A 270,923-nucleotide genomic window follows, 5' to 3' on the forward strand; every position below is an offset into this window, starting at 1 on the left:
CCAGGTTAAAGTATTCTAAAATTTAGCTGACTTACTCTGTTCTCTGTAAAACAGGGTTGCCACAGAAAATATAGCATGCCCAGTTAATTTTAAATTTCAGATAAACAAATACTTTTTTCAGTGTAAGTATATCCCATGCAATATTTGGGATATGCTTATACTAAAACATTATTCTTTATCTGAAATTGAAATTTAACTGGGTATTACATAATTATAGCAGCCTGACCATAAAAGATATGTAGGCTGAGCAAAATTCTACTTTAAACTTCAAGCTTTATAATAAATGCATTATTAATCAACAAGTATTTACTGAGACCTGTGTAGATCCCCATATTTATTTTTAAATGTGGAACTAGGAAATCTATATAAAGAACATTTATAGAAATGAATGACTGTTCTATAGAGCTGAAAGGAAAACTCTAGCTTTTATTTTTCTCCCCAAACTTAAGCTTTATTTTACATTTGTATAAACAATAAAATTGCCACTCAACTTTGGAAGCACAGATCATAATATGAAAATAAAGCAAAGACCCCAGAAACATTTAACAGGCAACAAATCTTTGACATCATTTTACTATAGCAACTAAACATATAATAATTTAGAATGATCCATTAATTATAAGAATAAATTCTCTTACAAAGCATAACTATTAATATTATTTGACCATCATAAGAACAAACATTTTAACTAAAACACCATGAATACTTTACAGAAAGGGGCGAGTTGCAGACACAGTCCTTCTTGGATTTCTTTCAACACCAGGCTTTCTTCCCTTTTGACCTGAGCTGGGAGTTGAATATTTCCTCTCTTTGCCCTCTGACCCTCTAGTCTCTGAAGCATCTTTTGTACTAGAGGTGTGTGCAGAGACTTCCTGGAAATTTGGATTTGTAAATTGTGCTGTTGTATCTTCTAAGCACTGCAGTGATCTGGATATAGAGCTGTTGCTCTTGCTTGTATAAGTGTAATATTCTGATTCAAAAAAGGAAGTGAAAGGAAGGGAGTTGATTTTGGCTACAGAAAAAAAAAGATGACACTAATAATAAAAATAAATAATATAAAAATAAATAATAATTGTACTTAGAACTAAAACTTTCAGGTGTTTATATTACAAGAATGGCAGTCCACATAAGAAAATTAGGTAAAAATAATTAATATCTATTATAATTATTTTTCTTTAACCAAAGAAAAAGTATAATTTAAAGATGGCTGTTTAAGCATCAAATTGCAGCAATTGGTAAAAGTAGATATTAGTCATATTTATTAAGTGACACACAGTGATACTGAAGGCACTTATTTCTCAGCAACATCATTTTTTCCCCAATAAGAACATACTACATCCTAGACATGAAATGAAAATAAGCTTTAATTTTCACCACAGGAGGGCGACAGAGAACTGAGGGGGTACAGATCCATCAGAGGACCATATCCATGAGCCTAAAATGCTCTACTGTAAGACAAGAATTTTTAAAGAATCTCGGTGAAGGCTCCTTTTCAAAAAAACACAAAGATTAAAGCCTTTGAAATGTAAATCATTTTTTGCAGTTATTACATTGAGGACAAAGTTATAGTCGCAAAGTTAAGATTTTTATAACTATCCCTAAAATTGATTCTCAGTGACTCCTTGATCTACATATGTTAAGGAAAAAGGCAAGACACAGATATGTTTAAATAGTTTCCAATTTTTAGTAATCAGCTTCAATATAAGGTATACCCAAATAATGGTGAATTAAATGACCATGAAAGCACGTTATAGCAGATGCCCGCTCATCAATATGCCTTGAAATTAAAGGTTTATAAGGTGCATAAGGGCAAAGGTTTTGATGTTGCCATTACATTCGCAAAAGTATGTGAGGCACGTACAGCATGAAGTTCACTAAGTGCTTGCAACATAACCAGCACTAAATTTTGTTGAATAAATAAATGAATACTTTTGTATAGCATCTGTTCAAAATCTGATGTAAAAATGAAAATAATCCAAAAATATGCAAAACTGAAATTTCCCACATACGGCTGCCAATTCATACAAGCCATAAGATGAATTTCAAAATGAGAACATGACAATAAAATCAAGTTTCAAAATGGCTGGCCTTTTTTTTTTTTTTTTTTTAGCAAAACCCATGTTCAAAAAAAGGAATAAGACATCAAATGTTTTGAGAACCAAAATTTTACTGCTGCTTTTCTAACACCCTGTTGCTAACCTGAGCCCCCATCCTCTTACTATCAATAACAGATTTTCATCATCAAATACAAGAAACAGGCCGGGTGCCTGTCAATAACAGATTTTCATCATCAAATACAAGAAACACGCTGGGCACAGTGGCTCACACCTGTAATCCCAGCACTTTGGGAGACTGAGGCAGGTGGATCACTTGAGGTCAGGAGTTTGAGACAAGCCTGGCCAACATGGTGAAACCTCATCTCTACTAAAAATACAAAAATTAGCTGGGTGTGGTGGTGGGCGCCTGTAATCCCAGCTACTCGGGAGGCTGAGGCAGGAGAATCGCTTGAACCTGGGAGGTGGAGGTTGCAGTGAACTGAGATCGAGCCACTGTACTCCAGCCTGGGTGACAGAGCAAGACTCTGCCTTAAAAAAATAAGAAGAAGAATACAAGAAACATCTCATAAAAACAAAATAATCACTATTCTAACAAACCACAGTCCACAAATAAGTTTCGAAAAGTTTAAAAGAAAAAAAATTCATTTTAGCAACCACTCACTTTTAAGCTGATAAAACTCCATGGCTTCCTTAAGAAACAACAATCCCTTCGATGCTGAGCAGGTCAGTTTGGAAACCACCCCACCTCATTTTTCAGTACTTTTTTCCAAATACTTGAGTTGATCCTGAGGTTCTCTATTTCTCTCACATTTGATCCTTGCATGACTTACTGAAGTTGAAAAGTTATTTAAGAAAACAGTGGTATTCTTCACTCATGTAATTTGTTCATGTATCAAATAAAGGATGGAGAGAAAACTGGATGAAATACCAGAAGTTAAGAGATACATCAAAAACAGTACCGTAAGGGAAAAATTTATAGCTATAAATGATTATAAAACGTAAGATACTGAATCAACAACTTTACTCCTAAGGAACTAAAAACAGAGGGAAAAAGAGGGACAACTAAAAGCTAGCAAAATTTAAAAAATGATAAAGATAGCAGTGGAAATAAGTGAAATAGAGAACAGAAAAGCAATATCAAAAATCAACAAAACCAAGTTTATTCTCTGGAAAAGATCAAAACTGACAAAAATTTTATCTAGATTGACTAAGAAAAAAAGGGAATACTCAAATTACTAAACTCAAAAGAAAAATGGGTACATTACTAACAAATTTTTAGAGTAAAAAAAGGATGTAGGAGAGTACCATAAGGAACTATACACTAAAAAATTGAATAACCTAAATAAAATGAACAAATTCCTAGAAACAAAAAACCTACTAAGACTGAATCAGAAAAGTTGAATAAACCTATTCAGCAAGGAGATTCAGCAGGAAGATTGCATCAGTAATCAAAAACCCAGCAACAAAAAGCCTGGACCAGATGGCTTCACTGTTGAATTCTACCCAACGTTTAAAGCAGAATTAACACCAGTTTTTCTCAAACTTTTTCAAAACGTTGAAGAGGAGGTAATGTTTTCTTACTTATTCTATGAGGCCAGTATTAACTTGACACCAAGCCAGACAAAGGCACCATAAGAAAACTACAAGCAAACATCCCTTACAAATGCTGATGCAAAAATCCTCAACAAAATACCAGCAACTCAAACTTAGCAGTACACTAAAAGGATTATACACTATGAATGAGTATAATTGACTCCTGAAATAAAAGTATGTTCTAACGCATGAAAATCAGCGTAATATCACATTAACATAAAGAAGGAAAAAAGCCTCATGTGATCACATTTTAATCAAAGAAAAAGCATTTGTCAAAATTTAACCCACATTCATGATAAAATACACTTAATAAACTATAAATAGAAAGAAAACACCTTAACATAATGTCATACAAAAACACAGCTAATGTGGTGAAAGACTGAAAGCTTTTACCCTAAGAGCAAAAACAAGGATGCCTGCTTTTACTACTTCTATTTAATATAGTGCTGAGGATTCTAGTTAGTTAAAACATGAGTAAAAGAATAAAAGATATTCCAATTTTTTTAAAAGTAAAATTATCTGTTTGCAGATGACATAACCTTATATATTAAAAATCTTTTGGTTTCTGTGAAATAAACTGTCAGATGCAATAAATAAAATTCAGCAAAGCTGCAGGATACAAAATAATACACAAAAATCAGTTGTATTTCTACAATAACAATAAACTATCTGAAGAAGAAATCAAGACAACAGTATCATGTATGATAGCATCAAAAGAATAAAATACTTAGAAACCCACTTAACCAAGGAAATGAAAAACCTGTACAGCAAAAACTATAAACATGGCATGAACGTATTAAAGATGACAAATAAATGAAAAGGCATCATGTGTTTATGGACTGGAAGACAAAACCTTGTCAAGATGCCATTGTTAGCTATAGTCATCTACAGATTCAATAAAATCACTAAAAATTCCAATATTTGCAAAAATAGAAAAACCTATTCTAAAATTCAGACGAAATCTCAAAAAATCCCAAGTAGCCAAATCAATCTTAAAAACTAACAAAGTTAGAGGACTAACACCTCCTGGTTTCAAACTTACTGCAATGCTTCAGTACCCAAAACTTGTACCAGCATAGAGACAGACACAAAGACCAATGCAATAGAAATAAAGAACCAAAAATACGGTCATGATTTTTAACACGGGAGTCAACACTATTCAATGGGGAAACGATGGTATTTTTTAAATGGTGTTTAAAATGGATATTTACATATACCCATATGTATGTATATATCCCAGATTAGCTTTTTGTCTGTCATGTATGTGGCAGATCTATTTCCCCAGTCTGTTGACTTTCAACTTAGAGGCATTTTTCTCTCACACACAGTTTCAATTTTTATGGAGTCAAATACATCAGTCTTCTATTCAGTGACTTCATGGGAATGGTGTTTCATTTTAGGATGATAAAGAAGTTGTAGATATGGATAAATTAGATAAACTAGATGGTTGGACAACACTGAATATACTGGATGCCACAGAACTGTACATTTAAACATGGTTAAAATGGTAAGTTTTATGTTATACATATTTTACCACCAAAAAAGGGCCAGGCTTACATTTTTATATGTTAGGGGTTTGGAGTACCTCTAACATTTATTCCCCTCCAGGGGAATAATTTATAAACACCTACACAAGAAAAGTAGATACTGACTTCACAAATCTCCTTTCAAGTCCCACAGCAGGGGCTGTCTGGGAAAGCTGAGGTGGAAAAAGTCACATAAACTTGAGGTCAATGTGAGACCTCCCATCCCCTACTCTGGAATCAGTTGGAGGAAGGCATGCATGCAGGCTGAGCTGGAGAGATGAGCTGGGGTCGGCAGAACAGTCCTCCCATGAGCCTAGACATTAAGTGCTCCCACATGCTCCCAGGCATGTATCAAACCAAGAAAGCAGCTAGGAGGGTAACACATCTACCTGTATACAGGGAGCTATGAAATATCTGAGCTGCGCAAGTGATGCACAAGCAGACAGAAGCAGTCTGACCTTTACACAGTGACCTGGCTCAAATAATTTCAGGCTCTCATTAACCAGGCGAGCTCCACTTTCTCTCTGAGGTAAGTAAACTTGAGGGGGTAAAGTGGGAGTTGAGGATAATGGAAAAGAAAGCCTGGTAGTATTTCTTCTAACTGTTATAAATAAAAAGTAAAACATAGATGCCGTTTCTCGGGGCCCAAATGTTAGGTGAAAAAATGTTTGTCATCTCAGTCATGTGATGTGGACTTCAGCAGAGCCATACACACATGGTCATTTATCCTTTCGCTCTGCATGTTGTGTGCTTTTTCAGTTTATAACGTACCTGGTCCACTCGTCTCATCACACTAGCTGCAAACAAGGCCACTGAATGTCACACCAAGTGGCCAGCATGTCTGTGAAGGACAGAAAGTGCGGCAGCCAAACAGCTGGCAGAGGCCAGCTAGTAAGTACCCGATGCCCACTCCATAGAGGACTCCACACTTAAAAGACAAGATAAGCAAGTGTCAGGCTGCCTCACTAGTTATCCCCCCAAATAAGAAAATAAAAGTAACCCCTCCAGGGAACGTATTTGTGTGTACACACAAAAGTACATGCACACAGCTACATGCAAAGGGGAAAGGCTGGGAAGGAACCAAATCCACCTCTGAACACCAGTTACTTGTGGGGAAGGGGCAGATGAAGCCAACTGTCAGCATTACTCACCTTTTCAACTGATGAGCTTGCATCAGTTTTGGCAATTTCTCATAAAAAGGCAATTTTCACTCCTTGGGTGATCACCCAGGTCCTGCAAAACAGAGCCACCAACAACCACCTGCACCACTTCCCATGAGGCCAAATAATGGCGTCCCTCAAAGCTCAGCCCTCCCACCCACCTCCCAGTCCTGTCCCATGAAGGGGGTTGCCGGCCTCCTGGGGTGCAGGGGTCCAGGCCAAACCCAACCTACAAATGGTTGGTGAAACCAGCACGTATCCAAGGGCCTTTTCCCCACCTGGGCCATGTGCCGACTGCATAGATAGGCCTGTGCTTGCTCCCCCTAGGACAGAGATTCCCTTTTCTTCCATTGGAATGAGGGGTGGGGAGATTTGATGGTGTCCTGTACAGGTTGGATGTTAATCTGATATGGTACTCTTGGAAAAGCTTGCCTGAGTTTGGCGCTTTCTCAGCACATGGTGTGTGCTGCCCCTTCAAGCTGCAGAAACCCCAGAAGGTAAGTGCTAACTGCAACCCCCATTTACTGGTGAGCAGAGATCAGGTGATCTGCAGCCAGCCAAGCAGCTGCTAAGTGGCCAACAGGCTGGATCTGCATCTCACTTGCAGAGGCCCTGCCTGGATGCTGGGGCTGCCCTGAGACTTCCTCCTCCTCCTCCTCCTCCCCCTCGCCCTCCCACTCCTCCTCCCCCTCCCTCTCCTCCTCCCCCTCCCCCCTCCCCCTCCTCCCCTTCCCCTCCCCCTCCTCCCCTTCCCCTCCCCCTCCCCCCTTCCCCTCCCCCTCCCCCTCCCCCTCCTCCCCTCCTCCTCCTCCTCCCCTCCTCCCCTCCTCCTCCTCCCCTCCCCCTCCCCCTCCCCCTCCCCCCTCCTCCCCCTCCCCCCTCCCCCTCCCCCTCCCCCCTCCCCCTCCCCCCTCCCCCTCCCCCTCCCTGGGAGGCCGAGGCGGGCGGATCGCGAGGTCAGGAGATCGAGACCATCCTGGCTAACACGGTGAAACCCCGTCTCTACAAAAAAAAAAAAAACCAAAAAAAAATTAGCGGGGAGTGGTGGCGGGCGCCTATAGTTCCAGCTACTCGGGAGGCTGAAGCAGGAGAATCGCTTGAACCCGGGAGGGGGAGGTTTCAGGGAGCCTCCTCTAAACAGAAAAGACTGACCCCCAGTCAGTGTTTTATTTTCCCTGATGACCGCAGGCCATGAACTTATGGAACAATAAGGTAATTAGGCTCTTGGACCCAGGGAAGTAGCTCCATGCCACCTGCCCTCATTTGCTGAGCATTTTGGTTTCTCGGATCTGCTACTCAGTTTCCAGTCTCTTCCTCCCTGCCAATGCTGCCAGCGTGCCTCTTCTGCAAGCAGCAACCGCCTTCCACCTTCCATTCTCTACTCTTTAGCCATCATCTGGCTGGACTTTTCAGAATGGACTGCAAAGGAGAATAAACTGGCTGAGTCTGAGGGTGCACTCACGTGCAAAGTTGCAAGCTTTAATGTACCCATCTTGGCAGATTTTGGCTCCTTAGAGTTCTTTCTCATTTGGGGATCTCATGTGCCCTCTGATGAGGTGGGCTCACTGACTGTCTGCGCTGGTGGCATCTGGCAGCACCTTATCACGTGCACCTAGGTAAGAACCTGGCTGCACCTGATGCTTAGCCAAACGGGGAACCCACAGTTCTGTGTATCAGGTGATGTTTAATCTCTGGAGGTTAATGAACGTGAGGGAGCGATACTATCTGGGACTCTCCACATATTGCGTCTGAGTCACTGAAGGAAAAGAATGTGGGGTCTGTTTGCTGGGACTGGACACCTCCATAATCACATGCTCCATGAAATGCAGGCAGGAGATCTCGCTTTCTACCTCTGGGATGGGAGTGTGCAGTTTCAGAATGAGACTAGCCCACACAACTGACTCTTTATTTGGGAAAGAGAAATGAAATCAGATGCAGCAATTTAATATCCACTAAGATGATATGTTAATCACAAACACTCTTCTGGTTTTTAGAAATGTGAATGTTATTTACACTAGGTTAAAAAACCTGAATATCCAACAGCATGACACCGACTAAAGAAATACTGGCGCACTCTGGAACCTTGCACACCACTTATTGGCATGGGAACAATGGGAACACGCCTATGCAAAGATGTGCATGGAAATTAGAAGAATGCAACACTGTAGAACAGATGTGACTAGGTGCATGATCAAGAGCACACTAGACCAAGCCTGCCTCTGCACACACAAGACTGCGCCTGAGTCTGCACCACGTGACGGGACCATTGTGGAGCAAGCCGGGGAGATTTTGATGTAGGCAGCAGAGGTGTCACTTAGGGACCAGACTTCCGTGGGAAACCACCATCTCCTTCCAACCCAGATGCACTTCGTGGGAAACGCGAGCAGATGAAGGTCATGTAGGAGATGAAAGAACTCGCTCCCCAAGCCCATAGGCCTTTGTCCTCCACCCATGGACCGAAGCATCCTGTTAGATGAGGGCGCCCGCAGCGAGGGCCGGCAGAGAACCTGCCACGGAGCAGGTGTCTGTAAAGAACTGCTGACTGTCACTGTCCCTACTTGGGGGCCACTGGGGGATCTGATGCATCTCACTACCCTTTGTAAAGGAATTATTGAAAATGTCAGCCCTCTAACAAGGCATAGGTTGATTAGTTACAGGATTTAACATTTCTATTTTAAAAGGCAGCATTGAAGAATGTCTTTACAAAGGCTGTACAAAACCTGCCACTTTCTTTGTCACACAGATTGACTCATGTGCAATGCAGCCATTTGAAGAAACACTGGCATTTACCAGATGTAAACTTATTAGCAGACGACAACTAGAAATAATGTGCTGGATGTGCCCGTTTATTTATATGAATATAACCATCTCTCTAGATGCATCAAAAGATACACAACATGAGACACAATTTATTTCTACAAGCTTATGATCAGGTGGTCAGGACAGGGAAAGAAGAGGAAAAAACTTTAAATCATGGACCTTTATTCTTAGACACCTTTATCCTACATACACAAGGGACATGCATGGTTGAAATAACGGAAACAAGGTGGATAAAAGTGAAAGTAACTTAAACTGCTTTACCCAGGAATGCCCAATTCAGGTGCTGCAGAGAAGAGCATGAGAACCGGGTGTCTTCAGGACACATGTGCATCTGGGAGCAGACTGGGCGTTCATCAGCAGGGAGGAGCAAGGCCTGGGTCGGGGGACACTGGGGCTGCTGTCCCAGAGGCTGGCAGTGTAGCCCTGAACCCCCAAGACTTCACTGAGTCTCCCCTCAACCGCCTAAACCAGAATAAACTGATGTAGCAGGACTCCTCAAACACTGTGCAGGGTCTCCATGTCCTCGATGGCCCCTGATGAGCCACAGTACCCTCAGGTCCTGGTGAAGGAGCTGGTGCTGCCTCCTGACTTTCCCCACAGGGGGTCCTGCAGCTCATCCCACACAGCCTCAGATTCCCTCTACAGAACCTGCCCACAGATGTCTTCCGAGACCGGCAATACTGGGAGGCCTGTGGCCCAGACCCAGGAGGAACCAGCTGAGAGGCTCCGTGGAGGTATCGCTGATGGTGTAACCAGAATGAAAATGCCCACTTCTGTTCTGCTCCCTGAGAACAACTGTCAAGCCAGCATGAGTTTCCAGTTGGAACTTTTCCTTTTCTCCCCATGTTTGTCGCTGTTTTAATGGACATTGCCTGGCTATTAAATCCCCGATGAACTCACTTTGAAAATTATCTATTGCACTGGGCACCCTTTCAGGAATCACTGAGTGTTAATTTTCTCAGTCTGAGTGATAATTTATGAGTCAAACAAGGACAGATCTGAAGCCAGAGGCTGCTCCTGTTGGGAAATCCCTGAGGATGGTGTTCCGGGGAAGCCTCCAGCCTTGGGAGTCCCGTGAAACTGAGCCAGCCCAGGTCATGAAGGGAGCTGGTGCCAGACACTGACTGGGGACCTGCTGGCCTCTGGGCAGATCGCTCTGTCCCTGCACTTGGCCTGCCAGGTATCCCTGTGCAGTCATACCAAGTCCTGTGCTCAGAAGGGCCTCAGAGCAGTTTAAGGTTCTGCTGCCGCCCCTGGAAGCTCATGATTTTGAACAACAACAAAAAAAAACCCACGTTTTCCACTAGGCCCCACACATTATGTGGCCTGCGCAGCTGTCAGGCTGTGGCCACAGTGCTGGCATCTCTCACACAATGAAGGCTGCTGGAGTCCTGGCTGACTTGTTTTGACTCTTTTGTGAGGCCCACACCTAAGCTAAACACTCACGTGCTCCCAAGCTGACTCCCCACACTCTAAAGCATGAATCTGCCCCTTCAGCTGGGAGAGGGTCCTCGTGTCATCTGGATTTTTGGAGAGAAGGTCAAGGGAGCCTGGGTTCTAGTTCTTCAGTAATCAAGAGTAAGGGTCTTACCTGTTCACAGGTCCCTGTGGCTGCTTTACAGAAAGCAGGAAGTGGCCACTTCAGCCACACGGCTGCATTTCCAGCTCAGTCCAGGCAGAGATGCACCCTGCCTTGCACCTCTGCAGATCCTGAGGGGAGTCCTTAACTGAGCCAGGGCGAGTCCTGGGGGCACTCTGCCCCTGTGGACACTGCCCCTGGGCAGGCCCTGAATCTCCTCTGCTCCCACACTCTAGAGTTCAACAGGTCTCAGGGGCTCTGCCTGAGGACTGCCCTTCAACCAGGTATTCGTAATTGCCCCAAGACCCAGGCTTGCTGAGTCACTCAGTTACTTGAATGCCTTTTTCACAAAGGGATGACTGTGCTGCTCCTTCTTCCTTCCTTTTTGTTTGCGAGGCCACAGGGAAATCTGGATCCTCTGGTGAAAAAGCAAATCCAGTTTCTTCTTCTTCTTCTTCTTCTTCTTCTTCTTCTTCTTCTTCTTCTTCTTCTTCTTCTTCTTCTTCTTCTTCTTCTTCTTCTTCTTCTGCTGCTGCTGCTGCTGCTGCTGCTGCTGCTGCTGCTGCCGGTTCTTGTAAATGTCCTCACTTGGTTTCTGGGCAGCAGCTTCCTTGACTTGCCTGGGGAGCGGATCTGAGCTGCATTTACCAGGCCATGCCCAGGGGAAGTGATCAGTGTGGGACCGTGAAGCTGGATTTCCCCAGGAGCTCCCTCCAAGCTTCTGGGATGATGATAAGACTCGGGATGAACCAAGGATCTCGAACCATGGGACAATGTGAAGTCTAGACCCAGTGGAGGAAAAGAAAGGCTACGGGAAGGGCAGGCTTCACGTTACTGAGCATCCGCTACCTGCCACACACTTTCACGTGGCCTTATTCTGTGTGTTTCTCACAGCACCCTTGAGAAATAGAGACTACGATCACATCTTTTACATAAAAGAAAACCACCATCCAGGGAGGCGAAGTCCCTTGCTCACAGACTGTCATGTGGGAAGCTCTCTGGATGCAATGATGTCCTCCAGTTGCAGTACCAGGCAAGCTGTCCCAGAGTTCATGGAGCGGAAAGGCTCGAGAAGCAACTGAGGATGCTCGAATCACAGGTTTATAAAATCCATTCGCAAAACACAGCAAGAAGCTGAGGGAAGGAGATGGGAGGGCCATATGACCTGATTCCTGTGCTGTCAACATTCATCGGTTCTCTTCTTTCTCTGCTAGTCAACCTCACCCACTCAGGTGTGGCCATGAGGACCAGAGCCGAGGTCTGGGCAAGAGTGCTCACAGCTGAAGGGCTTATGACACACACCGGCTCAACGGGACAGACATGGGACAAGTGTGCCTGATCATGGTGGAGTTGCCAAGAAGCAGCTGTTGCACTGCCATGGGTTCTACGTGTTTCTTGGGCAGAGGACGCATGGGACCAGAATGGGCACCAGGAATGGTGGAGAACAAAGGCCCCGTGGTTCTGCATGTTTAGGTGTCTCTTGTATAAAGGCACATTGTGAATTGAACATTTAGTGCCCAGGAGCCTCATGCATATTAAGTATCTCTTGGCCCTTGTGTCTCTTCCTTCCCACATGTAACATACCTGTCCTCTGTAACTATCTATTCTGAACGTATCTAAAAACCATGTCTTGCCTGTGTTATACAAACCACATGCATACTCACGTTCTCTGATGTAGCTGAATGTTTCCTAAGGCCAGGGCACATTTCAGGGTCACATAGAGTGGAGAGAGGGACCAAAATAGCCTTGCTCTGTTTGACTCCCAGCCGAGATGTCTGCTGGGCAGCACTGCCTCTGTAGGCTCTAATGGGGGAAGGGAGCTCAGGGGAGCCTCTGGGGCTGGGCAGGCTACCAGAGGGTGTGGACATTTGGGTGGACCCTGATGGATGACTTGGGTTTCCTTGGGAGGAAGTGTCAGGAAGGGCATCTGGGGCTGAGAGCACTGTGTGAGCAACAGAAGGAAGGAAACCGTGGCTGTCTGGGAAGGGATGGTATGGGGGACAGGGTGAGACTTCTGGCCCTGGGTGCTCAGATGAAGACCTGGGGTTGCCTAGTGGCTGGAAACACACACCAGCTGTGGCAACTTGACCTCTGGGATGTGAGTGTGAAGGCAGCTGCTGAGAACGGCTGTGGATTTGGAGATGTGGCTATAGGGAATGGGCAATGGATTCATCTGGGAATTCTGCAGGCAGTGGCCCATAGAGGAAACAGCCTGGAAATGAGACTGCAGATACGTGCTAAAGAGGCTGGAGGAACAGTGACCCCAGTACAAGTTTATGGATCTTATCCACAATCTAAAGAAATGGAGGCCAAATGGCTTTTGAAATTCTAAGATACATGCAGAGGAAGAGTAATGCTTCATGGGAGAGCCAGACTCTTACTGGCAGTGACGCTACACGGTAGAGCTCTGTTCCTCCTCCCCATGTCTGTGGTTGGGGCTGGGGTGGTGCACAAACATGACGCTGATGAGGCCCAAGCATTGTTGGAAAAGAATTCAGCAGCTGCCACAAGAATCTTGAATCCGTGGGTGAAGACCTTGACTTTCTCTGGGACCAATGTGGTCAAGAACAAAGTAAAATCATGACAACAAACACCGTTCAGTTTTCCAAATATAAGCTATTTTAAATACTCTACATTTACCCTCAAAGACTGACATAACTTAGAATAACTTTTATAACAGCAAGGATGAGAACTAAAGCTTAAATTGTAAATACAATTTTATTTATAAAAACAAAGTTAGCTTCAAATATTTTATGAACTAGTAGAATTTTAACCTTTTGTCACATTTCCCAGCAAAGTAAATAATTCTTTTTTTCACTTCTAGTCTGTCAGAAGAAAAGTCTTAGCTGAAATGGCCAGAAACTCTGAGGCACACTCTGGAGGCTGCTTCCGGGGCACCTCGGCACGGCCGCTTTTCCATCCCGGCCCTCACTTGATGCTGTCCAGCAGGGTTGAAATTGCTTGAGATGCTTGTTCCCAGTGCAGTAAGGAAATAGCACTTGAATGTAAATTTAATTTCCTCGGCAAGGTCATTTTTATTTTTTTTAAATTTCTGCAGAAAGTGTACACTCGCCAGCAGTTTTGCCACAACAGTATACTGAGCAAAGGAGACAGGGTCATTTATAACCTGACGCATCCACCCTACTGCTGTGTCCAGTTTCCAGTGGCTGGAACGGGACCTCACATTCTGTATTTGTCCTGATTGGCTAGCAACTTAGAACTTTTTTAAAGAGGAAAAGGCAGAGGAGAACAAAGGAAGGAGGAAGTAACTTGTGAAATGCTGAAAAAAGTAAAAACACCTTCGAATAAAGAAGAGGAACAGGCAATGACCTAAAGCTTGCTTGGACTAGTATAAGCATGCCAGGGCAAATATTTAGGCTAAATTGTGGGAGCTAAGAACATAAAGTATATTGATTTCTTTATTAGGGCTAGCAGATATTTAAAAATGTTAGCACAGGTCTTTGAATGAATTTTGCTTCTAAGAGAAGTTACTATTTATTTCTAATGAGATGGGAAGGAAAGTCTTTGAAGAGGAAACTCTACTTTTTACAGAAGTAGGAACTTAGACTTACAGTTTGCACATTGACAAACTTGTTTTCCTTCCATACACGAGGGGTTTATGATCCTCTGTTGCAACTGATTTGTCTTATGTAACTTCAAGAGTTACTCGTCTACCTACTTACTATTCTGGACTTTTCGGGAAATGGCAATTTGCCTTCCTATTTAGTGGGAGGGATACTGAGACTGCACTTTTTCTTACCCCAAGAAGTGCACAGTGTCATTGCAATGTCAACATCAGGGAGATCTCAGCCAGTGTGAAATAATTAGATCGTCCATTCAAAATTCTTAGTTACATCTTTTTAATATTTTCTTCACACTTCTTAAAAGCAGCTTAACAAGAATTGCATTAGTCAGGGTTTTCCAGAGAAACAGAAAAGAGAGGAGGAGATGTCCAGAATTGTCTCGTGTGATTACAGAGGCTACAATCCAAGGAAGAGTGGCTTGAGTCCAGGGGCAGAATTCCCTCTTCCCCTGGGAGGTCAGTATTTCTTCCTTTAAGGCCTTCAACCGATTGGATGAGACCCACCCACATTATGGAGCATAATCTGCTTTACTAAGAGTATACTGGCTTAAATGCTAATTTCTTCTGAAAAATACCACAGAATAATGTTGACCAAGTACTGGGAGAGGCCTTTTCCTTCATCTTTTGGTAAATTGCAATCCCTGGGTATATTCACATTTGAAACTCAAATGTGGGCATTGGCTACTGCAGGCCTTTCCCGGCTCAATGGAGTGCAGACAGGGGAGGCACAGGAGTGACTCCACTGTGTGAAGAGAAGACTGATGAGGGCCCATGTGGCACCTCAGGTAGGGTCTGCACTGTCTGGACTATGGTCAGGCCCCTGCCTAAACCAGCCCTGCTCTCCAATGTCCCCAAGGAATCCCTGAAACTAGCATCTCATGGAGGAGATAGATGATGCAGGAGGTCCCCTGTGCCCAGAACAAATGGTACAACAAGGCCCCTCTGTTCCCCAAACTGGTCTCAGCAAACTTTCCCCACAGCTTGGATCTGGGCAGGTCACAGGGCCCAAACCTCACGACCAGCAGTGCCGGACCAGGGGGCTAGAAGGGCAGGTGGAGCTCTCTGATGACATGGTGGAGAGGAGGGGTGCCAGGCAAGGGGTGTCCAGGCAGGGGGTGTCCAGGATACTGTCCTGAGAGCCTCTCCAGGGACAGGTGCCCTTAGGGGCAGAGAAAAAGGCAACCGGGGAGACCAGAGGAGTCTGATGCAGATAAGGAGGGGCTCTGTCCAGTGATGTTTCTCCACAATGAGCTCTCCCGAGGACAAGCAGCCTGCTTTATAGGCGAACCCCATTGCACAGTGAGAAGACGAAGACTTCAGAACTCAGTTCCCTAGAACCTCTTCTCTCCCTGCATAGTCCGGCCCTATTGGTCCCTTCTGGTCTTGAAGGTCTTTAATGGAAACAAACCGCAAGGCCAAGGCCAGACCTGCCTGCCCTTCATGCCCATCTCCAAGCAGCAGTTGAGTGTGGACTCTGCCTCCCCTGTCCCCCGAACAGTGAGTCCCCACCAGCCCCTCCAGGGACACAGTGCCAGCTCTGCAGCCTCTGTCCATTCTTCTGCAGGCGGGATGGGCACTGTGGCTGGAGGAAGGCTCCTGATCCACTGCTTTGGGGGAATCTCTGATTTAGCACTTCACAGGGAACCCAACAGAGATCCAAAGCTGAGTACTGATTCAGAGAAAGAACATTTCTGCTAAGCTTAGGGCCTCAGGGAGGACAGATAATTATCTAAAGTTGACAGAACAATCAATTTTCTGGGTCTGAAGTTTAAAAACAAAATCCCTCTCCTTTGAAGGCAGATTAGCCATGGAAACACCTTCTACATTGCCTGCCTAAATGGTTTGTCTCTGCAATCAATCTCTCTATTCTTTAAAACAGAATTAGGATAATTTGCATAATTGTTTCTTGTCTCAGAGAAATCTTACGGGGAGGCTGTCTCCAGATAACCAGCAGCCTGGGCTCCAGGCCGACGCCAAACCCACAGGCAGCCTTGCGGTAAGGCTCCAGGCTCTAGAGCCAAAGGCTCTAGGTCAGAGGCTCCACCTGGGACCCCTGCGCCCTCCCTGCCAGGGCGGCAGAGGGAGCCACATCCCTGAAAGCCTCTGGCTTAGGGACCTCAGAATTCCCACCTCTGATAAGGTAATGAAATGAGCCAAAGTTGGTAAAAATCTGTGAACAAACTGGCCTACAGTGGCTAAAACCAGAGGGACAAAAATAATGTGATAAACCCCCAAAACCAGCCATCCTGGGAAGTTTCAAGGGGCTGCTGTGCTCCTGACACCTCCCCCACCTCCTGGAGCTGCCCAGGTGAGCAGACAGAGTTTTGAGAGCTGGTACTGAGACTCTGTGCCTGGAGACAGACACTGGGCAGGAACCCTCAACTTTCCTGTCCGTTTTGCGCAGTGAGTCAGAAACAGATGCTGGGGAGCAGCCAGCAAGCAGAGGGCTGCCTGTCTCAGAGGCAGGAGCATCCACCTCAGAGGATGCCAGGTGGGGAGATCCTGGACTGTGCCACCCCCAGGGAGGGCACAGGCACAGCAGACCTCTCAGCAGGAGCTCGGGGGTGGAGTAGAGACCAAGGATTCCACAAGACTCCCCACTGCTCCCCATTCCCTAAGGCGCAGCAAAACGTCTCTGCTTCCATGAGGACAGTCCAGATGTCCCCAGCTTCCCCTAGAGCAGACAGAAGGCCTGAGGCCCTGGGAAACCCACGTGCCCACTGGAAGTGGGGAGTAAAAAGACAGAAGGGACCCGTCTGGAAACAAAACCAGTCAAGAACCAGACTCACCACTGCTTCAGAAAATATGGGGAAATGTGAGCTTGAATTTCATAAAGCACAGTCAGCAAGCCACGAGGAGGGCCAGCGTCTGATGGACAGGGAGACTGCAGACCCCAGGAAGCAGCAAGAGAACAAGGATTCCCTCTATGATTTCCCACGGCTGATGCTCCCGACCTGGTTTCCCTTCACTGGTGCACCTCCTGTGTTCCACACTGGATACTATCCTGCCAATCCACACCCCCCGCTGGCCTTCAGTGAGGTGGAACTCACCACAGTCTGGCCTCTTTCTCCACTTCTCTTGCTACTGTCCATTTGCAAAGATCTCAGATGGCTGCACCATGTGTTCTGACCAGAGAAAGACTGCAACCACCTTTGCAAAGCTTATGACAGCGAGGGAGGTCACGCATGACTGACTCCACCTTACCTCTAGCCTCACAGGCGGGCTGTCCTGCTCATGCTTGGGCACAGGCTAAACTAATCCAGGGAGAAATTAAGTTATAGAACAATACTAGTCCCTCTCTAAAACTAAAGCCCTCTTTCCTTGGGGACCAAAAACGAATGAAAGGCCACGTGATTAGGATTTTGGGAGGAGCCTGAACTCTGCTAAAATGTAGACATAGTTTCTGAAATTCCTTATTGTTCAGAAGTCATATGGCTAGAAGTCACACAATTTGTACCTTCTCCAATTGCTTCTGTAGATAACAACACTATTGTAGAGCCTGAGATTGGTTTTTTCAGCTGTTTTCCAGATTGCATTCTGCCAACCGACTGACCCTACCCAGACCCATGGCTCATGACTCAACTGGTCCTATGCACTCCCACCTCCCCATCCAGAGGCAGACTCCGTGAGAGGATCGTTTTGTACACCCTATGATTGCATCCCTAACCAATCAACTGCACCCACTCCCTGGTCCTCTGCCCACCAAACAATCCTTGAAAAACCCAAACCTCCCAGTCTTCTGGGAGACTGATTTGAGTAGCAGCTCCTTCTCCCACGTGGCTAGCTGCATCAATTAAACTGTTTCTTTAGTGCAGTACCACAGTCTCGGTGAATTGGTTTTGTCTGTACAGTGGGTGGGAAGAACCCATCGGGCAACTGCAAGACAGTTCAGCGTGCTTGCTCATCGTACTGGAAATAAAACCTATTTGTAGGGTCAAAGGGGCAAAGTTGTCCCATGTTATTCCCTTTTGGGGAGTTATCTGTTGGGTGTTTCTAGCCTGCTGCAAGCTAGGATAAAGCAGAGGTCCTCGTGCCTCTCCTCCAGGACCCCATACAAACACCTTGTCCTCCATGAAGAACCTGGGACCTGCAGCCCTCCTCTCCTGTGACCTTCCCAGTCACTTCATCCTCATCTCGGGGTGCTGCCAGCTGAATGTGCTGTGTTCACTGGCTGCACCAATACCCCCGTGCACACACACTCCTGCAGATGAGAGCTGCCAAGGCAGAGAGTGAACTTTTCTGATTTGATGTTCCCTGTAGATTTGTGCCTTGACACGCCACACAAATACAGTGTGCAGACACCAGTAAAAACAGAGAAAAGGTGGGGACATAAAGGCCCAGATGTAAGAGTGGGCGAGGGTGCCCTCTGGTTCATTTCACTCTGCAGTCGACTCCTAAGGTGAACCTAGTGAATTCTGCCTCAGAAGCCCTGGTTTCCTTGTCTCTGACACTGAATCCACAGTAGCCATGATCCACATTTAGTGGATCACCAGTATTTTGAGGAATGTTAGTATCACTCTACAAAAAATATTTTAAAAATTGTTTTCTATAATCAGGAAATTTCAGGAAACCCTGAGTAAAAGTGATTGATTATTGCAAAACTTCTCTGAAGCTTTCACAAACAAATGTGCACTCATCTCCAAGGTGAAAGTAAAGTAGGGAACCTGCCCCAAATTTATGAGTCAGTTCAGCACTTTTCTGTGATCAAATCGGTGTTCTGTCAAGTGCAATGTGGAAAAGGTAATACCGAGGGTCATTTAACTGGCATGTCCAGCGCAGTGCGGAAAAGGGAACATTCCAGGGTCATTTACTCGGCAGCCTCCAAAGGCTGGCACAGTGTATCTTACTTCTCTTCTGTGTTTCTAGCACTTTCATTAGGCCTGAGACCTGGAAAAGGCCTAGGAGATCTTATTAACAGTGACGTAGGAATAGGAGTAATTAATTATGTTACAGTAATAGTTGGGTTTTGCATGTTCTAAGCTGGGCTCAGGCAAAGGCCAATAGAAAGGGGCAAATATGGAGTATTTCCTGGTCTTAAGACGCGGGCAGCATGGAGCAGCCAGCTGAGAGTCAAAGGTGGCCAGGGAGTATTTGTCCCCATATGCCTGCACTGGGAATGGAGAGGTCAGTGTCCTGTCCATCGCATGCCCAAGCATGAGGAAATGGGGCATAAAGCTGGTCATCCCCACCACAACCAGGGGAGACTTAATGGTCCTGAGGCTAAGTTTTGAGAAGGTCAGCAAATGGCAGACGTGGTAGGATTTCCCCCACAGGCTTCACCTGGATGCACTCCTATATCCCTGAGGGCATTCCATAGTAAACTGTTGTAAAGGAGCAGACACGGAGATGCAGAGCCTAGTGTGGTGGGATGGGTGATGGGGCGAGGTGTCCCCAACCTGAAAAAGGAAGGCCAGACTGATTCCCCAGGTCTGCCGTGCTCGGGAGATGCGGCCCCTCAGCCCCTTGCTTGAGCTCCTTTTGATGAGGTCATCTGCCTCTCAAGAACAGGCTTTGGCAGCCTGAAAAACAGCCCAGCAAAGCCCTCAGACCACCCTCAGCCTTTCCCCAGACACTGGGCTGCAGTAGCTGAGATAAATGCAGAAGACCATTCATTAAACCTACAAAGCGAACTGTCTGACCCGGCTGCAAGAAGGCGATTTCACAGGGTGCTGTTTTGGGGAGGTAAGGGACTTACCTGAGCTGTCAGTGGGAAAAAAATGCATCTCACTGAAGTTGAAATGGCACAATCAGAAGCACTGAGGTCCAGTGCTGGCCAGCCCATGCCATGGACGACATAAGGACTGTCGGAGAAGAGGAGACGTGAACAGTATGCAGCTTCCCGCCCATGCCATGGACGACATAAGGACTGTCGGAGAAGAGGAGACGTGAACAGTATGCAGCTTCCCGCCCATGCCATGGACGACATAAGGACTGTCGGAGAAGAGGAGACGTGAACAGTATGCAGCTTCCCGCCCATGCCATGGACGACATAAGGACTGTCGGAGAAGAGGAGACGTGAACAGTATGCAGCTTCCCGCCCATGCCATGGACAACATAAGGACTGTCGGAGAAGAGGAGGAGACGTGAACAGTATGCAGCTTCCCGCACACACTGCGCCCAGGACTGTTGGAGAAGAGGAGGAGACGTGAGCAGTGTGCAGCTTCCCGCGCTGCCACGCACACTGCACGCATTGATTGGGTCCCTCGGTACTCAGGCAGCCTCCAAGGCAGGCTTTGCCATTCCTGTTCCCATTTCACAGTTGAAGAAGTGAGGTTCAGAGCTGTGAAGTAAAGGGGCTAGGGTTCAAGCTGGGCTGCCAAATGCTGAGATGCAGCCCCTGAGGACTTCATAAAAGTCACCCACTGTGGGAAGAGCTGCCACGGGGCATCATCTGTAGCATCTGGAAGGAACGCCAGTAATCCCACCGTCCCACAGTCATTTCCCCGAGGTCTTAGGTCTCAAATGCCTTTGAAAATTCATTTTACATGGCTTTCTCCTCTGTTATATTTCGATCCCCAGGGCATGGTGTATGTGCTAGTTGCCATTTCTAGCCTCAGCCTACTTTATGTAGGCACTGAGCAAATGCTGAATGAATCATTACACATGTTCACTGAGCTTTTTGTGAGAACTCTGACTGGTTGAAGTATTTACTACTCACTCTGGGAACTTGAAACAAAAAGTGACTAAATGACAGAGGCTGGGCCTGAGAGCACAGGTTGCATCGTGCTGGGGGAGGCCCCCTGTGCAGGGCACCATCCCTCACCCACTCACTCACTCATTCTTCCATTCACTGGACTCTGTCAACCGGGGGTTCCCACATGCCAGGCCCCGTGCAAGGTGCTGGGTACACAGCAGTGAATGCTGACAATGGTCATGATAATAGTGCTTAGCATGTGCGATGCTCTAAGACTAACACACTTCACATCTAGGCACTCTCAAACACACAGCTGTGCTCATTCAATCCCCTTCACAGCCCCAAAGGCAGGCACCATGTTACCCATCTGACTGATGGCAGCAACTTGCTCAAGGTCACACACTAATGAATGCCTAACGAGCTGGGGTTTCCTTCCTCGCAGGGCTCACACTCCTACAGGGAAAAGAAACAAAAAGTATGAGAAATAAAAACTGGAAATGAAGAAAATAAAACCGGGTGGGAGGACAGGCAATTGCAGAAAGGGAGGTGGGGGGTGACAGGCAAACCAGGAACTGAGTCATGGAAATGACCCTGTAGTCCTGCGGGACAGTGCACCTGAGCCCAGGCTGGAGGGCAAGGAGCTGGGTGTATCAAAGCAGTGAGTGGTCAGGCCCACAGACATGAGAAGCAGGGATGGGAGAACTTGAGACAGGAGACCAGCAAGGGAAAGACAGGCCCACACAGGCAAGGCCCACACAGGAAGGCCCACATGTGGCTGGTGTCTCTGCCATGAACTACCTTCTGCCAGGCTTCCTTGACCACCCCACAAGGCTCCCTGAGGCCAGGGCCACATCCAGAAACTTCACAGAGAGCTACACCCTTCACACTGCTGTTTTAACTTAACAAGCTATAGTTTGAAAGGGAACTCAGCAAAGCACTCGTGTAATTTCATTAACTTTCTCATCTTCTCAGCTGGGCATCTGCAGTTAATAATGTGCATTTGAGGAAAGAAAAATAAAAGGCATCAAAGGCCAACTTAGAGACAGGGCAGGGACGGGAGCTCTAGGCCAGTGGGTCATGTTTTTCTGACGTGTGCTCCAGCTGCTGTCAGCTGACTCTAGCCAGTCCCCAGGCCCCGACTCAGGTGCCACCTGGTTGAGGACCTCCGGGGAGTCCTGCTGTGAATGAAAACCCACTGTGATAGGGGCATGCATCCCCTTTGCCACCCCCTCCTCACACACCTGCTTTGGGTTGGGGGTGTGACAGTCTCCTGTTGAGCCACAGCACTGCCCCATTTTGGGTGGGACAAGTTCCTTTCCATCTTGGAAGAATAGTCCACTCACCAAGGTGTTTGGCAGCTACATATAAACAGAACTTTCAATGAAAGGTTGGAATGCTCATCCTGTCCCACTCCATGTGTGATAGCGTCTGGAACCCTTTCCAGCAGGTCTATTCAACATCAATACAGCAATCTGGGCACAAGTCTCGGCCCTGCCCTCACCGGGGGCTGTGGGCACAACTGGGATGCTCAGAGGTGGGCAGGCAGGTGTCATCTCACAGGTGCAGATGTCGAGGCTCTGAGGACACTGTGACCACCCAGCCCACACACGATGGCTGAGGGAAGATCCTGGCCATTTGTGGCCCACCCAGTTTTCCACCGCTCTCTATTTTCCCTACATCTCCCCTTCCTCTGCTCCTCTGCAGAGCATGGAGCCCCTTCCACACGTACAAGAGGTGCTGAGTGGGACTGTGACTGAGAGAAGGCTGCCAGGCTGTGCCCTGTGGTGCGGTGGGCCTGGAGTGCGGGGAGGACTGCAGTGTCTGCGGGTAGGGCACCTGCCGTGAGCAGGTCCTCTCCCATCTGACCCTCCTGCCCCCGCATCTAGTTCTTCTCTTGCTGCCAGGTTCTACTCATTGGTAAGGTCTGCCCCTTGCTGGAAGCCCTTCCTCCACTCCTGTCGTCCTCAGAAGGGTGACCCTAGAACTCCTGAGGGTGGCATTCAAGAACTTCCCAGCACCACAGATGCTCAAACTGTTTCTTCTCAGGGTCAAAACCACAATGCTGAAATATCTCACCCCAGTTGTGATGGCGTTCATCAAAAAGACAAAAAATAACCAAGGGAACTCTTGACACTGTTGGTGGGAATGTAAACCAGTACAGCTACTGTGGAAAGCAGTGTGGAGGTTCCTCACAGAACTACAAACAGAACTGAGGTAGGAGGTGGGACTCAACTCCAGAGGTGGGGCTCGAACACCGGACCAGATTGAGGACTAGCTAAAACAGGGCTGGGGCGGAAGCAGCTTTCAATCAGACACACCCACCAGTGCCATGGAAGTTTATCGTTGCCATGGCGACACCGGGAGTTACCGCTCCTTTCCATGGCAATGACTCAATGACCCAAAAGTTACTATGCCTTCCTTAGAAATTTCTGCATAAACCCTCTTTAATCCGTGTGAAATTAAAAGTGGATTAAACATGACTGCAAAACTGCCCCGAGCTGCTCTTCTCTTCTTACAGGGCAGAGAGGGTAGCCCTGCTCTGCAGGAACAGTCTCAGAGCTGTAACATTGCTTCTTTATTACTAAAGCTGTTTTTGGCTGGGCACAGTGGCTCACGCCTGTAATCCCAGCACTTTGGGAGGCTGAGGTGGGCAGATCACGAGGTCGGAAATTCAAAACCAGCCTGGCCAAAATGTTGAAACCCCGTCTCTACTAAAAATACAAAAATTAGGTGGGCGTGGTGGTGCGTGCCTGTAATCCCAGCTACTTGGGAGGCTGAGGCAGGAGAATCACTTCAACCCAGGAGGCAGAGGTTGCAGTGAGCCGAGATCGCTCCACTGCACTCCAGCCTGGGTGACAGAGCAAGACTCTGTCTCTAAATAAATAAAGCTGTTTTCTTCTTCCTTTGGCTTGCCCTTGAATTCTTTCCTGGGCAAAGGCAAGAACCCTTGCAGACTAAACTCCACCTTGGGGCTCACCTGCCCCACATCAGAACTACCATAAGATCCAGCAATCCCACTCCTGGACATGTATCCAAAGGAAAGGAATCGGTATATCAAACCAATATCTGCAACCCCATGTTTATTGACAATAGTCAAGACATGGAATCAACCTAGGTGTCCAACAGCAGATGACTGGATAAAAAACGTGGTATATACACACAGTGGAATACTAGTCATCTGTAAAAAAAATGAAGTCCTGTCATTCATGGCAAAACGGATGGAAGTGGAGGACATTATGGTAAGTGAAATAAGCCAGGAACAGAAAGTTAAATACTGAATGTTCTCACTCACATGTGGAAACTTTAAAAAATGTTGCTCTCATAGAAGTAAAAAGTAGAATAGAGGATATTAGAGGCTGGGAAGGGGAGGGAGAGGGGACGGATAGGGAGAGATTTTTTAAAGGATATGGAATTACAGCTGGATGGGAAAAATAAGTCCTATGGTTCTTTGGCACTGTAGGGTGACTATAGTTGACTATAATTCATAGTTTCAAATAGCTAGGAGGAGAAATTATCGTGTTTGAGACGAAGGATGTGTTCACCACCCTGATCTAATCCTCGATTCATTCTATGTACTGCAGCATCCCTGTGAACCCCACGAATATGTGCCATATTGTGTCAATTAAAAAAATAATAAAAAGTAATTGAGAACCCTAATAAGTATTGTTTATCTATTAACATTTACCATGTTAAAGATGAAAATGGAGAACAATTTAAAATCTTACGTGTATTAGTCTCTACAGGGACAGGACTAATAGGATAGATGTGTATATGAAAGGGAGTTTATTAAGTAGTACTGACTCACACCATCACAAGGTGAAGTCCCACAGTAGGCTGCAAGCTGAGGAACAAGGAAGCCAGTCTGAGTCCCAAAACCTCAAAAGTAGGGAAGCCGACAGTGCAGCCTTCAGTCTGTGGCCAAAAGCCCCAGAGCCCCTGGCAAGCCACTGGCGTAAATCCAAGAGTCCAAAAGCTGAAGAACTTGGAGTCCGGTATTCAAGGGCAGGAGGCATCCAGCATGGGAGAAAGATGAAGGCCGGAAGACTCAGCCAGTCTCGTCCTTCCGCATTTCTCTGCCTGCTTTTATCCCAGCCACACTGGCAACTGATGAGATGGTGCCCACCCAGATTGAGGGTGGGTCTGCCTCTCCCAGGTCCGCTGACTCAAATGTGAATCTCCCTTGGCAACACACTCACGGACACACCCAGGAACAATACTCTGCATCCTTCAATCCAATCAAGTTGACAATATTAACCATCACATTAAGTAACCAATTAGTGAAAACTCATAATGAATCCATTATGCTAATGAACATCAAGGATTATGTTACGTTCATCACATAACATGTTATGAAAATAACTATATTTTCTTTAGAAACTGGTGACAGGAGTAGCATTGTTCAGATGTGTGAATGCTCCTGCTGCCTGGCTCCTGGGAAACAAGTTTCCCATGTGGAATTCTGTACTCAGTCTGCAGTGACATCACACGTCAGTTGCCTCTGCACACTTGTGAGAGAATGGGAGTGGAAAAGGCACTCAACACTTCGGCCATTCGAGGAAACCTGTTTGAACTGAGAGTCCCCTAAGAGGGGAGCCAGCATCACTTAAAAATCTTTAAGTACTCTCAATAGAAATCTTTAGTTCACAAGATGTTTTACAAATACCTTATCCTAGTCTCCATATCATTTGTGGAAGGGAAAGTTTAGATTTTATTATTATCATTTAAAAATTTATTATAGATATATTTATTATTAAATTTTAGTCAATTTTATTAATCTTTTGATCATGTGATTTTTCTATGTATTTTGCAAAGTCCACGAAATGTATTCAAAATATATTTTCTTATATTTTCATCTAAAGAGTCTTGCTATATTTATAAAGTTTCTCAGTCCACCTGAAAATAACCTTTGTGTATGTCTTGAGGTATAGATCTAAAGGTATCTTTTTTCCAAATGAAGAGCCAATTGCCCAAACGATTGGGTACTTTATTTATTTTCTAATAAACTAAGTTTCGACACAGAAGAGGGTCTTCTTTGGTGCTCTGTACTCTTTTCCATTGGCCTATTTTTCTCTTCTACCAAGATATCATGTGGCTGTAATTGCAATGGATTTATGTGGTGTGCTTGTATCTGGTGTAATGTATCCTCGACTTACTTTTTCTCCTTTAAAATTATCTTGGTTATTATTGTCCCGAATTGTTTTTGGAGTCAGCCAGTCAAGTTTGAAAAAACATGTAAACAGATGCATGTGAACATGTACCCATGGGTGTGTGCTTGGTGGGAACTGCGTCAAATTCATCACCTCACTTGGGGAGACTTGATCGCTTTACCATGCAGGTCTCACCACACCTCCCTATTTATAGACATCTTTAAAAATACTCTTCACTGATATCTTTATTTTTTCATAAAGTTATTACCCTTGTCTTAGTTGATGTATTCCTAGGTAACTGATAATTTTGTTGATGTCAAATGAAATTGTTTGCTTTTTATAATTATGAATTGGGTACTGCTGATAGTTTTGTTTACTAGTCTTGTGTCCAGTTTAACTCTCTTATTTGTTATGACCTTTTAAAATGTAGATTTTTCTAGGGTCAATAAAGAATGATGGTTTCCTTTTATTCCTGACCCATTTTTCCACATTTAGTTCATTTTCTTGCATTATTGCACAAGCCGGTAACTCTACCAGAGGTTGCATAGAAAGGGTAGAAGGGCATATCTTTGCCTTGCTCCTACCTCCCAAAGGGAGTTTCTGAAGCTTCACTGTCACATGTGATGGCAGCTTTTTCTAGTCTATGATTTAGATGCTGCTCTTGCATCAACTTAGCTGTGGATTTTTTTTTAAATGAAGTCTCACTCTGTTGCCCAGCCTGGAGTGCAGTCGTGCAATCTTAGCTACTGCAGGCCTAAGTGCTCTCTATAAACCCCAAGTGCAGCAGGTGGGAGGAGACTCTGGCTATGCACAGAGTTTGCTGGTGGGAGGACAGAGCCAGGAACTCTGTGTGTGTCAGTAAAATGTTGGGGTGACAGTCACCTGGGGGGAAAGCCATCACAGAGGCACTGACATAAGCTGTGTGCATTGGGCAGTCTCTCCACCTCCATGGGCCTCAGTGTCCTCTCAGGTGTGAGGGTCAGTGGTCCCCGTGGCCTACTGCCACATTCATTGAAATGCTACATGTCCAGAATATGCTATTTATTGAGGGGATAAAGGGAAAGAAATATACTTTGCGCATATTTCATACGGAAGACAATAGTGATAATGCTTCAGTTAGTGTGTTGGAGATGCCAGGTTGATTGTAAATGAAATTGTGCTGGGATCTCAGCTCTGCACCATAATTGCACTAAGCTTTTTGAATAGAAATCACTTTATCAAAGTTGTGATTTAGTGAGGAGAGATTGCTAATGTTTTTTGCTATGGAGTCTGTTGCTTTATCACATCACAGATTTTGTTACAAATGCATGCCGGGTGACCTATCAAGTCATAAGGCTGCAGTAACTCACCTGGCTGGTGTAGAGGAGTGTAATTCTAACACGGCCATCCCTGTGGTAAGGGGAAAGGAAAACACTGAAAGGTTGCTTCTCTGTGAACAGAGTGGCTGTTTCCAGGTTGCTGACCCCAAGGACGTGGGTTCCAGCAGACACAGTGAGCCAGGCTGTGGGGTTACACAGCATGTACCATGATGATGGGGGTTTCTTCCTCTTAGGACTCAATGGGCCCAGGGTCCTCTGGAAGCACACTCTGGAAGCTGTCCTTCTGCTCTGTTGAGGGGTAAAGAGTTGGTGAATCACCCCCAACCCCTCTAGTCCTTACTCAATTTCCATCTAACACTGCAGATGGGGCCTCATTATACAGATGCAGAAACAGAGACCTTGAGAGAGGTCTGGCCAGGCTGAGGCCCACAGCGAGTTCGTGATAAGGTAGGACCACAGCCTGGGTCTCAGGCTCACGGTGCTCTCTGTGACCCCACTAGGTCAATCCTCTGTAACCTGCTTTAAGGGAAACAGGGTGGGGACACACTCCCCGCAGCTCAGTCTGACCCTGTGGATCTGTGGCCTGAGGGTAGGACACATGCACCAGAAGAGGTGATTCGGAGCCTGTGGTCCACTCTCAGCCTGTGTCCCCCACCCCACAGGCAGGGCCACTGCTTCCAGATTAAAGGAAAGGTGAGTTACTTAGCACTCATTAACTCACGAAGTCAAAGGTAATCAAGACCAGATTGAACTTCCATCCAACCGACTTAAACACTCTCATGTTTAAAAATCCATATAGGAAAAATAATGCAAGAACATAATTTTTTAAAAAGAATGTGGAAAAGTGGTGTAAAACTGCTAATTGCTCTTAATGTGAGCTGCAACTTTGGCCTCACTGTGGCTACTCCGTGACGGATGCTGAATGGTGGTGGGGCTCCTTGGAGCTTGCTGAGGGTTCCCGCCTGTATCCACTTTCCCTCCAGTCACATCATTTTAAGAAGGGAAACTGCCCCCCCTTCCCTGCCTCCCTGCTTCCTTTGTGGTCCTTGGGAAAAAGAAATTCCATGAAGAAACTAGTCTGTGCTGCTGGGGTAAGGACAGTGTTTTCCCTGGAGGAGGCCACGCTGGAGGGACCACAGAAGCACTGCGGGCAGCTCACACCCTGCTCCAGTGTCCAGGTAATAGCCACAGGGTGAGCTTGGTTTTTCAAAATCTACTGAGCGCTTTTCTGTAAGTACATGATATTTCAATGAAGCATTATGAAATTATATTATCAGAAGCCAAATTTGGTTTGTTTCCATTGGGTTTTCAAGGTCTATTTTATTCCTATCCTTTCCTTTTTCTTTACATTTTCTCCTCTTCTTTAACTAAAAAAACCTCTATAAGTTTGAAAGACTCTCAGTTCCCAAGACACGTACGATCTCAGTGGCAGCAACCGTCAAAAGACAGCACTATAACAAGTTTAATTTAAAGAACTTCATTGGCTTTTGTTCATGATTCTAGAATCAAGCAGCCCTCAGAACCAGAACAGGTTCAAAGAACCCTGGCCAGCAGCTTGGTCAGGCAGCCTCCAGGGCAGAAACTGGAAGTGCTACGTGGAGCCTGATAGGCTTGTTAGAACCTGCTGGCCGCCGCCAATGCCTCAAGCTCAGCCATCCTGCACATGAGGACCCTGCCAGGTTTATCAGTTTCCCTTAGCATGAATGACTCCATATTGGTTTGGTCTGTTGGGCCCCAGTACAGGAGCTGAGTCCAACTCAGCAGCCTGATAAAAAGGCTATTTAACACAACACAGAAGAAATGGGGGGATGGAGTATTTATCTCAAAGGACATCTTATGCAACTCATCTGAGAAGTCCTGGACTTGCTTTATTGCATCTTAGTTAAAAAGACATCTGTAGAAAAAGACAGAGGACCAAAAAGGAAGATAAGATTGGTGATGTGGGCATGTTAAAGACCACAAGGGCATTTGAGGTCATGTAGCCCCAACAGGTCCCTCCCCAGTCTCCCTGCTCAGCTCACAAGAGCCCCATCCTCCTCTCAGCACCTCTGCTTCCCTCACTCCTTTTTGCTTCAACCCGAGGTCCAGGACTGTCCCACACTTGCATTGAGCTTCAAGCTGGCCTCAGGGAGGAGGGTGTTTGGGGTGTTCACACTGACCTCCCCCAGCCACGAACAGCTTCTTAAGCCACTCCCAGCATTAGGCACCCACTGTGTCCTGGGAGCTGGTCAAGCCAAACCTCAGTGGTCCCTTTGCCCCTCTCTTCAAATGTTCAGCCTTCCTGGGGCAGTGGCCACAGGCAGACCCTGGTGCACTGCAGAGCCTAGTCTGCGCTTCCTGTTGCTCTGGGCAGTTTGATTTCTGCATCTCCCACTTTCCTAGACTGCAAAAGGGGTCTGAGCTTTGCCTGACAACTTTCAGTTATTTCTTTTCTGAGTTTTATTTTTGGAGGCCTCTGTCCCTGGACAGTGCTGATATGAGACTGAGAAGCAGAAGGAAGAGAGCCTGTGAAGCAAGTCACCCACCTTGCACACACTCCTGCCCTAGCTCACTCCTGGCCCTGCTCCTTCTCCAGCTTGCTGCTGACTCCACTCCGTCAGATGCTCTGGCTTGCTGCTGACTCCACTCCATCAGGTTCCCCTCAGCTTCCCTGCATGGCCTTTGCCAGAACAGCTGCAGCTCAGCAACTTCTTGGGCATCAGTGCCCTCACTTATAATGCTGCTGACTCCTTATCCCAGTGTAGCCTCAGGGGAGCTGTGCTGTTCCTGGTTGCAGTCTTGCAGCAGTGTGCCATTCTCTCGAGTGACAGGCAGCTCTTGCTCTGTACTCAGCAACTGGAACTAAGTTCAGACCTAACTTCAGGCCCAAGTGCTGCTCCTTCTGAGTTCTGTGAATGTGTAACATGAAATGTCCCTCACCTTCGGGTTCTTCATTCTTTGAGTATGTATGAGATAAATGTGTGAAATATTTCCTGAGTCATGGATACAATATGAACTTAATAAATGAATTTGTTTAGTCATTGAAATATGTGGGCCACTTGCTTTACTCCAGGGACAGTGTCAGCTGCCAGAGATGCAGCAGGAGTAGGGGAGGCACCGTTCCTGGTGTGGCTTCATTGTGGGAGAGGGGGCGGTGGCGACCACTAAGTGTGCAGGCAGGCAGAGCACAGTCCTCAAATCCAGGGGGTGAACCAGGGAGTTGTGGCCCTGAGAAATAAGGCCAAGGCTGACCTTGTTCAGAAGAAGCCCATTCGGAGGGTGTGTCATTCAAGATATGCCCCAAAGGCTGGGAAGGAAGTAACCCCCATAATGCAGGGAAAGAACATTGCAGGTGAGACCCCGGTGGGAGAGCTGTGGGTTGAGGAGGAGAAGGCGGGCAGGGCAGCCACCGCAGAGAGGCACAGAGATGGGGAGATGCCAGGCTAGGCAGGTCCTTGTAGACCAGGAGAGTCCTAAGCGTAAGGGAAACAGAGAGTAGGGCAAGCTGGAAGCAGGCGCTTGGCAGGCTGGGCAGAGCTCCGGGACAGAAGGGAAGGCTGGCCTTGGGTCCTTCTGCCAGGGTGCACACAAGACATGAGGAGGCTTGTATCTGACCGGTGGTAAGATGAGCGAAGGCCCTGAATAGTTTCAGGACATATTTTACTTATAAATAACAGGACTTTATGATAGAGCTCAGGAGAGGGAAGAAGCAAGAGTGGCTTCCAGACTGCAAACTTGAGCAATTAGATTGTTATGGATATAATTTATCTTAAATGGGGAAGATTCAGGGGAGGGTGGAGTGTCGGTGGGAGGGTGCATTTTGACCTTATGGGGTGAAGTGGTCTGCCACGGCAAGGGGGGTGCATTGTGGTGGTGGAGGGTGCAGTGTGTTGCGGGGTGCATTGTGGCAGATGGGTGTGCTGTGGGGAGAGAGAGTGCATTTTGGTGGGAGGAGAGTGCAGTGTGTTGAGGAAAGGTGCATTGTGATGTGTGTGGGGTGCTTGGTGGGGATGTGGGGTGCATTGCTGAAGAAGGCACATTATGGGGAAAGGATGCAGTGTTGTGAGGGAAAAACAGGTTTTGGGGGTAGGGCGTGGTGTGGTGTGGTGGCGATGTGTTTGGATCTGGGCTAGCCGAGTGTGGAGCCCAGCTGGAGGGAAGGGCTGGGGATATGAATGTAGGGGCCACAGCTGGGAGGGTCTTCAAAGCCTGGGGAGGCAGGAAGCAGGCAGCCATCCAGGGGGAAGGTGTGAGAAGGGAAAGCATGGCCAGGACTGCCTTGTGGGAACTCCAGCCTGCTGAGGTCTGCAGGGGAAGATGCGTCAACCACAGAGACTGAGAAGCAGCAAAGCAGCAGGAAGGCCAGTGGGGTCAGGGCGTGGGGCCTGCGAGCCTAGGATGGAAGCTTTTGGGAGGAGCTTTGGCTGTGGCTGAAACCCCTAGATCCAGGGGCGAAATGTGAGGAATTCCTTCGTTGGCACAGAGGAGGTGGTCACCTCCCCAGAGCAGCCTGGGCAGATGACTGAACCCAGTGGTGGGGGAAGGCAGCCCCAGGGCTGCTTTGGAAAGCCTTTCTGTGAAGGGGAGAGGAAAACAGGACAATTGGAAAGAGATGCAGAATCCAGTGAAACTTTTGTTTTAGAGGGTGTGGCTGCAGCAAGTCTGCACAGGGGGCACAAAGCGAGAGGTCAGGTCGGCCTTAGATGGGGTGAGACCCCCACATCCCAACACCAGGCAAGCTTGTTGGGAGGCTGGGAAAGATGCAGGTGTGTCTGGATTTTGTGATGGGAGCTGGGGCTCCTCTGACAGTATGTGCATCTCCACAGGAATGCAGCCTGTCCACCGCACACACATCCAACACCACCTCAGCGGTCACCACTAGCTGGGTGCAGGACTGACTTAGGCCTCACTGATTCTGAAACTTCCATTGCAAAATTACCACGGAGACAGTCAAAGAAATCCAACCCAACCAACTTCATCTTACTTCTAACCTCCAAGCTGTCCTTGTTCATTCCTGGGTGTAGGCTGAATTACCTTTGGGAAGAACTTAGTTTATAGTTTATAGGACCCGAAGGGTAGAGGAGGTGAGGAAGTCAGGCTGCCCCAGAGCCTCTGCAGGAACCAGCCCTGCGTGCCTGGATTTTACACCCTTCAGATGCTGGCCTCCAGGGCCGTAGGATAATACGTGTGTGCTGTTTCAGCCATTCAGTGTGTGGTCATTGTTACAGCAGCCAGAGGGAGCTGATATGGTGAGATGCGGTGGTACGGAGGGAGGAGCACTGCCATGTCAGATACATCTAGTTTCAATAATGGAGAGAAAGGAGCCTGGGAACACAGGGCCTGGTGAGCCGCTTTTCAGTGTTTCCATGTGTGTGAAATTGCCTAGACACAGATTAAAGCTTGCTCTCGTCTTCTTGCTCACAGGAACTGCAGAGCGCACATGGGAAACCACGTTGATGTGATACATGCTGTCACATCCACTCTGTGACTTCTTCCCCACCCGATTCACAGCAGCGGGACCTCAGGCGGTGCTCCAGCCACTGCTGCACCAGGGACACTCACTCTCCGAGGCTCTGGCTTTGCCGCTGCTCCTGGAACTCACCCGGCCACAGGTGAAGGCTCACCTCCAGGGAACCTTCCAGAGCTTGTGCTGGCCCTGGGCTCCTTCCCACAGCAGAGGAAGCTGGACTGGACCCATGTGGCTTATTCCATGAGATCGACAAGTGTGGCCTGTGGTGGGGAGGAGATCGGGAAGGTGGAGGACAGCAGAAAATGCCAGAAGGGAGAGGCTGGAAGAGGAGGCATGGGAAGGAGGGCACCACTGTCCCCTCCAGGTCCTCTTCCTGAGAACAAGGTGGGCAGAAGGAGGGATGGGTAAGGGGAGAAGAGAAGGGAGAATGAGACATAGAAGGAGGAGCATGCCAGAAAGTGCTGGGAAAGAAGGGAAGGGCTGGCAGTGACGCAAACCCTGCAGCCTCAGGCCAGGTGCCCAGGAGGATGCCACACACTACAGGCCCATGCGTCCTCTGAGGGGAGAGCTCACAGCAGCTTTGCTTCTAGAACTGGACTCCTCCTCTCAGCTGACACCAAGGGCTCTGCAGGCTTACCTGTGGCCAGCTGTGCCCTGCCTTCGGCCCTGCCTGAACCCAGATCCCCTCCTGAGCCCTGCTGACATCCCAGCGGGGACAGGGAGAGGTCTCCTCCTCAGAGTAGGGTGTTTGTGAAGGTGAAGGTAAACCTTATTTGAGAGTTATTAACCTTGGCTGAGCAACTTTTAAAGGCTTTGCTACAGTGACCTAGGCAAAGAGCAGGAGGAAATCCAGGATCCAAAGAGCCTTCTTGGGGAAACAGCCATCCAGTGGGAAGCCAGTGCCAGCCTGTCCTTTTCCCCTTCAGTTGCCTCTGGCCTCCGCAGGTCTGATGCAGAAACAGGAGGGAGCTGGCCCTGTGCTGGGGGGGTCTCTCTGGAAGTTTTTTTCCTTTCATTTTCCTAGAGGGGGTTTCTTACTGTTGAAAATCTAGAGAGCGAATAAGAAGTTTCCCACAGGCCTCTGAGGAAGGAGAGAGTGGAGATCATGGCTATGTAGCCTCAGGAAGGCCTGGTGGGGTATTTGGCTCTTCCCTGGGGCCACCAGAGACAGCAAGTGTTGGTCCTTGCAGCCAGGGCACCAGGACAAGATGGAGCAGGGCTGGGAACAGAGGTCAACAACCCTTGGGATGTGGGGCCTGCGGCAGGCTGAGGGGGATGCTGAGAGACCAGCCTTCCCGGCAGTGCAGGCCCCTTGGCCAGGAACAGCTCGTGTGTCCTGATGTGGGCAAGGTCTTCCTCACTAGGTGACAAGGGAGGGACGCAGGGTATAGAAAACTCAAGACGTCAGCCTTTCCAGTTCCAGCCCGGCCCGGAAAGCGTCAAAGGCATTGAACATTCCACGCCGAGCTGTTCAGGGGGCACCACAGGGCGCTTAGATGAGAGGGGTCCTTGAGCTTCTGACTCCCCCATGCCACCCTCCCTGCCCTGCACGGTCCCACTCCCCACGCAGGCCACACGCTTCTGTCCTGTCTCAGCGGGAGTGGTAGCCTGTGTTCACCTTGTCCAGTGTGTCTTCATTCTTGACCCCCATGACCATTCCCGATGGCCTCACACTCCTTCCCTGCCCCTCACCAGCAGGAATGTGTGTGAACATCCATTCCCAGGACCCTGTCCCACCCAACAGCCCACTCCTGCGGCTGCCACGCTCATCCCAGGCCTGGAGAGGGTTTCTGCTCCTCAAGACATCCTGTCCTTCAGGGGTGGGTGCACACGAGGCTTTGACCTCGGAGAGGGAGCTCTGTCTCCTCTCAGGGCTGGGCAGTTACAGGGGATGGGGGAGGGCAGAGGTGCAGGAGGGCAGGCAGGCTGCTGGAGAAGCCCAGAGGGCAGCACCTTGGCTGCCCTTCAGAAACCTGTTTGCTAAGCCCCAGGCTCCTGCCCCAGACCTTTTAATGCAGATCTCCAGGGAACAGAGGAGAAAGGGTCAGAAGCTCTCATCTCAGTGCACACAACCTGGTGTTGCTTATCCTCAGAGGGCCCTGGAAGGGAGAAAGGGAGAATGGGCTGCTGAGTTGTCTGGGTGAAGGAGACTGGAGGGCAGGGGTTCCCCTAGAGAGGGACAGGTCGGGGCTCGGGGGAGGAGAAGCAGGTCGGCTGGAGCAAGAATTGGTGTCATCCATCTTCTCCCACAGGCTTGCTTGGGGACATGTGCTCCCCGAGCAGCACAGTCTGCAGTCACGCCCAGGAGGATCAGTTGGTGCCCGGCGGATGGCACATTGTCAGCAAACACGCGGAAGATGGCTGGGTGAGAAGTGAATGGATGAACCCGTGCCCCTGCTGCCCATCGAGGGTCCTGGGGTGCCCCGCCTGCCTGCTTTGCACTGTGCTAGGTGTTCACGCCAGCCCCTCACCCACCAAGTCACTCCTGTCTCTTGCCGGTGTCTCAGAGGATGTGGGGTGAGATCCACCATCCACATGTGCCATGCACTGGCTCTGCTGGAATAAAGACTATCCGGCGGGGTTGAGGAGGGCAGGTGAGAGGCCCAGGTTCCGGCTCTGCCTGCCAGCTGTGTGTCATGGGCAGGTCGGATCATTCTTCTAAAGCTCAATTTCCACTTCTGTAGAATGTAGAGCACCCCTTCCTGGGGCTCTTGTGAGGTCTGAGTTTTTCATCACTCATGGAGCATCTCCTAGAATTCTCTGGCACACAGTAGGAGCTTAATAACTGTTACTACCCTCATTCACAGATCTCAAAAGAAGCTTTGATTGCTTTTGCTCTTTTTTCCTGTTCCCAAATGTGCTACCTGCTTCTGTGCAGAGACCTTTGGGGATGGGAAAGGGGGTGAAGGGGGAGTACATGGTCTACTGCTCCACCAAGCTCTCAGACACACCTGTTCCCATGCTGGACTGCTGAGCCAGGGATGGCCGCCTGGCCAGGGAGGTGCCCATCAGCACACCAGGACGGACTGGAATGGAGCTGGGACAGCCCTATGGACACAACCTTCTACAGATGACCGCTGAGGCTCGGAGGAGTGAGGCGGCCTCAGTCACTTCAGCAAGGCCATCCCTCCCCACTCCAGCCCTGGATTCCATTGTTCCCTCTGTTTTCTGGATAAGAAAATAGACTCAGGGTCCCACACAAGTGAAGTCAAGCTCTTCCCACCTCCAAAGCCAGCCTGACCTCCTGTTGCCTGGGAGCCAAAGGCAGCCTGTGTGCTCGTCCCCCAGGCATCACTCATCCTTGCCTGTAAAAAAGAAAATAGCGGCACAGAAGCACTCCTATAAACTCACTGCCAGTGGGAAAAAAAGCCTCAGAATGCAGTAAAGCTATCTGGCTTTCGTGCCAGATGAATCTGAGAATCAGGAAAACTGGAGTCAAAAACCACTTAATGGGAGACCAAGTTCCATGGAGCTCTTAGGAGACAGGGAGGAGGCCAGCCCAGGATTCCAGGCATCATCTGATTGCTGCCAAGCACGACTCCCAGACCTCAGATACCAGGCCACCCACAGGCCCCACAGAGTCCTGACGTCCTCCTGCGGACACCCTCTGAAGGAGGCACCCGTCTTCCCCCAGGGTCCTGACGTCCTCCTGCGGACACCCTCTGAAGGAGGCACGCGTCTTCCCCCAGGGGTGGAGTTGCTTGGACAGCACACATGCTGAGGCTGCATAGTGGTGCTGGAGACTGGATGGAATTACAAAACATCGAGTTGCCTTTGAGAAACTCTAGGATCTGCAGCCCCAGCACCCCCACCTAGATAGTATTTTTCACCCTGAGCTTTTCTCTGTTTTGCGTCCTCGCCACTTTCCTGCCTGTCTTCTCCCTCTTGTTGGGGATCATGTTAGACCTGTCCACCCATCCGCCTCACTGCACATGCCAGGCTCGGTTACTCGCCAACACCATGCAAACTGCAGGGACACATTGAAGATGCACAACATTTGCTCACTGTCTTCAGGGAGATTGAAGTCTAGAGATGAAGCTAGACAAATGCCTCTGCTGCTTAAATCAGTCATGTCCAACTACAACTGAGGACAAAATCAGAGGGCTGCTCATCTAATAACACAGGAATTCAGAGGAGTGGGAACTCACCGAGTGGTCAGGCCCATCCTCCTGTACTCAGGCTTGATGTGTGAGTAAGATTGTAATGTGTGGAATGGAGGGAGGGGTGTGCTCGACAAGAGGAAAAGCAGTGCAGAGGCTCAGAGGTTGGAGAGAGGAAACCAGAAAGAGAAGTGAGGGCCAGAATTGGGGCAGGGGAGAAATGCAGCTTGACTCTTATAGTAAGCGTGTGCTTAGCTGTGTTCTGTGCAGGATAGTGTCCGAACAGAGCAGGGAGGCATGAATGTCCTTAGATCAAGGGCAGAGGGAAAGGGCCTTGCAGGGAGCCTGGTGTCTGCAGGCAAGCAGGACAGGGACTGGGAGTGGCTGACGTCTGGAACCACTGAGCTGCATAGGATGGACTAAGTTCAGCACCTGGACACAGGCCACTTCAGATCTGTAAACACTCAGTTGTAATCCAGGCCTTTACCATTGTCCTCCATATTTCCACCCAGCTTTCTTTTCCAATTATTTGAGAGCCAGGCCACCTGGGTTCTGGTGCTGCTGGATTCAGGCCCTGCCCTCAGGCTCATGGCAAGCAGGAGGAGAAAGAGAAAAGTAGACAAAGAAGATGGAGAGAAACCACTAAGCCAACACCCACATACACTCCAAACTCACGTGTCTTTTAACGTGGCACTGGGTGTTCCTGCAGTGGAATTCCACATGTGTTGTGGCCACAGCATCTTGTCTCTGAAAAAACTTCACAACCACCATTGTGATTTACCCCACATGGCCCTGCTCAGGGGTAACTGTCCATCTTCCCTAAAGGAGGAGGGGCTTCCTGATGCTCACACATGGAGCATGTGTGGCTGAAGCCACAGCAATGCCTGTGAATATGGGCCCACACAGCAGCCCTGCTCGAGTTAGCCCCTGGCCCATCAGAATGCTGTGACCTGCAAGCCCTGCCATCCTACCACCCACCCCTCTGCTGGGCCTTGCTGGACTGCCGTGGGAGTGTGACTGTCCAGCCCTCACTACCGTGAAGCCCACGAGTTAGACCATGGGGCCAGCCAAGTTGTGCTGGGATCCTTCCTGGTGCATGCCAATATTTGGGGCCACTTGAGTCCCAAGGAGAATTGTGGAGTACTAGGGCAGGAAGTGTACAGACCTGCACCCTCCTTCCCAGACTCCATCACCCATCACTTCACCTGAGCCTGCATGAGCAACCCCGCCAGGCATGAGAAGCACACAGCATGTTCTGCCCATGGGGAGGCCCCCCAAGGGAAACAGGCCAGGCTGGGGGGCCTCGGGGCTTTACAAACATTTCAAAGGCAGAAAAGGAGGACTTTTCCTCAGCCAAGAGCACCCCAAGGCAGGATTTGAGCCGAAACGAGGATTCAAGACACATGACTCCTTGCTAGAGGGATGCCATTTTTAGGGTGAAAGCTCCCTCCAATGAAAAAACTATGCCCAGGAGGTCAGCTCAGGTCAACATCTCCAGTGCCAAACTCAAACGGATAGTTGATGTCTGGTGATAAAGAGTGAAAACTTAAAGGAAAGGGGAGGCTGGATCAGTGCCTTCAACATTTACATTCGCATGCCAGGAACTGTTTGCCAAGTGCAGAGTTCATCATTCAGAGATACAAAAAATTGACAAGAGCCACGGAAAAGAGGGGTATTCTATACTATTACATAATACACGGTGGACTTGTAAATTGCCGTATCACATAGGCCAGTGCTTCATGCATAGACTTGCTGCAATGCTCTCTTTCCACTTACCCCAGGGTTTATCTCTACACTAAGTCTCTCCTGGAAGTTTACATGCACAGAAATCCTCCCAGCATCCCAAAGCTGTTGTCTGCAGCTTCTGCCATTGGAAGAGTAATTGCAGATGGTGCCTTGGGTATCTAACGCCGTGTGACACATTTCCACAGACTTCCCAGCTGTAAACTCCTTGCGATCATCATCTCGCAGTTTCTGGGAGGCAGAAATCCGGGCTCACCTGCGTTCTTTTCCTCAGGAGGTCTCATGAGCCTTCAGGTTGGACGTTTCACCTCAAAATTTGACTGAGAAAGAGATCCACTTCCAAGCTCATGTGATCCTTGGAGGGTTGGCATTTCGTGGGCTGTTGAATTGGCCACAGGTTCTGCCCACACTTAGGGGAGAAGGTGACATGAGAACGTGGATGCCAGAGGGTGGCATCACCAGGGGTTGGCGGGCAGGCTGCAGTAGGTGGTCTCTAGATGACCCCAGTGACCCCTGCTTGCTGGTATTCACAGCCCAGTGCAATTTCCTTTTCTTGAGTAACTTGCTGTGGTGTTAGGATCTCTCAGGGTTGACTGGATGCCGCTTCTGTGACAGATGTGATTGAATCACATGAGATTATAATATCCTTGTTGATAACAGACACTCGCCCTTGCCAGCTTGTATGATGCTAGCTGCCTCATCATGAGCAGCTGCCTGTGTGGCCAGGACCTGAGGGTGCCCTGCAGCCACAGCCAGCAGGAAGCCAACGGGCTCAGCACAATAACCCACAGAGAACTGAGTCCTGCCAACACCATGTAAGGGAGGAACAACCCCGCCCCAGCCAAGATCTCAGGTGTGGATTAGCCAGGGTTCTCCAGAGAAAGAGAATCACTAGGATATATATGTGGAGATAAGAAAGGAATTTATTATGGAAATTGTGATTACAGAGGCCGAGGAATCAGCCTCATGGCCGGTCCTCCACAAGCTGGAGCCCCAGGAAACCCCATGGTGTAGTTCGACCAGCATCCAGCGGCCTGAGAGCCAGGAGCCCCTGTGTTGGAGGGTGGGAGTAGATGCATGTCTCAACTCAGAGAGCAGATCCACCCTTCCCAGCCTTCTGTTCTGTTTTGTGGGTGATGCCAGCCCACATCGGCGAGGGCAATTCTTTTTACTCAGTGTGATTCTTAATTTTGGGTGTCACCTTGACTGGATTAGGAAATACCTAGAGCACCGGGAAAGCATTATTCCTGGATGTGTGCAAGGCTGTTTCCAGAGGGGACCGGTGTGTGAGTCAGTAGACTGAGTGGGGAAGACACCCTGGCTGTGGGCAGGCACTGTCCAATCAGCTGGAATGAATCCTAAAGAGGAAGGCAGAGGAAAGGTTATTATCCTACTCTCTCTCCTGGGGCTAGGACACCATTCTCCTGCCCTTGAGCATTGGAACTCCAAGCTCTCTGGCCTGTGGATTCCAGGACTCCCACTAGAACCATGCCCAAAGTCCCCACCATCCTGTCAGGTTCCCAGACATTAAGCCTGGAACTGAGAGTTACATATGGGCTTCCCTGGTTTTGAGGCCTGAAGACCTGGACTGAGACATGCTATGGGCTTCTCTAGGTCTCCAGATTGCACACAGATTATGGTGGGACATTGCAGCCTTCATAATCACGTGATCCATTTCCCCTAATAAATCTCTTTTCGCATATCTCTGTCTGTATCTAGATATTGATATCCTATTGGTTCTGTCTTTCTGGAGAACCCTGGCGAATACAGTGTCTATTGATGCAATTGCTAATCTCTTCCAGAAACACTCTCACAGACTTACCCAGAAAAAATGCTTTACTAGCTGTCTGGATGTCCCTTAATCCAGTCAAGTAGACACAGAAAGTTTTCCATTGCAAGGTGAGATGCCAGCCCTGGCTTACATCTTGTTTGCAGGCTTGTTCCAGGGCCATAATCAGAGGACTCACCCCAGCTGTGCCCAGATTCCTGACCCACAGAAACTGAGATAAATGTGTGATGTTTTAAGATGCTAAATTTTGTGGTGATGTTCACAGCGGTAGAGGGATAATGCAGACTGCCTTCTCTAAGAACCTGCCCCTCAACTCTCTGTGAGTCTTCTTTCTTCAACATTTCTCCAAACTTTCCTTCTGTACAGGGTTGACTGAGAAGTCTTTCAAGGGATAACAGCGCCTTGGAAGGGGTAAAACTGCATAAATTCTACTTCACTAATACACCAACAGTCCACTGTATGCTACACACAGAAGGAATGTGATGCCCTGGGAAGGAGGGCATTTGGTATTTAAGTGCAATGACCCCTAGCAATAGCCAGAGTTGTTACCAGTTGTCTCAACCTAAATAATTTCTAGTGCATATCCAAGCTTTTACAGAACTTTCGCATAACAAACAAGTATGGTTTCTGTCTGTAAATGTAAATTTTGCCCAGAATGTACTGCTGGAATCCTCATTGCCTTTACTTTTAGAAGCAAAGGACACACAAGGTCTTTCCTGTCTCACTCGCCCTCATTTAGATAAAATGACAGATATGACTTCTGGATCAGACCCTGGTATGACTTGCGACTTGTTCCTCACCTTTGAAGATTCTGACTCTTCTGCAGATTAGAGAGTTTCCCATCACTCTTTCTGGTGTGTCACTGTAAAATCCAAAGGAAGAAAGGACACCTCCCATGGGTCATCTCTAGTTTAGGGACAGGGTGTTTCTGAAGTATGTGTTAATAAACATATTTATAATAACACATATTGGCTGACTGTCTCAGGTATAAAATCCTGAGACCCAGGGTGTCCACATGCCCAAATGTGGCTCCTGCAGTGTCCCCGCTCTAACTGGGCTCTCTAGGACCACACATCACTCTGAGAGCACCTGTGCCAGCCCTGCCTTCCCTGACCTTGTCCCCCAAAGCTCTACACCTGGGGAGCAGGATCTTTCATGTTATCCCTGAAGGGATATGAAACATCACTCCCACTCCCTCGTGTGGCTGTGGTGGTGGAAATGAATGATGCTTCGGAACTGTGCTCTGTCGTGTGCGTCACACTGCTCCCTTCAAAATGCACTTTTACAGGCATCGTTTTACTCAAACATCAGAACAATCTCATGGGAGACAGGCAAGAAATTATTTATTCCCATTGTAAAGATGATGAACGTGAGACTCAAAACAGATCGTGTGACTTGCCTTAGTCACACAACCATTTGGGGCAGTTTTTCTTATGTCCGTTGAGTTCAGCACTTTCAGTTATCCCCTCACAGTTTTCCAGGGTCTAACGGGGATGATTCCTGCAGAGAGTGTGCTGTATGTCGCCCTCATCTGGCCTCTGCCATTGGATTCTGCATCCTGGAGTCCTGAGGCTGTGCCCAGCCTGCTGCAGAGACCAAGTCCCCAGATCCATGGTGCCACTGGTCTCAGCTTGCTGTAGACAGTTCTTGGCTATGTCTGAGGTCTAGGGTAGTTGTTAAATATGCAAACATTTGCTTCTGAAAGTTGCACAGATGAGATAATAAATGTATTGTCACTCTTCATGATCATCAGTGAACATTGCTTACCTCACTTGGATCTGTGAGATTTCACAATCTGTTACTTTGTGGCAAAATTGGTATAAATTTAATCCTTGCATTTCTCTTCCTGCCTCAAACATGGGCCAGTAGACCTTCTTCCCGAAGTCATCCATGCCTGGAAATGAGCTTGCTCACATCCTGCAGAGCAAAAGTCACCTTGTGTCCAGCATCAGAATGCACCAGCCTTGCCTTCAGAGCCACTGACGTTTACTTCCTGAGCCCTGCCTGGCTAAGGGCTTGTTTCTGTGGAGCCAGTCTCTTCTCCCTGACTCAGGGAACACTTCTCACCATGGCTTGTTTCAAACTGCACAGTTCTAGGTGTCCAAGAGCTGAGGGACCTTTGAGGCTCAGCTTCTGGGCTCTACAATATAGATAAAAATACCCAGTTCATGAGATTGTCTTGAAGGTAAAATAGGTATGCAGTGTGACAAGGTGTCACAAAAAGGTGAGAGTTGTACGGATTTATTTTGTCTCCAATGTACCCAAGTCATCCTCCAGACTGAAAGCTTGTCATTGACCCACCAACAAACCCTGCCATGTGCCACAACCTCATGATTCTTTCCTCTCACTAGAGGAGTGCGTGGAGTGACTTTTTTTTCCAGCTGGTGATCCTTTTTGTATTAGTCATTCATTAATTCCGCAGAGTTTAATGAGTGGCTGCTTGTGCCCACCTCTTACTATTCCAACTCCCTCTCTCATTAATTCACATGAATGAATTCTCTCATTCGACCAAAATATGCATTCAAGGAACATTCACAAACAGCACCCATTGGCTGTGAAATAATGCCAAGTGGCTCACGTGGACTGAAGCCCATGTGCTCGGTCCATGAATGACCTTCCAACCTGCCAGGCCCAGCCTAGTTTCCGGCCTCTACGTGCAGCCTCCTCAACACAGCAAAGCCCCTTGATCCCTATCTACAGAAAGTGTCAGCCCTTCTACCAGAAGTCCTGTAGTACTTCAACAGCTACAGCCACACACTCAGGGACTTGACGGTAAGGATCCTTATTACCAGCCCAACTCTGACCTGGTGCCCAGAATCTGAGAGTGTGGTTTATGAACCCAAGCCCCACCCTGGGCTTTAATCCTTAGAACTATATTTATGTCCTGGGTCCTGCTTTAGTGAATGCCCTAGTACCCCGAGGCTCTCCTAAGTCCAAAGCGCTGCCTAGGTATTACCAGCCCATCCTGAGAATGAGCCCTCAATCCTAGGCTGAATGGGGCTCTGCTCCATGTGAAGATACTTCTGTGGGGCTCTGCTGCCTGGGCTCCCAAATTCCACCCACTCTGTGTGTCAGAGAAACTTTTGCTTCTTTACTTTGGACCCAGCCTTTCTTGACTCTCTACCTCGTCCACCATTGTCATGTGTATTTAGACGTCCTTCTTGGCCAACCAAATGGAGTTATCCACCAGTATCAACAGCGAGATCAATTAAGGTGCAATCCCACCTGTATGGGAGGGTCTAGGTGCAATCACTCACCTGGTCTCCTATGCAGTTGTGACGAATTCTGGAGATAAGACCTAGCAAATTGGATAAACAGAGTCTACCTTCCTCACCTGGGGTAGCTTCCTGGGGTCGCTGTCCCACTCTCCCATGGTCCCAAGAGCTCTCACATGCCCCAGCTTTGTCTTGACCTTTGGGGCATTCTGTCCTTTCCTTCAGTAAGGAGTTGAGACAGAGAGGCTGTGGACAGGGCCGGCAGGGATCTGGACTGGGCTGTGTTGCCTCTGTCTGGCACTTGCTCCACTGAACATCTTCACAGCCACACACGTGACCTTAGAGGGACCATCAGGGTCAGTGCTTATCCCTGCAGGAAAACCAGGCTTGGAAAATAAATAAAGGACCATGGGCTTGTTTGATGGACCAAGGCAATAAAGGGGCTGATATTTGACAAAACAGTAAGGACACCATGCAGTTAGCATCCAAAACACTGCAAGTTATCCAGAAAGGGAAGAAAGCCTTGGCATAATTAATTAGTACCTAGAATACAATTTCACATGAGAATAAGCAGAAGACACATGAAGTAATAAAGGCACTGCAAAATCCAGATCTTAAGATGAGTCTTGATATTTTTTTGAAAGTCAAGCATTTTCAGCAATGCCTGAAAATCAAGTTGTTTAACAAAGTGAGAAAAAGAGTTTTGGGGTAGAGAACTGTGGGGTGCACACATCCTGAGACGGTAAATATCTGGTGTCAAGCCCCGGGCTTCCAACAAGACAAGACACATGAGGCAGCTTGTTTACATCTCACTGAAGGAGGAGGGCACAGGAGAGAACATCTGAGGGAGAAAAGACGCAGAAGCTGCTGGGAGATCGGTGTACAGCCGACAAGCCCTCGAAGGAGAGACAGGGAGAAGACAGCCAAAGCGCACTTTTCCCATCTCCTCACTCAACCATCAACATGCAATACTTCTGTGACCTCCCGTCACCAAGATTTGTGGGGAGTTTCCCCACCAAGCAATCCTACAGATTCTCCAGCAGATACAACTGAGTTTCTTCCAATTCAATTCAGTTCTGACACTATCTACCTGGACACAGCAGCTGATTCCACAGGTTGGGGGCTCAGTCACACAAGATCACCCTCCACTTCAGATGCCAATCACAAGACGCTGAGGAAGCAGCTAGATGCATCATTTCTGACACGCTAAAAGAATACAATTAGAGGTCTCTTCTGAGAGGACCGAAGAAAATTGCTTATAAAAGAATTTCATACCAAAAGCGCTTCAGATTCCTCCACCCTTGGACTCTACATATGCTCCTGAGAGGCTTTTGCTGCCCAGATAACCTCCCAGGTTAATTTGCACTTTCCCTTGTTCCCTTACTCTGAAAACCAAATCCAAGTTCAAGATTGTTAGAAACCATTATACTGTAGTTTAGATTTTGTATTTATTTTCTTCATGATCTAAGTTTCTGGAACAATTAGCAACTAGAGAAAAATTTCCAATTATTTTTTGAAAATTAGTGATCACTGCAGAGCCTCAGCTGTGTGCTCCTATTCTCTGTTTTCCACACCCAACAATAACTTGGCTTTAGAGACTGTACAGTTAACCACTCCTGTAGTTAACTTCACCTGGTGGCCTCCACACAGGCCGCAGGCTTGTAACCTGTGAGGAAGTCTTACGTGCTGCCTCCCCATCTCCAGCCCAGGGGAGGACGGCAGACTCCAGTGTCCTGGTGCAGAAGTGTGCAGGTTTTCACTGCAGGGCCTCCCTGCACACTACGATGAGGCCACATCCCAGGGGCTGTGCCTGCACAACTCCACAGCTGTGGGCATGTGCAGGAGGGCTGGGACCTCCCAGGGGGTGGCAGGAAGCAGGGAGGACTGGGACCCACTCAGGAGACAGGGCATTGACTGAGAAGAGAGTTCCAAGGAGGCGGCTTTAGATCCTGGGGATCAGGGTGTCTGTAGAAGGAGGGATCTGGGAGCAGAAGTCCTGATAAAATCTCCCAGGGTGGGTCTCTGGCTTCAGAGAATAAAAGCTGCAGCGCTGGGCGGCCTCTTCTCCTCCCACTGTCCTCAACCAGGCCAGCAGCCAGGGTAGGTTTTGTCACCAAGGAGGTGGGCACAGGGAAGTCCTGGCTGTGGGACTGGATCCAGGTTCAGGGCAGCCTTCAAGCTGTCCCTACAGAGCCTGGGAGGGTAAAGAGGAGGGAGAGGAATAGGCCAGCAGTCCTAGACAAGGAGATGCGGTCAGGCCTCAGTGCAGATACTGCACAACCAAGGTACAGAGAGGCTGGGGCTCACAGAGGGACCTGGAATTCAGGTTTCTGACCCTCCCCATGACTCTTCCCTTTATTGCTTAATTCTAGGGAACTCTCACAGGCCATGGCCTGTGGCTTTTGCATGGCAGGCACCTTCTGCGGTAAGGGAAGGTGAGGTACCTGCCCTGCAATATATCCCTCTCTGATCTGTTTTTCCTCATCTTCCCACCTGCACCTTCCAAGCCTCTGAAAGTGTGGGGCAGAGGCCAAAATGGCCATATGGAGGCAGATAAACTAATATGAGTTTTCCACTAATTTGTATGTGACTTTGGACAAATAGTCCAGTTTCTTCATCTAGCAAATGGGACAGTTCCCCTCTCTCCCAACTACCCTAAACAGGAACTCTAGATGCCTCACAAGAAAACAAAGCTAGTTTTTTTTTTTTTTAGACGGAGTCTTGCTCTGTCACCCAGACTGGAGTGCAGTGGCCTGACCTCGGCTCACTGCAAGCTCCACCTCCCGGGTTCATGCCATTCTTCTGTCTCAGCCTCCAGAGTAGCTGGGACTATAGGCACCCGCCACCACGCCCGGCTAATTTTTTTGTATTTTTAGTAGAGACGAGGTTTCACCACGTTAGCCAGGATGGTCTCAATCTCCTGACCTTGTGATCCGCCCATCTCGGCCTCCCAAAGTGCTGGTATTACAGGCGTGAGTCACCACGCCCGGCCACAAAGCTAGTTTTTAAACTGCAGTGTGCCATTTGTATGCACGTCGTTATTATCGCTCTGATTATTAGAAGGACAGCTTGGGGTCAGCCGTGTAGAAGAAACACTAGTCTAAAGATTCACATTCACAGATTTTAGTCAAAGTGCTGTCACTTACCAGCTTTTCTGAGTCTTAGTTCCATAATTTTAAAAATGGGCTTGCCAGGAGTGATATCAGCAAGACAGTGGACTGGAAGCTTCAAACACTTGTTTCCCCATGGAAATATTAGGAAAGCAACTACAGATGGACTACAATAACTTTATAGGAGCTCTGAAAACAAATCCAGCATCTACAGCAACTAAGAAAACATCAAATTAAGAAAAAGTTACATTTAAGCCAGCAGGAAATGCTGTGAAATTGCTACCCATCCTTGGCATCTTGCAGCACAATTCCCAGTTCCCTCCCTCAGGCTGGAAGAAAAAGGACAGCATTTATCTGTAATATTCTACTCTGTATGTGGCTGCCCAAGAGACTTGTTTCTGTTTTGCCTGGCTGGGAGCTCAGGTGGAGAATGGTGCCATGGCTTGGCTCTCAGGCTGCTGGAAGCCTTGAAAAGCAATGGCAGACACCAAGGCATGGGAGAACTGGTGGGGAGGCTGCAGACTGTGGACACCTGGGGCAAAGGAACATGGGCAGAGAAATGCAATAGAACATCTCAGGCCTGAGCCTGAGAGAAGCTGAATGAGGCTCATTAAGACATGTAAAAGCGGCTGTTTATATGGGAGAAATTGGGGGAAGAAAACAAGACCATGCACACACACACACAAACACACACAGACACGCACACACACAGACACACACACACACGCCCAGGGAGGACACATGCCCAGAAAATACCTAAAATGACCATAAGGCTTTATCCCAGGCTGATCCAGACTTAGGACATCTTTCACCAATTAGCAAAAGTATGCCACATCAGTCTGTAAAGACTGAGAGAGGTACCTGTTTCTTCAAATGCCCAGTTTTAAACAAAAGATTACAAGGTACACAAAGGTACAGAAAAACATCAACCATTTGCAAAACAAAATAAGTTTTCAGAAACTGTCTTTGCAGAAACACACACATCAAGCTTCCTAGATAAAAAAAAGTAAAACAACACTTCAATATGCTAAAAGAGTTAAAGAAAAACACAAACGAACAACTAAAGAAAATAAGAAAAGCAATATACAAATATACATTAAAATGATAAGAAAATAACCAAAATTATAAAAAAAGAAGCAAACAGAAATTCTAGAGCTGAAAAATATGGTAACCAAATTGGAAAATATACTAGAGCTGTTCGACAGCAGATTCAGAGTGAGAAGAAAGAACCGATAAACTTGAAGACAGGTCGTTTAAATTACGAGTCTGAGGAACAACAGAAACAATAAATAAAGTAAAAGGAGCTCATGGACTTATAAGGCGCTGACAAGTGAACCAACACATGCATTGTGGAAGTCTCAGAGAGGAGATACTGAGAGAGAAAGACAGAGATTATTTTTATAAAATAATAATGGTTGAAAACTTCCCAAGAAATCCTTGAATCTACAAATTCAGGAAGCTTGATGAGTCCACATAGAATCATCCTAAGAGACCTGTACTGAGTCGTATTATAGTTAAACTGCCTTAAACCAAGTAAAATAGACAGTCTTGAAAGGAGCAAGAGGAAAGTGACTTGCCATGTAAGAGGGATTCCCAAGTAGACTATTGGGGAATTTCTCAGTAGAAACTTTACAGGCCAGAAGACAGTCAGAGGACATACTTAGAATGCTGAGAAAACAAACAAGGAAACACTCAACTCTCAACTAAGGATTGTATATCTGAACAAACAGCCCTTCAAAAATGATGGCACAATAAAGACATTCCCAGAAACACAAATGGTGGAAGGTGCATCGCCACAAGACCTGCCCAAAAAAGAATGTTAAAGGGACTCCTTCAAATCTAAATAAAAGGACCCCAAAGAGTAACTGGAAGCCATGGCATATAAAAATAACGGTTTCTGGTAAATCGAATCCATGAGTAAATATACACACATATACATATACCATATTTTGGTTTGTAATTCCACATTTATTTTGTGATAAATCAATCACAAAACGTCAAATAACGTATGAGTTTACATATGTGAGGTGCCTAGAGTAGTCCTGCTTATAGAGGCCAAAAGTAGAATGGTAGTTGCCAGGGTCTGGATTAGGGGAATAGTTAGTGTTTAATGAGTGCAGGGTTTCAGTTAATGGAAAAGTTTTGGGATGGAAGATGGTGATGTTTGGAAAAGAGTGTGGATGTACTTAATGCCACTGAACTGTGCACTTAAAAATGGTTAAAATAATAAATGTTAGTTATGCACATGTTACATATGCATACTATACACAAAGTATATACATGCAATGTATACAATAAATAATTTTATAATAATTTTCCAATACATGCAATATATACTTTTTGAGATGGGGCCTTGCTATATGGGTCAAGCTGATCTCAAACTCCTGGGCTCAAGTCATTCTCCCACCTCAATATCCTGAGTAGCTGGGGTTAGGCATACACACAATTTTTTAATGGGCGTACTTCAGAGAACATGTTCCTATGGTTTACTGCCAGGGAGAAAGACAATAAATAAGTAAATAATGAAAACGTTGAGCCAATTTCAGGTAGTAATATGTGCTGTGAAAAAATCTAAATATTTGCCAGGCACCATGGCATGTGTCCGTGGGCTCAGGGGGCTGAGGCAGGAGGATTACTCGAGCACAGGAGTTCGAGGCTATAGTGAGCTATGCTTACGCCTGTAAGTAGTCACTGCACTCTAGCCTGTGCAACATAGCAAGACCCCATCTCAGAAAAAAAAGCAGAAAAGAAGGGAAAAAAGAGAAAGATAATATAAATCTAAATAGAGTATAAAGAGAGAGAGACTGAGGTGGGAAGAAACATGAGGTTCTGACTGTAATGTCTTTGGAGGCCTTTCTGAGTGGGTAATTCTCCAGCCTGAGTGATGGGAGATGGGTGGCTATGTGTGCAGCCCTGCGGGGAGGACTCTAGGCAGAGAAACATCCCTGAGATGTTGAAAGAAGGCAAGGATGAGTGTGCTGGGACACAGTGAGGTGTGGAAGTGAGCTGGATAACTCGGGAGACTGGCTATCATGTAGAACCATGTTCAGTGTGCACTGGAATCATGCAGTCTGATGCACATTTCAGAAAATTACTCTGCCTTCTGAGGGAATAATAAATTTTTATTTCAGAGGGAAGAAAGAAAGGCTAGATAAGAGGTTGTTGCATTGTCCAGGCAAGAAATGATGGCATGCTGAATGGCACTGGTCACAATGGAGACAGGGAAGATGACTGGATTAGGAAAAGACTTAGAAGGTAGAATTCAGGAGAATCTCTTATGGGCCAGACCAGTGTTTCCAGGGAAAGAGAAGAACCATGAATTACTCCTAGGGCATTAGCCTCAGGAATGAGCACATGATGATGCCATTTACAAAAACAAGGAAGATGGGCAAAACAGTTTTTGGATGTGTGAATTCAACAATTTTTGTGGATCTTCTCAACTTGAGATGCTTGCAGAGGAGGCAGAGGCAGATAGATAAATGAACATAGAGTCCAGGAGTGAAGTCAGGGCTGAAGCTACAGATGTGGTCATTATTTTGCAAAAGGAACACTTCCTAGAGAGAAGGGGCAGAGAAGGGGAACCTGGTAAGAGACTGAGGTGGAGTGTGTGGGATCCTGGAATCCTGGAGAGGAAGGCATTTCAAGCAGGAAAGAGATGATCCATGCTGAAGGTGTGAAATAATGCTGACTCCTGCAAGGTAGTATTCAAATGTCAACCACAAGGGACTCCTTGAAATGGGAACTGAGTGGATGGCACAGCCAGGAAGGAGTTCCAGAAAGCAAGAAGCTACACAGAACTCCAGGAGAGGATGCTCAGCTGTAAGTTCAGGTATCATCAGGGGTGGAAGCCCAGGACAGTGTCTATAATCCAGTGGCTGAACCATAAGCCTGCCCTTCTCTTCTTACAAAATGCTGAGGCTCTTCCCCCTTCCTGCCAGGATTCAGAGACCTGGGGAGACAATTCTGGGGAGAGGGAGCTGCCTCTGTCCCCAGGGCTTTGAGAATGGGATGTCTTAGCTGAGCCTGGGCCTGCTGAGTGAGCCTCCCTGGGCCGCCAAGGCCTGGAAGTCCCTGGGAGACAGCTTCTTCTTCCTCCAGGATGGCCATTTCTCCATAATAGCCCAGAAGAGAAAACTCTGGACCTGTGTGTGATGCACCTCCAGGCTCAGGTTTCTCAGTGGCTTTGACTTCCAAGGCAAGCTCACACTGCCTTTCTCCTCAATCCCAGGTAAAGCAATTATTGTCCAATGGTGGGGAGGAGCTATCTCTTTTCAAACAAGTTAAAGTGGAGCAAGGGGAACAGAAAAGGTGATTTTGGCACTGGTAGGATCTAGAATATGAATTGATCAATACAGTGAGAGAACAGAGAGCAAGAGTGGAAGAGGAGTGAGTGATGTTTGCACATGTCAGCTTTCTCTACATACCCAGCAGGGGCCATATGTCCTGGCAGGTGCAGCCTTGGAGCCATCTTGTAAATGGTGTTGAGGGCATAAGGGTCCTTGCTTCAGTAATCAGAGCAGGCCATGGGCTGGGAGAGACCCCTCCCCTCCACTACACTGACGAGACCTTTACACTCCTGTGGCAAGAGTCACCCATTGTCTTCATCTGCTCTGGATGCTATAAAAAAATACCATAAGCTGGGAGGTTTATAAACAACAGAAATTTATTGCACACAGTTATGGAGGCGTCAAATCTATGACCAAGTCACCAGCAAATTCGGTGTCTGGGGAGGATTCACTCCCTAGTTCATCGATGGTGCCTTCTTACTGTGTCTTCACGTACTAGAAAGGATGAAGGGTCTCTCTTGGGCCTCTCTGAAGAGGTCACTCATCCCATCCATGAAATTTCCACCTCCATGACCTAGTCAATTCCAAAAAGCCACAACTCTTAAACTCATCACTTTGGAGGGCATTAGGTTTCAACATCAGTTTGGGGGAAACAGGACCATGGTACCCATCTTTCATAGCTACAGAAAACCTAGACTGAACTCCCCTACCACCTCAACCTCCACTGTTTCAGATCTCTGCCCTGAAGATGTGGAGAATCCATAACTATGAGGGGGGAGTTCTGAGGGGAAAAGGAAAAGGGGGAGGAAGTTGATGCTGTTGATCACTTCACTGTGGCATGTACTTTAAAAAAGTATTCAGCTTTAATCCCTCAAACTGTATTTTTTTACAGAGGAGGGTATCAAGGCTTAGAGATTCAAAGTAACCTGCAAGATCACCCAGTTATTAGGAGAAGGCAGCGCTGGAGTGCACACTCCTGTCTTCACAGCTAAGCCAGTGCTCTGGGTGCCACCCCAATGTCCAGGTTGCAGGAGGTTCAGAGCAGCAGAGGGGTGAGGTTTAAGTGATTTCCTCCCAGACCTCATCCCTGAGTCGGCCTTCTGGGCCTTGATGCTGTCACTTTAGATGCTTTCATTCCCCCAGGCACTAGGATTCAAAGACTTTTCCCCAGGAGACTTCATGCAGGAAAAATAGCCACTTCCTCTAGGCGTTTGAACAGGCAGGGCTGAGGCAGTGGTCAGGAGACAGGAGGGAGAGGTCACCATGGACAAAGGAATCTGCTGGACATCAAGCCTCCAGTTGCTCTTGTGAAGGCTGCCTGCGGCCTCCTAGGGCTTCTCCTTCACCCCTGGGGTTCATTCCACGTTGCTCTTCGCTAAGCTTAGAAACACGCCGTTCATGGTGTTTTCTCATCTGATCATGAAGAACAGACTACATAGAGTGTTTTGAATCTGTGTACCCTCTTCACACTTTTCTTAGAGGAAGGAATTTGAGTCCCTGAGCACCGGGTCCCCCCACTGCCTTGCTGGGCAGCAAGACAGGACAAGCCTTCCACTAAGCCTGTTTCCTCCTGTCATATCAATGAGGACATGACAACAGTCGCTCACGTAGTTACTCTGAGCCTTTGCTATGTCTCCTTTCCACATCAGCGCCTGACCCCCAAGAGAAAAGAGGAGTTTAGAGTTTCACTAATCTGCACAAAGAGACACCAGCTAAGGAGTGGAGGAGCTGGAACCAGCTCCAGGTCTGTCCGGTGCCGCCATGTGTGCTTTCTCAGGCCTCCTATTATCCCTGGGGACAGATGCTAACCCAGCCTCAAAGGGGTGTCCTGAGGGTCGATGGGGCAATGCGTGTGAATGATACAGAGGTGGCTCAGATATTGATATGGTTTGGCTCTGTGTCCCCCCTCAAATCTCACCTTGAATTGTAATAATCCCAACATATCAAGGGCGGGACCAGGTGGAGATAATTGGATCATGGGTGCAGTTTCCCCCACGCTGTTCTCATGATAGTGGGTGAGTTCTCATGAGATCCGATGGTTTTATAAACGTCTGGCATTTCCCCTGCTGGCACTTCTCTCTCCTGCCACGATGAGAACAAGGACATATTTGCTTCCCCTTCCACCATGGTTGTAAGTTTTCTGAGGCCTCCCCAGTCATGGGGAACTGTGAGTCAATTAAACCTCTTTCCTTAATAAATTACCCAGTCTTGGGCAGTTTTTTATAGTGGTGTGAGAATGGACTACTACAGATATGATCCCTGCTTTCAGGAAGATTTACAGTCTAGAAAGGGTGGCAGTTGCTGAGGAGAGTAAAAGTCACCTGGTGACCACTGAACAGAGAATGGAGTAAAAAACTCCTAATTTGCAGAATTTGGAAGGGAGCAAAGACCCCCTGGTGACCATCAAACAGGCCATCCGGAGGCAAAACTCCTTCCCTGGGAATAATAATTAAACTTCTCTAGTATCTAAAGTCGGCATCTGGTTCCAGGCCTCGTTCAACTTTTATAAGTAACTAAAATGTCCATACATCTCTGAAATGCCATGTGGAAACTCATTTTGCAATGCTTGCTTACATTAAGGCACCAAAACGTCTACAAATGTAATCATTATTATAACCTACGTGGCTAATGTGTCCCAAATTACCCTCAAGCTCCCCTCTTAAGCTCCATAAATGCTCCTAAGGAAAATTCACTGCGGCATGCTCAATCCTCTCTCAATAAGGCACCCCACTGCACCCTTTTGCAGTGTGATTCCTTTCTAATAAACTTTCCTTTTTCAAACCTATACTATTGTTGGTAAATTATTTTTACCAACCCATGAGTTGACCACTTCCCAATGCCAGGGCTCTGACTCTTCGCCTGGCAGATGTAAGTTAAACAGTCAAGCAATAAAACGAGGGGCAGACTGTGAATAGAAGAAAGGTGGCCGGGCCCAGTCGCTCACGCCTGTAATCACAGCCCTTTGGGAGGCTGAGGCAGGTGAATCACCTGAGGTCAGGAGTTCAAGATCAGCCTGGCCAATATGGCGAAACCCTGTCTTTACTAAAAATACAAAAATTACCTGGATGTGGTGGTGCGTGCCTGTAACCTCAGCTACTTGGGAAGCTGAGGCAGGAGAATTGCTTGAACCCAGGAAGTGGAGGTTGCAGTGAGCCAAGATGGTGCCGCTACACTCCAGCCTCGGCAACAGAGCAACACTTTGTCTTAAATAAATAAATGAGTGAATGAAAGGTGACCAGTGCCTGGGACTCTGATTGCCAGGGCCACCAAGAACAGAGGGTGACCTCAGGCAGAACCGTGGGTGGTCCTACTGCTTCAACTCCTGCTGAGGGCAGCAGTCCAGAGTCCTGGCAGCTCAGGAGGCTGGAGTGCAGAATTCCAGATCTGGACTTCATCCACCTCCCTCCAGAGCCTCTCTCAGCCCCACAGGCACCCCCAGGGGGACTCTGGGCTCATTTTTTCCTATCACTGATGAGGCTAACTCTCACTGTCCATCAGCTTCCAGATGCAGAGTAGCTCTAGGCCAAAGCAGGAGGTGGGTTGCCACTGTGGAATGCATGTCGGCTTTGCAGCCTGAAGATTGGGGTGAAAATCCAGCCTCAATGCTGGTTACAGCACAGCTGGGTCTTCAACCAAGCTCTGGTCACCCAAGTGGGTGTGTTCCCTGATGCTCCCAAGTGGCTCTGAGTGTACTCTGGGGGCCCCACACCCTCATGTGGGACTTGGTTCACAGGTTATGCCTCAGTGGACATAGGTGCAGGGCCCTTGTGGGTTTCACCTGCTTCGGTGCAGGCCCTTGGGATAATGGGAGCCACCAAGCTGGGAGTTCCTGTGGTCACAGTGTGCGTGGGCTTGACCCCATGTTCGTGTCTCTCACTGTGTCTGTGCCATGCTGCCAGGGTTCATGTGTGGTCAGGCGTGTAGTTTAATCTTGCATGTCTCTTGATTCTGTGCTGCGGCCTCTCTGTGTGTTTTTTCCTTGCGGTAGTTAGGATTTTGGAGCAATGAAGGAGCCGGAAGTTGAAAAGTCAGTGGAAGGTAAACATACCTGACCACAAACCCTTTTGCCTGAGACCGTGGGGGTGGAGGGTAAACATACCCGACCCCAAACCCTTTCGCCTGAGACGGTGGGGAGTGGAGGGTAAACATACCTGACCCCAAACCCTTTCGCCTGAGACGGGGGGAGTGGAGGGTAAACATACCTGACCCCAAACCCTTTCGCCTGAGACGGTGGGGAGTGGAGGGAAGTATCCTACATAGGTGTATCATTTTTCATCTTTTATACAGTATTTTCTCCTTTCTATGTTTAGATACAAAAAAGACTTACCAATATTAAGTCCAGTACCATGCTATACAGGTTTGTATCCTAGGAGCGATAGGCTATACCATATAGCCTGGATGTGTGGGAGCCTATACCATCTAGGTTTGTGTAAGCACACTCTATGGTGTTGGCACAATGATGAAATCACCCAATGACACTTTTCTCAGAATGTGTGCCCGTCAAGTGACTCATGACTGTAGTTGGATGCAAAGCTGGGAAGGAAAGGTATTCCACATAGCAACAACAGCATGAGCAGAGCCACAGAAGAGAGACATTGGGGGGGGGGTAATTATGAGGAACAGCTGAGAGTTATCTTTTAAAATTAACTTTATTGAAGCATAGCTTGCATACAATTAAATGCACCCATTTTAAGTTAATAGTTCGGTGAATTTTAAGCAATGTATATAAACCCATGTGACCACCATCTCAGAGAAAACTTCCTTTAAAAATTATCACTTCAAGCTGTTTTTGTGTTTAGTAAATGATAATTTTATTACAAGTTTTATAATTCAATATTAAAACCAAAACAATACAGAGGCAATAAAATAGACTATAGAAAGCATATGCCTTGGAAATAGCTCTAGGTTTTAAACCTTACTTCTCAAGCAAGTTGCTAAATTTTTCAAAGCCTCAGTTTCCTCATCCATAATATGGGGATAATAATAAAACCAGCCTCACAAGATTGCTGTGAAGATTAAAAGAAATAATGTGGGCTGGGCGTGGTGGCTTATGCCTATAATCCCAGCACTTTGGGAGGCTGAGGCGGGCAGATCGCATGAGGTCAGGAGTTCGAGACCAGCCTGGCCAACACGGTGAAACACCATCTCTACCAAAAATACAAAAAATACAAAAAAAAAAAAAGAAAGCTGGTGTGGTGGCACCCGCCTGTAGTCCCAGCTACTCAGAAGGCAGAGGCAGGAGAATGGCTTGAACCCACGAGGCAGAAGCTGCAGTAAGCCAAGATCGCACCACTGCACTCTGGCCTAGGCAACAGAGCAACACTCCATCTCAAAAACACAAAAATAAAAATAAATAAAAAATGTTAAACCTCTAGCACAAAGCCTGGAACATAGCAGGAACAGTAAATGGTGTTAGCCTTATCACAATTAGACAGGCATTGGTTGTATAGTTACCCCAGAGTTATGGGACAGACTGTGAAACTTGTACACAAAGGCTTTGAAGGGATCCTAAATGAAACTGTTAAAAGGCTAACAAAAATGGCAATTCTGAGTTCCACTTCACAATCAGTGGTGAGGGCTCCAGTGTATTACATGCTCAAACCTGGTGCTTCGAGATGGAATGGGTCACTTGACAATTGATTCTGGAACAAGTTTAAAGCAAAACACTTAAAAGGTTCCCCATGAGTTTGTCAGACCTGCTCCCTGTCCTTTAAACAGAGCCTGACCTCCCACATCTCAGGCCACAGGAAGCCGGCGAGGCCACGGCTCCAGGATTCCCCCAGCGGCCCCATCCTACCTGGGGGCCCAACCACCTGCTCCGGCTCCAGCTCCCCGGCTCCCCAGCGTCCTGACTCCATGATCCAGCTCTGATATCCGCCTTAGGGCTGTCTCCTTGTGTCAAGACCCGTTTCTTCAGTTTACCTACCTGTCACCCTACTCGTTCAACTCTGCAAGCTGTTTTGATAGCCGCCAACACCTACTGTGTACTGCTAAGATGCTCCCTTAGTCGCAGCTCCCTGGGACCCCCTGTCCCAGCTCCCAGCACACAGGACCCAGGACACAGTTGCAACCATAATATAATTCAGGGGTCATGGGGACGGAGTGCCATCTACCTGAGCAACAAAGAGCTGGAACTCATCAGGCAGAATCCATGAGCGAGGGTAGAAGTTGTACTCCTCAGGAAAGAGATTCTGCATGGTTCTCACTGCTCTGCTCAGAGTAATTTTACGCACCATCTCCGTCATGCCTGGGGAGGAGAGACGCTGTGAGGTTTTAACAACAGTGGGCTACTAGCTATAAAACAGCCATTATTTGGGACTTTTAAAACCACCCACCCGACATATTCTCTTTTTCAGGCAGGATTTTTAAAAAAGGTCTGAGTTGTTCCCCACAGCGGTGACTCATGGTTTGGAAAGAACTACTGAGTTAATGAAAAACTTGAGGTAACGGACGGGTGTTCTTTTCTCTTTATAAAAATGAAGCATCAGTTTGAAGGAATGAGTTTTCACCTAGTTTATTCTTTTATTCTTTGTCACCCCCTTAGGTAATGAATAGGGAAGCATTTATATCTTGCACTTAAAATTTAATACCTTCTTTAATTTGGGGCCACCTTACGTGCTTCTGGGATTCCTTCCATTTTGTACCCTAGAGAATATCATCTAGTGGACTCTGGTTACATTATGAGAGGTTTAATTAAGTTTATTTCTTTTACTGTTTCATGAGTATTAAAGGCATGGAATAGGAAAATACACATCTTTCAGCATAAAATCTGTCTCCTTGAATGAAGGACAGGAAATAAAAAGAATACCATAATTTATACTTCAAGGGAAAAAATGCAATCTGTAGGAGTTCCTCAGTTATAAGGACTGACACTGACATTGATCCTATCTCATTAATTTGCCCAGAGGGAATTGAAATGTCTCACTGTTATAAAACATTAAAAGAATGGTGGGGGCGTGAACCTGGGAGGCAGAGCTTGCAATGAGCCAAGATCGAGCCACTGCACTCCAGCCTGGGCAACAGAGCAGGACTCCGTCTCAAAAAAAAAAAAGGTTGGTGGATTTTCTTTCTTGTAACATCATTAGTAACTCTGACAAGAGAAGAAACTGAGTACTATATATTGTAGCAAATTTTAAGCAAATAGGTAAAAATTATTATCAATTTTAGCATGTTTATTTCATTTTTTCTTTTTTTTTTTTTTTGAAACACAGCCTTGCTTTAATGCCCAGGCTGGAGTGCAGTGGCATGATCTCAGCTCATTGCAACCTCCACCTCCCAGGCTCAAGGGATCCTCCCACCTCAGCCTCTCGAGTAGTTGGGACTACAGGTGTGTGCCTCCATGCCTGGCTAATTTTTGTATTGTTTTTGTTTTTGTAGAGACAGGGTCTCACTATTGCCCAGGCTAGTCTCGAACTTCTAGGCTCAAGCCATCCACCTGCCTTGGCCTCCCAAAGCCCTGGAATTACAGGTGTAAGCCACCATGCCTGGCATCATCCTTATTTCTTTTTCTTTTTCTTTTTAGGCAGAGTTTCGCTCTTGTTGCCTAGACTGGAGTGCAATGGCATGATCTTGGCTTACTGCAACTGCCGCCTTCTAGGTTCAAGCAATTCTCCTGCCTCAGCCTCCTGAGTAGCTGGGATTACAGGTGTGCACCACCATGCCCAGCAAATTTTTGTATTTTTAGTAGAGAAGGGGTTTCACCATGTTGGCCAGGCTGGTCTCGAACTCCTGACCTCAGGTGATCCACCCACCTCGGCCTCCCAAAGTGCTGGGACTACAGACGTGGCCACCGCACCCGGCTATCATGCTTGTTTCTTAAGACAAATATCATTGCCAAAAATGGCGGCTACAAATGGCCTTTACCCTGAAAGAGACCAAACAGTTCCATTACTGATACTAGAAATGTGCTTGGCAAAGCTATTTTTAATAGAAAATACAAAGTTCCATGTCAGCTTGGCATGCCCAAATTATCACACATTCCAAATGGGCAGTCAGAATGAATGAGTTTCCTCTAAATTCCCACGTTCAGGAAGAAAAGGGTAAACATCTGGGAAGGAAAGTTTTAAGAACCAACTTCTTGCTTCCATCAGCATATTAAAAAGTGCAATAAATCTAAAGATCCCAGCTTCAAGACATCAGTGCCCAGGTCTTAGTTGTTGTTTAGAAGGATGTAGGGAAGGATTAAGTAAGAAATAAAGGAGCTTAAAAAGCACTAATAAACTGTGCTCTAACACGGACTGTTCAATAGTCAAGAAAACTCACTGAGGACACTGTTCTGAGCTTCCCAAGAAGGGAGTCTGGAAAATCACAGCTATTTCCTTTTATTCTCCCTCAAAATTAGAATTGTTGCATTATAAACACTAGAGCTGACCATAAAGTAAACAAAGCAAAACTTCAACTTTTTTGGAATCCTTTTGCTTGAGGTTTACTAACATTTTAGTTACCGTATTGAACTTAAAGCCTTCATAACTAACTGTAATACAGCACCTTACTCCACGTAGAGGATGCCTCCTGACCAAATAGTGTTGTGGTATTTTCTGCACTTTAAAGTCATTGTGCCGGGGGAATGTTCTCTTCCAAAATCCCTCAGCAGGTCAGAAGGGCTCACACAACACAGAGAGCTGTGGGTACTTGAGGGCAGTCTGGGTGCTCCAGAAAAGTTTTGTGAAAATCTATGTCCAGCAAATTCAGTCAATATTCATTTAATATCGGCAATGGCTCCTTCTGTAATGTGCATCATCAGGCCCCACACCAGCTAATAGATGTTTCCAAGTTTACCTTCATGTCTCCAGGCAGTTTTCTACTGAAAATGGCCAACTTAAGAAGCACCCCTGGAAGCCAGGCACTTCCTGCCTGCAGGCCGGAGGCAGCTCACTCCAAACCTGCATGAATGTCTGTCTCCAGGAGGGACGCGTATAGACTTCTCTCAATCCACTTAGCACCAAACCTTTGCTCCTCCATATCTAAGCTGTACTCCTATCCAGTGCCACCGGGGAAAGAGTTTCTGGCCCCTCACTAGAACCCACATGGAAGCTTCTGGCATCTCCACCTCTGGAGGTGGCTCAGAGACAGGTGTGGGAGTGGCATCTTCTCCATTATGACCCTGACAAGCGTAGCAGGGTTTCTAGCTGATCCAGGGCATGCGTTCCCAGAGTAAATCTGTGAGAAGGAAGGTCATGGCCAGCTCTGCTGACTTCAGGCCCTACTGGCTCCAGGCCCTGTCCCCTTTCCCTAAGCAGCTGCAGCACCTGACCCCTCATCACCTGTGTCCCCTCCCTGGGCTCTAGGACCAATTCTGAACTGAGATAGAAGCTCTAGGTCTAACCCCCAGCTCCCTTCTGCTAAAAGTCTGACCTAGACTTTGTATTCCAATCAGATAAGAAGGATTTTACCCATTTTTCCGGTGTTCTATTGCTTGTATCCAAATATTGGTGACCTTATCTTTTGCTCCTGGAGCCTGAGTGGCTGCCTTAGCAATGCAGAGCTGCGTCCTTTTCTCTGTTCTCTCCAATGCCCCTCCTCTCTCCAACCTCTCCTCTGTTCCCCTCAAGCCCACCCTGCAAGGGCTGGAATCCTCCTGTCTGTGACTTTCGCCCAGTGTCTGGGGTCCTGCTACCTAACAGCTCCTTTTGAGGTTGACTGCCCACCTAGGTTTCTCAGTAAGGTCTATCCCTAGATGTCCCTATGAGGGCAGTTCCCCTATCGATTGGGAAAACCTCCTAATTCAGGTGGGAGTTTCTGACACCAAGGGCTTACCTCCTGCCCCTCCTTCTGAGGCCTGGGCTTTTCTGTCTGCTACGCTGGAGTCTCAAGGCCTGGTGGGTCTCATCCCATTCAAGTTAACTGACAGCATAACAGTTCAATCTCAGGTTTGCCCATGCAGCCCTACTTAACCCAGTTAATGTAAAACAAAACAAACTAAAACTGAGCTATACTTGGAGCACTATTCAATCAAAATATTATTTATAACAATAATTCTTGGCAAAAACACATTAGAACCACCAAACAACAAATAAATCCTTTCAGATCCATCCTGTTCTCTCTATTTTGATTGCCACTAATTCATTCATCTCTTGGGTGGATGCTGCAGCAGACTCTGAGCTACATCTCTGTTTCTTCTCTGAGCCATCTCATTTCTAATGTGTCCCTCTGGCTGATCTTGCTAACATGCAAGCTGATCCGTGTCACTGTCTGGCTTAAAAATTCCTCAGTGGCTCCCCATGACCTTCAGGCTCTAACAATGCTGTAGTTGGGTTCCTACTCATCACCCCTCCCCTGCCCTGCTCACCTGATGCCCTCTAACCATGGTGGGCCACTTGCCCTTCGCTGAACGAGCAATATGCTGAAGGCATTCTGTCTTTGCACCAACTCTGCTCCCTTGTTTGGCATGGGGATCAGGCCCATCCATCCTGGAGGCTCAGTTTCCATGCCAGTCCTGTTCTCCAGGAGCTCTCACCCTGCTGCTCCCTGGGCAAATCTGGGTTAGGTTGCCTGCCCTTGCTCCGGACCCCCACAGCATTCCAGCTTCCTCCAGCATAGCCCCTAGGCTGTATTTGTCTTCTCTCTTTACATGCCTTTCTCTGTGTCTTTATAGCCCCAGAGCCCAGACCAATGCTTGACAGATGGCTGTCCCCACAGGTTCCTCACTGAAGCTCCCTCCCTCTCCAGCAGAAAGCCCCCTCCTCAGGTGGGCTCTCAGGTACCACCTGCCATGTGATGCCATACATCTCAGACCCTGAAACTCAGCAAAAGACCTGCTCAGAACCTGAGAATGGACAGTTTTGGACTTTCTTAAAGCTAAATCTGATATGTCTAATCTGACATGTCTGATTTAGATACATCTAAAGAAAGTAGACATATCTAATAATCTACTTTCTTTAGACGTATCTAAATCAGATTATTTTCATAGAAAGTCTTAATTCATCAGCCAAAATATAATAATGTAATTTGAACCAGGAAATTACCCATAGAAAAGTGACTAAAATCTAATGTGCTGACACAAACAAAATTAATCACTTCCATCTGTATATATCCGTTCTCAGTTGACCCAGCACATAAAGCGTTTATACTTGCCTGGGATATCCACTAGAACTTACCCTAAGTAATATACAATGCATAGAAAGTGCATTTTAGAATAATGAGATATATGAGAGACAGAAGATAAGCTTGGACACAAACTGGTATCAGAGGACAGACTGTTCTGGAATTACCGCTCTGCTGAGGATTACTACCTTTCACAGGGTAGAGGGTGTGGCAGCACTGTTCCTCTGCCTAGAGGTTCAAGAGCCTGCTTTGTCATTAGAACTAATTAATTTCTGTTAGTAATGTGGAAAAGTCTATGTTCCAATCACCGGCATGTGGAATATGGGATGGGGCAAACTTGCTTCTTTGGAATGAATATCATTCTATCACCTTTATAAAATTAATCCTTTGTGGGTACTTCATTCTATATTTCTAATTTGTATTCCAAATGTAGATCTATAGCTACTTCTTTTCTACTCTGAGCCACTAGATGAGGCATGAGCAAATGGGGAAAATGTAAATGAAGTCTCATTTGATGATTCATGTCTTAGGAACTCTGTCCTCATTCAAAGAGTTTTCTCTTCCAAACTGTATTCTCCCAATATCCTAATAAGTCCTTTAAGTGGCATCACAAAGCATCCTTTTCTGAGCAGCAAGACACAAAAAATAATAGCTATCCCATTAAACTGTTGGGCAAGAACTCTGGCTGCAAGAATTACTCTTGTTCTGTAACAAAACCCTTTCTCCTTCTCTAAGGATAAATTTGACCTTGGGTTAACTTTCTATCTCAGTTCCCCTAGAAAACAATGAAGGTAGAATGTTAGCTGAATTACTAGGCAACAAAGCATATGGTTAAAATGATCCCTGATTTGGTAAATTGCATAAATATCTAGTAGAAAGTCATAGCTCTAGGCTTTTCTGAGTGCAATGATTCTTGTAACTTAATATGACCCTTGCTGGGACCTTAGAAGGCATACTATGGAGCAGTTCTAAGAGATACTGGCTTCTTTGGGGCATCTAAGCCAAGAAAGACTCATATCCACCAATGTGGATCTTGTCCTTTTGCACCCGAGCTTTCACTTGAGGAGCCAGAGACTAGTCTCTGGAACTCTTGCAAATACTCCACTGAAGAGAAATGCTTGACACTGACTGTCCAGCAAGCCGTGTTTCCTGCCCTGTATCCTTCTAAGGGAATCTGAGCCAAGTGTGGCCTATGGTAGTGAACTTGTAAGACTGCATGCTTAGGTGAAAACCCCTAGTGGATGTGGCATAACTACCACCCCGTGTATAACGTATGGCTATTGTGTTTTCTGCAATGCGTTTTCTTAAAGACGTGGGATAGAATTTCAAGGAAAGAGTAAATTGATTCTCCCTTTAAAATAGGTTAAATTGATAAAATACTAAGAGAAAACACCCTATATTTGGGCAACTACACCAGGACTGCAACCATGCAAAAAGGATGAGTAAACTTGCTTAAGGTTTGGGAGGAAATATAGAAATATTCATATTGCTGTTTTGTTAAATGAGATATGGGATTCAGGGTGATGTTCTTTTTAGAAAGTATTTATTATGGCATTATAATATGGTCTGTGTAATGTATTAACATTTTAAAAAATAAGTGGAAGGCCCTTTGACTGCATCATACCCAGCTTAATCCAGTGCTCCTTCTCCCTAAGCTGTCCTACCATCTTAAATATCCTCTTCATTCAGCCATCAAAAATAATGAAGAGACCCAGTACAGTGGCTCACGCTTGTAATCCCAGCACTTTGGGAGACTGAGGCAGGTGGGTCACTTGAGGTCAGGAGTTCGAGACCAGCCTGGCCAACGTGACATGGCAAAACTCTGTCTCTACTAAAAATACAAAATTAGCCAGGTATGGTGGTACAGGCCTGTAATCCCAGCTACTCGGAAGGCTGAGGCAGGAGAATTGCTTGAACCTGGGAGGCAGAGGTTGCAGTGAGCCAAGATCGTGCTGCTGCTCTCCAGTCTGAGTGACCAAGCGAGACTCCATCTCAGAAAAGTGGTAGAGATTAAAATGCAAAACAAAAAAGTTGTACTGGGAGGTTGGTAGTGGAGTGAGAGGGATATCTTAGTGCTGGCTATGATGCTTTTCTAGCACTAAGATTTCTCCTTGCAGGATAAGTCTTGCTGAGATAATGTCATTAGGTAAAAGGCAGAGGCTGTGTGCAGCCTGTAGTACTTAATATGGAGACCAGTATATTTGGTTTTAAAAATGGTACCTCCAAATATAATACTTAAAGAAAAGGGAAGCTGATACCCCATTTCTATGACATATGCCTAGAATTTTGGTGCTTTTGTTTCCCGCAAGAATGAAATGTTCTATTATTTTTTCATTTTCAGAATATATTCCTCTCATTAGAACCCCATATTATATGTATAACCCAAAAAGTGGAAACCATGTTCTTCCACCAGTGGCATCAGACCAAGAAAGCCTGCCTTTGAACCTTTAAAAGCCTGTCTCCAATCCTTAAACCCTTAATGGCTAGTGAACACAGCAATTCCCAATTAAGAGTCCTCAAATCTGATCTCAAAAATAACTGTCATGTTTTAATAGAAGAGTGTACCTGAGACTTGGCCCTAGAAACATGTTTAAATGTCAACAATAACAGCAGATACCTGGAAACTTGTTCACTTGACTGGAGAATATGTCATTGTCGTGAAATGAAACTCCATGCCAGTAGATGTCACAAGGCAAGCACCGGCCAAATGGGAACTAGAAGAGAAAAAATGTGACTCACAATAAGAATAAGAAGAGCAGCGACCACACTGACTATCCATTATGTACAAATTCCTGGCACCCTGGTGTACTTACCATGGTTTAATCCTTATAATACGCATATGAGGTAAGTGATATTCTTTGCCATTTTACAGATGAGGAAACAGATTCAAACCGGTTTAATAACTTGTTCCAAGTGGTAGAGCTCTGATTACATGTGGCAGATACTACACTCCTGGCTTTGCAGGCACCATTTCACTTTAATCCTTATAACTACCCTATAAAGGATTACTCCCATTTTGCTGATTCAAAACTTGGGGCTGACAGAGGTAATTTAACATGCCCAAGGGTCACACAGAGCTGGTAAGGGGAGGAACCATGATTAGAGTCCAGGTCTATCCAAATTCCAAGCCCATACATCCCTTCCTCTGAAAACTACAACCCTCAACCGAGCCCAAAAGAATAAGCTTTCAGAGTCCCTCTTCCTTTATCTCTCTCTCTCTCTCTCTCTCACACACACACACACACACACATACACACACACACATGCTCCATGAGGGTAAGATGAATCCCAGTGCCTGAAACAGTTCCCAAAACTCGTAAAGTCTTCCTGAATTAATGAACAAATCAGGAGTGGTCATCTGACTCAAGATGAGATAACCAGATTCTCTCTTCCAGGAATCTGGAAATCAGAGATGCCAGGCAGCCTCTGCTGGCCCTTGAACTGGCAGGGATAAAAAGCCAGGGCAGGGCAGCTGTGCTTGGCTATGTGCACAGGAGCAGAGACAGCCAGTCTGCTGAGAGACAAGAAAGGAGCAGGTGTGGGAGGGAAAGCAGAGATGAGACAACATGGCCCTAGAAACTCAGACTGAGTGGCCTCAGACCTGCGTGAGCCTGTAAGATAGCCTTGTATCCTGAGAACACCTTTTTGGTCTTCTAAAATCTTGTTTGGCACAAGCTATAGAGTTTCAATTATTTGCAGCCAGAAAATTTCTCACCGAGACAAAAGGGCCTGTTCTTTCCACTACATCCTGCTGCTTCTCAAAGTTATCAACAAGCTCTGCATTTAATGAACATATTTTTTAAATCTGTAACTCAGATGACCTTGTTAAAGGAGAAAAGGGAGGCCATGTTAGTTCATATTCAGAATTTGCTTGTTAAAAGTGCACACGAATAGATATGCCAACATATTAAATAAAAACCTTTTGATTTTCCCATTCTAGGACTATAGGTAATCAGAATTTTTATCTACTTCAAGTTGAGGGGCCAAGGTCCAATGGAAGAACATAGCCTTACTAATGAAATGGTGGTGACTCAATGCTTTCCATCCATTCCACATTAAAATGAAGCCAGCCTCAAGTCATTTAAATCAGTCACATTATTTCAAAGCCGTGCACAGTGAGGCATATGTTGTACACTCTACTCACATTAACAACTTCTATCTATAATTTACAGCATTTTGCTCATTTTCTTTTTATGCAATGGGCTGTAAGTTATTAATTCAGTACTCATAAATACAATGAGATACAACATATGTTATTTTCTTCTAGCTGTTAAGTGCTAATATAGAGAAGGAGAAAATAACCAGAATTAAGCAGGCTATCCAAGCAAAGGGTAAAGTGGCTTTGCTTTGTTGCCCACAATGAGGAACAAACACCTTGTCAGTGGGCAACCCAATGACTCTTATCTCCTTTTTCATCACTCTTCAATGCTTACCACCCTCATGAATACCAAATTGCCCCTCCTTTTAGAGGCACCTGTAGCTCATTCAGTTTTGAGAAACTACCATTTTTAAAAATGTGTCCATTCACTCAGTAATTATTATATGCCAGACTAGGTGCTAGGAATATGGGGGATATAATTTTAATTAAGTCCCAGAATTTCACAATCCTACCTCTTTTTAAGCTCCTTTAAAAACTGTCCGCTTACACAGCTAACATCATACTCAGTGGTAAAATACTAAAAGCTTTAAAGCTTTTCCTCCATGATCAGGAATAAGACAAAGATGCCCACTTTTATTTAACATCAACATAGTATTATAAATTCTAGCCAGAATAGGCAAGAGAAAGAAATAGAAGGTGTCCACATTAGAAAATAAGAAGCAAAATTATCTGTTTGTTGATGACATGATCCCATATGTAGAAAACTCTAATGATTCCACAGAAAAATATTAAAAGTAATAAACAAATTCAGCAAAGTTGCAGGATACAAAATCAACACATAAAAATCAACTGTGTTTCATACATGATAAGGAACAATCCAAAAAGGACATGTTTTTAAGAATTCCATTTATAATAGCATCAAAAAGAATAAAATACTTAGGAATTAACCAAAAAGGTGAAAGACTTGTACACTGAAAACTATAAAATATTTGTAAAAGAAATTAAAGAAGATATTAATACAAATAAACAGAAAGATATCCTATGCTCATAGACCGGAAGAGTTAATATTGTTAGGATGTCAATACTACCCAAAATGGTCTACAGATGCAATGCAGTCTCTATCAAAATCCCAATAACTTTTTTTCAAAATAAAAAAATCCATCCTAAAATTCATATGGAATTACAAGGGACCCCAAATAGCAAAAACAATCTTGAAAAAAAAAAAAAAGAACCAAGTGGAGTTCTCATACTTCCTTTTTTTTTTTTTTTTTTTTGAAACAAGAGTCTTCCTCCGTCACCCAGGCTGGAGTGCAATGGTAAAATCTCAGCTCACTGCAACCTCTGCCTCCTGGATCAAGTGATTCTTTCTCTTCCGCCTCAGCCCCCCGAGTGGCTGGGATTACTGGCACATGCCAGCGCACCCAGCTAATTCTTGTATTTTTAGTAGAGGCTGGGTTTTGCCACGTTGGCCAGTCTGGTCTCAGGCCATCCACCTGCCTCGGCCTCCCCAAGTGCTGGGATTAAAGGCGTGAGTCACTGCACCCAGGCTGGAGGTCTCACATTTCCTGATGCCAAAAACAAAGCTACAGTAATCAAATAGTGTATACAATAACAATGAGATACCACTAGACACCTATTACAATGGCCAAAGTCCAAAACACTGACACACCAAATGCTGGCAAGGATGTCGAGCAACAGGAACCCTCATTCCTTTCTGGTGGAAATGCAAAATGGTGAAGCCACTTTAGAAGGCAGTTTGGCAGTTTCTTACAAAACTAAACATACTCTTATTATATAATCCAGCAATTAGTTCTCCTTGGTATTTATCCAAATGGGTTGAAAAACTTATATCCACACAAAAATCTGCACATGAATGTTTATAGCAGCTGTATTCATAACTGCCAAAACTTGGAAGCAGCTGAGATGTCCTTCAGTAGGTGAGTCCTTCTGTAGGTGAGTAGATAAATAAACTACAGTATATCCAAACATTGAAATATTATTCAGTGCTAAAAAGAAATGAGCTGTCAAGCCACAAAAGACATGGAGGAATCTTAAATGCATATTACTAAATGGAATAAGTCAATCTGAAAAAGCTACATGCTGTATGATTCCAACTAAACTACATTCTGGAAAAGGCAAAACTACAGAGACAGTAAAAAGATCAGTATTTGCCAGGGGCCAGAGGGGAGGAAGAGATGAACAGGTGAAGTACAGAGGATTTTAGAGCAGTGAAAATACTCTGTGTGATACTATAATGGTAGATACATGTCATTATACGTTTTTCAAAACCCATAGAATAGCACCAAGAGTGAAGAGTAATGTAAACTATGGACTTTGGGTGATGATGACATGTCAATGTAGTTTCATCAGTTGTAAAAAACACACCACTCTGATTCAGGATTTTGATGGTGGGGGAGGCCATCAATGCAGGTGGGGGAAAATCTCTGCACCATATGCTCAATTTTGCTGTGAACCAAAAATGCTTTTAAAATGAAAAGAAAAACAAATGAAAAAAATCAGTGTGGTACTGGCATAAAGACAGATATAGAGGACAGTGGGATAGGATAGCTCAGAAATAAAGCCTCTCAGGTGTGATCAAATGATTCTCAACAAGGATGACAAGACTATTCAATAGAGAAAGGGCAGTCTTTTCAACAAGTGGTGCTGGGAAAACTGAATATCCACGTGCAAAAAGAATGAAGTTGGACCTTTACCTTATACCATATACAAAAATTAACCCAAAATAGATCAAAGGCCTAATCATATGAGCCAAAACTATTAAATCCCCTAGAAGAAAATATAGGAGAAAAGCTTCATAACACTGCATTTGGCAATGATTTCTTGGATATGACAACGTAAGCACAGCCAACAAAAAACAAAATAGGTAAATCAAAGATAAAAATCAAAAACTTTTTTCATCAAAAGACACTATGAACAGAGTGAAAAGGTAACCTACAGAATGGCAGAAAATATGTGAAAATCATATATTTGATAATAGATCAATAGTCAGAATATATTTTTTTCTTTTCTTTTTTTATTTTATTATTATTATACTTTAAGTTTTAGGGTACATGTGCACAACGTGCAGGTTTGTTACATATGTATACGTGTGCCATGTTGGTGTGCTGCACCCATTAACTCGTCATTTAGCATTAGGTATACCTCCTAATGCTATCCCTTCCCCCTCCCCTCACCCCACAACAGTCCCCGACGTGTGATGTTCCCCTTCCTGTGTCCATGTGTTCTCATTGTTCAATTCCCACCTATGAGTGAGAACATTCAGTGTTTGGTTTTTTGTCCTTGCGATAGTTTGCTGAGAATGATGGTTTCCAGCTTCATCCATGTCCCTACAAAGGACATGAACTCATCCTTTTTTGTGGCTGCATAGTATTCCATGGTGTATATGTGCCACATTTTCTTAATCCAGTCTATCGTTGTTGGACATTTGGGTTGGTTCCAAGTCTTTGCTATTGTGAATAGTGCCACAATAAACATACGTGTGCATGTGTCTTTATAGCAGCATGATTTATAATCCTTTGGGTATATACCCAGTAATGGGATGGCTGGGTCAAACGGTATTTCTAGTTCTAGATCCCTGAGGAATCGCCACACCGACTTCCACAATGGTTGAACTAGTTTACAGTCCCACCAACAGTGTAAAAGTGTTCCTATTTCTCCACATCCTCTCCAGCACCGGTTGTTTCCTGACTTTTTAATGATCGCCATTCTAACTGGTGTGAGATGGTATCTCATTGTGGTTTTGATTTGCATTTCTCTGATGGCCAGTGATGATGAGCAGAATATATTTTTAAACTCCTACAACTCAACAATGAAAAAACACTTACAAAATGGACAAAAGTCCTGAATAGACATTTCTCCTAAGATATACTAATGGCCAATGAGCATATGAAAAAATATTTAACATCATTAATCATTTAAAAAATTGCAAATCAAAATCATAAGAAACTGCTTCATACCCATTAGGATAACTATTATCAAAAACAGGCTGGGTGAGGTGGCACACACCTGTAATCACAGCACTTTGGGAGGCTGACGCGGGAGGAGTTCAAGACCAGCCTGAGCAACGTAGCAGGGCCCCCATCTAACAAACAACAACAGCAAAATACCTGAAAAATTAGCTGGGCATGGTGGCATGCCTGTAGTCCCAACTACTCGGGAAGCTGAAGCAGGAGGATTGCTTGAACCCAGGTGTTTGAGGCTATAGTGAACTATGATTGCACCACTGCTCTCCAGCCTAGATGATAGAGACCCTATCTAAAAAAAAAGAAAAAAAAAATCACAGGACCTAAGTGTTGACAAGTATATAGAGAAATTGGAACCCTTGCACATTAAGAATATAGAAAGCTGTGTAGTTTAAAAAAAAAATTACTGGCTGATCGATCTAGCAATTCCAGTTCTGGGTGTATCCCCAAAAAGAAATGAAAGCAGGCTGGGAGTGGTTCCTCACCCCTGTAATCCCAGCACTTTGGGAGGCCAAGGTGGGCAGATCACCTGAGGTCAGGAGTTCAAGATCAGCCTGGCCAACATGGCGAAACTCTGTCTCTACTACAAATACAAATATTAGCCGGGCGTCGTGGTGTGCCTGTAATCCCAGTTACTTGGGAGGCTGAGGCAGGAGAATCGCTTGAACCCAGGAAGCAGAGGTTGCAGTGAGCCAAGATCACACCACTGCACTCCAGCCTGGGCGACAGAGTGAGACTCCATCTCAAAAAAAAGAAAAGAAATGAAAGCAGAAACTCAAACAGATATTTATATACCAACATTCATAGGAGCATTATTCACAATAGCCAAAATGTAGAAAAAGCCCAGGTGTGCCCATTAGTGGATGAAGAAATAAACACAGTATGGTATATAAATACAATAGAAAATTATCCAGCCTTATAAAGGAAGGAAATTCTGCTACAACATGGATGTACCTTGAAGATGTGATGCTAAGTGAATGAGCCAGACACAAAAAGACAAATATCGTATGATTCTACTTATCTGAGGAACATAGAGTAGTCAAATTCATAGAGGCAGAAAGTAGGATGGTGGTTGCCAGGGGCTGAAGGGAACAGAAATAGGGAGTCAGTGTTTAATGGGTACAGAGTGTCAGTTTGGGAAGATGAGAAAGTTCTGGAGATGCATGACGGTGATGGTCGGACAGCAGTGTGATTGTACTTAAAGCCACTGAACTGTACACCTAAAAATGGTTAAAATGGTAAATTTTATATCATGTATGTTTTACCACAATAAAAACAAAACGCCATCTACTTAAGCCCCCTGATAGAGTTTGGATTTGTGTCCCCGCCCAAGTTTCATGTCGACTTGCAATCCCCAGTGTTGGAGAAGAGGCCTGGTGGGAGGTGATTGGATCGTGGGGACAGACTCCCCTCTTGCTGCTCTCGTGACAGTGAATTCTCACGAGATCTGGTTGTTTAAGTGTGTAGCACCTCCCCCTCTTCTCTCTCTTCCTCCTGCTCCAGCCATGTAAGACACCTCCTTCCTGTTTGCCTTCTTCCATGATTGTAAGTTTCCTGAGGCCTCCAGAGCCATTCTTCCTGTACAGCCTGCGAACCATGAGCCAATTAAACCTCTTTCCCTTATCAGTTACCCAGTCTCAGGTAGTTCTTTATAGCAAGAACAAACTAATACGCCCCCTGCAGCTGAGGGGCCATTTGTGGCTCTACTCTGAGCTGTCTGCAGCGTAGAATGCTGTTCAGATTGTCATGGAGCATTGAAAGCTGACAAATGGTTCTCAGATCCCCATTCTCCATCTTTTTCCGGTCCTGACCATCCTCCCAGTTTCCCGGGTTCTAAATCTGGTAGTCATCTTTCCTTTTCTCTTCTTCAGACACTTTTGGAAAAAGCACTGGATTTGGGATCAGCAGACCTGAGAGTCCTAGACTTGTCTCTGGCACTCACTGTGAGATTGTAATTAAGCCTCTATCCTCAGGAGATAGAGATGAGGAAACGTGGCAAGATAGCGAGGAGAACCAACCAAGATATGGAAATGGAAGGGCTTAGTACATGCCACAGAACAACACAATCTGAGTTCCATCATTGATTCAGGTACTCATTAGGTGTTGATTAAGTACCTCCTACGCACCAAAGGGTCTCAGGAGCCAACAACACAATGGGAAATGTCTGCCTTCGGAGTATATGGTCCACGGGGGAGAAGATGATAAGCCAGATGGTGCTCAAAGGTATCACTATAAACCATGGTAGGGGCTGTGGAAGGAATCCCAGAGAGCAACGAGGGCACAGGAAGACCCAGTCACATCTGGGGAGCCTGAGAAGGCCACCCCGTGTCAGGTGACCACCTGTCCATTTGTCCAGAAGGTTCCAGCGTATGCCTGTTGTCCTGGTGTTATTATTCATAACACCCATTGCACTTTCAAATGTATCCCAGTTTGGGTAATAAATAAAATGGTCAACCTTTCCTGAGGATGGGCAATTTGAGCTGAGATTGGAAGGAAGAATGGGAGTTGACTAGGAGATGAGGGAAGAAGGGTGTTCAGACAGAAAATAAATGTGTAAAAGCACAGAGGTAGGACTGTCATTGGCTCAAGGCAAAGCCTGATGGAGGGTCAGGGTGGCTGCAGCAGAGAGGACAAGAGGGAAGTGGTGGAGATGAGACTTCAGCAGGGGGCAGCTCAGGTAGGGCTGCACCCTGTGCTGGAGCATGCCCCCGCCCCCTCTCCCCGGAAGAGAATGAACCCAGCGAGCCAGCTGGGAAAGAGAGACCACAGAGAGAGAGAGTACATGTTGTAAAAGCAAGGGAAAAGTGTTTCAAGACTAAAGGAGTGGTGGGAAGCTGAGAGGTCAGACAAGATGAACATTAAAAACTGCTCATTTGATATAATGCCACAGAGAGCTTTGGAACCACTCCAGTTCACACCATCACCTTCCTGATTCCCTTACTATGCTTAGGATGTGCCTGTGCTGTTCTTTAGTTATTTCATGTGTAATCCTTATCTCCCTCATTAACACTATGCACTTCTAGGGCTAGGGACAATTTGATATGCATGTCTCAGGTCTCCAGTGGGGTGTAACCAGGTATCTGGCAGGTCCCAGGCCCACAGGAAAATTAGAAGCCATAATCCTGAGAATCACCCATGTCACCTTCTCCCTCCTCAACATCCACTGGGCAGCAAGCCCTCTGGCTGATCTCCTAGCTTATTTTTAATTTCCTCTCCTTCCTGAATCCCCACTGCCTCTGCCTTACTTCAGGGCCTCATCTCTCACCAGCCTCCTCCCCCATCTCCCTTCCTCCAGGGTCTCCTCTTTAGTCTACCTGACACACAGCAGGATGAGAGACTTTTATTTTCATTATTTTTATTTTTATTTTTTCAGAGATGGGGTCTCACTCTGTCAGCCAGCCTGGGTGCAGTGGTGTGATAATAGCTCACTGCAGCTTCAAACTCCTAGCCTCAAGTGATCCTCCTGCATCAGCCTCCCTAGTAGCTGGAACTATAAGTACATGGCACAGCACCTGACTATATCTTTTACTTTTTGTAGAGTCAGAGTTGCGCTATGTTGCCCAGGCTGGTCTCAAACTCCTGGCCTCAAGCAGTTTTACCATCTTGGCTTTCCAAAGTGCTGGGATTATAGATGTGAGGCACTGAACCCAGCCCAGATTTTTATTTTTAAACACAGCTCTGACCATATCGCTCCTTTGCTACAACTCTTCAATGCCTCCCCGTGGACCGACCACAGGATCAAGGCTAAGCTCCAAGCCTCATCCGAAAGACACTTCACATACTCCCCTCTGCCAACCTGCCCACCTCAAGTTGGGCCACTTAACTCTTGGGCACTTGCACTGTCACTGTGACTACTTTCGATGCTTTAAGGATACAGCACTTTATTACTTGGTGGCCTGGGTTTCTTCATGTCCTTCCACCTGGGATCTTCTGACTGGGCTTGCCCATCCACTCCCCCTCCATGATGATGATCTCTCAGCTCTCTTTGTCTGTGGCCTCTGTCGCTACACCCATCACAGGCCATTCTGCAACATCTTGTCTGTACATCTGTCCACCTGGCCACTTTGCAAACTCCTTAAGCACAAGGAAAGCCCATGATCATCAGTGTATCCCTAACACCAAGTCTTCAGCACCCTGTAGGCTTTGTTTTTAACCTTTCTGAGGTCATAAATTCCTTTGAGATTCTTGCCAGAAAAAAAAAAAATGCATGCACATGCACAAAATCTTCCACATGAGCTTAGGAGATTCAAAGACTCCCTACAGCCCCTAGTTGTTCTCAGATACCAGTGTTAGCAATGCCTGCAGTAATGTTTCACGAATAAATGAACTCACAAAGAGCAGCCACTCAAATACATGTCATCATCATCACCACTAACATTAGCATTTAGGTAATGCTTGTTCCTATGTCTATGTGTTAAACACTTTACATGTATTACCTTATTTAATCCACAAACATGATAAAAGTGCTATTAACCCTATAATAAAGATTATGATATAGGTGCTACTATTAACCCTATTTGCAAATGAGGGCACCAAGTGCTAGGAGAGTAAATAACTTTCCCAAGGTCGCAGAGGTATTATATTAAGGGCAGAGGCAGGATCAAATCCAGGTCTGCGCAGTTTCCAGGCCCATGCACTTAAGCACTACAGATGTCTTTTTGGAGACTGCTATAGTCTTATTTACTAGTCACGCGTGAATAACTGTAACCCTCACCCTACATGCTACCATCTTTGTCACAAAGAAAGTTCCTCCCCCAGAGTATACACCTGGATGGACCCGAAATCTTTTCCCTCTTGACCAGAAGAACTAAAAACAAACTTGCAAAATAGTCACGTTCAAACGAGAACTGAAGCTGTTAAATGTTCTTTGAGCAAATCTGTGTTTAAGGAATTGATGTTCGGGTCCCTCTTCTAATGGCCCAAAGAGAAAATTCAAGTCCCCCTGGGGACTTTGCAAAATGAAATTTCACAGTGAATGCTGATGAAAGCACTGTTCACATTTCTGTACTTTGTGAATGATTTTCTTCATAAAGCTTCTCTATGAACAGAAAGCATTTCAACTGACTGAGGATAAAGGTGGCAAATAAGCTTTGATATAAGCAAGTCTGTGTGCAATGCATCTGTAGGGGGGAAATGGTCCAAATGGCTGCTCTAAGATGAGGGGTCCAAAGTACTCAAAGGAAACACAGGGAAGGTGCTGTCATGGCTAAGGTACCAAGCGTGGACCAGCGAGACCCCAGCTCAAGCCCCAACCCACCACACCCCACTCAGAGACTCCAACAGTGACTTTGCTTCCGCAGCTCAGCTACAACTGAGAAAAACAATAGTAATAAAACCTGTCCACCTCCCAGGGCTGTTATGTGGACTGCGATAACACATGGGAAAGCATTTTGTAAACAGTACATTGCTGTAATATGAGACAAGTTATTATTTTTAATGTCCAAGGAAATCACCTCAACAAGTAACTTCAATTTAAAAAGACGCCAACCAAATATCGCGTGTCATTAGGACAGCTCTTGAGTAAGGACACTGCGGTGTGCGTGCACTTGGGAAACCTTCCATGATGCCTTCAGGCAGGTTAATAGAGTTCTCTCCAATGTTCCCCTGGCATTCTGTTGGTGCCAGTAATATAGCCACTGTCTTACGGGGCATTAATGTTTACATGACGGCCTCCCTCACCTGACAGGATGCTTCAGGGGAGAGACATTTTATTCTTCTTTCTATCCTCTCCCCTACCTGTGGTCTGCAGCCTCCAAGATGGTCCCCAGTGATCCCTGCCTCCTGGAATTCAATCCCTTGTGTGTCCTCTCCCACATTGTCACAGGCTTGGTCTAGATGACCAATGGCATACAGCAGAAGTGATAAGCCGTCACTTCTGATATTTAGGATATTTTTATAAAAAGACTACGGTGTCTGCCTTAGTCTCCTCACTCCCCCTTTGCTTTGGGAATGCCTAGGGAGACACCCACGTGGTAAGCAACCGAAGTCACCTACCATCAGCCATGTGAGTGAGCTTGGAAGCGGATCCGTCAGCCACAGTCAAGTACTCAGGGTCTGCGGCTCTGCCCAACAGCTTGACTGTAGCCTCATGAAAAAGCCTAAGCCAGAACCACCCAGCTAAGTCACACTCAGATTCCTAACCCTCAAAAATGGTGTAAGATCATGGATGTTTTTGTTTTAAGCTGCTTAGTTTTGGGGAAATTTGTTACACAGCAATAGATAATAAATGCACCATTTCAGTTTCAGAGCAAGGTCCCAGAGAAAGAACATGTTCTGAGAATGCAGGAATTTAAGATTAATATATCCTTATAATATAATGAATATAATAATTACTATTGAGTACTTAACAATGTGCCAGGTATCTTACATAAATGCCTCCATTTTGCAGATAAAGAAATATAATCCCATTGCTAATAAGTGACAAACCCAGAATTTGAAGCCATGTTGGTTTATCTCCAAAGACTGCACTCCTTCAATTCGACTAAGGGGGATGGATGGATGGATGGATGAAATGAGCACATACAGCAGAGATTTGTGACAAACACTTCAAAGAAGATATCATAAATTTCTTTAACATACCCCGCAGTTTCTGCCTTGACATCCATTTTGTGGTCTAGCATAAGTTATTTGAAACCCAGTCATACCACATCGCCTTTGGCCTAGTTAAAACTTTTCCTCCCATGTGGTTGTTTGTGATACTGCCTGCTTGTTGCTCATCCCACGGACCCAAAACCCAACACACCCACAGCTGCTGACCACAACAAAACCTAATCACCAACACCAGAGTCTGTCTGTCTCTCTTCTCTCTCTCTTTCTCTCTCTCTGTGTCTCTCTCTTGCTCACTCACTCGCTCTCACTTCCCACTCGCTGGTTGAGCTCTCTGTCCCCTCCAGACTTCCAGAGAGTCCCCAGTCAATGCCCCTAAACTCTCTGGATCCTCTGAGTAATAAATTTCTTCTGTTTCACCTCCTCATTGTGTCTCATCTGACACACACCCAAACCTAACTTTCCCCTTGGTCAGGGCTCTCCTGGAGACTGGCTATCTTGGCCTGTGGCCACACTCAACAGAGAGACCTCGAGACCAAATTAGAAAGAACCCATAACAATAAAAATCATAAAAGAAAAAACATAGCACAGAAAAGTCCAGAAGAGGCCAATTAAGACAAAGAAAGAACTAAGCAACTTCCCTTCAAGAGTGGACAAAAAAAAAACTATCACTCTTCCTCAATCGAGAAAAAAAGCAGACTAAGAAAATACTGGTGGAAATTGATGAAATCCTGAAGGGTGTGACCAGATGGAACACAGTTCTATCTGCCAAATGTGAGCACATCAAAAGAAGGCATGTCCCTTTCAGGCCTGAAAGAGGGAGGCCCGCTCACTTCTCTGCCTTGCTGCTCACATCTCAGTGAACAGCATTGCTCCCCAGGCAGAGGAGAAATTCCACCCCAACTGAGGGGCTCAGGAAGATTCCAGGCTCACTCTTGCCTATGGAAAATGGAGCTGGTGAGAAAATGTTTCCCCATGCCAGCGAGGGACCAGACAGCTTCCCGACTGCAGTGTCTTTGGATGGGGCTGGTGGGGAAGCCCACCTGTGGGAGCAACTCCAAGCCTGTTTCCTCGATGGGAACAATAATGTCGACTTGATTGGGTTATTACAAGGATTAATAGTATGTTTGGACCACCTAGCACGGGGCCTGGCACACAATGCTTGATGCATAGCAGGTGTTCAAAAAATGCTGGTTTCTTCTTCTCTTCCATTCTTTCCTATCATTCTTCACCTCATACTTATTGACTGATAAGATTTTTAAAAACTCTTCCTTCATCCATCTTTCTGTTACCCAAAAGAGCTAGGAGATGGGGGTGTTTTGCAGGACTAGCCTAAGTTTAAATGTGCACATGGTACAATCAGGGTATTAAAGCCATGTGAGTCTTCATGGGTAGGCATGTAACCTCTGGAGAAAGCCCACAAGTGCAGAAAGGCTCCTTCCCTCGAGTTCAGGAACTTGGATTCAAATCTCAGCCCTGCCAACTATTAAGGGCCTGGGTTTCATCATCTGAGAAAGATGAGTAGCAGAGCCTCCCTCACAGGGGATGTTGTAAAGGTGAAAACAACCGCATAGGTGAAAGTCTGTTTGTGAATGGCCTGGCAGACAGTAGGAGTCAAATTAGTCCAATTAGAGAATATTGAGAGCAAGCCTCCTGGATTATTCACCTAATTAAGTCCCTTGGTGAGAAAGGCAGAGAGGAAGAGTCCCCAGAAATGCCTGCTGGCAGAGAAAGCAGAAGCTGGCCCTCCACAAACCCACCTCAGGAAACACAGTCCATCAAGCATGGCTCTGGTCCACCAGGAATCCAGGAGCTGGGTCGGGGTAGAGGCAGATGTGTCGACAGATCTGCAAATGCACTCTGCGTGTCAAAGTGCTGTGTGAGAGCCCAGAGGGAGGAGCAGTGGTTTCTGGTCTAGATGAGAAAAGCTTAACCAAGGAGGGGCCACTGGAGCGGGGCGTGAAGTAGGCCTTCGCAAAGGAAGAGACAAAGGGAAATCAGGCAGAGGACTATAGGACAGCAGAGATGTCCCACGTGCCTGGAGCCTGGGGGGCAGGGGAACAGCCAAAGTTGGAGAGGTCCACACAGCCCACACAGCCCACACAGATCACGGTAGGCTCACAGGGCAAGCTGCGGAGCTGGAGCTTGACTCTGCAGGTGGAGGAAGTGCCCAAGCAGGGCTGTGTCAGACCAGGGCAGAATGGAGAGTGGATGAGGAGTAGACAGAGACTGAGAGCAGCCAGGACCATAAGGAAGCTGACCTAGGCTGGGAGAAAGGGGAGGGAGCATGGGTGGGGACTGGGCCCAGAAAAAAGTATGCGCAGGGAGCAGGGCTGGGGGAAGGCGTGGGAGAGTAAAGGCAGTCATGGCTCCGCGTGCAAGGACTGCTCTGACAGTTCACACACTTCACAGTGCCCTTCCCTACTGCCCGTGGGCTACCTTCCTGTCTCACCTCCGCCAAGTTCCTAGTCGTTTGGGAATCTGAAGGGAGAGGCTCCCACAGAGATAACTAGCGCTCTGAAGAGCCTTCCCATGTAATAAAGGCGCCGTCTGGCTCCAGTGGATTTCCCGGGAACACAATAATTACTCATCCTCTAATAGAGCCAATAAATATAGCAAGAGGATAAGTAATTAACAACCTTTTGCTGGAAAGTAGCAATTCTTGTGATCTATGAAGTTTCCTTTTCCTGTTCACTTCTTCTTCATTATTGCAAATATGATACCCCGGGTAAGCGTGCCATTCATCCTTCACTGAGTTAATCACCAAAGCATGTTGTATTTTTTATTAAATCCATTCATTATAATTGACTCATATGAATGGAAGCTGGAAGAGCGGTGGTGAGGCCCATCGTCCGCCTTGCTTCCGCTTGTGATTGCAATACTTTTAATGAGATCAAAATTGTTACCAAACAATTTAACAATGGGGAGGAAAAAAACCCATTAGTAGGAGGGGAAGATAACCTTGCCCCTTTCATAATTTCAGCATACCATAGCAATCTCCGCCAGTTATTTATTCTGCTATCTAATTTCCCACCCATAAAGAATCTTTATTAGTAGTAATTATATTATTAGGCAACAGAAAAAGAAAAACTTCACAAACTTCTAAAGCGATTTACCTCTTGGCTTGCAGTTTTAATTAAAATTCCAGTTTATTTAGCAAATAGCTCTGAAAAGATTAGATACCAATTTAGCACTATGTTCTCTTTCCACTTTCCAATTCATGAGGGTGATACAAACAACAAAATAATCTCTTTAAATGACTCTTACTCCATTCCATCATAATTCAGCCCATGGAAAAGAGCTCCAATATCAGTTATAAATTATAAATGAACTCCATTATACCCTGCAAATTATCAACAGTAATCTCCCAGTTCTCTACTTTCTCACAGTTGGTAAATTACATCAATTCACCACTAGGCCTCAAATTACCTAGACTCTTCCACATCAAAACTTTAAATGGTTTATTAACTGAAATGGAAACAACGCAAATCAGGTTTCCGTTTCAGCAACACTTACATCCCACCCAGGATATCAGACAACTTTATCCAAAGTCGCACCTGACTTCTCTTAGGGCGGCTTTTCCCCAGCTATCCAGGAACCCAGTCCAATTCAGTACTTTCCCCAATAAAAAGTCCCACCAGAGCATTGGTCTAACGGCACCACGGTGTTGCCAGTCCATAAATTCATTTATTCAACACATAAGCAAGTCATGCCTTTGAGCCAGGCAGTATGCTCGGGGAATGCTCAGACATTCCACACACAGGAGCAGAGGGTTAGTGGTGACAGGCAAAGCTGAAGGGGGGATGTATCAGTCTGGGTTCTCTAGAAAGACAGGACTAATAGGATAGATAGATAGATAGATAAAGGGGAGTTTATTAAGTATTAACTCACATGATCACAAGGTCCCACAATAGTCTATCTGCAAGCTGAGGAGCAAGGAAGCCAGACCGAATCCCAAAGCTGAAGAACTTGGAATCCGATGTTCAAAGGCAGGAAGCATCCAGCATGGGAGAAAGATGTGGGCTGGGAGGCTAAGCCATTCCAGGATTTTCACATCTTTCTGCCTGCTTTATATTCTAGATGCCCTGGCAGCTGATTAGATGGTGCCCACTCAGATTACGAGTGGGTCTGCCCTTCCCAGCCCACTGACTCAAATGTTAATCTCCTTTGGCAACACGCTCACAGACACACCCAGAATCAACACTTTGCATCCTTCAGTGCAATCAAGTTGACACTCAGTATTAACCATCACAGGGGAACACAGGAAGATGAATGAACCAGTGGACCAGTCAGATAAATAAGGCCTGCAGTCACCATCTAAGCCAAGCTTTTTACCTATGCTGTCAAATTTCCAGTCAGAGCTCCACACCACCTTGTAAACAGCCATCATATCCTCATTTCACAGAAGGAGCAACCAAGGCTCGGAAAGGTTGAAGCCATTTGAACTGACTCTTGACGAAAAAAAGGGAAGTTACCAAAAGACTGGGAGGGAGGGTGTTCCCTCAGGAGGAAGCAAACCGCATGGGCAAAGACTGAGCAGCGAGAAGCCAGGAGCCCAAGCTGCTGGTCCTGTGTGTGGCCACTAACTTGCGGAGCTGCCTCGGGCATTCACAGACCTCTTCAAGCCTATTTCCCCATTTGCCATACGCAGGATATCCCCCATTCTGCAAATCTGCAAGGGGCTGCTCTTCTTTTCCAGCAATCGACAATGACTTGTGCTGAGCCTGATGTATCCACTGCTGCCAAAATAACGTACCCAAGGGAGAGAGAAGAGGTCTCCTAGAGGACTAACTAAAGGTGACTGGGCTCTGCCCCCTCCAAATTCATTTGCTCCTCCTGATCCCAAAACCCAGCCTGAAATTCCCAGAGATGTGCCACTGCCACAAGAGACTCGAGTCATACAATCACGTATTAACAAAAATTAATATTGTACCAATAATTTCTGTAATAATGAAAATGGTAGCTAATATTTATGTGCTGTGTATATTACACGTGCTATCTCAATTCACTCTCACAACAACACTACGAAATAGGTAGATATATTATTTTCACTTTACCTAAGTGAAAAACCTAAACTCAGAGCAATTAAATAACTGGTTTATTTAACCCTCTGGTACTGCATCCAGTAAGTGGTAGAACAAGGACTAGAACCCAGCCTCATTAAATCCTTAGGCCCCATGGAACTGAGCCTAGGAGAAATGGATGAGATTCCTTTAACTGTCATAGAACTGCGGTGATGATGGGGTGTGTACTGAGTTCCTAGGCCCATTCTTGGGAGAAGAGTCAGGGGAGGGACCTGGCCCCACCTAGGAGCTCTCCAGAGTGCTGAACAGACTGCCACAGCATTCCCACTCAAAGCACTGCATCTTCCACCTGGGTGTCCATGCCTGTGTCAAGCCTCACCTCCTGATATCAGTGACCAACAGAACCGCTAATGCAATAGTGTTGGGAATGGGAGTATAAACGGGAGAAAAAATTAACTTTTAGAAGAACTGAGCTAGAGGGGATAACAGGACATCAATCAGAGGTATCCCACAGGAACTGGAAATTCAGGAATGGGAGTAGAGAGAAGCCAAGGCAAGAAGGGCACGTGTCTGCTTCACAGAGGAATCATAGAGGAAAGAAGTGCTGAATGGGTGGATGTGTTCTTGGAGTGATTGCTGAGAAACAGCAAAGCCAGAGGTGGGAAGGGAAGGAGACTCCTTTCAGCTGCCCTAGACAGTGGGCACCAAGAACAAATATTGCATTAAACCCCACTATTGTATTAAAGGTGTTCAGGGAGGATGGCATTTTACTGCCTGTAGATTTAAATCAGAAATAAATTCCCACTACCACTCCTAAACCTCCAGTAAGAAAGAACAAGAAATGACAAAGTGTTCCAGGGAAAAATAGAAAATAGAGAGTGATCTGCTGTAAGGTGACACGATTCAAGCTCAAATCCACATTTTTTTTTTTTTAACTGAATCTCACTCTGTCACCCATGCTGGAGTGCACTGGAACAATCTCAGCTCACTGCAACCTCCAGCTCCCGGGTTCAAGCAATTCTCCTGCCTCAGCCTTTGGAGTCAGTAACTGGGATTACAGGCACCCACCACTACACCTGGCTAATTTTCATATTTTTGGTAGAGATGGGGTTTCGCCATGTTGGCCGGGGTGGTCTCCAACTCCTGGCCTCAAGTGATCCGCCTGCCTCAACCTCCCAAATTGCTGGGATTACGGGTGTAAGCCACTGCACCCCGCCAATCATATCCACTTTTAACTGAAGTAAAAACATCTTAAAATTTTGAGAAGTCACTTGGAAAGGCCCTGAGCTTCTCTTTGGCCTTGAGACCACAGAACCAAAAGGCTTACATAAAGGGATATTTATAAACACACCTCTGGTGGTAACAGAGGTATTTAAAAAGCACATTTATTCTCTGGCTCCATCCCCACCTCCACCCTCCTACAGATCTTACATAAAAATAGTTATGCCCTTTTATGAACTTAGTCTCTCATTCAAGCCCACTTTATTATGCATCAACTCAGTGTCAGGCACTGAGGGGTTCAGAAAAGAATAAGGCTCAGTCCCTGTCTTCAGGATGGACTTGTAAACAAATGATAATGCAAATTCACCCACGTCCTAGCAGGTGAGGGCCAAAGGGCTACAGGAGCATGAAGCAGAGCATGAGTTATTCTGCTGGAAGGAAAGGTGTGGTTTGGAAGAAATGTCAAAGGTGAGGTAGAATTTGCCAAGTCTAGAAGCCAGGAAAGTGGTGTGGGCACGGGACCATGAGGAGCATGATCATAGGTTTCCTCGAGGCAGGAACACCTTCATGATTTCCATACTGCTGGTGCCTAGCCCAGTGCCTGGGAGGGAGTAGGCGTGAAACAGATGCTAGAGGAATTAATGGCATGTAGCTCCATGTGGAGGGAGGAAAGCCTGCCCACGGGGCTTTGCAACAGACAGGGAACTCAGTGGAGACAGAATCCATAAGCCTCAAGACCAATTTTAATGTGAAACTGCTCAAGCCTACAGCTGTCATGTTCAGATTTGGTCCTTCATTTCTCCAGGCAAGGATTTAACAATAACGTTCATGTCCACCTCACCACAGGGGAAAGGAAATATATGACTACAGTGGGGTCTAATTTCAAGAGGGATGGGCCAGCTCCCGGCTGCAAGAGGGAGAGTCCACTCTGCTGTTTAGAATTTTAAAAGGTATCATCAGCAATAACTGATCAAATATGATGGGAGAGGGGACTAGCGCGTATGGGCACCTTTATCAAATTTTGGAGCCTCCTTTTGTTTCTGATGTTGAGCTATAAGTTCCAAATCTTCTCATTTTTCACAGCTCAACACAGCTAATAGCTGTGGCCAAATCCAGTGCTTTCACTAGCTCCTTGAGATGAGAGCTGTTACTCCTCTACTAAGTATTTAAGCAATATCTTTTAATTTACTTAATGAACTCAGAACAAACTGATTGATGGCCCAGCTCAGTGGGCAATGACAGCTGGCATTTCCCTGGTGACCAGATAATGAGGCAGTTGCATTAAGTGTGTGTCACCCTGATCAGCTGGCGTGGTCTATTAAGGCAGAGCTAGGCCACGTACGGCTTTCAGTCAGCATCCACAGCCTGCAGGTCCTTAAGCACTCTGGGACTGGCTCACACACCTCTGCATTTCCATGCTGTGATAAATCTGATGCTTTCTCGGTGCACCTTGAAGAAACCCAGCCAGTCAACTTAGCTTTGGAAAAGCCTGTGTCCTGTTGCAAATAATGATTAATAGAAACATTGCGGGATCACGACTCAGGAAACTGAGATTCCAGTCCTAATTAATTCATTCATCCACTTGACAAACATTAATCGAATGCCTATCCTATAAGTGCTGGGATATAAAATAAAATCACTATTGCCATGTTTGCTGAGCATTTACTATGTGCCAGGCATGGCTCTAAGCACTTTCAATGTATGAAGTTACTTAAAACTCCTAACAACCCTACAGGTAAGCGCTATTATCATACCCATTTAACAGATGAGGAAACTGAGGCACAGAGACGTCAAGTAACTTGCCTCAGTTTTCAACCTCATAAGTGGCAGAGCCAGGAACAAACCCAGCCAAAATGACTCTAGAGATGAATGAGATGCAGCTCTAGCCCTAGAGAAGCTTGAAATTTCTTGGAGGGATACACAGACATGTACACATGTGCACTTAATGCTCTGTGATCCAGAAAAAAAATGTGTAGCCTGTATTAGCTTTCTCTTGCTGCACAAAAAAATTAATACAAATGTGGTGCCTGAAGACAACACCTATTTATTAGTTCACAGTCCTTTAGGTCAGGAATCCACCGTGGTGTAACTGGTTTCTCTGTTCCCTGTTCCGGTTATCACGAGGCTCAAATTAAGGTGTTGCCGGGTTTGTGGCACTCATCTGGGCTCAGGGTCATCATCTGTGCTCATTGGTTGTTGGTAGAATTCATCTCCTTGCAGCCGCGGGACTGAGATCCTTATTTTCCTTCTAGCTGTCAGCCAGGGACCACACTCAGCAACTAGAGACTGCCCACAGCTGCTTGTCATAGTGACCCCCATAGGTAATTGATAACATGGGTATCTGCTTTCTTCCTGACTGGCTGGAATGCATCTCTCAGACTTCCTCTTCTGCAACCAGCCAGAGAAAACTCTTCCTTGAAAGGGCTGGCCTGATTAGATCAGCCCCAGGGATATCTCCCTTTTGCCCTACAGTGTAATATGGTCACAGGGGCGATGTCTTATCATAGACACAGGGTCCACCCACACTCAAAGGGAAGAGGATTATACAAGGCAGAGTATCATTCAAGGTCATCTTACAATTCTTCCCACCACACTTGCTGAGTTTTCACTTTCCTGAGGCTAGACTAGATGACAATGATGATAGCTACTATTTGTATAGTGATTCAAAATTTAATAAATACCTTTTCACATGTAGTCTGTTATATGAGCCTTGCCATCCAGAAATCCCAGCGCTCTTGGAGAAAAGGTTAGCTTCACTGCTCAGAAGAGGAATATAAGGGTTAGAGAAGTTACATAGCCTGCTCCCTGCCATGCTGGTAGAGCATGGGAAAGCCAAGACGTTAACTTAAGCCTTCCAGTTCCAACATCTGAGCTCCTTCCTCTAGCCCGTGCTGCCATATAGATCCAAAAGGACCAGACACAAGCTAGTGCCAGTGCCTTGACTGAAGTGGGAAGAACACAGGAATCAGACCTTGGTTTGAATCCAAGTTTTGCCGCTTGGATTCAAACCCATTAGTTCCAGGTCTTGTGCAAACCACTTCCTCTTTCTGGGTATCCTCATCTGTAAAATGGGGGGAGAAGTTGGACTACATGGTCTCCAAGGGCTCTTTCAGCCTCAAATCAGGACAAGACTGTTTCAACTACACTGTGGGAGATTATTAGCTCCAACGGTCCATTTTCTTGTTGAAGAAGAACTGTATAACTATGCCCTCTTCCAGGTATTCCTGGGGTATGGGAGAAGATCAGTGTATTAGTTTCCTAAGGCTGCCATAACAAATTACCATGAACTTGGTGGCTTAAAACAGAAATTTATTCTCTCACAGCTCTGCAGACCTGACATCCAGGATCAAGATGTCAGCAGGGTTGATTTCCTCTGAAGACTCCAAGGGAGAATCCATTCCATGCCTCTTCCTGGCTTCTGTTGGATGCCAGCAGCCCTTGGCATCACTTGCCTTGTTCACACATCACTCCAATCCCTGCCACCGTCTTCACATGGCCCCCCTCTCCATATGTCTGTCTTCTCCTTTTCTGTCTCTTATAAAGACACTTGTCATTGGATTTAGGATGCACCCTAAAACCAGGATCATCTCATCCCAAGATCTTTAATTACATCTGCAAAGACTATTTCCAAATAAGGTCATATTCACAGATACTGGTTAGGGCTTGGACATATCTTTTTGGGGGGGGGCACAATTCAACCTCTATACATAAATTGATGTATGCATCCCACTAGTGATGGAATTTCAGTGCTTTCCAATTTTTCCATTACACAGAACACTGTAATAAGCATCTTTATTGTATCTCATTGAGCACATGGACAATAATTTCTCTAGAAGTGGAATTTTTGGGGTTGAAGAGTAGATACATTTTTAACACCACTAAATATTGCTAAATATTTTTGCCAATTTGATGGATGTGAAATGATAGCTCATTGTTATTTTAACTTGCATTTCATGATTAGACTAGTAAAACAAAACCTTTTTTTCCTTTTTTTGTTTTCTTTCTTTGAGATGGAGTCTCACTCCGTCACCCAGGCTGGAGTGCAGTGGTGCAATCTTGGCTCACTGCAACCTCTGCCTCCTGGGTTCAAGCGATTCTCTTGTCTCAGCCTCCTGAGTAGCTGGGACTATAGACACCCACCACCATGCCCTGCTAATTTTTGTATTTTTAGTAGAGATGGGGTTTCACCACATTGGCCAGGCTGATCTTGAACTCCTGACCTCGTGATCCACCCACCTCGGCCTCCCAAAGTGCTGGGATTACAGGTGTGAGCCACTGCGCCCAGCTGAATTATCTTTTTCAAGTGTCTATTAGACATTTGGGTTTCCTCTTTGAATTTCTTTTGAAAATTCTGAATAGGTGGTTCTCTGTCAGGTAATCCTGTCAGGGAACTAGGGATCTGAATGTTAAAATACTCACCAGGGGAGTCTAAGGCACAGCCCCATGGGGGCACACCCTGGGCACATCCCGCTATATTAAATATAGTAGCCAATCTCATGGGCACTTTGTTATTATACCTCAGAGTGCACTGAGGGGCTCGATCTCTTACAAAACCGTGACGCTGCACTGATCAGAGGAGGCTGTTGGAGGATGCTATTCACCACATCACACAGGGGCTCTTTTATGAAGCCCTCTGGGGGAGTTTCTCCCAGCCTCAGTGCTAGGAAAAGCCAAGCTTCTCTTCAACATCTTCTATTTGATCTGATAGATATGACTTACGACTTGGTACATTTCTGTTTTTCCTTGGTAACCAGAGAGCTCCAAACCAAATCTGTATCCCATTATAAGAACTGTGCAAGATCTTTATATTATGCTTTTTTTTTTTTTGAGATGGAGTCTTGCTCTGTTGCCCAGGCTGGAGTGCAGTGGCATGATCCTGGCTCACTGCAACCTCCATTTCCCGGGTTCAAGCAATTCTCCTGCCTCAGCCTCCCAAGTAGCTGGGTTTACAGGCACCCACCACCATGCCTGGCTAATTTTTGTATTTTTAGTAGAGATGGGGTTTCACCATCTTGGCCAGGCTGGTCTCAAACTCCTGACCACAGGTGATCCACCTTCCTCGGCCTCCCAAAGTGCTGGGATTACAGGCACGATATATTATGCATTTCTAGATATTAACTTTCCCCAGATTTTTTTAAGAGATGGAGTCTCACTCTATTAGCCATGCTGGAATGCAGTGGCACAATTACTGTTCGCCGTAGCCTTGACCTCCCAGGCTCAAGCAATCCTCCCACCTCAGCCTCCCCCATAGCTGGGACTACAGGTGCATGCCACCACTCCTGGCTAATTTTGTTTATTTTTTGTAGAGACAGGACCCTGCTATCTTGCCCAGGCTGGTTTTGAACTCCTGGGCTCAAGAGATCCTCCCACCTTGACCTCCCAAAGTGCTGGGATTACAAGCTTGGGCCACCGCACCTGGCCTGAGTTTATCTTATTATATCATCTTAATTGCTCCTTTGCCCGAATTTTTTTTACCTGAATGTCAAGAAACCAAAAACTTATAACAATGTGTGTCTTTTTGAAAGCCATTTTACATACTTTTGGGGAACAAAACAGGCATAAATACATATTAAAATAATTTTACATTTTACCTTGTGAGATTTAAATAATATAAAACTTAGGTGAGTTAAGACCCTTACTTCAAAATCGACCTACTTGAAGATCCATATATGATAACATCAGATCTATTGTTGATTTTTAACTGGAAGAAAATACTTCAAACATGAACTATTCAAAACATATCAGTGAAAATTATATTAATGCTAGAAAACAGGTCACTAGCTGTAGCCATTCAGGTACAGAAAAAATAAGATTGCGTTTTAAAATACAATACTATTTATTTTGAAATCACTATTATTGAGTTCAAAAATGGTGCAAAAACCATTACATTTATTTAAGATCACCTGTATTTCGTTTAGTGGCTTTAAAAGCAAAATTTATTTTCAAAAACTTTCACAGAATTTCTTAAAGGCAATTTTAACTTCTTATGGTTCCTGTTTTTTTCTTAAAACAACAGAAAAGCATGCTAATGCTTAATTCACTGTTGCTCCAATTCTTTCTCCAAGAACAGGATGGCCAACCAATTCATCCCAGTTTGCCCAGGACTGTCCAGGTTTTAAAACTGAAGTCCAGTGTCTTAGGAACCCCCTCAGTCCTGGGCAAACCAGGACAGCTGGTCACCCTAGCAATGGGGCGGCCTCCTTTTGCCAATGTATGGAAGGAAAAGCCTATTAACAGCAAGTCTTTCTCATACCCTTTAAATTTCAAAGGCAGTCATATATCTGAAAGGTATTCCTAAGTGTTAGGAAACAATAAAATTCTGAATTTAGTTCACTTAATATCAGCCTGGATTTCATAATGGATTAGAGAGACTCTTCACACATCAATGTTCTTATTCTCTTCTAAAGAATTCCAGGAAAAGAGATTCCATAAAGCTATCTTTCAAATCCATTCTGCCATTCATAATCTTTTTAAAATATTAAGTTTAATCTACAATTATATCATTTTCCTTCTCAGCACCAAACTGAATAAAGAAATCTTAAAGATATGCTATCCACAGGAAATCAAGTAAAATTATTAAAGACCTCAAAATGGGTCACCAGAACAAAGTTAAAAGACAGTGAAAAACTTTCTTTTGACTTAGGGGGAGGGGAGGAAAAGAAGGCTAAATTCTAAAATGTTAAAAATACTGGACACTTTTTAGGATAGCGGGTCAAGCAAAGACCCTCAAAGCCTTGGTTATAATCCATTCTATTCAGCACAATAATCATAAATGAGTTCCTCAAAAGAAGGCAAAAACTAACATTTATTAGATGCCTACGGTATATTGGTTGCTCTCATGCTCAGTATTTTAATCTCCCTATACGCCTGTTGATCAATAGCGTTTATCCATTTTACAGATGAAACAAATTAGACTCTGAGTCATTCACACTGCACTGTGCTAGGTGTTGGGTGTGCAATAATAAACATTAGAGCCATGGTTTCTGCTTTTGTTGAGCTTAGAATCTAGTGGGGGATGACAGACACAAGAACTCATGACAAAAATAATTACGAGTGACCCAGCTTGGGAGGAATCAAGGAATGCTTTCCTGAAAGCTGAAGAATAAGAAGACAAAGGAGGAGGGAAGAGGTGGGGAGAGAAAGGAGAACAATTTTTTCTTTCTAGGCAGAGGAAATGGCACACAGAGGTCTTAAGATTAGAACACTCAGTCATGTGTCCAAGATTAACCCAATTTATAAGGGGCAGCTTGGGATTCTCAGACCTGTGCTTTCTGACTCCAAAATTCATGTTCCCTCCACTGTAAGACAACGTGAGCCTTGGTGCTTCAATTCTAAAGAGGATGGTCCACAAAGGGGACCAAATTCCCAGTGGTGACGCTCAGTGTCTCCCAAACTAGTTGATCAGAAGAATCACGTAAAGGGGCTTGTTAAAAAAAAATAAATAGTCCCTAGGTCCCATCCCTACTGGGAAATCACATTTTAACAAATGCCCCAGGTGATTCTTAGGATCAGACAAGTTTGGGAGATGCTAAGTTATGGCTTCAGGAAACCTAAAACCCAAAACAATCGTTTACTTAACTGCAATCTCCTGGCCAATTTTAAGAACTGGGTAGAGTTCCTCGAAGTAATTTAGCCTTGCAAGAAGAAAAGGAATGGGTAAAAAATAAAAACCTCTAGAGGTCAATCAGCCAGCCAGTCAAATAAAAATGCTGCCCCTCCTTTCTTCCAGGTTTCCTATGGGTTTTTACAGTCTCTCATTCTGGATTAAGTAATGTCTCCTTAGTATAGGTTATGTGACTTCTGTCAAAACAAAACTGATTCCCACACCAGGAGGCTCAGTAACACACTACTAATTTCCAGTCATCACTAATTAAGGACTTGAGTAGACTCATGGAAGCAGCAAGATAATAAGAAACTACAAGCCTTGGCTTTCAGCTGGGAGAGGTTATGGATTTAGAATCCAAACAACCCGGGTTCAAATCCCAGACCTACCACTTACTAGACAAACATAGATAAATTAATGAACCTCTCTGAGCTGCATTTTCCCAAACTGCACATGGGGCTAATGATTACCTCCATCGTAGACTTATTCTGAGGAATAGGTGAGATAATGGAGGGGGTGGCCTGACACTATCAGGTCATTAACAAATGTTTGTCAATGAATAATAAAACTAGAGTGAATTTATAGCCCAGCAAGAGAGGGACTGTACTAATATGCAATCAGCAGTTAATAAAGACATATTAAATCTTAAAAAGAGACATTCACAGCCACAAAGTACTGATTCTAAGCTATACTGCAGAAAAACAGGCCCTTCCCAGTGTAGAGTGGACTGAATTACAGTTTGGTTCTCTGGGTAGGACGTTCTTAAATGGGGGTGGAGTAGAAGGAGGGGGAGCGTTAATGTGCTAATTTTGTTCTTAGGTAATAGATTTCCTGGAAGCTGTAAGAACTGAATGCATGTTCCAAAAATGATAGCAGACTACAGACTGAAGTGACACCAGCTCAAAGGCTGGTGGACTGGGGAGCAGAGTGTTGTTGTTGTTGTTGTTGGTGGTGGTGGTGGTGGTGGTGGTGGTGGTAGGGTTGTAGGGTTTATAGGTCATCTTAGTAATAATAATGTCATCCAATTTAAAAAGTGCTTTAAATGATTTCCCTTTACTAAGAGAGAGAAGACACAAGAGAAGTTTAATCAAAGGTGCAGGGGGTGGAGTGGGAGACAACAGGGAAGGACAAAAAAAAATCACTGAGCCAGAGTCCAGGGTCATATAGACAGCAATCTTGCCTTAGAACTAAGGGGTGGAGACCATGGAAAGATGGAAACCAGCAGAGCTGACCATGAAGACAGGACTGGTCACCTGAGAATTGCTGGATCCATGACTTTAGGACTAAGCATGCTAAAAACCAAGTTTGGGGCCATAACAGACATGACTCCCTTTCTCCACTAAGCTTAGAGAGGCCACAGAATCTCTCAGAAGCACTGCAAATCAGCAAATGTCTACACAATCAGTAAAACTTATTTGATATCCGGGAATGTTCTGCTGAATCCCCTAATTAAGTCCAGAGTAGTATGGTCCGTTTTCCTACTGTTATCAAGAACTGCCCCAGACTGGGTAATTTACAAAGGAAGAAGGTTTGACTCCCAGTTCAGCATGGCTAGGGAGGCCTCAGGAAACTTAAAATCATGACAGAAGGGGAAGCAAGGCACCTTCTTCATAAGGCGGCAGGAAGGAGACGTACCAAGCAAAAGGGGAAGAGACCCTTATAAAACCATCAGATCTCATGAGAACTCACTCACTATCATGAGAACAGCATGGGAGAAACTTCCCCCATGATTCAATTACCTTCACCTGGTCTCTCCCTTGACACATAGGGATTATGGGGATTACAATTCAAGATGAGATTTGGGTAGGGACACAAAGCCAGCCCATATCATAATGACATCAAGACTTGAGTTCAAATCCTAGTTCTGCATACCTTGGGCAAGTCACTCAAGCTTTGTGAACCCATCCCCTTCTTTGTTTGGAAAACAGGAATAATAATTGCACCTCAAAGGATTTGCAAGAATTAATAAAATAACCTATAAAAACTCCCTAACACAGAAAAGTCCCCAAATGTGTTTGCTTCTCTACCACTCAAAACAAAAACAAAAGAGGCACTTTGTTTCTATTACGGTGAATCCGACTTCTTTGACAGGTATGGGCTTTGGAAAGCTGGTAGACAACTTATTCATGTGGGAAGATAAACTCACTAAGAGTAGGTTTGCATTGGTTTATAAATCTGCCAATATTACTGCTGCAGAATCTGAATCCAAGGCACCATGAGAAGAGGATACAAAACTCTATGTGAGCAAAAGATTTTTTATTTATTAATTTATTTGAGACAGAGTCTTGTTCTGTCACCCAGGCTGGAGTGCAATGGCGCGATCTCAGCTCACTACAGCCAAGATCTTCTGCCTCAGTCTCCCAGGTAGCTGGGACTACAGGCACCCACTGCCACGCCCAGCTAATTTTTGTATTTTTAGTAGAGACAGGGTTTCACCATGTTGGTCAGGCTGGTCTTGAACTCCTGACCTCACGTGATCCACCCACCTCTGCCTCCCAAAGTGCCGGGATTGCAGGTGTGAGCCACCATGCCCAGCCTGAGCAAAAGGTTTTAAATGTAAACAATGTACTTAATTTCCCACTTCTTATGACAAGCCAAATCTCAAGTCCTAATTCTTTCACTCCACAATAGTTACCAGAGTGAAAACATTCCAAATTTTATACCTTAGTTTTGAAGAGAATTAAATGTATGATGTCATTCCTAGATTTTCATCCTACGATATTGTTACACAAGTACACAAAGACATATATACAAGGATATGGTCATTGCAGCTTTACATACGGTGGTAACACCCTGTAAGTAGCCAAGGGTGTGTCAATAGGGCATTAATTAAGTAAATGATGGTACATTTGTATTATGGAATGTGATGTAGCCACGAAAAAGGATGCAGTAAATCAATATATAACGATACAAAACAATAGCTAAGTTATGTTACTAAATTATATAAAAGGTACAGAATCGAGTGGATTATATTAAAACATTAGGTACATAAAAAGGGCTATTTATACAATATATACCTAGATATGTATATCTCTGGAAACAGACCAAGAAAACTGCTCCAGGTGGTTTGCCTCTGAGGAAGGGAACTATAGGTGGGATGTACTGGTCTACTATGTAAATTCATTATCACGTGCATGTTATTAAATTGCTAATCAATAAAACTGGGATATACAGTAATAATAAAGATAAAAGTCCACATAGTATTAATAGTAATAGTTATACTGTTGGATACTTATTATGTACCACTGAGACTGTTCCAACATTATCTCTCAACCCTCCTCTAAGGTGGGGGTTATTATACCCCATCACTCAGCTGAGGAAACTAAGGCTCAAAGAAGTTAAATCACTCACCCAAATGCACTCAGCTAGTAAGAAGCAGAGCCTGGGTTTGAAGGTGATTTTGGCCGACTCCAAATCCTGCGCTTTTTCTACACTGCATTGTGGCAGATACTGGGGGGTGTTCACCGAAATCCATTTCCTCTTATTCCTGGACAAAACACTGGGCTACATTCCCCAGTCTCCCTGGCACTTGGGTGTGACCAAGTGCCTGAGTTCCAGTCAGTGGGATGGGGACAGAAGTGACATGCACCACTTCCTGGGCTCACTTATAAAAACCTCCTGTATGTGCTCCTTCATGCTCTGTCCCCTTTTGCTGCCTGGGTGTGGGTGATGCAGAGACCCCAGAGAATGACAGAGCCACAGATGGACGGATCTTGGGCCCCTGAATGATGAACCTGCCAAGGTGAAAGTGGCGCATATCACAAGAGTAAGAAATAGACTTCCAGATGTTGAGACCTTACACATTTGGGCCTACTCGTTACAACTGTTTATCCTACTCAAGTGAATACACACAGTGAACAAAGAAAACAAGAGACCAAGAAATGCAAAACCCCTTTGTGTTCAACAAATCATCATTGAGCAACTCCTGTGAGTCAGGCACTGTTCTAAGGGGCTGGGAATACAGAGATGAATAGCATGGTCCCTACCTGTGCAGTGGGAGACTCCCCAAGTACTTAAGCCCTACCTCCTCAGGCTAGGTCAGAGACATTTCAAAGCAAAGCGTGCGTGTCCAGTTTTCATTTGTTCACTGCTAGTCAGCCAGGGGTTCAGGACAGAAGACAAGAAAGGCTGGAAGGGGCTGGGCATGGTGGCTCACGCCTGTAATCCTAACACTTTGGGAGGCTGAGGCAGGCAGATCACCTGAGGTCAGGAGTTTGAGGCCAACATGGCAAAACCTCGTCTCTACTAAAAATACAAAAATTAGCCGGGCGGGGTGGAGCATGCCTGTAGTCCCACCTACTCAGGAAGCTGAGGCGGGAGAATCACTTGAACCCAGGAGGTGGAGGTTGCAGTGAGTGGGATCGCGCCATTGCACTCCAGCCTGGGTGACAGAGTGAGACTCCGTCTCAAAAAAACAACAGCAACAACAAAAGAAGGGCCAGAAGGGATGGGACTCCGAGGTAGTGCAGTCTGGTCACTCTCCCAGGTGAGGGTAGATGAACACCCCTGCTGGACAGCCCCAGAGAAGACCCAGCAGTGTGACCCCACACAAAAACAGCCTTTCCTGGAAGGAGGCCAGAGGACAGAGAGAGGAGAATAATAGGACTGGACTTGCTCCTGCTCATCATGGCACCGCTGGCCCCACCTTATACATTCTCACATTCTCCTGGGTCACAATCCCTTCCTGAGCACCTACTCTAGGCCAGGCATAGAGAATCTCACACACACACACACACGCACAACAGAACACTATCTCTGTCCTCAAACTTCTTAGGGTTTAGTGAGAGACACGGCTCTTAAGCAAATCATTATCCCCAATGAAGAGCAACATATAGAGGGAGGGACACACCAAGGGCTCTGACAAGACAGGAAGAAGTGGCTCCTTCTGCAGGGCAGGTGAGGCTTCAAGATGGATATCATAACTGAGCTGGATACTGAAAGGGGCTCCAATTCAGCCAGCAGGGAGTCAGGGTAACAAAAGTTATTCCAGGCCAAGAGCTCTGTGTGAGCAAAGGTTGGTGGCACAACTACCTCGGGCTGTTAGGCCACAGCACAACAGGGGGTGGGGGCAGTGGCAAGCCTGGCAGGGGTGAGGCTGGCTAGGGAGGGCTTGAGGTGCTTTTCCAGGACACGAGCAAAAACTGAGTGTGAGAACATCAACTCCACAGCCCTCATCCCACCTGAGATACCTTGTCCCCTTGGCCCCTGCAGACAAAGTTGTCATCCAGAGTCTCCTTTTAAATGTGACACCCCGAGGAAGAATCACAACCTGATTCATCTACCTGCTCATTACTACCCAGCAAAGGTCTTGGGATGGACTCAAAATGATCTTCCAGTAGGGCTGGACGAGTGTCTCTGAGGGGACAGAGGAATGAAGGAGACGGAAGGACAGACAAAAGGAATGTGATGAGAGGGTAGCAAAGGCCAGCGCTCCCCTCCTCAGGGCAGGAAGAACCTACCAAACTTCATCTGGCTATGTGTGCAGCATCGTGCCAGGGTGTGGAGGCACACAGAGGGGTTCCTACCTTCAGGCGGTGTACGGTGTACACGGGCACAGGCTGCTGACCTCCCTGCCATTCAGCCTTGGCACGAAAAGCAATCACTGCTTGTCTTATGGAGAGGACAGGCTCCACAGGAGGGCAGCATGGTATCATGGAAGGAGCAGGCACCGTGTGATCAGAGACCAAGGGCTGAGAGGATAGTTCTACCTCTAACTGGCCGGTGTCTCAGGCACTCCATTTCCTCACCTACAAAACTGACAGCACAGTCTCTGCTTGTCAGTGTTGCTGGAACTTTTTAAGCAAGAAAACTAATGTGAAAGCATCTATCCAGTGCCTGGCTTAGAGTGGACCCCATGGCTTGTTCCCTTCCCCTTAGGAGAGGGCGTGCATGTGAATAGTCTCTTTAGGATTTTACTTCCACACGGTCTGAATTTGATTTAACTCTGCGTTTTCCTCCTCGGTGAGGTTGAAATATGTCATTGGTTACTTAATGGCCCTTCAAGCAATGAGGCCTTTATTAAATAGCAGCATGATACCCAGGCAATGAGAATGCGAGCCGCACACAAATCTCTCCCCGCTGCTTTGGTGAAGACAGCTTTCGGCTGCCCCCTGGGTCTCCGTCTCTCTCTGCCTGGAAGGAGATGCAAGAAAGGGGGCACCACTGCCTGGAGGGGACATGTGAGATGGCCCTCTGTGGCTGGAAACCTGGAGATGCCTCTTTGGGCCGCTTCCTCAGCAGAAAGGAGGAGGGTGGTCCCTAGAGAGGAGAGACACCAGCAAGCCTCGCCCTCCCCAGCACTGCTGCCACCCCCCAGCCCAGCCCCTAGGTGCAGCACGGGATGAAGGAGAAGGTGCTTGACCTGCCACCCACAAAGATTGTGTGACCAGGGACATGTCCTCTGGTCAGGCCTGATCAGGTACCTGGCCTGAAAAGTGGAACTAATGCTATTCCCCTACTCACTCAGAGGGTTGCGGGAGACTCAGTAAAGTGACAGCAGTGATTCTGCTGCCATTCTGCAATAAAGGACTTTTGAATCCTACCTTGCTGTCTCTGCAGATTGACTCCATCATAAAGCATCACTTCAGTGCTTACTGGACACCAGCTACTCGCCAGATGTTAGAGACTGAGGAGGAAGCAATGCTCTCTGCCCTCAAGGAGGGTGTCCCCACTTCCAGCTCACCACTGCAACCCCTAAATACACTCCACACCATAGCCCGATGGGTCTTTCTAATATACAAATCAGATTTTTCACACACACACACACACACACACACACACGCACACACACACACACACACCCCTGTTTAAAACCTTCCAGTGTAGGCCTGCATGATGGTATGCACCTATAATCCCAGCTACTCAGAAAGCTGAAGCAGGAGGATCACTTGAGCCCAAGAGTTCGAGGCCAGCCTGGGCAATATAGCAAAACCCAGCCTCTAAAAGTTTAAAATAGATACCTTCCAATGGCTCCCTAGAGGTCTCTGCTTGCAGCTTAGTTCTGTATGACTTGGCTCCTGCATACCTCTCTGATCCCTTCCCTTCACTCTCCTCCCATATCCTGTGATCCAGCCGGAGTAAAATGTTAGCAGTCAGCCAGGCGCGGTGGCTCACACCTGTAATCCTAGCACTTTAGGAGGCTGAGGTGGGTGGATCACTTGAGGTCAGGAGTTCGAGACCAGCCTGGTCAACATGGTGAAACCTCGTCTCTACTAAAAATACAAAAATTAGCAGGGTGTGATGGCACACACCTGTAATCCCAGCTACTCGGGAGGCTGAGGCAGGCGAATTGCTTGAACCCGGGAAGTGGAGGTTTCAGTGAGCTGAGATCGTGCCACTGCACTCCAGCCTGGACAACAGAGCAAGACTCTGTCTCAAAAAAATAAAAGTTTGCAGTCTCCTAAACACCCAGTGTTCTCGCTTGCCACCATGCCACAATCCATGCTGAGCCCCTGCCCCCTGCTCCCTTGCTCACCCCTCATCCTCCAGATCCAGCTCAGAGGTGCATCCTAGAGGAGAACCCCTCTGACCCTTAACCTAAGCCAGCCGTCCCTCCCCTCCTCCTTCCCTGTAACATCGCGCTTCCTACACCGGATAGTAATAAGCAGAGAGGGAGCTCTCTGGGGAAGGGACACGCAGGGTGTCATTTCTTTGTTTGCCCAGCACTTGGCAGGGTCCATGGCACAAAGTAAGGGCTTAGAAAATGTTTGAGGAATGAATGAGAAAATTACTTCAGCCAATATTTATCAAAATCTGATTATATCATCTATCAGGCACTGTGCAGTATGAGGATCCAATAATAACAATAATGAACAAGACAGATGTGGCCCTTGCACTTGTTGAATTTAAAACCTGGTGGGTGGCCAGGGGTGGTGGCTCACACCTATAATACCAGCACTTTGGGAAGCTGAGATAGGCGGATCACTTGAGATCAGGAATTTGAGACCACCCTGGGCAACATGGTGAAACCCCATCTCTACTAAAATATGAAAAATTAGCCAGGCATGGTGGCATGCACCTGTAATCCCAGTTACTCGGGAGGCTGAGGCACAAGAATCGCTTGAACCTGGGAGCCAGTGGTTGCAGTGAGCCAAGATTGCACCACTGCACTCCAGCCTGGGCAACAAAGTGAGACTCCATCTCAGAAAATGAAATAAAATAAAATAAAATCTTGTGGGAAAGAAAGAAAATCAAACAAGCAATCACCACAATAAAGTTGATTCATGCTATGATGGGGTCTGAAGGAGCACAAAGCAGGAGCATCAACCCAAGGTGGGGAAGGAAGGAGCCGGGAAGGCTTCTTAAAGAAAGTGAGAATTAAGCTGAGACCTGAAGACAGGGGAAGCTGTAGGCAGGCAGAAAGAAGATCAGACAGTCTATCTAAAGATAGAAACACCTCACCAATCTGGAACACAGCTATCTCATGTATCCAGAAAGTAGCCAGAACCAGGAAAGAAGGCTTAAAGGCTACTTACAGCCAAAATATGTTAAAAAGGCCATGGACCTTACTTGCCCAGAAGCCTCTCATTCACACAAGCCTTTCTCTACCTCCAGGCTGACCTCATCTTGCCTTCCTCTGTCACCCACCATATTTGTACATACTTCCAATAGGGCTCTTAGCAGCCCACAGTGGACTCATCAGCTACGTCTGCTTCCCCCAGCACAGAGCATCCAAGGCCACCATGTGTGGCTTTTTAAGTCATGTACAAGAGTGCCATGATGCTGGCTGGGTGCAGTGGCTTACACCTGTAATCCCAGCACTTTGGGAGGCTGAGGCAGGTGGATCATTTGAGGTCAGGAGTTTGAGACTAGCTTGGCCAGCATGGTGAGACCCCATCTTTACCAAATATACAAAAAATTAGCCAGGTGTGGTGGTGTGCACCTATAATATCAGCAAGTTGGGAAGCTGAGGCAGGAGAATTGCTTGAACCTGGGAGGCGGAGGTTGCAGTGAGCCGAGATCGTGCCACTGCACTCCAGCCTGGGCAACAGAGCAAGGCTCCGTCTCAATTTAAAAAAAAAAAAAAAAAAAGAGTGCCATGATGCTGTTCACAGGTAAACATCTTTAACACTTTAACATATGGAATATTTTTATAATTATAAGCTGTATAACAAATGGATTATTCATGATAACAAATGTAAGTTATTGTATAACACATATTGTCATCATGAAGGTACTTGTTGATTTAAACTGGGAATTGAGAAATATTTTGGTTTTGTAAACTAACATCAGATGATTTTATATTTGGGTGGTTTTTTTATTTACAACAAGAATTTTCTGGCAATGGCAGTCATGTCTTATTTTAATAAGCCAGTATGTATTGTTCCCCTTTGACAAATTCAATAATCAAGAGACCATGTGCTGGGCATGGTGGCTCACACCTACAATCCCAGCACTTTGGGAGGCTGCGGCAGGAGGATTACTTGAGACCAGGAGTTTGAGCAACCTGGGCAATACAATAAGACTTTCGTCTCTACAAAAAAAAAAAAAAAAAAAAATAGCTGAGTGGGTTGGCATGCGCCTAGTCCCAGCTACTTGGAAGGCTGAGGTAGGAGGATGGTTTGAGCCCAAGAATTTGATATTGTGCCACTGCCCTCCAGCCTGGGCAAGACAGCAAGACACCCTGGTCTCTTAAAAAAAAAAAAAAAAAGACCTTGTTGATGTAACCATATCTAAAATAGTCTGTGTTTCTAAATAGGGATCTGCTTTGACATTTGATAGATGATTGATGAGTCCCTTTAAATTTTTTTAAAAATCCCTCATTGGTATCAGATTCACATTCATATTGTAATTCAATAATCTGCTGTTTGCTTACTGTGGCAGAATATTTTTGAATTTCAAGTTCAAATCAACAATGCTACATAAATATTAATAACCAACATTTATTTATCATTAATAATCCATTGTTGTAACAAATTTGCTATTGATATGTAAGTACTATATTGACGAATTTAATATTCTTTCCTTGAGGAATGGTGCCTTTTTCTAATTCACACAAAAGAACACGATGGGCGAGTAGGGATCACAGGGATGGTGTCTGATAGTGATGACCCGTGCCTTGCACAAGCCTTGGGCCACAGCAGACATTCAACACATATTTGTTGAATGAATAATAAAGAACTTCCAGGCCTCAAAAGTTAAAAATCACATATATATGCTTTATTTTACCATACCTTCTAGAAATACTTCTGCACAGTTAATGGAAAAGTGTTGCATACATTCTTAGAATAACAGTTCTTAGTGACCAGCTAAAGCTTATTAAACTGTCACACAGCAGGAACTACTTGCCTCTCCCTTCATTCTCTAAACACAGAGCATTTTTCCAAAAAGAACGCCTTAGGAGGAAGAATTTTTCATAGCTGTAATATATCATTAGAGGAACATCTTTGCAACCTGCCTAGAGAGTCATAAAGTTTAGTAATTTCTAAGAAAATGCCATAAAAATCCAGTAAGATGGTAAGGTTTTGTGTAAGTAATCTCAAGCAGAGTCTGAGACTCCTTAAGTAAGGAACAAGTGCACAGGCTAAAGAAAGCTATGTTATCATGGAAAGTAAACCCTTCCAAAACCTAAGGCTTTTGGGCTTACAAACAGCTGGCTCTCTATTTCTGGACTGGGCTTCGCAATGCCAGAGACAGGCATGAGTTCACTGCCTGGAATCCCTTCATGTAATTTCCCTTTAAGGAAAATAGTCATTTAGAAGGTAGAAAAAAATCAGCTCTAGAACCATTATTGATTCCACAGTTCAATTCAATCAGCATCTGTGAATGCCTTCTCTGTGCCAGGCACTGGAAGGACTCAGAGATGAAAAACATCTTTGTGATGATACTCACCCTGAGGCTGGGTATCTTACAGTCTATGGGAAGAGACAGATCATCTTAATCAATAATCTTCCCCATCCACCACCATTCTGTCTGTCCCAGGGCCAACACCTCTCTCCTGAGGTTTATAATCGCATCCTAACTTGCCTCTCTGCCTCCACTCTTCAAGCCGTCTGTAAGCCATCCTCCATAAGGCAACCAGAGCGATCTTTTTAAAAGTGTAGTTATCTTGCTCCCTGTACATGTTGGCAGTGGTCTGGCCTCTGCATGTGGTCTGGCCCCCGAGTGTCTGCTGGCAAGGCAAGAATTAGACTGGAAATTCCCATACCAAGCCAGGCCTTCTGAAATGCCACATCCTCAGTGGGTGAAACTGGAAGCAAACCTTCTGTGTTTTGGCCTTGCCTCAGGAAAGGGGAAATAAAAGGAATAAGTCTCTGCTCAGAATGTCTAACCATGATACCTTCCTATCCAAGTATGGAGTCAGAATTCATCCTACACCTATAACCAAAAGAAAAGTCTAACACCAAAAAATGTAGTTTTAAGTGTTCTGGGTAGTAAAGCCCCCTGAGGCATCTGTATAAAAGGAAGATTCTAACTTGAAACCTAAGCCTCAAAGAATGATCAGCAAGTAAAGTTCCAAGGAACATAAGATCACCATCAAAAAAAAAAAAAGGCCTAACATCTAAATCAGAATTCCAAAAAGACAGAAGAGAAAGAGTGGATGAGAGACAGTATTTCCATAATTGATAAGATACCAAACCTCAGAGACAAGAATCCCAACAAATCCCAAGAAGAATAAATCAGAAGAAATCCTCACCTAGAAATGTCTTACTGACAGCGAAGACATCTAAGACAAAGGGATTTTAAAAACAGCTAGAAGGAAAGACATTTTACTAGCAGAAGAAAAAGTTAGACTGACAACTGACTTCTCAACAGCAAAATGGAAATGAAAAAACAGTGGCATATCTTCAAAGTGCTGAGACCCTATAGCTATCAACTTAGAGCAGTATGTACAGCAACACTATTTTTCAAGAACGAGGAGAAAATGAAGGTAATTTTGGACAAATAAAAACTGAGTTTATTAAAACATACTTCCAAGAGAAAGGAAATCACCCCAGAAGGTAGGTCTGAGTTGTAAAATAGAACAGCAAACAAAGAAAATGGCAAATGTGGGTAACTCAAAAGGACACAGACTATATAAAATACCAATAACGCCTAATTTGTGAAGTTCAAAAAAGAATAAGATAGGACTAAAATATTGGACAACAAATGCATATATGTCAGAAGTGATGTGGCCAAAATGAAAAAGCATACTAAAGATCCTTGCGTTGTTAAAAAGAGAATAAAGACAGTAACCTTAGGCTTTGTGAAATTATACACACATATTAAATTTTCTAGAGTAATCAATAGAAGAATAAAAATAGAATATGTAACTTCCAGACTAGTGCAGGGAGAAAATGAACAAGAAAAAAAATCAACTAAAAAAGATATGAAATCACAATCACAGAAGAAATTTTTAACATAACTCTTAATAGATCAGACAAAAATCAGGGCCATAAAATTTATATAACACAATTCACAAGTTAATCTAACACACATATGTAAAATATTGGACAAAAATCAGGGCTACAAAACTTATATAATGCAATTCATAAGTTAATCTAACATACATATGTAAAATATTGCTTTCAATAACTAGAGAATGCATGTTGTTTTCAAGCATACATGGAACATTTACAAAAACTGACCATGTATTAGGCCATAAAGCAAAAACCTGCAAAAAAAAAAAAAAAAAAAAAAAGACGGGAGGAAGGAAAGAAAAAACATCCTCTAACCACAATGAAATTAAGTTAGAAATTAATAACAAAAAGATAAGTAGAAATAACCTTATTTGCTTAGAAATGTTCTTGAAACACAAATCTAAATAACCTATGGGTCAAGGAAGAAATCTTCATGAAAATGTAAAATACATAGAACTACAAGGTGATTTTTTAAATACTGCATAATAAAACTCATAGGTGTAGCTAAAGCAGTAGTTAGAGGCAAATTTGTAGTCTTGAGTGCTTTTATTAGCAAAGCAGCCAACTTAATATTGGAAAAAGAATAACAAAATAAACCTCAAAAAGTAGAAGAGAAGAAGTAATAAAGAGCAGCAAGCCATGAAATAGAAAAAAAGATACAATGGAGATGATCAATTAAGTCAAAAGTTGCTTCTTTGAAAAAACTAATCAAATTGAGATACATATAAAATACTCTAAATGACCCAAGGAAGGGGACTTAGCCTAGCCTGGGGCATGTGTGTGGGAGTCAGGGAAGATATATGGAAAACATGAGGTAAAACTTAATTCTTGAAGGATACGTAAAAAGGTAGCCAAACAAAGGGAGGGAGCATTCAGAGGAGGAAAAACATGAACAAAGGTCAAGAGGAATAGCACAGCATGAAGGCTCAAGCAAACCACATGCAGTGTGGTGTCAGTAGTGCATAAAGTTCAAGGAATATGGGAAATAAGCCTAGAGAAGGTTAGGGCCAAGTGTTAATTTTTTTAAATATTCAACTGAGTCTTCATTATGTACCTGGCACTTTACATGATTATAGCTTTTTATGCTGGCAATAAATAACTCCATGAAATATGGTTGTATTATGCCCATTTTACAGAAAAAGAAACTGAGTTTCAGAGCAAAAGATGCCAAAAGTTACACATTGAGTTGTTTCAAACCCCTATCTGTGTAGGTCTAGAGCTCATGCTTACACCCACCAAGACATAATGCATCTTGGGTTGTGAAAAGCGTCATATGGAGCCTTCATAAGGAGTCTGAACTTTGTTCTTCAGGAAAATATTCAAAATTTCCCTGAAAAAAACAAAGGTCATTCTTATGAAGAAAGTTTAGAGTACTGTTACAGCTTCCATCAGGTTGCATACTACCTTATGGTGGACATTTGGATTGTTTCCACTTTCTGGCTATTGTGAATAATGCTACTATGAACATTAGTGTACAAGTTGTTTTGTGCACATATGTTTTCGTTTCTCTTGGGTTTCTCTTGGGTATATATCAGGAGAGAACTGCTAGGATGTTTAACATTTGAGGAACTGCCAAATTGTTTTTCAAAATGGCTGCACCATTTTACAGCCCCACCAAGAGTGTATGAGGGTTCCAATTTCTCCACATCCCTGCCAACATGTACTATCTGTCTTATTTATTATAGATAACCCAATAGGTATGAAGTGGTATTTCACTGTGGTTTTGATTTTCATTTCCCTAATAGCTAATGATGGCATATGACATTTTAATGCAGCTCTTAATGTACCCCCCCCCCTTTTTTTTAACTCCAGAAATATTTTGACAAAACCTAAGAAATCACCTATCAAAACTGGCTGGGTGCAGTGGCTTACGCCTGTAATCCCAACACTTTGGGAGGCTGAGGCTGGTGGAGCATGAGGTCAAGAGATCGAGACCATTCTGGCTGGCACGGTGAAACCCCGTCTCTACTAAAAATACAAAAAATTAGCTGGGCATGGTGGCGGGCGCCTGTGGTCCCAGCTACTCAGGAGGCTGAGGCAGGAGAATGGTGTGAACCCAGGAGGTGGAGGTTGCTGTGAGCTGAGATCGCACCACTGCACTCCAGCCTGGGCGACAGAGCAAGACTCTGTCTCCAAAAAAAAAAAGAAATCACCTATCAAAACTTTTGGCAATAAAACTGCCAAAGTATGTGAAATGCTTAAGCCCTACCTCTGGGTAGAAGATCAGGGATGACATAAGGAGTTAGAACTAATGAGAAGGTCAAGGATGAGCCAGGCACAGTGGCTCACACCTAGAATCCCAGCACTTTGGGAGGCCGAGGTGGATCACTTGAGGCTAGGCGTTCATGACTAGCCTGGGCAACATAGTGAGACACCACCTCTTTTTATTTTAAAAAGAAAAAAAGAAGGTCAAGGATAAAGAGAAAGCCAAGCATGTCTACTGAATACATTATTTGAATGTTAAAAAGAGTGAGTTTACATTGTGATACGGCTGTTTCAAATTAGGCATAATGGCCACACCAAAATAGCCATATCAAAATGCCCCACTTTGAACTATGCACTGATGATTAGAATTAAGCATTTGGTGAAGACAGGGCCCATAGGTTGGAGAAGATTCATTTGTTTCACTCTCTTCTCCAGTATTTGTCATTATATTCTTCAAAAGTAAGTATTTATAGGAACCCTCAGAGCTGAGCATAAATTGCTAAAACTATTTTGGAAAGCAATTTGGCCATATATTCCAAAAGCCTTAAAATGTATATTCCGTGTGGTCTAATTATTTCATTTTTGGAAAGTTAGCTTAAGAAAGTAATATGAAATATGCTGGGTGCAGTGACGCACACCTGTAATCCTAGCAATCTGGGAGGCTCAAGCCAGAGGATCGTTGAGGCCAAGAGTTCAAGACCAGCCTGGGCAACATATGGAGACCCCATCTCTACAAAAAAAAATATATATATACAAACATTAGCTGGCATGGGGGCGCACGCCTTTAGTCCTAGCTAGTTTGGAGGCTGGGGTGGGAGGATCACTTGAGTCCAGGAGTTCAAGGGTGCCGTGAGCTATGTTCATGCTGCTGCACTCCAGCCTGGGTGACAGAGTGAAACCTTGTCTCTAAAGACAAAAAAAAGAAAAAGAAAAGAACATGAAATATAGGAAGGAAGCACATTCCTGAATAATTTTTAATAGAGGGTTCAATCTAAACATTTAATACCAGGAAAATAAATAATGAAATACAACCCACTGAATGAAATATTTTGCAGCAATTACAATGACATTAACAAAAAGTTGTATAGCAAGGAAAAATGTTTAAATTATAATGTGGGCATTAATGTTAATGATACAATAAAATTGTATCAGATTTGTAAAACAAAAAAATATATATGCCCAGAAGAAATACTGGAAAGAAATGCTTGAACGTGAAAGCAGTCATTCCATCTCAATGGTAGGACTATAAATGTTTTAAAAATATTTTTTCCAAATTTTTAAGCAATGTACAAGGATTATTTATATAAGTGAGAAATGTGCTTTTTAAATAAAACCAACATCCAGGCTCAAAGCCCAGTCCTGCACTGAAGGACTTATGTAAACACTAACTCTGATGTTCTTATTTCTAAAAGGGCCAGGAACTCACACTCTCTTCAGAGGAGCAATACAGTCCACCAGAAAAAGACCTGGCCTACAAGCCAGGAGAGCCAGCCTCTAGATCTAAGCTGTGTGTCTCTTAACACCTCTGAAGAGTGGAAGAGTTGAAAGAGAACAAACACTGATTGCGTACTGACTTTGCCATACATGTTACATATATGATTAACATGGAATAACCCCCTAAGTACCATGATGCCCCATGTGACAGAACTAATACCTGGTGGGGATTCAAACCCAAATCTATAGATGCAGGGACATCTGTACAACAGAAATAATGAAATCTACCATACTTACTGCACAAAGTCAAAGTCATGTTAGATAAATCTATGTGAAAGTTTCATATAAAATATCCAGTTCCATGGATATGGAAAACTCTAAGCCTCTCCACACAATCTCTTAATTCACTAGGTATTTCATAGCACCTGAAGGCAGAATTATGTGTTTCTTCTGCCTTCATGAGCTAACAAGTCAAAAGTAATTAAGGACTGTTTTTAGCGAATGAGAAGAAGAAATTTTTTAATTGTAATGTGGATCATGCAAGGCAAATGAATATTTGGTAGACATTTAAATAACCAACAGGGGGAAATATTTACAATGCATATGAGATAAAAAGTAACCATAATATTTACAAACCAATAAGAAAAAACATAAACAAAACAACCCAAAAGATAAAATGAACAAAAAATAGATTCAGTCATTTCACAGATGAAGCAAGACAAATGACAAATTAACTTATGCAAAAAGTTTAACCTTGTTGACAATCAGAGAAATGTAAATTAAAAGAACACATTTGTACCTGTCAGTCTGGCAAAGATACACAAGATGAATAGTATATAGTATTGGAGCAGATATGCAAAAACAGGCAGTCTCAAACCCTGCTGAGGGCAATTTGATAGTAACAATCAAAATATAAAGCACATATGCCCTTTCATCCAACAATTCCTAGGAATTTATTCTACAGAAGTATTTGCACAAATACACACTTAAAATGTCTGAAAAGGCCAGGTGCAGTGGCTCACGCCTGTAATCCCAAAACTTTGGGAGGCCAAGAGGGGGCAGATCACTTGAGGTCAGGAGTTCAAGACCAGCTTAGCCAACATGGTGAAACCCCATCTCTACTGAAAATACAAAACTTAGCTAGACATAGTGGCACACACCTGTAATCCCAGCTACTCTGGAAGCTGAGGCACGAGAATTGCTTGAACCTGGGAGGTGGAGGATGCAGTGAGCCAACATAGTGCCACTGCACTCCAGCCTGGGTGACAGAGTGAGACTCTGTCTCAAAAAAAAAAAAAAGAGTCTGAAGGGTGATGTTAATTGCACCACTCTTTGTAATAGCAAAGAAAACACGTAGAAACAACAACTGTCAATAAATTGTGGTATATAAAATGGACTATTAGGTTGTTAAAATGAAATGAATCTATATATACTAACAGAGAAAGATGTATATGAGGTACTGCTAAAACAGCAGTTGCCAAACACTATCTATATGGTATAACTGCAGCATTTTAAAAAATGAAATAGCTGCTGGGTACAGTGGCTCACATCTGTAATCTCAGCACCTTGGGAGGCCGACGCAGGAGAATCACTTGAGCCCAGGAGACTAGCTTGGGCAACATAGCACAATGCTGTCTCTACAAAAAAATATAAAAAGTTAGCTGGGCATGGTGTGCACCTGTAGTCCCAGCTCCTGGGGGGCGAGGGTTGCTGAGGTGGGAGGATGGTTTGAGCCCAGGAGGTGGAGGTTGCAGTGAGCCGAGATTGCGCCACTACACTCCAGCCTGGGTGACAGAGCAAGACCCTCTCTAGAAAGAAAAAATAAAATATGTGTATATTTATATTTATATACAGCATATATTTGTATCTCTACATATGATATCATGGTGGTAATTAGCACAGTTTACCAAATAGCCTGATTCTCCTCTTTACACCCTCACGGTGGGATTGCGCATCCCCCATCCCTCTGAGGTTAGCCATGGCCCTGTAACTTGCTTCAGCGAATCAAATGTGAGCCCAAGTGATGCATCACTTCTGGGTAGACGTTTTAAAAACCAGTGCAAATTCACCACCACATGCTCTTTCCCTCCCTCAGTGACTCATGAAAGCAGGTGTCACAATGGGAGACCACGATCTCAATAACCAAGATGATGAGAGACCCCTGCTCCCCAACCCCACCAGCCCCCATTGAACCCATAGCATGGGCAAGAAATAGACTTTGGTTGTATTAAGCCACTGCTATTTTGTGGTTCTTACCATAGCACAACTTAGCCATCCTGATATGTACAAGAATAAGAAAAAAATCTGGGCCAGTCACAGTGGCTCACACCTGTAATTCCAGCACTTTGAGAGGACAAGGAATGCAGATCACAAGGTCAGTAGTTCAAGACCAGCCTGGGTGACATGGTGAAACCCTGTCTCTACTAAAAATACAAAAATTAGCCAGGTGTGGTGGCATGCACCTATAATCCCAGCTACTTGGGAGGCTGAGGCAGGAGAATTGCTTGAACCCGGGAGGCAGAGGTTGCAGTGAGCCAAGATTGCATCACTGCACTCCAGCCTGGCTGACAGAGCAAGACTCTATCTCGAAAAAAAAGAAAGAAGTCTGTAAAGATACATATCAAATTGGGATTCTGGTGTCACCTCTCAGAAGTGGAATTAGAGGGGAGGATGGAAAGGGAGGGGGATGGGGTAGGTGGTTTGTTCCAGTTTTTATTTTATATGCTTGGGAACAGTATAAATTTTTATAAGCATATATTATTTCCGGAATTGGAACGAAGTTATTTATACATAATCTAAGATGTCCAAAAAATTGTCCACTGTTTTTTAAAATTCCAATAACCCACAGTTCTGACACAATGAGAAATAGAATCTCCCTATGAGTATAAAGAACAAAATAGGAAAACTGGCCTTCATCAGAGTTCTAGGCAGATGTACTGAGGAACTTATTTGAAAAGCAAAACCGTACCCAGGGAAGACTACATAGGAGATAAACTGCCCATTCTTCCAGCTTCATTAAGGGTGCGAAGGTTTTATTCAGATGACAGAGAAGCATATGCGAGAGGGAAGGAAGCCGCCAGAAATGCCTGCAAGGACTTATAAAGCATTTATAAAAACTACTAGATAATGGTTCAGAAACACCCAGGGGAACAAACACGCATGCAAACGGCAGCGGCAGCAGCTGGCAAGGCACGATTTGATACCAGGAGGAAGGAGAGATGCAAGTCCTCCTGGAATAGAGAAACCTAATCGTTCTCTCCAGCAAAACAATAACCTCTGTGGAGGAATCTCAGGGACGTGACTCGGCTTCAGAGGAACAACCACAAGGAAAGGAGGGGTTCAAACCTAATTAGAGGATGGCAAGCTGATCTGCCTGTTCACACCATCCATTTTTCTGTTACAAAATTTAATTAAGATGTCATAGAGATTCACCAGAGGGAAAGTCAAACCAACATGTATTCTTACTTTAAAGTGCCAGGCACTTTTAAGATTTTCTGGCTTCATCCTCACAACAACTAGCTAGTATTTTATACTCAGTCTTAGAGATGAGGTAAAGCAACTTGTCCAGGGGCACGGAGCCACTGCGTGACCCAGAAAATTTGTATCTTTTCCACACAGCTGGTGGGTACTTTCATGTAGAAGAACATCTGTTTTCCCTGTGAAACCCAAAGTCAAGATACTGATGTCACTTAAACGGCTAAAATGAGTTTCCCGTGGTGATGTACATAATTAACATACCAAAGTATGAGACAGGCCAGGCGCGGTGGCTCACGCCTGTAATCCCACCACTTTGGGAGGCTGAGGCGGGCAGATCATCTGAGGTCAGGAGTTCGAGACCAGCCTAGCCAACATGGTGAAACCCCATATCTACCAAAAATACAAAAATTAGCTGGGCATGGTGGTAGGCGCCTGTAGTCCCAGCTACTCAGGAGGCTGAGGCAGGAGAATCGCTTGAACCCAGGAGGCAGAGGTTGCAGTGAGCTGAGATCGCACCGCTGCACTCCAACCTGGGCAACAGAGCGAGACTCCATTTCAAACAAACAAAAAAACAAAGTATGACATAGGCACCAGGTCCAGAATGGAGACTTTAAAACATTCAATTAGACTCAGGAAACTTTAGAAGTATAATAGATTTAAAAAGAAAAAAACATGAAATCAGTGTTATTTTTTAACATCTTAAACCTAGACTACATCAAGTTGACATTCACCCAAAATGCAACTGTCCCTTACGCTGCAGCCATCTGTGAGTGGCTGTGTCATCTGCTGTATCCCCAAGATCCCAAATACAGCCTGGCACAAAGTAGATCTCAAAATATCTATTAGATAAGTCAAATTAGCTGGTCACACCTGCTCTGACTAACCAATAACATACATATATGGACTACATTTTATATTAAATTCTCCCCCTGTTTAAGAAAAAATAGATCAAATAACCAAGCCTGCAATTACATGATAGAAAGAAAACAATCAACACTGAATACCTACAGTGTGCCAAGCATTGGATTAAGTCAATTTACATACATTCCCTCATTTACTCTCACAAAAATTCTGTGAGATAGATAGCACTAGCCCATTGCTACAGCTGAAGAAACTGAGTCTCAGAGAGGTTCTGTATTTAGTACAGAGTTTAGTCACACAAGCAATCAGAGGCAAGGATTTTAACCCACATCTGTCTGATTTCAAAGCCCATGCCAACTACAAAATACAACACTTCCCCTTGAGAGAAGGCACTTAAACAGTGGTCAATTACTTTTACAATATGTTCAAGAACAGATTTAAATAAAAAATAAAATGCATGATTAAATTTTTCCCTTAAACTTCTGCTGATACAAAACCAGAATCCAAAACACTACCAAAATTGTGGCACAATACACTGTATGTTTTATAACACAGAAAACAGCCTAACCATTACAACACCTGCTTAAAAACACAGACACGAGTTTAATTTATAGGAGTTATAGAGCTTGAATGTGAGCCCCTTGAATTTATTGTCTTTTAAAGGATTGTTTAAGGAGTTGGTGTGGATTCATGAAGCTATTACACGGATTGTATCGTTCAAATAACAGTGGTAGTGAATTGTGATTTTTATGTTATGACAAGTTTAACTTGCAAAGGAAAAATTCCAATAGATTAGACATTAAAATAATGTATCTGTGGAAGGAGAACATTTGATGGAGTAGGGCATATAGTGTTTTAAATATGGTGCTTTTTTTTAAAATGGGCAGTAAGTTGCAATGGCGATCATTGAAAATAGAAAGGGAGGAAAGATTAGACTACCCAATATTTCACTTTATACTCTACCTTCTTCCAGAAGGAATCCGAGACAGAAAGATTCAAATAGCAGGCTCACATTCCACAGATGAGGAAGGCAACCCAGCTAGTCAAATGGCACAGGAATTGCATCTCCCCTGTGGGCAGCAGCAAGACAAGATTTGGAAGGCGCAGGAACCAAATGCTCCCTCTGCCAGGCAGGATATATTTCAGTGTGCTTTATTTTAAGTCCTATTTGCATTATTGCTCTCCTGATTCTGACCAACTCCAAGGTGACTTGAATTATGGGTCAAATGAGGAATGGGAAGGTTAAGAAGTAGAGAATCATAAAACACTTAAAAGTGGGTTTTGGAACAAAAAAAAGGCTACCGTTTGAACCCTGACTTTCTCACTTACTTGCTGTGCCCACCTCAGTTTCTTCTGCTGTTACTTGAGAATAGTAATGATGATAGTGATGATAATAGAATAACTCCTTGCACAATGGTTTTTGCAAAGGATTAGCAAAGAAGAAGGTATATGATTGAAAACTGGCTACAAGCCCAGGCCCTGGATGGCTCTGCCACTGGTTATCTGTGTGGCCATGGGCTGGCCCTGTACCAGCCCCTCTCTAAGCCTCAGTTCCCTCATCTGTAAGTTGAAGATGACAGTGCAGTCTATTTTAGAGGGTTGTTGCAAGGATTAAATAAATAATGCATAGTAAATACTCAATACAATTTTTTTTTTTTGAGACAGAGTCTCACTCTGTTATCCCAGCTGAAGTGCAGTGGTGCGATCTCAGCTCACTGCAACCTCCGCCTCCCGGGTTCAAGCAATTCTCGTGCCTCAGCCTCTCAATACAATTTTTCACAAGCATAAAACAGTACAATGCCTTGCACATAACCCCTATTTAATAAACAGTAACTAATATTATACAAGTTGTAAGTAGGACAATATAATAAGTGTATACTTGTTCTAAAGAAAGGCTGGATAAATTTCAGGGAACAATGCATGATTTGGAGTCTCTGAAACAAAGACTTTATACTGTAATAGATCTCGGGACAGGGGCTTATTCAAACTATCATCAACAAATGTCCCGCTATGAAATCTCTCAGAGCCCTCATTCACATTAGCTGGTGGCCATGGCACCACTGTGCACATAAACACAACCTACATCTCCAAAGAGGGCAGCTCACAACAAAAGTGGCGTCTACTCTCTATGGTGTCTTTCCTCTAAGGTGTTTTTTAATGAGGGTAGCAAAATGACAGAAGAATCCACAGGAGATGGGGAGTCTTCACAGGACGGGAAGAAGACCATACAAATCCATAAACATTGAGCATCTGCGGTGAACCAGAAACCATGCCTTCTTTCATGTTGCAACTTCAGTGGTGACTCTGTAAACATGATTTTGCTATTTGAGAGTAACTCCAGTCTTGTCTACAAGTTTACAGAGCTAACATCTGTGATCCTTCCCTTTCAGAAACAAATTTAACATTGTGGACACAGTTAAATTAGACCCGGCCAGAACGGGTATGACTGCAAACTGAATCATCTGAGGGCTGGCATGGTTCACTTGGGACTGAAGGAGAGTGGGCAAGGGAGGCCGGGTCTATATAAGGCAAGCGATCTGTGATTAAATTCAGTCAGAAGCGCAAGCTTCTTGGCATGGCCTTCACCATGCTCTGTGATCTGGCTTCTTCATCGCTCTCCACTCCCCTATATGCTCCCTCAGCTGCCATCATCCCATCCTGCATGTAAAACCTGGTCCATACTGCCTGCCTTGTTGTTCCTACTCTGTATGGAACATCCTTGACTCACTCAACTCCCAGACCAAACTGTAACTGTCTGTTTGCATGTATTCCTCCTTCTACACCAGGAGCTCCTGGAGGGCAAGGAGTGTATCCTGTTCACATCTACATCTGCGACCTCCAGCCCAGTGTTTACCAATAGAGAGCACACAACTGAAGCCTGGTTTCAAATGGAATGCATATTTCAAATGCTAGCTCTGTCCCTTACTAGCTATGTGGCCTCAGGTAAGTTAACCTCTGTGTACTTCCATGTTCTCATCTGCAGAATGGACACAATAAGGCACTTACTTTACTGAGTTGTTGGGAGAATCAAATAATTGTATATACGTAGAGCACTTAAAACAGCACCTGGAACAGAGTAAGAGCTATATAAAGATTTATTATCATGTTGTTGTTGTTGTTAAACATATGTGGAATAAGGAAAAGTGAAAAAGGAGCCAGGGGTGGTGGCTCACGCCTGTAATCCCAGCATTTTGAGAGGCCGAGGCAGGCAGATCACTTGAGGTCAGGAGTTCAAGACAAGTCTGGCCAACATGGTGAAACCCCATCTCTATTAAAAATACAAAAACTAGCCAGGGATGGTGACACATGCCTGTAATCGCAGCTACTCAGGAGGCTGAGGCAGGAGAACTGCTTGAACCTCTGAGGCAGAGGTTGTAGTGAGAGTGCAGTGAGCCAAGAGAGCACCACTGCACTCCAGCCTGGATGACAGAACGACACCCTGTCTCAAAAAAAAAAAAAAAAGTGAAAAAGGAAGCGAGATTGTGTGCCCTGCAGCTGAGCAAACTTCTGAATTCACATGCTGGCTCAGTCCTACCCTGTTAAAGTGGACGGTGATATACAGCTCCTCACTATGCACCCATAAAAGGAGACACAGCTTTCACTCTGGTTGGTGTTCATGACCTTATTTCTTACCGGGGCTACTCATCCACTCCCACCAAAGCCAGCCACCTGAGTACTCCCCAAACCCACAGCAACACAGCATGGCCTGCAAGAGATACTGTTGCTCACACCCTTGCACCACAGCCCCCAGTAGAAGTTCTTGCTCCTAAAACAGCGCTGGGAGTTCAAGATTATCTCATCCAATATCACCTCATAACAGATGGGGAAAGGCAGGCATAAGAAGGTCATGTGTTTGCACTTTGTTAGTACCAGGGATATATGTATATGTTAGTTTTCATACAGTCAACTTTGTAGGAGGTACTAAGAATACTATAATCATAGTTTAAAGCAGGAAGGAACTTTAAAGTTTAGCTACTCTGGCACTTTTCAACCTCCACACTAGGGTGTCAAGATGTGATGTAAGCTCTGTTGCAAATATTCCATAATTCATTTGATGAATATTTATTGAGCACCTAGAATATGCTGTGCATTAGGGACATAAGTCAGATACCACCCCTGCCCTCAGGACTTCATGCACTAATGAGGAAGGGTGACAGTAATAATCAAAAGCCTAATAGTAGAGTCTTATTGTTTCAAGTGAATTGTTTTTTTAATTTTCAATACTTTTTTTAGAGATAGGGTCTTGCTCTGTCACCCAGGCTGGTGTGCAGCGGCACAATCATAGCTCACTGCATCCTTAAACTCCTGGACTCAAGTGATCCTCCCACCTCAGCCTCCCAAGTAGGTGGAATTACAGGCATGAGCCACCACACTCAGTGAATTATGTTTTAAAATATACTAGAATAAACGTCTCCACCTATATGCCAATGTGCTCTCTGAGCAGGAAAAAAAAGGCAGGGTTGGAGGTGGAAGAAGCAGTTACAGGTAGTGCCTTGGAAAAAGCCTACCCACTGGGGTCGACCAGTGCAACAGTCTCATGTAGATCAACATTACCATTATGCGGCTACCAAAGTAGAAAGACTGGAAACCGCTGAATTAGCTCTGCCCACCCCTACTTTACAGATAAGCAAACTGAGGCCTCAAGGGTTTAACTGACTTGCCCTGATAAATGGAAGAACGTCAAAATTCTGTTAATGGCTCACATAGCCTTCCTCCCCCAAACAGGTCCAAATCCCATCGCATGGCACATGATCTGATCCCTGCTCATTTCTGAAGCCCCATCTCTTACCACTCCACCTCCCAGGCTATGATCCGGCCATACTGAAAGTCCTGAAAGGGGCTCTGCTTTGCCCATACCACTCCTGCAACCAGGGATCCAAAGTCCATGCCCCTAAATAACTCCAGTTCATTTTCAGCACTCACAACTCAGCTCGGGTTTATTTCCTCCAGGAAGTCCTTCCTGGGTGCCCCTCCTCTACCTCCCGCAGCATTTCTACTTTCACACAGAAACACTCATCACATAATGTATTCATTCATTCAACAAATATTTATTGACCAACTTCTATGTGCCAAGTACCTGCGGGTACAGCAATAAACAAAACAAAGCCCCTGCCCTCATGGAGCTTACATTCTAGTGAGGGAAACAGACAATAAACAAGCAATACATAATATAATGCCTGGCGAAGTTTAGCACTATAGAAAAATAAATAAATACCAAGGGCTGGAGATTGATGGGGAAGGTATCATCTAAAGAAGTGACAAGAGTAAGCCATGCAAATAAATGAAAAGGGAGCATTTCAGGATGCAGCAGCAATGTAATGACCTGTAATGACCGCAATTATTCCTTTACTTGTGTTTTATTCCCTATTGAACTATGAAGTCCTTGGGGGCAAGGGTCACATCTTAAGTATGTTTGGTTCCCAGGGCCCAGCAAAGAACTTGGCACCTCCAAAGTGGACATTTACGGAATGAGTGAACGAACCTGGGCTGGGATGTATTAGTCCATCTGGCCCCATCTCTCCTAGCAAACAAGATCTGGCCTGCTTCATGTCTCTCTCTCCCACAGGGATAAGCTAAGTGGAGGCCCCACTTGGGCCAATCTGCCTAGCCTGACTTTATAGCTTGGTTTCATTTGCTGGATTCTCCCTTCGTTAAGACCACGGCACTGACAACTTGTCCAGTTGTGCCTTTTCTAGCCCTCATATCTCTGGCCTGGACCTGGGACCCTGCCTAGAAACCCAGATACTTTAGAACTGAGAGCCTGCCTTTGTTTTCCCCAAGTTTCCCCAGCATGAAAGTTCCCCTCTGAATCCCAAGCCCCAAGGCTGGGGGCCCAGACACTTGGAGTCAGACTTCTCCAACGGCTACCCCCTATCCACCTGGAAGTCGGTTCTGCCTGATCCTTGACGTCCCTCCAAACCAAATGCACTTTTTCCTATTGGGACATCAACCCTCTGACCACATCAGTCCTTTCTGTGGCCATCTCTCTGTATGTTCCAACTTAGTGAAACCATTACCAAGCTTCTACCATAGCCAAGGCACAGGGCTAAGAACCTGAGTCCTCTGTTACCTGCAGCAGATCCCTGTTACCACTGGCTGTGTCCACACTCAGCTATCCTTAATCAAACTCCTGACACTCCTGAAAGCACATTAAATACCCAATATGCTGCAAATAAAGTCAAATGGCTTTATCCACTCAGCCAACTGCAACAGACACCTCTAGAGTCACTGGTGCTACATCCCATCCCCTGCCAGTCTAAAATGGGCTCAGGGATGATAACTCATGTCTTCATTCACCCTTTCATTCACTGCTTACTGACACCTGCTGTAAGCCAAGCCTGGAATATAAAATACAGTGCCTACACTGATGATGATGACAGTGGTAGTGCTGGTGGTGGTGATGGTGATGATGGTGGAAGAAGAGAGAAAGGAGAAGGTGGTAACGTAAGTTACCATTTATTGCAGACTTGTGCTATAAAACACTACGCAGTGAGTCTTCTAATGCTAACAAGATGATGAGATAAGTATAATTGGCCTCACTTTACAGAGAAGGTAATAGGCCGAAGAGGTGAAGCAACTTACTCAAGGTCACACAGCTAAGTAGCAAAGTGTAGTGAGACCCTAGGCCTGTCTGCCTCCAAAAGAAAAACTGTTCCTCTGCCCAAGAGTCACACAGCAAGTGCTAAACAAATATAACTTCAATGAAGAAGTGAGAGAGCGGGTCCGGGGCCCCAGGGGCTCACAAGCTGGTGGGGGAGACAGACGTACACATATCTACAAGCAGAGGCAAATGCTGATGGCTGAGACATAAAAAGAGCTGCAGGGAGGCAGAGGAGTGAGTGGCTAACTTGACCTGGAGGGGTCTGGGGGGCCCTCTTGGAGGAAGTGATTTTGGGGGGTAGGCCTTGAAGGATGAGCAGTTTGCGGCTGACAAGCAGGCCCGAGCGTGGTGCACCGCAGGAGCTCAGCCCTCGCCCGCCGACCTGACCTGGGCCGTGCCGAGACCTCTGAGGTCGTCCTGTCCACCCCACTGTGCCCACGCGGCCGGGTCGGGCCGGGCCTCACCTCTTTCCACTTGAGCTGGCGGATGCTGATCTTCAGGGCATCCAGGGAGGTCCTGGCCTTGGAGCTGTCCACGGTGACCGGCCGCTGGGAGCCGTTCTCGCTGGAACCGTGGCCCGAGCTCCGCTTGCAGCTTCGGCCCTTGCCCCGGGGCTTCCCGTGCGGGCGGAGGCCCTCCACCGGCTTCGGCTTGGACGGGGGCAGCGTGGGCGGCGGCCGCTGAAGGACCTGGGTGTCCCCCTCCTCAGCCGCACTGGGCTGCGCCGGGGCCGGAGCCAGGGCCTTGGGCTGCTCCTCCCCTGCCTTGCACTCCGGTTCCCCGGCCATGCCCGCGTCCACGCGGACATGTTCCGCCACCGTCTCCGCTGTGGCCTCGGCCTCAGCTTTGGCCGCCGCTTTGGCCGCAGCCACCGCCTCCGCCTCCCACCGGGCCGCCAGCTCGCTCTCGGAGCTGCCCCGCCGCATGGCGCTCAGGGCCGGGGCCAGTGCCAGTGCCACCGCCGCCGCCGCCGCCGCTCCGCCGCCCCAGCCCGCCACCAAACTGCCGCCGCTGCAGCCGCTGCCACGCGTTCCCCGCCCGAGCCCGTTGCCATGATCGCTCAGGCTCGGGTTGACAGCGGCAGTCACCGTCTCGAGACGGGGTCCGGGAAGGGACAATCGCCGGCCGAGCCCCAGCGACCTCATAGGCGAGGCTGCCCACGTGACCCTGCCTGTCACAGAGGCAGAGGCGGCCATGTTGGAAGAGGGCAAAGAGCCGCCAGGACCCGCCCACCCCGCGGATGCGCTGGATCTCGAGGGCGCAGAACTCGGAGTGGCGAGGAGAAGCGGGAGGGCAGATTGAGCGCGCGTGGGGCTCGTGAGCCTGGGGACTGGGAGTAAAAACAACTACCTCAAGCAGGAGGCTCAGTCCCCGCCAACACTCGCTGGGATAACTCGATAGGACGGAGGAGGCGCCCCCCAATGGGACCCTCCTCAGTGCGATGGATGTGAGCAGCCCAGGCCCTAGGGGAGCAGAGAGTGTTCCGCTGAAGAAACCCTCTGCTGGTCCTTTGAGCGCCCCCAGATAAGAGGGGAGGCACTTTTCCCTGTTCTCAGGGAGCTCCCGATGGGATGGGGAAGTCATGGGCATGGGTAAGCCCCCTATAGAGTCCCACTCGAGTTGAGGATATTAACGATTTTTTCTTTTTCTTTTCTTTTCTTTTCTTTTTTTTTTTTAGACAGGGTCTCTCTCTGTCGCCCAGGCTGGAGTACAGTGGCGCGATCCCGGCTCACTGCAGCAGCCTCAACTTCCAGAGCTCAAGGGATCCTCCCACCCCAACCTCCCGAGTAGCTGAGACTACACGAATGCACCACCACGCCCGGCTAAGTTTTGTGTTTCTCGTAGAAACGTGGTTTCGCCATGTTGCCCAGGCTGTTCTCAAACTCCTGACCTCGGGTGATCTGCCAGCCTCGGCCTCCCAAAGTGCTAGGATTACAAGCAGAACCACCGCGTCTCTTTTGTTTTCTTTTTTGTTTTTGTTTTTGTTTTGTTGTTGTTGTTGATGTTGTTACAGAGTTTCGCTCTTGTCGCCCAGGCTGGGATGCAATGGTGTGATCTCGGCTCATTGCAGCCTCCGCCTCCCGGGTTCAAGCAATTCTCCTGCTTCAGCCTCGTGAGTAGCTGGGATTGCAGGAGCCGGCCACCATGCCCGGCTAATTTTTTGTATTTTTAGTATAGACGGGGTTTCACCATCTTGGCCAGGCTGGTCACGCCTGTAGTCCCAGGGCTAAGAACCTGGGACGCACCTGTAGTCCCAGCTACTCAGGAGGCTGAGGCAGGAGAATCACTTGAACCCAGGAGGTAGAGGCTGCAGTGAGCCGAGATCGCACCACTGCACTCTAGCCTGGGCGACAGAGCGAGACTCTGTCTAAAAAATAAAAAAAAAGGAGGTAAAGGGTTTCCTTTTCAGGATGATGAATATAGATCGTGGTGGTGGATACACAGTCTTGAATATACTAAAAACCACGAATTGTATATTTTAAACACATGAATTGTATAGTATGTGAATTATATCTCAATAACGCTGTTTAAAAAAAAAAAAACAGGCACTGGGGCACACTTGGTCCACCCACCAAAGTTTGCTGACCCCCGGTACGGAGTAGTCAGACTGCCTGGGTTGGAATCTACACTCTTCTTTACAACCCTGGGCAAGTTTTATAACTTCTCTGTCCCCTGCTTTCCTCGTCTAAAAAGTGGAGTGGGGCCGGGTGTGTGGTGGCTCACACCTATAATCCCAGCACTTTGGGAAGCCAAGGTGGGAGGTTCACTTGAGCCCCGGGGTTCAAGACCAGCCTGGGCAATGTAGGGAGGTCTCATCTTAAAAAAAATTGTTGTTAATAAAAATTAAAATTGTGGTGATAACAATAATACCTCAGAATGATGTTGTGCAAAGTTAGTGAGTTGAAATACATATGGCACCTGCACAAAAACGCTCTACAAATGCTGGTGATTACTACGGTTTCCATTTTAGAACTGAGGAAACTGAGGCTGAGACAAAGGAAGGCTTTTATTCAGCCACGCAGTGAGTAAGTGACAGATTTGAAATTCAAGCCTCAGTCTGTCCAGTGCTAAGTCTGTGTTTTTTCCATTCCACCATTGTATTATACAGTCACCTCCTGGCCATGTCCTAACTCACTGAGAGACCGTGGCCTGGCCCTACACCCTCTGGCCTTTCATTTCTCCCATGCCAAATGAAGAGTTTGGCACAGATGCCCTTTGTATTAGTCTGTTTTCACACTGCTATAAAGAACTGCCCAAAGGCCAGGCACAGCGGCTCACACCTGTAATCCCAGCACTTTGGGGGGCCGAGGCAGGTGGATCACGAGGTCAGGGGTTCAAGACCAGCCTGACCAACATGGTGAAATCCTGTCTCTACTAAAAATACAAAAATTAGCTGGGCGTGGTGGCGGGCGCCTGTAATCCCAGCTACTCAGGAGGCTGAGGCAGGAGAATTGCTTGAACCCAGGAGGCGGAGGTTGCAATGAGCCGGGATCGCACCATTGCACTCCAGCCTGATGGACAGTGAGACTCCGTCTCAAAAAAAAAAAAAAAAAAAAGAACTGCCCAAGACTGAGTAATTTATAAAGGAAAGAGTTTTAATTGACTCACAATTCAGCATGGCTGGGGACGCCTCGGGAAACTTACAATCATGGCGGAAGGCAGAGGGAAAGCAAGCACCTTCTTCACAAGGTGGCAGGAAGGAGAATGAACTCAGGAGGAACTACCAAATACTTATAAAACCATCAGATCTCGTGAGAACTCACTCACTATCATGAGAACAGCAAGGGAGAACTGCCCCCATGATTCAGTTATCTCCACTTGGTCTCTCCCTTGATACGTGGGGATTATGGGGATTACAATTCAAGATGAGATTTTCAGTGGGAACACAGCCAAACTGTATCACCCCTTAAGAGCTCTGTTATCTATACCGACATTTTACAAATCGGTAAAGAAGATGATAGGGAAATGTGGCGTCTTTGGCCAGGCTCCATGCACCAGGCATTCCTGTGCCATCACCACTAAGCCTAGGGGATGATTTCCCATCTCCCTCACTGGACTCACATGCCAGCCACTGGAAGAAGAGGAGATGCACCATACTCTATCTACAGGTAACAGAATAAAGGCCAGGTTTGTGCAGCAGTAAGCTAGAAAGAAAATAACTGACAACACGATACCATCTTAGATTCTCCAAGGACTCTGTGAAGGCAGAGAATAAACATCAAATTTCAAACAACTTTTCCTAAAAGGTCGAGAGAAATTGAAAGTAACCGCACTCTCCTAACAACAGCCTTCTCTCTTGGAGAGCTGTCAGGGTTTAAAAATATTTTACAAAGCAATCATCTGCATGCAATCAAGAGAGATGCCTCACTCAGGTCAAGAAGCAGGGGCTGTTGAAATGTGTCAGTGGAATTGTGCTAGGAAAAACCCACCACCGATAGCTCAATTCTAACCTAACTTTGGAAAGCAAGTTAAAAGTAAAAATAAAAATAAACAAAGGAAAATCAATCCAAGTGTTCCCAAGTGGCCCAATTTGAGAAGAAATCCTTTTCCTTGTTGGTTTAAGGGGTGAACCGGATGGACAAGATAAAGGTACATAATGCATGCTCCTGCACCAGTACCTGGCCTTCCAGGTGCCTCAGGCTCAACTGATGCTTCCTTCACTCCGGCCTTCTGTGCCAAGGCCTGTGCTGGGAGCTCCACACAGGGATGAGTAAGACAAGGCCCCTGGGGCCTGGTGATTTTCTCTGTCCACCGAGAGGCCAGGTGCATCCATAAATAACGGCAGAGCTTGAAGTGATATAATAGACAAACAGGGCAGTCAAGTTGGGCCTCTTAGCCAGGGTGACCTTTGAATGGGCATCTGCAGCAGGGAGAGCTCACCAGGCAGATGGGGAGAGGTGGGGAGGCTTTCTAGGTAGGGGGGCTGGCTCGTGCAAAGACAGAAGTGTGAATCAGCCTGGTGCAGGTGGCCAAAAAGAACAGTGTTATGTGGGACATCCATATAAAGCAGTGGACGGGGGAGGCTGCAGAGGCAGGCAGGGCCAGCAAGTGACACAGGGTCTTGCAAGCCTGGAGAGTGAGTGTGAGCAAAAGCCTGCACTCAGCGGCAGGGCACTGCAGGTTTGGAAGCAGAGCGGGACAGGACTAGATCGAGCTTTTCCATGTGTTTCTGGCTACTGAGTAGAGAAAGACTTGGAGGGAGGGAGTCTGGAGGCAGCTGGCCAGAGCCTGAACTAGGCATTCATTCATTCAACACATGTTCATGGAACACCCACTGCGTGCCAGGCACTGCTTCCAGTGTGGGGTAGTTTGGACCGTGGGGATGGACAGAAGGGCACAGACCTAGAGATGTGGGAAGTAAGGTGGGAGGTGAGGAAGGGGTGGAAGTCCAGGGGACTCCCTGGCTGTGGCTTGCCCAACTGATGGATGGATGGTGTTATTGGCTAAAATGAAACCAGAAGGAGAAGCAGGTTTGGGAGACAACAGTGAGCTCAGTCTTGGAGTGCTGGTTTGAGATGTCTGCGGAGCAGTGGAGACCTCTCCAGCCTGCATTTGCTTCAGTGCTGTGTGACAATAGCCTGGATGTTGGGGTTGTCAGATATTGTCCCTGTCTTCAACTTTCCCTGGTCTATATTTCTGGAGCCAGAGAAGCTCCAGGGAAATGCCCAGGCAGAGTGGGGAAAACCTGTGGGAATTTGCTTGTTCAGAGGAGACAGGATGGGAGAGAGAGGAAGCCGGGTGTGGCTGAGGAATCTCAGGGAGGAGAGGGTCTTTGACAGTCTGTATGCCTCCAAAGGAAGCCATGGAGCAAGGGAACAGACTGACCTTCCAGCTTCGATTTTCTGTCTGTAAATAGGATTGATAAAATTGTTGAGGATTAAACCAGACAGTTCAGGTAAAATTGTTAGCAAGAGGCCAGGTCCATAACATCCGATCTCTAAGTGACTGATGTTTTTATTAGTTTGTTGGGCCCTGGATGCAGCTAGGGCCCAAGTCCAGAGGTTTGGGGATGCATATTCAGCTCCAGGACAGGAAGAATCTTAAAAGGCCAGGTGTCCCGGGAGGGAGCGAGGAGAAAGGAGAGGAGTCAGGAAGGCCAGAGCAGATCAACTGGGCACCCCCCACCCCCAGCCCCCACTCCTGGTGAGTGCCTGAGGCTGCGTGCTGCCACCCACTGATCCTCTCTTCCCCCAACCTGGGAGCCAGGTACCTGTGCAGGGTGGGGCAAGGAGGTGGCAGGGTGTACTGGGAGAGCCGGGAGGCAACAGAGGCCGGCAAGAGGAACGCAGCTGGAGGGCACTGGCATGCGAGGGAGGAAGCCTGGTGAGGGGACAGCTTGGGCACCCCAGGGGTGAAGGTCCCGTCTTTGCACCAGGAGGAAGAGGTCCAGTGAGGAACTGCATAGCAACCAAGGCCTGTCCCACCTGGCCCTGCCTCAGGCAGGCTGCCCTCAGGCAGGGGGAATTGACTAAGCCCCCAGCACCACCACCTTCAGGGATACCCAGTCCCAGAGTCCCAAAAAGATAGGCCAGGTCGGCAACAACCCACCACCACCACCTCAAAATACAGCCTTTCCAAGAAAACCACCCCAAACAAGTTCAGGACACGTCCCCAACAGGTGAATAGAGACAGCTGGCCACGGGCTTCCTGGGCCTGGCTTTGGCCTGGTCCCCAGGGAAAGGGTGCTTGAGGGCTGGGGTTTCCAACCAGCCCCATGCTATTGCCCACCTGTCACTCCCCATGGAGTGTGGGCGGGGCTTGAAGGGGAGCCCTCTGCACAGGGGATGCCAGTGACATAGGGGCCTGTGTCTGCTAATACCTCTCACTTTCTCCACTCCCCTGACCTCATCCCATTTCTGGTTCTAACATGAGGGTCAAATCTATTTGGAGGTCAAAGTGAGGCAGCAGGAGAGACCTTTCAGGTTCCTCCCAGCATCCCAGGCCTCTGTTGCATTCAGCAAGCACAGACTTGAGCCAGGCACTTGGACACAGACAAATCCTCTTGCCCACACTGGCCCCCAAGCATCACACTTCCATTCTCCTGGGCTGCCTCCACCAATGTCTGCCTGTGGGAGTCCTATCCACCCTGCAAGGATAGGCTTCAAGGACACCACCTCCAGGAAGCCTACCCTGACTGCACCTCCTTTTCTCTCCCTATGTCTGCCTGAGCCAGAGTGATGCTCCCTCCTTTGAGCTCCTGCATCCCTTTCTCTGACCCTGGTCTCAGGTTTATTCATGGCAGGGCAGGCTCCCCCAAGAGGCCATGAGCTCTGAGAGCAGACCCAGTCTGAAGCAACAGGGGATGCTTTTTGAGCACCTCCTGGGCACCGGGTGCTGTGATAGTGTGACGGGCTCCACCTCATTGACATTGACCCTTCGCTCAGTGCTGTGAGGTGGGCACCGAGACCATCGCCATTCTACCATAGAGAAACTAGGCCACTGCTTGACAAACCAGTCATGGGAGCAGGGACTGTATCTGCCTCGCCCAGAGAAAATAAGAATGAGCGGGGCCCGGCCAGCTGTTCTGCAGCTCTGCCCAGTGCCAGCTGCCCGGAGCCCACTCTGCTGCCACCAGCTCTGCTCCACCTGCCCTTCCAAGCTTCAGCCTCTGTTTTCTGAAGGGCCCCTGGCCAGCTGGGAGCCTCCCTCCCACGGCACGGTATAACCTGGGATTCCTCTCAGCTGGGGTCCTGGACGACCGGGTCTGGGGGTTTCAGGATCACCCGACCTGACCCATGGCAGCCAAGGTGGCTGGCCAGGCTGCAACCCCCGACCCCACATCTATGTATGCCCCGCTGCCCGGCCCTGGAGCTGCCACCTGCTTTCAATCTTCAAATGGCTTGTGCTTTGAGGACCCCAAGTTCAGTTGGTCACAACCCTGGCCCCCAGAAATACCTTAAGGTGGCCCATGGGCCCTGGATGATCTGCTCCCCCACCCTCTTCAAACCCCATCCTCACATTCCATTTCCCGGCCGTTGCTCCAAACACCACTTCCTCCCACATGCTGGCCTCTCTCCTCAAGGTCATGACACCCAAAGCTTCCTCTTCCTAGCCAACTCCATCATCCTCCCTAGCCAACTCCATCATCCTCCCTGGCCAACTCCATCATCCTCCCTAGCCAACTCCATCATCCTCCCTAGCCAACTCCATCATCCTCCCTAGCCAACTCCATCATCCTCCCTAGCCAACTCCATCATCCTCCCTGGCCAACTCCATCATCCTCCAGGTCTCTGCTCCAAAGTCCCCTCCTCAGGGAGGCCAACCCTGAACCCCAGAGTAGATCTCCCAGCGCCCTGGGCCTTCTTGTTGTCCTCATCACACTTCACATGGCATTTGAACAGCCTCCCACATTGGCATGAGAGTGAGCTCCATGAAACAGGGCACTGGTTCCTGCTCTGAGCCCAGCACAGTGCCTGGCACACAGTAACCATGCTGAGGACAGGACGTTCAGGCTCCTGGGACACCTGGGAGGGAGGGAGAGAACATTTTTAAGTGAAGGTTGGAAAAAGCAGCCCACAGGACTGGCATCTGAGCTTATACCCAGGTGGGCAAGGCAGGAAGGGCATTCCTGACGAAGGGAGCAGCCTGAACAAAGGGATGAGGGGGCCCCGTTATGGTCCCCAGCAGATGAGAGACCTGAGCCTTGGCTGGGTTCCACGACCTGCCCAAGCTGGCCCAGTTAGCAGCAGGGCCTGAGTTCAAATTCAGTCAGTCTGATTCCACAAGCTACGTCTCCCACCCTGGCCCATCTGGCACCCTGGCCCACTGCTGGTGCCATCCTCTGGCTGCAGTCCATAGAATGACTCAGAGGAAAGTGCCTGAGCCCCCATGAAAAAAAAAAAAAACGATATTCCAGGCTGAACCCCAGACCACAGCTGCCGAGGAAGCTGAACAGAATTCAGGGAGAGGGGAACCTCTGGCCAGTGGGCTGTGGTCCAGGCCTGGCAAAGGGATTGGGGCCCCTGGGTGAGGGACTCCTCTGTGCTTCCCCATCACAACCCTTCCCTACCCTCCCCCAGCCTCAGTTCCTTCACCTGTTAAATAGGACCAACCATGCCTACCTTGAGTAGTTTTTATCAAGGGAAGAAATGGAAATAAAACACAAAGTGTCCTGCAAATGTCAATTGCTGACATACACATTTTTATTATAATGACTGTTAGGAATACTATTGGTTTCTGATTCCCACTTCGCATTGTGCTTTGATTGTCAGAGGCATTTCGGATTGTGGGGGAGACCCCTCTTGGCGGCAGCAGCCCTAGGCCAGGGGCTACCCTGAGACAGACTCTATCATCCCTACCCTGTCCTTTCTGTCCCAGCCGAGCGGCCCCTCCCCTTGCCCAGGTTTTGTGGTCTCCATCCTTCTTGGCCAGTCCTCCACCCAGTCAACTCAGGAACCTTTGCAGGCTGCCCACCATGGGCAGGGTTTTCTGCTGGACGAGCCAGAATACCAGGCCCTGTGGTCAGGGAGTTACTGGGAAAGACAGAGGACACCAGGAGAAGAGCCAGGGCCATGCTGGGGGAGGCACCGGGTGCCCAAACAGCACAGAGGCCCCAGTCCGGCCTCTCTCCTGGCCTGGTGTGGGTGGGAGCTGCCACTTGCCAGGGCCCTCCATCTCCCCTGTTCTGATCATCCGCAGCAGCTGTAATTCGGGGCTCAGTCTGGAGTTCTGGGTTGTCCCGGCCTGCTCTCTCTGGATCTTGGGGCCTGTGGCTCCCAGCTTCATCACCTCCCCATCCTTCCCCTCCTCCCATCCTGACATGCAGGCTGCTCCTTTGGGGAACTCTCCAGGTGTTCTGCCTGAGGGAATCCCATTAGAACAGCCTTGGGGGAATTCAGTTCCCCTCAATAAACATTTACAAGCATAGTTAGAGTGCGTGTACTGAGAGTCAGCAAAAAGCAAACTTTGATCGTACCCACAGCTGCCCTGGGAGGGCAGAATTACTACTACCCCCAGTTAACAAATGAGACTTTGAACGTTCCATTCAGTCATTCATCTGTCCCCATGTGCTGGAGATGCAGCAGTGACCACGCACTCAGGACCGCCGCCCAGAGGGAGCCCAGGGACCCTGAGTGAGTCGTTCCTAAAGAGCAGACGAGAGGAAAGGGAACCCTGGGAAGGTGGACTTTGGGGAGGGTCGGAGACCTGGAGGACAAGGGGATGGTAGCCAGATAGAGGTGGGTCAGGATGGAGAAGCAGCACAAGCTAGCGATTTGCCCAACGCCAAGTGAGAGCCGCAGCTGGAACTCACTAAGCTCCAGGCCCAGTGCTCTTCCCAGAACGTCATGCTGCCATGCTGACCGCCTGTATGGCCATGCCCTGTCCTGGGCACAACATGCCATGAGTGTTACAGCGTGGACATGGCTATGAGAGCCCAAGGAGGGAAGTTTGCCTGGGAAGAGTGGGAAAGGTCTAGGAGTGTTACAGGAAAGGGGCCCCAATCCAGACCCCAAGAGAGGGTTCTGGGATCTCACGCAAGAAAGAATTCAGGGAGGGTGCGTAAAGTGAAAGCAAGTTTGTTAGGAAAGTAAAGGAATAAAGAATGACTACTCCAGAGATAGAGCAGCCCCAAGGGCTGCTGGTTACCCATTTTTATGGTTATTTCTTGATGATATGCTAAACAAGGGGTGGATTATTCATGCCTCCCTTTTTTAGGCCATATTAGGTAACTTCCTGCCGTTGCCATGGCATTTGTAAACTGTCATGGCGCTGGTGGGAGTGTAGCAGTGAGGAGGACCAGAGGTCACTCTTGTTGCCATCTCGGTTTTGGTGGGTTTCAGCCGGCTTCTTTACTGCAAGCTCTTTTATCAGCAAGGTCTTTATGACCTGTATCTTGTGCCGACCTCCTATCTCATCCTGTAACTTAGAATGCCTTAATCATCTGGGAATACAGCCCAATAGGTCTCAGCCTCATTTCACGTAGCCCCTACTCAAGATGGAGTTGCTCTGGTTCAAACACCTCTGACAGGAGGGCTTCACAGAGGAGGTGACATGGAAGCCGGTCTTTGCAAGATGGGTAGGAGTTTGCCAGATAGAGGAGGGCTGTCCATGCTGAAGGAGTAGGGTATACAAAAGCTCAGAGATGAGAATGTGATTTGCATTCTGGAGACCTCACTATGGGGAGATGAGTGAAGGAAGGGGGCCTAAGAAGTCAGCTCTCAACCCCTGTGGCTCCATCAGGATGTGAAGGAATCAGGCAGAGGAAGGAAGAACTGGAATTGAGAAGGAGAGCTAGGAGCCAGGCTCTGCCGCACGGGGAGGGGACCAGCTGCCAGTAATTGAGGCTCGTTGTTGGCTCCTCCATTCATTCCTGTCTCTCTCAGAAGCTGATTAGCAATTGTTCTTCCAGCTTCTTAAGAGGCCAGGGGATTGCAGGGAGGGAGGGGGCGCCTGGAGAAGCTGCCAGGCTTCCATGGAAGGATCCAGGCACAATTTGGAAGGCACAGGAGGCCCCTCGACCTCAGACACCTACTCCTAACCCCTCCATGTTCCCCCCCTTTCCAACTAAACCTGGGAAATGGGAGAGGAGAAAAACACCTGAAAATACTGAGACAAACCAAAGCATTCTGAGGCAGAGGCATTTAAATCCATGGAGCAGTGGAGCAATAGAAAAAAAAAATCCTTGGATCACACCTGGCATGGTGGTTCATGCCTATAATCCCAGCACTTTGGGAGGGTGAGGCGGGTGAATTGTTTAAGCCCAGGAGTTCGAGACCAATCTGGGCAATATGGTGAAACCCCTTCTCTACAGAAAATAAAATTAGCCAGGCATGGTGATGTATGCCTGTAGTCCCAGCTACTTAGGAGGCTGAGATGGGAGGATCGCATGAGCCTGGGAGGTCGAGGCTGCAGTGAGCCAAGATTGTACCATTGCACTCCAGCCTGGGTGACAGAGCAAGACCTTGTCTTAAAAAAAAAAAAAAAAAAAAAATCCTTGGATTGTCAGCCAGATGTGAGTTTGAGTTTTATCTCAGGATGAACTTGCTGTGTGGCCTCAGGTGAGCAGCCTAACCTCTCTGAGTCTCAAGTTCCTGACCAAGGTTATTTGGAAGGCTTAAGGAGGCAAAGTTGGCATAGAGGTTAACAAACAGTAGGTGCTCAATAAATTTGTAGTTGAAAAGACAGGGCATTCAATGGATATCTCCATTTTCAAATCTCAGTGGGGCTATCCTGGACAGAGAGGGTCCTGATGGGGAAGAGGCACCTAAGGAGGCATGGGCTAGCTCAGCGCAACACAGAGAGGAGACAGCAGTCCCCGTCACCACCCACCAACATACTCCCGATGCAGAGGTCCCGGCAGGGTTAGCATCCTCGGCTGGAGGAGTGGCCAAACAGCAGCCCAGTCTCTGCCTCTCTCAGCAGAGTCTCCATGTGCATCCTTGTCTGCATCTCTGTCTGTGTGTCTCTGTCTGTGTGCCTCTCTCTCTCTCTATGTCTCTCTCTGTCTTTGTGTCTTTCTGTCTCAGTGTGCTCTAGAATGTTTTGAGCAACTTATCTTTCTCACTGTGTTGCCCAATGTGTCTGTGTCTGTCTCTTTGTTTCTGCCTCAGATTCTGTTTCTCTCTTATTCTTTCTCTTCTCATTATTGTCACCTTCTGTTCAGCCAAAAAAGCAGAGACTGCCTGAGTCTAGTGATTGGAAAACCACCATTTTCTCCAAAATGTTCCAAACCCCTACCCCAGTCCTGGCCATGGTTCCTGGCCTCTGAAGTTTGGGGGAGGATGGACCCCTCGCCCCCTCTGCTGCAGAGGCCAGGTCTTGGTGAGAGCAGGGAGCACTCCATTCTGGATATGACCATTTTCTGCACAGCCACCATGTGCCTGATAGAGAAGCACTCTAGGCTCCTATCCTCCCCTACTGCGGCCTTGAGTCATACATCCTATGAACTCAGCTCCCCTCTTCCTGCCCTTGCCCTGGGTCAGGGTTCATCCTCCCAGCCCGATGTGCAGTGCCAGCCTCCTCGCTGCCCTGCTGGCCTGGGGCTGGTGCCTCCCACCCATCCTAGCCTGCTCCATCACAGGATGAGCTTCTGACCTGCTTATTCCTGCTCAAGAACCTCCTGTGGCTCCCACCTCCTTTAAAATAAGCCCACACTTGCTCACTGGAGCCTTCTTCAGCACCTGCCTCTCCAGCTGCCCACCTTCTGTGCAGCCATAATAGACTTCCGCTGCCCCAAACATGCTCCTCCCTCTCCTGGCTCTTGTCTCAGCATTTGCCGTTCCTTCCAGTTGGTATTTCTGCTCCACTGCCACTTCTTGCCCCTCAAGCCAGCTCCAGTGGCCTCTCCTCAGGAAAACGTGAGTTGTTCTCAGCTCTGTGCTCCCCAAACCCTGGCTGTCCCCTTGCATAACCCCAGTCCTTCAGGCTTGCTTCCTGGTCTGTCTCCATCAGACTGTGAGCTCCCTGTTCCTGGGGCTGCACAGAGGAGGCACTCAGCGCTTGGACAGATAAGCCCACCGAACCCTGCGGGGTCTGTCTGCAGCCCTCCCACCAGCCAGCCCAGGACAGAAGCACCATGCCAGGCCAATTTTCCTCTGCCAGCTCTCTGGGGCTTGTGGCCCAGGCTGCTTACGGGAGGAAGGCATCTTCTCCCTGCCAGCTGTCCAACCAGTGACCCCAGGGCTACCATTTAGCCAGCAGCCCCTTCAGAGCCACTCACGCCCCACACAGAGGCCCTGAGTCAGTGGGCCTGCGGGAAAAGCATCACTCTTGCTGTGCAAAGCTCTCTCCACATGACTGGGTTTGAGATACATGGTAGAGGGGGTGGGGTTTGCCAACAATGGGGTAGGTTACCTCATGCATTCCATGAATCTCTGCTTCCTGGTACCTGCTGGTCACTGTAGAAAGGGAAGGGGCTTTAGGGAAAGGTCTGGGGTGGGCTTCCAAAGCTGGGGTTCAATCTTGGCTGAGCTCCTGACCTTGGGCTGTGTGACCTTCTTTTGGAGCTCTGTTTCTCCATTGTCCCATGAGAACCAGATGGTCTCTCTGATGCTTGCAGCTCTGACATGCTGGGCTGTGAGACCTGGACTCCCCACAGTCTGCCCTCTGGTAACATCAACCCTAAATACCCACCTTCTGCCTCACCGAAGCCCCTGTGTGCAGAAGCAATGCGTGTGAGTGAGGACTTACGCTGAGGATTTGTGACTACCCCAGTCCTGGCCTTCCAGAAGCTGGCACTCAGCTCCAGACAGTGCTGGCCTTGCCCAGGACTCACCCTGGAGGGAGATGACAAGGGCCGTAGAGTGCAAGGTTGGAGCCCCCAGCTTGGGTTCAAACCCTGATTATGTCACTTTTTGGTTGCGTTACCTTAGATCAGGGCTTCTCAACCTCAACACCAGGACATTCTGGGTTAGAAACATCTGTGCTGCCGGGGTGTCCCATGCACGGGAGGGTATTTAGCAGCATCCCTGCAGCACCCCCTGAGATGTGACAACCACAATGTCTCCAGACATTGACAAATGGCCCCCCAGGAGTACAATCACCCTTGTTGAGAACCACTGCCTTGGACAAGTCGCTTATTTTTCTTTGACCTCAGTTTCTCCATCAGTAAAATGGGAATTAATTGTGATAAGGACAAAAGCTAACTTGCATTGTTTACTGAATGTGAGAAATTGTTCTAAGTGCTACACATGTTTTAAGTTTAAATTCATTGTATTGTTGCTGCTTCCCTAAAGGTGGGTATTATTCTCCCCATATTCTGGGGAAGGAAATAAAGACACTCAGAAGCTGAGTAATTCTCCAAGGTCTGACAGCTAAGAAGGCTGCTGTATTAGTCCGTTCTCACGCTGCTATGAAGGACTGCCCGAGACCGGGTAATTTATAAAGGAAAGAGGTTTAATTGACTCACAATTCAGCATGGCTGGGGAGGCCTCAGGAAACTTACAACGATGATGGAAGGGGAAGCAAACACATCCTTCTTCACATGATGGCAGGAAGGAGAAGTGCTGAGCACAGGGTGGGAAAGTCCCTCCCATCAGATCTCATGAGAACTCACTCACTATCATGAGAACAGCATGAGGGTAACCACCCCCGTGATTAAATTACCTCCCACTGGGCCCCTCCCACAACATGTGGGGATTATGGGAACTACAATTCAAGATGAGATTTGGGTGGGGACACACCCAAACCATATCAGCCGCCCAGCTCAAACCTTAGGCCCATAACCTTAATGGCTGGCCTCCAGGGCTTGAAAAGTGCAGGACTGAATGGGGTAATGGATGTAATGTGCACTGTATCTGGAATTATCTCAGTGCTCAATAAATGGTATTATTAGTCTCAACAAACCTCTGCAACCCAAATGTTGGCCCTCTATGCAGATACAACAGGTTGTATCTCCTGTTGTTTCTGGGTCAGCTAATGGTTATGGCAGTAAGGCACAGTGGCTGATGCCTGTAATCCCAGCGCTTTGGGAGGCCAAGGGTGGAGGACCACTTGAGGCCAGGAGTTCGAGACCAGCCTGGGCAACATAGTGAGACCCCTCTCTCTAAAAAAAAAAAAAAAAAAAAAAAAAAAAAAAAAAAAAACCATGGCTGTTGAATGACTAGTCTGTGCCAGTTATCACATCTAATCCCATGAGAAATTTCCCTGCCCAGGTTGCAGAGGGGAAAAGAATGACTGAGGGAGGGGAAGGGACTGGCCCAGAGTCACACCGCCAGGCACAAGGCCAGCACCAGGCCACGGGGCTGTCTGCTATAGCATGACCCTCAGCGGGACCTGAATGCCCAATGGCAGGTTCTCTCTGCCTCTGCAAGAAATGTCAGGGAGAAGATGACCAAGTGGTATTGGACAGAATGGCAGTGATGCTGAGGAAGAAACCAAAGGTGAGGGCCCTCTCCCTTTGTATTAAACAAAACTTTCCAGGCTCAGGGCCTGCAGCCTGTACAGTGTCAAAAAACAATTGTCATAAGTTGTCAACACTTGGAAACATTTAAACTTATGAGGTTTCACGTTAAAATCTGTATTACTGCCTTCCTTTACAAATCTGGAAGAAGGAATGCATCTGTATAGGTGGGTAAGAGCAGGGGCTCTGGAGTCAGACTACCTGGGTTCCAATCCTAACTCCGCCACTAGCTTGCTGTGTGTCCTTGGCTGAGTTACTTAACCTCTCTGTGCTCTGCTTCCTTCATCTGCATAACGGGGATAATAACAGCACTTTCACCAAGATTGTCATGGAGATTAAATAAGAAAGTGCCTATACAGCACTTCTTTAGAACAGCACCAGGCACAAAAGAAGCATGCAAAATGTTAGCTGGTGTTATTTGTAACTTTTTTTTTTTTTTTTGAGACAGGGTCTTTCTCTGTCACCCAGACTGGAGTGCAGTGGCACAATCATGGCTCACTGCAGCCTTGACCTCCTGAGCTCAAGTGATCCTCCTGCCTCAGCCTCCCAAGTAGCTGGAACTACAGGCTTGAGCCACCGTGCCTGGCCATTTGTATCATTATTTACAGTGTTTAGTATTAGGCAGTGCTGACCCTGGATTCTGTCCCAGGCAGAGCTGAGTAATAGCCGCCCCTTTAGATGAAGTGTGACCTCTTCCATTGTCCACAGCCCACAACCCCAGGGACCAAGGCTGAGGTCCTAAAAAAGCCAACACTGTGTAGGGGCCTGACTCCTGGCTGCTATGTGACTTTGGACAGTCACTCCCTCTGTCTGGGCCAGTGTCCTCACTTATAAACCGGAGGCACAGAGCCCTGAAAACATTATGCTAAGTGAAAGAAGCCAGACACGGAAGGCCACATAATGTCTAATTCCATTCCTACCAAATGCCCAGAATACGAAAATCCATGGAGACGAACAGTGAATTAGTGGTTGCAGAGGCTGACGGAATGGGGAGTGACATCTCATGGCCACAGGGTTTCTTGTGGGGTCACAAAAATGTTCTGGAGCGCCATAGTGGGACCGGTTGCACAACCTTATGAACACAGTCATGCGTTGCTTAATGATGGGGATACAACCGGGCACAGTGGCTCATGCCTGTAATCCCAGCACTTTGGAAGGCCGAAGTGGGCGGATCACCTGAGGTCAGTAGTTCGAGATGAGCCTGGCCAACATAGCGAAACCCCATGTCTACTAAAAATACAAAAATTAGCTGGGTGTGGTGGCACGTGATTGTAATCCCAGCTGCTCAGGAAGCTGAGGCAGAAGAATTGTTTGAACCCGGGAGGCGGAGGTTGCAGTGAGCCGAGATCGTGCCACTGCACTCCAGCCTGGACGACAGAGTGAGACTCCATCTCAAAAAAAAAAAAAAAAATATGGGGATACATTCTGAGAAATGTGTCACCAGGCAATTTTGGTGGGCAAACTTACATGAACCTAGATGGTGTAGCCTACTGCACAACTAGGCCACATGGCATAGCCTATTGCTCCTACACTATAAACCTGTACAGCATGGTACTGTGCTGAATCCTATCAGCAATTGTAATGCAATGCTAAGTATGTGTGTATCTAAATATATCTGGATGGTTTCCCTGCAGGTAACAGCTGGCTCTGATGTCCTAAGGAGACCCCAGCGCCATGACAAACCCAGGGATTTCTGATTGCTCCCAGCCTGAGTCGGTTCATATCCTACATGGGAGGCTGAATCCACAATCCCTCCTGCAGACGTACCCTCTCCTCTCCCTTGTCCCTGCAGAGGCCAGGGCTGCAGGGGATGAGGCTCGCCCCTAGTACTGCATGACCCTGTCTACAGGTTTGGAGGCTCCTCAGCTCAGCCTCGGCCCCTGGGCTCTTGTCTCGCTAAGCCCAGCGACCCAGCTCCCACTGGGCTTGGTGGCTGCTTGAAGTGGATCATGCCTTGCACCTCCCCCTCCTCTCCAGAATCTTCTGTGTGTGCCGAGACTCCCAGAACAGGAGACATTTGGCTACATCACCCAAGATGGTGCCCACTTTCCATTGCCATGGGTCTAAGAAAAGGTGAAGTTCCCTCCCCCAGCCCTTCCCTGCATGCTGAGGGGTAGGACATGTGTCCCCATTTGCTGTGGATGCAGGGAGGCCTGGAGAAGTGCTCTGTGCTCTGAGTAAGGCATGTTCCCCTGTAAGTGTGCCCATGACAGCTTGTGTATGCATATGTGCATATATGGATATGCATGTTTGTTGGCAGGGATCTGTGCACATTTGTAGGTCTGCCTTTCTACCCGTCTTGTGTTCCGGACTGTGCACATATCTGCCTTGACAGACTTATCAATGTTCACACATTGGCTACACCTGTACCTTGTCTATATGTGTGGCTGCATGTGTGAGTCTGCTGGAGCTTGTGTCTGCACTTGTGTGGCTGAGCTGTTTACACCTGTCTGAATATGAGGGGTGTGTTCACGTGTCCCCTGAATGCACACTAGTGCATGTATCCCTTCTGTGTGTGTCAAGGCAGGCCGCACCGCCATGAGGACCATAGCCCAGGCCTTGGAAGTTTTCCACGAGCTTAGACTCCAGCACCCACTGCACATGGCAAATGGCACCAGTGACCTGCCGTGGAAGGCACAGATGCCAGAGGGCACCACTACTCCAGCAGGAGCAACACCAACAAGGCCAGCACCAGCCCCATCCATGGCCTCCAGAGATCCTGGAGCCTGGAGGGCCCAGACGAGCTGGCAGCTCCAGGCTCCAGGCTCCTCAAGGTCCCACGGACAGGCCAAAATCCAGACAGCGGGAAGGGACAGCACAAGCCGGAGCCTGGGGACCAGAGGCAGTTTGGGGGTGCTCCATGCGGCCACACCCCAAGCCTGCTCTACATATTCTTCTAGGGCTCCAGAAGTGGAGAAAACCACAGGTGGGGAAGGCTGCCCCACAGATGCACAGGTGCAGGTGTGAGGCTGACATAGGTGGGTGAAGGATCAGAATCAAGAAGAGGAGATACTTCCTGCCTGATGAGTCTCTAGCTGTCCCCTCCAGGGCGCTAGGCCCCAGCACCTCCTTCTCTCCTGTCTTTGGGGCACCCAGCCATGGCCCCAGCCCCTTGGGCTCCAGCAGCAGCAGCAGATACATGAGGCTGAGGCTCAAGTGAGAGTGGCTAGTGGGCAAGTGAGCTGAGCAGGTGGAGGCCAGACCACCCTGTCCCATCCCAGCTGGCCCGGGCCACAGGTGCCACTCGATGAGGCCTCAGCTAAGCACCGAGACAGTTGCCCTCAGACAGCCCATGCCAGCCAGCTCCCTGCACCAACCGGAAGCTCCTGTGGCACCTGGCACCACCCGAGGCCCACCTGGGAAAGAGAGGGCCTGAGAGTCAACTCAGCCTGGCACCCGGGAGGCAATGGTCTGGTGAGACTTGGGAAGCTGAAGGTCCTGCCCCAGGTGGAACTCAGAAAGATAAAGAAATGGCAGCTCAGAGATAGGAGGGGACTTGCATAGGCTGCCTGTCCAGGCAGCGGCCAAGCTCTTGTGACTGTAGAGTCCTTTATTACCCTTTCCCACTCCCAAGCCAAAATGCTGGTACCAGGACCCAACTGAGTCAGATCCATCTTCAGTTTCCCCTAGACACCCAGTGGGCTCCAAGAGGCCACATCCCGGGGACTGGACCCCTAGGACAAGTCGGTGACCCAGGGGTGCCTGCCCTTCTTTGCCCCAATACCAGGGCTGCCCTGGGCCTATAACATGCTTTCCTGAATTCTGGATAGGTCTCCCTACCATAGCTCAGAGAGGGTTGCCCACTTGCCCAAGGTCACACAGCCGGGGAGCTGGCACCGGACAACTGGCCCGTGGGTGCTCTCCTGTGTCACTGTCCTCGGCTGCCCTGGGCTGGCCCAGCTTCTGAGGGGAAGGGGCCCTCCACGGAGGTACTGTCTCCCCAGGCCACCTCTTGCTCCCGCCCTGGCTTCAGCTTCCCTGCCACCCACCAGCAGTGATCAACTAAAACCACACTTTGTCAGACATGGAAAGAGGCTCCAACCCTGACTCCTTGTCCCCAGCTGAGGCCACCAGCAGCCACCAGCACACCAGCCCCTCTGAAGATCTGATGGTGGCCCAGAGCCAGGAATCAACTGTCGTGACCCTCACATTGCCCCTCCCACCAACTGGCACCAAAGGACTGCAGACCCACAGGGCAGCACTGGGAGGCATCCCAGGATAGGGCGGGGCTGCCTCAGAGACCTGAGGACCAGCAGTGCTGAGGAGACTCTCATGCTCTTTCCCTCCTTGTCTCGATGAGCCCTGAGGCCCAAAGAGGGCACAGGTGCTGACATGTCCCAGAGAGGGCAAACAGTGGCAGAACAAGGAGCCTGGACAAAGAGCCAGAGCTCTGCCCTGGGGGCAGACAGAAGAGGCAGAGGCAGCCCCACCCCCACCCCAGTACTCCCCGTAAGAGGAAGCAGAGGCCACCTTCACAGACGGTCGCTGCAGGCAGGTTTAACCCAAGCTCATGGGATGGTCTGTCCTCACTCAACTAACCTTGCACATGCCTGTAGGCCTCCTTGGGCTAGCATTCTGTATTCTCACTACATGCTATACCTGTGCCATTGACCTTACTCACTTTACACACTTATTGTGGTCAGATGGGGGGTGTCACATTGGGCTGGGAAGGCAGTAAGGGGATGCAAAATGAAGGGGATCCCAACAGAGTCCAAGAGAATATGATGTCCAACTGCCCCATTTTGCGGAGAAAGAAACTGAGGCCCAGAGAGCCCAAGGACGCATCACAGATGAAAACAGCATCTGGAAGCCGACTCCTTACAGAAGCTTGAGCCCATGCAGGACCTGTTTTTATGCTGCCCCCTTGTGGTCAGAGGAGGGACTGCCACCCAGAGGCGCCCCCTGCCTTGAGTCCACTGAAATATTTGGTCTCCTTTTCTCCTTCTGAGGTCAGCTCGCCTCAACCCTACCCCAGGGTCTTACTCCCTCCTTGTTTGTAGGTCCGGAGGCTCCTTAAGGGCAAAGGGCACCCGAGTGTCCCCACCAAAGGCTGGCCCCCTTGAGCAGAGATACGTGGAGAGGTGACCAGCTTTGCTTTACTGAGCCTGCCTGGCAGCCCCACAGCCACATCCGGGCCCCCTCTTCAGTCCTCATCTCCGTGCCTCCTTTTGTTTTCTACATGACTAATCATGTCCTCTTTCTTGGAACCCCCTCCTTCCTTGGCCCCAGTGATGCCACACTCTCCTGGGTTTCCTCCAGTCTCCCTGGGTGTTCCTTCTCTCTTTTGTGGGCATCTTTTCCCCCTCGGTCCCAGCCTGTTGGTGCCCCCTGAGCCTCCTGTTTTTGCCTGGATTTGGAGCTGGGCCACCTAGCCGGCAAGCAGGTAGACACCTCAGGGCACCATCAGACCAGGAGCATCAAACAAGGAAGACGAGGAGGAAAATGTGTTTCTGTGAACCCATGGATGTGATGATTGCAAAAGTTTTTTTGTTTTTATTTTTATTTTTATTTTTTTTGTTTTTTGAGATGGAGTCTCACTCTGTTGCTCAGGCTGGAGTGCAGTGGTGCGATCTCGGCTCACTGCAACCTCTCCCTCCCAGGTTCAAGCAATTCTCCTGCCTCAGCCTCCCGAGTAGCTAGAATTACAGGCATGCACCACTATGCCCGGCTAACTTTTTGTATTTTTAGTACCGATGGGGTTTCACCATGTTGGCCAGGCTGGTCTCAAACTCTTGACCTCAGGTAATCTGCCCATCTTGGCCTCCCAAAATGCTGGGATTACAGGTGTGAGCCACCGTGCCAGGCCAAGAGTTTTGTAAGGCATATAAGTGTTACATTTTATAATTTAATTTAGACTCCTTCTTTTTGACTCATGGGGGTGAGGTGAACACCATATCTTTGGTGCTTAGGGCTTCCGAGGAACTTTCCTGGGTGGCCTCAGCTGTGCACTGCCTTCAACCACCTGTCAGTAACCTTCCAACTCCCAAGTGAATATCTCCAGGCCTGATTTCAACTGCCTCCTGGATACCTCTCCAGACATCCCCTTGGCTCTCAGGCTCTAGGCTGATACCTCTCCAGACATCCTCTCCAGACATCCCCTTGGCTCTCAGGCTCTCAGGCTCTCAGAGCCACATCAGACTCATCATCTCTCCCCCAGGCCCCTTTGTCAGCACTGATATGCCCCAAGGTAACTTCATCTTCCGGCTCCATGCCCATCATGGCCAATTCCTCACCAAAGCCTGGCAAGTCCATCTCCTTAATAGCTCGGGATCTGCGTCGTTCTTGCCACCTCACTCCTGCCCCTGTCCTGGTCCAGGCCACCACATCCCTCCTGTCTGGCCCTCCTGCCTCCTTAGCTGGTGCTCACATGCCCATCTGACCAAGTCGCTTCCCTGTCTGGGCCTGTCTCCAGATCCCTGTCCCCCAGAATAAAGCCCACACACCTAATACTGGCCTCAAAGACCTCCAAGGGGTGGCCTGGCCACCCTCCACAGCCTCATCTCCCGCCACCCAGGATCTCACCCTGCTGTTCGAGGTGCTGAGATGCTGTCAGAGTTTGATGACTGACAAACAAACCAAACAGGAGAGTGGCTGGGCTGGGGTGAAGTAGGAGAAGACTAGACATACCTCCCAGGGCTCTTCAAGCTGGTGATGGCCTATGAAGTTGTCCACTCTGCCACTAAAGGCCACCAATCTGCAAGTGGTCCCAGCCCAACTCGTACTCCTCCCATGATAAGGAGCTCCGCCCCCTCACCATCCCTGGACTGGTCCTTCTGTGAGCAAGTTCTGCTCACATGTTCTGCAGTACATGCAGATTGGGGTAGGGAACTGGAACTCAAAAGACCCTCGACCCTAGGAACACAAATTCCTTTTCCTCCCTGAAATCCCACCCCTGGGAGTCCGCGTTCTCTGGGTCTGGGCCTGGGCACCCGCATCGTGGCTCAGCTGTGGTTCTAGGAAGCTAGCCAGAGCCTGACAGAGAGATTGCCAAGACAGCCGCCAGAGGGCAGTGCTGCCCCACACGCGCCCAGGGGCCAGCCTGCCTTTGTGTCTCAGGCTGCGTGGGTCTTTCAAGGAGAGGCTGCGTGTCTATGTTTGTGTGTATGTGACTGTGGGAGTCTATTACTTTGTGTGTCTCTGGCGGCAGGGTTGGGGGTTGTCTAGGCCAGTTGGTATATGTGGTTGTCCATTTTTGCTCACGTCTGAATACCCCAATTTCCATCCCAGGAAGGGGTGCAGATGCCTGGTTACTCAGTGGGGCCCCAGGCAGGACGGGGAGGAGCACGGCCATCCTCTGAAGAGCCCTCGCCACCATCACCCCCACCATGAGCCTCCAGCCAGACCGGGCCTCAGGTACCTGTCAGTTAAGTCAATGACCCAGTGACAAGGACCAGTTAGTTGTCCTTGTCACTGTCTGGAACCCAGGGCCAGTCCTGGTCTGTGGGGTCCAGGTGCTGCAAACCCCCAGTCCCTCCCTCCCAGCCTCCTCTCCCCTCCTGCCCACCATCACCATACAGCAAGGACAGGGAGACTATACCCCCATATCACAGTGGAGGTGTCCGTTTGATCAGCCTTGAGCTGGACACCAGAGCTTCCTGGTGACTCACCGGCAGCCCCCAGGCTGGTCAGGCCCGGGAGAAGGATGCCAGTGTACCCTGCCTGCTGCTGTACCTGCAGGACATGCCTGGACACCAGCGTGCTCTGGGAGGGAGCTGTCCTGTTGCCTGCGGTGGTGGGGACAGGAGAAGGCTGCTCTGAGCTGTACTTGGGATGCGTCTGGGAAGACAGGAAGGGCGTGCCAGCAAGAGAACAGCATGTGCAGGGCAGGGAGGTGTGAGGGCGCAGCCTGGGCAGCCAAGGGGCCTGCGCCGCAGGCTAAGTGGGTCTGGTGGCATGCGGGAGGCGGCAGAGGCAGCGGGCAGGGAGGGGCCTCTCTCCCCAGCAGCTTGGTTGCGGGGACGAGCCAAGCCACCCCATGCTCACAGCCAAGGCAGGGGTCTTGAGACCCGCCTCATACCTCTGTGACCTCCAAGGAGCAGACAGTCCCCGTTACTGCCCCTGCTGTCCCCAGGGACCCAGGAACGCAGGGAATGTGCAGCTGGAGGGGGAGGGACAGCGACTGACATTCTAGACCGGTGATGCACCCCGTTAGAGGCCTAGAGCGAGGAGAGGAAGTGTGGGGCACAGAATAAGGAGAGAGAGAACAGAGGGAGAAAGAGACACCGGGAGGGGAAGGGAGAAAGAGACGGGGAGTCGAGCGGAGAGAACCGAGGGAAGGGGGTGCCAGGAGGAGGGGTAGGGACAACTTTCTTGGCCTCCCTGCTCGCGCCCTCCCGGGCAATCAGGCCGGCAGGAGGCAGGTGGTCCGGGGCAGACAATGGCGCGGAGGAGTGCTGAACCTCGGACTAAATTTGGCGTTGCCTTTGCAGGGCGCGGGGCGCCCGTTCATCTCGATGCAAAGGAGAGACGAAATGAATATGCAGCGCGGGCTGTAATTGGGCCGCCGCCGCCGCCGCCGCCGCCGCCGCACTATAATTTTCCAAACAGGATCTTGCAATCAGGGCCTCATTCATTAGCGCATAAACAATTTTGTTTCTCGGCACTCGAGCCTGTCAATCACGCGGAGAGGGAACATCTTGGCCGGAGGCGCGGGCCACCGTGCGCGCTCCCACGCGCGCCCCCTCGAGCGCCGCCAGGTGGCTTTGTGTCCGGGAGGCCCTTGGGTGCTGGGGTGGAGGGGGCCCGGGGCACGCTTCGGGGTCCACACCCCAGCCCGGCAGATGGGGGTGGGCGGCCTGAGAGAACACAGGTTTGGGGGCCCACCGCCCCGGCTTGCAATTCTGCTTCTGACCTCACCAGCTCTGCCCTTGGGCAACCCCGCTTCTCCTCCCCAGCCTCAGTTTGCCCTCTGTAAGATGTGCTCAGCGCACTCACCCCGCAGAACTAGAGGGGGCATCGGGTGGAATAATGGATGCTTTGGGTGCTGAGGCTGGGGGGTGGGGTACTGAGGAAGGGGCCTTCTAGCTCCTTTTATTAAAGGAGGGGATCAGAGGCCCACAGAGAGCTTCTCATCCCATCACCACCCCCACCCCTCTAGGACGGCTCCTGCGACTCTGTCTAGGGAGGCCTCAGAGTGGTTCTCTAAGAGCTGGGCTGGGCACAGCCCTGGGCTCACCCACACGCTGGGGTGGGCACGCATGCGTGATCTCCCGTGCTGGCTCCCAGGAAGGCTGTGCACGCAGGGGCACCTATAACTCTACTAGCCCATGTGTGACTGTGCCACAGGATTGGGCCTGTGTGTGTGTGTGGGCGGGGGCGCTGTGACGGTGTGTTCAGCTACTTGGCTGCTGGTGAGATCATGGAGCTGAGTGTGGCTGCCTAGCAGTAGCCAGGTGACAAGGACTGAAGGGGGCTGGTGAACAGAACTGTGGGGTCTTTGGGGCCCAGGTGACCTGGCAAGAACTGCAGAGAGGGCAGGAAGCCCTGAAGGGCTGTGTCTTTCAGGACAGATGACATCTCTGTCTTCTCCACCTCCTCACTGGCGACCCCTCCATCAGCCCCATGTCCCCAGCACAGTCATCCAGGGTGCCCAGGCTGGGGAGATAAGCAGCCTGGTTTTGCCCTACTGCCAGGCCTTGCAGTGGGGAGGGTTCACCTTCCCCACCTCTCTGACCCCACCCCCAGCCCCCTCAGTGCCTCCCTGACAGCACCGAGACTCAGCCCCATGCTCCCTCCATCAGGGAAGCCTAAAGGCCTCTGGAATTTCAGGGCCAAATGTTCTAATCAGCTCAGATTTACAGAGATCACAGCAGGTCAGAGCTGGATAGACCCATCGCATGGATGAAGAAACAGAGGCCTAGGACTGGAAACAGGAACGATACAGGCCTGGGACCCCCCCACCCCCAGCAAGTGGGGAGCAGAGCTAGGATCTGAACTCCTGTCTCTGGCCCCAAAGCAGGGGGCAAGGACCTGACTTCCCGAAGACACACACCGCCGACAAGCATAAGCACCAGCAGACCACGGAGGCCTCCCGCAACCCGCCATGCCCCTCTCCTGCCCCCACCCCGGCATCCTCCTCCTCTGCTGTGCCCAACCCCTGCCCCCTCCACAGTCCCCACTTCACACAGAGACAAAGAATTTGAGGATGTGCTGGCAGCCAACTGACAGGCCATCAGTCTCTACCCAGACACCCTCTTCACAGTTCTAGCCCCAGCCCGGATGCCACCCCACCCGCTAGTCACCCCCAGCACCGGGCCAGGAAGGGAGGCGGCCCGGGAAGGGGCTGTGGGGGAAGGCACGGAGTCCGGAAGCCCAGAGGAACAGTCTTCAACCTGTGAATCCGGCCGCGCCTGGCCCTGCTGCCTCCCCGGCCCGGCAGCCTCCCTGCTCCTGCGTGTCCCAATGCATGATGCACAGCTGACCCCTGTCTGTGAGGGACCCAGGCCGTCTGTGAGGCAGTTGCCATGAGTGACTCCTGGTGAACAGCCCATTGGCATCTCCAAATGCTGGGCAGAGGCCAGAGGCAATGGCTTTGGACGAGGAGACCAAGGTTTAAAACCCAGCTCTGCCACTTTCTGGCTGGTTGACCTTAGGCAAGTCACCAGACTTCTCTGTGCCTCAGTTTCCTCATCTGGAAAGAAGAGCTATTTAATCACTGGGCACCCAGTCGGTACTTGGTGCTTAGTAAACAATAGGATGAAGGAAAGGAAGGCACAGAGACCCTCCCACCTGCAGGCCAGACTTAAACCCAGACCCTAGACCCCAGAAACGTGTTCCAGAGATTTCACACATGAGGAACCCTTGCCAGGCCCCCACCTGCTGGAGGCAGCCGAGTCAGTGTTTCTAAGCAAAACTCACGCGAGTTTGTCATTCTTGAAAAACAGTCCCTTTCCAAGCCCTGTTTGACCTTTCCTTAATGGACCACTTGCTTTCAGGGCCCTCATCCTGGGAGGTGGGTTACTCTGCCCATGTAATGGAGACAGAACTGACCCCAGAGGGTCAAAGCCTCTGCCCCAAGGTTCTTCCTCAACTGGGAAGAAAAAGAGTCAGGACTTGAATCCACTCTTTCAAGTACTCCTGTTTCTGTTCCCATTCTTCTGCTGCCTTGGTGGGGATGGGCCTTCCAGTTGGGGACACCTGGGCTGCTCCGAGTCCAGCCTCCAGAGCTGCCAGGTCAGCAGTGTAACCAGTCACTCCACCTCCTGCAGGGTTGCTGGACTGTCATCTAGGAAGAAGATGGTCTAAATTCAAGTTCCTCAGGAAGTCTTGGTTCTGAGGCCCCCGGGGAGCATCAAAGCTCAAGCAGAGAGAAAACTGAGTGGGAGGGGGAGGAACCAGGTCTCTAAGGAGGTGTAGAGACCTAGAGGCATGAGTTTCCTTGGGGACATCCCTCTGTAGATCTTACCTCATCCCCAACCTCCTCCCTCTTGGAGGCTTTACTTATATCTCAGTTATCTATGCAACATGGAGCAGGAGAAAGAGCTCAGAGGGTTACCAGCTACGTGACCTCCAGAAAGTCAGAACTTCTCTGAGCCTAAGCTTTCTCATCTATGAGAGAGGAATAGTATCCTAATAAGAATTACTACTCCACGCCAATGCACTATTCCAGACCTAGCACCTAGCATAGCGCCCTGCACATAGTAAGTGTTCATTAAAAGTCTGTTGAGTGAGTGCGTGAGTGAACTGACAAAAGAGAAAGCAGAGGAAAAAGGCCTTCCATCGCCCATGTGGTTGCCTTCTCCCCAACCCCAGCCTCAATCAGCTGGTGCCCTGGAGGCCCCTCTGCAGACTCAGCCCCTCCCAGTGCCTCATTCCTGGCGGGTGGGACCCAGGGCCCAGGGCTGCCTTGTCCCATGCAGCAGCCACTGGCGCATGTGGCTACTGAGCACATGACATGTGGCAAGTCCAAACTGAGGTGTGCTGTAAGTGTAGGATACACAACAGTTTTTGAAGACATTGTACCCCCTAAAAAAGGAATGTAAAATATCTCATTTAATTTTTATATTGATAACAGGTTGAAATAATATTGTGGACATACGAGGTTCAGTAAAATATGTAGTTAAAACTCACTTCACCCATCTCTGTCTACTTTTGTAATGTGTTACTAGAAAATGTAAACTGACACGTGGCATGCCTCTGTGGCCTGTGCTACGTTTCTATTAGACAGCAGAGGTCTGGAACACACTACAGACCCCAGCCCCCCACCCTCCGCCTTTCCTATCCTGGTCCTCTCTCTTCCCATCCAGATGGCAGGGCTGCCAGGCTGGAGCAGTGTGGTGTTTGGGAGAGGGACCCCCTGGACTGGAAGCAGGGACTGAGTTCCAGTCTCTCCCAGTGCACTCAGATCCAGTGCACAGGATGGGGCATCTGCCTCAGTTTCCCCTATCCTGCCCCCAGTTCTGCATCTGGCCTGGTCCTGCCCCATCCCTCCCCACCTCCTGAGACCTGGCCAGGCCATCCTTTATGCTTTTCTCTTGGATCCTGGAATCACCCCATGGTCTCATTCCTGAGCCAGAAAGGCACCTGCATAGGGCCACAGCCACCAACTCAGAAGCCCCTGGGGGGCTCAGCCGTGTGTCCGCCACCTCCACTTTACCCCAACCAGTCAATTCGCCTTCCACACCTCACTCCCCCCTAGCACTTCTCCCCTTAGGCCACTCCTCTAGTCCAGGCCTCATCCATTCATTCAGCAGGTATCTACTGAGCCCCGGTGTACCGGGCACTCTTCTTGGTCCTTGATACGCTTCAGTGAACGAGGCAGGCAAACCCCTCAGCTCTCATGAGCTGGCATCCCAGTGAGGAAAACAGAGAATAAACAAGAAACTGAAGACAAGTATATGGTATATGTTAGAAGGTGTAAATGCTAATGGGGAAAAAGAATAGAGCTGGGTAGGGAAGATCGGCACCACACTGACCCTGCCTCTAGGCTGACCTCTGACCCATCCTCCGTGGGCTGCTGGAGGGATCTCAGGTCCAACCACGCTACTTCCCTGCTTCAAAGCCCTCACTGGCTCCCCAGTGCCTCCAGGTGAAGGTCCAAGCTCCTTAGCCCAGTATGCAGAGCGTCCCCATGATCTGGCCCTGCCAACCTCATCTTCCTGCCAGCAGCTCCCGGCATGCTCTCTAGCACCACCCTGCCTTTCCCTCTGCCAAGAACACCCTTCTCACATTCCTATGTCAGTAGGCTTGTTCTCACCCTTAAAGGCTCCTCGCACTGTCGGGCAGGTTTGCGCCCACACATGTGGGTCTCCATGTCCTAGACCTGTGTGCATGCTGCAGCTACACGCCTGCCACTGCCACAGCTCTCACACGTGTATGCACATTCTCTGTGAGCAGGCACGCCGCATTCCCTTGCGTGCTCCTCCTCCTCGGAGAGGCCCAGTCGGGGGCAGGGGCTGCCCAGGTACGTCTGACTTCCTAAAGCCTCAGCAGGAACAGGCGCTGCGATTCAGGAAGTCGCCATGGCAACCGCCGGGCCCTCCTGCCATCTCCTGCAATCAGTGCTGGGACCCGGCCACCCGCTGGGCTTCCTGGAGATTCGTTCCCTATGATTTGAGGCTGGGGGGAAGAGGCATGGGGGAATCTCTTAACCCCCTGGCCCCCACCCTTCCTACCCTGGTCCTCTCTCTTCCCATCCAGGATGGCAGGGCTGCCAGGCTGGAACGGTGTGGTGTTTGGGAGAGGGGCCCCCTGGACTGGAAGCAGGGACTGAGTTCCAGTCCCAAATAACAACTTGTGTGGCCTTGGATAGATCCCTTCCACTCTCTGAGCCTCCGTTTCCTCACCCATGAGATGCCTCTCTTACAGGGTCTCTGTGGGGTCTGGGGCAATAATGTGGCATGTATTAGATATTCAGCTAATGCTGTCATGGAAACTGAAGGTCTGAAACAATCCATTGCTTTTACCGAGTTTTAGGGCGCTCTCCCATCTGTTAGTCTGCAACAGCCCTTGAGGTGAGCTTTTTCATGTCAATTTGACAGAAGAAGAGCCCAAGGTCAGAGAGGTGGAGAGAAGGAGGTGGTGGGAGAAGGCTGGGGTTGCTGGGGAGCTCCAGGGAAAAGACTGGGAAGGATGGTGCTTGGGATGGCTCTTTCTCTGCCAGCACACACAGGTGACCCTGCCTCCCTTCCACTTGCTGACAAGAATCTGGCCTTCATCTCAGGCTGGAGCTGGGGAGGTGGGGGGGCCTCCTATATCCCAGGTCCCTCCTCAATAGAAAGAGCCCTGGGCTGGAGGCAGGAGGCCTGTGTTCCAATCCTGACTGGCTGTGTGACCTGGGGGAGGGGCACTGGGGCAAGGGGTCACTTGCTGTGTCTGAGCCCCCTAGATTAGAGGATAAGCCAGATGACCCTAAGGGTACATCCTGCTCGCATGGGCTGGGCTGTGGTTCCTAGTCTAGATCAAGACAAGCTTTTGGGACATTGCAATCCTGGGCTACGGTGACCTGTGAGTTTGCCCAATACCATGGCACAGACCTCTCCCACAGACAGATGGGCCTGGCTTCACGCATGCTCTTGGAGAGACTGGAAATAGAAGTGTCGTTGTTCTCCCAGCTCCACCAGGGCTTGAGTTTCTTCACCATGATGCTGCAGTGTCTATTTCTCCATCTCTCTCCAGTCCTTGGGAAAGTCACCCCTAGCGAGGGAAAAGGCACCACGTTTGCCACTAGCCTCGGGCCCCTTTCATGCCCATGGTTCCATCTAATCCTCACAACCACTCTGCAAAGTAGACCTTACTTCCTGCATTTCATGGGTGAGGAAATGAAGGCTCAGGGAATTGGAGTGACTTGCTCAAGGTCACACAGCTAATAAATAAGTGGCCGATCTGGGAATTGAAGCCAGGTCCCTCTGATCCCAGATGCCAGTAGAAAGACCATTCTTGATTTCTGCTTTACCTAATTGCCTGGTGCCCCTCTCAGTGACAGCTCTGCTACCTGGAACTCCTCTCTCTCCTCTTTCTGGGACCCCAGGTACTGTCCATGGCACTGCTTCCTCCTTATCCAGGCAGGAAATGTGCTTAGACTCAGAAGTACAGAGGCAAAGAGCCCTTTGAGAGGACCCAGGCCAGTCCCACTTGACCAGCTCTGCCTCCAGACAGATGAGGAAACTGAGGCCAGGCTTGAGACCTAGAATTAAAGGTGCAGTCTCCTATCCAACCATGAGGCATGGTGGAAGGTGACTCTCACCCAACAGGATTCTAGGAGGCAGAGGCTCTCAGAAAGAGGGGAATCAGTGGAGAACTCATCAGGGGATGCGTTCTACGGCAGGCAGGTCTGCTGGTCAGGGCTTGAAGTTTTGGAATGGACTGGCAGAGAGGAGAGGGAACAGGCCAGATCTGAGGATGGGGGTTGGGTGGCTTGGCTGAGCTGAAGGGTCAGGCAGCCTTGGCCAGGCTCCCATCTCCAGCCCCAGGGCGAGCGCATGAGGTGGAGCTGCGACGTTCAAGCAGGTTCCTCCCCTTTGTTGGGAGTGATGTCGCCCATTTCCTGGATGTCCAAGAACCGGCTTCAAACAATAGCGCTGTCAGGAAGCCAGGAAGGGGCTGCTGCCCTGCGCCTGGTCCTACCCCATCCCTCCCCACCTCCTGAGACCTGGCCAGGCCATCCTTTATGCTTATCTCTTTGAGTCTGATGCCTCTGCCACCAGCCAGCTGTGTTTCTGCTGGCAGGCCACCTAACTTCTCTGGGCCTGAGCTCTCCATCTAAAACTTGGGGAACAGATTCTTACCTAGCAGAGCTGGCACATCGATCAAAGGAGGTAATAACAGTAGTAGGGCTGGTGGCCAACACACCACACGTAGATAACGCACGTGGAAACGCTTGGCACGTGGTAGGCTTGAAAAATGTGATTTGACAGTTTTCATGATTCAGAGTCAATTCACCTTTTCCAAATGCCTACTAAGTGTCAAGCATTTCCGCATGCATTATCTACGTATGGTAGGTTAAGACTTACGGTTTTGGAATCAGACAAAACTGGGTTTAAATCCCAGTTCTACCACTTACTATATATAGCTGTGTGACCCGCGATAATGAGATAACCTTTCCGAGCATCAGCTTCTTCATCCATAAAACGGGAATAACAGGAACGCCTATTTCATGAAGTCGTCGTGAGAAATATGTGGGCCAATAAACGTAGAACCCTTGGTGCAGTGCTCGGCAAACAGCAAGTACCTAATAAGCGCCAGTAATTATCATTTCCACCATGGCCTTCTACAGGCCCATTTCATATCTTTGCTCACACTGCTCCCCTGCCTCTGAGTCCATCCTCTCTAAAAGTTGTGCAGGCATCCAACTCTGCACAACTTTTAATATTGAGTTGCAGCCACACAGGTAGTCCACAGTGAGGGAGTCAGAAGTCTAGGCTCAATCCTAATTTCACTACTATCTGAACCCTTCCCATCTTTGGGCCTCAGTTTCCCCATCTGTGAAGTAAAGGGAATTTATGGTTCTCTGGGGGTCTCACAATTCCGACGCTCCATGAGTTAGTTCAGTCCTCTGACACCGGACCATTCCTGACACTGGACTTGGCAATGGGTCAGAGCCCTCACCCGGCATGAGAGGGCGACTGCCTGCTCACGTCACCAGCAGGCTGGAATCCTCCCCAAATGCGGAGAGCTGCACAACTGGTTCAAGCTGTGTCCAGGCTTGGAAGCTGGGTGGATGTTTTTGTCAAGAAACACGGCCTTTTCATTAATGCCCTTGTCCACCAATTAGCCCAAGGCTGACTCACAGGGAACACCGTGCTGGGGGCCTCCATTCAGACAGCCTGTGGCTGGGGCTTTGTGTTCTGCCAGCCCCTCCCTCTTGCCTGGAAAAGCTCTCTGCCTGTCCACCTTGCCTCAAAACCGCCTGCTGGGGGCACTTGTCAGTCTGAGGGGTCCCACTGGCCGCACACCTAGTGGTGCAAGGCAATGTATAGTCATCTTGTCATGGAATCTACAAAACCACCCCAGAAGGGCAGCACTGTTGTTATTCTCATTTCTCAAAGGAGAAAAATAAACTTCAGAGAAGTTAAGTGTGTTTCTTAAGTCTGACAGAAGACTCAACTGTCTCATGAGTCACCAGACAGAGTGGCTTTTTGGACTGTGATATGCTTAGAGCTGCATGGCCTGGGCGAGACACTTCACTCTCCACATTCTCTCCTGTCTCTCCTCATGCTTCCGTTACCAATCATCCAATTCACCAACTCGAAACTGATAACTAAGAGGGAAGCAAAGAGCCCGGGTTTTGTAGCCAAACAGCCATGGGTTATTTATTTATTTATTTAGAAACAGGATCTCGCTGTGCTGCCCAGGTTGCAGTGTAGTGGCGTGACCACAGCTCACTGCAGCCTTGAAGTCCTGGGCTCAAGGGATCCTCTCACCTCAGCCTCCCGAGTAGCTGGGACCACAGGCACGTGCTACCATGCCCAGCTAATTTTTTCATTTCTGGAGAGGTGGGGTTTCACCATGTTGCCCAGGCTGGTCTTGAGCTCCTGGGGTCAAGTGACCCTCCCACCTTGGCCTTCCAAAGTGCTGGGATTACAGGTGTGAGCCACCATGCCCGGCCTAGCCCTGGGTTTTAATTCTGCTTCTGCCAGAGATAAAATACACATAGTCCCTGCCTTGAGAAGCTCAAGTCAAGAAAGGGAGGTAAATAGAACAGTAAACAAATAATCACCATGTAATTTGACATACAAGACAGCTGTACCTCATAGAAATTTCCCATGTCAATAGAGTCACTTTCGTCCTTTTCACGGCTGTTCGGGATCACATTGTGTGGCTCTATTGCAACTTATTTACTGTTCACTACTAATGAACAGAAGCTTTTTCTCTCTCTTTCTCTCTCTCTCTTCACTTTTTACAAGCAATGCCAAATGAACATCCTTGTACACAGCTTAACGTACTTGAATCAGTGCTTCTGTGGTATGAATGTTTACAGGTCAGGAATGGTACACACATTATATTTTGATACATGTACCAAATTACCTTCCAAACATAATGTATCAATACAACAATTTATACTCCTCCCTGTAGCATAGGAGAGTATGCATTTCCCCACTTCTGGGTCAATACTCAATATTATCAACTTTTTACACATTTGCTGAACTAATTAAATGGCATCTTATTATGGTTTTACTTTGCATTATTCTAATTGCTGTTGAGGTTAAACATCTTTCACATGTTTATTGGCCATTCTGATGCTCTGTTCTGCAAACTGTCAGTTCATAGCGTTCGTAGATTTTTTTTTTTTTTCTGAGACGGAGTCTCGCTCTGTCACCCAGGCTGGAGCGCAGTGGTGCAATCTTGGCTCATTGCAACTTTTGCCTCCCGGGTTCAAGTGATTCTCCTGCCTTAGCCTCCTGAGTAGCTGGGATTACAGGCGCCCACCAGCAAGCATGGCTAATTTTTGTATTTTTAGTAGAGACAGGGTTTCACCATGTTGCCCAGGCTGGTCTCAAACTCCTGACCTCGTGATCCGCCCGTCTCAGCCTCCCAAAGTGCTGGGATTACAGGCGTGAGCCACCGCGCCCGGCTGCCTTTGCAGCTATTTGTATTTGGGTGTTTATCTCCCAACTTTCTGCTTCAGTTCTGTCAAGTTTTTGATCCCACTCCTGCCCTTTAGGCTTCTGATGCTCAGGTCTCCTCCAAGGTCCCAAGCACTGCTCCCCACTCTTGTAGTTTAATCTTCCCGATCCATTCCTCCACACAATAGCACTAGCCACAGTTTCAGCCAGCCTGAATGCCGGAGGGCAGAGAAATTCAGATGGAATTTGGCCCAATCAAAAGGCAGTTCAAGTAGTGGATGATCTCCAAAAGGTTTCTCTTCTAACTTTTAAGATCAAAGCCCTCATAATAATCCTCTAAACAAACTCAGCCTCAAACGCCAACAAAGTTACATGAAACAATTTCTTTTCCTTTCCTTTTTTTTTTGTTTTTTTTTGAGACAGAGTCTCACTCTGTCTCGCCCAGGCTGGAGAGCAGTGGAGTGATCTTCGCTCACTGCAGACTCTGCCTCTTGGGTTCAAGTGATTCTCCTGTCTCAGCCTCTGGGGTAGCTGGGATTACAGGTGTGCACGATCACACCCGGCTAATTTTGTATTTTTAGTAGAGATGGGGTTTCACCATGTTGGCCAGGCTAGTCTCAAACTCCTGAACTCAAGTGATCCACCTGCCCTGGCCTCCCAAAGTGCTGGGATTACAGGCGTGAGCCATCGTGCCTAGCCACATGATTTCTAATGAGGGAAGTGGTTGACAAAATCTTAGAATCTCTTCCATATCTTGTCCTTCAAATGTCAGTGTGGGTGATCTATTTAAAACAGAAGCCCAAAATGCTCTTCTCATTTTAATGAAATTCCCGGAATGAATTGCCCAGGTGATTAGGTCTATTTCAAGAAAATATGAAAACTCCACTGTCTCCCCCAGCAAGCTGGCTAATAGAGAAACTATGTTTCATATATTTCTTGACATGGAAAAGAGCTTGGATACCTACTTGGTCCAACTCTTTATTTTACAGCTAAAGAAACTGGCTGAAAGGGGAAAGTGGCTTGCCAAGGCCACATAACAAGGTCAGAGACGGAGCCCAGCATAGCAGCCCAGCTTGCTTTTCCTCTTTGCCCGGCTGCCCATCACAGTGATATGGAAGAAAAGATGCTAAAGGACTTTCTGGAAAGTTCTTTGGTATGAATTCACCACTAGGATCCTTGGAAACAACCACAGCAGCCCAAGGGTGCTGTGTGTTCAACAATCAAATAAATAAATAAAGCCTTTAAGTCAAACCACTGTCATATGACATAATACCTTAGTTTTGGAGAGCAAGGGAAAGGAACAGTATTATCATTTTCTTTCTAGCATCAACTCTTCCATCAGAGCAGCAGAATTGATTAAAACAAGGCTTCCAGAAAGGGCATGCCTGCTTAATTTGCATTCAACCCTCAAATTAAAGGAATACTGGCATGCAATTTATATTTCTTGCATGCAATTTATATTTCTTGCATGTAATTTATATTTCTTATTACCGCAGCCTAATTTGACCTTTTATGCAACCATCTCCCTTCAGTTCACAGACAGCATTTTTACCGAGACTGTGACACGGATTTCTGGGCTTCTTTTTTTTCCTTTTTTAGAAAACAAAAGCAAAAAGCTTGCAAGTTTCCCATCTTTTCCAATGGCGTTAATCATTAAGGTAAAATCCCGGGCCTCGTTTTGCATAGAAAATGCCCTGATGTTTATTCTGTATAGAGTGATACACATTGAACGATTAACTAGGCTACTCTCTTTTGCAGAGGTGATGGCTGTGCTGCATTCATTCAACAAGCAGTTATCAGGCACTATGTGTCGGCTGCTGTTACACGAAGGAGAAGATACAACTGCAAAGGAGATGCAGTTCTTGCTCCCAAGGAGTGTTATACAAGGCAGGTCATGCGCAGGGTGCTTCTGAACACGGAGGAAGAGGTGATTCTCTTGCTGGGGGTGGGGATGTTGACAGCCGCTTCACAAAGGAGACAAAATGTGAGCTGAATCTCCAAGAAAGAGATCACCAAGAAGAGGTAGGGGAGACCATCTGAGCAGAGGACACAGCAAGAGGAAAGGCACAGAGTGGGGCTCAACACGGATGGAGTGTGGGGGGACAGTAGTGGGAGATGAAGCTGGAACGCTCTGAGTCACACTGTAAGGAGACTGACTGTCACACTGGGGAGGCTGGACTTTACCCAGCAGACTGCAGAGACACCTATGGCAGGAAACGTCCCCATGAGAATAAAGGTGGAAGTATTATAGATAGGCTGTGACCTGCATTAGGCTCTTCCACACAAAACCACGTTCCAGGCAGACGAGTTTCCTCTCTGTTCCTGAAGCAAAGTGAGCCCTGCCCTGCCTTGGGGTTTTGCTCCTGCCAAAAGGTTTGTTCCTGCAGACTGGGACACTCTTCCATCCACTCTTTCACTGGCTGGCTCCTTTTCACACTCCAGGAGGAAGCTCAAACCGCGCTTGCTCTGAGAGTCCTTCTGTGGCCTGTCTTCTTAAACGTTCCCTTACCCCCTAGCTAGTCACTATTATATTAACCCTGTTTGGTTCCTTCTCAGGATTTATCACAACCTGAAATCATCTTGTTTTTGAATTGCCTGTTTATTGCCTCCACCAATGGAATGGAAGTTCCACGAGGGCAGGGCCCCTGTCTTGTTCACTACCCATGTCTAGAAAGGCAGGCTGCAAAATCAATGTTGATTGAATGAATTAACTACTTAATGTGTTTCCAGAGTTCTAGCTGCAACTACACCCCCTTTTCTCCAACTGAACAAAGTATTTATGAGTATGAATGAGCAAGAGCGATAGTACTTATTACAGTGCCTGTATGTCGAAGCCACACACCACACCAATTTTTATTTTTTCCTTTGGAGACAGATTCTCGCTCTGTCACCCAGGCTGGAGTGCGGTGGCATGATCTCAGCTCAATTCAACCTCCACCTCCCAAGTTTAAATGATTGTCATGCCTCAACCTCCCCAGTAGCTGGGATTACAGGCGCGTACCACTATGCCCAGCTAATTTTTGTATTTTTAGTAGAGACGGGGTTTCGTCATGTTGCCCAGGCTGGTCTCGAACTTCTGACCTCAGGTGATCTGCCTGCCTCAGCCTCCCAAAGTGCTGGGATTACAGGCGTGAGCCACCGCGCCTGACTCCAGACCAATTAAATCCAAATCTCTGGGGGTGAGATCTAGACATCAGTATTTCAGGATCCCCTTGGGTGATTCCAATGTGTATCCAATGCTGAGATTCTAATACTTTTGAAGGACAAGCACACAGACAATCTTCATTTTGTTTCCCAGATCTACCAGTTTTCATACATGAAGCCTGGGACATCTTACTTAGCTACTCCCTAGTCTCTGGAATCTGTCTTATTTTTTAGAAGTAAATAAATTTGCAAATTTCAATATCTTACTTAAATTACTTGTGACACACATCACAAATAATCAGGACACATAAAGGCATCACGACCTCAAACTGAGACTTCCTAAATAGGAGAAGCAGCTTTTTAAAGCACAAGTATGTCATGATCCATTTCAGGGCATAAAAAAATTCCTTTATTATATCCAAAGCATTTCAGCTAGGATTTGATATCTACAAAGATGGCAATTTAACCTCAAAGAGTTACTCGCATTTCTACCTACAAGTAATTTATTGTTTGTGGTTTTACAGCACGTAAAGGATTTGGAAGTCCTCTGGAAAGGTAAACTTCGTGTACAGTTAATCATTTCCTGGATGTTTGTCATATACTGGGCACTAGGATATAGAAATAGAAATAAGATAGAAGTCCAACTCTTGCAGCGCTGAGAACAGGAGAGGTAAGACACAGCCAGGGTCACGACAGGTGTTACTCAAATACAGTCTTATAACAATGCTACCATTTATCAACCCTCTACTATGCATTTTGTGTGTGTAACTCACTATATACTCATAGCCATCCCAGAAGGCAGGTACTATTACTGTCATCTCCTTCCCCTTCTATTTTACAGATGAGGACTATAAGGTACAGAAAGGTTAAGTATCTTCTCTAGGGTCACACAGCCATTAAATGACCAGAGCCTGGATTCAAATCCAGACAGCCCAACTCTAGAGCCCTCATGCCCAACCATCATACTACATTGTGTCATGGGAACAAAGGGGCAGGAAAGACCATTTTTGGCTGTAGGAAGGGGCTACTTCCTGGGAAAGACACCATTCGTGTTTGCCTTTAGAGATGGGTAGACTTTCAAGAGGCAGATATGGGGAAGGACTGTTTCCCGGCAAGGGGATAGCGTTCGTGAAGATCTAAAAATTCTTGATGAATAGCATGTTGTAGAGTATAGGCTACATAAGAAGAAGTAAGATAATGATGGGGAAATGGGCTAGGCTAGGGCCAGGTTATGGAGTGTCAGAATGCCAGTAAGGATTTGGGCTTTAGTTAGCAGCCATTTGTGAGCCCCTGAAGGCTTCTGAGTAGCAGAGGCACGTGGAGCAAACTTGAGGATGGACTGGAGAGGGAGATGGCAATGGGAGACCACTTAGGAAGTCATTTAATAATCCAGGCAAGGGGAACAAAAACAGCCTAGGAAAGTGACAGTGAGATAAAACAGGAAGTAGCAAATGAGAGCGATTACAGAAGAAACTCAACAGGACTTGATGTTGGATTGGAACTTGGAGTAAACGGAAGAGTCAAAGATGCATCTCAGGTTATTTGACACTGGGAGGATGGAGACACCATTAACTCAGATAGGGAAGACAGGAACAGGCTTGGCAGAGGAAAGGAGTCAGATAAATTTCCTTTGGGGATATAAGGAATTCATCTCATTATTCTCAAGCCAAACCACCAGGAAGATTTTCTATTATTTGAAGTCCTGTTCAGGAATCCTTCCCACTAACTGCTTTCCAATTGTTCTGTGACCTTTTACCTACTGAAATTGAGACAGGCACTTGTTGTGAGAGACTTAAGAAATTATTATATTTAATTACTTAGACTCTTCTGTCCTAGAAGGCTATGATGTCGTGTAATCCCATCGAGAGTACAGGAAAGCCAAAAGTTAGTTTCTTTGTTCAAGGAATTCAAAGCAAGGTGGGGAGGGGGGAGGCAAGAACTGCTGTCCAACTTGGGCAAAAGTTACATCCTAGAATTGAATTTGAAACCATTAACAGTTCAAGATGCGTTGCTCTGGTTCTAAAGAGGTGAATTAACATTTGGGGAGTGAACAGTGCTAGAAGTTGCAGCAGGTAAATTAGTCATAGATCCTTCTCAGAAAGACGGTATGGTTTATTCCCTCATTACCCGTGTGATCTATGGACCAGTGCCCTTAGCACCAAGAAACAGCTTATTAGAAATCTCAGGACCTACCGCAGACCTACTGAATCAAAATCATTTTATTAGGATCTCCATATACACCCATTTATTTTGAGAGTAGGGGCTTTGGAATCAGATGTATCTGGGTTTAAATCTCAGCTTAGCCACTTACTACTTACTAGCAGGTAGCCTCCTGTACTTTTGCTTCCTCATGTCTAAAATCAGGATGTGGTTCTACACCTTGGCTTCACATCGGAATGGGCCGGGAGTGCTTTCAAAAATTCCAAGCCCAGGCCACACTACACACCAATTACAACAGAATCTTTGCAGGTAGGATCCAAACTTCAGGATTTAAAGGCCTCTCAGGTGATTCCAATGTGCACTCAAAGCTGAGAACCACTCATGGCTTTGAAGAATAGGAGTGTGGCCATTGGAACCAGACAATCTTCACTTGTATCCTGTATCTACTACTTCTTATATATGAGACTGGGGCTTCTTAACCTCTCGCTAAACTTTAACTTCCTTCATCTGTGAAATGAATATGACCTGTAGTACCTCGTTCAAAGGACTCTGGGCATTGAAGGAGGTGAAACATGTAAAGCACTTAGCACAGTGCACAATATTATTATTTATGCAAGGCGCAGCTTCCTTTGCAGAAGGAACCTAGGAAGCAACATGTGGGTTGAAGTATCATATAAACACCAATCTGCAGCCATGCTCATACCTTACCCACCAGAGGTGAATTCCAATTACTTGGCCACCAAAAGGTTAGTGGGTTTTGCCTCAGCTATTGAAAAAAATGCAAAAAAAAAGTATTATTTTTCATTAGAGAATCTGAGGCAAAAGTTGGTTGGCAAGTAACTTTTGCAGAACAGGTGGGGGTTCTGCTGGAAGCATCCAAAATGCTTCCGGCTGTGGGGTCAGCACCAGGTGCAGAAGCGGGCATGGCAGATCACACAGTGCTTTTTCTTTGAACTGTCCTAGCACGTCAGGCAACAGACCCTGCACCTCATCTGCCTGGTGCCTCACAGCAATCTCCCCACTTAGAAAATCTACAATGAGCTGGAAGGGCCTTCACAAAGACTCTTGTCCAACTGCTTTGCTTTTTAGAGTGCTGCAAAGAGGTAACCAAGGCCCAGGGAGCTGAGAAGACTTATGCGGGGTCACAGGCAATTTAAAGCCATAACCAGAAGGCATAAAATGACCCAGTCAGATGTGGAGGAAACAGCCTAGTAGTGAAAAAGGAATTGAATGAAAGGGGAAAAAAGACGTAATAGTGCTTTGAACCAAAGAGCTTTATAAACACTTGTGGCTTTAACCTGCCCAGGAGGTAGACAAGCATGTGCCCTTTAGTTTGTCCTCAAACTCAACCTCTCACAAGAGGTTAAGGAACACACCCAAGGTTGGAATTGACACTCAGACCTCCAGACTTCCTGGCTTTGGAGCTGGAAGCTCAGCCTCCACCTCCCTTGTCTATCAGGAAAAACATCTGGGTTATAATGCTTGAGGATGGGATATCAAGGGGAAGTGGTGGAAGTTTTTGAGCAAGACTGCATGAGACCCTGCTAGGGGCCCCTCCCATTCCCTGAGTCACGCCTCAAAGAAGTTTCTGCACTTCTATCCTGGAGGCTCCCCTTGTATGACCTTTAGAGAAATCTATTTGCCTAAGACGTTGGATGGAAGGAAAGAGAGCTGAGACTTCAAAATGTGTGAACACAGACACACCCCAAGGAGCTGCCTAAAGTAACAAAGCCTTTCCTTCACATGGCCACTTCTGCCTGTTCTAACAGGGATCCCCAGCCACGTGAGCGAGTGCCTAAAGCAAAGCAAGAGGAACAGGCAGGACCACAAGAAGAAAAAGCAAGGGGAAGTCATCTTTAAAGGCCAAAAGGTCACATAAAACATAATAAAATACAACCGTTTCCTTTAAAAATTTTAATGGACAGGAAATGGTATAGAATAACTGCCAAGTCACATAAATTAACTTTTTTGTTAATGTTTGTGATCCCGGAAAGAACACACTATCAGTCGATGCAAACTGCATGGGCATTTTCATCAGTCATTGTCTGGGCACATGACTGAGTGTGGGCCACGGACCCATCTTTACTTGGTCCAGAAATAAAAGCGGCTGCCATGTGTGGCAGGCTGCAGATCTCCCTCGATCTCAGGGCTGGGATCCGGTCTTGGTCTTGAGTGATAGGGATTCTCCGGTAAAGGTCGATCTGTTTTCACTTTGGTGACCTGGGAAGGGTGAAGAGGGCAAAAGCAAAGTTGAAAGCTAGGGTGGAGGAATCTGTAACCATCAACGCACCTCCTGGTGTCTCCTCATTGCTCCCACTGCTACAACTGCTCCCCGACTTAAATTCCCAGCAAATCACATTCAGACTTATTTAATCGTTGAACAAACACTCAGGAAAGCCTACTTTATGTCATTCCCTGTGGTAGAAACTAGGGATACAGAAGGGAACAAGATACTGTCCTCAAGGGGATCACAGTCTACTGAGGGAGAAAGCCAGGAGTAACAACCAAGATTTCCAAATTACCCTGATGCCTAATGGCAATGATGGAGACAGGAACTGCCTCTATAGGAGCAAGGACTGTGCACATCTAACCCATCCTGAAGGCTGGGGGTCTGGAATATTTTTAAGGAGGTAAGACTTAGCTTAAAGTCTGAGCAGGAGCCAGTCAGAAAGGCAAGGGAGGAAAAGACATTCCAAATAAAGAGTACATATGAAGATAGGCAGGCATGTCTTCAGAATGGCTGAATCAAAGGCTGCATGAAGAATGGAGGGAGATGAAGCATCTCACCAAGAACTTATTGCTAGAAATGATGCTGAGCACATGATTCCATCCCATTTTCACTCTTATGAGGTCATTCTGCAGGGGCTCACTGAGGCCACCTAGCTAATAGTGGAAGAAATCGTACCCAAAGCCAGATATGCCTGCTCCAAAGCTTGTGCTTCTTAATACCACACTACAGTGGTGGACAGGCCACATGATAAAGGGTATTAAATGATATGCAAAGGTGTTTGCGTTTTAACCTGATGGTTAACAGGTGCCACTGAAGCACGGCAGTAACTAAATCCCATCTCTGTAGGCTGGGAAGTGTGAAAGCTAAACTGGAGAGAGGCAAGACCCATACTGGGGAGCTGAGCCAATAAGCCAGGAGAGTGGTGAAGTACTAAACTGCAACAGGGAGAGAGATAATTTACACTCACAGCATCCCCCAATGGTCACAAAAATCTCAACTGGAAAGCCAGCAGAAACTGCTGTCATTTTCAAGATAAAGAAATAGGCCCAGAGAAGTAAGAAGACATAAGGCCACAGCTGTCAGCAGTCTTCTGATTATTCCTCTACTGGTCTGAACTCTTAAGTCACCTCATGTAAAATGACCAGATTCATCTTCCTAGATGTATAAATTCAGAAACCTTTTATTGGGAACAGAGCTTTTGTGTATACAATCACACAATTATTATTATAACCACCTTATGAGGCATTATTATCTCTAGTGCACAGATGAAGACCAGGGAGGTTGGCATGCCTAAGATAAGATACACACTAATGTCAGAGCTAAAGCTGGAACCTAAGTCTTCAAGTCTACTAGTTTTGTTTGTTTGCTTTTGAAAGTTATCCCACCGCCCTGTCATAAGTACAGATGGTTCCTAATGATCCACTAGTGGTTCCCTGGTATTTGCAGCTCCTTTAAGGAATTAAAGACATTTATGAAACTGGCTGGGCACAGTGGCTCATGCCTGTAATCCCCGCACTCTGGGAGGCTGAGGCAGGTGGATCACTTAAGGTCAGAGTTCAAGACCAGCCCAGGCAACATGGTGAAACCCCATCTCTACTAAAAATACAAAATTTAGCTGGCCATGGTGGCGGGTGCCTGTAATCCCAGCTACTCAAGAGGCTGAGGCAGAATTGCTTGAACCCGGAAGGCAGAGGTTGCAGTGAGCAGAGATCGTGGCACTATACTCCAGCCTGGGTGACAGAGTGAGACTCCACTTCAAAAAGAAAAACAAAAAAAATGTTGCCCAGGCTAGTCCTGAACTCGTGAGCTCAAGCGATCCTCCTGCCTCAGCCTCCCAAAGTGCTAGAATTGCAGGTGTGAGCCATGGCACCTGATTGAGAAATACACTTTTGAAAAGAGTTAAGAGAATTTTTTTTTTATCTCACAGAGTTTTAAAAAATGTTAATACAAAGATTCAAGAATAAATATGCTTTCTTACTAGCATGACTTGTTATTTCTTCTTTCATAAGTCAGAAATGAGAAAAGGTAGTTTTATTTGTTACATGTATAAGTTCTACCACTTTCCAACCTAGAATTATCAACTATTTAAAATAATATGTTCAGTACATCAGAAAGTATCTGAAAATAATCAAGCCAGATATAAAAGACAAAAAAATTGCTACATTATTACTTATGACACCAAGCTTATAATCCAACCATTCACAGATGCTATACACAAAGAGAAGGGAACTAGACCGGGTATGGTGACCTGTAATCCCATCACACTGGGAGGCTAAGGTGGGAGGACTGCTTGAGCTCAGGATCTCAAGACCAGACTGGGTAATATAGCAAAATCCTGTCTCTACTAAAATACAAAAATTAGTTGGGCATGGTGGCCTGCACCTGTAGTCCCAGCTACTTGGGAGGCTGAGGTGGGAGAATCACCTGTGCCCAGGAAGTCAAGGCTGCAGTGAGCTGTGATTGCACCACTGCATTCCAGCCTAGGAGAGAGAGTGAGACCTGAGTTTTTTCCTCCATGCCTTGCTACCTGTGCTGCCCCACGGGGAACGGAGGGAGCTGAGGCTGAAGAAGCAGGGATGGGTCAGATCATAAAGGGCCTGCATGCCATGTTATGGAGAAGATGCTTTATCTCACCAGCAATGCAGAGTCCCCGTACAGTTTTTAAAAACACAGTGACGTAAGATTTGTTTTCCACACAGATCACTCTTCTTGTGGAGGTGTAATTTAATCCTCAATTCTTCAATTTCATCTAAAGCCCACATTGATCCACCCTCCTCTCCCAGAAATTCATGTACCCCAGGTTAAGAACTCCTGTCCAAGAATAAGATAACAGCAGCAGGAACAATGAGAGGATTAAAAAAAAAAATTCCAGAAGATGCTAATCTAAAGGAAGTGATGACTGCATGGAATCAGTAGGGAATGAAGAATTCAGGTTTCTAGCTCTGATGTTTCAACAGACGGTGGTGTCACAACTAAGATAGGAAATATAGGAGAAAGAGAAACACTTTTAAAACTACAAGAATGTAGTTTTTAAAAAAAAATCTTAGATATGTTCCTGAAAAATGTGGCATAAGCCTGATCCTATTTCCCCAGTGAATTCCACAATAACCTCCACAATGTTTTCAACTGACAGTGTTTCACTAATACTTTATCTTTCTCTACTCCCTTCTGTTCTTTAATTAGCTAATTAACTAAAAACAAATCTGCACATGCTAGAAGGCCTAAAGAAATTTTTTTTTTTTTTTTTGAGACGGAGTCTCGCTCTGTTGCCCAGGTTGGAGTGGAGGTAGTGGCACAATCTCCATTCACTGCAAGCTCCACCTCCTGGGTTCACACCATTCTCCTGCCTCAGCCTCCCAAGTAGCTGGGACTACAGGCGCCCACCACCATGCCCGGCTAATTTTTTGTATTTTTAGTAGAGACGGGGTTTTACCATGTTAGCTAGGATGGTCTCGATCTCCTGACCTCATGATTTGCCCACCTCAGCCTCCCAAAGTGATGGGATTACAGGCGTGAGCCACCACGCCCGGCCAGAAATATTTCTATTTTTAAAAATTCCTTTCTGGATTGTGTATAATCACTGCCTAATATGTTTGGTAAATCTGGTAAGTTCTTACATCATATCTGTATTTACAGAGACCATTTGCTGACCACCTCCTGCCTTTATCCCACCCGAGTCAGAGAGCGAGACCTCCAGCAGAAGCCTTCTTACCTTTGACAGTTCTCCCAGGTCAGGCCGCACCCAGCCCAGTTTGTCCAGCACACACTCGTCAAACTTTGCCTGCTGTTTGCGTCAGTGACAAAATAACTGCTGGCCAGTATAATCAATGCAAGTCCAATATTCTGTAAAAGGCTCTGCACAGTGACGTTTTATCTGCCTGGAAAAGAAAGCTGGGTTAGGGGCATCTCTTTGCAAAACAATGAAAAACAGAAAAGTGAGAAAAAAATAGGTACAGATCTCAAATACATAGCCTTGCTTTTTGAAAGGTATGTGAGTACATATTCTTACCTCACTTACAAGACAACTTCAGGATCCTCAATTTGAGAACAAGTTAGTAAACAAAAAAGATTTCTGAGGTAGAAAACCTAATTTCTTTATATAGTAAGAAGAAAAGAGTGTAGCCTAATGCACGCCTATTTTACTCAGAGAGGAACTCCTTACTTGGGGCCTATTTATTCTTTTCTTTAGATCCAATTCCTCTAAGGGTATCAGCTTAGCAAATTTAGAAGAGAAGGAGGCATAATTAAATCATGGACATGCTGATAGAAGTCAAACGCGACAGACAACGGCAAAGGAAGAGACAGAATTATAAAAAGCAAATACACAAACTAACAAGCAGAAGATCCTGGGATCATTCAGTATAAAGACAAACTGTACTCCACTCCTCAAAAGCTCAAGGTCCTCATTTTATTTACGCATTGAACAAAAATAGATATTAATCCTTGCTATCAAGAACAAAGTTATATTATATTTGGTATTCTCTGTTAAGAAGCAGGCTAGCATATAATTCATTCTGTGGCCATCAAAAATGGCTAGAGAAAACTTAACTTCTGTGTATAAAAAGAATAAGTTTCAGTTTTTTGCAAAATCCTCCTTATCTTATCATTCAACCCTGCTAGTATGCATGTTCAAGCAAGAATAAAATACCATCATTTTATGTAAAAGCCATACTTGAGGCAGTGAAATTCAGAACACCTCTTTCTCCCCATGAAATAATAATTTTATTATTTAAGTGCTTACCTGTCATACTCCAGAAATCTAGCTACACTCTCACATGAATCTTGTTTAACATGGATCAGGAAGGAAGGATCTCAGAGATGGCTTAAGGAAGTATACAGTGAAAAATCTGCTTTCCACCCTGCCCAATAAGCCACTCAGTTGCTCTCCTAGAGGTCCACCAATGTCACCAGCTTCTTAGGTTTCCCTTCCGGCTATACTAAGCATAACCTGCACCCACATAACTTCTACTCAAGAATCACTTTGGTAGAAAGCAACCATTTCCAATGGGAGTTTTATATTCCTCCAAAATGCAGCAGCAGCAGACGGGCTGCAAGCCACTACTCTAGTAGCACGGATCCCTGTTCTGGACCCTGTTACCCATACCTAACAATTATCTACTAATGCCTAAAACCAGCAACTTCAGCAGTGAGAAATTCCTCTACGGAGGCAGTTAGGCACCTTGGGAATTTGTGAAATCCAAACATTCCCCGCTTAAAATGTACTACCACTGGGCCATGGAAAAAATGCTTTGCAAAAGTTCTCTTAGAAAATAAAAATTGTTTAGGCTGGATGCTGTGGCTCATGCCTGTAATCCCAGCACCTTGGGAGGCCAAGGTGGGCGGATCACTTGAGGCCAGGAGTTCAAGACCAGCCTGGCCAACATGGCGAAACCCCATCTCTACTAAAAATACAAAAATTAGCCAGGCAGGTGGCACACACCCGTAATCCCAGCTACTCAGGTGGCTGAGGCACGAGAATCGCTTGAACCCAGGAGGCAGAGGTTGCAGCGAACAAAGATCACGCCACAGCACTACAGCCTGGGTGACAGAGTGAGACTCTGTCTCAAAAAAAAAAAAGAAAAATTGTTTAAATAAACACACACACACACTCAATCTCGCTGGCAATCAAATCAATGCAAATTGAAACATTTGCACCTCCCAAATACTGCAAATTAAATATTTGCACCTCCCAAATATTTAAATACTATGCATACCAGAATCCAGCGCTGAGGACAGCATAAATTGATCCAACATTTAAAAAACAAAAGCATTTGCTGGGCACGGTGGCTCACGCTTGTAATCCCAGCACTTTGGGAGGCCAAGGCAGGTGGATCACGAGATCAGGAGATTGAGACCATGGTGAAACCCCGTCTCTACTAAAAATACAAAAAATTAGCCGGGCGTGGTACTGGGCGCCTATAGTCCCAGCTACTCAGGAGGGTGAGGCAGGAGAATGGCGTGAACCCGGGAGGCGGAGCTTGCAGTAAGCCAAGATCGTGCTACTGCACTCCAGCCTGGGCGACAGAGCGACACCCCATCTCAAAAAAAAAAAAAAAGCAATACAGTTCAAGAGCCATAATGATGTTCAAAGCCCTTTATAGAGTAAACTCACTGTTAGGAAATTTATGCCAAGGAATTATTAACTGATGAAAATGATCTATAAGCAAAGGTAATCACTGCAGATTTATCCAAAATAATCAAAAACTGAAATCAACAATGATGTTCAATAACAGGAATTGGTCAGGTACGTTATGGTTGGTTTATCCACTGATGGAATAATATATAACCATTAAGAATGATGATCATGGCCAGGTGCGGTGGCTCACACCTGCAATCCCAGCACTTTGGGAGGCCAAGGAGAGCGGATCACTTGAGGTCAGGAGTTCAAGACCAGCCTGGCCAACATTCTGAAACCCCATCTCTACCAAAAATGCAAAAAAATTAGCCAGGCGTAGTGGCGCAGGCCTGTAGACCCAGCTATTCAGGAGGCTGAGACATGTGACTCGCTTGAAGCCAGGAGGCAGAGGTTGCAGTGAGCCAAGATCACACCATTGCACTCCAGCCTGGGCAACAGAGTGAGACTCTGTCTCAAAAAAAAAAAAAAAGATGATCATGAAGACTATATAGCAACTTTGAAGAATGTTTCCAATAATATCAAGTGAAAAATGAATTTCTCAATGTATACATACTATGATTATAACCACAAAAATATCTTTGCATAGGGACAGAGACAGCAGAAGCAAGAAAGGAGGAAAGCAGCTACTGTGCTAAGGTATCTATTTTTTTTCTCTAACTTCATTGTAGTGGACATTGGTGGTTTCTGCCTTGTCAGCAGTCATTCCCCATTCTTCTGTAACATCCTTCTAATTTTCCTTTGGGAACAACCCCTCCCTGTCTCTCAGCAATGTGGTTTGGATGAAGCTAAGTCCACTCCCCATCTCAGGCCTGACCAATTAGAGCTTTTTATCTCCTGAAGCACAAGTGATGCAATGATATGTATACAAAGTCCGCCAGCCAGGACAATTAGACTCAGTCCAGGAGCTTCTGCTCACTGCTGGATAAAGGGCACACTTTGTCTAGGTTTGCTAAGCAAGTATCAACAGAACAGCAACTCGAGTGGCTGGTGGCCATTTTTGGTACAGCAAGGTGAGAGTCTTTCTGAAATGAGGTCAACAGAGAAAACCAGAACTAAGAGACTGTGAAAAGAGGAGAGGCAAAAAGACATCAAGTAGTTGTGAAATTATTTAAGCCCTTGAATCCAGCCCTGCCTGATGCCAGGCCTATTTCTGGACTTCAGAGTTACAAGAGCCAATTTCCTTTGAGTTGACTTTCTCTCCTTTTAAATAGAGTGCTAATACGCTTGTTAAAACATTTTCCTACAATTACACAGTTTAGTTTTTTTTTACTTCAGTATCAAGCACAATGACCTACCTAAAACCTAACTCCGAATACAGTTTTCTTTCCATCATACCTGTGTTCTGTAGTAATGACAACAACCTAGTGAATGCCTGCTTAAAAAGGACTGTGATAGGTTGTTTTACGCGCCTTTTCAAATTTTTCACAGCAAAAAGACTTTCCCCTTGCTGTAGCAAAAATGGTCACCAGTCACTTGCTTAGCAAACCTAGATAGGTATTATTTTACAATTTGGAAACTGAGATTCATGGAGATAAAAGAACTTGCCAGATAATAAAAACAAAACCAAAAATAATTATCATCCTTTGAATGTTTTACCTTGGTCTGATTTCAAAGCCTATGTACTTCCTAATAAAATCCAGATTATTAGCTGGCTGTTCACTTATTCATTTAAACCTTTATGCTTCAACCAAGTAGGCACTGATACCAAAGATTTTTACCTAAAGAAGTCCAAAGCACACTTGTTGACCAGTTTGCCTTCCTCTAAACACCGCCTCGGATCTTTCTCTTCCCAGCAGCAGAGCATAAACTCCTTGTTGGGCTTATCACATTGAGCTCCATAGTGATGGCCGCAGCTTTAAGCACAGCAGAACTAATTTTCACCTAGGAAAGGAAAGATAGGACAAAGGCCACAGACTGTGAACCAGAATACAACTTTCTCAGCTTTACCTCATGCGGGTCAGAATAGAGAACACAAAAGTAGCACTGTTCTGACTTTACCAAGAAAATTAAACACTGTCATAATAATAATATTTTTTTTTTTTTGAGACAGGGTTTCACTCCCATCCCCCAGGCTGGAGTGCAGTGGCGCGATCTCGGCTTACTGCAACTTCGGCCTCCCAGGCTCAAGCGATTCTGCTGCCTCAGCCTCCCAAGTAGCTGGGATTACAGGCATAAGCCACCTCGCCCAGCGATTCTTTAAAATCTATGGTGATTTAGAGAACACGAAGCTCTTTCACATATATTATTTTCTTCACTTTTACAATAGTCTCATGAAGAGATTAATATTCCCATTTTAGAGCAGAAGAAATGGCACCCCTAATAGAATCTTTATTTATGGTAGAGAGAAAAGGGGTGTAGAGAAGGATGAAGTCTTCTGGGATGCAGGGAGAGGAACCAACTCTGGAGAGCCTTGCTGAGTTTCTGCTGCTGGAATAAAATTAATAGATATATAAGGCTGGGCACAGTGGCTCATACAGGTAATCCCAGCACTTTGGGAGGCCAAAGCAGGCAGATCACTTGAGGCCAGGAGCTCAAGAACAGCCTGGCCAACATGGTGAAAGCTTGTCTCTAGTAAAGATACTAGAGATGTATCTGGGCGTGGTGGTGCACACCTGTAATCCCAGCTACTAGGGAGGTTGAGGCATAAGAATTGCTTGAACCCAGGAGGCAGAGGTTGCAGTGAGCCAAGATCACGCTACTGCACTCCAGCCGGGGTGACAGAGCAAGACTCTGTCTCAAAAAAAAAAAAAATTAAATTAAATTAAATTAAATTAAAGGATAAATAAAACTCCCAGAGGACTACGGAGTCACAGAAGATGAGGCTGGAAGAGATCACAAAGAGCATCTAGTCCATCTAGTCCATCTAGTAATAACTAATAATAAAGTACTAAAATCTACAAATTTTTTAAAAATCAGAGCGTATCCAAGGTTGCCATCCCTTTATGCCCACCAATTTCGCTCAATAGTATTTTAGTGATATTTTCTTGAGAAGATACACAGTGTAGATATAGCCAGCTCAGAGAGAACTGCAAACTGTCCAGGGCCTACAAACAGCTGCTTAAGCAAGAGACCTGTGGTCCCTTTTCTGTACTACCTTTTCTTATACCAATACCACAATGTTTTAATTACTGTCACTGAAGATAACATTTTGTTATCTGGGAGAACCATCCTCCTCATTCTTCCTTTTCAAAACTTTTTTGGCTATTCTTTCAGATGAACACCTTCCCCCAATAATTTGCATTCAAATTGTATTAAATTTAGTTATATGTTAAATTAGGGAACAATGGGCACTTTTTATAATACTGGGTGCCTGCTCAAACTTCACATCCTCAGAGAGCCTCTCTCTAATCATCTTATATAAGCTATCATCAGTGGTCACTCATGTGGTCTGGTCTTAGCATTCATGTGCTAAGTCTGATCAATTCTAGACATACTTGTTCTTTCCTCTCTGTAAGCACAGTTTCTGTATTAAGCACCAATTACACTGGGGTCATTAACATCTTTCTCAATAATTTTAAGAGCCCCTGAGTGGTCTGTGTGTGACTAGAACATAAGCTCCCAGAGGGAAGGGATTTTGTTTTCAACAGAGATCCACTACTGTAAAGATATCAATTCTCCCTATATTAAGCTATGGTAATTAAATATAATGTTGACTACGGTACACACCAAGCACCCAAAATAGTGTCTAGCACAAGTAGCTGTTGAGCACCCACTCTTTGCTAGAAAATGGGGATACAATAATTAGAAAACAGATATGAATACATCAATCACACCTTCTCATCCACAACACAGTATTTCTCTCCATTTATTCATAGTCAAGTCATTCTTGTCCTTTGGTTAAAACTAGTTTCCTTCATTATAGGGACCTTGAACATTTCTTGTTTATTCCTCCGTATTTTAGCACTTTTGATACTATCTAAATAGGATAGTTTTTCTATTAGACTTTCAAACTGTTTACTGCTTGCTTGTATACTGTATTTTCTCTCCAGCCATCTTACTGAACTCTTGTTAGTTCTGACACAAAACTCAAGAAGATTAACAGAAAAACTGCCATTTACAAATAAAAACTGTCTCTTTCCCTTCTGCTACTTTATTTTTTTCTTCTTATTCTCATTTCCTATTTTATTGCTTTAACCAACCCCTTCAGGACAATACAGATGAAGAGCAATGACAGCAGACAACCTTCCCTTTTTCTAAAATTAAAAGCAAGTTTGGTATAATATTTGCTGTTGGTATCTGGAATATAGTTGTTTGGATATTCCTTGTTAAGAAAGCTTCTTTCTAATTCTAATTAGTTTTGCTTTACTGTTGTTTTCTATACCAGAAAAGACTAAAATTTTTAGGCTTTGTTTTCATTAATTTATAAATGTAACATAGAGCATTAACAGATTTTGTAAAACTGATCCAATGTATTTCTAGAATAAAATCTAGTCTGTCACAGTGTATTATGCTTTAATACACTACTGAATTTGATTTGTAAAATTAAAAATTGTTGTGTGAGAACAGTCTGTAATTTTATTTTATTATTTTTTTGAGACCGAGTTTCGCTCTTGTCCAGGCTGGAGGGCAGTGGCGCAATCTCGGCTCACCGCAACCTCCACCTCCCGGGTTCAAGTGATTCTCCTGCCTCAGCCTTCCTGAGTAGCTGGGATTACAGGCATGCACCACCACATCCGGCTAATTTTGTATTTTTGGTAGAGACGGGGTTCCTCCATGTTGGTCAGGCTGGTCTCAAACTCCCGACCTCAGATGATCCTCCCACCTCAGCCTCCCAAAGTGCTGGGATTATAGGCGTGGGCCACCACGCCCAGCTGTAATTTTATTTTTTATGCACTTTATGCAGCTAGGTTATTAATAAAAGGCAAGGAAAGATGACAAGAGTAATTAATCTATACACTATAGAAAGGAGAATAAAGTTATGACTATGTCTATTAATAGTGCAACTGTTACAATTATCAAAGATAAAGTTATGACATAAGTGAAATCTGCCATGATGACTCTAATAAATTTATGTTTAAAATCTGTAAAGTTTTTGTATTAAAGTTTTTGAAAATAAAAGAATTTATTTAGGTAAACTGGCACACATTTGCTTGTTTTATTACCTATAAACAGCTAGGAGAATAAAAACTAACACTCAAACTTTTCTAAAAGCTTAATATATTTTAATAATTAAGTTAGTTATATTTACTTGTCATATGCCTTAAAAGAGCTTTAACTGGCTGATTCAATTATTCAAAGGCCCAAAACTATACGGCCCAAAAAGCCTGACACATTATTTATTTCCCTACAAATGTGGAAATCTTATCAAAATGAAGGTATACACATGTTGCTGAGCACATAAAACACCATCCCTGTCACAGGAAAATAAAGGAAGACATTGAGTCTGTTTCATAATTAATGAAAAAGAGGGATGTGCTAGAGACAACACAGTGAGTCAGTGGCAACCCCAGAACTAGAACACAGAGACTGTGACCTCCAACCAGGCTTCTTCCCATTATATCACCATCACTGAGGTGGATGAGCCTGAGATGTCACCATATCCCCTCACCTGCTTCTTCACTGAGACTGATGAATTCCAACAGAAACAACATCCTTTCACAGCTGTTTACCATGAATATCGTCTCAAATTCATTCAGATCTCTTTGTCTCAAACAACACAGAATTTCAACATCCTTCTCATTTATTCTCACAACAGCCTCACTGCACAGCAGGGCTACACAGTCTGCAGGTGTGGAAACTGAGACAAAGTCACCATCTAGAGCCAATCAACCTTCTAGTCCTGTCCTTGTCTCCTTAAACTACGTCTGTACCTCTTTTTGTAGTACTTTATTTATACCATGCCTTGAGTTTTCCTAAATTTATGTAAAACAGAGAATAGTACTTAATAGAACTGTTATGAAGATTAAATGAGTTAATATATATACAAATAATAAGAACAGTGCCTATCACATCGAAAGCACACCATAAATATTAGCTATTTTTATTTTTACTCAAAATTATCAAATGTGTCCAAGGACTTTCCAGTCCAAAGCTTCTGACTGCTTTTTCAATGGGGATGTGTCATAACTCCTAAGCCAATGAGGTCCAAAATGTATTTAACTCGCTCTCCAAACGGGCTCCTTTTTCTGGCTTCACCAGTACTATTGCCACGCTGCAAATCTGACTTTGATTCTTCAACCTTCCCTACCTCCAATATCTAATCCATTGCTAAGTCTGATCAATTCTAGATATACTTGTTCTTTGCTCTCTGTAAGCACAGTCTCTGTAAGCACCAATTACACTGGGATCATTAACATCTTTCTCAATAATTTTCAGAGCCACTGAGACCAGTCTCCCTGCTTTTCTTTTTCTTTCTTCAATCCATTCTTCACACAGCTGCTACCATGATCTCCCTAAATGACAATTCTTATTTTACTCTGCTGTTATATTAGCAACCAAACTCTCATTCAGCCTTAACAGCAGAGTAAAGCCTAAACTTCTTAACGGGTACCGAAAGGCTTCTGGACCCAAACTATCTTTCCACCCTTCTCACCCACAACATTTCAAAAAGGGACTGACTATTTACTGTTCTCTCAAAACACTGAACTCCTTTTTGACTCTCTGCATTTTCCTATCTCCTTACTTTTGCTCGGACCCTACCCTCACTTAGAGGGAGGGGTCTTCTCTTCATCTCCGCCCATAAATGCCATTCTTCATATGCCATTTAGTCATGTCTTACATTATGCCCAAAAAGTGCTTTCTCTATTCCCTTTATAGTTTCAGAGAATTTTATAGCTGGGATCACCTCATCTTACAAATAACCGTGTCTGCAAATGCTAAAATCAAGTAATCAAGGTGACCGGCAGGTAGGCCTAGAATTTAGATACAACTTCAAATCTTTTCCTAAACCACATCTTCCCCCTTTCATAGTATTTAATCACACCTTGTCTTGTATTTTAGTTATTTATGTAATTATTCGTATGTTCATTCAATTGTGTGAAGAGTAAAGGCAAATGTATTTCAGATACATCAGTTGTATGAAGTAGAACTTCAGATGTTTGTTGAACCTAATAAAAATTGCAACAAGAAATACAGCAACTCAAGATTAACCCAGCTACATGGGGTGGGGGCAGGGGGGTGGTTCACCGGGGGGGAACAAAAGAGTGGGGGCCACATGGCAGCTCCCCTCTGCCACCTCAGAGTAAATGTCACTTTAATATAACAAAGTCCCTGAACATAGCTAATAATTTCTTCCTCTGAGGAAAATAACAGTTGCCACTCTCACAGGCATCTAAGATTAAATGAAGCATTGCAGGTAGAAGACTTAACATATGGCCAGGCGCGGGGGCTCACGCCTGTAATCCCAGCACTTTGGGAGGCCGAGGCAGGCAGATTACGAGGTCAGGAGATCGAAACCATCCTGGCTAACACGGTGAAACCCCGTCTCTACTAAAAATACAAAATATTAGCCGGGTGTGGTGATGAGCGCCTGTAGTCGCAGCTACTCGGGAGGCTGAGGCAGCAGAATCGCTTGAACCCGGGAGGTGGAGGTTGCAGTGGGCCAATATCGCGCCACTGCACTCCAGCCTGGACGACAGAGCGAGACTCTCAAAAACAACAAAACAAACAAACAAAATACTTAACATGGTGCCTGGTATATCATTGTTGGTACATCATTTCTAGTCTTGGCCTTCCTCTCCTTTAATACAGCCTGTTCTACTATCCAGCCCGGCCATGACACTCCTCTGCCTTAAAACCTTCCACCTCTTCCCACCACCTCCCTTACTGGATCAAGTCCAAACTGTTTGGTCTGGCCTTGTAGAAGCTGCTTCCAAGTCCTATCTCAGCCCGAGTTGCCTCTCCAGGCTCAGCACCTGCTGCTTCCCACCACCACCACTAGGGTCACATCAAACTGTACTTGGCTCCCTAAACACACAAGTTCTGCTAGGCCGTCTCATTCTTGTGAGTTTTCACCCATAATATAGTGGAAAAGCACTGGTTTTAAAATCAGACCTGGGTTCACTTCCAGCTCTATTACTTACGAGCTCCGTGACCTTGGGCAAATCATTTCTACTCTCGGGGACTAATTCCTTATTTATAACGTTATGACCAATTGTGTGTGTGTGTGTGTATATATATATATATGACCAATTGTGTGTGTGTATATATATATATATGGTGTGCATATATATATATATAGTGTATATATATATATGGTGTATATATATATATATGGTGTATATATATATATGGTGTATATATATATATATGGTGTATATATATATGGTGTATATATATATATATGGTGTGTGTATATATATATATGGTGTATATATATATGGTGTGTATATATATATGGTGTATATATATATGGTGTGTATATATATATATATGGTGTGTATATATATATATGGTGTATATATATATATATGGTGTGTATATATATATATATATGGTGTGTATATATATATATATATATATATCCTACCTTATAGTGTTGCTGGGAGGATTCAATGAATTAATGCATGGAAAGTAATTAGCATCCTGCCTGGTATCTAGAAAGGACTTGATCATGTTAGCTATAATTAGTAGGGTATGTTTCTACTTCACTTCTCACAGCACTAACTACATTGTAGTGTGACTGCCTCTTTATGTGTCTGTCTGGATTGTAAAGTCCATGAAAGCACGAAGTACATCTCTTCCAGCGTTACGTGTACACGTTAATTACTCAAATGATATCTCTTGAATAAACGAATGCTTTAAATGGGTCCTGTTACCAAACACCTTCCCAAGGCTGTGAGTAGATGCACGCTCCAATATTGTCTCATTTTCCCGCGGCTTCGTCACCCCACTCTATGCACTCTGCACTGGTGATACCACTTTAAGGTAGGTGACCGTCCCCCTCGACTGTGAGCCCCTAGGGTTGTATACTCACCTCGCATGCAAGTTTGAGGATTAAGCGACATAAGCTAAGGAAAATGACTGGTTGGTGCTTAATAAAATGTATCACTATTATTCACGGAAGGAGAAATAGGTCGCTGTGGAGGGCGAAAGGGGGAGGATTCTAGAGCCACTGCAGGATGCGACAGGGTGGGGTAGAGAGGGGAGGCGACTCCCAAAGCTGCGGAGGGGACCTCCGGGGGTCGACCTGTATATGCGTTGGAGGACTGGGGAGGGGGGCCCGGGTCCCAGGATCCGCGGAGCCCAAGCGGGGCTAGGCCCAGGCCCGAGAAGCCGCAGCCCCATGTCTCCCTTGCCTGTCCTCCGGATAGCCTCACCTCATCTACTTTCAGCTCCTCTAGAGCGGGCAGCTCCACTATCCCCGGCATGACGGCTGCAGCCCCGACCCCGACGAGAAGCCCTCAGCCGCGTCGCCCCCGTCTCCTCGAACTCCCCTTTCGACCGCCGAGTGTCACACGGCGCCTGCGCATGCGCATCTGGCAACACGCAGGCGTATTGCCCTGCCCAACCAGGAGCGAGGGAGCGTGCGCAATACCGAGAACTCTTCGGCCTCCGGCGGGGTGGGGCTTCGATTCGGCTCCGCCCACCCCTCCAGGTTGTCATAGTGATGCCGTATCCACTGAGACTCCGGATCCTAACAGCTGGAAGCTAAAAACAGGCGCCATGGAGTACACAGGGAGCAAATATATCGGGGAATATGTAGATGGGAGGTAAGGGGCTCATTTGATTCACTTACTATACCTTGAATAGCTGTGACTGGAAAAAGACGGCTTTTTGCTTCTGCGAAACACCTTGTGCCAGGCACTTTCACAAACTTGCCCGAGTGATTTTTTCAAGGACCGTATCTAACAAGCAGCAAAGCTGAGATGCATTCATTCCATATATACTTATATGTGTGTGTGCATTGACTGTGTGTGTGTGCTATCTGCCAGTTTTAAACATAGGAATATTTAAAATGTCAAGATCCTTGCTCTTAGGGAGTTTATAATCCAGTTGGAGATGTATTGCCAATAAACAAATAAGTAATAAAATAATTACAGATAATGGTAAATGCTATAAAAACAAACACGAAGATTAGGGAAGAGAGACTGGCTAATCTGAATCTACACGGTCGCTTCCTTCCAGGAGGAGTTCACGATCTAGGGATTATTATAGAGGATTTTATACAAAAATCACTGTAGTGGACTAGTAGTAAAAAACAATTCAATAGTTTTTTTTTCTTTTCTTTTCCTCCTTCCTTCCTTTCTTCCTTCCTTCCTTCCTACCTTCCTCTCTTTCTTTCTCTCTCTCTCGTTTTTGTTTTATTTTCAGACAAGATCTCGCTCTGTTGCCCTGGCTGGAGTGCAGTGGCCTGTTCACTGCTTACTGCAGCCTCGACCCCCTACGCTCAAACAATCTTGCCGCCTCAGCCTCCCAAGTAGCTGAGACTACCGGTGTGCACCACTACCCCCAGCAAATTTTTCAACGCCTTTTGTAGAGACGGCGTCTTGCTATGTTGTCCAAGCTGGTCTCATACTCCTGGGCTAAAGTGACCCTCTTGCATGAGCCACCGTGCCCAGCAATTCAACAATGTTGAGTGGCTACCGAGTACCAGGCCCTGGAATTGACTCTGGGCACAATCCCTGTCTTCAGAAAGTTCATTCAAACATGACGCGACAAGTAGACATAACAGATAACTGCGATTCGGTGTGATAAGAGCTGTAGTAGAGAGAAGCAGAGGAAACACAGAGGTGGCCACTCTTTTTTGCCAACCACCCTGGATGAAGAAAGTGGAATCTCTGTTTTTATAGCTGAGGAAACCAAGGCTGGACGATATGAAGTGGTTTGCTGAACCAGTGCTAGTTGTCGGGACTGTGAAGCACTCCCACCTTGGGGCTCTGTATTCACAAGTTGGTGGAATTCCAGGGCATTTTGAGTTAATAGGAAAGAGGGATCTGTGGTCTGGACAGGGATAGGAGATAGATTCCTAGAGAGGGTGGTAGGAATGCTATGGGATGCTGTCTCTCTAATCATTACATCAATTTTGCAAGGAAGATGTTATTATCTTTCCAGGTAACAAAGGTGACCCTTACAGGGCTTGAGACACTTATCCTACTCAGCAGGTAAGTGGCAGAGGTGCTTGGTGTGTACTCCCTCTCACTACTCAGTGAGATAGTTCAGGCTGACCTTGCAAATAAAGGAACAGAAGTTAAGAGAAGCAAAATGACTGGCCCACCATTATGGATACATAGCTAGGAAGTAACAGAGTCAGGATTGGAACCCAATCCTCTGTCCAAACCACATTCTTACTTTTCACAAGGCCCTGCTACAGTGAAGGTGGTAGAATTTTGGCAGATAGAGATGGGGTATTGGGCATTTCAGGCACAAAAAGTTGAGAAACTACATTAATTTTTGACGGGCTGTATATGGGTGAGAGAGAAACACACAGACAAGGTAAAAGAGGGAAGGCTTTCAACCATTTGCCTTTGGCCTTCTGTGTATTTTCATTGGGTTTTTGTGCCAAATCAGCCATTTCCATGCTTTGGCCCTAGGAATTTGGGCTTTGCTTGAGGTTGTCTGGTACCTCTGTAACCACAATAGGGATTCCCAGACCTGAACAGGGCTTCCCAATTTCCCATAACTAGCAAGAAGTCAGCAGTTTTTCACTTGTTATACTTCTTTTCATAAGTTGGACATGTGTTATTCTGTATTGATTTTGTGTTTTTAACAACAGTTAACTAGAATTCTATTTGGGGCATCTCAAATTTCAGCATGTAATGAGAGCATGAGACAGGTCTGGGCTCAAGTCTGCCATTTGCTTGTTGTACACTTAATCAACCATCCATATCTCAGTTTCCTCATCTGTAAAATGGGAAAGCAATGCACATTCAGCAGCAGTGTTTCAAGGAATATGTAATGATCATATATGGGTGTTATTTACAAATGGTAGATACTCAATCGATTTTTTTTAATTTAGGGAGGGGATATTTTCCTCTTGGAGTTTAAATGAATAGAGTAACCTCTCTATACAGTAGGAAGTTGATATTTAACGTTTGGTTTAAAAAGTTTATGTAGACTCTCCATGGCTGATAGGAACATCAAATGGTACGACTGCTTTGGAAAAGTTTGGCAGTTTCTTGAAAAGTTAAACAGCCATTCCACTTATAGGTATTTACCCCAGAAACGAAAGTGTATATCTACACAAAGACATGTATACAAGTACTCATAGCAGCCTTATTTATAATAACCAAAACTAGAAACAAACCCAAATGTCATCAACAGGGGAATGAAGAAACTAATTGTGGTATATCCATTCATTGGAATACTACTCAGCAATAAAAAGGAGTGAACTATTGGTACACAGAACAACATGAATGAATCTCAAAAAATTATGTTAAGTGAAAGAGGCCAGACAAAAAGAGTAGATACTGTATGATTCCATTTATGTAAAATTCTAGAAAATGCAAATCTATGGTGACAGAAAGTAGGTCAGTAGTCACCTAGAGATGAGGATTGTGGGCAGGGGCAAGGAGGAAGTATTACAGAAAGGCATGCAGAAACTTTTGTGGGGAGTAGATATTTTGTCTTGATTGTAATAATGTTTTCCCAGGTGATGTCAAAACATGTCAAATTGTACACTTTAAACACGTGGCCTATTGTATGTCAATTACACTTCAATAAATCTACTTAAAAAAAAACCTTTAAAGAGACATGATTTCCCTGTACCACGTGTGAATATTAAAAAAATAAAAAGGTTAATGTAGTATCTGTCTGACCTCAATATTATGGTTTCTTTGGAGTAGTCGCACAATGGAGTTCTAGATAACTCCACTCCAAAGCACCACAAGGTAAGTGCCAGAAGAGACCTACAGACACAGGGGAGGAAGGGACGCCCATAGCATTTATGTAGTAACTACTGTGCTCTGGGTGGCTTTGCCTGCATCTTCTCTTCACAGGGACTCTTTGAGATAGATATCGTTATCCTGTTTTACAGATGGGAAAAGTAAGGCTCGGAGTAAACTTGCCCAAAGTCACCCAGTTAGCATTTGGCAGAGCAGGTATTAAAACCCAGGTCGATCAGACTGTAAAGCCCACGTGCTTCCTACAATAGAGCCCTGCTGCTGGGGCCCTTCAGAGGCCACATACAGTCGGAGCCGTCCTTAAAGGCTTCGTGGAAGAGATAGTATTTGAAATGGGCCTTGAAGGTTGGGTAGGATTTAGGTGGTTGGAGATGCAAGGTGAAGAATTCTTTTTCTAGAAGTTTCTAGGCAGAGGGAACAGCATGAGCAATAGCCCAGAGGGCACGTATGGAGTAGAGCTGGCAGTTCAGTTTGGCAGGAGAGTGGGTTGTGCCCAGAGGAGTTATGCAAAGGGAAGCTGGACAGGCGGTCTGTGCTCTGGCAAAGAAATTTCAATACCGTGCACAATTCTGGTGGTGGAGGAACCACTGATAGATCCTGGTAGGGCCAAGCATCAGGAAATAAAACTTATTTCATCTCTGTAACTCTCCTCATAATGCATATGTGTGGTAGAGACTCAGTAAATGTTGGCTGAATGAATGAATGAATGAATCATAGGTTTTGAGGGGTTTGTTTGAGACAGGGTCTCACTCTGGAGAGCTCTGGCTGGAGTGCAGTGGTGCAGTCTTGGCTCACAGCAATGTCCACCCCACCAGACTCAAGCGATCCTCCCACCTCAGCCTCCCCAGTAGCTGGGACCACAGATATGCGCCACCATGCCCAGCTAATTGATAGGTATTTGAGATCTGGAAATCATATCCTTATTATGGATTGAAGCCTTCACTATAAAGTGGTTTTTTTCTTCTTTTTAACTTACTTTGAATTTAGAAGGCAGGCTTTTCACCTTGAATGAATTTTTTAAAATGGAAGAGAAGGAGGGAGAAAGGAAGGGAAAGAGAGACAGAGTGAAGGAGAAAAAGAAGAAGGGAGGAGAAGGAGAGAAGGAGGGACAGAGAGGAGGGAAGCAGGAAAAGTGAAGATGGGGAGATCAGCTCAGAGCTCACTGCAGTTGTCCCAGTAGGAGGCAGCAGAACCCTGGGCCAAGGCAGAAGCAGTAAAGCCGCAGGAAAGAGAAAAATGTAGGAGAGGTTTGGGGATTTTACTGCCAGGAGTTGGCAGCTGATTGGCTCCAGTCCCGTCCAGAGATGGCTTACAGCCCCAGCCCTGGGCCCAGCTCCTGGCCTTGAACCAGAGGATTCTGATACCATTCATGGAAATAGAGAACTCTAAGGAGGTGCTGCTTAGGGGAGGAGGAGATGATTCTGTTTTAGGCGAGTTGGAGATGTCTGTGAGAGGTCTGAACAGTGATGTCCAGTTCGAGGTAAGAAAAGGGGTGGGGTCTAACCTCAGAGAAGGGTGTAGAACTTGAATATGGAGATGGTGCTTAGAAATGATAGATGTGAGCTCAAGCAAAGAGTACAGGAGGGAAGGAGAAGAGGAATTCTCCCTTCCCCCCATGTCTTGCACTAGAATAAAAGTGAAATAGTTTTCAATTTCTTGTTCTATGCCGGGCATTCTGCTATAGTTTCACAACCATCGTCTCACTCAGTTATCTCAACAACTTTGTCATCCACTCTGTTCACTGACTACTCTTTCTGTTTCCTTCATTCTTTACTCAGGAGACGTTTATGAAGCCCCTGCTTAGTGGTTCTAGGAGCTGAGGATACCAAAGTCTTCCTTTAAAGAAGCTTTTCTTAAATACCGGAGATAAGATATCTAATTACAAAACAAGATAGAAAGTGTTACGCATCCCGACAGAGGTACTAGCAAAAGCCTTAAAAAGGTCAGAGTTAGGAGAGGAGCCTTCAGCTTGTTAGGAGGAATGGAGAAGGAATGAATGAAAGCATATTTATTAAGCACTCACTATATGTCAGGCCCTTTACTAGGAAAATCGTTATATGTTACCTGTATTAATTGCAGCCATTTCACCCATAAAGAAACTGGTCAGCCCGGTGCAGTGGCTCACACCTATAATCCCAACATTTTGGGAGGCTGAGGCAGGAGGATCATTTGAGCCCAGGAGTTCTAGATCACCCTGGGCAACATAGGGAAACCCCATCTCTACAAAAAAAAAAAAAAATTAAATAAGCCAGGCGTGGTGGGGCACACCTGTGGTTCCAACTACTTGGGAGGCTGAGGTGGGAGGATCACTTGAGTTCAGGAGATTGAGGCTGCATTGAGCCATGATCACACCGCTGTACTCCAGCCTGGGAGACAGAACAAGATCTGGTCTTGGGAAAAAAACAAAAAACAAAACAAAGAAGCTAGTCAACTGGTCAAGCTGGTGTCCCTGCCTTGTTCTCCTGTATGAGCCTGTCTTCCTCCTGCATAGCACTTATCACACATTGTATAATTACTCAATTTTGTCGCCCACTAGACTGTGAGCCCCCGAGGACAGGGACTGCATCTGCCTTGATCACTGTTGAATCTGTGTTGTATTCAGCAAGTTGGACCATCAGCATAGTCCCTGACAAAATGTAGGTGCTCTGTAAATATCTGTTTGGAAGGAAAGAAGGAAGGGAAGGAAGGGAGGGAGGCACAAGCAAAGAGGTTTGGGAAAGTATCTGTATTAGTCTGTTCTCATGCTGCTGTAAGGACATAACCAAAGACTGGGTAATCTATAAAGGAAAGAGGCTTAATGGACTCACAGTTCCACATGGCTGGGAAGGCCTCACGATCATGGTGGAGGCAAAGGGGGAGCAAAGGCACATCTTACATGGCAGCAGGCAAGAGAGCATGTTCAGGGGAATTGCCCTTTATAAAACCATCAGATCTCATGAGACTTATTCACTATCATGAGAACAGCATGGGAAAAACCCACCCCCATGATTCAGTTACCTCCCACTGAGTCCCTCCCATGACATGTGGGGATTATGGGAGCTACAATTCCAGATGAGATTTGGGTGGGGACACAGCCAAACAATATCAATATCCACGATTTTATATATATATATATATAATGGTGGTAAGCTTCAAACCCTTACTCCTGTCTCTAAATTTCATATTTTCCCTAATATTCCACTTGTGGCATAATAGGCAAGGATGGATTGGTCATGGGGGACAGAGAAATCACAGAACCAGCTGCCAGAAAACCTGGGCTCTAGTGTCCACAGTTTTTACTGTGTGTGGCTTTGGGCACATCTCTACACTCTCTGGGCCTACTAAGGGGGTTTATTTCAGGGAGCAGTGTGAACTCCAAGGTGAGAGTGAGCCTCTAGGTGAAGGGGAGAATGAACAGAGCAAACTCTATTCCCCTCTTTTCGTTTTTGAGCTTTTGAGGGAAACAAAACAAAAATTTTGTTTTCAGCAGAGTACTGCTGGGATGAGAAGGATGAGAATGCTGAGAACGGGGTTCCTGCTCACTCTGTTGCCTGCCAGCTCTGACCCTCCAGCTGTCACACAGGGCTCAGTGATTTCCCTGTGTCTTTACAGGATGGAGGGCAAAGCCAAGTACATCCTCCCTACCGAAACAATATATGTTGGGGAAATGAAGGATGGCATGTTTCACGGCGAAGGAACCCTGTACCTCCCCAGTGGAAGCCAATACGACGCCATTTGGGAAAACGGATTGGCCATAAAGGTGATCAGCTGGGGGGGCGGGTGCTGTGGAGGAGAGATCCTCGGGCAAGAAGAGCCTCACCCTCTGGCGCCCCATCGTCCCTGTCTGGTGCCCACCTCGTTCCATTCACTCTGCTCTTTGCTTCTCCCCCACTCCCCCAACTTTTTTTTTTTTTTTTTTTTTTTTTTTTTTAGTCTCACTCTGTCACCAGGCTGGAGTGCAGTGGCACAATCTCGGCTCACTGCAACCTCCACCTCCTGGGTTCAAGCGAGTCTCCTGCCTCAGCCTCCCGAGTAGCTGGGACTACGGGCATGCGCCACCATGCCCAGCTAATTTTTGTATTTTTAGTAGAGATTGGGTTTCACCATGTTTGCCAGGATGGTCTCAATCTCTTGACCTTGTGATCCACCCGCCTTGGCCTCCCAAAGTGCTGGGATTACAGGTGCACAGGTGCGAGCCACCACACCTGACCTTTTTTTTTTTTTTTTGAAAACGAGTCTCTGTCGCCCAGGCTGGAGCACAGTGGTGTGATCTCAGCTCACCACAACCTCTGCCTCCTGGGTTCAAGCTATTCTCTTGCCTAGGCCTCCTGAGTAGCTGGGATTACAGGTATGTGCCACCATGCCCGGCTAATTTCTCCCTGCTTCTGGATCTCCCAGGGCTCTAGAATCCTCTCCCTCTATATCTGGAAGGATCTGTGGAGAGGCCATGATGAGTTTGCATCTGTTACACCACTTACTGCCTGGCCTTAGGCCCACGACTTCACCTCCCTGAGAGTTCTTCACCTATCAACTCAGGACAGTTAGTTGCATTAGTTATGTGTTGGTACTATAACAGGTTACCACAGATTTAGTCTGAAATCAGCACAAATGTATTATCTTACAGTTCTAGAGCTCAAAAGTCTGAAATAGGTCAGCAAGCCTGCATTCCGTCCAGAGGCTCTGTGGGAAAACCTGTTTCCTTGCCTTTTCCAGCTTCTAGAGGCTGCCTGCATTCCTTGGCTCATGGCCACGCATCACTCCGACCTCTGCTTTCATCATCACGCCACCCTTCATCCCTCTGCTTTCATCGTCATCTCATCTTCTCTCACCCTGACCTTACTATTTCCCTCTCATAGGAACCTTGCAATCATATTTGGCACACCCAGATAATCCAAATAATCTTCCCACTTCAGGATCCTTCATTTAATTGCATCTGCAAAATCCCTCTTGCCATGTAAAGTAGCATACTCACAGGTTGCAGCAGACAGGGACATCTTTGGGGGACCATTATTCAGCCTACCACAATAGTACAAGGCACCTCAATATATATATGTGAACACTTTGCTAAGTTCCCAGCACACAAGAGGCACTCAATAAGTGTTAGCTCTTATTACCACCATCACTGCTACTATCATTATAACTTACCTAATCCAAGGATTCTTACCCCCTGGTATTTGTGAGTCATGAATAGAATTCAGGGAGTCACTGAAACCTCTTGATTTATATACAGAAATTTCTGTGTAAAGGGGACTAAGTTTTTCTCCAGGAAAAGCATCTATAGCTTTCATCAGTTTCACTAAGAGCATCTTGGGGCCTGACTCATGACCTAAAAAAGGTTAAGAAATGCTCCTTGTTTTATAGCTTGGAGAGTCTAAGCCCCAGGAAGGGGATGTGACTTTCCCGAGGTCACACAGTGAATTAATAGTATCATTGGAATTTCCACCCATGTTTCCTGATGCCCAGGCCAATGCAATTTCTACATCCTGAGGCTTCCTTTAGCAGTAAGGCAGCAAAGGCAGAATGTATGCGTTTGGACAAAGGGCCGTGGCTGATGGCTCTGACCTTTCCAGCTATAATAATAATAAAAGAATAATAACATTTATTGAGGGCTTACTTTGTGTCAGTGTGTCAGTCAGGGTTCTTCAGAGACACAAAACCAATAGGATATACAGAGATGTATGGAAAGAGATTTATATTAGGGATTGGCTCACAAGATTATGGAGGCTAAGAAGCTTCCCAATCTTCCCTCTGCAACCTGGAGGCCCAGGAAAGCTGTTAGTGTAGTTCCAGTCCAAACCCAAGGGCCTCAACCAGGGGGATCAATGGTGTAAGTCCCAGTCAGAGTTCAAAGGCCTGAGAACCAGGAATGCTGATGTCCAAGGGCAAGGAAGATGGATGTCCCAGCACAAGCAGAGACAGGGGATTGGCGCTTCCTCTGCCTTTTTGTTCTATCCAGGCCCTCAACGGATTGTATGGTGCCCACCCACTTTGGTGAGGGTGGAACTTCTTTGCTCAGTCCACCGATTAAAATGCGAATCCCTTCTAGAAACGCCCTCATGAACACACCCAGAAATGTTTTACCAGCTATCTGGGCATCCCTTTCACTTAACCCAGTCAAGTTGCCTCACAAAATCAACCATCACAGCCAGGCACTGTGCTAAATGCTTCACGTGTGCTATCTCATTGAATTTTCAATCAACCCTATTTTATGTACAGTATCATTAACTTAATTTTACAAATGAGGAAATGAAGGACCAGAGAGAGTGGGTCATCTGCCCAAGTTCATCTGCCAAAGTGAGTTCACCCACTTTGAGCGGCAGGGACAGGGCTCGGCACTTATACCCATTCCCTCTTGTCGTCACAACCATAGTAATTGTGATAGTTACCACTTCTTTACTGCAGCCATCAGAAAGGCCCCCACTTCCCTTGATATCTGAACCTCTTGGCCAAAAGCCTTCAGCTTCCTCAGATGCACATGTGTGCTCCTTGTCTTCCAGGGCACATATACCTTCGTAGATGGGCTGCACTATGATGAGAAGAACTGGCATTACTGCGACGGCTATGATCGGAGGTTTTACACAGAGATCCTCAATGGCTTGAAGCCTGCAGGTACCCAGGCACCCACCCTTTCCTTCATACCCAAACTGAGAGGGAAACTAAGACAGTTTCGGATAAGTGGACTGTGTCCTACTGAAGTAACTTAAAGGGGAAGAGGAACTGAGCAGGCGTAGAAGAATACAAAAGAGCCAGGTCCTGGAGCCAGGAAGGCCAGTCCTCATATCTCAGCTCCACTGTGCTAGCCAGAGGACCATGGGCAAGGGACTTTACCCACTGTGCCTCAGTTTCTCCCCTTCAAAATGGAGTCAATCAGCTGGGCGTGGTGACTCATGCCTGTAATCCCAGCACTTTGGGAGGCCAAGGCGGGTGGATCACTTGAGGTCAGGACTTCCAGACCATCCTGGCCAACATAGTGAAACCTGTCTCTACTAAAAATACAAAAATTAGCCGGGTATGGTGGCATGCCTGTAATCCCAGCTACTCAGGAGGCTGAGGCATGAGAATCGTTTGAACTCACTAGGTGGAGTTTGCAGTGAGCTGACATCACGCCACTGCACTCCAGCCTGGGCGACAGAGCGACACTCTGGTCTCAGAAAAAAAAAAAAAAAATCAAAATGGGGTCAACAGCATCATCTACCTCCCAAGATTGTTGTAAATAAGATAATTCATGTCAGGTGTTTAGAACAATGCCTTGAATGCATGTGGGTGCACGGTACATGTCAGCTGTTCTTATTCGTGGTACCTACTATAACACTAAAATTATGTAAATATTTTAAAAAGAAAGAGTTAAGGACGAAAGCAGTACTGACAGAGCATGTGCTTTGTGTATCAGGTGCTGGGGGAGGCTCTCTGTAATCCCTGTCTCCCTAATGTCCAGATGACCCTGCCCAGTCAGCCTTCCTAGTCCCATGTCACTCCAGGTTGAGGCTGTGGAGTTCAGACATGGTTCCCTGTGGCAGAGCTCACACTGGCAGCCCAGTCTTCCTCTCTGAGGTCCTCTGTATCATGCTACCTCCCTGCAAAAACCGTGTTTCATCATGGAGGGCTACATTTGGACTATAAGTCTGGATTCAGAGAGTGGCACCTTAAAATTTTGAGACGTGTTCCAGGTCAGGTGAGCCTCAAGACAAAGGGAGGGGAGGGATAGCATTAGGACAAATACCTAATGTAGATGACAGGTTGATGGGTGCAGCAAACCACCATGGCACGTGTATACCTATGTAACAAACCTGCACATTCTGCACATGTACCCCAGAACTTAAAGTATAATAAAAAATAAATAAATAATAAAATAATAAAAAAAGAAGAGTGTAGTTTTTGGCACAGCAGAGATAATATATCCAAAATGACAGATGGGGAAACAACTCTGTATACTATAAAAACAATCCCAACTTAGCTTGTGAGAGACCATGAGCTGTGGTTGACAGAGCATGGAGCCAGAAATTGTGGGTCTGAGTCCTAGCATTCTCTGTCTATAGCTGGATGAGCCTGCACAAGTCAACCTCCGTCAGGGCAGAAGCCTCCAGGAAGCACCCAGGCACTGGAGTCAGGCAGACCTGAGCTCAAACCCCCATCTCCTTCCCTTCCCAGCTTCATGACCTTGGGTCAGTTAGTTGACCGGGTGAGCCGCCTTCTCTCCCTTTGCCCTCCTGACACTTACTCTGCTATTTTCCTCCTATCCCCAGGCTTCTTTGCCACTGCCTCCTCAACATCCCCCCACCCCCAGTTATTCACGTTGAGGTTCCCGGGGCTCTCTGGCTTAGGCATTTTCTGTTTTCATTCTATATGCTCTTCCTGAACAAGTTGATACACTTCTAAGCCTTCAACTACCATCGGCTTCTAAACTGAAATCAGAATCCCTGAGCCTGAGATCCCTGCATCAAGCTTCCCTGACACCTGTATTGGTCGTTCTCAACTTGTTTGCACTGAATTCATTGTCACCCCCACCGTGATGGCTGCCTCACTGAATGTCATGCCCATCCACCTAGGTAAGCCTAATCCTCCCTTCCCCTGCCCCCTAAGTGCAATGGTCCTATGGATTTTACCTCTGAAATATAGACTTTATTTGTTTATTCAACAAATATTTATTGAGCACTTCCATGTGCCAGGCAGCATTCTCTTCATACTCTTTGCCACTGCCCTGTTCCAGCCCTCCATCATCTTTCCCCTTGATGACCTGAGTCCAGAGATCCCCACTTGGCCCCCTTGAGGTCATTCTCCATTCTGCAGTCACTTCCATCTTTTTTTTTTTTTTTGAGACAGAGTCTTGCTCTGTTGCCCAGGCTGGAGTGCAGTGGTATGATCATAGCTCACTGTAACTTTGAACTCCTGGGCTCAAGCGATCCTCCTGCCAAGTGATCTGGCCTCCTAAGTAGCTGGAACTACAGGAATGTGCCACCATTCCTGGTTAATTTTTTTTTTTTTAAGTTTCTTGTAGAGATGGGTCTTGCCATGGTGCCCAGGCTCATCTAGAACTCCTGGCCTTAAGCAACCTTCCCTCCTTAACTTGGGATTACAGGCGTGAGCCACCATGCCCGGCCGCTTACATCTTTTAAAGTGTGAATCTGATTGCCTCCCTCCCGCCCCGCCCCTTGAGTGCTCCCTATACCCTCAAGATAAGGTTTCAAATTCTCAGAAACAGTGACATTCTCTGGCTCCTGCTCATGTCCCAGCCTCATCCTAGGCTACCCACCCTTCTCGGTTTTTCTCTCTCCCCTCTTGCCATGCTTGCTTTCTCTCTATTTCTCAAAGAGACCACACTTTTTCCTGCCATTCTCTCTGCCTGGAATACTTTAACCCTCTTACTTCACCCAAATAACTCCTTCCCGTCCTTCAGGTCTCAGCTCAACGTCCTGAAGCTGGGAGCCCCTTCCCTGAATTCCCACACTAGGTAAGGTCTCCCTGTGGCATATCACAGCAGCCATGACCTCCTCCCAGGGCTTGGATCGTGAGTGTTCATCTCGTCTTCCCAAGCTGTGAGCAACATGAGGGCAGGGCCCTAGCACATTGTCTGGCATACAGTGGGTACTCGTTAAAGAGTTATTGTCAAACAGGGATAATGATATTGACATCACAGTGCAGGGTGAAGTATGTGCTTAGGGGAGTTAAGGCAATGACATTAAGAAATATTTCCTAAGCTCCTACTGTATGTCAGACACTGGCTGGACCCAGGGAGACCAGAGTTAAGAGGACATCATCTCTCCCTTCAAAGAGCTGCCAGTCTAGCTGCAGCTTGAGAACCTTGCAAATCACTCCTCCCGGATTAGTTATGATGGGAGGCCTGGACTTTGCCATGGGCTCTTCACCCCAATTAAGGCTGTAGGCAAAAAGCCCTCAGCCTTAAGCCTTAGCTCTCACACAATGGCTGGTTTTGCTAAAGCTAAGCCTCTGCCAGTCTCGTGGTGGCTTTTCCCGAACCTGCCTGGCTCTCCCCGAACCTGCCTGGCTCTCCCCTACTTCTCCTGTGACCCTCAGAAGAGCAGCTTGATTCTAAGTAGCTACTTCCTTCCCTTGTCACTCCACACTTTGCCTCTCGGAGCTGGCATTGTTAGGGCAACTCGCCCTGCCTGTAAGGCAGGGTGAGGGTTAAAAGTGCCCTGTGATCTCTTGGAGCATCTGTGAGATGGACATTGGCATGAGGCTTTGGTGAGAGAATGGCTGTAAAGTGCTTGACATGGAGTAAGTTCTCGGTAGTCATTAGCCAGTACATATGGGGTTAGGTTTAGGATCAGGGTCAGTGTCAGGGTTACGGTTAGGCATGTCATTAAGCAACACAAGAGTTCCTACTGTGTGCAAGACTCTGGGTTGTGGGCGTGGTGCTGTGTGCTCAGTGGGCATCCAGCTCTCAGTCTAGAGAACAAGGAACTATAGCAACTATAGTTAGAAGGAACCTGAGAAGTTATTTATTCCAACCTCTCCCTTTACTTGAGCCATGGCGTTTCAAGATACACATACCTAGCGTGCATGACCTAAAAGGTGCACTCAATCTTCTTTCTCTCCCAGAGATCTCAGTGTCCCTGGTCCTGTGGCTGCACCTAGGCTGTCTCCTCTCCTGATGTTGGCACCTGAACATACAGGTTCCAGAGCTGGACTGCCTCCTAGCTGGATAACCTTGGGAAAGTTACTTTAACTTCTCTGAGCCTCAGTTTTCTTATCTGTAAAATGGAGCCACAGAGTTGCTCTCAGGATTAAATAAAAGAGGAGCACAATGCCTGGCACATAATAAACATTCAATGAGTGGCAGCCACCGTGGTAATTTTGGCAAGAGTCAAAGTTCTCCACCACCTGCCCCTTGTCCACCTGATCCATTTCTTTTCTGCTGTTCTCCTTCATACGTGCTCTGCTCTACAAGGTTTCCAGAGTGGGGCTTAAGGATCCATGCCTCTGGCCTCTGCCCACGCTTTGAATGCCACCCCTCTTCTGGATCTGATGCTCTCCTATCCATTTGCCAACTCTGACTTACCCTCAGCGTCTGTCTAACTTCAGAACCTGTGCCCTTTGTCATGGTATCCGAAGAAATGGAGGAGGATGGGGTCAAAGGAAGAAGAAGACAGAGGGTCTCGTTCCCAAGACCCTGTTCCCAAGAGCCATGTTCAGAAAGTTCCTTTGGGGCACTGTTTCTGCTGGGTTTGCTTCTTGCCCTGAGTAGGGGGTATTTAGTTCAACAGGGGAGCCAGATAGTCACATGAGCCACCAGCCACAAGTGGACCTTATGGGAACATTGGGTTTGGATTTGACCTTGATGGTGAACTAATTGCCCATTATGTTCTTTCAAGGTATGGCTCAACTCACCAATATGGACCCACCTAGAAAAATCCCCAGGGGCTATTACGATTGTGGAGATGGCTTCTATAACCCAGTCACGAGGGTAGTCAAGGGCTATAGGAACCGCTTTCTAAGAAACACAGGTAGGTTTCTTCCGACACTGCAGCACGTTTTCTCTTCACCCACATATAAGTATGTGCATCTGTATGTACAAATGTATGCACACACTTGACGAGAAAGAAGCTTTTGCTGATAGAAGATGAAAGTTGATTACCTGGATGTTTTATTTTTTGGACTTCTCGTGGCTGGCAAATCTGTACATAGTCCTAGAGTGAGGTAAAAGGACATTCGTGGTCTAGCTGTGACGGCACATAAATGTCGCACTGAAAGGATTAAGGTACTTATTTTTGTATGCATTCCTTCGATTTTAATGGGCACTTAATATATGCTAGACACTGTGCTTGGTGTTGGGGGAAAAGCAGAGCAAAGCTGGACACAGCCCCCCTTCCTTGTGGAGCTTGCATTCTAAAAGTGGCAGAGAAGTATTATAAACAGTTAATTGTATCATGGAACAGACACAATGAAGGGAAAAACATGGTCCTGTGGGAAGGGAAAGTAGGGGCCCCAGAGAGGTGGGACGGATGCTGTGGGAGCACAAATAAGGGCTATCAAATCCCGAAGCGGTTAGTCAGAGAAGGTTTCAAGGAGGAAATGACTTCTAAGCTGAGACCTGAAGAATAACTGGGAGTTGACCACAAGGCCTGGGGAGAGGGTTTCCCAGCGAGAGGAAATGGCACAGGCAATGGCCTAGAGGGGAGTGATCCCTTGAGGTCCAAGAAGGTTGGTTCATCCTTTAGCTAGGGGAGTAGGTACCTTGGAGGATCCAGAACCTCAGTTTGGTGAGTCAACACAAGGCTGATCAGACGAAGAAGAACCCATTTACAGTGACCACACTCACAGGAGATCAATACACAAATAATAGAACATTTTCCTTTAATGCAGTGATTCCTAAACTTATCCTTTTCTGAAGTCACACTCCCACTAGGAATATCAAAAGATATGGACCCTCTTGCCGGAAAAATGTCCATGCATGCACACACACACACGCGTGCGCCCACACGCGCACATGCATACACACACACACACATTTTGCAGATAGTCTTAAGGGGTGGATGGTCCCTCTAAAGACCTAGGTCAAGAAACCTTGCTCTATAATGAGAAAGAAACTGCCAGGTAGACCAGAACATCTGTGCTGGTGAATGAGAGCATCCTCTCCCTATAGGGAAATTTACTCAGTAAGTCGGTGATGACCAGAAAGGTGCCTCATGGGGCTAGAGTAAGAGCAAGGAGAGGCCGGGCGCGGTGGCTCACACCTGTAATCCCAGCACTTTGGGAGGCCGAGGCGGGCGGATCATGAGGTCAGGAGATCGAGACCATCCTGGCTAACACGGTGAAACCCCGTCTCTACTAAAAATACAAAAAATTAGCCAGGTGTGGTGGCGGGCGCCTGTAGTCCCACCTACTGGGGAGGCTGAGACAGGAGAATGGCGTGAACCCGGGAGGCGGAGCTTGCAGTGAGCCGAGATCGCGCCACTGCACTCCAGCCTGGGCGACAGAGCGAGACTCTGTCTCAAAAAAAAAAAAAAAAGAAAAGAGCAAGGAGAATTGTCAGTTGATCCTATGACTGGAATCCTGCAGCTAAGATGCCCCTAACCCACTGGATGCTACTGGAGGAACATGGCAAATGCTCACACTCCAAGTCCCCCAGCTCACATTTCTTCAATGACTTCCCTTTTCCATTTGCACAATGCACTACTATGTAGCACGCTAACTCTGCTGGGTGCTAATAGGTTTACCATGAAGTTTCTTGGTCAAATAAAATAAGGAGATGTTGCCCTAAACAATGCTAACCAGGCTTATTTACTGCAGAACTTCTCAGGGCCTTTAATATGCTAATAAACTTTGTACTTTTCCTTCATGGCACTTATTTCAACATAATTAAATGTAATTATTTGCTTAATATCTGTCTCTCCCACTGGACTGTAGGATCCGTGTGAGAAGGAACTCTGCATTATCTTGTATCACTAAGAGTTCAGTTAGAAAAATGGAAAGAGGCAGGACGCCGTGGCTCATGCCTGTAATCCCAGCACTTTGGGATGCCAAGACAGGCAGATCACAAGGTCAGGAGTTCGAGACTGCCTGGCCAACATAGTGAAACCCCGTCTCTACTAAAAATACAAAAAATTAGCTGGGCGTGGTGGTGGGTGCCTGTAATCCCAGCTACTCAGGAGGCTGAGGCAGGAGAATCACTTGAACCTGGGAGGCGGAGGTTGTAGTGAGCCAAGATAGCGCCACTCCACTCCAGCCCGGGTGATAGTGTGATTCTCCATCTCAAAAAATAAAAAGAAAAATGGAAAGAATTTAATATCAGGAAATTGGTGGCTACCAGGGAACTAGAAAAGCAAAGGAAGACATTGAGGTAACAGAGAAAGTAACTGCAGGATGCAGGCACCCCCTCAAGGACTGGGGACAATAGTAAGAGATTAGGTTGTGAGAACCTAGAAGGTCAACAGAGGGACCCCCCAGGACCTGCAACCCAGACACCTGAGCAGAGACCAGCTGGGGCTGGCTCCTGGGAGCTCAGATCAGGGCTTCTGCAGAGCTGGGACCCAGACCTCTGGCGGGGGAGCACTGCCCAGTGGAGCCTCTGAAGAGAGAGATGAAGCTGATTCTAGGAGTGTGGAAAAAACTGGAAACTGGAAGTGAAATGACACTGCTGAGATGACATTGGCATGAACAACAAAGACAACAGAAAGGAGTGTATCTTTGTCTGCCTGACAGCCCCTAACAAGGAGCCGGCTGGCAAAACTAACGTAATTCAGACAGTTCCAGTCCCACCATTGCCAAGTTAAGTATGGAAGGCTCAGTTTGGAGCTGAGAGTCAGTAGCTTCTCTTTTTTCATTTTGAGATGGAGTTTCACTCTTGTTGCCCAGTCGGGAGTACAATGACGCGATCTTGGCTCACTGCAACCTCTGCCTCCCAGGTTCAAGTGATTCTCCTGCCTCAGCCTCCCAAGTAGCTGGGATTACAGGCACCCGCCACCATGCCCAGCTAATTTTTGTATTTTTAGCAGAGGCAGGGTTTTGCCATGTTGGCCAGGCTGGTCTTGAACTACTGACCTCAGGTGATCCATCCACCTCGGCCTCCGAAAGTGCTGGAATTACCTGACACTGCACCTAACCAGGTGTCAATAGCTTCTCACTGGCCCAGCCACCCCTTTTGTTGCTCAGCATCCACACACATTCTTCTACAGATATTAAGTCTTCTGTACTACATTAATAAGTGTATATTTTTTGTATAACAAGTTTCAATGCATCCTTCATATTAACACAAGGCCCTCTCCCCTTCTCCCACAGAGGGGAGATAGGAAGCCCCAACAGACACTGCACCCATCTTTTGAGTGAGGTTATTCCTTGGCAGTTCTGCCTGAAGAGTTTATAACCTACAAGCTCCTGCCAATAATCCTTCTATAAAATAACAAGGATAAAAGAGGAAACAAAAGAAAAAATTAGTAAATAAAAACAAATATGCTAGCCAGGCATGGTGGCTTGTGCCTGTAACCTCAGCTATTTGGGAAGCTGAGGCAGGAGGATCTCTTGAGCCCAGGAGTTTGAGGGCAACCTGGGCAACACAGCAAGACCTTATCTCTTAAAACAAAACAGACCGAGTGCAGTTGCTAACACCTGTAAACCTAGCACTTTAGGAGGCTAAGGCAGGCGGATCACCTGAGGTCAGGATTTCAAGACCAGCCTAGCCAACATGGTGAAACCCCATCTCTACTAAAAATACAAAAATTAGCTGGGCATGGTGATGCATGCCTGTAATCCCAGCTCCTCAGGAGGGTGAGGCAGGAGAATTGCTTGAACCCAGGAGGCAGAGGTTGTGGTGAGCCGAGATCCGCCACTGCACTCCAGCCTGGGTGATACAGCGAGACCCCCTCTCAAAACAAAACAAAACAAAATGTGCATATAGATTAATAAATAGAAAGATAGATGACATAGATACAGATAGACATACACATACAAACAAGGAGAAAAAACTGTATCACTACTATAGTTCTCTTTCTGTAACTGGTCACAATGCTGTAGTTAATATTCATAAATTCCTTCTTACATTATTCATCCCAGGTTCCATTTGCCTTGAGCCCACCCTTCCATTGTTCTGGCTTTTTACCAGTAGGGTGATCAAAACCTTCATTCCTGAAGGGTCCAAACCCTTAGTGGTCCTGCCTTTGTTGGTTATTTAGTTGGTTGGGTTAGTTTTTTATGAACGTTTACTGTGGTCAGTGGAAGTACCAAGAGGTGTCCTGGAGAACTGCTGGGTTCCATACAGCATTCCCTTTCTCCTAATGGATGGCAGCATTATCTTCTATATCCAGCCTTCTCTCAGGAGCCAGGAGAAACTGGTGGTAACACAGATCATAACAGCATAGAGTTGCTCCCAGAGAACTCAGTAGGGATTACTTTACCCTGGAGGCCAGCAAGCCAGGGAGGTTACCTGGAAAAAGAAAGATCTACTCGGTAACCTAAAAAAGAACAGACAAATGCAGCAGGGTTGGTAAGAGTGTTAAAGGCAGAGGGGACAGCATGTGCAAAAGGATTACAGTTGGGAGAAGACACGTCATAAATAGGGAGTTCCAATTAATTCAGGAGCATGAGCTAACAGTATGAAAGGAGACAAAGGGGAAGAGACGAAGCCCAAGAGGTGGGGGGGTGAGGACAAAGGTTATGGTTGTCTTTCACCCTAAGGCAGTGGGGAGCAAGGGAAGGCTTTAGGCAGGTAACATAGTAACTCATTTGTTCTTTAAAAAGACTTCTTTGATTAAATATAGAGAAGAGGCCAAAGGAGGTCAGATTAGGTAGGAGATACTTCTGGAAAGATGATGCGAGAGAGAAGCATGTGAAGGACATGGGCTCAGGGTGATGGGATAGGTGATCTGGGATCCTGGTCCTGGCCTAACCCTAACCCGAACCCTAACCCCTAACCCTAACCCTAACCCTAACCCTAACCCTATTGCCTTGGTTTTCTTCTAGGGTTTTTATGGTTTTGGGTTTTACATTTAAGTCTTTAACCCATCTTGACATAATTTTTGCATAAGGTGTGAGAAAGAGGTCTAGTTTCTGTTTTCTGCATATGGCTAGCCAGTTTTCCCAGCACCATTTATTAAATAGGGAATCCTTTCCCCATTGCTTGTTTTTGTCAGGTTTGTCAAAGATCAGATGGTTGTAGATGTGTGGTGTTATTCCTGAGGCCTCTGTTCTGTTCCATTGTTCTATATTTCTGTTTTGGTACCAGTACCATGCTGTTTTGGTTACTGTAGCCTTGTAGTATAGTCTGAAGTCAGGTAGCGTGATGCCTCCAGCTTTGTTCTTTTGGCCTAGGGTACTCTTGGCTATACGGGCTCTTTTTTTGGTTCTATATGAAATTTAAAGTAGTTTTTTCTAATTCTTTGAAGACAGTCACTGGAAGTTTGATGTGAATAGCATTTAATCTATAAATTAGTTTGGGCAGTATAGCCATTTTCACTATATTGATTCTTCCTATCCATGAGTATGAAATGGTTTTCCATTGTTTTGTGTCCTCTCTTATTTCCTTGAGCAGTGGTTTGTAGTTCTCCTTGAAGACGTCCTTCACACCCCTTGTAAGTTGTATTCCTAGGTACTTCATTTTCTTTGTAGCAATTGTGAATGGGAGTTCACTCATGACTTTGCTCTCTGTCTATTGTTGCTGTATATTAATGCTTGTGATTTTTGCACATCGATTTTGTATCCTGAGACTTTGCTGAAGTTGCTTATCAGCTTAAGGAGTTTTTGGGCTGAGACGATGGGGTTTTCTAAATATAAAATCATGTCATCTGCAAACAGAGATAATTTGACTTCCTCTCTTCCTATTTGAATATGTTTTATTTCTTTCTCTGATTGCCCTTGCCAGAACTTCCAGTACTATGTTAAATAGGAGTGGTGAGAGAAGGCATCCTCGTCTTGTGCCAGTTTTTAAAGGGAATGCTTCCAGCTTTTGTCCATTCAGTATGATATTGGCTGTGGATTTGTCATAGATAGCTCTTATTATTTTGAGATACGTTCCATCAATACCTAGTTTATGGAGAGTTTTTAGCATGAAGGGATGTTGAATAATGTTGAGTAACTGAACACCAACATGGCTTCATCTCCAACAGTGAAATTGCTCATATGAAGGTCACCAGTAAGCTCAAAAGGTCCCATCTGCCTTCATTATTTGACCTCTCGGCAACTTTTAAAGTATCAGATCATGCTCTATGATCAAGACATTTTCCTTTCTCACTTCTTGATGACACCACATAAAACTAGTTTTCCTCCTTCTTCACAAACAAACTTTTTGGGTTTCTTTTTTTGTTTGAGACAGGGTCTCACCCTGTCACCCAGAAAATACATCCAAAATGATAGACTTGAATAGGAATAGTAATTAAAAGTCCAAGACTTCAGATCTGTCCGTAGACTCAAGCCTGGCATAGGTCACTTGCTAGCTGGGAGTCTAGGCAAGATATTTTATCTTTCTAATTCTGTTTCCTCATGAGCAAAATGTGGGCACTATAGTTATCAGTTGGTAAGGATTAAATGAGCTGGTACGGTCATAGCTTAGTCACATCACACAGTTCTCAGAATATTTTATTTTAGTTTAATGAATACGGGTCCTTAGTGTACAAAGATAAATTTATAGAATAAATAAATTTTCTAACTACAACTTCTCACCATCATATAGAGTTTTTAACCTCCACGAGGAATATGAGTTCAACATCTCTGTAACTCTTAATATAAAATATTGAACTGATGATACGGTTTGACTCTGTTTCCCAACCCAAATCTCATATAGAATTTTAATCCCCACCCTAACCCTAACAGTCATAACCCTATGCTATGTCTAACCTAACTGAAAATGATTAGAGCCTAACAGTTGACTGAATAAATGATGATTGATCCTAAAGGAATTAAGTAAATAATTCATTAGAGAATTATCAAAGAATTAAGAATTAATATTCCACAAATACTCACTGTGTCTCAATGGTGCTCCTTGATGCTCCTAGGCTTTGGCTAACCACCCCCGCTTAACCTTCGCAACCACCCCATGGAAGGTCCTAGTACCATCTCCATTTTACAGGTGAGACGTTTGAGAACCTGCCTAGGGTCACACACCTGGGCAGTATCAGGCCTAAATATGAGCAGGCACAGGTGGTCTCAGAAGAGACGCTGATGTCATAACAGTACAAGGAAAAGAAGGAGCAGAAGTGAGCATGGTGTGATGGCCAAACATGCCATGGGCTGACCCCGCGTGGATCCAGCCCCACAGCTGGCCAGGATACACTTTTCCTGTCCTTACATGAAGTTTTCACTTCATCATAGGAAGAGCACAGAGCGCAGGGAGAGTGTTCAAACAGCACTGGTACGTACTAGGAACTAAAGACGTTGGCTATCACTGACTCACTGAAAAGCAATCAGACAAAATACTAGAAATAAACCACAGGGACAGCTGGCTTTCTCTTTAGGTGTCAGGCCTGCATGTGTTTCCTTCAAAGTCTGTCCCCTCATTCTGCAAAACAGACATGAACTCAGGTGATGAGTCAGGGTGCAGGAGCAGTGTGGGGTCAGAGGAAGACCCCAACCCCAGTCCCTGACGTGGGCTCCTTGCTGGTGGCTTCCCCATCCCTGGGGTCTGACCTTGTCCCCGTGTCGGGGCCCTGGCACCGGCACACCCACTCCACGCTCCAGTCTCCATCTGAGGAGGGAAAGGAACTGATCACGAGCTGGTCCCATGGCCATGGGATGATAGTACCTGGCAGCCAGTGGCTCTGAAACTGTCTCTGCTCCAGGAAAGTCCGAGGCTAAGGCCAGCGGCTCCCACGGTCCTTGGATTGTCTCTGGGGATTGTGGAGGCCCCTTTTCCTCACGTCCCTCTGCAAGCGGTGAGATGGGAGGGGAGGCTTAGTGAGACTCCGTCTGGGTGCCAGTCTCCTTCCCAGCAAGCAAGAGCAGCCCTGCTGGCTGCAAAAGGCTGTTGCCACGGGGCCATCCAAATATTCTTGCTTTCTTCGCAGGTCTTTGGTCTGAACCAACAATCCATTACTACTAATCCAAGACACCCCAAATCCTGGTGCTTGGTTCACCTCTCAAATATACTCACTGAACCCTCCTCTTGCCACACGATGCCCTCGTCTCCAGCTCAGCTCCTGGCCCTGCCACACAGTGACCTCGGATTGCAAATGAGCAGCCACAGCTCCGCCTTCCAGCCGGGCTGGAGGTTTTGTTGTTTGGGGGTCGGGGGACTTGTCCTTCAGATGAGCTTGACAGCTGAGCAGGTGTGCAACCGGTTTGCCAGTCGCTGGTGGCGCCAAACACCCTTTTCCCGGGGCATGGAGCCCAGCTTCCATTCCTTTAGCACGGGAGAGCGCAGAGGCGGCTCTGACAGCTCATTCCACCGAGAGAGGGAGCGGGAGCCCAGCCGAGCCCCTGTGCGCACAGCAGGTATGGCACTCGGTGCACGGTGCCCTGGAGTCCGCAGCGAGTGCTCGGGGAGGCAGAGAGCGCTCGGCGTGGGCGGCACCCGCAGGCGCTGCCTCTCCAGGCTGCCCCCATACCCGGGCCCGCGCGGTGCCGGCGGGGCCATTTGCGCAGCCGCCCGCACACGACCCCTTGCTCCACCCGGACAAAGCGCCCAGGGCCATCCTGAGTCCCTGCAGGGTCAGGGCCTGCGGAATCGCGCGGCCTTTGCCCCACAAAACCACTGTGTGCTGGAAGAGCGCTTTGTCCGCTTTGCCTCGAAACTGGACCCGCACATCTGAGCCTGCGTTTCCGTTTCCCCGAGAGACCCCGGACTCCCTCCCCAAAGGACAGGAACGCAACGCACTGGCAGAGCTCGCTGATTGGATGGGGCAGAGAAGTGGGCGGAGTGAGCACTAGGAGATCCTGTCATTGGATAAGAAAGAGAAGTGGGCAGGGTGGGCACTGGTAGAGTCTCTACTGGTTGGATAGGAGCGAGAAGCGGGCGGGGCTAGCACTGAGATCCTGCAATTGGACGGGCATGAAGTAGGTGGGGCGAGCACTGAGGAGACCCTGCCAATTGGACAAGAGAGAGAAGTGGGCTGAGTAAGCATTGGTAAAGCCTGCTGATTGGACAAGAGACAGGAGTGGTAGGAGCAAGGACTGCGGAGAAGGCTGCTATTGGATGTTAGGGAAAAGAGGGCGGAACAAGAAGGTGGCGAGCTCTGCAGATTGGACAGGAGAGATAAGCAGGAGGAGCGAGCAATGAGTGGAGCCAGCAGTGAAAAGAGCCCTGATAATTAGACAGGAGAGAGCAGTGGAACCAGAATACAGGTTACGGTCACGGTGACAGCCAGAAAGGAAATTCCAGCACGGATGCCGACCGCACCAACCCAAAACTATGACCCGAGTCCTAACCCACCCTAACCCGGCCAAAACCGAACACCAAACCCTGACTAAATGCGAAACGCTGACCCGGACCTGGACCCGGACCTAGTACGAACCCAAGCCTGAACCCTAACCCCTAACCCCTAACCCCTAATCCTGATCCTAGACCCTAACCCCGACCCTAAACCCTGACCCTGACCCTGAAGGGGGACATAGAGGAAAGAGATTGAGAGGTTTGCATATTCAATGACATACATTTTCTTCGTTAGTCGATGTTAGAAAGCAAAGGCTTTTATCTTGAGAAATTTCTGACCTAAAGAATGATGTACAATAAACTGTATTCAACAATTGATCGACATTTTCTAACAAGGTGGAATGAAAATATAAAGTGTGGGGATTGCTACTAGTCCTAATACACTAATCTGTGGTTAGGAAGGTTTATTTTTTTCCCTCCAAACCTAAGCAGTACATGTCTTAAATTACCTTCCAAAATGTACGACTCTTGGAGCCTCAGACGGGCTGGCGTTAGTCAATACTCCACGGCTGTTTGTTGGATGAGTGGACAACAGCATGGTCGACAGGTCCTGGTGCAAAATGTCTTGGGCTGCCTCAGTTTGAATCCTGCTTCTGCCATCGACCAGCCGTGTGATTCTGTAAAAGTATTTTAACCTCTCTGGGCCTTAGTTTCCCCATCTGTAACTTGAGGGCCTACCTCAAATGGGTTCCTGGTGAAGAGTAACAAGACTATATCCGGAGTAGGTTTCAGTTGCCTTTTCCTCCGTCTTTCCACCCTCCCCTCCTACCCTTCCAAATCTTTTTTTTTTTTCTTTTTTTCTTTTTTTTTTTTTGACAAGGTCTCCCTCTGTTGCCCAGGCTGGAGTGCAATGGCGTGATCTCTGCTCACTGCAATCCCCACTTTCCAGGCTCAAGCGATCCTCCTCCTCCTACCTCAGCCTCCTGAATAGCTGGGGCTACAGGTGTGTGCCACCACGCTAGGCTAATTGTCATTGTGTGTGTGTGTCTGTGTGTGTAGAGGCATGGTTTCTCCATGTTGACCAGGCTGGTCTCGAACTCCAGGCCTCAAGCAATTCTCCCACCTCGACCTCCAAAAGTGCTAGGACTTACAGGCGTGAGCCACCGCCCCCACCCCCTTCAAATCTATTAAAAGGTGAGAGTCTCGCCAAGGCAATGAGATCGCAATATGAAGTTTCCATTTACTTTGGATTATATGTCATTATAAATATTAACAAATAAGACTTAAAAAGGACACCTTCGGGTAGGTCAGACCAAAATACAAAACTTGTCTGTGGGACTGCAGTTTGAGGACAGTGTCTGCAGCCGTCACATGGCAGCAAAACGGGGTTAAGCAGTGCACGAGAGTCTGCGTCGACGACAGCCAGAGTCCATGCATCGGGAGGTTCACTCGGCTTGCGAAGGAACAACGGGCAGGGCATGCACGGCCCGGGCTCGGCAGGCGGACGAGCCGGGGCGCAGTTCCCCGCGCTCGCCACTAGAGGTCAGGAGGTGACCGCTTCGGGGCTGGAAGACGGGCCCGTCGGGGATTGGCGCAGGCGGCGGGCGGGGCGGCGGGCGGGGCGGGGCTGGAGGCAGCGCCTGGTTACTGACACCTGGAATGACTTTTTTTTTTTTTTGGCATCAGATTTCCTGTCTTTGTGGGGATGATGGACCCGAGTAAAGATGCCCATTCGGGGTCAAAGGCAGAGCCGCTTCTGCAGCTTCTCAAAGCGTTTTTTGTTTTTTTTTTTTTTCTGAGACGGAGTCTTGCTCTGTCGCCCAGGCTGGAGTGCCGTGGCGCGATCTTGGCTCACTGCAGCCTTCACCTCCCGGGTTCAAGCGATTCTCGTGCCTCGGCCTCCCTGAGTAGCTGGGACTACAGGCGTGCGCCACCACACCCGGCTAATTTTTGTATTTTTAGTAGAGATGGGGTTTCGCCCTGTTGGCCAGGCGGGTTTCAAACTCCTGACCTCAGGTGATCCGCCAGCCTCGGCCTCCCAAAGTGCTGCAATTACAGGCGTGAGCCATCGTGCCTCAAAACGCTTTAACAGAAAGACAATCTGCACGGGATCTAAAAGGGTGCTGAGATCCTAGGGAAAGAAGGTTTCCAAACTTCCTGGGGAGTTCCTGCCCGAGTGCCTGTGCTGCCCCTGGGCTGGCTGGCCAGCAAGCCCGCCTCCCAGCCTGAATGTCCCCATCTTTCGGTCCCAGCCCCATTTGCACAGCCTGGGCAGTAGAGGGCCCTGGACTGGGGGGCTGGAGTTCTGGGTTCTTGTCCCAGCTGTGCCCCTTCAGGCCCCTCTCACCCACTGGGCCTCACATTCCCCATGTGCCTAATAAGGAAGTCATGGTAGGTGGGGGGTACAGCCTCTTCTCGCTCTGCCATTCACTTCTGTGTCTTCAGAGAGGCTGTCAAATCTCCTCTCTGAATGAGACCCCCAAAAAAGCAAAGCTAAGAAGATACCCAGAGCTTAACTAGACACCAGGCCTTTTAGAAAGAGACCACCTCTTACCTTAGGCCCTCAGAGGGTGCCCATTCTGTGTGGAGAAAAGAGGAGCCCTTGCCTCAGCCCCCAGAGGCTAGGGTGGGGTGGCTGAGTTTTGGGGCCAGGTTAGACACCTCTGGGGAAGCCTGAAGTAGCACGGATGGTTTCAAAGCCAGCGGATGAGGTGGCAGGACAGTGACAAGACCCCAGGTCTCCATCACGCACCTGAGCTTACTGAGCCTTCACCTGGTGTCTCTGCTGAGTCTCCGACAGACCAAGAGGGAAGGGACTGGGGGTACCGACCCCCAGAGAGAGAAAGTGGCAGTCAGAGGACCTGGGTTTGAGTCCTGGTTCACCCCTTCCTGGCTGTGTGGCCTTGGCAAACTACTCAGACTCTGGGAACCTGTTTCACCTGCAAGATGGGGATGAGAATCAAACCCACCTTGCAGGGCTGTGAACATGCGTTCAGACCAGTGCATGCAAAAACCTTCACATAGAAACCCTTCCTAAAGGTGGGGAGACAAGTCTCCATGAGCAGCAGGTGGCCAGGGACTGTGTGGGGGCTGGGGTCCTGTTTTCCCTGAAACCTGGGAAAGGCCTGATGGGCACTTGGTAGGATTCAAATCACAACCCTGGACCTCAGGTGGTGGTGTGCTTTGTGTCTGCAGTTGGAAGGTCCCACCGTCGTGCCTGTGAGTCCCTCTATCGGTGTTGAAGGGGTGGGCAGCAGGCGGGGGAGCCCCAGGCTGGCAGCTAGCAGGACCTCTCTGGTGTGAGGTCAGCACGCCAATTCCCCTGAAGTGTGGTGTCCAGCACTCTGGGCTGGGGGCTGTGGATCCTGGTCCCAGCTGTGTGGGGGCTGGAAGGCCCTGGGCAGGTCACCTGACCTCTCTGGGCCTCTGTTTCCATCACACACTGATGGGCTGAGCACACTGGGACTCTGGCTGTGCAACTCCTTGGCTCTGTATTTGTTCACCCAGCGTTCCTGAGGGGCCCTTGGTAGGCAGAGAAAGTTTGTGGGCTTCAGGCATGGGCCCCAAGATTCAGATAATCTCAAGCCTCCTGGGGAGTCTCACTCAGGGGAGCAGACAGGCCCACCAGCCAGGGTGATTCTTGCTCAGCTCCTGGAGGGTGGACAAGGCCCTGGACTGCCACTGATTACTCCCAAAAGGGACATCTGTGGCGGTAGTGGGACCAGGATGCCACGAGCAAGCACCCGGAGGCCCCCAGTGTGAGCCAGGGAGTGGAGGGGAGGGGAGGGCAGAGTCAGGACGTGTAGGAATGCTTGCTTTTTTCCCAAGCACAAGGGACCCTTTTCTCCACCGCAGCTGACCTGATGCTTATGCCGGGAAGGAGGAGGGGCGGGCTCCGCCCTTGAGGTCCCTCAGGAGTAGAAAGAGATCAGAGTGGGAGACTTGGGTCTGAGGTCTGAACTTCAGCCCACACCAGTTTCTCCATGGTGTTTCCATCACGTCCCCCACCTCCTGCCTCGAGCCTCACACCTTCCTAACAAACCCTCCCCTGGAGAGGAGACCCTGGGTCCACAGCACCCCGGCCCCATTGGCTTTCTCTCTCCAGGCCGTTTTAGACCACTCCCACTGCCTGGACTGCTTTTAGAAGCCCCCACTCACCCTCCATAGGCCTTACGGAAGCACCACCTCCTCCAGGAAGCCTTCCCTGACCTCCCGGCAGAGTCAACAGAGCCCACAGTACTTGCAGACTGGCCAAGCTGGTCTTGGTATTTCTCACCCCAGTTGGAATGGTTTGTTCCCAGCTTCCTGACTAGATGGGAACTCCCTGAGGGCAGGCCCTGTGTCTCATTCACCCCCAGGGCTTGTGGAATAATTGAGTGAAGCATGTGCCAATTTACCCGTCATCAGGAGCCTCCGGGAACTCTGGCAGACTTTCGGCCGGCAGGCCCGCTTCTTCCATCTGTCCAGCAGCGAAGGAGATGAGGGATGCAGTCAGGCTTTCTTGGGCTGGAGCAGCCAGTCTTCAAGGTCCCATCCTCCACCTGTCTGTCTGCTCACCACCTCCCTCCTCTGTTCCCACTGTCTGCCAAGGCACCCCCACACTCCTGTCCTCTCAACCAGGGCTGGCCTCTAGAAGGGTCTTTGCTCCCAGATGGGCGTGTCCCCTTCCCCTGGGCAGGTGCTGAGGTCTCTTTCCATTACCGGCCTCTTGGGCGCCAGAGGGCTGAGAGCCCCCCACCCCAGCTCCTTGCCCTCCCCGTCCCAGAGTGGCTGAGCCCTCCACATCCTCCGAGCGGGGACTGCAGTGGCTCTGTGTCCAAGCAGGGGTTCTGGATCTCCCCCAGTGTGGGGGCTACAGGCCTTGGTGGCTGCTGGGGAAGCCCGGGGCCGGCCGTGCTGGGCGCAGGTGGCGGCAGGGGTAGCAGTGGCGGGTGGGCATCAGTCGCTGAGCACGGCCCCTGGGAGCTCGCTGGTGAGCGTGTGCCAGGGCTCGATGCGCTTGTCCTTGTTCTTCAGGCAGTCAAACCAGTGCTTCAGGCGCTCCCCCTTGGCGTGGATGCCCAGAACCACACCACCTGCAGGAGGACAGGAGGGGCAGCTGGGGCACAGGGACCCCCAACTCCCAGGCGTGGGGCCCATGCCCCCTCCCAGGTTCTGTGCTCGAAGGCCAGCCTCTCCCACTGCCCGCTGGGTTCTGAGCATGAACAGGACCTGACCTCCATGCCACACTCTGGCCCCGTCAGGGCCCAGCCATCCTGTCTCTCTTCCACCAGGGCAGGGATAGGGGCAGGGTGCAGAGGCAGCATCAGGGGTCAAGGAATGGGGGCCTGAAGAGGGGAGAAAGGGCCAGGCAGCCCCACTATGCGCAGCCACCAGGCCCACTGGGAATTTGGGGCCTCTAGGGCTCAGAGTCCAGCCCGAGGCACTGCCCATCATTGTCTCTTGTCTGTGCTCCACCACAGAGTGCTGTGTGACCCTCCCAGAACTCCTTCCATCTCTGGGTCTGTCTCTTCCTGGGGCACAAGGGTCAGGCTGGAGAAGGTCTGAGGCCCCTGACCTAGGGGCAGGTGGTCCGTGGTTCCAGCTTTCCCCATGGACCAGGAAAGAGGGGCTGTGGCCTGATCCAGGACAGGCACACAGTGAGACGGTGTTCCCACTATGCCCCCTTACCAATGAAATCATTGGATTTTCCAATGTCGTAATCCCAAACGGTGACCTCCAGGGACTTCTTGGCCAGGTCCCCATGCTTGATCTCGTAACAGAACTCCTGCTGGCAAGAAGGGAGTGTTAGGGCTGATGCCACGAGGCCTGGGCCTTGGCCGGGGGCCAGGAGGGGTATGAGGTGTAGGGAAAGAGGAGGGACGGGGGTGATCAGTGCTCAGAGTGGATGAGGGGTGGATGCTCACATGTCTCGCCCACTTCCCCCTGAGCTCCACTGGGGTCTTCAGGGCCCCTGTCCCCTCGCCCGCTTGCTCCTTGTCCCTGAGCCTGCTCTCCCCACACCCCGGGAGCCTCCTGACTGCAGAGGCACTGCACGCCCCACAGTCCTTGTCATCCTGGGCCTCTCTGGGGCCTGGCTTTGCTGACCCCTCCCTTCTCTGTGGGACCCTCCCTTCCATCCGGGGTTCCCCTCACTCTCTGGAAGCATCTTCTCGACCTCCCCTGCCTGCCTCTGGATCACTGGTGTGGCGTGGGCTCTACCCAAAGCCCCTCTGCTCTTCTTTCCTTCTTGTTCCTTGGGGGGAATCCGCATTTCCAGCCATACTTGCCGCCTTGGGCGGAAGACTTCCTGGGGCCCCAGGGTGTCTCGAGTCCCCTTGCCCCACACAGAGTTTCTCCCCATCTTTCTCACCCCCTCTTTGCCCTGTTGCCTCCATAAGAACCCAGGACTCCCCTCAACACTTCCCTCCCCCCAGCCCTACATCCGACAAGTCCTGCCAAGAGCTTTCCAGGGGTCCCCCAGCTCCCCTGTGTCTGTGGTTTGGTGCAGCCCCTCCCCACCGTCTCTGACCACCCTCCCCATCGCGCCATGACCTTTTGAAAACCCAGCCACACCCCCACTGCTGTGGGGCAGAGGAATGGCCTTCATGAAGCTTCACCAGCCCCTCACACCTCATTAAACTCCGGGTTCAGGGTTTTTTTCTTCACCGCTGTCTTATGTTTGGATTTCTTGTCCACATCTGGCCTCAGGTATCTGGAATTACATCCAATGGACAGGCAGAGGATGGGGACATGCTATGGGGTATAGATCAAGCCAGCAGGTATTCAAAGAGCTTTCTGTCCCTGGAGAGAGATTCCTGGGCCCTTCTTTTGTCCCAGTCATTGGATTTTCCCAACGCTATTTTGTGGCAAAGGCGAGACGTTGTTTTCGAGAAGCAAGTGGTCCCTTCATCCACCGCACTTCTGTTCACACACACATTCCTGAAGTTAACCCTGGGGGGCGCCCTCCATCCCCCTAGGAAAGGGGTTTTTCCTCATTTCTGGAAGTCTAATTTTCATAAAGCTCACGTTTCCCACCAGAACAGAGTTTTTAGCAGAGTTGGTCTCTTGTTCAAACTTCTTTTTTTTTTTTTTTTTCAGATGGCTGACTGCAACCTCCGCCTCCCGGGTTCAAGTGATTCTCCTGCCTCAGCCTCCAGAGTAGCTGGGACTACAGGCATGTGCCGCCATGCGCAGGTAATTTTTGTATTTTCAGTAGAGACAGGGTTTCACCATGTTGGCCAGGTTGGTCTCTAGCTCCTGACCTCAGGTGATCCACCTGCCCTGGCCTCCCAAAGTGCTGGGATTACAGGCGTGAGCCACCACCCCCGGCCTCAAGCTTCTTTTATAAAATAGCAGATTTATTGAGATATAATTCACATATCATAAAATCCATCCTTCTGAAGTGTAAAATGCAGTAGCCTTTAGTAGGCTCCCAGAGTTGTACAACCATCACCACTACCTCCATTGGAGCTTTGAGGAAGGACAAGACCTTTTGTGCAGTCACAGGGAGGCCACCTAGATGTTCTTCCCTCCACAGCCACTAAGGCCTTAGACTCTGATGCAGAACAGCTGTCTTCCTCTGAGGCTCAGAGAGGGGGAGTGACTTGCCCAAGGTCACACAGCCCGCAAGCACAAGTGTGGTGCTTGAAAGCCAGGCTCAGACTCCTTTCTCTATGACAGGGAGGTCATATGCAGGCTGGAGAAGGGGACAAGAGGTCCCCAACTTCTTTGCAAAGCTTCTCACCCTGTTCCTGCATAGATAATTGCATGACAATTGCCTTGTCCCTGCTGAATGTGCTCTGGGGTCTCTGGGGTCTCACCCATGACCAACTCCCTGGGCCTGGCACCAGGGAGCTTAACAAACATCTGTCCAGCGAATACCTGCATCCCTAGGAGTGAAGCCACCGCCCAAAGACACGCCCATGTCCAGCTTAACCTGCATCCCTAGAAGTGAAGGCACCGCCCAAAGACACGCCCATGTCCAGCTTATTCTGCCCAGTTCCTCTCCAGAAAGGCTGCATGGTTGACACACAGTGCCTGCGACAAAGCTGAATGCTATCATTTAAAAACTCGTTGCTGGTTTGACAGGCAGAAAATGATATCTCATAGTTGCTTTACTTTGCATATTTTAAAATTGTGACTTTCATGGCATAAATAATACTGGTTTATTACAGAAGCACTAGAAAATGCATGTGGACAAAAGTTGGGATTAGGAGAGAGAAATGAAGACATATGTCCACACAAAAACCTGTTCATTGCAGCTTTCTACCATCACCAAAAATTGCAAACAACCACACGCCCTTCAACTGGGGAACTCATCAACAACAAACTTGTGGTTTACCCACACAATGGAAGACCACTTAGCAACAAAAAGGACCAAACTCTTGGTACATGCAACTGACAGATGAATCTCAAACGCATTCCTCCGTGTGAAAGAAGCCGGACTCACAGGGCAACACACTATCTGACTGTTTCATGGGAAAGTCTGGAAACCGCAACACTATTGAGACAGAAAACAGGTGAGTGGTTGCCTGGGGCCAGGGAACTTTCTGGGGTCATATTCTCTATGTTGATTCTGGTGGTGGAAACAAGACTATACTAGCCTGGGTGATACAGCGAGACCCCATCTCTACCAAAAAATTAAAAATTAGCTGGGCATGGTGGTGCATGCCTGTAGTCCCAGCTACTCACAGTGCTGAGGTGGGAAGATGCTTGAGCCCAGGAGTTCAAGGCTGCAATGAGCTATGATTGCGCCACTGCACTTTGGCCTGGACAACAGAGCAAGACCCTGTCTCTAAAAAAAGAAAAGAAAAGAAAAACTCACTGGATATGAATGATACAGGTTGAGGATCCATTATCTGAAATGCTTGGACCAGATGTTTTGAATTTTGGATTTTTTCATATTTCGTAATCTTTGCAGTATATTTACCAGTTCAGCATCCCTAACTCAAAAATTCAAAAATCTGAAATCCCAAACGCGCCAATGAGCATTCCCTTTGAGCGTCATGTCGGTGCTTGGAATGTTTGGGGTTTTGGATTTACAGCTTTGGGACGCTCAACCTGTACCTCAATAAACCTGATTTAAAAAAAGTTTGGGGGGATTCCCCTAAGCCCGCCACCCGGAAACAGCGGATTTCCTTAGTTACTTACTATGCTCCTTGGCCATTTCTCTACGTATTGGTATTGTGTCTGCTGTGAACTGTCCTTGGCCTGTTTGGTGACGGGTGAGGAGCAGGGACAGAAGGGTCCTGCGTGCCCTGCCTTCACAAGCCCCTGGAAGGAAAGTTGTTTTGGGATCTCTGCACCCTCAGCCTGGACAACTTGTGCCCATCTGGTGACCCCTCACTCAGCCACCAGACTTCCACGACAGGCTCCAGCCTCGGCACCTTCAGCCATGGACAGTTCCGCCAGCGTTGCCCTCTGTTCTGCTATTTTCTCTACCAGAAGTGCCCTTCCCTCCTCATCTGACCACTCTGGGGAGATCCCTCAGCACCCTCCCTGAGCACACCCTACTCTGGCACAAGCCCACCCTGCAAAGCCCCTGAGGCCTGCCCTGTGGCGTCTCTCCCTCCCTTGCTGTCAGGACAGTGGTCCTGGCCACCGGGGCTCACAGAGCCGCCCTGTGCCGTGTACCTCTGAGCCCTCTGCACAGTGCCTTCTGCTTGCCTGTGGCTTTGAGAAGAAACCCCTTCTGGTTATACATAAGACAGCCAGAGAAGGGAGTTGCCCAGGGTGGCACAGCACGTTGCTGCCAGTTACTGCCATTTTCGCTGGCATGAAATGGAGATAACAACAGGAGCGACAGCACAGGCTGCTGAGCGCGTCACACGCAGCCATCGCACAGCTCAGGGATATTACGTGTAACTTGACATGTCAGCGATTGTCACAGGCACTGCTACTCCTGGGGTTTTCCATCAAACCCTCAAGAGCTGGGCCTGGGGTCAACTTCCAGCCTGGGGAAACTGGGGCAAGTATCACCAGAGATGAGCTTTATAAAAATAATGGTGCTAGCTGGGCATGGTGGCTTGCACCTGTAATCCCAGCACTTTGGGAGGCCGAGCTAGGAGGATCGTTTGAGTCCAGCAGTTTGAGACCAGCCTGGCCTATACGGCAAAACCCAGTCTCTACAAAAAATACAAAAAACAACTAGCCAGGCATGGTGGTGCACACCTGTAGTCCCAGCTACTCAGGAGGCTGAGGGGGAAGGACTGCTTGAGCCCAGGAGTTTGAGGCTGCTGTGAGCTGTGATCGCATCACTGCATTCCAGCCCGGTGACAGAGTGAGTCACTGTCTCAAAAAAGAAAGGAAGAAATAAAGAAAACAAATAAAAATAATAGTGCAGACAAAAGGCCTTGACTCATCTAGCTTTGGCCCTCAGCATCAACCGCTAGATACGTCCCTCCCTTTCTTCTGGGGCACAGGCCACACTCTCTTCCAGGTCTAGGATGCAGCTGAGGGGTGCCCCTCTTACCATCTAATCTGTGCCCTTATTTCCTCTGCTTTAGTGAGGAAGAGGCCCCTGGTCCATGAAGGGGCCTTTCAGAGATGGGGACCCCTGAGGAGCCCTGAGCAGCAGCCCTCGTGTCTCACCCAGGGTGTCTGAAACAGACGTGGAGGTCTCAGGTGAGGCGTGGCTCAGATATAGGGAGTGGCCCACAGCTCGGCCTGTCTTTGAAAGGCCACGTGACCTGGCCCACGGCTGGCAGGTGGGACCCAGCTGCAGGGGTCCAGCAGCACCCACAACAGCCACCTGTGGCAGGGAGGAGCTTGTGGTACAGTGGACAGGCCCTTCCCAGATGGCCCCCCACCTGCCTGTGGAAGTTGACCAGACCATCTGTCACAGCAGGTAAGACTCTGCTTTCTGGGCAACCCAGCAGGTGACCCTGGAATTCCTGTCCATCTGGCAGGTGGGCATTGAAACTGGTTTAAAAATGTCACACCATAGGCCGGGCACAGTGGCTCACGCCTGTAATCCCAGCCCTTTGGGAGGCCAGGGTGGGTGGATCACTTGAGGTCAGGAGTTCAAGACCAGCCTGGCCAACATGGTGAAACCCCGTCTACTAAAAATACAAAAATTAGCCTGGCGTGGTGGCGCATGCCTGTAATCCCAGCTACTTGGGAAGCTGAGGGATGAGAACTGCTTGAACCTGGGAGACAGAGGTTGCAGTGAGCTGAGATCACGCCACTGCACTCCAGCCTGGGCAACAGAGTAAGACTCTGTCTCAAAAAAAAAAAAAATCACACCATTTTGGCTTCAGATTGCATATCCTCCTGCAAGGATATATACGCGTGAGATTCAAGTCAATGACAAGTCAGAAGAAAAAACACATATATACGCAAACCAGTATCCTACTGTGTGTGTCGTTTGTTGTGTTTTCGACAGCTGTCCATGTTACAATAATTCCTCTAGTTCAAATTTATTCATTTTTAACTTCATAGTACCACATTCTACACACTGCCCATGTCCCCTCAAGCTTCCCCTGGCTCCTGCAACCACAAATCTAGTCTCTGCCTCTGTGGGTTGACCTATTCTGGACACTTCATAGAAATAGAGTCCTGCAACACGTGGCCGTCTGTGTCTGGCTTCTCTCGCTTAGCATCTTGTTTTCAAGGTCCTCCCACCGTGTAGCATGCACCTGCTACACTCCTTCTTAAGGCTAATATTCCACACACCCGCTACACTCCTTCTTAGGGCTGATATTCCACACACCTGCTACACTCCTTCTTAGGGCTGATATTCCACGCACCTGCTACACTCCTTCTTAGGGCTGATATTCCACACACCTGCTACACTCCTTCTTAGGGCTGATAGTCCACGCACCTGCTACACTCCTTCTTAGGGCTGATATTCCACTGCAGGGACAGACTTCATTTGTGTATCCATTCATCAGTGGACGGACGCTTGGGGTGTTTCCACTTTTGGCTGTTGTGGATAGTGCTGCTATGAACATTCCTGCACAAGTTTTAGGATGGACATGTTTTTCTTATCTCTTGGGTATATAACTAGGAGTGGAATTGCCAGATCAAATGGTGATTCTGTGTTTAACTTTCTGAGGAACTATCAGCTGCTTCCCAAAGTGGCCATCCCATTATTGTCATATTATTTTTATTTGTTTATTATTATTTTGAGACAGTGTCTCGCTCTGTCACCCTGGCTGGAGTGCAGTGGTGTGATCTCGGGTCACTGCAATCTCCGCCTCCCAGGTTGAAGTGATTTTCCTGCCTCAGCCTCCCAAGTAGCTGGGATTACAGGCGCCCGCCACCACACCCAGCTAATTTTTTTGTTTTTAGTAGAGACGGGTTTCCCCATATTGGCCAAGCTGGTCTCAAACTCCTGACCTCAGGTGATCTGTGCGCCTCGGCCTCCCAAAGTACTGGGATTACAGGCACGAGCCACTGCACTCGGCCTAATTTATTACTATTTTTAACTGTAGAGACAAGGTCTCAGTATGTTGCCAAGGCTGGTCTCAAATTCCTGGGTTCAAGCAATCCTCTCAAGTAGTTAGGACTACAGGGACATGCCACTACACCAGGCTAATTTTTAATTTTTTTGTAGAGATGGAGGTCTCACTATGTTGCCCAGGATGGTCTCAAACTCCTAGCCTCAAGCAATCCTCCTGCCTTGGCCTCCCAAAGTGTTGGGAATGTAAGTGTAACTCACTGCACCTGCCACATACAATTTTTAAAGTGACAGAAATATGATCATGGCCATGGGAATGGTGCCCCTAGAGCTGTGCCACGAGGAGTACTGGCCTCTTCATGGTGCCAAGATGTCCCTGAGGCCTTAGTCACCTGGGTCCTTGGTGTCCCCTAGGTCAGGGCCATCCCTCTGTCATTCCCCCTCCCTGAAGCACCTGCCCCTCCTTTCTGCTGAACTAAATTCCTCCCCAAGTCTCACTTTTCCAGAGTCTCCCTGTGAGCTCACACTCATACCTACCTAGTTTCTGAAGAGCCCCGAGCACTGACGGTAGTCACTGTGGCACCTGTAGCACCCTCTCCAAAGGGTTGCCAGCTCCTGCCTGGCTCTCAGAGCTACACAGCCTCTCCTGACCAGGCTCACAGCTCCACAGCTCTGTGGCCCAGGCCACCTGGCATGGCCCCCTGAGTTAGTGTCTCTCCCCAGGCCCACCATCAGCCCTGTTGGTAGAGCTGGGTGGACTCTTATCCACATCTGTGGCCCCAGTATAGGGCTGGGCAAATGTGGGCAGTTGCAAAGGCCTGGCAGAGTTCCTCTGCATCCTCCCCCAGCCTCCTGGCTACCCCTGGCACTGGCCCCGCCTTCTGTCCCCTCCTCCGACTCATGGCCCCTCCTGGGCCCCTCAGTCACAGAGAGGCCTGGACATAGCATCAGGTGATAACTAATATCTGCATGACCCTGGGAAGCCACTCAGCTTCTCTGTCCCTCAGTTTCCCCATCTGTGAAATGGGCTGGCCATGCTTAACCCCTGGAGTTGCCAAGGTAGCCCATCAGGGAACACGGCGCCCCTGTACCTCAGGCACTCCCTGGGTGCCTGCCACCTGGGACCACAGAGCCGGCACACGGACCCCCGTCCTTGGAGGTGAAGACGTGGCAGGCGCCCCTGTACCTCAGGCACTCCCTGGGTGCCTGCCACCTGAGACCACGGAGCCAGCACACGGACCCCCATCCTTGGAGGTGAAGACGTGGCAGGCACCCCTGTACCTCAGGTACTCCCTGGGTGCCTGCCACCTGAGACCACGGAGCCGGCACACGGACCCCCGTCCTTGGAGGTGAAGACGTGGCAGGCGCCCCTGTACCTCAGGTACTCCCTGGGTGCCTGCCACCTGGGACCACGGAGCTGGCACACGGACCCCTGTCCTTGGAGGTGAAGATGTGGCAGGTGGTCACATGCACGGCACACTCACGTTTTCACGTAGGGGTCCGAGTAGCCATTGGCGTCCATGGCGGCCAGGTAGGCGCGCTGCACGATGCCTACCAGCAGGCCCTGCTTCTGCGAGCTGTACTTGAGGGAGATGAGGATGCGGCCCCGCTCCTCCAGGGACTTGTCTTCGGTCTTGTCCACCTGTTGGACGGGACAGTCACTCAGTCCTCACCTGCTCCCACCCCTCTCTTGGCCGTCCTTGGCCTCCTCTTCCTGAGCCCGCCCATCCAGCTGCTGCAGCCGGGCCTGGTCACGGTCCCTGGTGAGTGGCCTCACTGTGAACTCACAGCCCTTCTGTCATCTCTTCCCTCCCAAGGGCTCTTCCAGGGCTGGATCTCACCCACACCCTCCCTGTTCTTGGCTGCATGTGGCCTACGGTGGCCTTCACAGCCCAGCAAGGGCCAGCCCAGGGGTTGGCAACTGCAGCCCGGGGGCCAGATCAGGCCCGACGCCTGGCTCTGTGTGGGATGTGAGCTAAGCATGGCTCTTACCCTTATTTTAAACAATTTCTTTTTCAAAAAAATAGAGACAGGGGTCTCACTATTTTGCCCAGGCTGATCTCAAACTCCTGGGCTCAAGGGATCTTCCCACCTTGGCCTCCCAAAGTGCTGGGATTACAGACATGAGCCACCATGCCCAGCTGGTTCTTACTTTTTGGAATAGCAGAAAGAAAAATGAAATGAAAAATATTTTGTGACACATGAAAATGACATGAAATTCACACTTCAGCTTCCATTAACACCATGTTGTTGGAACGCAGCCTTGCCAGCTCCGTGATGCTTCTCTATGGCTGCTTTTGCCCTAAGGACAGAGCTGCATGGTGGCCACAGATTGCAAGGCACACAGAGCCTAACATTAGTGCTAAGCGGCCCTTCACGGGTCTGCAGCCCCCGGCCTGGCGCGCTCGGCTTCCGCGGACGGTCTTCCACCAGGTCCTCCTCACAGCCCGCCCTGACTTTCCCTTGGCTTTGAAGCCGGGTCCCACCTCCACACCTTTGTGCACCCTTAATCCACAGCTCCAGCACCCTCCTCTGACCTCCTCAGTGTTCACCGTTGATAAGTTCCTGGTCCTTCTGGGCCTGGGGGGCTTTTCTGACCCTCAGGGTGGGTTGGCCTTCCCCTCTGCGTGCCCACTGCCTCGGGTTTATCCTGTCATGGCCCGGTGTGGCCCCCTGCTTCCTCAGGGGTCTGCCCCAGCCCCTAAGTTCCTTGAAGTTGGAACTCTACCTGTAAATTTTTATTTTGACAGAGTCTGACTCTTGTCACCCAGGCTGGAGTGCAGTGGCACGATCGTGGCTCACTACAACCTCTGCCTCCCGGGTTTAAGCGATTCTCCTGCCTCAGCCTTCTGAGTAGCTGGGACTACACAGTCTAATTTTTGTATTTTTTGGTAGAGACAGGGTTTTGCCATGTCTGCCAGGCTGGTCTCGAATTCCTGACCTCAAGTGATCCACCCACCTCAGCCTCCTAAAGTGCTGGGATTACAGGTATGAGCCACCGCATCCAGATAATACCTGCGTCATCTTTAATACCTCAGGGCTGAGCAAGGGCCTGGCACTAAGGGCCCACTGGAGGCTTGTACTAGTGAAGGCAGGAATGGAGGGACAGATGGTCCCCTGTGCGTTCAACCTCATACAAGCAACTCCAGCCTGGGGGTTCAAAGAAAGGCAGAAAGGTCTGCCCATGACAATGGAGCCTGGTGGATGGAAAAGGGTCACCGTGGCCCCAGTTCCCTGAAGGTGCTTCCTGGAGCCTCTCAGGGTGCTGGATGTGGCTCCCTCAGGAGAACCCCGAAGACAGAGTTCTGGTACATTCCTCACCCTGGAGAAGCTGGGAGCCAGGTAGGGAGCCCATCCAGTGCCTTCCCTGCCTCAGCAGCTGCCAGTGCCTGCCTCTCAAGGCAGATCTCAGCTCCAGGCCTCCCCATCCCCAGCCAGCCTGATGCTTCTCCATTCCTTGCCCTCCCGAGACTACCCGGCTTCTTCCTTCTGGCTGCTGCACACCCCAAACCCTCTCTCCTAGGCCCTCAGCCCACCCAGACAAACCCAGCTTGAGCCCACCCACACATGCCCAGCTTGAGCCCACCCAGACATACCCAGCTTGAGCCCACCCAGACATACCCAGCTTGAGCCCACCCAGACACACCCAGCTTGAGCCCACCCAGACACGCCCAGCTTGAGCCCACCCAGACACGCCCAGCTTGAGCCATGCAGACACGCCCAGCTTGAGCCCACGCGGACACGCCCAGCTTGAGCCCTGTGTCCCCCTGGATCCCCTTAGGACTCTAACAGGCTCCTCTCCTAAGCAGCCCCAGCCACCTCCTTTTGCTCACAACCGTGCCCCCTAAGCAGCCCCAGCCACCTCCTTTTGCTCACAACCGTGCCCCCTAAGCAGCCCCAGCCACCTCCTTTTGCTCACAACCGTGCCCCCTAAGCAGCCCCAGCCACCTCCTTTTGCTCACAACCGTGCCCCCTAAGCAGCCCCAGCCACCTCCTTTTGCTCACAACCGTGCCCCCCAAGCAGCCCCAGCCACCTCCTTTTGCTCACAACCGTGCCCCCCAAGCAGCCCCAGCCACCTCCTTTTGCTCACAACCGTGCCCCCTAAGCAGCCCCAGCCACCTCCTTTTGCTCACAACCGTGCCCTGCCTAACACCAAAGTGAGTCCCTCTGGCTACATCTAACCCTTTCTGGAGATGAGACTCCTGTGAGGTGAGCAGGGATGTTGAGCAGGGAAGACATACATGCCCCACCGGCCACCTTCGCCACCTCCCACGCCCAGAGCAGACATGGCTAATCGATCCTAGCATTTGCCCTGGGCTCCAATGCCACCTCAGAATCCTTTTCAACACAGTGCTCAGGCAGCCATTCCTGGTGGATCAGGCCAGGCCTGCGAGATCTCGCTATCTGCCGCTCAGGCAGAGCTTTGTGTGTGAGGGCCTCAATGCCCTGTGCTGCTTGTGTCAGTGTGTGTGGTGTGAAAATTAAACAATATAAACCAGCAGGGGCCAGGCACAGTGGCTCACGCCTGTAACCCCAGCACTTTGGGAGGCCAAGGCGGGCAGATCACCTGAGGTCAGCAGTACAGGACCAGCCTGGCCAACATGGTGAGACCCCGTCTCTACTAAAAATACAAAAATTAGCTGGGTGTGGTGGCGGGCCCCTGTAATCCCAGCTATTGGGAGGCTGAGGCAGAAGAATCACTTGAACCCGGGAGGTGGAGGTTGAAGTAAGCCGACATTGCGCCACTGCACTCCAGCCTGGGCGACATAGACTCCATCTCATTAAAAAAAAAAAAAACCAACCAACCAGCAGGCATATTTTTAGCTCTTTTTTCAGGGGTGGGACATTGTACTTCGGGTTGTTTCATATGAAGACCACTGGGTCTTGCTCAGTATTGCCTTAAAACAGATAATGTTCACAGACTGTAAATTCTAAAACCTACCGCCAGAGGCCTGGCACAGGGGCTCATGCCTGTAATCCCAGCACTTTGGGAGGCCGAGGCAGGAGGATCACTGGAGGTCAGGAGTTTGAGACTTGCCTGGCCAACATGGCGAACCCCCGTCTCTACTAAAAATACCAAAATTAGCCAGGCGTGGTGGCGCACACCTGTAATCCCAGCACTTTGGGAGGCTGAGGCAGGTGGATCATTCAAGGTCAGGAGTTTGAGACACCTGGGCAATATGGTGAAACCCCATCTCTACCAAATATACAAAAATTAACCAGGCGTGGCGGCACATGCCTGTAGTCCCAGCTACTCGGGAGGCTGAGGCATGAGAATTGCTTGAACTCAGGAGGTAGAAGTTGCAGTGAGCAGAGATTTTGCCACTGAACTCCAGCCTGGATGACAGAGCAAGACTCAGTCTCAAAATAATAATAATAATAAAAGTACCACCAGAATGTGGCTGTACTGCCAGGGGTGCATCCCCAGCTGCACTCCTGCGGTCACTGTGAGTCCCCGAATGGCACCAATGAGCCGGTAGCGCATCCAGCAACACCCTGATCATGGCCATGCACAGGGACGCACATGCTTTCACGAACGCACACCACACATGTGGACACACACACTGTCGCACACAGACACGTACTGACATATGCTCTTACACACAATTCACACACGAGCACACACACACACACGCTGACACCCCACGTACATACCCACGTGGTTGTTTGTTTATGCCAGTGATGAAAACTCAGGAACACTAAGGCAGGGCTGGTGTTGCTTTTTTTTTTTTTTTGAGACAGAGTCTTGCTCTTGCTCTTGTCACCCAGGCTGGAGTGCAGTGGTGCAATCTCGGCTCACTGCAACCTCCGCCTCTCAGGTTCAAGCGATTCTCCTGCCTCAGCCTCCTGAGTAGCTGGGATTACAGGCATGCACCCCCACACCCGGCTAATTTTTTTATTTTTAGCAGAGACGGGGTTTCGCCATGTTGGCCAGGCTCTCTCGAACTCTTGACCTCATGACCCACCTGCCTTGGCCTCCTAAGATGTTGCCTTTCTTAAGTGACATAGACCATGTGGAAAAACCGGGTTACCTGTGGTTAGTGACTAATAATAAAACAGGAAAAGTTATATCCATCACACAAATGTCTGAGTGGGAGAGAATGTGACAAGGAATAAAATTGGATCAAATTCTGCAAAAGTAACTGGGATTCTAGGAAGAAGCCGTGGCCTCAGGCTGACTCGCCCCCGGGGCTTGACTTGGGCTAAGCTCGAGGTGAGTCCATGTCCCCGGGCCCCACTGGGGCTGGGTACACTGGGGACAGCCACCGGGCTCTGTCCTCCCAAACTTGCCCCTTGCCCAGTCCTCTTAGGGGGACAACGTGCCATCGAGGGGACCGTGCCTCCGCCTGTGTCCTGAACACTGGGAGGCTGAGGCCCCAGGATTTCTCTCGACCCCAGTGGCACGGGGGACTCCTGGCTTCACCAGCCCTATGAACCAGGTGAAGGTGAGGCCATAGACAAGGGAGGATAGGGGAGGGAAGAGGGACATAGAGACCAAGACTCAGAGGGCGTAGCTGCTGGAGCAGGCCGGGGGCAAATCTGTTCTGACATAACGTTGAGACAAATGCCATTTCTAGGAAAGGATACTCTGCTGTCTCCTCTGCGTATCTCACAGGCACTCAGGTCTAACATGTTCCAAGCGTGCTCGTTGCACGTCCTGTCCACCCATGGTCCCTGCTGAGTCCTCTGAGCGCAGCAAACAGCCCCTCAGGCTTCAGTGGCTCAGGCCCCAAACCTTGGATCTGCCCTTCCCTCACCCAAGGACGTCCTATCTGCTGCCTGCACATCCGGTTCAGAATCAAGCCCTCCTACCGCTGCCAAGGTCAGGCCAGGGTTGTGCCCATCTCTCCCCATCTCCCCAGGCCTCCTGCCCTCTCCTCCCTCTTCTTCAAGCCATCCTGAGCCCAGGCCAGCGAGCCTGGTAAAATGTCATCCCCCGTGATCCCTCAGCTTAGCACCCTCCCGTGGCCACTCAGAGTGAAAGCCAGGGTCCTTCCTCACCTCCACCCCCTTGACTCTCCATGCTCACCTCCCTGGTCTCCCCTCCCCTCTCACTCTGCCCCTCATGAGTCCCATCACAGGCAGGAAGTTCTGCCTTCCCAGCACCTGCCACCGAGCCAGGTACACAGCAGGTGCTCAATCAATCCTCTCACCGGCAGCGGCTTCTCCAGGCAGATGCTGAAGGTCTTGGTGTGGTTGGGTTTCAGCTTCTTCAGGGGCACACGTGTCTCCCCGATGAACTCATTGTGCCGGAATTTGTCCTCGTCACACACAGAGATCCTAGCGGGGGCGGTGGTGAGGGGCACAGCCAGTGCCTCAGACGCACTGGGCATGGTGGAGATGTGCGCAGGTAGGGCCAGCCCTGGCTTCTCCTGCCCCAAGCCCTGCCCTGGTCTGGGGTGGGAGACGCACAAGATGCCTGGGCCCTGACAGGGGCAGAGTGTGGCACGATATCAGGCACTGTCGTCATGGACAAGTGTCCTCAGGTTGGAAGAGGGGACAGGAGAAGGCAGAACCAGTGCCAGGAGTAGCCAGGAGGCTGGGAGAGCCGGTTCTCTGGAGGGAACCACCTCCAGCACCCTGAGAGGCCCCAGGAAGCACCTTCAGGGGACTGGGGCCAGGGTGACCCTTTTCCACCCACCAGGCTCCATTGGCATGGGCAGACCTTTCTGCCTTTCTTCAAGCCCCCAGGCTGGAGTTGCTGGCATGAGGTTGAACCCACAGGGGACCATCTGACCCTCCAGTCCTGCCTTCATTAGGAAAAGCCGGGTGGGAGTGGGGGTTGGGGAGGGAGCAGGCGGCCTGGGGCCCTCACCCACCACAGGGTCTTGCAGATCATGTCTTCATCTGTGATCCCGTAGTAAGTGAGGGTCTCATTCCATGTGGGGTTCAGAGTGTTACGGAGAGTTTTTGTTCTGAGCTTATTTGCCTGGAGAAGAGAAAAATGATCTTATTAGCATCAAAGTGTGTGTCAAACAGAAAAATGGCCCCCAGAGATGGCCACATGCTCATCTTGGAGCCTGTGAATGTGTTATCAACATGGCCAAGTGGACTGAGGCTGCAGGTGGACTTAGGGTTGGTAATGAGCTGACATTAGAATAGGGAGATTATCCTAGATTGTTGGGTGGCCCAACGTGGTCACAGGGTTCTTAAAAGCAGAAGAATGGACAGAGAAGACAGTCAGGGATGTCACCAAGGAAGGGGGCCAGAGAGATGCAATGGGGCCCCCTGTGAAGGTGGAGGAAGGGGCCACAATCCCAGGAGGGCCGATGGCCTCTAGAAGCTGGAAAGAGCTAGGAAACTGTGGGCTCCCCGGGCTCCAGAAGGAATGCAGCCTTGCCGACACCTTGATTTTAGCCCAGAGAGAGACCACTGTTGGACTTCTAACCTGCAGAGCAGTCCGAGAGTAAACTCGCTGCTTTAAGCCACGAAGTTGGTGGTCATTTGTTGGCAGCAGCCATAGGAGGCTCATCCAAGGAGGACCCCACCTCCAGCCCGATGCCACGGGGTAGGTTCTGCAGGAGGCCTGTGTGGAACTGGAGTCTCCTTCCCAGGGCATTCCCTGCCTTTGTGGACCGTCCCCTCTGCCTGGAACCCATCCCGTCCTTGGGTCTGCCTCGGGGGTGGCCTCTCCGAGCTGGAATATTGCTGCCACTCCCTCCTCCTGTGCCAGCGGCTCTGAGCTCCTTGTCTGAATCGGTCTGATGCCTGCCACACCCGGCCCAGGCTGGGAGGTCAGACAGCCTGGGCTTCCAATTCCAGCTCTGTGGCAGCATCAGGTTCCCCACTGTGGAAAGAGCACAGGAATCCCTCTCTCCCATTGCTTTCAGGAGCTGTTTGTAAGGAGACTGCTCTTTATAAAACACTAGGGAAAGTCCTGGGGACTTCCTACAACTCGGCAGCCATGCACTGCCAGCTCCAGTCCCACAAATGAAGGGTCACTGAGCACACTTCCCTGGTCATACTCGCCCTTGGCCCTCACATCCCTCAGCCCTTCTTGCAGCATAAGGGCATCAAGACCCGGTGTGGGGAGCCCATTTCTTCCCCAGGAGTAGGTGGTGGGGCACTGCCATTTCTCCTACAGCCCTGCCTTCCCTAGAGAAGGGGGAAAGGCCCCTTCTGTGGTGGTCCTCCTGGGCTGCTGTGGGCCCCAGGCCTACCCATTTAGGCCCCCACGTAAACTCAGACTCTGCCCCATGAAATTAAAAATAAAACAGCACTGAAGTGTAGGATGCACAGAAGGAAGTCTAATTAAGTTCTGACTTTCCATGGCCCAAGGTCACCTTGATGCTTTTATTTAACAGCAATTTTTCTCTCTCCTGTCTGAGATGCACCTGTTGTGCTGGTGCCCTGAGCACATGTGTGGTCGGACGCTTGGGTCATCCGGCGTAGGAATGAGGGGCAGATTCTGCCCACTTCATCCCCCTTACGGAGAGTCAGGGCATCCTGTGGTCAAACACATGGGGCAGATTCTGCCCACTTCATCCCCCTTACGGAGAGTCAGGGAACAGCCCATCAACACGTTAGATGCTCTGAGAAGTCCTGTGGTACAGAAACCTGTTTAACAATGTTTCCCCATGTTATTTAACCACGGAGTCCTTTGTTTGCACCTAATAGTAACTTCCAGCTGAGAATGCTTCTTATAAAATGCTGGCCTGGAAATTCTCCTGGGGTTTCCCCAGATCAGCAGGTAGGTAACGCTGACTCGTGAGGTCCCCAGGAGGCAACAGGGTGTGGGGCAGACTGGGTGCTCTGTGTGCAGTTGAATGGTTGAGGTCCCATCAGCTTGCTTGGACTCTGAGGGGAGTGGCAGCTGTGGGCCTCCCTGGGTGCCCGCAGCCCAGTCCAGGCCCCAAAGCGAAAGGACCAGAGTGCATTGCCTGAGGTGGTGGGCGGGTGCAGCTGGTGGGCAGGCCTGGGTGGAACCCCTCACCTTACTGGCTCCTGGCAGCAGGTGCAGCTTGACGTAGGGGTCTGCCAGCCCATTGTGGTCCATTGGCTTCAGGCCCTGGGCAGAGAACAGCAAACGGTGTGAACTGGAAATCGGGGAGATGGAACTGACAGGGCCTGCAGATGCCCTTGTCCCCTGGGTCTCCTGGCTGGGTCCATTCATGGCCCATTTCACAGAAGCCCCCGGGCCCCACACCTCCAGATGGAGGGAGTGAGGATGGCTCAATGCTGATGCAATCTCCCCTCCCCAAAACATCCTGGCCCAGGGCAGCTGTCATGGGGCCTCTGTCAGGACAGACTTTGTCTTCTCCTCATCCTGGAAGCCAGGTGGCTCCCCCTTCTCTGAGCCTCCCTCTCCACCCCGCTTTGCTCAGGCCCTGCCATCATCCTGACTCCCATCCCCCATCTACCAAGCATGGCCTCCTGAGTGGCCACACCCCTCACTGACCCTAAATCCACGTAACCCCGGGACACAGTCCGAGACTAGGCCCCATTTCTGGCCATATTTGCCACAACTCCCAGTCAGTCCACAGAGATCACACAAGCAGACTGGCCACAGAGGGTCCCTCCACAAGATGGCACCCCTCTCTCACTTTGGTTCTTTTAGAAAACCCAGCCACGCGTGCACAGCCAGAGGCACACAGAAGCATGGACAGAGAGGGGCTTTGCTGACCTCAGCAGGCTCTTGTCTCTGAAAATTGCATTTGTTTCCTTCTGGGATGGTGCACAGGGATGCAGGGAGGCAGCTGTGGCATCTGTGGGGGTGCAGCCAGCAACCCCAGGATAGTATTCAAAGGGCTTCTACCCAGCCAGGCCGGGGAGGCAGCTCGGCGGCTCACACCAGGCCCATCTCCAAGGGAAGGCTGGGGCTCCCTCCCAGGCCCACCCCACCTCGGTTTGACGGAGCTCTGGGGGATGCGGCAGGGGCTTCCAACCACCTACTTCCCTGCCACTGGCAAAGGGCAGAGGTTTGGGGGCCTGGCTGGCTTGGGCTCCAGGCTCAGCTCCTGTTCACCAGCTGGGAAGTGGATGAGTTACTTTGCACGCTAAGCCTCAGCTTTATCATCTGTTAAAGGGGTTGGCCGGGCACGGTGGCTCACGCCTGTAATCCCAGCGCTTGAGCCCAGGAGTTCAAGACCAGCCTGGGCAACACAGTAAGACCCTGTCTCTTCAAAAAACTAAAAAATTAGCTGGGTGGGGTGGCATGTGCCTGTAGTTCCAGCAACTAGAGAAGCTGAGGTGGGAGGATCGCTTGAACCTGGGACACGGAGGCTGCAGTGAACCGTGATCGCACCACTGCACTCCAGCCTGGGTGACAGAGTGAGACCCTGTCTCAAGTTAAAAAAAAAAAAAAAAGGGCAGGGGTGTAATACTCCCACCTTCCTAGGGCTGGAGTGAGAGGGAGGGAGACCGTGTGGACACAGGGCCTGGCAGGCAGGGTTTGCTCCCTTCCCTGCACGCCAGGCCCCCATGAGACGCCGGAGAAGTGGCTGAGGTCTGCTGGGTGCATCTGAGCTGTGCCCTGCACTGTGGGGCTGCCTCTGGTACAGGGCCTGGCTCAGTGGCCCAACACGTGCTCAAGGTGACAAGGCTGCTCTTCCAAACCCAACTCCCTCACCCTGCCTTGCACCTCTCCCACCAAGTGCCTGAAGCGCAGAGTTCTGGGAATCTGGTGGCCCGGCCTGACCAGGCGGTGCCTGACTGCTGTGTCTTATTCTTACAGTCCTTATACATTTGTTTGTTGTAGCTTAAAATGTTTACATTTGGGCCACGTTTCCCGACACGTTTCACTTACAAACCTCTGGGCCACCACATGTTCTGGCGTATGTCTTTCCAGTGGCTCTCGTGGTCCCACCTCCGTGCCCCGAGACACCCGTGGGAGCTAGGCTGGGTCGAGGGGCGCTGTCATGCTGGGACGGGAGGGATGCCTGCTCTGTCCTTCAGACCCCGGGACTGTGACGAGGCCCCTGCTGCTGCTCTCTACTCCTCCACCCGGCAGTTCCCTGAGCACCCTGGGCAGCCACACATTTCGCCAAAAGCAAAAGGACCAGCAGGCACTGCCTGAGGCCCTGTCACTGTGCTGCCACCAACTTCTGTGCCCAAACAGGCAGCTTCCCTGGCCCTGACCCGGGGTTCCGCCAGTGCCTCCACCTTCTGTGGGGCTGGCCTCCCACGAAGCCTGACCTCTGTCCACGGAAGGGGAAGGTGGGGAGGCTGTTTCCAGGGCAGGGAGCTGCTAGTGGGGCCCTTGGGCACATGCTCCCCAGCTTGGGAGTTGGCAAGAGACATAAACTGATCCCATGGTTTAGGGGTGGGCCTCACGGGAGGTGACGTGGTTTGGCGGTGTCCCCACCCAAATCTCATCAGGAGTTGTACTCCCACAATTCCTACAGGTTGTGGGAAGGACCCAGTGGGAGATAACCGAGTCACAAGGGGAGGTTTCTCCCAGACTGCTCTTGACGTAGTGAATACGTCTCACGAGATCTCATGGTCTGACACTGTCCTTGAGGTAGTGAATACATCTCACGAGATCTGATGGCCTGATAAGGGGAAACCCGTTTTCCTTGGCTCTCATTCTCTCTCTTGCCACCAAACATGTGAGAAGTGCCTTTCACTTTCAGCCATAACTGTGAGGTCTTCTCAGCCATGTGTAATGGCAAGTCCAATAAACCTCTTTCCTTTATAAATTACACAGTCTCAGGTATGTCTTTATCGGCAGCATGAAAATGGACTAATACAGGGGGGATGGGCGGAAGCGGCCCCGGGGGAGGCCCTGGCTGGTACTGGCACTGAGGGAACAGATGGGGGGTCTGGCTTTGAGAGGAGAGCCTCTCCCCAAAAACCTAGCCCTGCCCCGCCCTGGGCCTCTCAGAGGCTGTTGCTGGTGAAGTGTTCAGAAGAGGAGCTTTCTAGTCTGAAGTATCATTCAGCCTGAAAAGGAAGTTTTGACACGTGCTGCAATGGGGATGAAGCCTGAAGACATTCTGCAGAGTGAAAGAAGGCAGACTCAAAAGGACAGATCCTGGGGACTGCAGACTCAAAAGGACAGATACCGGGAGACTGCACTTACATGAGGTCCCTAGAATAGTCAAATCCATAGAGAAGGAAGCCAAATGGCAGCCTCCCCAGGGGCCAGGGGAGGAGGAAGGGGGAGCTGTTGTTTAATGGGCCCAGTTTAGTTTTGCAAGCTGAAGAGGGCTCTGGAGATGGGTTTCACAGCAGTGTGAAGGTAGAAGGTACTTAGCACAACTGAACTGTACGCTAAAAATGGTTGAGCGCTGAGGGAAGAAGTAAAAAAAAGTGGTTGAGGTGGGAAATGTATATCTGTGTATTTTACCACAATAAAAATAAAAAGTCTCCCAGAACTGGTAGTGCCAGGGGCCGCGTGTTAACTCATTTAATGCTCACAACAGGCATGTAGGGCAGGGACAACCAACCCTATTTACAGATGGGCAAACTGAGACTGACCCTTCTAAGGGGGGACAAGCAAGGGTGCACCCCAGGGTGTCCAGCCCCCACCCTGGCCCTCCAGAGGCCAGCCCTGCTTCAGCTCACCCACGCTGGGCCCCTCCCCACACCCCAGCCCAGAGCCCCAGCTCTTCCCCAGCCTGCACCACCCCTTCCCTACAGAACTGGATTTACACAGAGAAGGAACTGGGCCTCCCACCCCCACTTCTGATACCTGAGGGATACAGCCCAAAGTGGACACACAATTACATGTGTGCACGCACGGTACCACACATGTACACACAGAGACACACATACAGCCATGTATGCGCATACACACAAACGCACCTGGAGCTGGGAAGGGAAGGCCCTGGTGTCTGGCATGGAGAGAGGAAGGGGTGGGCTTTGGCCAGAGTGGCCTGGCAGCCGGCACCTCTCCAGTCCCCAGGCCTGGACCACCTCTACAAAGTTGGACAGAGGGAAAGGAGGAAGGGTCTAGCTTGGTCTCTACCTTGGCACAGCTGGGGTTTGACAAATGCTCAGTTCTGCTCCTAGGGGTGGGCTGGAGCCCCCGCCAGGCAGGGCTGGACATGCCCTGAGTCATAGCATGGGTGGTTCTAGAGGAGAGGGCAGGGGTGGGATGGAGCGTGCAGGCCTCTCAGTGCCCTACCAGGGCCCTGAGGCTGGTGTGGATGGCACTCACACCTACCCATGGCAGTCCACATGTGGCCCAGGCTGGGCTGGGGGACAGCCTGGGGTGGCACGCAGTAGCCTGTCCTGCTGGGTGGCCATGGTGCCAAGGACAGCCCTCGCTGCCAGGCTGGGAGGAGGGGCAGGGGGCCTGCAGGTTGGGAGGCTGGGTGGGGCTGGGCCCAGGCAGCTCTGTGGGAAGCCGCTGGATCTGAGCTGGGCTGACTCAGGCCCTTCCATGGCACTACTACGGAGACTCTACTGGCCATGCAGGCCCTTACCTTGCGAGAGAACATCAATTTTGGCACCTTCCTCCCACAGGGAGTGATGGGGTGAGGGGAAGGGAACAGGACAGTTGAGAACATGGAGCTGACACATGCTTGAGTGACAGAGCCAGAGGGGAGCACCAGGGGCCAAGCCAGGCTGCAGAGGGCAGCACCAGGGGCCGGGCCAGGCTGCAGAGGGCAGCACCAGGGGCCGGGCCAGGCTGCAGAGGGCAGCACCAGGGGCCGGGCCAGGCTGCAGAGGGCAGCACCAGGGGCCGGGCCAGGCTGCAGAGGGCAGCACCAGGGGCCGGGCCAGGCTGCAGAGGGCAGCACCAGGGGCCGGGCCAGGCTGCAGAGGGCAGCACCAGGGGCCGGGCCAGGCTGCAGAGGGGAGCACCAGGGGCCGGGCCAGGCTGCAGAGGGCAGCACCAGGGGCCGGGCCAGGCTGCAGAGGGCAGCACCAGGGGCCGGGCCAGGCTGCAGAGGGGAGCACCAGCGGCCGGGCCAGGCTGCAGAGGGCAGCACCAGGGACCGGGCCAGGCTGCAGAGGGGTCCACAGGCACCCACAACCCCAGCCCACGTAGTAAGGCTCAGAGGGCCTCTGGGCTCAGGCCCTGGACACCCTGCCTGGAGTGGCATCGGCCTCCTACAGTGGCTCGGCTTCCAGGGTGCAAAGTGGGGTCCCCACTCCTCAGGGCGTCTGGGAGGCCTGGAGGCACCAGCACCCAACCCGCCCTCCCTTGGCCTGCAGGACAGACATCACCCTGCCCCTCTCTTTGCCTATCAGCAGCCCCTCCCCAGGCTCGAGGGTCCTCGGTCCAGGCCTTCATCTTCCCATTCTCATGTTTCTTTGCTCCCCGCAATGCCTGACTGTCCAAGGCCTTTCTTGGGGATGGGTATTCAAGAAGGTTTAAAGAAGAATTCCTTCCTGGCCCCACACCCCACACAGTGCAGACATCCAAAAGCCTGGACAGGAACCTGGGGAGTGGTGTGGTCTGGCCTCCCTGATCTAGGCCCTCTCGAGGACCCCGGGCCAGGGAATTTGGGGGCAGGCTGGCGGGGCCTACCTTGGCCTTGGTGATGGTGCAGTGGAGGGCGTTGTTCTCCTGGTCATACAGCAGGCTGAAGTCCAGCGTGCCCAGGGCGGCTGCGGACAGAGGAGGGCACAGGTCCCACCCTGGCCCCATCTTGGAGAGGCTTCGCATGCCCCTGTGAGACCAGATGAGCCTGGCCTGGGCAGGTGCCACCGTTCCATGGCGGCTGCCACCAACCAAGCACCTGCTCTATGCCAGCCCCTCACCCATCCTCCCAGTCCCACCCAACCCTGGGAAGTCACAATAATCTCCCCACTTTCCAGAGGAGGAGCTGAGACCCAGAGAAGTCAGGTGGGTCACTCCAGTTCCCTGTCTGGCCCAGTGCCTGGCCCACCTGAGCTGGGCACCCAGCCAAAGGAGTTCCTGCCCTCCTGGTGCAACTGCCAGTCTGGGCCCCGTGCCTCAGTTTCCCTCACCTGTGAAATGTCACAAGGATCACACAAGGTGGAGGAGATGAGGCTTTGAGAGGGACAGGCCCTGGCCAGGAAGATCAGCTGATTTGCTCAACAGTCCCCCAGCCAACACACAGGACTGCAGCTCCTCTGTCTCTCTGGCCCGTTGGGAACCCTGAGCAGGCTGTGAGGAGCCAGCTGAGTCCTCATACTGCTGCCCCCAAGTCTCTCAATGGCAATGGTAACTCCCAAAAGCCAGGGGGAGGGTGCAGCCATAATTGGGTGCAGCTGCCTCCCTCCCCGGGGGCAATCACTCATAGCAGCTGTGGCTTTCCATGCAGAAGCGGCTCCCAGCATGAAGGCCGAGGTGATGGTGGGGGGCAGAGCTTGGGGGAAGTCCGCAGACAGCAAGATGCACATTCACAGATGGCTTCAGAAGCCCAGAGCCTGCTCCCAGGCTTCAGGGCTGGTCAACTGGTGTCACATTCCTTCATTATTTATGAAGTGTTTACAACATGCCAGACTCTAGGGGATGGACATCTGTGAGGCAGAGTCCCTACCCCAAGGAAAGCACAGCCTAAGGGGAGGAACAAATGGAAATAATTTGCCGCAGTAGAGTCTGGTGAGCCGGGAGCCATGGGGAGCCCATGTGAATTGGGACCACCAGGGAAGGCTTCCTGGAGGAGGTGATGCTTCACCTGAGCCATGAGGGATGAGTAGGAGTTGGCCAATGGCAAAGAGGGGCTGGGGGAGGTGACGATTCCAACCACAGGCCAACCAGCAGGTGCAGGCTTAGTGGCTGGTGTGATCCTGGGATAAGGGAAGGCCAAACTTGAAAGACTGTGCTCTTCAGGCTCTGAGCTAGGCTCCCAACATGGATCTAGATCCAATTACGGCCACACCTGACCAGGCCCATCATGTACATCTCGTCTGCGGCTGCTTTCCTACTTCAGAAGCAGAACCTATGGCCTGCACAGCTGAAAATATTTACTATCCAGCCCTTCTTTATAGAACAAGTTTGCAGATCTCTGGGCGAGTGCTGGGCCCAGGCATAACAAAGTTTCTTGGGTCTGCAGGGAAATTGGCTAATGAAAGGCCACGAGTGTGGAGTGTCCTTTATTCTGAGCTGGTGATGGGAGTGGCATTTGTCTAGATCATCCCCTTCTAACACGGATCAGGCACATGTCTCTGTCTTTGCAGCAGTGTGGGGTGCAAGACCTGCCCTCTGACATCAGTCTCCTCGGTTCAAATCCCAGCGTGCACTTCCCTGCTGTGTGGCCAGCTTATCTAACGTCTTTATGCCTCAGTTTGCTCATCTGTAAAATGGAGACAACGGTAGTATCCACCTCACAGCACAGTGTTCCTGGGGTGTAGGAGGTGCTCAGTAGATCATTATAGAAGGAGCAGATCCCTATGGTGGATTTTCTAGCTAACAGTACTGGCTTCTCTAAGACCCATTCTGGAATGAAACTGTCCTCAATTGGCTCATTTCCCTCCCTGCCTTTGGGAACAGAACATACAAATAGTCACTTAAACTTTTCTGAATAACCTGAGTCATTGCTATGGCCACGATGACTCTTCCGTATGTCACGGTCATGGTCCAGAGGCAAAAGGGGACACGAAGCAACCCCTGCACCAGAGGGTCCCGGGTGGCCCTCTTTTCGGTTTTCTTCATGTTTCTGCCTCTTCCTTTGACATCAGCCTGAAACTCCTATTAGATTACTTGTCTGTGTTGGCGCAGACAGCTCTCACCTATTCAATAATTGTTTCTCCCATGAGACCAGGTGATGATACTTGTTGGAACTGTGCAAACTAAGAGACAACAGGCCTTGAGTGGCTGGTGTGGTGCTCATGCCTGTCATCCCAGCAGTTTGGGAGGCCGAAGTGGATGGATCACTTGAGCTCAGGAGTTTGAGACCAGCCTGGCCAACATGGCAACAAAAACTACAAAAATGGCCGGGTGTGGTGGCTCACGCCTATAATCCCAGCACTTTGGGAGGCTGAGGCGGGTGGATCACTTGAGCCCAGGATTTCAAGACCGGCCTGGCCAACATGGAAACACCCATTTCTACAAAAAATACAAAAATAGCCAGGAATGGTGGCGCATGCCTGTGGTCCCAGCTACTCGGGAGGCTGAGGTGGGAGGACCGCTTGAGCCCAGGAAGTTGAGGCTACAGTGAGTGTGACTGTGCCACTGTATCCAACCTGGGCGACAGAGCGAGATCCTGTCTCAAAAAAATAAATAAATACTAGGTCTTGAGTGAAGCCTGAGGCACGTTCTCCTGAGCAGGGTATGTGTGCAGCAGCAATGGCTATAGCTGGCCTTCAGCTGCCTGCATGCTAGCTACCATCTCCACACCAGGCAGGTGAGGCTGCAGGAAGGGAGGTATATCCCACTGCTCCTGCAGCAATGAACACAGCCACAGCCCAAGATGCACCAATCTGTTATTCTCTGAAGCTGTTGGCTTTACATGAGAGTAAATGGATCTGCTGTTCAGGTCAGGCCTACCTGGGGTTTGTTCCCCCAGCGAATTAGCCCCCTGAGCACAGGGACCATGCCTTGGCCACACCTGTGAGACCCACAAACAGCAGATGCAGACACACATGGCTGGTCCATTCAAACCAACTTGCCCTCCAGGTGCTCCCAGGAGCTGGGATCTGGTGTGACACCCAAGTGTAAAAATGCACATTCTCATTTCTGCCTGTTTCCCAACCCCAGAGAAGGACAGCCAGAAGACAGAGCGGCTGCCTGCTCCCCCTGGGACACCCAGCTCCTGCAGGGGAGGAGCCCCTGCACTGGCTCTACAGAAACCCCTGTCCAAGGAGGGCAGCGATCTTCTCCAACTGCCTGGGGGGAAAACTGACACCTGTCACCACCTCCTGGGAAGGAACAGCACACCCAGTGTGTCACCAGGAAGGGACTGATGAATTTCTTTGAACTCCACTGGAAGGTCTGTAAGAAATAATAGTTCATAAATAGAAGCTCAGTCACAATTTTGAGAGGCTGGTGAAGCTCTCTTACGGAGCACATGGCCCAAACTCTTCATTTCCCTTTAGAGAAATGAGGCTCAGAGAGGGGAGGTGAGCTGCTCAGCGTGGCCCAGCAGACCCAGGCACAGAATCTAGGCCTCTTCACTTCCATCCTGATAGTTTCTCCCTTAAAGCCTACTGGCTCCCAAGAAGTTTTTTTTTTTTGAGACAGGGTCTTGTTCTGTTACCCAGGCTGGAGTACAGTGGTGCGATCACAGTTCAGCCTCCCGGGCTCAAACGATCCTCTCACCTCAGCCTCCCAAGTAGCTGGGACTACAGGCGCCCACCACCATGCCCGGCTAATTTAAAAAATATATTTACAAAAAAAGAGACAGTGGTGTGTGTGGGGGGGGGCGGGGGGGTAGGTCTCACTACGTTGCTCAGGCTGGTCTTGAACTCCCGGGCTCAAGCAATCCTCCCGCCTTCACCTCCCAAAGTGCTGGGATTACAGGCACACACGGGCCACTCTGCCCTGGTCCAAAAAGCTTTTTTTTTGGCCACTTTGTTTAGCTGAAATCTTAGGAGGATGCAACTAAGAAACAAAAAGAGAGAAAAGCAGAGTTGCTCTAGGGGAAGGAGAGTGGGGGCTCAGCCGCTGCCCTGGAGAGCCCTCAGAGTTGGAAAAGCACCTTGGGCTTGTGCTGGGCGTGAGGAGGGCCCTAAGGGCAGGAGAAGGTGCTTCTCTGTGAGCCACAGTGCCCTGCCCTTGGGGTGCTCCAATCACATGACCCCACGGAAGTTTACATCTTTGGAAAAATCATGAGGGTTGGTCACTAATGGGCCTTTGAGAGTTGTCACCCACTTGTCGATAATTACAGAGCTTTAATGGGGCTAATTCAGAGAAAATCAAGCTCAAGTGCCTGTTGGCTCCTCTAAGGCCGAACACCCCCTGCTTGGCTGATGGAGACCTGACAGCATCATCATAACTTTGGTTTGTGCCTGGACTTTCCTGACACCCTTGGGAATAGGAAATCTGCCCTGATTTTTTTTTTTTTTTTTAAGAAAAATGTCAGGCTCTCAAATAGTTTAAAAAACAAAACAAAACAACTGTGGCAAGGACCATAGAAAATCATCAAGCTTGTGTTGAAAGCATTTTATAGTTGGGGAAACAGCCATTCAGCCAGGCCGGCACTGCAGGGGGGACAGAGAGAAACGAGCCATCATCCCTGCTTCCCAGGAGCTTAGAGACAAGTGTTAAGATTTTTATAAACATCTTCATTCATCTGCTTTAAATTGTTGAAAGGTTCTCCATCAACTCCTGGACTCAGTTCAGCCTCCTTGGTGTGGCATTCAAGACCTTGTGTGATATGACCGCTTTGGCCTCCTCATAGGTCTCTTCCCCTTCTTTGAGCCACTTGGCTCTATTGTTTTGCCTACACTGGGCTGAGTTTCTGACACTTCAGGACCTGTGCACACAGCTGTCCCTCTGCCAAGAGCACCTCCCTTTCCTCTTTTCCATCAGCCCACCTCCTCCCTCCTCCCAGTCTTAGGGCTGAGCCCTCTCTGTGAGTGACCTCCGCCAGCCAGAGCTTTCCATCTGGGTTCTTGCCTCCCTGTCCCTCGCTGTGGGGTCGCCTGTTTGTCTTGGTTTTGATGAACACCCTCAGGTCAGAGGTTGCCTCTCAGCATTCTTGTATCTCTGTGCCTAACACAGAGCCTGCCACATAGTTGGTGCCGTAACATCGAGTGCATTACAAATATCACAGGTCCAGGTAGAACATGACTGGGGCCAAAGAGGTTCTGGGCTCAAAGGAAGGGGCACCACAGCCCATGGGGGCTGGAATATGCCCCCTAACATGGAGAACCTTTGTGGTGGACTCAACGCCTTGTCCTTGCTCCAGACCTGCACAGGCATCAGTCCTGATCCGGTCCTGGGTGAACCACACAGGGCAGGTTTAACACGGGCACGTGATCCAATTCTGGCCAACGAGACAAAAGGACAGGTCTCCTGGGGACTTCTGGGAGAGGTTTCCTCGCTCTTAAACTGAGACACGAGAAAAGGAATCGGTCCTTACCAATTCCTTACCCAGCCAAGGACCTTATTGTTACATGTGATGCCTGGACCTGCAGCAGCCACCTAGGACCTGAGGGTCCTGCTTGGCTGATGGAGACTGACAGCGTCATTCTGACCTTGGTTTGCACCTGAACCTTCCTCACCCAGACACCCTTAGGAATAGGAAACGGGACTTGATTTTGCTCTACAAGGAAAAGCGCACAGCCACAAGCAAAGATGGAGAGAACCATCACCCTAACAGTGCTGAGGGGCTGCTGCATTGGTGCACCCTGGTGCAGCAAGACCTCAGCTGTCCTCATTGTTTAAGCCACTCTGAGTTGGTTATCTGTCACTTGCAACCCACGGCACTCTAGTGATTACAGCTTTGAAGAATGGACTGGGCTTCCACAGGTGGGTGCCGGGCAGGAGGGCCTCTCAGGTAGGGGCAGGCTCCCGAGGACAGGCTCAGGGAACCGGAGACCGAGAAGGCGCTGTCCTCTTCACTGCATGCACCCTGGACCAGTGCCAGCCCTGATCATGCAGCTCTTCCAGGCCCACTGCTTCTTCCCGTCCACTAGGCCACAGCCGCCCTCCAGGCCCACTATGCACACACCTTCCCCTCCAAGGTTTGTTCTGCCCCTGCCCTGACTCCCAGCCCTGTGGGGGTCCTGACTGCACCTCACCTGGCTCAGACTCTTGACGCTGCCCTGGCTGCCCCACCACTGCCTCTGCCCGAGAGTCACGTGAGGCTGAGAGTAGGGGCAGGGGCAGCACTGGTGCCAGATGGGGGGCGGTCCAGTGGGAGGACCCTCAGCCTCGCGGGCTGCTCCGTGGGACTGATGACTACATGATATTCTGGGCACCTCACGGATCTTCAACTGCAGGTGAAACGGATGCTGGTGGTGGGTGCAGGGCCGCTGGGAGCTGCTGCATGGGTCCCAGAGGCTGGACTGGGGCAGGTGCCAACTGAAGCTGCTGGGGCAGCATGGGCAGGAGGTTCTGCACACAAACCTTGGAGAAGAAGATGTGTGCATAGCGGGTCCACTGCTGCTGCCCCTGCCCTGACTCCCAACCCTGCCTGACCCCACCTCACCCTGCTCAGGCTCTGGTGCAACCCTTCCAAAAGCTATTTTCAGAAAATAGCTCCTGTTGGGGCTACAAGATGGAGTGTGAAGAGGGCCTTGGGCCACAGGGAGGTGCCTGTGGACTAGGGGGAGTTCATGCACCCCTTCTTTCCCCAGAGGGGCTGGACTCAGGTGAGTATGGGGGTGGGGGCTCCTGCACTTCGACACAGGCAGCGGGAGGGTTTTCTCCCCATTCCCTCTGCACTCCCAACTTGAGCTATACTTTTTAAGAAAGTGATTCACCCTGCCTTTGCCCCCTTCCCCAGAACAGAACACGTTGATCATGGGCGATATTTTTCATTGTGCCAAACAGTTGCCATGACCGTCATTAAACCTGTTTAACACCAAATAATAAGGAAAATAAAATAAAAAATTCGGGCTTGGTGCAGAAACTCACCCCAAATAAATCACCTACCAAAATATTTACATAATGGTGGAAATATTCCAAAATTCAATATTTTGGGATTTATACACAAAAGATAAACAAATTAGAGGCCAAGAGGCTGCCAGAAGGGAAAAACGGGGCCTGGGAAGGCCGTTGTGAGGAATGAGCTGGGCCTAAAGAGGCCACTGGCAGGCGGGAGCTGGGCCTGCCGAAGCGGCCGAGAGGCAGGAGCTTTGGACTCGGGAGGCCGCAATGAGGCGAGAGCTAGCTGGGCATGGAGAGTCCGCTGTGAGTCCGCTGTGAGTCCGGGCCCGTGCAGGCCTTCGAGAGGCAGGAGGCCGGGCCTGCAAAGGCCCACTGGAGGTCAAGTTCTGGGCCTGAAGAGGCCACCAAAAGTCAAAAGCGGGGCCTGGGAAGGCCGCCAAGAGCCATGAGCTGGTCTGGGCTGAAAGAGGCCACTGGGAGGCAGGAGGAGCTGGGCCTGGAGAGGCTGACTCGAGGAAGTTTTGCACCTGGAGAGGCCGCCGAGAGGACGGAGCTGGGCCCGGGGAGGCCGACTTGCTGCTCTTCCGGGCCCAATTCCAGGCCGACTTGACGACAACTTGGGCCTGCTGGGAGCTGGGCAGGAGCTGAGTCCAAAGACGTTGTAGGGAGGCCAGACTCAGGCCTGGAGACGCAGCCGGGAGGAAGAGCTGGGCCCGGAGAGGATGCCGGGAGGCTGCAAGTGGGTCTGGAGAGGCCGATTTGAGGAGGCCCGGCCTCCGCCTCCCGCATGGCGGCCTCTGCAGGCACAGCTGTTTCTCCTGGCTGCATCTCCCGCCTCCCAGCAAACAAGCTTTTTTGGCTCAGCTCCCACCTGCGTTTGTAGACCCCGAAGTTTCTGCAACCAAGCTCTTCAGACCCACATCCCACCTCCCAGTACCTGAACAGTCCCAGCTCCGGCTGGAGAACAGAGTCTGTAGGCCCCGCTGTTGCCTCCCAGGGGAGTCTCCAAGCCCAGCTCTCACCCCACCACGACCTCCCAGGCCCAAGTCGCTGCCTGCCTCACAGCAGCCCACGTGCGACCCTGCTCCTCCCTCACGGTGGCCTGTTGAGGCAGGGGGTCACGCTGACCTCTCTCAGCGTGGGAGGGGCCGGTGTGAGGCAAGGGCTCACGCCGACCTCTCTCAGCGTGGGAGGGGCCGGTGTGAGGCAAGGGCTCACGCTGACCTCTCTCAGCGTGGGAGGGGCCGGTGTGAGGCAAGGGCTCACGCTGACCTCTGTCAGAGTGAGAGGGGCCCATGTGAGGCAAGGGGCTCACGCCGACCTCTCTCAGCATGGGAGGGGCCGGTGTGAGGCAAGGGCTCACGCTGACCTCTCTCAGCGTGGGAGGGGCCGGTGTGAGGCAAGGGGCTCATGTTGACCTCTCTCAGCGTGGGAGGGGCCGGTGTGAGGCAAGGGCTCACGCTGACCTCTGTCAGAGTGAGAGGGGCCCATGTGAGGCAAGGGGCTCACGCCGACCTCTCTCAGCGTGGGAGGGGCCGGTGTGAGGCAAGGGCTCACGCTGACCTCTCTCAGCGTGGGAGGGGCCGGTGTGAGGCAAGGGGCTCATGTTGACCTCTCTCAGCGTGGGAGGGGCCGGTGTGAGGCAAGGGGCTCATGTTGACCTCTCTCAGCGTGGGAGGGGCCGGTATGAGGCAAGGGGCTCATGTTGACCTCTCTCAGCGTGGGAGGGGCCGGTGTGAGGCAAGGGCTCACGCCGACCTCTCTCAGCGTGGGAGGGGCCGGTGTGAGTCAAGGGCTCACGGCGACCTCTCTCAGCGTGGGAGGGGCCGGTGTGAGGCAAGGGGCTCATGTTGACCTCTCTCAGCGTGGGAGGGGCCGGTGTGAGTCAAGGGCTCACGGCGACCTCTCTCAGCGTGGGAGGGTCCGGTGTGAGGCAAGGGGCTCATGCCGAACTCTCTCAGCGTGGGAGGGGCCGGTGTGAGGCAAGGGGCTCACGCCGACCTCTCTCAGCGTGGGAGGGGCCGGTGTGAGGCAAGGGGCTGACGCTGACCTCTCTCACCGTGGGAGGGGCCGGTGTGAGGCAAGGGCTCACGCCGACCTCTCTCAGCATGGGAGGGGCCGGTGTGAGGCAAGGGGCTGACGCTGACCTCTCTCACCGTGGGAGGGGCCGGTGTGAGTCAAGGGCTCACGCCGACCTCTCTCAGCATGGGAGGGGCCGGTGTGAGGCAAGGGCTCACGCTGACCTCTCTCAGCGTGGGAGGAGCCAGTGTCAGGCAAGGGGCTCACGCTGACCTCTCTCAGCATGGGAGGGGCCGGTGTGAGGCAAGGGCTCACGCTGACCTCTCTCAGCGTGGGAGGAGCCAGTGTGTGGCAGGGGCTCATGCCTCTGGGCAGGGTACCAGAGGCATGGGCATCAACAGGCCACCGTGAGGGAGGAGCTGGGCCGCATGCGGGCTGCTGGGAGGCAGGCAGGGACTTGGCCCCAGGTGGCCGCCGTGGGGGCAAGAGCTGGGCCTGGAGAGGCCCCTGGGAGGCAAGAGCGGGACCTGCAGAGGCCGTTCTCCAACCATTGCTGGGCCCGTACAGGCCACCGGGCGGCAGGAATGAGGCCCAAAGAACTTGGCTGGAGAAAGTTCGGGACCTACAAAGGCGGTTGGGAGCTGGGCAGGAGTTGAGCCAAAAGAGCTTGCTTACTTGCTGGGAGGCATGGCTGGGAGATGCCGACTTCAGGACAACTTGGGCCTGCAGAGGTCACCGGGAGGCCCAAGCTTGGCGTGGAGGAGCCCACCGACCGGAGACCATTTGGGTCCTGCAGGTGCCATTGGAGGGCAGGAGCTCATCGTGGAGGGGGCACCGTGAGGCCTGACCTGGGCCTGGGGAGCTTGGCTTGAGGAAGCTATGGGCCGACCAAGGACGCCAGGAGATGGGTAGGCACTGAGTCCAAAGAGGTTGTTGAGAGGCAGGAGTCGGGCCTGGAGACGCAGCCAGGAAGAGGAGCTTGGCCCGGAGAGGACGCCTGGAGGGTGCAAGTGAGTCTGGAGAGGCCGACTTGAGGAGGTTCTCAGCCCGGAGAGGCCGCCGGAAGGGAAAAACTGGGACTGGAAAGGCTGTTGTGAGGAATGAGCCCCATGGGCCTGAAGAGGCCACTGGCAGGCGGGAGCTGGGTGTGTAGAAGCTGCTGAAAGGTTGGGAGCTTGGCTTGGGGGGTCCACAGTGAGGCAGATGCTGGGCCTGAAGAATCTGCTTAAAAAGATTTAAGCAGATTTACATTTATTAGGCACTTTATTTCCATTATTACATACATATAAATATATATACGTATTATATATCCAATATATAATAAAATGATTATACAACTCACCATAATGTAGAATCAGTGGGCGTGTTAAGCTTGTTTTCCTGAAACTGGATGGTCCCACCTGAGCGTGATGGGAGAAAGTGACAGATCAATAGGTATTAGATACTCATAAGCACAGCGCAACCTAGATCCCTCACATGCATGGTTCACAACAGGGTGCGTTCTCCTATGAGAATCTAATGCTGCTGCTCATCTGAGAAGGTGGAGCTCAAGCGGGAATGTGAGCAAAGGGGAGTGGCTGTAAATACAGACGAAGCTTCCCTCACTCCCTCACTCGACACCACTCACCTCCTGCTGTGTGGCTCCCTACGGCTCCATGGCTCAGGGGTTGGGGACCCCTGCTCAAGTGCATCCAAAGCGACCCTTCCCACACCAGTCTTCATAGTGGTCAAGGGCAGCAACCACTTAGCTCCCAAGGCATGTGCCTCAGCTGGCATTTCGTCACAATCAACAGTAAGTGGTAGCTTGAGTCACTGTGAGGTCACTTCCTGGAAATCACCAGCATCCCATTTCCCACTGGCAAAGAGCTCAGCACTGCCCCCTGGGAAACCAAACCTATGCCCAAATCCCATCTGTGTGGGTTTATCTCCTGGGACCCTTCCTAACATATTAGTCAGAGTCCAATCAGGAAGCATAAACCACTCAAAAGTTTAAAGTGGTAAAATTTAATACGGAGAATTATTCATTATAACAGGTGAACAGCATAATGAGAGATTGGCTAGCACAAAGTAAAGAGAACTCTAGAGAATACAGGACTAGCCCAGTCCAGGCATGGTGGCTCATGCCTGAAATTCCAGCAATTTGAGAAGCTAATGCAGGAGGATTGCTTAAGGCCAGGAGCTAGAGACTGGTCTGGACAGCACAGTGAGAACCTGTCTCTATCCAAAAGAAGAAAAAAGTTAGCTGGGAGTGGTGGTGCACACTTGTAGTCCCAGCTACTCGGAATGCTGAAGTTTGAGCCTGGGAGGTCAAGGCTGCAGCGAGGCATGATTATGCCACTACAGTCCAGCCTGGTGACAGAGCAAGACCCTGTCTCAAAGAACAAAACAACAACAACCATTTACAGACAGAAAAGAGGTAGAGCTAATAAGCTAAGGAAAGATGTTGAAATGTGACAAGTAAAGTAATATGAGGTCTTTTATCTATTTAAAATAATCAAACAAAAAATGACTAACTAAATTATAATACCCTGTGCTGGCAAAGGTGCAGTGAAATGGGCACTTTCTTATACTATGAGGGGTGTTTACATTGTGTATAAGCCTTCCCGGGTAAAGCTTGTCAATTTTTTAAAATAATGGAGACAGGGTCTCACCATACTGCCATACTGCCTCCTCCAACTCTTGGCCTCAAGCAATCCTCCTCTCTTAGCCTCCCAAAGTGCTAAGAGTATAGCTGGGAGGCACCCAAAACCCTGTCAATTTACATCAAGGGTAATGAGAATGTCCATTCACCATGACTCACAGTAATCTTACTTCTGGGGAGACAATTCAATCTAAACAAAAGGTCATCTGTACACACACAGTAAAAATCTGGGAGTAACTGAAGACAGAGTTGGTAAGTGAAATAAGAAACAGTTCTAAGAAATTAAACTATGGTATCAATAGGCACCTGGTATAAAAGGTCAGTTGATGTTAGCTGCTACTTTTTTGTTGTTTTGAGACAGGGTCTCACTCTGTCACCCAGGCTGGAGTGCAGAGGCCTGATCATGACTCACTGCAGTCTCAGCCTCCCTGGGCTTGAGTGATCCTCCCACCTCAGCCTCCCAAGTAGCTGGGACTACAGGAACGTGCCACCACACTAGGCTAATTCATGTATTTTTCTGTAGGGATGGTGACTCCCCCTTTGTTTCCAAGGCCTATCGCAAACTCTTGGCCTCAAGCCATCCTCCTGCCTCAGCCTCCCAAAGTGTTGCGATTACCAGTGTGAGCCACCACACCTGGCCAGCTGCTACTTTTAGAAATATTATTATTATTCTTCCACTCCATTAAAAATTATTATTTTCAAGGCTATGCAACAGTATGTATCCTACAGCGTAATTGTAAAAACATAAACAGTTGCCGTCCCTCAGTATACAGAATTAGTTACAGCCCCCCATCTCTGCATATACCAAAATCCATGCTTACTCACGTTTCGCTGTCACCCCTCTGGAATCCACGTATACGAAAATACCAAATATTAGTTGGGCATAGTGGCAAGCACCTGTAGTCTCAGCCACGTGGGAGGTTGAGATGGGAGGATCGCTTCAGCCTGGAAGGTTGAGGCTGCAGTCAGCTGCGATAGCACTACTACCCTCCAGCCTCGGACAACAGAGGGAGACCCTGTCTCAGAAAAAAGAAAACAAAATAAAACAGGTTAGAAATTGTAATGAGGTCTGTTGGGCAAAATTCCATATAAGCAAAGTATAAATTAATGAAGCAAATCGTGATAAATTAGTATGATTGACTTTCTGGAGTTTCTGACAATAAAAGTAAGGAAAATGCAGAACACAAAGACAGAGAGTAAAAAGAGAAATTAGGAAAGCATTCTACATGTTTAATAGGAAGACACTGGCCGTGTTCGTGCAGCAGCAGTATGTCGTGACATGACATACTTTGGAGAGAAGTTAACAGATGAGGAAGTTGATAAAAATCATCAGAGAAGCGAAATACTGGTAGCGACACTCAAGGAAACCACGAAATTTCCATAACTTATGTCAGCAAAGTGGGAATATTGTACAGTGTGTGTTGAAGTTCCTATACAACATTGTTTATCTGCCGTTTGTTTGTTTGTAAGGAATGTATATACTAACAGTTCTTCTTGCTGTCAAAAGAATATGTGTGAATAAGAAATTCTAACTTATTCTTCTGTTTTTCTTTTATCTTCCTGCCATCATCCCACAGCCTTACTTTAGAAATTTTTTCTTTAGAAAATTGAACAAGTGCCCCTTGTGGTGGCACATACCTCGAGGATGGGAGGCAGGGGTGGAAGGGTCACTTGAGGCCATTAGTTTGACAGCAGCCTGGCCAACAAAGTGAGACCCCATGTCTGCAAAACAATTTAAAAATTAGCCAAGTATCGTCATGTATACCTACAGTCCCAGCTACCTCAACTTACGGAGAAAGTTCAAGGCCTGGAGAGAAGGCTGGGCGGCAGGAGCTGGGTCTAAAGAGGCCATTGTAACGATGGAGTTGTGCCTGTGGAGGCTGTTGTGAGTCAGTAGGCTCATCTGCGGAGACTGCCGTGAGGTAGGGTATGGGCCTAAATAGGCCATTGTGAGTCATGAGCTTGGTCTGTAGAGGCTGACTGGAGAGAGTTCTGGGCCTGGCGAGGCTGCCGGGAGGTAGGAGCTGGGCCAAAAGATTTAAGCACATTTACGTTTATTAGGCACTTCATTTCCATTATTACACTGGAATATATAATAAAATAATTATAGAACTCACCATAATGTAGAATCAGTGGGCGTGTTAAGCTTGTTTTCCTGAAACTGGATGGTCCCACCTGAGCGTGATGGGAGAAAGTGACAGATCAATAGGTATTAGATTCTCATAAGAACAGCGCAACCTAGATCCCTCACATGCACGGTTCACAACAGGGTGCGTTCTCCTATGAGAATCTAATGCTGCTGCTCATCTGAGAAGGTGGAGCTCAGGCGGGAATGTGAGCAAAGGGGAGTGGCTGTAAATACAGACGAAGCTTCCCTCACTCCCTCACTCGACACCACTCACCTGCTGTGTGGCTCCTTACGGCTCCATGGCTCAGGGGTTGGGGACCCCTGCTCAAGTGCATCCAAAGCGACCCTTCCCACACCAGTCTTCATAGTGGTCAAGTGCAGCAACCACTTAGCTCCCAAGGCGTGTGCCTCAGCTGGCATTTCATCACAATCAACAGTAAGTGGTAGCTTGAGTCGTTGTGAGGTCACTTCCTGGAAATCACCCTAACCCTGGGCCCCGGGCCCTGACCCTAAAACCCTAACCCTGGGCCCCGGGCCCTGTCCCTAAAACCCTAACCCTGGGCCCCGGTCCCTGACCCTGAAGCCCTAACCCTGGGCCCCGGGCCCGGACCCTGAAGCCCTAACCCTGGGCCCCGGTCCCTGACCCTGAAGCCCTAACCCTGGGCCCCGGGCCCGGACCCTGAAGCCCTAACCCTGGGCCCCGGGCCCTGACCCTGAAGCCCAAACCCTGGGCCCCGGGCCCTGACCCTGAAGCCCTAACCCTGGGCCCCGGGCCCTGACCCTGAAGCCCAAACCCTGGGCCCCGGGCCCTGACCCTGAAGCCCAAACCCTGGGCCCCGGCCCTGACCCTGAAGCCCTAACCCTGGGCCCCGGGCCCTGACCCTGAAGCCCTAACACTGGGCCCCGGGCCCTGACCCTGAAGCCCTAACCCTGGGCCTCGGGCCCTGACCCTGAAGCCCTAACCCTGGGCCCCGGGCCCTGGCCTTGAAGCCCCAACCCTGGGCCCCGGGCCCTGTCCCTAAAGCCCTAACCCTTGTCCCCGGGCCCTGACCCTAAAGCCGTAACCCTGGGCCCCGGGCCCTGACTCTAAATCCCTAACCCTGGGCCCCGGGCCCTGACCCTAAAACCCTAACCCTGGGCCCTGACCGCAAAAACCTAACCGTGGGCCCAGGCCCTGACCCTAAAACCCTAACCCTGGGACGTGGCCCTGAGCCTAAAACCCTAACCCTGGGCCCTTGCCCTGAGCCTAATACCCTAACTGTGGGCCCTGGCCCTGACTCTAAAACCCTAACCATGGGACCTGGCCCTAAAAGAACCCTAACACTGGGACCTGGCCGTGACCCTAAAACAAGCCTAAACCTGGGCCCTGGCCCTGACCCTAAAACAACCCTAACCCTGGGCCCTGGCCCTGACCCTAAAACACGCCTAACCCTGGGCCCTGGACCTGACCCTAAAACAACCCTAACCCTGGGCACCGACCCTAAAACAACACTAACCCTGGGCACTGACCCTAAAATAACCCTAATCCTGGGCCCTGGCCCTGACCCTAAAACAACCCTAACCCTGGGCCCTGGCCATGACCCTAAATCAACCCTAACCCTGGTCCCTGGCCCTGACCCTAAAACAACCCTAACCCTGGGCCCTGGCCCTGACCGTCAAACAATCCTAACCCTGGGCCCTGGCTCTGACCCTAAAACAAACCCAACCCTGGGCCCTCACCCTGAAACAACCCTAACACTGGGCCCTGACCAAAAAACAACCCTAACCCTGGGCCCTGACCCTAAAACAACCCTAACCCTGGGCCCTGATCCTAAAACAAGCCTATCCCTGGGCCCCGACCCGAAAAAAACCCTAACCCGGGGCCCTGGCACTAAAACAAGCCTAACCCTGGGCCCAGGTCCTGATCCTAAAACAACCCTAACCCTGGGCCCTGGCCCTGACCCTAAAACAAGCCTAACCGTGGGCCCTGGCCCTGACCCTAAAACAAGCCTAACCATGGGCCCTGGCCCTGACTCTAAAACAACCCTAACCCTGGGCCCTGGCACTAAAACAAGCCTAACCCTGGGCCCAGGTCCTGACCCTAAAACAACCCTAACCCTGGGCCCTGGCCCTGACCTAAAACAACCCTAACACTGGGCCCTGGCCCTGACCCTAAAAGAAGCCTAACCGTGGGCCCTGACCCTGACCCTAAAACAACCCTAAACCTGGGCCCTGGCCCTGACCCTAAAACAACCCTAACGCTGGGCCCTGGCCCTGACCCTAAAACAACCCTAACCCTGGGCCCTGGCCATGACCCTAAAACAACCCTAACCCTCGGCTCTGGCCCTGACCCTAAAACAACCCTAACCCTGGGCCCTGCCCCTGACCCTAAAACAAGCCTAACCCTGGGCCCTGTCCCTGACCCTAAAACAAGCCTAACCCTGGGCCCTGGCCCTGACCCTAAAACAAGTCTAACCCTGGGCCCTGGCCCTGACCCTAAAAAAACCCTAACCTTGGGCCCTGGCCCTGACCATAAAACAACCCTAACCCTGGGACCTAGCCCTGACCTAAAACAACCCTAAACCTGGGCTCTGACCCTGACCCTAAAACAACCTTAACCCTGGGCCCTGGCACTAAAACAAGCCTAACCCTGGGCCCAGGTCATGACCCTAAAACAACCCTAACCCTGGGCCCTGGCCCTGACCCTAAAACAAGCCTAACCCTGGGCCCTGGCCCTGACCCGAAAACAAGCCTAACCCTGGGCCCTGGCCCTGACCCTAAAACAACCCTAACCCTGGGCCCATGCCCTGAACCTAAAACAACCCTCTCCCTGGGCCCTGGCCCTGACCCTAAAACAAGCCTAACCCTGGGCCCTGGCCCTGACCCTAAAACAATCCAAACCCTGGGCCCTAGAACTGAACCTAAAACAACCCTAACCCTGGGCCCTGTCCTTAACCCTAAAACAAGGCTAATCCTGGACCAGGGCCCTGAACCTAAAACAATCCTAATCCTGGGCCCTGGCCCTGACCCTAAAACAAGCCTAACCCTGGGCCCTGGCCCTGACCCTAAAACAACCCTAACCCTTGGCCCTTGCACTAAAACAATCCTAAACCTGCGCCCAGGACCTGACCCTAAAACAACCCTAACCCTGGGCCCTGGCCCTAAAACAACCCTAACCCTGGGCCCTGACCCTAAAACAACCCTAAACCAGGGCCCTGAGCCTAAAACAAGCCTAACCCTGGGCCCCGACGCGAAAAAAACCCTAACCCTGGGCCCTGGCACTAAAACAAGCCTAACCCTCAGCCCACATCCTGACCCTACAACAACCCTAACCCTGGGCCCTGGTCCTGACACTAAAAGAAGCCTAACCCTGGGCCCTGGCCCTGACCCTAAAACAAGCCTAACCGTGGGCCCTGGCCCTGACCCTAAAACAACCCTAACCCTGGGCCCAGGTCCTGACCCTAAAACAACCCTAACCCTGGGCCCTGGCCCTGACCCTAAAACAACCCTAACGCTGGGCCCTGGCCCTGACCCTAAAACAACCCTAACACTGGGCCCTGGCCCTGACCCTAAAACAAGCCTAACCCTGGGCCCTGGCCCTGACCTAAAACAAGCCTAACCCTGGGCCCTGGCCCTGACTCTAAAACAACCCTAACCCTGGGCACTGTCCTTGACCCTAAAACAAGCCTAATCCTGGGCCCTGGCCCTGACCCTAAAACAAGCCTAACCGTGGGCCCTGGCCCTGACCCTAAAACAACCCTAACCCTGGGCCCTAGCCCTGACCCTAAAACACGCCTATCACTGGGCCCTGGCCCTGACCCTAAAACAAGCCTAACCCTGGGCCCTGACCCGGACCCTAAAACAACCCTAAACCTGGGCCCTGGCCCTGACCCTAAAACAACCCTAACCCTAGGCCGTGGCACTGACCCTGAAACAACCCTAACCCTGGGCCCTGGCCCTGACCCTAAAACAAGCCTAACCCTGGGCCCTGGCCCTGACCCTAAAACAAGCCTAACCATGGGCCCTGGCACTGACCCTAAAACAACCCTAACCTTGGGCCCTGGCACTAAAACAACCCTAACCCTGGGCCCTGACCCTGACCCTAAAACAACCCTAACGCTGAGCCCTGGCCCTGACCCTAAAACACCCCTAAACCTGGGCCCTGGCCCTGACCCTAAAACAACCCTAATGCTGGGGCCTGGCCCTGACCTAAAACAACCCTGACCCTGGGCCCTGACCCTGACCCTAACACAACCCTAACCCTGGGCCCTGGCACTAAAACAGGCCTAACCCTGAGCCCAGGTCCTGACCCTACAACTACCCTAACCCTGGGCCCTGGCCGTGACCCTAAAGCAAGACTAACCCTGGGCCCTGGCCGTGACCCAAAACAAGCCTAACCCTGGGCCCTGGCCCTTTCCCTAAAACAACCCTAACCCTGGGCCCTGGCCCTGACCCTCAAACAACCCTAACCCGGGCCCTGGCCCTGACCCTCAAACAACCCTAACCCTGGGCCCTGGCCCTGACCCTAAAACAACCCTAACCCAGGGCCCTGGCCCTGACCCTAAAACAACCCTAACCCTGGGCCCTGGACCTGAACCTAAAACAACCCTAACCCTGGGCCCTGGCCCTGACCCCACAACAACCGTAACCCTGGGCCCTGGCCCTGACCCTAAAACAAGCCTAACCCTGAGCCCTGGCCCTGACCCTAAAACAACCCTAACCCTGGGCCCTGGCCCTGACCCTAAAACAACCCTAACCCTCGGCCCTGGCCCTGACCCTAAAACAACCCAAACCCTGGGCCCTGGCCCTGACCTTAAAACAATCCTAACCCTGGGCCCTGACCCTAGAACAAGCCTAACCCTGGGCCCTGACCCTAGAACAACCCTAACCCTGGGCCCTGACTCTAAAACAACCCTAACCCTGGGCCCTGACCCTGAAACAACCCAAACCCTGGGCCCTGGCCCTGACCCTGGAAGAACCCTACCCTGGGCCCTGGCCCTGACCCTGAAACAACCCTAACCCTGGGCCCTGACCCTGAAACAAACCTAACCCTGGGCCCTGAACCTAAAACAAGCCTAACCCTGGGCCCTGACCCTAAAACAACCCTAAACCTGGGCCCTGACCCTAAAACAACCCTAACCCTGGGCCCTGGCCCTGATCCTAAAAGAACCCTAACACTGGGCCCAGGCCCTGACCCTAAAACAACCCTAACCCTGGGGCCTGTCCCTGAACCTGACCTTAAAACAACCCTAACTCTGGGCCCTGGCCCTGATCCTAAAACAACCCTAACCCTGGGCCCTGGCCCTAAAAGAACCCTAACCCTGGGACCTTACCCTAAAACAACCCTAACCCTGGGCCCTGACCCTAAAACAACCCTAACCCTGGGCCCTGAACCTAAAACAACCCTAACCCTGGGCCGCGGCCCTGACCCTAAAACAACCCTAACCCTGGGCCCCGGCCCTGACACTAAAACAACCCTAACCCTGGGCCGCGGCGCTGGCCCTGAAACAACCCTAACCCTGGGCCCCGGCGCTGGGCCTAAAACAACCCTAACCCTGGGCCCCGGCCCTGGGCCTGAAACAACCCTAACCCTGGGCCCCGGCCCTGAGCCTGAAACAACCCTAACCCTGGGCCCTGGCCCTGACCCTGAAACAACCCTAAACCTGGGCCCTGACCCTAAAACAACCCTAACCCTGGGCCCTGACCCTAAAACAACCCTAACCCCGGGCTTCGGCCCTGACCCTAAAACAACCCTAACCCTGGGCCCCGGCCCTGACCCTAAAACAACCCTTACCCTGGGCCCCGGCCCTGACCCTAAAACAACCCTAACCCTGGGCCCCGGCCCTGACCCTAAAACAACCCTAACCCTGGGCCCTGGCCATGACCCTAAAACAACCCTAACCTTGGGACCTGGTCCTAACCTAAAACAACCCTAACCCTGGGCCCTGCCCCTGACCTAAAACAACCCTAAGCCTGGGCCCTGGCCCTGACCCTAAAACAACCGTAACCCTGGGCCCTGGCCCTGACGTAAAACAGCCCTAAACCTGTGCCTTGGCCCTGATCCTAAAACATCCCTAACCCTGGGCCCTGGCCCTGACCCAAAAACAACCGTAACCCTGGGCCCTGGCCCTGACTCTAAAACAAAACCAACCCTGGGCCCTCACCCTAAAACAACCCTAACCCTGGGCCCTGACACTAAAACAACCCTAACCCTGCGTCCAGACCCTAAAACAACCCTAACCCAGGGCCCTGGCACTAAAACAAGCCTAACCCAGGGCCCAGGTCCTGACACTAAAACAACCCTAACCCTGGGCCCTGGCCCTGACCCTAAAAGAACCCTAACCCTGAGCCCTGGCCCTGACCCTAAAACAACCCTAAACCTGGGCCCTGGCCCTGACCCTAAAACAAGCCGAACCCTCGGCCCTGGCCCTGACTCTAAAACAAGCCTAACCCGGGGCCCTGGCCCACACCCAAAAACAACCCTAACCCTGGGCCCTGGCCCTGACCCTAAAACAACCCTAACCCTGGGCCCTGGCCCTTACCCTAAAACAACCCTAACCCTGGGCCTTGGCCCTGACCCTAGAACAACCCTAAGCCTGGGCCCTGGCCCTGACCCTAAAACAACCCTAACCCTCGGCCCTGGCCCTGACCCTAAAACAAGCCTAACCCTGGGCCCTGGCCCTGACCCTAAAACAAGCCTAACCCTGGGCCCTGGCCATGACCCTAAAACAACCCTAACCCTGGGCCCTGGCCCTGACCCTAAAACAACCCTAACCCTGGGCCCTGGCCCTGACCTAAAACAACCCTAACCCTGGGCCTTGGCCCTGATCCTAAAAGAACCCTAACCCTGGGCCCTGGCAATGACCCTAAAACAACCCTAAACCTGGGCCCTGGCCGTGTCCCTAAAACAAACCCAACCCTGGGCGCTCACCCTAAAACAACCCTAACCCTGGGCCCTGACCCGAAAACAACCCTAACCCTGCGTCCTGACCCTAAAACAACCCTAACCCAGGGCCCTGACACTAAAACAAGCCGAACCCTGAGCCCAGGTCCTGACCCTAAAACAACCCTAACCCTGAGCCGTGGGTCTGACCCTAAAACAACCCTAAACCTGGGCCCTGGCCCTGACCCTAAAACAAGCCTAACCGTGGGCCCTGGACCTGACCCTAAAACAAGCCTAACCCTGGGCCCTGGCCCTGACCCTAAAACAACCATAACCCTGGGCCCTGGCCCTGACCCTAAAACAACCCTAACCCTGGGCCCTGGCCCAGACCCTAAAACAAGCCTAACCCTGGGCCCTGGCCCTGACCCTAAAACAAGCCGAACCCTGGGCCCTGGCCCTGACCCTAAAACAAGCCTAACCCAGGGCCCTGGCCCTGACCCTAAAACAACCCTAAACCTGGGCCCTGGCCCTGACCCTAAAACAAGCCTAAACCTGGGCCCTGGCCCTGACCCTAAAACAAGCCTAACCCTGGGCCCTGGCCCTGACTCTAAAACAAGAATAACCCTGGGCCCTGGCCCTGACCCTAAAACAACCCTAACCCTGGGCCCTGGCCCTGACCCTAAAACAACCCTAACCCTGGGCCCTGACCCTGACCCTAAAACAACCCTAAACCTGGGCCCTGGCCCTGACCTAAAACAACCCTAATGCTGGGCCCTGGCCCTGACCTAAAACAACCCTGACCCTGGGCCCTGGCCCTGACCCTAACACAACCCTAACCCTGGGCCCTGGCACTAAAACAAGCCTATCCCTGGGCCCAGGTCCTGACCCTTTAACAACCCTAACCCTGGGCCCTGGCCTTGACCCTAAAACAACCCTAACCCTGGGGCCTGGCCCTGACCCTAAAACAAGCCTAACCCTGGGCCCTGGCCCTGACCCTAAAACATCCCTAACGCTGGGCCCTGTCCCCGACCCTTAAACAACCCTTACCCTGGGCCCTGGCCCTGACCCTAAAAGAACCCTAATCCTGGGCCCTGGCCCTGACCCTAAAACAAGCCTAACCCTGGGCCCTGGCCCTGACCCTAAAACAAGCCTTACCCTGGGCCCTGGCCATGACCCTAAAACAAGCCTAAACCTGGGCCCTGGCCCAGACCCTAAAACAACCGTAACCCTTGGCCCTGGCACTGACCCTAAAACAACCCTAAACCTGGGCCCTGGCCCTGACCTAAAACAACCATAATCCTGGGCCCTGGCCCTGACCTAAAACAACCCTAACCCTGGGCCCTGGCCCTGACCCTAAAACAACCCTAACCCTGGGCCCTGGCACTAAAACAAGCCTAACCCTGGGCCCAGGTCCTCACCCTAAAACAACCCTAACCCTGGGCCCTGGCCATGACCCTAAAACAACCCTAACCCTGGGCCCTGGCCCTGACCCTAAAACAACCATAACCCTGGGCCCTGGCCCTGACCCTAAAACAACTCTAACCCTGGGCCCTGGCCCTGACCCTAAAACAACCATAACCCTGGGCCCTGGCCCTGACCCTAAAACAACCCTAACCCTGGGCCCTGGCACTGACCCTAGAACAACCCTAACCCTGGGCCCTGGCCCTGACCCTAAAAGAACCCTAACCCTTGGCCCTGGCCCTGACTCTAAAACAAGCCTAACCCTGGGCCCCGGCCCTGACCATAAAACAACCCTAACCCTGGGCCCTGGCCATGACCCTAAATCAACCCTAACCCTGGGCCCTGGCCCTGACCCTAAAACAACCGTAACCCTGGGCCCTGGCCCTGACGTAAAACAGCCCTAAACCTGTGCCTTGGCCCTGATCCTAAAACATCCCTAACCCTGGGCCCTGGCCCTGACCCAAAAACAACCGTAACCCTGGGCCCTGGCCCTGACCCTAAAACAAAACCAACCCTGGGCCCTCACCCTAAAACAACCCTAACCCTGGGCCCTGACACTAAAACAACCCTAACCCTGCGTCCAGACCCTAAAACAACCCTAACCCAGGGCCCTGGCACTAAAACAAGCCTAACCCTGGGCCCAGGTCCTGACACTAAAACAACCCTAACACTGGGCCCTGGCCCTGACCCTAAAACAACCCTAAACCTGGGCCCGAGTCTTGACCCTAAAACAACCCTAACCCTGGGCCCTGGCCCTGACCCTAAAAGAACTCTAACCCTGAGCCCTGGCCCTGACCCTAAAACAACCCTAAACCTGGGCCCTGGCCCTGACCCTAAAACAAGCCGAACCCTTGGCCCTGGCCCTGACTCTAAAACAAGCTTAACCCTGGGCCCTGGCCCAGACCCTAAAACAACCCTAACCCTGGGCCCTGGCCCTGACCCTAAAACAACCCTAACCCTGGGCCCTGGCCCTCACCCTAAAACAACCCTAACCCTGGGCCTTGGCCCTGACCCTAGAACAACCCTAAGCCTGGGCCCTGGCCCTGACCCTAAAACAACCCTAACCCTCGGCCCTGGCCCTGACCCTAAAACAAGCCTAACCCTGGGCCCTGGCCCTGACCCTAAAACAAGCCTAACCCTGGGCCCTGGCCATGACCCTAAAACAACCCTAACACTGGGCCCTGGCCCTGACCCTAAAACAACCCTAACCCTGGGCCCTGGCCCTGACCTAAAACAACCCTAACCCTGGGCCTTGGCCCTGATCCTAAAAGAACCCTAACCCTGGGCCCTGGCAATGACCCTAAAACAACCCTAACCCTGTGCCCTGGCCCTGTCCCTAAAACAAACCCAACCCTGGGCGCTCACCCTAAAACAACCCTAACCCTGGGCCCTGACCCGAAAACAACCCTAACCCTGCGTCCTGACCCTAAAACAACCCTAACCCAGGGCCCTGACACTAAAACAAGCCGAACACTGGGCCCAGGTCCTGACCCTAAAACAACCCTAACACTGGGCCCTGGCCCTGACCCTAAAACAACCCTAAACCTGGGCCCGAGCCTTGACCCTAAAACAACCCTAACCCTGGGCCCTGGCCCTGACCCTAAAAGAACCCTAACCCTGAGCCCTGGCCCTGAACCTAAAACAACCCTAAACCTGGGCCCTGGCCCTGACCCTAAAACAAGCCGAACCCTTGACCCTGGCCCTGACTCTAAAACATGCCTAACCCTGGGCCCTGGCCCACACCCAAAAACAACCCTAACCCTGGGCCCTGGCCCTGACCCTAAAACAACCCTAACCCTGGGCCCTGGCCCTTACCCTAAAACAACCCTAACCCTGGGCCTTGGCCCTGACCCTAGAACAACCCTAAGCCTGGGCCCTGGCCCTTACCCTAAAACAACCCTAACCCTCGGCCCTGGCCCTGACCCTAAAACAAGCCTAACCCTGGGCCATGGCCCTGACCCTAAAACAACCCTAACCCTCGGCCCTGGCCCTGACCCTAAAACAAGCCTAACCCTGGGCCCTGGCCCTGACCCTAAAACAAGCCTAACCCTGGGCCCTGGCCATGACCCTAAAACAACCCTAACCCTGGGCCCTGGCCCTGACCCTAAAACAACCCTAACCCTGGGCCCTGGCCCTGACCTAAAACAACCCTAACCCTGGGCCTTGGCCCTGTTCCTAAAAGAACCCTAACCCTGGGCCCTGGCAATGACCCAAAAACAACCCTAACCCTGTGCCCTGGCCCTGTCCCTAAAACAAACCCAACCCTGGGCGCTCACCCTAAAACAACCCTAACCCTGGGCCCTGACCCGAAAACAACCCTAACCCTGCGTCCTGACCCTAAAACAACCCTAACCCAGGGCCCTGACAGTAAAACAAGCCGAACACTGGGCCCAGGTCCTGACCCTAAAACAACCCTAACACTGGGCCCTGGCCCTGACCCTAAAACAACCCTAAACCTGGGCCCGAGCCTTGACCCTAAAACAACCCTAACCCTGGGCCCTGGCCCTGACCCTAAAAGAACCCTAACCCTGAGCCCTGGCCCTGACCATAAAACAACCCTAAACCTGGGCCCTGGCCCTGACCCTAAAACAAGCCGAACCCTTGGCCCTGGCCCTGACTCTAAAACAACCCTAACCCTGGGCCCTGGCCCTGACCCTAAAACAACCATAACCCTGGGCCCTGGCCCTGACCCTAAAACAACTCTAACCCTGGGCCCTGGCCCTGACCCTAAAACAACCATAACCCTGGGCCCTGGCCCTGACCCTAAAACAACCCTAACCCTGGGCCCTGGCACTGACCCTAGAACAACCCTAACCCTGGGCCCTGGCCCTGACCCTAAAACAACCCTAACCCTTGGCCCTGGCCCTGACTCTAAAACAAGCCTAACCCTGGGCCCTGGCCCTGACCCTAAAACAACCCTAACCCTGGGCCCTGGCCATGACCCTAAATCAACCCTAACCCTGGGCCCTGGCCCTGACCCTAAAACAACCGTAACCCTGGGCCCTGGCCCTGACGTAAAACAGCCCTAAACCTGTGCCTTGGCCCTGATCCTAAAATATCCCTAACCCTGGGCCCTGGCCCTGACCCAAAAACAACCGTAACCCTGGGCCCTGGCCCTGACCCTAAAACAAAACCAACCCTGGGCCCTCACCCTAAAACAACCCTAACCCTGGGCCCTGACACTAAAACAACCCTAACCCTGCGTCCAGACCCTAAAACAACCCTAACCCAGGGCCCTGGCACTAAAACAAGCCTAACCCTGGGCCCAGGTCCTGACACTAAAACAACCCTAACACTGGGCCCTGGCCCTGACCCTAAAACAACCCTAAACCTGGGCCCGAGTCTTGACCCTAAAACAACCCTAACCCTGGGCCCTGGCCCTGACCCTAAAAGAACTCTAACCCTGAGCCCTGGCCCTGACCCTAAAACAACCCTAAACCTGGGCCCTGGCCCTGACCCTAAAACAAGCCGAACCCTTGGCCCTGGCCCTGACTCTAAAACAAGCTTAACCCTGGGCCCTGGCCCAGACCCTAAAACAACCCTAACCCTGGGCCCTGGCCCTGACCCTAAAACAACCCTAACCCTGGGCCCTGGCCCTTACCCTAAAACAACCCTAACCCTGGGCCTTGGCCCTGACCCTAGAGCAACCCTAAGCCTGGGCCCTGGCCCTGACCCTAAAACAACCCTAACCCTCGGCCCTGGCCCTGACCCTAAAACAAGCCTAACCCTGGGCCCTGGCCCTGACCCTAAAACAAGCCTAACCCTGGGCCCTGGCCATGACCCTAAAACAACCCTAACCCTGGGCCCTGGCCCTGACCCTAAAACAACCCTAACCCTGGGCCCTGGCCCTGACCTAAAACAACCCTAACCCTGGGCCTTGGCCCTGATCCTAAAAGAACCCTAACCCTGGGCCCTGGCAATGACCCTAAAACAACCCTAACCCTGTGCCCTGGCCCTGTCCCTAAAACAAACCCAACCCTGGGCGCTCACCCTAAAACAACCCTAACCCTGGGCCCTGACCCGAAAACAACCCTAACCCTGCGTCCTGACCCTAAAACAACCCTAACCCAGGGCCCTGACACTAAAACAAGCCGAACACTGGGCCCAGGTCCTGACCCTAAAACAACCCTAACACTGGGCCCTGGCCCTGACCCTAAAACAACCCTAAACCTGGGCCCGAGCCTTGACCCTAAAACAACCCTAACCCTGGGCCCTGGCCCTGACCCTAAAAGAACCCTAACCCTGAGCCCTGGCCCTGACCCTAAAACAACCCTAAACCTGGGCCCTGGCCCTGACCCTAAAACAAGCCGAACCCTTGACCCTGGCCCTGACTCTAAAACATGCCTAACCCTGGGCCCTGGCCCACACCCAAAAACAACCCTAAACCTGGGCCCTGGCCCTGACCCTAAAACAACCCTAACCCTGGGCCCTGGCCCTTACCCTAAAACAACCCTAACCCTGGGCCTTGGCCCTGACCCTAGAACAACCCTAAGCCTGGGCCCTGGCCCTGACCCTAAAACAACCCTAACCCTCGGCCCTGGCCCTGACCCTAAAACAAGCCTAACCCTGAGCCCTGGCCCTGACCCTAAAACAACCCTAACCCTCGGCCCTGGCCCTGACCCTAAAACAAGCCTAACCCTGGGCCCTGGCCCTGACCCTAAAACAAGCCTAACCCTGGGCCCTGGCCATGACCCTAAAACAACCCTAACCCTGGGCCCTGGCCCTGACCCTAAAACAACCCTAACCCTGGGCCCTGGCCCTGACCTAAAACAACCCTAACCCTGGGCCTTGGCCCTGTTCCTAAAAGAACCCTAACCCTGGGCCCTGGCAATGACCCTAAAACAACCCTAACCCTGTGCCCTGGCCCTGTCCCTAAAACAAACCCAACCCTGGGCGCTCACCCTAAAACAACCCTAACCCTGGGCCCTGACCCGAAAACAACCCTAACCCTGCGTCCTGACCCTAAAACAACCCTAACCCAGGGCCCTGACACTAAAACAAGCCGAACACTGGGCCCAGGTCCTGACCCTAAAACAACCCTAACACTGGGCCCTGGCCCTGACCCTAAAACAACCCTAAACCTGGGCCCGAGCCTTGACCCTAAAACAACCCTAACCCTGGGCCCTGGCCCTGACCCTAAAAGAACCCTAACCCTGAGCCCTGGCCCTGACCCTAAAACAACCCTAAACCTGGGCCCTGGCCCTGACCCTAAAACAAGCCGAACCCTTGGCCCTGGCCCTGACTCTAAAACAAGCCTAACCCTGGGCCCTGGCCCACACCCAAAAACAACCCTAACCCTGGGCCCTGGCCCTGACCCTAAAACAACCCTAACTCTGGGCCCTGGCCCTTACCCTAAAACAACCCTAACCCTGGGCCTTGGCCCTGACCCTAGAACAACCCTAAGCCTGGGCCCTGGCCCTGACCCTAAAACAACCCTAACCCTCGGCCCTGGCCCTGACCCTAAAACAAGCCTAACCCTGGGCCCTGGCCCTGACCCTAAAACAAGCCTAACCCTGGGCCCTGGCCATGACCCTAAAACAACCCTAACCCTGGGCCCTGGCCCTGACCCTAAAACAACCCTAACCCTGGGCCCTGGCCCTGACCTAAAACAACCCTAACCCTGGGCCTTGGCCCTGATCCTAAAAGAACCCTAACCCTGGGCCCTGGCAATGACCCTAAAACAACCCTAAACCTGGGCCCTGGCCCTGTCCCTAAAACAAACCCAACCCTGGGCGCTCACCCTAAAACAACCCTAACCCTGGGCCCTGACCCGAAAACAACCCTAACCCAGGGCCCTGACACTAAAACAAGCCGAACCCTGAGCCCAGGTCCTGACCCTAAAACAACCCTAACCCTGAGCCGTGGGTCTGACCCTAAAACAACCCTAAACCTGGGCCATGGCCCTGACCCTAAAACAAGCCTAACCGTGGGCCCTGGCCCTGACCCTAAAACAAGCCTAACCCTGGGCCCTGGCCCTGACCCTAAAACAACCATAACCCTGGGCCCTGGCCCTGACCCTAAAACAACCCTAACCCTGGGCCCTGGCCCAGACCCTAAAACAAGCCTAACCCTGGGCCCTGGCCCTGACCCTAAAACAAGCCGAACCCTGGGCCCTGGCCCTGACCCTAAAACAAGCCTAACCCAGGGCCCTGGCCCTGACCCTAAAACAACCCTAACCCTGGGCCCTGGCCCTGACCCTAAAACAAGCCTAAACCTGGGCCCTGGCCCTGACCCTAAAACAAGCCTAACCCTGGGCCCTGGCCCTGACTCTAAAACAAGAATAACCCTGGGCCCTGGCCCTGACCCTAAAACAACCCTAACCCTGGGCCCTGGCCCTGACCCTAAAACAACCCTAACCCTGGGCCCTGACCCTGACCCTAAAACAACCCTAAACCTGGGCCCTGGCCCTGACCTAAAACAACCCTAATGCTGGGCCCTGGCCCTGACCTAAAACAACCCTGACCCTGGGCCCTGGCCCTGACCCTAACACAACCCTAACCCTGGGCCCTGGCACTAAAACAAGCCTATCCCTGGGCCCAGGTCCTGACCCTTTAACAACCCTAACCCTGGGCCCTGGCCCTGACCCTAAAACAACCCTAACCCTGGGCCCTGGCCCTGACCCTAAAACAAGCCTAACCCTGGGCCCTGGCCCTGACCCTAAAACATCCCTAACCCTGGGCCCTGTCCCCGACCCTTCAACAACCCTTACCCTGGGCCCTGGCCCTGACCCTAAAAGAACCCTAATCCTGGGCCCTGGCCCTGACCCTAAAACAAGCCTAACCCTGGGCCCTGGCCCTGACCCTAAAACAAGCCTTACCCTGGGCCCTGGCCCTGACCCTAAAACAAGCCTAAACCTGGGACCTGGCCCAGACCCTAAAACAACCGTAACCCTTGGCCCTGGCCCTGACCCTAAAACAACCCTAAACCTGGGCCCTGGCCCTGACCAAAAACAATCATAATCCTGGGCCCTGGCCCTGACCTAAAACAACCCTAACCCTGGGCCCTGGCCCTGACCCTAAAACAACCCTAACCCTGGGCCCTGGCACTAAAACAAGCCTAACCCTGGGCCCAGGTCCTCACCCTAAAACAACCCTAACCCTGGGCCCTGGCCATGACCCTAAAACAACCCTAACCCTGGGCCCTGGCCCTGACCCTAAAACAACCATAACCCTGGGCCCTGGCCCTGACCCTAAAACAACCCTAACCCTGGGCCCTGGCACTGACCCTAGAACAACCCTAACCCTGGGCCCTGGCCCTGACCCTAAAACAACCCTAACCCTTGGCCCTGGCCCTGACTCTAAAACAAGCCTAACCCTGGGCCCTGGCCCTGACCCTAAAACAACCCTAACCCTGGGCCCTGGCCATGACCCTAAATCAACCCTAACCCTGGGCCCTGGCCCTGACCCTAAAACAACTGTAACCGTGGGCCCTGGCCCTGACGTAAAACAGCCCTAAACCTGTGCCTTGGCCCTGATCCTAAAACATCCCTAACCCTGGGCCCTGGCCCTGACCCAAAAACAACCGTAACCCTGGGCCCTGGCCCTGACCCTAAAACAAAACCAACCCTGGGCCCTCACCCTAAAACAACCCTAACCCTGGGCCCTGACACTAAAACAACCCTAACCCTGCGTCCAGACCCTAAAACAACCCTAACCCAGGGCCCTGGCACTAAAACAAGCCTAACCCTGGGCCCAGGTCCTGACACTAAAACAACCCTAACACTGGGCCCTGGCCCTGACCGTAAAACAACCCTAAACCTGGGCCCGAGTCTTGACCCTAAAACAACCCTAACCCTGGGCCCTGGCCCTGACCCTAAAAGAACTCTAACCCTGAGCCCTGGCCCTGACCCTAAAACAACCCTAACCCTGGGCCCTGGCCCTGACCCTAAAAGAACTCTAACCCTGGGCCCTGGCCCTGACCCTAAAACAAGCCGAACCCTTGGCCCTGGCCCTGACTCTAAAACAAGCCTAACCCTGGGCCCTGGCCCACACCCAAAAACAACCCTAACCCTGGGCCCTGGCCCTGACCCTAAAACAACCCTAACCCTGGGCCCTGGCCCTTACCCTAAAACAACCCTAACCCTGGGCCTTGGCCCTGACCCTAGAACAACCCTAAGCCTGGGCCCTGGCCCTGACCCTAAAACAACCCTAACCCTCGGCCCTGGCCCTGACCCTAAAACAAGCCTAACCCTGGGCCCTGGCCCTGACCCTAAAACAAGCCTAACCCTGGGCCCTGGCCATGACCCTAAAACAACCCTAACCCTGGGCCCTGGCCCTGACCCTAAAACAACCCTAACCCTGGGCCCTGGCCCTGACCTAAAACAACCCTAACCCTGGGCCTTGGCCCTGATCCTAAAAGAACCCTAACCCTGGGCCCTGGCAATGACCCTAAAACAACCCTAAACCTGGGCCCTGGCCCTGTCCCTAAAACAAACCCAACCCTGGGCGCTCACCCTAAAACAACCCTAACCCTGGGCCCTGACCCGAAAACAACCCTAACCCTGCGTCCTGACCCTAAAACAACCCTAACCCAGGGCCCTGACACTAAAACAAGCCGAACCCTGAGCCCAGGTCCTGACCCTAAAACAACCCTAACCCTGAGCCGTGGGTCTGACCCTAAAACAACCCTAAACCTGGGCCCTGGCCCTGACCCTAAAACAAGCCTAACCGTGGGCCCTGGCCCTGACCCTAAAACAAGCCTAACCCTGGGACCTGGCCCTGACCCTAAAACAAGCCTAACCCTGGGCCCTGGCCCTGACTCTAAAACAAGAATAACCCTGGGCCCTGGCCCTGACCCTAAAACAACCCTAACCCTGGGCCCTGACCCTGACCCTAAAACAACCCTAAACCTGGGCCCTGGCCCTGACCTAAACCAACCCTAATGCTGGGCCCTGGCCCTGACCTAAAACAACCCTGACCCTGGGCCCTGGCCCTGACCCTAACACAACCCTAACCCTGGGCCCTGGCACTAAAACAAGCCTATCCCTGGGCCCAGGTCCTGACCCTTTAACAACCCTAACCCTGGGCCCTGGCCCTGACCCTAAAACAACCCTAACCCTGGGCCCTGGCCCTGACCCTAAAACAAGCCTAACCCTGGGCCCTGGCCCTGACCCTAAAACATCCCTAACCCTGGGCCCTGTCCCCGACCCTTAAACAACCCTTACCCTGGGCCCTGGCCCTGACCCTAAAAGAACCCTAATCCTGGGCCCAGGCCCTGACCCTAAAACAAGCCTAACCCTGGGCCCTGGCCCTGACCCTAAAACAAGCCTTACCCTGGGCCCTGGCCCTGACCCTAAAACAAGCCTAAACCTGGGCCCTGGCCCAGACCCTAAAACAACCGTAACCCTTGGCCCTGGCCCTGACCCTAAAACAACCCTAAACCTGGGCCCTGGCCCTGACCAAAAACAATCATAATCCTGGGCCCTGGCCCTGACCTAAAACAACCCTAACCCTGGGCCCTGGCCCTGACCCTAAAACAACCCTAACCCTGGGCCCTGGCACTAAAACAAGCCTAACCCTGGGCCCAGGTCCTCACCCTAAAACAACCCTAACCCTGGGCCCTGGCCATGACCCTAAAACAACCCTAACCCTGGGCCCTGGCCCTGACCCTAAAACAACCATAACCCTGGGCCCTGGCCCTGACCCTAAAACAACCCTAACCCTGGGCCCTGGCACTGACCCTAGAACAACCCTAACCCTGGGCCCTGGCCCTGACCCTAAAACAACCCTAACCCTTGGCCCTGGCCCTGACTCTAAAACAAGCCTAACCCTGGGCCCCGGCCCTGACCCTAAAACAACCCTAACCCTGGGCCCTGGCCATGACCCTAAATCAACCCTAACCCTGGGCCCTGGCCCTGACCCTAAAACAACCGTAACCCTGGGCCCTGGCCCTGACGTAAAACAGCCCTAAACCTGTGCCTTGGCCCTGATCCTAAAACATCCCTAACCCTGGGCCCTGGCCCTGACCCAAAAACAACCGTAACCCTGGGCCCTGGCCCTGACCCTAAAACAAAACCAACCCTGGGCCCTCACCCTAAAACAACCCTAACCCTGGGCCCTGACACTAAAACAACCCTAACCCTGCGTCCGGACCCTAAAACAACCCTAACCCAGGGCCCTGGCACTAAAACAAGCCTAACCCTGGGCCCAGGTCCTGACACTAAAACAACCCTAACACTGGGCCCTGGCCCTGACCCTAAAACAACCCTAAACCTGGGCCCGAGTCTTGACCCTAAAACAACCCTAACCCTGGGCCCTGGCCCTGACCCTAAAAGAACTCTAACCCTGAGCCCTGGCCCTGACCCTAAAACAACCCTAAACCTGGGCACTGGCCCTGACCCTAAAACAAGCCGAACCCTTGGCCCTGGCCCTGACTCTAAAACAAGCTTAACCCTGGGCCCTGGCCCAGACCCTAAAACAACCCTAACCCTGGGCCCTGGCCCTGACCCTAAAACAACCCTAACCCTGGGCCCTGGCCCTTACCCTAAAACAACCCTAACCCTGGGCCTTGGCCCTGACCCTAGAACAACCCTAAGCCTGGGCCCTGGCCCTGACCCTAAAACAACCCTAACCCTCGGCCCTGGCCCTGACCCTAAAACAAGCCTAACCCTGGGCCCTGGCCCTGACCCTAAAACATGCCTAGCCCTGGGCCCTGGCCATGACCCTAAAACAACCCTAACCCTGGGCCCTGGCCCTGACCCTAAAACAACCCTAACCCTGGGCCCTGGCCCTGACCTAAAACAACCCTAACCCTGGGCCTTGGCCCTGATCCTAAAAGAACCCTAACCCTGGGCCCTGGCAATGACCCTAAAACAACCCTAACCCTGTGCCCTGGCCCTGTCCCTAAAACAAACCCAACCCTGGGCGCTCACCCTAAAACAACCCTAACCCTGCGTCCTGACCCTAAAACAACCCTAACCCAGGGCCCTGACACTAAAACAAGCCTAACCCTGGGCCCAGGTCCTGACACTAAAACAACCCTAACACTGGGCCCTGGCCCTGACCCTAAAACAACCCTAAACCTGGGCCCGAGTCTTGACCCTAAAACAACCCTAACCCTGGGCCCTGGCCCTGACCCTAAAAGAACTCTAACCCTGAGCCCTGGCCCTGACCCTAAAACAACCCTAAACCTGGGCCCTGGCCCTGACCCTAAAACAAGCCGAACCCTTGGCCCTGGCCATGACTCTAAAACAAGCTTAACCCTGGGCCCTGGCCCAGACCCTAAAACAACCCTAACCCTGGGCCCTGGCCCTGACCCTAAAACAACCCTAACCCTGGGCCCTGGCCCTGACCCTAAAACAAGCCTAACCCTGGGCCCTGGCCCTGACCCTAAAACATCCCTAACCCTGGGCCCTGTCCCCGACCCTTCAACAAGCCTTACCCTGGGCCCTGGCCCTGACCCTAAAAGAACCCTAATCCTGGGCCCTGGCCCTGACCCTAAAACAAGCCTAACCCTGGGCCCTGGCCCTGACCCTAAAACAAGCCTTACCCTGGGCCCTGGCCCTGACCCTAAAACAAGCCTAAACCTGGGCCCTGGCCCAGACCCTAAAACAACCGTAACCCTTGGCCCTGGCCCTGACCCTAAAACAACCCTAAACCTGGGCCCTGGCCCTGACCAAAAACAATCATAATCCTGGGCCCTGGCCCTGACCTAAAACAACCCTAACCCTGGGCCCTGGCCCTGACCCTAAAACAACCCTAACCCTGGGCCCTGGCACTAAAACAAGCCTAACCCTGGGCCCAGGTCCTCACCCTAAAACAACCCTAACCCTGGGCCCTGGCCATGACCCTAAAACAACCCTAACCCTGGGCCCTGGCCCTGACCCTAAAACAACCATAACCCTGGGCCCTGGCCCTGACCCTAAAACAACCCTAACCCTGGGCCCTGGCACTGACCCTAGAACAACCCTAACCCTGGGCCCTGGCCCTGACCCTAAAACAACCCTAACCCTTGGCCCTGGCCCTGACTCTAAAACAAGCCTAACCCTGGGCCCTGGCCCTGACCCTAAAACAACCCTAACCCTGGGCCCTGGCCATGACCCTAAATCAACTGTAACCCTGGGCCCTGGCCCTGACCCTAAAACAACCGTAACCCTGGGCCCTGGCCCTGACGTAAAACAGCCCTAAACCTGTGCCTTGGCCCTGATCCTAAAACATCCCTAACCCTGGGCCCTGGCCCTGACCCAAAAACAACCGTAACCCTGGGCCCTGGCCCTGACCCTAAAACAAAACCAACCCTGGGCCCTCACCCTAAAACAACCCTAACCCTGGGCCCTGACACTAAAACAACCCTAACCCTGCGTCCGGACCCTAAAACAACCCTAACCCAGGGCCCTGGCACTAAAACAAGCCTAACCCTGGGCCCAGGTCCTGACACTAAAACAACCCTAACACTGGGCCCTGGCCCTGACCGTAAAACAACCCTAAACCTGGGCCCGAGTCTTGACCCTAAAACAACCCTAACCCTGGGCCCTGGCCCTGACCCTAAAAGAACTCTAACCCTGAGCCCTGGCCCTGACCCTAAAACAACCCTAAACCTGGGCACTGGCCCTGACCCTAAAACAAGCCGAACCCTTGGCCCTGGCCCTGACTCTAAAACAAGCTTAACCCTGGGCCCTGGCCCAGACCCTAAAACAACCCTAACCCTGGGCCCTGGCCCTGACCCTAAAACAACCCTAACCCTGGGCCCTGGCCCTTACCCTAAAACAACCCTAACCCTGGGCCTTGGCCCTGACCCTAGAACAACCCTAAGCCTGGGCCCTGGCCCTGACCCTAAAACAACCCTAACCCTCGGCCCTGGCCCTGACCCTAAAACAAGCCTAACCCTGGGCCCTGGCCCTGACCCTAAAACATGCCTAGCCCTGGGCCCTGGCCATGACCCTAAAACAACCCTAACCCTGGGCCCTGGCCCTGACCCTAAAACAACCCTAACCCTGGGCCCTGGCCCTGACCTAAAACAACCCTAACCCTGGGCCTTGGCCCTGATCCTAAAAGAACCCTAACCCTGGGCCCTGGCAATGACCCTAAAACAACCCTAACCCTGTGCCCTGGCCCTGTCCCTAAAACAAACCCAACCCTGGGCGCTCACCCTAAAACAACCCTAACCCTGCGTCCTGACCCTAAAACAACCCTAACCCAGGGCCCTGACACTAAAACAAGCCTAACCCTGGGCCCAGGTCCTGACACTAAAACAACCCTAACACTGGGCCCTGGCCCTGACCCTAAAACAACCCTAAACCTGGGCCCGAGTCTTGACCCTAAAACAACCCTAACCCTGGGCCCTGGCCCTGACCCTAAAAGAACTCTAACCCTGAGCCCTGGCCCTGACCCTAAAACAACCCTAAACCTGGGCCCTGGCCCTGACCCTAAAACAAGCCGAACCCTTGGCCCTGGCCATGACTCTAAAACAAGCTTAACCCTGGGCCCTGGCCCAGACCCTAAAACAACCCTAACCCTGGGCCCTGGCCCTGACCCTAAAACAACCCTAACCCTGGGCCCTGGCCCTGACCCTAAAACAAGCCTAACCCTGGGCCCTGGCCCTGACCCTAAAACATCCCTAACCCTGGGCCCTGTCCCCGACCCTTCAACAACCCTTACCCTGGGCCCTGGCCCTGACCCTAAAAGAACCCTAATCCTGGGCCCTGGCCCTGACCCTAAAACAAGCCTAACCCTGGGCCCTGGCCCTGACCCTAAAACAAGCCTTACCCTGGGCCCTGGCCCTGACCCTAAAACAAGCCTAAACCTGGGCCCTGGCCCAGACCCTAAAACAACCGTAACCCTTGGCCCTGGCCCTGACCCTAAAACAACCCTAAACCTGGGCCCTGGCCCTGACCAAAAACAATCATAATCCTGGGCCCTGGCCCTGACCTAAAACAACCCTAACCCTGGGCCCTGGCCCTGACCCTAAAACAACCCTAACCCTGGGCCCTGGCACTAAAACAAGCCTAACCCTGGGCCCAGGTCCTCACCCTAAAACAACCCTAACCCTGGGCCCTGGCCATGACCCTAAAACAACCCTAACCCTGGGCCCTGGCCCTGACCCTAAAACAACCATAACCCTGGGCCCTGGCCCTGACCCTAAAACAACCCTAACCCTGGGCCCTGGCACTGACCCTAGAACAACCCTAACCCTGGGCCCTGGCCCTGACCCTAAAACAACCCTAACCCTTGGCCCTGGCCCTGACTCTAAAACAAGCCTAACCCTGGGCCCTGGCCCTGACCCTAAAACAACCCTAACCCTGGGCCCTGGCCATGACCCTAAATCAACTGTAACCCTGGGCCCTGGCCCTGACCCTAAAACAACCGTAACCCTGGGCCCTGGCCCTGACGTAAAACAGCCCTAAACCTGTGCCTTGGCCCTGATCCTAAAACATCCCTAACCCTGGGCCCTGGCCCTGACCCAAAAACAACCGTAACCCTGGGCCCTGGCCCTGACCCTAAAACAAAACCAACCCTGGGCCCTCACCCTAAAACAACCCTAACCCTGGGCCCTGACACTAAAACAACCCTAACCCTGCGTCCAGACCCTAAAACAACCCTAACCCAGGGCCCTGGCACTAAAACAAGCCTAACCCTGGGCCCAGGTCCTGACACTAAAACAACCCTAACACTGGGCCCTGGCCCTGACCGTAAAACAACCCTAAACCTGGGCCCGAGTCTTGACCCTAAAACAACCCTAACCCTGGGCCCTGGCCCTGACCCTAAAAGAACTCTAACCCTGAGCCCTGGCCCTGACCCTAAAACAACCCTAAACCTGGGCCCTGGCCCTGACCCTAAAACAAGCCGAACCCTTGGCCCTGGCCCTGACTCTAAAACAAGCTTAACCCTGGGCCCTGGCCCAGACCCTAAAACAACCCTAACCCTGGGCCCTGGCCCTGACCCTAAAACAACCCTAACCCTGGGCCCTGGCCCTTACCCTAAAACAACCCTAACCCTGGGCCTTGGCCCTGACCCTAGAACAACCCTAAGCCTGGGCCCTGGCCCTGACCCTAAAACAACCCTAACCCTCGGCCCTGGCCCTGACCCTAAAACAAGCCTAACCCTGGGCCCTGGCCCTGACCCTAAAACAAGCCTAACCCTGGGCCCTGGCCATGACCCTAAAACAACCCTAACCCTGGGCCCTGGCCCTGACCCTAAAACAACCCTAACCCTGGGCCCTGGCCCTGACCTAAAACAACCCTAACCCTGGGCCTTGGCCCTGATCCTAAAAGAACCCTAACCCTGGGCCCTGGCAATGACCCTAAAACAACCCTAACCCTGTGCCCTGGCCCTGTCCCTAAAACAAACCCAACCCTGGGCGCTCACCCTAAAACAACCCTAACCCTGGGCCCTGACCCGAAAACAACCCTAACCCTGCGTCCTGACCCTAAAACAACCCTAACCCAGGGCCCTGACACTAAAACAAGCCGAACCCTGGGCCCAGGTCCTGACCCTAAAACAACCCTAACACTGGGCCCTGGCCGTGACCCTAAAACAACCCTAAACCTGGGCCCGAGCCTTGACCCTAAAACAACCCTAACCCTGGGCCCTGGCCCTGACCCTAAAACAACCCTAACCCTGAGCCGTGGGTCTGACCCTAAAACAAACCTAAACCTGGGCCCTGGCCCTGACCCTAAGACAAGCCTAACCGTGGGCCCTGGCCCTGACCCTAAAACAAGCCTAACCCTGGGCCCTGGCCCTGACCCTAAAACAACCATAACCCTGGGCCCTGGCCCTGACCCTAAAACAACCCTAACCCTGGGCCCTGGCCCAGACCCTAAAACAAGCCTAACCCTGGGCCCTGGCCCTGACCCTAAAACAAGCCGAACCCTGGGCCCTGGCCCTGACCCTGAAACAAGCCTAACCCAGGGCCCTGGCCCTGACCCTAAAACAACCCTAACCCTGGGCCCTGGCCCTGACCCTAAAACAAGCCTAAACCTGGGCCCTGGCCCTGACCCTAAAACAAGCCTAACCGTGGGCCCTGGCCCTGACTCTAAAACAAGAATAACCCTGGGCCCTGGCCCTGACCCTAAAACAACCCTAACCCTGGGCCCTGGCCCTGACCCTAAAACAACCCTAACCCTGGGCCCTGGCACTGACCCTAGAACAACCCTAACCCTGGGCCCTGGCCCTGACCCTAAAACAACCCTAACCCTTGGCCCTGGCCCTGACTCTAAAACAAGCCTAACCCTGGGCCCTGGCCCTGACCCTAAAACAACCCTAACCCTGGGCCCTGGCCATGACCCTAAATCAACCCTAACCCTGGGCCCTGGCCCTGACCCTAAAACAACCGTAACCCTGGGCCCTGGCCCTGACGTAAAACAGCCCTGAACCTGTGCCTTGGCCCTGATCCTAAAACATCCCTAACCCTGGGCCCTGGCCCTGACCCAAAAACAACCGTAACCCTGGGCCCTGGCCCTGACCCTAAAACAAAACCAACCCTGGGCCCTCACCCTAAAACAACCCTAACCCTGGGCCCTGACACTAAAACAACCCTAACCCTGCGTCCAGACCCTAAAACAACCCTAACCCAGGGCCCTGGCACTAAAACAAGCCTAACCCTGGGCCCAGGTCCTGACACTAAAACAACCCTAACACTGGGCCCTGGCCCTGACCCTAAAACAACCCTAAACCTGGGCCCGAGTCTTGACCCTAAAACAACCCTAACCCTGGGCCCTGGCCGTGACCCTAAAAGAACTCTAACCCTGAGCCCTGGCCCTGACCCTAAAACAACCCTAAACCTGGGCCCTGGCCCTGACCCTAAAACAAGCCGAACCCTTGGCCCTGGCCCTGACTCTAAAACAAGCTTAACCCTGGGCCCTGGCCCAGACCCTAAAACAACCCTAACCCTGGGCCCTGGCCCTGACCCTAAAACAACCCTAACCCTGGGCCCTGGCCCTTACCCTAAAACAACCCTAACCCTGGGCCTTGGCCCTGACCCTAGAACAACCCTAAGCCTGGGCCCTGGCCCTGACCCTAAAACAACCCTAACCCTCGGCCCTGGCCCTGACCCTAAAACAAGCCTAACCCTGGGCCCTGGCCCTGACCCTAAAACAAGCCTAACCCTGGGCCCTGGCCATGACCCTAAAACAACCCTAACCCTGGGCCCTGGCCCTGACCCTAAAACAACCCTAACCCTGGGCCCTGGCCCTGACCTAAAACAACCCTAACCCTGGGCCTTGGCCCTGATCCTAAAAGAACCCTAACCCTGGGCCCTGGCAATGACCCTAAAACAACCCTAACCCTGTGCCCTGGCCCTGTCCCTAAAACAAACCCAACCCTGGGCGCTCACCCTAAAACAACCCTAACCCTGGGCCCTGACCCGAAAACAACCCTAACCCTGCGTCCTGACCCTAAAACAACCCTAACCCAGGGCCCTGACACTAAAACAAGCCGAACCCTGGGCCCAGGTCCTGACCCTAGAACAACCCTAACACTGGGCCCTGGCCCTGACCCTAAAACAACCCTAAACCTGGGCCCTGGCCCTGACCAAAAACAATCATAATCCTGGGCCCTGGCCCTGACCTAAAACAACCCTAACCCTGGGCCCTGGCCCTGACCCTAAAACAACCCTAACCCTGGGCCCTGGCACTAAAACAAGCCTAACCCTGGGCCCAGGTCCTCACCCTAAAACAACCCTAACCCTGGGCCCTGGCCATGACCCTAAAACAACCCTAACCCTGGGCCCTGGCCCTGACCCTAAAACAACCATAACCCTGGGCCCTGGCCCTGACCCTAAAACAACCCTAACCCTGGGCCCTGGCCCTGACCCTAGAACAACCCTAACCCTGGGCCCTGGCCCTGACCCTAAAACAACCCTAACCCTTGGCCCTGGCCCTGACTCTAAAACAAGCCTAACCCTGGGCCCTGGCCCTGACTCTAAAACAAGCCTAACCCTGGGCCCTGGCCATGACCCTAAATCAACCCTAACCCTGGGCCCTGGCCCTGACCCTAAAACAACCGTAACCCTGGGCCCTGGCCCTGACGTAAAACAGCCCTAAACCTGTGCCTTGGCCCTGATCCTAAAACATCCCTAACCCTGGGCCCTGGCCCTGACCCAAAAACAACCGTAACCCTGGGCCCTGGCCCTGACCCTAAAACAAAAGCAACCCTGGGCCCTCACCCTAAAACAACCCTAACCCTGGGCCCTGACACTAAAACAACCCTAACCCTGCGTCCAGACCCTAAAACAACCCTAACCCAGGGCCCTGGCACTAAAACAAGCCTAACCCTGGGCCCAGGTCCTGACACTAAAACAACCCTAACACTGGGCCCTGGCCCTGACCCTAAAACAACCCTAAACCTGGGCCCGAGTCTTGACCCTAAAACAACACTAACCCTGGGCCCTGGCCCTGACCCTAAAAGAACTCTAACCCTGAGCCCTGGCCCTGACCCTAAAACAACCCTAAACCTGGGCCCTGGCCCTGACCCTAAAACAAGCCGAACCCTTGGCCCTGGCCCTGACTCTAAAACAAGCTTAACCCTGGGCCCTGGCCCAGACCCTAAAACAACCCTAACCCTGGGCCCTGGCCCTGACCCTAAAACAAGCCTAACCCTGGGCCCTGGCCCTTACCCTAAAACAACCCTAACCCTGGGCCTTGGCCCTGACCCTAGAACAACCCTAAGCCTGGGCCCTGGCCCTGACCCTAAAACAACCCTAACCCTCGGCCCTGGCCCTGACCCTAAAACAAGCCTAACCCTGGGCCCTGGCCCTGACCCTAAAACAAGCCTAACCCTGGGCCCTGGCCATGACCCTAAAACAACCCTAACCCTGGGCCCTGGGCCTGACCCTAAAACAACCCTAACCCTGGGCCCTGGCCGTGACCTAAAACAACCCTAACCCTGGGCCTTGGCCCTGATCCTAAAAGAACCCTAACCCTGGGCCCTGGCAATGACCCTAAAACAACCCTAACCCTGTGCCCTGGCCCTGTCCCTAAAACAAACCCAACCCTGGGCGCTCACCCTAAAACAACCCTAACCCTGGGCCCTGACCCGAAAACAACCCTAACCCTGCGTCCTGACCCTAAAACAACCCAAACCCAGGGCCCTGACACTAAAACAAGCCGAACCCTGGGCCCAGGTCCTGACCCTAAAACAACCCTAACACTGGGCCCTGGCCCTGACCCTAAAACAACCCTAAACCTGGGCCCGAGCCTTGACCCTAAAACAACCCTAACCCTGGGCCCTGGCCCTGACCCTAAAACAACCCTAACCCTGAGCCGTGGGTCTGACCCTAAAACAAACCTAAACCTGGGCCCTGGCCCTGACCCTAAGACAAGCCTAACCGTGGGCCCTGGCCCTGACCCTAAAACAAGCCTAACCCTGGGCCCTGGCCCTGACCCTAAAACAACCATAACCCTGGGCCCTGGCCCTGACCCTAAAACAACCCTAACCCTTGGCCCTGGCCCTGACTCTAAAACAAGCCTAACCCTGGGCCCTGGCCCTGACCCTAAAACAACCCTAACCCTGGGCCCTGGCCATGACCCTAAATCAACCCTAACCCTGGGCCCTGGCCCTGACCCTAAAACAACCGTAACCCTGGGCCCTGGCCCTGACGTAAAACAGCCCTGAACCTGTGCCTTGGCCCTGATCCTAAAACATCCCTAACCCTGGGCCCTGGCCCTGACCCAAAAACAACCGTAACCCTGGGCCCTGGCCCTGACCCTAAAACAAAACCAACCCTGGGCCCTCACCCTAAAACAACCCTAACCCTGGGCTCTGACACTAAAACAACCCTAACCCTGCGTCCAGACCCTAAAACAACCCTAACCCAGGGCCCTGGCACTAAAACAAGCCTAACCCTGGGCCCAGGTCCTGACACTAAAACAACCCTAACACTGGGCCCTGGCCCTGACCCTAAAACAACCCTAAACCTGGGCCCGAGTCTTGACCCTAAAACAACCCTAACCCTGGGCCCTGGCCCTGACCCTAAAAGAACTCTAACCCTGAGCCCTGGCCCTGACCCTAAAACAACCCTAAACCTGGGCCCTGGCCCTGACCCTAAAACAAGCCGAACCCTTGGCCCTGGCCCTGACTCTAAAACAAGCTTAACCCTGGGCCCTGGCCCAGACCCTAAAACAACCCTAACCCTGGGCCCTGGCCCTGACCCTAAAACAACCCTAACCCTGGGCCCTGGCCCTTACCCTAAAACAACCCTAACCCTGGGCCTTGGCCCTGACCCTAGAACAACCCTAAGCCTGGGCCCTGGCCCTGACCCTAAAACAACCCTAACCCTCGGCCCTGGCCCTGACCCTAAAACAAGCCTAACCCTGGGCCCTGGCCCTGACCCTAAAACAAGCCTAACCCTGGGCCCTGGCCATGACCCTAAAACAACCCTAACCCTGGCCCCTGGCCCTGACCCTAAAACAACCCTAACCCTGGGCCCTGGCCCTGACCTAAAACAACCCTAACCCTGGGCCTTGGCCCTGATCCTAAAAGAACCCTAACCCTGGGCCCTGGCAATGACCCTAAAACAACCCTAACCCTGTGCCCTGGCCCTGTCCCTAAAACAAACCCAACCCTGGGCGCTCACCCTAAAACAACCCTAACCCTGGGCCCTGACCCGAAAACAACCCTAACCCTGCGTCCTGACCCTAAAACAACCCTAACCCAGGGCCCTGACACTAAAACAAGCCGAACCCTGGGCCCAGGTCCTGACCCTAGAACAACCCTAACACTGGGCCCTGGCCCTGACCCTAAAACAACCCTAAACCTGGGCCCTGGCCCTGACCAAAAACAATCATAATCCTGGGCCCTGGCCCTGACCTAAAACAACCCTAACCCTGGGCCCTGGCCCTGACCCTAAAACAACCCTAACCCTGGGCCTTGGCACTAAAACAAGCCTAACCCTGGGCCCAGGTCCTCACCCTAAAACAACCCTAACCCTGGGCCCTGGCCATGACCCTAAAACAACCCTAACCCTGGGCCCTGGCCCTGACCCTAAAACAACCATAACCCTGGGCCCTGGCCCTGACCCTAAAACAACCCTAACCCTGGGCCCTGGCACTGACCCTAGAACAACCCTAACCCTGTGCCCTGGCCCTGTCCCTAAAACAAACCCAACCCTGGGCGCTCACCCTAAAACAACCCTAACCCTGGGCCCTGACCCGAAAACAACCCTAACCCTGCGTCCTGACCCTAAAACAACCCTAACCCAGGGCCCTGACACTAAAACAAGCCGAACCCTGGGCCCAGGTCCTGACCCTAAAACAACCCTAACACTGGGCCCTGGCCCTGACCCTAAAACAACCCTAAACCTGGGCCCGAGCCTTGACCCTAAAACAACCCTAACCCTGGGCCCTGGCCCTGACCCTAAAACAACCCTAACCCTGAGCCGTGGGTCTGACCCTAAAACAAACCTAAACCTGGGCCCTGGCCCTGACCCTAAGACAAGCCTAACCGTGGGCCCTGGCCCTGACCCTAAAACAAGCCTAACCCTGGGCCCTGGCCCTGACCCTAAAACAACCATAACCCTGGGCCCTGGCCCTGACCCTAAAACAACCCTAACCCTGGGCCCTGGCCCAGACCCTAAAACAAGCCTAACCCTGAGCCCTGGCCCTGACCCTAAAACAAGCCGAACCCTGGGCCCTGGCCCTGACCCTAAAACAAGCCGAACCCAGGGCCCTGGCCCTGACCCTAAAACAACCCTAACCCTGGGCCCTGGCCCTGACCCTAAAACAAGCCTAAACCTGGGCCCTGGCGCTGACCCTAAAACAAGCCTAACCGTGGGCCCTGGCCCTGAATCTAAAACAAGAATAACCCTGGGCCCTGGCCCTGACCCTAAAACAACCCTAACCCTGGGCCCTGGCCCTGACCCTAAAACAACCCTAACCCTGGGCCCTGGCACTGACCCTAGAACAACCCTAACCCTGGGCCCTGGCCCTGACCCTAAAACAACCCTAACCCTTGGCCCTGGCCCTGACTCTAAAACAAGCCTAACCCTGGGCCCTGGCCCTGACCCTAAAACAACCCTAACCCTGGGCCCTGGCCATGACCCTAAATCAACCCTAACCCTGGGCCCTGGC

At 49.3% G+C, this 270,923-nt stretch overlaps 3 protein-coding genes, 1 long non-coding RNA gene and 1 pseudogene across 7 annotated transcripts; 1 reads left to right on the forward strand and 4 right to left on the reverse strand.

Moving 5' to 3' along the window:
• Positions 1-406: 406 nt before the first annotated feature.
• Positions 407-118,741, reverse strand: LOC115933269 (tubulin polyglutamylase TTLL11-like). Of its 2 annotated transcripts, XR_008678746.2 has the most exons (6): positions 118,010-118,741; positions 64,771-64,867; positions 57,224-57,357; positions 6,328-6,409; positions 5,948-6,104; positions 407-970 (listed from the first exon to the last, which is right to left on the reverse strand). XR_008678746.2 is itself a non-coding variant. In XM_055384031.2 (4 exons), the coding sequence occupies exons 1-4, from the start codon at positions 118,739-118,741 to the stop codon at positions 56,699-56,701; spliced, it is 1,017 nt and encodes a 338-aa protein (XP_055240006.1). In that variant the 3' UTR covers positions 55,741-56,698. The 2 variants fall into 2 exon arrangements, 1 of the variants encoding a protein (XP_055240006.1); XM_055384031.2 differs by lacking the exons at positions 407-970; positions 5,948-6,104; positions 6,328-6,409 and adding an exon at positions 55,741-56,752.
• Positions 118,742-159,092: 40,351 nt separating this feature from the next.
• On the reverse strand, positions 159,093-174,973 carry LOC129532808 (NADH dehydrogenase [ubiquinone] 1 alpha subcomplex subunit 8-like; annotated as a pseudogene).
• An 87-nt stretch (positions 174,974-175,060) lies between these two features.
• On the forward strand, positions 175,061-190,039 carry LOC129532807 (MORN repeat-containing protein 5-like). 2 transcript variants are annotated; one of them, XM_055384037.2, is made up of 5 exons: positions 175,076-175,209; positions 180,875-180,974; positions 181,930-182,077; positions 184,815-184,926; positions 189,651-190,039. In XM_055384037.2, the coding sequence occupies exons 1-5, from the start codon at positions 175,203-175,205 to the stop codon at positions 189,869-189,871; spliced, it is 588 nt and encodes a 195-aa protein (XP_055240012.1). In that variant the 5' UTR covers positions 175,076-175,202; the 3' UTR covers positions 189,872-190,039. The 2 variants fall into 2 exon arrangements, with proteins under 2 accessions (XP_055240013.1, XP_055240012.1); XM_055384038.2 differs by lacking the exon at positions 180,875-180,974 and having other exon boundaries at positions 175,061-175,209.
• Positions 190,040-200,292: 10,253 nt separating this feature from the next.
• On the reverse strand, positions 200,293-227,001 carry LOC115933227 (double C2-like domain-containing protein beta). Its single transcript, XM_055384034.2, has 8 exons — positions 226,877-227,001; positions 221,390-221,464; positions 219,276-219,385; positions 218,610-218,736; positions 212,939-213,096; positions 205,685-205,766; positions 204,743-204,839; positions 200,293-204,147 (listed from the first exon to the last, which is right to left on the reverse strand). The coding sequence occupies exons 1-8, from the start codon at positions 226,994-226,996 to the stop codon at positions 204,011-204,013; spliced, it is 906 nt and encodes a 301-aa protein (XP_055240009.2). The 5' UTR covers positions 226,997-227,001; the 3' UTR covers positions 200,293-204,010.
• Positions 227,002-236,370: 9,369 nt separating this feature from the next.
• On the reverse strand, positions 236,371-241,127 carry LOC129532901 (uncharacterized). 2 transcript variants are annotated; one of them, XR_010133580.1, is made up of 6 exons: positions 240,875-241,127; positions 240,590-240,647; positions 240,264-240,496; positions 239,298-239,488; positions 237,174-237,231; positions 236,371-237,052 (listed from the first exon to the last, which is right to left on the reverse strand). It is a non-coding gene; the product is annotated as an uncharacterized lncRNA (long non-coding RNA). The 2 variants fall into 2 exon arrangements; XR_010133581.1 differs by lacking the exon at positions 240,875-241,127 and having other exon boundaries at positions 240,590-240,716.
• Positions 241,128-270,923: the final 29,796 nt, after the last annotated feature.

Source organism: Gorilla gorilla, chromosome 3 (assembly GCF_029281585.2).
Source record: "Gorilla gorilla gorilla isolate KB3781 chromosome 3, NHGRI_mGorGor1-v2.1_pri, whole genome shotgun sequence".
Lineage (NCBI taxonomy): Eukaryota > Metazoa > Chordata > Mammalia > Primates > Hominidae > Gorilla > Gorilla gorilla.

Bases quoted from the DNA above. Each gene is read 5' to 3' on its own strand.
- LOC115933227 (XM_055384034.2), bottom strand. From the start codon at position 226,996: ATGGGGCCAGGGTGGGACCTGTGCCCTCCTCTGTCCGCAGCCGCCCTG. The intron at 213,097-218,609 runs GTGAGAGGATTG...CCCGTCCAACAG, and splicing joins GCCTGGAGAAGCCGCTGCCG to GTGGACAAGACCGAAGACAA. The intron at 205,767-212,938 runs GTGAGTGTGCCG...ATGTAATTCCAG, and splicing joins TCGGACCCCTACGTGAAAAC to ATACCTGAGGCCAGATGTGG.
- LOC129532807 (XM_055384037.2), top strand. The intron at 180,975-181,929 runs GTAGGTGCTCTG...GTGTCTTTACAG, and splicing joins AGCATAGTCCCTGACAAAAT to GATGGAGGGCAAAGCCAAGT. The intron at 184,927-189,650 runs GTACCCAGGCAC...TGTTCTTTCAAG, and splicing joins CAATGGCTTGAAGCCTGCAG to GTATGGCTCAACTCACCAAT.
- LOC115933269 (XM_055384031.2), bottom strand. From the start codon at position 118,741: ATGGCCGCCTCTGCCTCTGTGACAGGCAGGGTCACGTGGGCAGCCTCG. The intron at 64,868-118,009 runs GTGAGGCCCGGC...TTTCTCTTCTAG, and splicing joins GCCAGCTCAAGTGGAAAGAG to TTCCCATTTGGCCGGTGCTT. The intron at 57,358-64,770 runs GTATCTGCTGTT...TCTCCTCCCCAG, and splicing joins TCAAGTGAACAAGTTTCCAG to GCATGACGGAGATGGTGCGT.